Below are 248,308 nucleotides of genomic sequence, written 5' to 3' on the forward strand. Positions count from 1 at the left end.
AGCTTTATGACACTGGGGCTAGGATGATAGCAAATAGAGCTTTGGCTCCCTGTGAGGCTCCTCTGAGGGGTAGGAACTAGATGCTTGCTGGGAGGCTGAGAAAGTGGGGCGGGGGGGCGGGGGAGGGAGACGTCCCTGTTCCTGGCAGCAGCATCCCCCAGCAACAATCACTCTCTCGGCAGCAGCAATTGGTCTCGTTCTAGTCTCCATCTTCTTTCTACACTCTTTCTGCAAAGTTACCCGTAGCAGCCAGGCCGTGCCCTCTCCTCAGGGATCTGGTCCGGGTCTGACAATGGTTCTACCAGGCATCTTCTCTGATTAGGGCAGCTTTCAGACAGCTGATTGCTCATTACGAACACCTGGGACAGGACCTCCATTTCTTCCCTTTATCCTACCTTCTCTATTTAGCCTAGCCAATTCCTCATAACTGATTATAATTAATTTATAATAAATTCCATCTGTTATAATAATTAGTACACTTTCTAGTTTCCTGACCTGGACTCTGATGGATCATGTTCTTTATCCTACAGCTATGTGTGTTTCTGCAAATTCTGTATTTCAAAGCTTTTAACAATTCACAAACTTGCAGGAGTTCTTTTAATTTCATTTAAAATGATAGTGGGATTTCTTTTAATTTAAACATGTTTTTCTGTTGGTGGGTATTTAAACACATAAAACAAAGAGGTTTACACAAAATACAAATGCCCCAGTCTTACTTATCAATTTTTAACACATTTCCATTGGATCAATGTTCTCTTACTTTCAAACTCCCTCTTTTTAAAAAATGCAAAACAGAAACCCCAATTGTTCATGAATTCTCAGAGCATCCCTTTCTGTGATAGGAGAAAAACTTCCTATGGATCTATAATCCTATCCCCACACAGGTACAACACTTCTTTGTTTTTTCATGTGGAATATTTTGAGCAGGTTTCGGGAGGTTCGAATCTCAGCAGACCACTTGCTTTTTCCTGTGGCGTCTGCTCACTGCAAGAGGGGATGCTGACCCTTAGAGTTTGAGAACCACACTTTCAGAAGCTGTTCTTTCCTGCAGGACAGAATTAGGGCAGCTTTCAGGCAGCTGATTGTTCATTAAGAACACCTGGGGTGGGACCAGAAGGACAGAAAGTGCCATCTGCGATTGCAGAAATTCTTTGTAATTTCACGATTATGGCCATAGCAGGCTTTCTGTGGCAGAGCTGTTGACCTAAGGTTCAGAAACCAATTTTACTTTGCTAATGGCAGCATTTTCTCATGATCTGCAAAAGGTGAAGAAATGATGCAATGGGAAGATTGAGGCCATCAGTATAGTGAGTTGCTTGACTTACAGAGAAGTCATAAATTCATTTATCTTCCTCTCAGCAATGACTTTAACTCCTATCTTTTGAGAGCCTCTGAGGTGCAAGGCACGATCCCGGGCACTAGATTCTTCACACACTTGTAGAGCAGGTATTATCATAAGAGCACTGATCATTAGTCTCGAGCTTATAAGTAAATGCCCCAGAACTGGAACGTGGTGGAGCTAGTCCTTAGTCAAATCTAGGGGTAAAGTCTGGTTTTTTTGACTTCTTTCCCCCTCCTTTCACCATAAAGCACAATATGGTCTCACATGGAAACCTGGAGGGCAATTCCCTTGCTTTACATGAATGAGGGCCAAATACGATCTGTGTCTTTTACTGTGTCTAATCTCCCATGGTTTTCACAGCTTCTTTTAAATTTATATGACTTTTTCCATTTTCATAAAAAGATAGGATGCCATTTCTTATCTTTTTGGATCAATGTTATGGTATCAGTATTGATTCTTAAAGATGCCCCTTAGAGATTCAGCTCTGAAGCTATTGATCATTCAAAAATTCCTCCTTTATTTAATTTTCATGTCACTTCAGTCTTTGAAACTTTAGGCTTCACATTTCCTCTGTAACAGTCTTTGAAACTTTAGGCTTCACATTTCCTCTGTATGTAGCTTTCCAGAGGAAGACAGGGCTTCCTTTACTGTACTACTAAAATTATGTAATTTGGGAGTGCTTTATTTGGCAAACATTGATGGAATATTTATATGTTTGTGAACATTGTGCAATTCTTATCACAATGTTACCTAAAATAGCTAACATAAAGAGTCTAATTTATAAATAAGAGAAATTGAAGCTTAAGGAGTTAACTGTTCAATGTAATTAAGTAGACTAATGTGCCTCCAATCAAAGTCTAATCAAGGCCCAAAGCCTGTCCCCTAAACACTAACATCCATCTGCCCTTCATGTCCACTGTTTTCTCACCATCAGCCAAAACTTGTCTCAGAGTGATGGTTTGCAGAGCACATGCCTGGAGCCCTGCTGTCCCCTGTTTGTTCACTTCAGGGCCGGTGGTACCATCTTGATGCCTTCACATGCCTGTTCTAACTCTATTGTAACTGCTTATTTCTGTCACTCCAACTAGATGGGGTCTTTTCACTGTTTCATTCCAGCACTTGCATAGTGAGTAGCACGTTGGTGTTTAACAAATATTTGTTAAGGAAATGGATGCATGATTCTGGGCTTGGCAAATATATGCTCAACTTTGCCTTCTGTGCCTACATCTACCTGGAGGAATTTCCATCTGCTTCAACCACCATCAAATCTCTCTAAACAAGCAAATGGTGGTTGTCAAGTTGGTAATGGATATTTGTTGTTGATTAAGGTGATAAACTGAGGTAGAGAAATAACTTCTCTGATGATGTATAGGAGCAATGAGAAATGCTCTAGAGTGGATACTTTTATAATTTTACATTTTACTGGGATTTTATTGGCTGTCTTATCTTGTTGCTAATGGCATAAACCCAAGTCACACTAGCTTAGCAAAATGTATAGTTGTAACTTTGGAAAATGGAGTGTAGAGCCGGCTTCAGATCCTAATGGATTCCAGAGCCAAACAATCTTATTCTGGTCTCTCTTGGTATGTCCCTTCTTCTCTCTTTATTTGCATGTGTCTCTTACTGGGTTCATTTTGCAGAAAGGCTGTCACCATTTGACCAAAAGGGAGGACCAGGACAGAGGGACCATAAGCCAATGGTTTTCTTTAGTGTGCTGCCAGCAGAATCAGAATCACCTGGAAATTGGGTGAGAATGCAAATTCTTGAGCCCTATCCAAGACCTACTGAATCAGAAACTCCGACACCAGGAACTAGGACTCTGTGTTTTCACAAGCCGTCCACGTGGCTGTTGGATACACTACAATTTGAGATCTGCTTGACTAAGGGTAGGAATTGAGTTCTCAAATAAATTGGCTTTATCCAGTGACTTTCATGTACAGAAGTAGAAGAACATGGGAGATATTAATAGCTCGAAATGAGGGATTATATGTGTGTGGAATTCCTTTGACGTGCAAGGCACTCACTTGAGTGCCTAATTAATCTACCTTAATTATACTCTTATCTCTATTTTAAGAAGAGGATTTGGAGGAGGCTTAGTAATAGATGATATTTATTAAATTTTACCTTTAAGACTGTCGGAGAGAAACTGGGGTCTCTGTTCCATCAGAGAAAAGCACTTGGGTTCAAAATCTCACATTCCTAGTACAACTTTGGGAACACTGTAACTTCCCAATTTTATTCTTTAGCACCAATCTTTTCATTTACAGTGATTAGTAGTAAAATTGTTGAATGAAAAATTGTTAGTTTGGGGAGACAGCACAAAGAGGAAAAGGCTAGGGAGAACTGCAAACCACTTTGAAGCCAGCCTTGAGAAATAGGAATCTCCACAGATGAAAATGGAAGTCAAGGCTCCGAGGAGGGGGCACACTGCCTGTGTTCCTTGTGCCTCCAGGAATAGAGGGGTCCCAGGGACTACAAAGAATCCCCAGGGACCTCAGTTTCCTCAGAAGTAGCAGCAAGTCACTTCAGAATGTTATGCATTATCTGTCTTTTCAGATTTTAATCATCTTTATGTTTGCTTCGTCCTTAGTTAAAAAAATAATATTTCTCATGTAAGGCTAATGGAATTGTCTTTCTGGGGTCATAGAAACAAGGTTGTCAGAATATCTCTTCAAGACAATCGTGTCAGTGACCACAGCTTGGCAATTCCTGAGCTAGATATAAAGGTAGCAAGAACAGCACTACTCACAGTAACAAAGACAGAATCAACCTAAATGTTCATCAGTGATAGACTGGATAAAGAAAATGGTGTGGATATACATTGTAGAATACTATGCAGCCATAAGAAGGAATGAAATCATGTCTTTTACAGGGACATGGATGGAGTTGGAAGCCATTATCCTCAGCAAACTAATGCAGGAACAGAAAACCAAACACTGCATGTTCTCACTTATAAGTGGGAGCTGAATGATGAGAACACATGGATGCATCAGGGGGAACAACACACACTGGGGGCCTGTTGGAGGATGGGAGGAGGGAGAGCATCAGGAAGAATAGCTAATCAATTCTGGGCTTAAAACCTAGGTGATGGGTTGATCTGTGCAGCAAACCACCAGGGCACACATTTACCTATGTAACAAACCTGTACAGCCTGCACATGTACCCCTGAACTTAAAATAAAAGTTGAAGTTGAAAAAAAGAGAAAAAGTTTGTCAACCCTTTAACCCTTGACCAAAAGGAAAAAGAATAAAAGAAGGTAGCAAGAATTAGGAGAGAGCTAACTCATAATTCTAAATAATGTAAGAATTCAAAATAAAATAATCCTAATAATTATTCTAAATAAAATAATTCTAAGTAATAAGTATAGTAACATAATAATAGCAAATATTTATTGATCTCTTATGGTGTCCTAGGTCCTGTTTTAGTCATTTTAATTGTATTAACTCGCTTAGTCTTTATAACTTCCATCCATTTTAGAAATAAAAAAAAAACTGGCACAAATTGTCCAAATGAAATGGTTTTTTGTTTTTTTTTAATATAAATCCAAGAAGTTCTGTCCTCAGAGCTCGTGCAGTTTATCATTACATAAGACTACCTGCCTCTTGAGAAAAAGTGAATCTCTTCAGTTAAACTATGCAGATGTTTGCTAATATTTGCTACTGTGCTTGTTCATTTTAGGCGATTCCACATAATTTTGTCATAACTCCTTTGTATGAAGATAGAATCCAGCCACCATCCTATCCTCATCACGACACTGTCATTACAACTAAGACATCAGAGTGGACATTCACCTCTTTTCAAGAAACATTTTCGTCTACTGACTCTATGTGGAAGTCAAAGAGCTACCTATGACTTATGTTCGTTGTTTCCTTTCCTGAAACTTTGCTGTGCAGGTTAAAGACTATTTCTATCTGAACTGTTTGATGGGGAAAGCTAACTTGAACCTAACTACATGAACCTCTGGAGGCTGGGTAACCTGACTTCTTCACAAAGCAACTGATATTCATATGTTGGGTTTTATTTTCAATTTGTCATGGTTCTTGAAGACTGCTCTGAATGTTCAATTATATTTTTAATTTCACTGCTGGCTTATTAGCTGATGAACTGAGCTGTTCTCCTCTGAGCAGTATTAGGGTTTAGTAAGATCTTACATCATTCTACAGGAATCAATTTATAAACTTTGTTTACTTCGAGATTCTAGCTGACACATAAATTTAGCAGCAACAGAATTACAGATAGTGTTACAAAAAAGCTATTAGCTATTCTCTTAGAGATAATATTTATAAACGGAATGTAATTACAGCCTGGAAGCACACAGTTTCCAGAGCTAAAGGCAATAAAACTAAAGGAATAAAGAATTTACTATTAGCTCTCCTGGGACAAAGAGGTCTCCAGTGGAATGGGAAAGAGGTTGGGGTAAGGTATAGAGCTGGGAAGGCAAAAGAAGAAGGAAGAGAATGGGATCACAGGAGAGGCTTGGCTCTTCTAAACAGTAGTTATATTCCAGGCTGTTCTAAGAAGGCAGAGACTGGCACCTGGAGAGACCAAGTCTCTGCTTCTACTATGGAAGATTTTTAAAAGTTTTTTCCAACCCGATAGAAACTTTCTCATGGGAATGATTTGCTCACTGATATTTTCCCAAAAGATCCTTTCTCTTATTTTCCCAGATCACTGGATTTTTTTAAAAAAAAACATAATGACCATTATCCCAAACAACTAGATAATATATAGCCTTTGTCCTTTAAGTGCAAATTTGGGTCCATAAATATTTATTGGGCAGCTACTGTATACAACATACTTTACTAGGTACTTTGAGAGATACCAAGATAAATAAGATGTGATCCCTGCCCTCAAGAGGCATAAGATTTAGAAGGCAAGAGAAGACATGTAATACTGCAAGTACCAATACTAGCTGCTCTACACCAGGCATTGGTGTCAATGCATTGGCTGTACTAACTCATCTAACCCTCATAGCAACTCTGCAAGACGATGTCATCATTGTTTTCATTTAATAGATGAGGAAATTGAGGTGAAGCAATATTATATAACTTGGCAAGTGTTACATGCTATAAAGAAGTTGAAAATCGAGACAGTGGGAGATGAACTATTTGACTTAAAGCCATAGAGTAAATCCAAGTCAGGGCCTGGGCTATAATTCAGTTGAAGTCTCCTGACTCCCAGCACAAGTCTCTGTTTATTAAATTGTGAAGTTTTTTTGTTGTTGTTTTTTCCTTAATAATGAATGGGACTAGGAGTGATTTCAACACTCCATCTAAGACTCCTACTTGCTTATTCTGAGAAAGTAATCAACTTCAAGTCAAGCTTTGTTTTTTTTTAAAGAGCCTTGAAAATATTCACTAAGAGTTTTATGAAACTTTAAGCAAAGAACTGTTTGTACAATACCATTTTAAAATAATTTTCTGACTGGAGCTAATATAAATGTATATTTACTGTTGACTTTAGGAAGGCTTTCATATGAATATCAGATTTTGAAGTTTGTTTTTAAAAATTCACTCATTTATCTAAAGTGTATGTTTTGCATTAATATATCAGAATCAAAGTTCATTAAATAATGTTTTTATTAGGAAAAGTTTTTTTATGTAAACTATCTAACATGTAATTTAAGAGAAATACTTAAGCTAATTTTTAAAACCTTCTCCAAGTATGTTAATTTTCCAAATGATTTTCAGGAAATCAGCAGGGCTGATTACCTGAGCCCTTAGACAAAAGTGGATGGTCTCTTCAATACTTTTGACCTTTTCTCTTCGCCTTGTCTGTTTTTCCCTCAGTCCCTGGATTACTATGTTTGTCCTCTAACTGCTTGAAATGCCTTCTCCTATGCCTTTAGCAGCCACTGAAAGTTCACTATTTTCTGTCTTAGTTTCTTAAATTCTATGTCTCTTAGAGTGTTTGAGAAGATAACTACATAAATGCATCAGGAATAATGGGTGTGTTAGTTTCCTAGAAATGCCATAACAAAGTTCCCAAAACTGGGTGGTTTCAACAATACAAATGTGTTTATTCTCTCACAGTCCAGGAAGCTGGAAGTCCAAAGTCAAGGTGTCAGCAGGGCTGTGCTCCTCTGAGGGTTCTAGGGGAAGAATACTTCCTTGTCTCTTTCAGCTTCTAGTGGCTCTTGGCAATTGTTTGCATTTCTTAGCTTGTAACTGCATCACTCCAATCTTTGTCTTTGCCATCACAGGGCCTTGTCCCCTGTAATTCCTTTATGTCTCCGTGTCTGCATCTCCCTCTCCGTTCTCTTATAAAAACACCAGTCATTGGATTTAGGACCCATTTTAATCCACTAAAACCTCATCTTAACTAATTACCTCTGCAAAGACCCAACTTCCAAAAAAGATCACATTCAGAGGTTCTGGTGAACAGGAATTTGGGAAGACACTCTTCCGCCTAGTACAATGGGTTAATATGAGAAGGCAGGAGGGAAAACTTGATCATTTGAACAAATGTTGGTTTATTTCAAGAGAAGTTGTAAGGTTCCATCTGGCTAGAATTGCTACATCTTCTATTTTGTCATAGTTTTAGCCTTACTTTATAGCTGATTGGAAAAGTCCAGTGACTTCCTTAGGTCTGACTCTATCTCCAAAAAGCCATGCTGACAGATGCCCATTTTACTTGATACAAGATGGAGTATTACTATTGGTCAGGTGAATTCATCAGCTTCACTAATTATCTTCCTGAAGAGTAAACAGAATTAAGCATGTCTTGAAAAAAAATTGCCAAAAAGAAGAACAGCAAGCAAGTTGAGCATAGTGAAAAGACTTGGGGCTATAGCGTCAGATAAAGTTAAGTTCAATTTTCGTGCTGCCATGTACTAGTTTACTAATCACAGGATTATTAATCACGCTCTCTCAGCAGCAGTTTCGGGGTAATTAAATCTACATCAAAGGTTATTTTTAGGATTAAAGAAAGACACAGTAGATATTCAAAAAATGTTTTCTACATTAATGATGATAATACAGCTGCAAAAAAGGAGTAAGATGGCTGCAAAAAGAGATGGCATCTAAAATACCTTTCTATCTTTACATATTTTTGAGGAAATTTGATCCCATACTCTGCATTTAAGGAGGGAGATGGTGGACTACCTTTGGCTGCTAAAACAAGATGTCAGTACTGACTGAGGTGGCCAAACCCCCAGACTCCTCATCCCCTGTAAGCTGTGATTCAGTGGACCTTCACCCTAGCTGTGGCAAAGCATGGTGTTGGGCCTGCAAGTTCCTGGACCAGGCCTAGCTTTGCCCTCACACAGCACAAATCCCACACTCTGGCCCTCTCTTTTCCCACAACAATTTTGATTTGTAGGCAGGATAATCATAAAGATTCAAAGGAGATGAGAAATTGCCACTTAGAAGAATAAGCTGATGTATGGAAGGCAGAGAATTTCTAAGTAGCCATCCAACCCAGCTGGGCAGGATTCGACCGTCAGGTTGGTTGGTTGGATATTTGCCACCAGATGTTAGGTCAGCTTCTTGCTCAGTGCCTCTCAGTCACTTACCTTAGTCCCTGGCTTCCAAACTAGAGGACCTGGGTCATCATTGGAATTTGCCATAGCTTAGGCCTGGGCCTGGCTAAGTCCACAAAAATCTAGTACTGCATCAGAGAAACTTCTGCTAAATAGTTATTCCACACCCAGTTTTGGTTTTTGTAGTTCAGGTCTCTGGTGTTCTGTCATAGGCTCCTTGGTAGATCTCTTGTCTCTCCTGTTTCTGGCCACACATGACCATCACCACCACCACCACTAGCTTGGCCCACAGGCTCTGGCCCTGACATTGGCTTGCGCTTCAAAGTGCTCAGGCCATGCTGTCTTTTTAACAAATACTCACTAGGGAGCAGTACTCTGAAAAGTTTAAAGCCACTGTGCACATTTCTACTAGGTAGACTCATTTAATCTCTAAATAGTAATTTACTACAAAGGCAACATGCATACTTTCACAGGAAGTTCTTATTTGATTATGTTAATTAGACTTTCAGGACAAAACAGGTCACGATACTTACTTCACACTAGGCCTAGAATATTTTACTGGGATCTGTGGGAAGGTCAAATAGATGTGGCATGTGCTTTGTGGTGGTCAAAATGGTACTTTATTTTTCTGGTTTTGAATACCCCTTATCCTTCCATTTTGAAAACAATCAAGAAAAATGTTCTGCCACACAGTTCTCTCTACTCCCTTTATCTTTCTTTGAAATATCGACTATTCTTCTGCTAACAGCAAAATATTTTCCAGGCAAAACAATAAATTTTTCCTTGCCAAAGGAAAACAAGGCTAACCATTGGAAAAGACCTCAAGACTAAGTTGCAACTAATATAGACCCAAACCCCTCTTTTCTTAGCATGATCTTTACGTTTTGAACTTTGAAATTAAAGACCAAGGGGAAATTGTTTTATGTTTTATATACTACACTAGCCAGTGGTCCAGATAGCATGTTATCTAAGAAAAAGAACTTCTATCACCTTTAAATATTTGAAAATAATTTCCAGCTGTCTCTCTTCCTCTGATAGTCATAAACACAGACACACAGACACACAGACACACACACACACACACACACACACACACACAGAGAGAGAGAGAGAGAGAGAGAGAGAGAGAGAGAGAGAGAGAGAGAGAGAGAGACAGAGAGAGACAGAGACAAACAGAAAGAAAGAGCTTTACCACAATTGATTATGGAAAGAATCACGATTATGGAAAGAAGAAATGCTAGGAGAGCTCAGGCCCATTTATCTCAGTAGATGAACAAGATTGTAATTGCGATTATGCCCTCAGAATTTCACACAGTTCTAGTCCTACAGTACAAAAGAAAGGAAAAGAAGTTATGTAAGTACACGTAATGTTCTTATTAACATGAAAAAACAGTAAGACAGAAAAGATAAAAATATAGTGCCTTGGCAGCTGGAAGGTGCCCAAGCAGAGAGTGCAGAAAAGTGTCCAGTGAAAAACAAGGGACCAGAAAGTAAATAATGAAGAGGGGTGCTTGGATTCAGCTAAGTGGGACAGAAAGGATTTCTTCAGGTTGAGAGAATTGGAGTTGGAAAGTCAGAAGTCTAAGGAAAATGTTCTTTCAAAAACCATGTTAGAATTAAGTGATTATAACTCACTCAAAATACCACAAATATATGTCATGAACATGGAAGTGGTTGGGAGGACAAAGGGTCAAAGGACTTCTTTGTTCTGTGAGTGAGTCCCACGTGATTGAAGAGGAGGAACCAAGAACAGAATTGATGATGATCCAGATGGAAGGAAGGAAGTTTGTTGCTGAGAGCAAATTGTTCTTTGTCCTTGAGATAAAATGAAAATTTGCACTGCTGGTTAAAAATTTACATGACACAGATCCCAGAATGAATGTAAAAATGTTTTTGACAGAAGGAATGGAATTAGAAGGTCCATGACTCCGATAGAACTAGATAGAGCAGATCAGGCATCTCACGTTTGCACTCACAACTCTGACATGTGTTACCCACCATGGGATACCACATCAAAAATATTTAGTGTATTTTATTCTTAAGTCTGTTTTCCATCACATAATAATCTTATGTTATTGCTTGGGACACATTTGTCCCGAGCTCACCTCTCAAAGCAGGAGTCCCATTGTGGGGCATACTCACACCAAACCTTCAGTGATTCTGAGAAGAACTTTATGCTCATGCTTTCTTTTCTGCCTTCTTCTCACAGCAAGTCTTAGTTATGTTGCCACAGAGCAGTTTATGTGACTTTACTGTATCAAGAATGATCAGTTAACACACTCAAAGTAGGCTACTGTCTCTGTGACCTGACTAATGGACACACCTCACTCTTTTGTACATGCCCGTTTGAAACCTATGATCTTCTTCAACCACCATGATGACAGAAAGTCTTGGCGTTGGTTACTCCTTTGGGGAAATGCTTGTAATAAACATTGTAGGATGGATTATTGCTCTAAGCCAAGGTTTCTCAACCTTGACATTGGAGGCACTATTGACATTTGGCACAAAGTATTTCTACTTACTATTTGGGGGGCTGTCCTGTGCATTGCAAGACGGCAGCCAGCATCTCTGGCTTCCACCCAATAGGTGCCAGTAGCATAAAATGTCTTCAGACACTGCCAAATGTACCCCGAGGAGAAAAACTGCCCTGATTGAGAACCACTGCAGTAAACTATCATCTCCCATCAGCTCCTTATAAATTGAAATTGCAGCAGTCCAGCAAGGCATGGAGAGAACAAGAGGTGTCTGAAGCTCAGGAAAAGCTGCAGCCCAGGGAGCATCAGAAAATGGCTAGAAAGGGTAGGTCTGAACTGGCTGTCACAGGGCAGGGACTTTCAGAGAGTCACAAGGAGACTGGGTGAGGAAAAGACAGACAGGGGTGAGGGGCATAAAGACAGGCAACTGAAAGGAAGAAGAAATATTGAGAGCAGCCGGGCGTGGTGGCTCAAGCCTGTAATCCCAGCACTTTGGGAGGCCGAGACGGGCAGATCACGAGGTCAGGAGATCGAGACCATCCTGGCTAACACGGTGAAATCCCGTCTCTACTAAAAAATACGAAAAACTAGCCGGGCGAAGTGGCGGGCGCCTGTAGTCCCAGCTACTCGGGAGGCTGAGGCAGGAGAATGGCGTGAACCCGGGAGGCAGAGCTTGCAGTGAGCTGAGATCCGGCCACTGCACTCCAGCCTGAGACTCCGTCTCAAAAAAAAAAAAAAAAAAGAAAAGAAAAGAAAATATCGACAGCAATACGGCTTTCACGATAGGGCTTTCCTAGAAAACCAGAGGGGGAATCCACAACGGGCAGTCAGAAAACCAAGGTTCTGTTTTCAACTTCACTCTCCTATTAGTTTTTAGATCACTAATCCTTGGCTTCCTTATCTATAAAATGTGGCTGTGTTTCCAGACCCGATTACCTCAGATTGCTGTATTAAGGCAGTACATGGGGACATACTTTGTAAATGTGTTTATAAAAGTGTCAAGAACTGCTATTTTTGTGCAGTTGTGCCTGACATGTAAGTCAGATGGCTGAGAGGAAGTAACTCAAAATTATTGAGGTCCTGAGGATAGAGAGTCTGCTCTTGGTCAGAGTGGCCTCATGCAGTTTGCTGAAAATCCGGGTCATGCTTCCTCACCTAACCCTGGATGCCTGGGCATCAGGAGTAGTAATGAGGGGTATCGAGGAGTGTAAAGTAATATCTGAGTAGATGGGAGTGTGAAATTCAACTGTTAGTATCTTTCATACCGAGTAATTTTCATTAATCTCAATTTACACTTGCAGGTTTTCCAAAAGTGGAGATCTCAGTAGCAATAGGCCATGGTACAGTCTGTACTGCTTGAGTTCTATGGTGGAAAGGAGAATACTTGCCTACCAAAAACTTAGAAAAATATTTTAGGTAACCCGGACATAGAATAATCATGGATTTTTTTTTCTCATATTCCATATGGAGAGCTGATAAAATCGTCCTCAAAGCATTTTTCTTTTAAATTTAAGACTACCTAATAAACAAGATGGGAACAAGTGAAAACACCAGTTTGGAAACTAAAGCAATAAGATCCTTTGGAAATTCCTGAAAGAAAATTGTTCGGAGGATCGGTTCAAGTTTGAAAGAAAGATTTAGTGCTTATTTTTTTCAACCCTTATAAAAACGAATAAACACATTTGCCCTCTGAAGTAGACTCCAGACTTTTGCACCTGGCTGAAAGGAAGAAACACATCAGCTCAGATCAACCCAGTTTTTACTGGAATACTTGCGGCAGAACTGAGAAGTGCGGGTACAAGCACAATGACTGGATTATTCCCATCTTCTGCTTATTTAAGAAGTTAGGCATTACATTTTCTCATTTCAGACTTTCTGTTTACTAAACTACAAATAAAACTGTGCAAACATATGCTTCAGGTTTTCTACTTCTGAAATGTTGTTGGAGATTGCAGTTGCACTGAGTTGGAAATTGAGAACTTAATTATTTTAAAATCTAGTCTCGTGAGAGGGAACTATCAACTGCAGATACTAGACTTCTTTGATGTTGTTTCTGGCCTTTGGGGATGAATTCTAACACTCCCCTTTTACAGTTCTCCCTCTCTTAATCCCCTAAAACCAGAGAGCTGAACCTCTTTGCAAAACATTGTTACTTCAGGCATCTCATGGGGGATGATTAATAAGTGACCACGGTTAAATGATACAAGGAATAAAATAGCTAGTTGCCAGAAAGTAAAAGGTGACCTGGAGAACATCAGAAGGTTTTGAGGAAAATAAGAGCACTAAACAGATGGCATACATGTGCTTTGTTTCTGTCAAATGCTAGGATCTCAATGCATCCCCAGAACAGTTCAGAGAGTAGAGCAGTGTTAGCATCTAATGGTGAGGCTTATTGCAAAATGGGGTGTCCACCCTCAACGTTAGTGGGTTCCTTATCACAAAATAATTTCTAATAAGAAGAATGATTTCTGCTATGTTAAGGAAACTTGCAAAATAGATGGGTAAGCCCTCACAACTCCTACTTACCTGGAAATTATATGATTTATATGTGTTGTTGGATTATTAGAACTTCTTGAGAAAAACGCTGAAACCATGTTTTAAAAACAGGCAGGTTCATTTTGCAGATTACAACATGGATGAATCTTGAGGACATCATGCTAAGTGAAACAAGCCAGTTACAAAAAAACAAATAGTGTATAAATCCATTTATATGAGGTATCTAAAGCGCTCATAGAAACATAAAGTAGAATGGTGGTTGCCAGGGTCTGGTGAAGGGTGAAATGAGTTGCTGCTCAATGGGTGTAGAGTTTGAGTTTTGCAAGATGGAAAAGTTCTGGATATCTATTGTACAATAATAGGAATAAACTTAAAACCAACCAGCAGTGCATATACAAGTGGTTAAGATGGTAAATTTTATGTTTGTGATTCTCAATACAATTAAAATGTTTTAAAGTGTATACTATTTGCTAAATAAAAGAACTTTGTTTGAAAACCCTGGCAAGATGAACTGAGTAGAATCATGGAACATAGAGGGTAGAGCTGCGTGAATGTGATTGTAATTAGTGGACTGTTAGTCTTCCAGGCAACCTCACAGATCGGAGAATGAGAATCATTAAGAATCACACTGAAGAGAAAGAACAGCACTTCCTCTGCTCATTGTCTGTGATGTGACCTAGAAAAAGATTTATCATGCAATAATCCAATAGATATTTACGGAACACTTAGGAAGGGGCCATCATCGTGCTAGGTGGGGATTCAGCAATGAATCCATTTCACACCTCAGTCTATTGTAAATTCACCTGCTGAGGTCTTCAGCAACCTTCTAGTTACTAAATTCACTAGAGACATGTTTTACAGAGCCACAATGATTATTTCGTCCACTTAAAACTTTCTTCTTTATTGGCTTACGTATCACTCTCCCTGATGTTTTTTTCCTACTTGAGCTGCTTCCTCTGCCTTCTCCATAAATATTGGTTGGTATTCTTCAGGGTTTCTTCTTAGGTCCCCTTTTTCTCAACACATAGTAAATCCTATCAATGAGTTAATGGCCCCAAATCTTATCTTTAGCTCAACCTTCTTTTTCTGGGTTCCAGAATGCTATATCTTATAAATTACTAGGTAGCTTTGTTTGAATGTTCCAAACTCAACATGTTTAAGACTCAACAAATTCTCTTTTCCTGATGTTCTTCTATTTTAAACACTCTATATCAGAAAATGACATTGTCATTAAATTAATTGCCCAAGTCAGAAACTGGAAGTTGTTCTGTATTTCTTCCTCTACCCTATCCTCATCTAGAATGAGTCAACATTGCCTGTTCATTTTATTTCCTTAACACTTCTTAAAAATGACCCCTCCTCTCCTTCATCCTTTCTGTCACTTCTTGAGTTCACATTTGATGGCTTCATCTAAGTTATTTATTTATTTATTTATTTATTTATTTATTTATTTATTGGGATCAAGTCTCGCTCTGTCGCCCAGGCTGGAGTGCAGTAGTGTGATCTTGGCTGACTGCAAGCTGCGCCTTCCAGGTTCATGCCATTCTCCTGCCTCAGCCTCTTGAGTAGCTGGGACTACAGGTGCCTGCCACCATGCCTGGCTAATTTTTTGTATTTTTATAGAGATGGGGTTCACTGTGTTAGCCAGGATGGTCTGGATCTCCTGACCTCGTGATCTGCCCGCCTCGGCCTCCTAAAGTGCTGGGATTACAGGCGTGAGCCACCGTGCCAGGCTTCTTTGTGCAAAATTCTTTAGTGGCTCCTGATTACCTGTAAGATAAAGTCTTTACCAAATTTTCAATGTCTTTTGGATTTTCCCTTGGCTCTCTTTTCAAGCACCATCTCCTACTTATATTACCTTTGCATCCTATTCTTAAGCAAAATTCAGCTCTTTAGTGTGAGAACACATAGGCTTGCTTTTGTTTCTGTACTGTTTTCTTTGATTGGAGTATTTTCCTGCAAACTGTCCCATGAGCCCTTTTATAAAAGAGAGTGTACTTTTCAAAGCATAGTCTTTTTTTTTGTAGGTGGTTCACGACTATTGTTTTATTATTTTGCTGATTTTAAAAGTACACATGGTCCGGACAGACGTCTCACCAAAGATGCACAGATGGGAAATAAGCATATAAAAAGATGCTCAACATCATAGCTTATTAGGCAATTGCAAATTAAAATAACAATGAGATGCCACTACACATCACATTAGAATGGCTAAAATCCTAAACATGAAATGCTGGATGAGGATGTGAAGTAATAGTCACTCTCATTCATTGTTGGCGGGTCTGAAAAATAGCACAGCCACTTTGGTAGACAGTTTGGCAGTTTCTCACAAAGGTAACCTTACTCTTACCATGTGTAAGAGTAATCCATCAATCACACTCACAGCTATTTACCCAATTGGGTTGTAAACTTATGTCCACACAAAAACCTGCATATGAATGTTTATAGCAGCTTTATTCATTGCTATAGTTGGATGCTTGTCCCCATCCAAATCTCATGTGGAATTGTAATGCTAATGGTGTTGGCCGGTGGTGGGAGGTGTTTGGGTCATGGGGGCAGATTCCCTATGGCTTGGTGGTATCTTTATAATAGTGAGTGAGTTTCCACAAGATCTGATCATTTAAAAGTATGTGAGACCTCCCGCTCTACTCTCTCTCTCTCTCTTTCTCTCTCTCTCTCTCTCGTGCTACATGATTGAAAATTCCCTGAGGCTTCACTAGAAGCTAAACAGATACTGGCACCATGCTTGCTGTAAAGCCTGAAGAACTGTGCGCCAATAAATCCTCTTTTCTTTATAAATTACCCAGTCTCAGGTATTTCTTCATAGCATAAATTAACCAGTCTCAGGTATTTCTTTATAGCAATGCAAGAATGGCCTAATACATTCATAATTGGCACAACTTGGAAGCAACTGAGATGTATTTATATAGGTGAGTAGATAAACTATGGTACATTCACGTAGTGGAATATTATTCAGTGATAAACAGAAACAAGATATCAAGCTATGAAAAGACATGGAGAAACTTAAATGCATATTACTATGTGGAAAAAGCTAATCAGAAAAAAGCTACATACTGTATGAATCCACTTATATGATATTCTGAACAAGGCCAAACTTTGGAGACAGTAAAATGATCAGTGGTTGCCAGGGGTTTTGGGAGAGAGAGGGAGGAGAAGAGAGATGAACAGGTAGAACACAGGAGAACTTTAGGCAGTGAAACTATTTTGTATGATGCTTTAATGCTGGATACATGTAATTTTACATTTGTCAAATTCCACAGAATGTACAAAACAGAGTGAATCCTAATATAAACTGGAAGCTTTAGTTAATAATAAGTTATGAATAGTGGCTCATCAACTGTAACAAATGTACTATACTAATGCAAGATGTTGATAATAGGGGAAATGAAGGGGTGGGAGGGCTGATAGGCCATGTGAATGCTGTATACTTTAGGCTCAATTTTTCTATAAGCCTTAAAACTATTAAAAAGTAAATTTTATTAATGGTGTATTTTAAGAGTACACTTCAAGTCCTGAAAACTGGCAAGAAATTAGTGTACTTAACCATATATGGCCGCTTTATTAAGAATCTTCTCTTATGTACTAAACACAGATTCTAATAAAATAAAAATGATGTTAGTGAAACAGACACAGACATTTTTTCTTGGTATTGATTGCTAGTGTCAAGCATTACAGGAAAATAATTGGTGATTCAGAGGACATTTATGGAAATTTTGTGTTTCTATGGAGTGGGATAGATTCTTAAATGAACCAGCACTGCCATACCACTAGTAGCAAAGAACTACTCTGCTATTTAAAGAAAGGAAAAATATTAGTTAATATCTGTACATCTTCTAAGAAGGAAACACTAATGACTATTACTTATGAAAAAACAATATTAATTATAATATTCCAGCAACTTGGGAGGTTGAGGCAGGAGGATAGTTTCAGCCTGAGAGGTTGAGGCTGCAGTGAGCCATGATGGCACCACTGCACTCCAGCCTAAGCAACAGAGCGAGACTTTATCTCAAAAAAAAAAAAAAAAAAAAAAAAAAAACCCAAAAAGCAAAAAACCTTAAAGAAAAGAGTAGAATGTAAAAGCCTCTGGGAGTATCTTTACTACTACCTCTTAGCAAATGTCGAAAGAGAGAATTTGGAAGAGTGGGAAGATGCTTTCCAGTTCCAGTTTCTTCCTTGACACACTAAACATCTGTCATTTCTTTACGCCTAAAGCTTCTCCTTATTTCAAGGAATTTATGCCGTTTCAGCCAAAAAGAGGGAGCTTTGCTATAGTTATTTAAATGCCAGATCTTTTGCTTCATCATTTCTACATGAAACCACAGCAAGGGGAAAGCTACATGAAAAATAAATATCTGATATGCATTCTTGGCCTTGTGTAACATTTTCTCCTTGAATTTAAAGAGAAGGACAATAATATATATCTCTCAGTGAATGTAAGAAGGAGGAAATATCTAAATCTCAGATCGCTTTGTTAGAGATTCACACAAAGTCATCAAATAAACCTGGGACTGCTTTTTACAGAACGGAAGCTTCTTTGCTGGCTTAGATGATGCTGGGGCAGGGTTTGTGAAAAGGGAATTCAGTATCTTGGTGTTCCTAACACGATAGAAGATAACCAGCCTTACCTACTTACAAAAGCCAGTTGGCGCTGCTAGATTGCAGAGGAAACCTTGAAGGGAAGGTTAAATGGATGACTCAGAGCCTCTTTCCTTTGTGCAGCCAGTCGCACCAGGGCAGTGGGGTTTCAGTGAATTTTCCCTGTGAATAAAGGTAAAAATGCTCTGACTTCACATTTCACCATGTTTTATTCTTCCTCAAACACTTTTGTATTTTATCCTCATAACAAATCTGCAATGATGGTAAGGCAGATTATGTTATTCACATTTAACCAAGAAAAAAACAGACCCGCCGGGCGCGGTGGCTCACGCCTGTAATCCCAGCACTGTGGGAGGCCGAGACGGGCGGATCACAAGGTCAGGAGATCGAGACCATCCTGGCTAACATGGTGAAACCCCGTCTCTACTAAAAATGCAAAAAATTAGCCGGGCGTGGCGGCGAGCGCTTGTAGTCCCAGCTGCTTGGGAGGCTGAGGCAGGAGAATGGCGGGAACCCGGGAGGCGGAGCTTGCAGTGAGCCGGGACCGCGCCACTGCACTCCAGCCTGGGCCACAGAGCGAGACTCCGTCTCAAAAAAAAAAAAAAAAAAACAGACCCAACAAGGTTGTTTAGGCTAAATTCAGGGAGTTAATAAGGGGGATGGGTGTGGGGAATTAGAACCAGAACGCTGAATGCTTAGACTGGTACTTTACCCATTACGTGTTAGGTTGAAGCAAATGGAAAAACAGAATGGGACCTCACAGCTCATAATCTCAAGGTCTAATAAGGATATATGAAGTGTGGAAACAAGCAGAAGGAGAAGAGACTATTCCAAACCTCCCAGACTTAACCCGCAGATTCATAGAAGAAATGCTCTGTTTTGGGTTCCTCAGAAATAGACCCTCATACAAGAATTTCAGTGCAAGAAGTTTGACTGGGAGGTGATCATTTCAGGAAAAAACAGTTGCAAAGTGGGAAACTGAGAAAAGAAAGGAGGTCAGTTAATAAAGGGTGCATAACTAACCAGAACTCAATTCTACTAGGGAACTCTGAGAGTCAGTGTTGAAAATATGCTTTTGGCCAGGCGCGGTGGCTCAAGCCTGTAATCCCAGCACTTTGGGAGGCCGAGACGGGCGGATCACGAGGTCAGGAGATCGAGACCATCCTGGCTAACACAGTGAAACCTCGTCTCTACTAAAAATACAAAAAACTAGCCGGGCGAGGTGGCGGGCGCCTGTAGTCCCAGCTACTCGGGAGGCTGAGGCAGGAGAATGGCGTAAACCCGGGAGGCGGAGCTTGCAGTGAGCTGAGATCCGGCCACTGCACTCCAGCCTGGGCCACAAAGCGAGACTCCGTCTCAAAAAAAAAAAAAAAAAAAAAAAAAAAAAATACGCTTTATAGGTAGCTCGTCCAAGAGGTGAAGGTTAAGGATGCTGGAGACAGAAAGTTGGAAATATTTATTTTCAGGTAATGGCACTTCTCCCCGTACCAATTCCCATCCCATATGCAAAGACTCTTGGCTTCCAGACCATCATGTGTATATGCATATATGTGTATATATGCATGTGTGTATAAATATATATAAAATCTCTATCTCTGTGTATAAACACACATTCATATGTATATACACACTTCATATACACACAGATTTATGATATATGTATATATAACATAATACATGTATTATCTATATATGTACTATATATGTATACATAAAATTTTCAGTAACATGATGTATAGAGAAGTACTAATTTCTGTGTTTTTGTGTTTATGTAAATTACATGGCAACATACATGCCATTTGATTTTTTACTTTTATTTTAATTAACTTTTTAATTTAGAGATTATTATAGATTCACATGCAATAATAAAGAGAGGTCCTATATACACTTTACTCAAATTTCCCCAATGCTAATATCTTCTAAAACTATAGTACAATATCGACACCAATATAGCAATATATAGTACATTTGATTCACCACAGAGACCTCTCGTGTTGCCTGTTTACAGCCACGCCTCCTTCCCTCATACTGTCCCCTTCCTTTATCCTCTTTAACAGTTGAAAACCATTTATCTGTTCTCTATTTCTGTTATTTTGTCACTTTAAGAATGTTGCATAGTATGAGCTTACTAAGATTGAATTTTTAAAATCAGTATAATTCTCTGGAAATTCATTCAAGTTGTCGCATGTACCAGTAGTTCATTTATTGTCATGGTTAAGAAACATTCTGTGGTATAATAGAGTTTGTTACATCAAAAGACATCTGGGATTTTTCTCCTTTCTTGCTATTACAAATAAAGCTAATATGACCATTTGTGTGCAGGTTTCTGTGTGAACCTAAGTTTTCATCTCTCTGTGATATATACCAAGGAGTACAAATGCTGGGCTATATGATAGTAATATGTTTAGTTTTTTATTTAACTGTAAACTGTTTTTCAGAGTGGCATTTTCATTTTACACTTACAACAACAATATATAGGTGATCCTGCTTCTTCACGTCCTCACCAATATTTGGTGTTGTCATTATTTTTAATTTTAATTATTCTGATAGATATGCAGTGATACCTCATTGTGATTTTAATTTGTATTTTACTAATTGCTAATGCTTTTGAATATCTTTTCATGTGCTTTTAAATACAAGGCCTTTGCCAGATATGTGACTTGCAAATATTTTCTCCGAGTCTGTAACTTGTCTCTTCTGTCATTTTACAGGATATTCGGAGGATCAAAAAGATCTTAATTTTGATGAGAGCTAATTTATCAGTTTTTCCTCTTAAAAATTATACTTTTGGTGTTGAGTCTAAGAAGAACATTGACTAGTCCTAGGTTCCACTAACTTTCTCTTATGTTTTGTCTATAAATGTTAAAATTTCAGCCAGCTGCAGTGGCTCATGCCTGTATCCCACAGCTTTGGGAGACTAAGGTGGGAGAATCACTTGAGGCCAGGAGTTCAAGACCAGCCTGCGCAAGACAGCAAGAACTCATCTTTACAAAACATTTTAGCTGGGAGTGGTGGCACATACCTGTAGTCCTAGCTACTCGAGAGGCTGAGGCAGAAGGATGACTTGAGCCCAGGAGTTTGAGGTTACAGTGCGCTATGATCAAGCCACTGTACTCCAACCTAGGTGAAAGAGCAAGACCCTGTCTCTAAAAATAAACAAACAAATGTTAAAAGTTCACATTTTACATTCACGTTTATGCTTCATTTTTGTATAAGTTAACTTTGTATAAGGTGTGAGATATAGGTCTAGTTCTCTTTATTGTCAATGGATGCCTGGTTTCTTCAGCACCATTTATTGAAAAGGCATTTTTTCCTCCATTGAACGTTTTCTCCTTTGTCAAAAATTAATCTGGATATATTTGTGTGGGCCAACTTCTGCATTCTCTCTTCTAGTCCATTAATCTTTGTGTCTATTTTGTGCCAAATTATTTTGAAAAATAAAGGTCTAGGGCCCTTCCCTTTTTATCTTTTCATATAAATTTTAGAATAGGCTTGTCATATTCCAAATTGTCGACATGAAACTTGCTGATATTTTGATGGAAATTATGATAAACATGTAGATACATTTAGGGAAAATTAATATCTTAATTATGTGGAGTTTTCCAATCCATGAAAATGGTATGTTCTCACCAAGTATTTAAGTTTCCTTTGATTTTTTTCTCAATATTTTATAATTTTCACATAAAGATCCCTTACATGTTTTGTTACCTTTATACCAAAATATTTCACTTTCTTTTAAGAAATTGTTAATAGTATTACATATTTTATTTTAGTTTCCACTTGTTCATTGTCAGTATATAGAAATACACTGAGTTTTGTGCACTAATCATAGATCATAGATTCTGTGACCCTATTAAACTACTCTGGTGGGGGTGTTTTTTTTTTGGAGATTTCTTGGAACTTTGTATATAGACATGATATCATTTGCAAATAGATATGATATCATTTGCGGCCGGGCGCGGTGGCTCAAGCCTGTAATCCCAGCACTTTGGGAGGCCGAGACGGGCAGATCACGAGGTCAGGAGATTGAGACCATCCTGGCTAACTCGGTGAAACCCCGTCTCTACTAAAAAATACAAAAAACTAGCCGGGCGAGGTGGCGGGCGCCTGTAGTCCCAGCCACTCGGGAGGCTGAGGCAGGAGAATGGCGTGAACCCGGGAGGCGGAGCTTGCAGTGAGCTGAGATCCGGCCACTGCACTCCAGCCCGGGCGACAGAGCGAGACTCTGTCTCAAAAAAAAAAAAAAAAAAAAAAAAAAAAAAAAAAAAAAAAGACCACCTGTTGAATTTTATGGCTGATTACAAAACCATCTGTTAAAGAGGACCAAAATTATACAACAATTATTTGTGGATGACAAAAACATTTTAGGGTAGCTGCAGTTAAAGACACAATTGACAAAGAAATTTGTTACCTCTATAGCACACAATCATTTAACATAATAATTATTTTTGATAACATATACTAAGTCATATTAGAAATATAAGTTTTAAATAATTTTGCAACATATGCCATATAGCCCAAAGAAAGCCAAATACCATTTCATATTTGACAATGCTTCCTGTATAACTTCTATGCCAAATAAGCCAAATATCATTTCTGGACTTTAGGGGACCTAATATCTAAAATATTGTTAGAAAAATACATAATTTATAATTTGGTTTTGGAAAGTTTGTCAAATATCAAAGGTTTAAAACACTGGGTATCACCAAATAAAATCCCAGGTCACCATAATTAATTGATTTGGCCAAAATGATAACTCTAAAATTTTAAAAAAAGAAAACCTTTACTCTGATAGAACACTTAGCTTTCCAAACAAGACCCAATAGAGTATGAGGCTAAGTGAATTTGCCTCTTCTCTCTCTTCCCCGCTTTTTTCCCTGCCATTTACCCAAAGGGGCAAACAAAAACTTTTCTATTATTTTTTAATATTACATAAAAATATCTGCAAAAGATAAAACCAAATTTCATGTTTGCATTAGTGCATGTTTCATGCTAAGGCTAGTTTAAAAAAATTATAAATTTACCCAGTTTTAATTAGTTTGACCATAAGGTAAGACTTTTATAAACTTTTTAGAAACTTTTACAGTCTTTCAGTCTTTCCATCAAACAGCAGATTAATTTGCTAAGAAAACCCTGTTGTTCGGACACATGGGTCCAAATTTTGGTCTCACATCAGTATGATTTTAATATTTTATCCTATGGAAAAAAAGCTAAGTAATTTCTTTCAAATCTTAGACAACTTATTTATACCCACAGAATCTTACAAGATCAACCCTTTACAAACCCTTCTCACTTTGTTCAAACCTTCAATTTTGTCCCATTACTCTTTTAGTTTAAGACAATTTTTTTTTTTTTTTTTTTTTTGAGACGGAGTCTCATTCTGTGGCCCAGGCTGGAGTGTAGTGGCCGGATCTCAGCTCACTGCAAGCTCCACCTCCCGGGTTTACGCCATTCTCCTGCCTCAGCCTCCCGAGTAGCTGGGACTACAGGCGCCGCCACCTCGCCCGGCTAGTTTTTTGTATTTTTTTAGTAGAGACGGGGTTTCACCGTGTTTGCCAGGATGGTCTTGATCTCCTGACCTCATGATCCGCCCGTCTCGGCCTCCCAAAGTGCTGGGATTACAGGCTTGAGCCACCGCGCCCGGCCAATTTTTAAAACCTCTGAACTAGACAAAATTAGGTTTCCTTTAACAAAAGCCATATTCCCATACTTTCTGATAATCTTTTACCAAAAACACATTCCCTACACACATTGTAGGTAAAACTGTTTCTCCAGTGGTCTTAATTACATGTTACAATGTTAGCTCTCAGCAAGTTTTATTTTTAGTGAAAAACCTGAAAAGTAAGCAATTTTAATTATATAATAGGGGTGGAACCTAGGACATTAGACAGAAGTGAAGATAAGGCCTGACGTTTTTCAGCAGGTAAATTGAGCAATATTCAAAAGTCAAGGAAACAGTTTGACCTTAAAGCATTTGGCAAATCTGATATCTGATCTTAATTTAGACCAAATATCTACATTTTCAAGATATTTTATTTTACTAATAATCTTAAAAACAATCTTTATTTCTAAAAGATTACTGAAGTCATGTGAACTAAAAGCATTAAAATTTCTATTTTTTCTGGCAAAATATTTGATTTAAGCACTTATTTTTCTAAGCCAATTAATCAGAGCTTGTTTATATAAACATACAACACATAACATATGTAAATACACATACGGACAGAAAATTCAGCACCTGTAAGATTTTTTATTTGCCAGGTTTTTAATTGGATTACTGGCTTCAGGGTGGAGCCCTTGGAGGAACAGGGGCAGGAAAGCATGCGTTCTTTTCGGGAGGCCAATAAGCATGCAGAGCTGAAGGCAAAGACAGATCCCCAAAATTAAGGGTGCCATTTAATGCTGGATCCTGGATCCCCAAACGGAGGGAAATACTGTGGGAGGAGACAGTGCCGCGATTCTGTTCCCGGAACCAAGCCTGGTCTGGCTGCGTTTTCTTGAGACCCGATAAGGAGAAGCAGACAAACTAAGAAAGAAGGGAACCTATTGCTGTCACCAGATACAGGGAGAAGGTCGGAGATAACTCCACCAGAACAACTCAAATTGTTACAATTTTCTTAATGCTTATATAGGTTGGTGTTATGTGTCTACATGCAATATAGCATTTGCCTAAGTCTATTGGTAACTAACTCTGTTTCAACTAGAGATCAGAGGCAAAAAATGTTTGCTAAGTCTGATTAAAAGGGCCCCAGTACCTTCAAGGCCTGTCTACTGTGGTACTGGAGTGATTATTTCTACCTCATCTCCTTTACAGCTTGGTCCGGAGAGCTGCCTTAGACTCTCCAACGAATCCACTCAAACAGCTGCCTCTGTTTCCTTGACTTATTTCAGATTCCGTCGACCTGAAATGAGTCCTGGCACTAGGAATGTAAGACTGTCTCTACTATTTTGTTTGCTCCAGGTTAGGGAGAAGCCTGTGCAAGGCTCCTGCTGACCGTATGTTTCATTTCTAGCTCTGATGTCCAGACACTGATTTCCCTAGGTTTAACTATTTGCTCAAATGTTAAGGCAGTGCTGTGAAAATCTGTCTGTGTAACTGGAGTGCTGTGCAGGCCTGTCTGTGTGACTGTCATGCAGACCCGTCTGTGTGATTGTCAGGGAGACTTGGCCTGCCACGCTTCTAACCCACATTTTATTGCAAGGCAGCCCAAAGCCAATCAGCCCATTTTGTAATCAGCCCATCGCCCATGAGAGTCTCATCTCTCAGTGGGGGAGGGGGATGTTTCCGTATCTTCCAGGTGGCCAAGAGTGTGCTTCTCTGATCCAAGTGTGCAAAGAGTCAAGTATCCCTCCAAAAATACTATTAGCCATCCCTTATGGTGTATTTCCTACCTAGTTATTGTTATGCGTGTCCGTGTGAAGAGACCACCAAACAGGCTTTGTGGGAGCAACATGGCTGTTTATTTCACCTGGGTGCAGGCGGGCTGAGTCCGAAAAGAGAGTCAGCGAAGGGAGATAAGGGTGGGGCCGTTTTATAGGATTTGGGTAGGTAAAGGAAAATTACAGTCAAATGGGGGTTGTTCTCTGGTGGGCAGGAGTGGGGGTTACAAGGTGCTCAGTGGGGGAGCTTTTTGAGCCAGGATGATCCAGGAAAAGGAATTTCACAAGATAATATCATCGCTTAAGGCAAGGACCAGCCATTTTCACTTCTTTTGTGGTGGAATGTCATCAGTTAAGGCGGGGCAGGGCACTTGCACTTCTTTTGTGATTCTTCAGTTACTTCAGGCCATCTGGGCGTATAGGTGCAAGTCACAGGGGATGCGATGGCTTGGCTTTGGCTCAGAGGCCTGACAGTTATTACACACCAAAGCACTCTCATAATGCCAAGTAATTTCTGATACCTCCAAAACTCAAACCATCAGATAACACAATGCAAAACAGAACAGAACCTTTGATTTTGAAAAGGATCTATCCACTTTTATTCCTGGGGTTTCATCAAGAAAACAGAAGTTTTTTTTTTTTTTTTTCTTTTTTCCCCCAAACTGGGTCTGTGGCACCTCCTCTGTTTTTCCCAAGAAGTCCCAGGCTACCAGAAGTTATCTTAGGGACTCTCATAAGTGCATTAAGAGTGGCAAGATGAAAAATGGAGAAAAATAATACAGTTGACTGAGAAGAAAAAACCTTTTTCAGAAAAACAAGATCCAAGAAGAGAAAAGCACAAAAGTCTTTTAAATGTATCCATAGCTTGTTTATTTACTTTTAATTAAGCTGACTTTTAACCATAGTGCTCTTAAAAACATCTTTTAAATTTCTTGTTAGCCAACTTTAGCCACGCTGCAAATATTTCCGACTTTTGAACTGTAGCAAAGGCAACGTCCCAGGTGCTACAAAAACATGGTAAACAGTTTCTTTTTACAGGATTTAGAATTTCCCCAAGGTAGTTCAGAGAAAGGACAATTCAACGGAGGAAATCAGAAGCTATCCATTGCGGGGGGTGGGGAACCTCAATGAATGGCAAAGTTATGCAGATAACAAACCAGAAAGGAATTATTCTGGAAGTCAAGAATAGAACCCAGGCCGTTATTGTCAAAAGGCAAAGCCTTAACTACTGAGTTACAGCATTGAGCAGCTTCTATTGCTCTTCCCAGAAGGCGCCTAGAGAAGCCAATTTCAAGCTTGCAAAAACTTTTTAACTGCTTAGGATGATTTTGAGGGCTATGACATGAACCTGAAAATTCCTGTCCTCTGGATAGTGGAAACCAAGAGAAAGTATCCCCACATGGTCACAAGCTTACGCTCTTAAGGACACAAAACAAGAGAGACAGATTTCATACAGTACTGGTTTCAGAGACCCCTAGCAAATTTGTAACTGATCAGACTGCTAAGCTGGCTTGAAAAGCAGGCTTATAGGGGTCCTAAACCCATGTTCTATCCTGTGACACCCTTCTCTCCGTTACAGAACACAGAAAGACAAATTCCTAGCACAAAATACACCAGATTTGCTATAGCCTAAGACCAGTATCACAAATCCTTTTTTCTTTTAATCAAACCCTCGCAGAGAGATGAATAGTGATGTTTACTGTTTACACAGACAGAGAAAGAGAGAGACCAGAAACCCAGCTGGTAAGAATTTCTTACCCTTTTTGCTGGCAGACTAGGTTTCCAGTTCTCTTTCTCTGCAGCTTCCAGAAGAACGGAGTGGCTTCTGATGACCCAGCTCACTTGCGCCATAGCTGTGGGGTTCAAGCCACTTTACAAGAGGAAATCACCCTTTTCTGGTTTATGGAACCATAGGCAAGATTCTTGCTTTGCAAGATGCTGCCCAATGGGCTGCATGGGGAACCGAATTAATATTTTTCATCCCAGCAAAATACACATAGCAAAACAGACACTAGTCATCTCATTCGGCACCCAGTATCAGCCTGGCAAAGCTCAAACTTTTTCCCGTTGGTCCCCATTGTCTTTGATCCACTCCAAGTGGAGAGAGACAAACTTGGAAAGGTAATTCACAGTGGGGTCTCTGGGCAAGGCGAAGAGCAGTCACTCATCCCGAGACAGGCCTTTGAGCTTTCTTCAGGGCTCACCGAATGTAACCAAACAAGGACGGTTCTCTGAGTTAGGCCTGCTGGACTTCAGCAGTTCCTTCTGAGATCCCCTCCACATATGCAAACACACACAAAGATGAGACAGAAGGCCTTCCGAATCAAATGATCCCTAACAAAGAACTCCAAGAGTATCCCTTCCAAACTGTCCTCCTATTCGCCTTCTGAGAAGCCTCCTCAAAATCTTCCTGATTGAGACGTCTGTGGAACCGAGACTCTTCCTACTAGTTAGAAAGAGCCAACTGAGACCCCCCCAGGAGACAAACAGGCAACCCACAATGGGACGACAGACACAGATAGCGGATGGTGGAGCTACAAACAGACACCCCACAATGGAGCTACAGACACCCCACCACAGGGCTACAGAACTGGTCGGGAGAAGGAAGAAGGCGTCGGCAGTGCCGAGGATACTCATCAATCCAGACACCCAGCATTGGGGCTACAGACAGACACCACACAATAGGGCTACAGGCAGACACTCTATGATAGGCTTATAGTTAGAAGATTTCAAGGAGCAAGGGCTCAGCTAAGCACCCTGGCTGCATTCTGTAATCCTGGGTGGCTAGTACCAGGCCCACAGCTTTGCTTTCTGGCCCCTCAAGGTTAAGCACCTGCTACACTGGAGGTGCGAGGTGATTCCAGAGTGTTGGCGATAACACTGTAATGGGGGATACTGGCCAAAGCACTTCATTAGGTGGTGGCAGAGGGGTCTGCCCTCATACACATGTGCACTGGTGAGGGCAAGGTAGTGACAAATGCTCACACATGTAAGTGCCAGCCAAATGGTAGGGTGAGGCTGTCGGTGTGTCAGGGAAGGGTGTGAACAGGCTGCAGTGGGAGGAGGCTGTGGTTGCATGGGTATGCATTGGCTGGGATGCATCTGCTGGATCTCTCCAACAGTTAGGCGAGGTCTAGTGGTAAAAGACCTATGGCAACAGCCACCAGGAACCCCAGTGCCAGCCACCAGGAACTCCAGTGGGCATCTGAGACTGGGCTGCAAGCAGATGCAAGCAGGCAGGGACCCCAGATGAGGGTGTAGAGAGGGAGGTGCTCATGTCAGACTGGCCCTGTCCAATGGGCAAGAGTGCCCTGCTCTGTCAAAGTTTGACAGTCAGCAAAGGCTAGAGCCATCTGGAGGAGTGTGGTGAGCCTTTGAGTATGGGCATCCCTGGCCACACTCCACCATAGTTGTTGCTACACCAAACCCTCTGAGCTCTGCACAAGCTGGAGTCCTGTCCCTGCCACCTACACAAACAGTTCTCCCTCTCAGCTCAAATGTCCATGACAGTCATGGAGTCTCTTGCAGCTAGGATTCCAGAGGTCTGTGGTAAGAGTGGGCCAATTCTCATCTATTTAAGCCTCTGGGGGCCAGGAATGAGTCCTCATGCTTAGCAGCCCTACGCAGGATTCCAGTTTCCTCTCCCTTCAGCCCAGGGTCTGTGTCCTCCCTCTATCCACTCTCAATTCCTCCCTTCCAAAGATCTGTTTGGAGGGTGCCAATCTCCTTGGTCTGGTCTCTGGTGGGAGAAGCTCTTCACAGGTGCATCTAGTCAGCCATCTTAGCTCCCCACTCCTTCTCTTTCTTAACACACACCACATCAAAGCTCCATTACCAAAACAATCACAAAACTGTTAAAAATTACAAAAAATACTTTTTAAAGTTTTAACATAGATGTGGTAACATATAATAAAATGTATAGATCTGAGTTGTTTTGACAGAAGTGAGATAGTTGGTGAAGAGACTCAAGCCCAACTCATTTTTTCTTGCCAAGAGTTTAAAAACCAGTCTTCTAATCCATGTTCCCCTGGAAAATATGTAGGATGATTGCTTGAGGGGAGAGGAAATCTTCAAGTAAGCCAATTTCTTTTTTGTTGGTATCACATAGCTTTGTAAAGTCTGGAGATGAAAGGCTAATCAAAGTTATTGCAAACATTACCCTCTCTTATTACCTTTGAACCAAAGTGAAATGAAATGATGTGCAAGACTGAAGAAGGAGAATGTCTATGTGGATATGACTTAAACATCACAGTGATCAAAGATAAACTCTAAATCTTAAGTTTTGGCTGCAGACAGGATGTTTACTCTGTGGGCCTGAAGACTCTCCCTTTTCCTAGCATTGTCCATCTGTCCCAATGTGAATCCAGTGAACTTTTCATGCTACCACTGTCTTTTGAAGAATATATTTTGAGGTGTTGGAGTTAAAGTTTTAGTACCTGTCTCTACATAAATGTATGTGATACATAAGACCAAAAAATTGAACTGACCATATTAAAAATAGAAGTTGTGTTAAGGTGCTAGGGTTATGGGGTTTTATTTTTCCATGAATTTAGACAGTATTCAAATTTAGAGTTTAGTAAACTGTATACTCTATAGCCTTGATAGAAAAAAATGTAAATGGAGTTTCAGTTAGCCTAATTTGCCCTTCCCCAGAGAGAACACAACAATGAAAGACCAGTTACGGCACAGTAGAAAGAAGCCTATATTGAGGCAGGATGTTTATTTTCTATCTGTGGTCTTGGAATTATTAACAATGTAATTTTGAACAAATCACTTCATATCTCTAGTCACAATTTTCTGCAGAACAGAGCTAATGTTTTCCTCAGAAGGGCACATTTTTAGGTGTTTCAAAGATACATCTGCATCTGTCATGTTACAGGAGAGCAATTTCCTGTATGTAACTAAACAGTTATTTACACCTGATAGAATTTACACACGATAGATAGTGCATGTGAATCACCCAAGGATCTTATTAAAATGAAGACTAATTCAGTAGACCTAGGGTGGGGATGGAGACTCCACATTTCTAAGGAGCTTTCAGGGGATGAGGATGTTGTGGGTCCAAGCACCACTCTTTAGATGGTAAGCGTTTAGACCTCCTGTGCATCTTCCTCTTGGAGAGATCAAGTCACAGACACCGTCAAGAATGTTCTTTCTAGGAAAAGGGAAAGAAAAATTCAGCTTGGAAACTAAGTTTGTATTTCAAATGTCAAAAGAAACACAAATTATTTTGGGCAGGATTAAAATATAAATGGTTGAATTTGTAATTAAAATGTCAACTCTAAGAAGGCACTAAAAGAATGAAGGCAGTTGATCAAATACCATTCCTTATTTTTAATGAGATATGCTGGGAGGTAAAGGCAGAGGTCGTGGTTTGTTTTGTGCGTCTATGCAAAGGGCAACTTGATTATTATCTTGTAATAATTGAGAATCACTTCAGACAATGGTTGGGTTAATAAAATTCTTTTTTTATTGGAAGGTTTCCTCAGCAATGAAAACTTCCATTTTTAATCATTCAAATTTGTACTTCTCATAAATATGGAAATTGGACTAGGAAATATTTTTTTTTTTTTTTTTTGAGACAGAGTTTCACTCTTGTTGCCCAGGCTGGAGTGCAATGGCACGATCTTGGCTCACTGCAACATCTGCCTTCTGGGTTCAAGCAATTCCCTTGCCTCAGCCTCCCAAGTAACTGGTACTACAGGCATGTGCCACCATGCCCAGCTAAATGTTTGTAATTTTAGTAGAGACGAGGTTTCTCCATGTTGGTCAGGCTGGTCTCGAACTCTCCACCTCAGGAGATCTGCCTACCTTGGCCTCCCAAAGTGCTGGGATTATAGGCATGAGCCACCACCACACCCGGCCGGAAATATTTCTTTGTGTAGAGGGAGAGGGCATAAAGAGAAATTGATTAATGGGTACAAATATATGGTTTGATAGAGAAAATAAGACCTCATGTTATATAGATCAGTAGGGGAACTATAGTTTATAGTAATCTATTCACAATAATAATCTTTCACAATAGCTAGAATGAAAGAATCAGAATGGTTTTAGCATAAAGAAAAGACAAATATTGGGCTGGCTGCGGTGGCTCATGCCTGTAATCCTAGCACTTTGGGAGGCCAAAGTGGGCAGATCATGAGGTCAGGAGTTTGAGACCAGTCTGGCCAACATAGTGAAACTTCATCTCTACTGAAAAAATTAGCTGCGTGTGGTGGTGTGCGCCTGTAATCCCAGCTCTTTGGGAGGCTGGGGCAGGAGAATCAAGTGAACCCAGGAGGCAGAGGTGGCAGTGAGCTGAGATCTCCCCATTACTCTCCAGTGTCGCCAGGGGACAGGGCGAGACTTGGTCTCAAAAAAGAAAAAAAGAAAAAAGAAAACAAAACAAAATGAAACAAAACAAAAAAACCCCAAATATTTAAGGTCATGAATATCCCAAGTATACAAATGGTAGGAAGGTATTATTATGCATCAATAAAAAATTAAAAGAAACTTCTAAGTTTTAAAAATCAGTTTACATAAAAAGCAAGCTCATTTTAATGAATTTTTAGGATCCAGGATCTCATTCTTAACTTTGTATGTTTAAGATGTTGTATTATAAAAGGTTAACTATAATATCAATATTGCTAATTTACACTAAAAAAATAAAACTGTCCATTATAACAGTTGTTTTTTACTTCTAATCAATACATATTTTCATGTAGGCAAACCAGTAATGATGTTATGAGGGAGACATGGTCTCAGAACAGAGGAATTCATTATATGATCTAAATGCTCAATATCATCAAATTCTGACAATTTAATGTTTCAGTCTCCACAATGGAGATGCCTCTGCAATGGGGAAAGTGCATACCCCAATCTGTATGAACAGATACCACCATTGTTCAGGATTCTGCCTATAATTACCAAAATGGTACATAACTGCTGAATACCAGCCCAATGTGCAAGGGAGATGGGACACTAGAGTCAATCCATCAGGATACGCTCATCCTTACACCGCAAATGATGGAGTCATTGTTTTTATTCTATGCTTTTTTCTTGACCACCACAGCCTCTGTTTCTAAACACACACTGAATGCTGCTTTTTTCTTCCTTTTGGGATAATAGAATAGAATTAATCATCCTCTTCAAATTGTGGCTAACTGAGGTCATTCTAAGACTGCATGTTTATTTGGTGATATTTTATTATTATTTTTTCACCAGCCCCTGTGCCCAGTTCCATTTCCCCATCTCTTTAATAGGCACACACTCTAGTAGTTGTAATGTATGTTCTTCCAGTCCACTTTCCATATGTGTACTGAGCTTTGAAAAATGTAAGGTGTGATTTTGACAGTTTTATATACATATACATTTTATGCCAAAAATAAAAGTTATAATTGCATTCTCTTTCTTACAATTTGTGTGCAAGATTATGTTCTTGATGACCATTAATGTTAGGAAGTCTAGTTCAAAACTTCTGACTTTTACAACAGTAGTTCCTCTCTGTGTATATATTACACATGACATAGCCATTCCACTAGCAATGATCATGTGAGTTATTTCTACCTTGTTACCACAAGCTATACTATGTGAGCATATGGCACACTCAATCTTTTGATAGAACTTTCTGGTGTCTATATTCAAGAGTGAAATTGCTAGATTAAAAAGTATAAATATGCACCTAACATTTTCTATTAGGTTTCCAGTATTTTATTGCTCATTTTAGAAGTTCTTTGTGTATTCTCAGTATTAACCTTGTCAGTTATAAAAATTGCAAATAGTTTTCTCAGCCTGTCTTCTATTTATTTGTTTTGTCTAGAGGGTCTTTTACTGCAAAACAACTCAATTTTGATGTAGTCAAATGTGTGTATTTCTTTTCACGGCTTGTGTTTTTAGGGTGAGTATGGTTTACAATAATCTATTGTATATTTCAAATTAGCTAGAAAACAAGAATTTGAGTAACACTATTATAAAGAAAAACAAAACTTTAAGGTGTTGGATATACCAATTCAATCTTTACAAATTATATGAATGTATTACATTATCACATGTATCCCCAAACCATATGCGTCTATTATGCATCAGTTTTTTAAAAAGGATTTTTTTTCCTGATTACAGTCACAGAGATATCTTGTGCCTTTTTCTTCACTATTTTACATTTACAGTTTTACTTATAGTTTATTTTAACATATGGTAAGAGGTAGACATCTGGCCTTATTTTTTCTCCACATAATGACTAATTATCCTGACAGCATTTATATAATTACTTCATTCTCTTCCAAATTGAAGTTACCAAAATATCATATACTAAGTCACATGGCTACAGAAGTCCACTTGTGAATTCTCTTTTTGCTCTACTGGTCTGTTTATCTGATCTGGCTCTAATACCATACTATTTTAATTATATGACTTTGTAATATAGCTTGAGTACAAACCAGAGATGTAATGTCATAAAGATATTAAACCCTTTCTAGTTTAAATACTTAATGTTCTAATAACCATACTGAAACTTTTTTTTTTTGAGCCACACAAATTGGTTCTAAAGTTTGTATGGAAAAGTAAATTAAGAGTAACCAGAAAAATATTATAGTAGAAAAGAATGAGGGGAATTAGTTCCATAATATGTTAAAACATAATATAAATTCACTATAATCAAAAGATATACTATAATGAATTGTATAATGAATTATATTGTATATAATTAATTGTATAATGAATTATAATGCAAACTAATGGAATAAAGAAATTAAAAATCAATCATAAATATAGTAATTCTGCATATAATAAATTTTAAAACTCATAATCATGAAAAGACAGACTTTCTAATAAGAGGTTGTGATGGCTAATTTTAGGTATCAACTTGACTGGGTTAAGAGATACCTAGGAATCTGGTCAAACATTCTTCCTGGGTATTTCTAGAAGGGATGATCATTTGAATCAGTAGACCGAGTAAAGAAAATCTACTCTCACTAATATAAACTTGCATCATCCAGTTCACTGAGGGTCCAAACAGAACAAAAAAGTGAAAGAAGAGAGAATGTTAAAAACTGAAAACCGGCCGGGCGCGGTGGCTCAAGCCTGTAATCCCAGCACTTTGGGAGGCCGAGACGGGCAGATCACGAGGTCAGGAGATCGAGACCATCCTGGCTAACAAGGTGAAACCCCGTCTCTACTGAAAAATACAAAAAACTAGCCGGCCGAGGTCGTGGGCACCTGTAGTCCCAGCTACTCGGGAGCCTGAGGCAGGAGAAAGGTGTAAACCCGGGAGGCGGAGCTTGCAGTGAGCTGAGATCCGGCCACTGCACTCCAGCCTGGGTGACAGAGCAAGACTCTGTCTCAAAAAAAAAAAAAAAAAAAAAAAAACTGAAAACCTACTGTAACCAGTGAATATTACTATAAAGTAAGCTGCCAGAAAAACCTTACAGAGAAAAGATTTCCTCTACCTGACCTTAGAACAATAGTGACTGTAAATCCCTAGCCATGTGGAAGGAACTAAAGGACTAAAAACTGAGAAAGAATCTTAAATTTCATTTAGTCATTTTATTGTTAGTAAAATTTAAAATAAACTATTACTAGTTTAAAATTACATTTTTACCATGGAATAAAGCACATAATTATGTTAATATTGTTAGATATTTAGAATAAGAGACAAAAGATACAATTATAAAATCAAAGAGGTTAAGAAATACTAAATCTGAATGGGAAATATCAGTGGAATTCATATTTTATTCTTTAAAAATATGTATTTCTTAATTCTGGTTATTAAAAAGGCCTAAAAGCAATGATAACCCAAGCACAGGGAGCAGGCATAATGCCCAGATTGTGGTTTCTAAGAAATATTTCCCACTAAAAGAGCTTTGGGTTCTTTACAGAAATGACAGATTCCAGCTCTGGGGCAAAAAGTATACAAAATAAACCTGTGTATCTTATGCCAGAAAACAAGAAAGCTATCAAATTCTTATGGCTTTGCATAAAAAGGATATAGAAACCAACTTGAAGAAGTTCTCACTTGCCAATATAGAAAAGCATTTTAGCAACCCCTGCCAACTTCCCCCCATGAAAAGACTGCACCTAATGAAAACATATTGAATATGGAAATATAATTCATTTGTAAGTGAAATAAACCATGAAGACAAAGATGCCAATGAAAATGAAGGCAAAAGAAAAAAAAAGCTCTCAGTCACAATTGCAGGATGGCAAGCTAACTCTTAATATTGAAAACCAATAATTAAAGGGAAAAAAATAAGTATTTATCTTTCCCAGTTCGAGATGTGTTCCAGGCAATCAAATAGACCAAATGAATGAGGGATAATTTTCAACCAAAGTATTCCACGTAGTAGATGCAGAAGAAATTGTAAAGTTGAAAAGACACAGTTTTGTAATTCTGCAATTAAAAGACAAAAACGGACTCAGGCAATGGTCATTATCTTAGTCCATTCAGGCTGTTATAACAAAATATCATATACTGCATAGTGTATAAACACAAAAAAATATTTCTTACAGTTCTGGAGCCTGAGAAATCCAAGATCAAGGCACTGGCAGATTCAGTGTTTAGTGAGGGCCCACTTCCTGGTTCATAGAAGGTGACTTCTTGCTGCATCTTCACAGGATGGAAAGAGACAAGGCAGCTCTCTGTGACTTCCTTTATAAGGGCCCTGGTCCCATTCATGAGAGCTCCACTGTCATGAACTACTCACTTCCCAAGAGCCCTATCTCTTAATACCATCACTATGGTGATTAGATTTCAACATAGGAATTTTGGAGGGACATAAACATTCAGACTATAGCATTTATTAATGGTTGGAGATACCATTAGGTAAAAGACTGATAAGAAACTTTGCTGATAAGGAAGTTTACCACCTGCATTTACTGACCAGTCTTAGGATTATTAAAAGAAAAAATAAATTGTGTGCCTCCTGATGTAATGCTATATGAATTACATAGCACCACTTAGGAAGTTTTCTTGGCCAACTCCGCCCTGTCACGCCCCCACACCACCCCTGCCAAAAAAAAAAAAAAAAAGTAAAAACAAAAAAGTTGAACATGAATTGAGTATTTACTTCTAACTTCTACTCTAGTGGAAATATGGGGGGAAAGGACATGTTAAAATATCATGAAGAAGCCATCAGCCAAATCTGGAATGTGGGGTATTTTATAAGACAAATGACTGTTTTTCTTAAAATGCCAATGGTATTTTAAAAATAAGGAGTTGGGATTGCTATAAATTAAGAGACTGAAAGGTGACTTAAGAGATAATCAAATCCGTTGAGTAGGCCTCAATTGCATCTCATAAAAACAGACAAACTTTATTTCTAATTTTGGGACAATTGGACACATTTGAAAATAGCTGGCCGGGCGTGGTGGTTCACATCTGTAATCTTGGCACTTTGGGAGGCCGAGGTGGGTGGATCACGAGCGGGAGTTCGAGACCATCCTGGCCAACATCGTGAAACCCTGTCTCTACTAAAAACACAAAAATTAGTTGGGCATGGTGGCGGGCGCCTGTAGTCCCAGCTACTCAGGAGGCTGAGGCAGGAGAATCGCTTGAACCCAGGAGGCGGAGGTTGCAGTGGGCTGAGATCACACCACTGCACTCCAACCTGGGTGACAGAGCAAGACTCGGTCTCAAAAAAAAAAAAAAAAGAAGGAAAGAAAGAAAATAGACAGTGAATTATGATAATAGGGTATTATATAATACACATTAAGAAATTATTGGTATTTTTGTTAGGTATGGTAATAGTGTGTTTTAAGAAAATGTCATTTATGTTACTAATACTGTTATCAATTTTGAGATTCTTTCTAAAGTAGATAAAGATCAAATTTCATGGGACCTAGGATTTACTTTAAAAAAAAAACTTGTGGGCCGGGCGCGGTGGCTCACGCCTGTAATCCCAGCTCTCAGGGAGGCAGAGGCGGGAGGATAGCTTGAGCCCAGGAGTTCGAGACCTGCCTGGGTAATACAGCGAGACCCCGTTCTCCACAAAAAGGAAAAAAAAAAAAAAAAAAAAAAAAGACAAAAAAAAAAAAAAAAAAACTTGTGGCCGGGCGCGGTGGCTCAAGCCTGTAATCCCAGCACTTTGGGAGGCCGAGACGGGCGGATCACGAGGTCAGGAGATCGAGACCATCCTGGCTAACACGGTGAAACCCCGTCTCTACTAAAAAATACAAAAAAACTAGCCGGGCGAGGTGGCGGGCGCCTGTAGTCCCAGCTACTTGGAGGCTGAGGCAGGAGAATGGCGTGAACCCGGGAGGCGGAGCTTGCAGTGAGCTGAGATCCGGCCACTGCACTCCAGCCTGGGTGACAGAGCGAGACTCCGTCTCAAAAAAAAAAAAAAAAAAAAAAAAAAAAAAAAAACTTGTAATAAAAGGGGTTAATGTGAGGGAGGGGAAACAAATATGGCAAAGTGTTGATAAATGTCAACCCGGGGTGCTTGGACTCTTTTATTTTCTTTAAAATAGTTAACACACAGTATGACCCGACCAGAACGTGGGAGGGAATAAAGGAGGCAGGGAAGCTGGAGAGCAGAAGGAGAGTCCTGACCTCAGGTCTAGGATGCTGCCTGTGCAGGTGACCGCTGACCATGCAGGCTACCTATCACAAAAGCTGCCCAGCAACCAGCAGCAGGTTGAAGGGGACCAGCTGCATGACAGGCAGTGCAGCTCAGGCTGCCAATGTTCCAGGCAAAAATAATCCATGGAAATCAAGCCAAAGCTGGCCTCAACAGACCAGATAATTAGATACAGGAAGAAAATGTTGCCAAGTCCAATACGAAGTTTGGTTCTTGTTTGACCATTTCAGAATAAAAATAAAATCAACATGTAGTTATGTACTCAATTCATAAGTGAAGCAAATTACAATTGATTCTGGCACTTATTCAATGAGGCAGAAAAGTTTATGATTGCTCTTCCCTTGTAATAATTTCTTATATATTGAAATACATGATAAACGTACTTCTTGACTTTCTACTGAGATTAAAAAGTTAGAATCAGTTTAGCCTTTCTTATTTTTTCCCAATCCTTTTATTATTTTTCTTCTCATTTGGAAATCTCAAAATCTACATTGTAATTGCAGAGTACATCAACATACTATATAAATATCAGTAAACTTTAAAGGAAAGATGTAGGAACTCAATGAAGAGCAAGAATTCTGCACATTAAACAGTAATCATAGGAGTGGCATGGACTGATGGGGCAGATAATTGGCCTGCAAATAGTGGCTCAAATTACACTGGCATTTTCCACAAAGCAAATTCCCTTTAAAGTAAATATACTATAATATCCTCCATCCAGAGATGGAAATCCTTCCTTCCTTCCTGATGGAAATCAATCCTTCCTTCCTTCCTTCCTTCCTTCCTTCCTTCCTTCCTTCCTTCCTTCCTTCCTTCCTTCCTTCCTTCCTTCCTTCCTTCCTTCCTTCCCTCCCTCCCTCCCTCCCTCCCTCCCTCCCTCCTCCCTTCCCTTCCCTTCCCTTCCCTTCCCTTCGCTTCCCCTCCCTTCTTTCTTTCCTTCCTCCCTTTCCCTCTTTCCTTTTCTCTTCTTCCTTTCTTTATTCTATAACACAGTCAGATGACTAAAGAAGCATTTGTGTGTGTGTGTAAAGTCCTCATAAGGATCAGCAGGTTGCCAGTTAGATTTGCATATAAGACCTACTCCTTCCAAATATAGGCCTTCTGCCTCTCTCTCACCAAGACATCACTTTTTATCATTTTATTGTCTCAAATCCAAAAACATTGTCTTCCAGTCTTCCATAGGGTATTCAGTTACCCATCTTGATTTCTTTTCCTTACTCCTTTTTAACTTCAACATACTATGACGCCCAATCGAGTAAAGATTCCATGAAGTGTTTAGGTTGAGAGACAATTTTCCAGGTGACTTATTTTTTGCTTAATGGAAACTGAAAGTTGTATATACATTTCTTCTGCTTAAGGATGAGAAATTACATATCAAAGAGAATAAAAATTGCAAAGGGGAACCAAATAATTCCACTGTTCTTATTTTGTTTAGAATTAAAATATATGCTATGTTAAATATATGTAGGTGTGTTGTTTAGTCATTAAACCCTCAGTGCCCCATTTATCATGTGTTTATGCAACTGATGTGATGTGGCTTGGAAAAACGAAATATTAGAAAAATGGATGCCCTTAGTTTGGTTTGTGTAGTGTTATACACTAATTTTTAATTTTTATTTCAGTACCTGCATATGGTTTAGAAATTTAGATAGCACTAAAGTCTCATTTTAAACACCCCTCCCCAACTCCCAGCCCCTACACGCAGCAGTTACACGCCCCACCTTCCCACCTCTGAGTCCTCCTGCTTAAGGAATATTATTTTTCAACATTTTCAGCTACTATTCTAGCATTACTTCCATATATCCAAACAGTATGCTTATTGGCCATTAATTTTTTTTTTCAAATTAGGATACCTAATGTCTTTCTACTCTGAAGATTTAACCCTTTTACATTATACTCCACTCCAGTGAACCTCCCCTTTATTCCAGTACATATATTTAATAAATTTTAGTTAAATCACTATTAGGTACTTGGTATACTATGATTACATTTTTTTTCTTGCATACCTTTTTCATTTCTCCTGGACTTCACAATCCTTTTTATTTGCATAGTTTTCTATGTATCTAGAAAATTCAGAAGGTGAGGAGGAGCACTGAACATCACTATGCCTCTCAGGAATTGGCTGAGAATAGTTCTCTAGCTGACATGCATCCGGGGTCGATGGGGAAACTGCTCCTAGGAGACAGGAGGCCTAGGAGCAGTGTGTGCCGTAGTGCTGAAAGACCTTGGGATCTTACTAGGGTACAGACATACATAACACTGCAGAGAAAGGAAGGCAATATATGTTGCTTGGAGAGGTTGCATGCTAAAAATGAAAGGAACTCTACTTACAAGAAGCCTCCCAGTGACATGATAAATATTTTTACTAAATGTATGCCTAGGGTGCCAAGTATGTAGAGCTTAAAGGGTAAGTTGAAATTAAGACCTTGTAAATATGTGAAATCCAGAGGAGCAAAAAAATAAAAGAAAATAACATAAAATAAAAATGGCTCAGGGAGACTGCAATGCCTTAAATGCTCTAAGAGATAAGGGGGTTGCATATAGATAGGTGTTTTCCCCCAAGGATAGGGGACACTTTGTGATGAGGACAATGTATCTCTCAGTGTGACCACTGTGGGAAAGGAATTTCAGCTCCCAGGTTGTGAGCTTCAGACTACTGCTCAGACTTAATGGCCTCCTGCTGCCCTGATGCCAAGACATTTTCCCCCCTTATCTCTCGTATTTTATGACTACTCTTCTTTCCAAGCTAATACTGAGCTTTGACCTTGGTATACTTTTGTAGGTATGGGTTGTCTTGAGGTCTGGATCATAAATTTTACCTAGGAATTTTGCTATAGATACCAAGGATTTGTTTTATGCCTATGAGGCCAGTGATGTGATAACCTCATATCCTATTTCGTCTGACTGGAAAAGAGATACATACATTCTAAAAGTCGAAACAACAACTTTGGAGGTGTCAGTGGAAGACAGCACAAGATGAAACAGCTGCTAAAGAAACCCAGATTAAGGTAATATCCTGTAACTGAGTTGGGCTAAAGAGAAAACTGATTTTGAACTTACATTTTTTAATGCACGAGAAGGCTCTTTTATCAAGGAATTTAATTCTTTCTGGTAACTTCATCTTTGGGGATGTATATATTATTAATTTTCTGGGTATTGTACCGTTTGATATACTATGTTTTTGTTTGGACATCTCTTATAATCTCAGATGAATTATAGTGAATAAAGTTACTGGGCATAAGTCAAAGTGTGAAATAAAGTTGACTTTTTATGTAGACAGCATCACTGACTTAATGAATGTTCTGATCCACACCGAAGCATTTGAAGGTCAGTCATTAAAGGGGCCATTTCACAAATTTCAGGAGGATGTATCAGGGCCCCTGGTGGTAGTGTGGCCGGGCATCCTGAAGGACAATTCATTCTTCCATTCATACTTCCAGTTGACCAAAGGCTTGGCTGTAAAGTTTATTGGCTATGACAGAACAAAAATTTGTGGAATATTGATGAGACTGCATGACCCTATATTACTGTTTTGGCCCAGAGACAAGGGTATTTTTATTTTCCATCCTACTTGCGAAATAATCTCGTATGTCACATCCTTACTCACTCCTTCCTTCAGAGGAGCATGAGTAGAGTCCAAACATTCTTTGAGTCGTGGTTTTTTACTAGTGAATGGGGTTACTTTGATTTAAAACTAGAAAAATGGCACCATCTAGTCAGAAATTTAGTTGCCTTACCTTGTTCTTTAAGACTCCATGAGGAAAGAGAAAAATAAGGGCTTTTCCCGGGAGGCCCAGCTAAGGCTGCACTCTCAATTACAGCTTCTTGTATGCAATTGGGTGAGTAAATCAGATCAGCCTTGCCCAATTTTGAAAACTTCTTCAATTTGTGGTGCGGGAAAAAATGGCCCATCATGTTGTTAAAGTCAGTGTTGTCAAAGAATGCTGCCCTTTAAGACAAAAATCAGCACTTAATTGACACTTGATGAATAAACCTGACACTTGAGTCTCATTAGCTATCAACTCCTTGTGCCTATTCTCTATTACTTCCGGAAGGGTGATTCTTCCATTCCTTCCTTTTGCAAAGCTTCCCAGTGTGTCCGGTGACTATGAAGTAACTTGAACTATCACGCTTACATCAGCCAACCATATGACCACATTGGTAGATACTTCGGTAGGCCAAGCTGATGAGCATCTGGCAAAGTGGGTCTCAATCCTGGACTGGAATCATCTGGGGCACTTAAAAAATTATACCAGCTGGCTCTACTCCCAAGGGATTTGATTTAACTGGTCTGAGTTGCACTCCCAGGGTTGATGTTTTTATAATGGTCCTAGGAGTTTCTAATATGCAGTCGGAGTTGAGACCTAAATATGATTAGAAGCTGAACAGCAAGTATAATTACTTCTGAAACAAGCAAGACATTAGGCTTCTAGGTAACACGACACTACTTCAATTAAGCCTTCTTTATTTTCTCCCATTCCTTCAACCCTAGTTTCCTCAGGGAAGAAGAATAATTAATGATAATTATTATCATTAATAATTTACAGACTTTGTCCAAAGGCTGTAAAGGGTAACATCTCTGGTGTTAATCCTCATCACAGCAGTTATATTTTCATCTTATGGAAAAATCAAAGGCTAATGGTATAATAACTTTCCCAAGGTCACACTGGTGAGTGGAAAAATAGGATTAGAATACTGGGCTGTTTGAATTAATCCATTATCTTATTTCAAACTTATTTGGTAAATAGTTTCACAAGTTTACATTTTAACACTGATGTATCTTTATTTATTGAGATTCATTGTATTTGCAACTGTTTTAAGAGAAAGGAGATGCAATTTGCATTTACTCCACTATCTTTAGTTATAAATCAAAGGTACAACTCAAAATTTATTATTACCAGTAACTTCCAAAATGTCAGAGGTGGCATAGCTTGCTTAGTAGTTAAAAGAGTATTGGACTTGGAGCCAGACCACATCAGTTCAAATCTCACCTCTATAGTCTGTCCAACCTTGAGTTTACCTAACACCTCTGTGCCTCAATGGTTTCCACATTATGTTTAAGTGTTAATGTCATTAATTAATTCTGAATTATCAACTTAAAGTATTGCATACTAAGGTTTTCTCTCTAATCTTCCTATGCTCCTATCTTTTGTTTTACCCCCATTATTTATTTTTATCATCTAGCCAACAGCTCTTCTAGCCTACTAGCCTAAAGTTTCCAAGACTTAAGGTATTGTAGGCTACCCAAATATTTTTACTTTATGGCAGAACACAAACCAAACCTAATTTGACTGCAGGTGTTAAAACTCATGGAACTTGGCAGAATTAACAAATTTTAGCTGTTTGTGGAACAACTTGAACGTCGTGACTCTGCACCTTGGGTAGGATGGTGGTTTCGTATGCTGGAAACCTGTAAAGATGGCTGCATGCCAATCCTTTGAGTCAGAGACTTTGAAAGTCTCTGCAGAAGCTCTGTTGGTCAGTTTTATTCTCCAATAGCTGCTTGAGAATAAGTAAATACGTGGCTAATATGCTGTGCTAGTTACAAGTACTGTCGCTTGCTTGTTCTGCTGGTTTACAAAGTAAATGTGTGAGTTTAAAACTTGTCACACAGAATGTTGTAAATTACCTTTGAACCTGGACCGTGGTGAGAGGGAACTTTGGCACAAGTACCAATGTATATCTGCAATTTGTAAAATTCTTCTTACCTACTTTGATGCAACAATGTCATTATCTGGGTTCCTAAGCATTAGTTTAGAATCAATCTTCATATCTTGTCTCAACCTTTTAAAGATTTCATGGTAATTATAGAAATAGAAAGTCATTCAGTATGCTGAGCATCTCTTATTTATACATTTATGATATCCGTGTTTAAGAAGACAGACAAAAGTATCCGGTCAATATGAGTTTACTGTTTAGATTGCAAGATAATGCATAAAATATAGGTAACATATAGGTAGTAAAGGTAATCAATGCTGTAAATTACAAACACAAGACATGTGGTCAGATAAGACTTCAAGGAAAAGTAATGGCTTAAAGGAAAAGCCTTGAGGAATAGGGTTAGTGAGATTACTGTCATATGGGAATGACATGAACAAAGGTATTGCCACAAGAATAAGTTAGGTATGATCACAAACAGGCAGGAAAGGTTTGTGTTCAATATCAGATCCCTTTTAGAAAATGTACGTTTAGAATTTTGCTTGGCCTTCTGATTAATCTTTTTCACTATACAAAAGCTATTTTTGAAGTAGCTTCTGTAGTGTACTTCGAGAACATAGGCCTTATTCTGACTTTTGTCATAGAATGTTGAGGGAACTAGGTAGTACTGATCTCTAGGATCACCCTTTTCTGGCAATGGCAGAAGGTTGAGGATTACCTGTTCACTGGTTCACTGCTTGTTCACCACCAACCTACTGTTGTAGGTGCCATCATGATGCCAGAGAGCTCATTCTCTACACAGCACTGCTTACGCCCTTGCTGATAAGCTAAGTTCTCTTGTCGGAAGTCATATGTAGCATCTTGAGTTTTAGCTCCTTCTACATCTAATAATGGGGTAACGATGAATGGATAGAAAGACTTAAGATAATCCTTAGATTTCTACAGATGGGCTTTGTTTTCTACTCCCTCCAAGTAATAGTAGCAGAGGCTTGATCAGTACAGACCTTCTTCCAAACCAAAGCATCAAATGACATTATGGTTCAGGGTATAAATTCTGGAGCCAAATTGCCTCTGTTTGATTCCGGGCTCCCCAGTTTCTAGCACTGTTGACTTGGCCAACATATTTAGTTTCTTAGTGCATTGGTAATTTTATCTGTAAAATGGAAATGATAATAAATGTCTACTTTCTTGAATTGTTCTGAGATATTTAAATGTTTAATATACGCCTTTAAAAAGTTCCAGGCACAAAGTAAGAACTCAAAGCGTTGTATAATTGTAGTTATAATTACATATTTTTGTTTACTAGTATTTTTTCTGTCACTGAGTATTTCCTACTACATAGGATACATACAATGGCCAAAACTTCAAATGAACCATGAGAGGCTTTTACATATTTTCTCATTTGAAAAAATCACCCTATTATATTCACCCCTCTATGTACTTGTGGAAGTTTTACATTTCCCTGGATAAACTGTGCCCTTATCGTCAGCTATCATGTAAATGTATACTCTACTATCACAAAGACTTTTCAGCAAGAAATGTTCTATCTTGCTTCCCCAGTTGCTAAGAAGGGAGAAGAAAAACAATTTTCTCTCCTCCCTTTAGCTCCCTTTCACTCCCCTTTACCCCCCTCAACACAGACATATTGGCACTAATTCTTCTTCAGGAGACTAGAATAAGAAAACAGGAACAAGGATTTTTAGTCTTCCACATTAGAACCTTTTGGACACAAGTTTAAACAAATTTGTCATATGTTAGCCACATGTTTAAAAGTCAGCCAAGTCATTAGATGTCTAACATCCAAACATAAGCTGCAGAGTTTAGAACTACAGTACAAAATTCCCTTTTTGTTCAGAGTTGGGCTACACAGTGGAGTTTTAATGTTGTATGATTTAAAGGGAACCTGACAGCCTTCTTTTTCTGTCCAAAGAATATCCTTCTTTACCCTGTGTCCCTTTTACTAAAGTATTTTTGGGGAAAATGATGAAGGCTTGTAGGCTAATGCAAGTTAGATTACTTTCTGTCCCGGGAGGATTAGGAAGTATCAAACCAGCCAGTATATTGAAATACTTAGTTGAGTAAGAGGAAACATGGGGAAAAAACAAGGCCCTTAATTAAACTTTACCCACATGATTGTCTTGCTGAGAGAGTTTCTGTTTTACTTATTTCTAAAATTCTTTGAAGGCAGATTGGTTCTGTCTAGGCCTCCACATGTTATCAGGTAAGTAATGGTTACCTCTTATAAAATAGAACTGTAAAACCAAAGTCTATTTTAATTTAAGTAAGGACAGAGATATTTGCCTTTGAGAGATGGTCTAATACTCAATGGTTGTGATGTGACATGTAAACAATACTCACTTAGTGGAAAGCAAGAGTAGAGTAACTACTCACTGTTTAGTCTTAAATGTATTTCTTCAAAAGTGATTCTCTTAGTTTATATCCTTTGTTGTTGCCAAGAAGTACAAGTACAGAAGGAAATTAACAAAGTATCTGCAAACCCTGTGAGGCCCCATCTCAAATCTAGCTATGAGACACTGACTCAACCAAATATCATTATCCAGAAAATTTTATTTCCACTTATTCCACTTACTCTCTTTGCCAATAATAAGAACAGTAACAGACTAAAACTTCTCTTGTTTCAATTTTACCTTTAGAAACCATCTCTATTTTTGTATAACTGTTAGTTTCCAATGTATTCAGTGGTCTTACCTTTACTACTAACTACTTTTTTTGGACCTTAGGATTTTTTTTTTTTTTTAAAGCTTTAAACTAAAGCTGGCTTGATTAGGAAGATAGAGTAATATACTTTTTGAGTCATTATACTCACATGCGGATCATAGCTTTTTAGCCACCTGTTTCCGATCCTTCAGTCACATTGGGAAATGCTACCTTATGTGGATGACTGAATCCATTAGGGCTGGTTAGGCCAAGGTGTCATAGTTTGGCTTTGCTTTTGGGGCTATGAATTGTTTGCGGAATAGAGCAAGTGTAGACCATAAACACTGTAGGTTAAAAATTTAATTCAGTTGTGGATGTGATAAAACAAGAAAATAGCAAATCATGGGTCTTGAAGTTTGGCCTCAATTCAGATCTTGCCTCATTACTTGTTATATGACTTTGAGCAAGTTATTTAAACTTTGAATGCTAGTTTCTTTTCTTTAAATGAAGATTTGAAAATATTCCTAGCGGGCTAGTATAAGAAGGTAACAAAATAAAACACATTTATAGATCATCAACAAATAGTAGTTGCTAATATTAACCTTAGAGATTTCTAAATTTTCTTTAATCCACTTAATATCAATGTCATCCAAAAGACTGCCAGGAAGGCTAAATAGTAGAAAGGAGAGCTTTATTGGTAATACCAGTTTGCAAACTGTGAAGAGACTGTCTCCTGCATGTACCGAAGGTGCTCTCTCTTTGAAGAACAAAAGGGTAGGTTGATTTTTATGCCTCACAGGATCTACATTATATAATAGAATCATACATATTCAGCAAGTTTAGGGTGGAAAGCCATACATATTTATGAGGGGAGCTGAGAGCATGCGGAACGGATAAACATATAGGTAACATGCATTCTATGTTCACTTTGGGGTGAGGTTTTATTGTTGGTGCAAAAGTAATTAGGGTTTTTGCCAGTAAACGTAATGACAAAAACCACAATTACTTTTGCACCAACCTAACAGCATTAAAATGAGGTGGAATTTTGCTCTTTATGTCAAAGATAAGCTATAAGATACAAAGACAGTTTGTGCAGTTTCTATAAGCTGGCTGAAACTGAATTGAGGTCTAGAAACATCATCAGGAAATAATGTCTGTAGGGCCAGTTCTTTGTCCAATCATAGTTGTGGTGATCTGGGTTAGTAATCAGAGATAGGAAGCGTCTGACAATTTGCCTGATAACTCCTTTTGTTAGAGAGTTTAGCAAGAGTGTGGTTTGTCTGGTAGCCACAGGAGTTTAAAAAGATGCCATGCCAGATGAGCCCAAACTCTTGATCTGCAGGTAACTTTTGTTTCCTTAACCTTAGGGTCCCTTTTAGTTGATAAAGGGGCAAGCATCTGTTTTGGTCTCTCAGATCACAGCACCATCATGATGAGTCTCTACATTGTCTACTTATTTTTATCCATGTACTTGATGGATCAGATCTTTTTGTAGCCTAATAATAGTTGATACTGTTTTGTTTTTTCTAAGACCACCAGAGCGGGTACAAAAGAACCAGCGACTAGGCAAGGGTAGGAGCAAAACTGCAAGTTTATTTTGGTCACCTAGCTTCAAGGGAAGAAGGTGGGTAGGGAGAGGTCTGTTGGCCCCGACAAAAGAGGCCCCCAGAGTCACCCGTACAGCTCTCAGACGGAGTTCCAACAGTCTGGACCGCAGTGGGGAACCGACCGCAGTGGGGAAGCTGGGAAGTCCGCGCGTGGCGTTCATCCGGAGCCGCTTTTCTAGGAGTGGGAGGGCAATAGGCGGGGCACGGGCGTGTCGGGGGCGTTCCGCAGGTGCGACCAGGTAAATCTTGGTCTCTTCAGATTGACATCACCTGGCGCATGCCTAGTTGGTCTGCACCTTCCCGGGTCGCCGGCTGCATTTTCGCGCGCGCTGGAAAAGTTGGTGGGGGGGATGAAGAACCCGGAAGTACACCATCTTGCCTCCATTCATCCAAACAGATACCACACAACGTGAGTGGGTCTTAATTAGCCCATAAAGCAAAGCAATATTCCTTAAGACTGTCTGTGAGTATAATGAACCTCTTATGCTGTGAAGATGTTTTCAGTCCTGTTTTGTTTGGGAGAAAAACCTATACTCATTTTTTAATTACCTGATCACGTACCGCAGATTCAAACTAATTTTGTAAGCTTTTTCTGTACGTTATGCTATATTGCCAACACAAAGATATTTAATCTCCAAACAGAATTCTCCAAAACACCTTGCCCTGTAAGACATTCACTGAAGGCATTGTCCCATCTATTTTGGGCATTTTTTTGATCCTTTATCTTGTGCTTAATTTAACAAGTTGGTTAATATTTTTGTTGGAATCTTAGGTGGCTTTAGTTTTCTAAATTCACAGGATGTCCCATGACTGGTGTCAGGCCTCGGAGCCCAAGCCAAGCCATCGCATCCCCTGTGACTTGCAGGTATAAGCCCAGATGGCCTGAAGTAACTGAAGAATCACAAAAGAAGTGCAAATGCCCTGCCCCGCCTTAACTGATGACATTCCACCACAAAAGAAGTGAAAATGGCCGGTCCTTGCCTTAAGCGATGATATTATCTTGTGAAATTCCTTTTCCTGGCTCATCCTGTCTCAAAAAGCTCCCCGACTGAGCACCTTGTGACCCCTACTCCTGCCTGCCGGAGAACAACCCCCCTTTGACTGTAATTTTCCTTTACCTACCCAAATCCTATAAAACGGCCCCACCCTTATCTCCCTTCACTGACTCTCTTTTCGGACTCAGCCCGCCTGCACCCAGGTGGTTAAAAAGCTTTATTGCTCCCACAAAGCCTGTTTGGTGGTCTCTTCACATGGACGCACATGACAACTGGCACTGCCATTATTTTGGAAATAAGACATGAGCATCAGTTAGCTGTAATCATGGGGTTAATCACTTGCATTTACTTTAGAAATATTTACTGTAAGAAAGCAAATATTTACTGTAAGAAGGCCAGGGAAGGGAGCAGTGCTTCAATATATCCACTCTTTCCAGTCTGAAATAGATTCTGTCTCTACCACTGCCTCATGTCCTATCAAAATTATTCAATGTATTTGTCAGAATTTGAATTCAAAAGGAAAATTCTTCATTAAAATAAAATTGGCTAAATTAATTTGAATGATAAAACTATTTGACAAATTTAATTTAGGTTCCAATGAGCCAAGTTTGGGGGAATTTATTACAACATCTTTAGAATGGCATGTGGCTTGTCACCGGCATTTAAGTATATAAGTCAATATTCCAATTAAGTTTCAGAGCTAATTGGAAGTAGCTACCATACTACCGTAATGAACTATCTTCTATAAGCTATAGATTTGAACCACAGATTTTTAACTTTCAAACAATTTTAAAAACAAAACAATTATTTTTATTTAGAAATTGTTATACTTTGTTGTATAATACATAAGGTATAAATTTAAAATGAGCAGGTTCGATGAGGACTGATCTCATCCAGTTAGAATAGGATGGATCTTTTCTAATTCTGGTTTTATCTCCAGTTTTTATTTGGAATGTTTCCTTCTAGTTCATTCTGGGTCGGCTGTTCTACTGCAGGGGTTTAAATTCTTGATCTTCAGGCTTTCGATATTAAAGGCTTTCAGGTTTGCTATTTCTCCTGGCAACCAGTTTAATTGAACAAATAAGAATCCTTTCTGTGATCATAAACTAAAAGGCTGTTTGTAATTTGCCTTTTAAATTTCTCCTCTCATGTAAGATCTCTCATATTCTTTCATGCAATGAAAGCAGGAGTAGACACTGTCATATAAGATGTCTCTCTATTTTGAAGCCTTAAGTATAAAATGTTTGGGTTTTTTTTCCTTGTGAGTTTGTTTCTGTTACTTGACTCAGTAACAAATCATAACATTTGTATTCTGCCTTATCATTTATAAACCACTTTAATATTCTCATATTAACTTTGTAATAAGCCTATGAAGTAACAGAGTCATTTACTGAACCCTTGGCATACAGCAGGTTGTTAAAGATTAACTGAATGGGCCAGGCGCAGTGGCTCATGCCTGTTATCCCAGCACTTTGGGAGGCTGAGGCGGGTGGATCACCTGGCCAACATGGCGAAACTCCATCTCTACTAAAAATACAAAAACTACCTGGGTGTGGTGGCGCATGCCTGTAATCTCAGCTACTTAGGGAGGCTGAGGTAGGAGAATCGCTTGAACCTGGGAGGTGGAGGTTGCAGTGAGCTGAGATCGTGCCATTGCACCTGGGCAACAAGAGAGACACTGTCTCAACAACAACAGAAAAAAAGATTAACTGAATGAAATGTAGATATTAGTATCTTATTCTAAAAACAGGTATTTGAAGCTATGAGAAGTTGAAATCACTTTCTAAGATCATTGGGTAGAGTCTGGGCTCATTTTTAGCTGTTCTAGATCACAGGGCTAGGTTTTTTTCCTTTATGCTATATCACACTAACCATATTTGAGGTTTCAGTTTTTGCAGTTGTTTTTAAGGTAAAATTTACATAGATTGAAATGTTCGGATATTAATGTACAATTTGAGTTTTGAGAAGTACATTTATCTGTACAATGAAGACGCCAACCAAGATATCAAATATTTCCATCTTCCCAACGCCCCTGGGGATATTTCCCATACCCTTTACCCCAGGGCAATCACTGTTCTGACTTTTTTTCCTGCCATATATTAGTTTTGCCAGGTCTAAAATTTCTTATAAATGAAATCATATAGAAGATACTCTTTTATGTCCGAGTTATTTCATGTGGCATAATGGCTGAGATCCATCCACACTGTTGTGTGTATAAGTCATTTATTCCTTTTTATTGTTGAATAATATTTATTATATGAATATATCACAATTTGCTCATCTTTTCTGTTGATGAGCATTTTGGTTATTTTTTTTTTAGCTATTATAAATCCAACTGCTATAAACATTTGTGTACAAGTTTCTTTGTGAATATAAATGTTTATTTTTATTGGAGACTTACTAGATTACAAGGTAGTTGATGGAGAACATAATGAAACTACCAAGTCTTTTTCTAAAGTGGTTGTACTATTTTATACTCCTACCAATAACATATAAGTATTCTATTTGTTCCACATCCTAGTTAATATTTACTGTTGTTAGTCTTTTACATTTTGGCTATTGTAGTGAATAGACAGTAGATTTCATTATGGCTTAATTTGTGTTTCTTGGTTAATGTGCTGACCTTTTTTTCCTGTTCTTATATGCCATTCATGTATTATTGTTAGTGAAGGGTCCAGCATTTTCCCCACATTTATTTAAGATTCTCTTTTGGTGAGTCATGGGCATTCTTCATATATCTTGGATATACATTTTTGTCGGATATGTTTATTGTGAATATGCTCTCTGAGTTGGCAACTTTTCAATTTGTTTTCTTAATGATATCTTGATGAATAGAAATCTCCCTTGATAAGATTTAGTAGAAGGTTTTTAATTTTATTGATCTTTCCAAAGAAACAATTTTGGGCCGGGCGCGGTGGCTCAAGCCTGTAATCCCAGCACTTTGGGAGGCCGAGACGGGCGGATCACGAGGTCAGGAGATCGAGACCATCCCGGCTAATATGGTGAAACCCCGTCTCTACTAAAAATACAAAAAACTAGCCGGGCGAGGTGGCGGGCGCCTGTAGTCCCAGCTACTCGGGAGGCTGAGGCAGGAGAATGGCGTAAACCCAGGAGGCGGAGCTTGCAGTGAGCTGAGATCCGGCCACTGCACTCCAGCCTGGGCGACAGAGCGAGACTCCGTCTCAATTAAAAAAAAAAAAAAAAAAAAAAAAAAAAGAAACAATTTTGGCTTTAATTTTTATATGATCTGTCTTTTTATTTTATTGATTTAAGCTCTTTATTCCCTTCCTTCTACTTCCTAGATGAGCAAATTAAACCCAAAGGACTTTGAGAGATCTTGTTTTTTATTCTAATTTAATTCTGTTGTGTTCAGAGAATGCACTCCATGAGAATTCCTTTTAAAATTTACTTAAATTTATTCTATGATACGTGTGGTCCATATTGGTAAATACTTTAATGCACTTAAAAAATATAATATGAGGCCGGGCGCGGTGGCTCAAGCCTGTAATCCCAGCACTTTGGGAGGCCGAGACGGGCGGATCACGAGGTCAGGAGATCGAGACCATGCTGGCTAACACGGTGAAACCCCGTCTCTACTAAAAAAAAAAAAAAAAAACAAAAAAAAACCCCCAAAAAACTAGCCAGGTGAGGTGGCGGGCACCTGTAGTCCCAGCTACTCAGGAGGCTGAGGCAGGAGAATGGCATAAACCCGGGAGGCGGAGCTTGCAGTGAGCTGAGATCTGGCCACTGCACTCCAGCCTGGGTGACAGAGCGAGACTCCGTCTCAAAAAAAAAAAAATCATTTTATATTCAAGGTTATTATTTTTATGTGAGGGTTTATTCTTGTCATTTTATTGATTGATTTCTGGTTGTTTTCTCTATCCTTTGTTTTCTTTCTCCCTTATTTATCATTGTGATATGGTGGTTTTTTTTGGTAGTGGTAAAATTTGAGTCCTTACTCTTTCTTATTTCTCAACCCATTTGCTCTGCCAGGGGGTTTAATACTTTCATGCAATTCTATAACAAGAGATATAGTCCTTTCACTTCCAGGTGTAGGATTTCCCTAAGCATTTATTGTAGGAGCAATCATAGTGGTATGAATTTGTAATGGTGATGAGTTTTTTTTAGCTTTTGCTTGTCTAGGAAAGAGTTTATTTCTCATTCATTTATGAATGATAACTTTGGTCTGTATAGTACCCTTTGTCAGCAGTTTCTTTTTCTTTCAGCGCCTTGAATATATTATGCAACTCTCTCCTGGCCTGTAAGTTTCTGCTGAGAAATCTGCTGTTAGTCTGATGGGGGTTCCCTTATAAGTGACTGGACAATTTTCTCTTGCTAATTTTCAAATGTCCTCTTTGTCTTTGACTTCGCACAGTTTCACGCTAATATGCTATAGAGATGTTTTTGAATTTTATCTATTTGGGGAATCCCTGAGCTTCCTATATCTGATGTGTCAGTCTCTTGCTAGACTTAGGAAGTATTCTGCCATTATTTTATCAAACGGTGTTTCTATCCCCTTTGTTTTTTCTTCTCCTTCTGGGACACCAAACATTTGAATATTTGGTTTCTTTATGGTGTCCCGTATATCACATAGAATCTACTCATTCTTTTTGATTCTTTTTTCTTTATTTTTGTCTACTGGGTTATTTCAAAAGACAGGTCTTTGTGTTCTGAAATTCTTTCTGCTTGATTGTGTCTCTTGTTGAAGCTTTTGAATGTATTTTGTATTTCATTAAATAAATGTTTTAGTTCCAGAATTCCTGTTCCATTCTTTTTAATGATATCTGTCTTTTTGTAATTTTAAATTCATATCCTGAATTGTTTTCTGGATTTCATTTTATTGTTCGTTTGTATAGTCTTGTATCTCACCGAGCTTCTTTAATATCATCATTTTGAATTCTTCTGGGATTTTAAAAATTTCTTTTTTATTGGTATGTGTTGCTGGAGAACTATTGTTTTCCTTTAGAGATGTGGTATTTTCTTGCTTTTTCATGTCTTATTTGCCTTTACATTGATATCTGCATGTCTGATGTAACAGTCACTTGTAATGTTTTTGAATTTGTTTTCATGGGGGAGGACATTTTCCTGAAGATGAATCTATGTTGTTGGTTGGATAGGGCACTTTGGCTTAGATTCTGCGCACAGGCAGTAGTGCAGTTCCTGTACAATTTCTTCAGCTTTAAACAGCATATATGGCATCTGTGATTTTCTCAGTGGTTTAGGTTGCATTCGTAGTGGAGGCTGTGGTGAAGTTTTGCTGGGGATGGGGATGTCAGGTGGGCCAATCCTTGTGCCCCACTGGTGGCAGTGTGGTACAATTGTACCTGAAGTGGTGTATGCTGGCACTGGATTAGCAGCTCCTTGCATGCTGATTCTTGGGCATTTGGGAAGCTTGCTCAGGTGCCAGTAGTGGCAGTGGTGGACCAGGCAGGTGGGCAGGTCCTCTAGCCTCTGGGCATTAGGCATGGCAGGGGTGATGGTCATAGCAGTGGCAGAACATGCCTGTCTCCCAAGTGGTCTGCACTGATGTTGGTGGTTGGTGCTGCAGGCTCAGCAGGCCAGTTCCTCGCCCACAGGTGGCAAGTGAAGGTAGATGCTGTCTGTCGTGGTAGTGGCAGGTTGGTTGGGCTTCACATCAGGTTCCTGGGAGGAGTACCCAGGTACAATGATGATGAATGGGGCTGGGTGATCCCCAGGCTCCTAGATGACATGCTCAGGCCCTGAGAGGACAGAGCTGGGCAGGGAAGTCTTGTCATCAGGCCCCCCATTGCTGTTTTCAGGCACTGGCTCTAGCAAGCAGGGGTTGGGGTGATCTCTAGGACTCTGACAAAATGCTTGGGTGAGGTTATCAGTAACTGCACTGTGGATCTACTACTGGGGTGGCCAAGGTTGCTTTTAGTAGGAGCAACCATAGGCAGGGGGCTGAGGAGAATGCACTTCAGCTCCAGGTGGCAGCTCTGGGTGGAGCAGCCTCCCCTCAGGGAATTTGTTAATGCACAGTGCCTTCATGACTGGGGGGCAGTAGGGTCATTGTCAGTAGATTGCCCTTCAGCTTTCTTGAGGTCCCCTGTTTCTTTGCTCCAATCAGAAAAGTGCTCCTAGGCAAAAAGTCTAGGTCATTGTTGGACTAATCTCATGCATTCTCCTCCCTGAAGGATCACAGTTCTGTACTCTCTGTTGTTCATCATCTGACAATAAACCCCTCATGTATTTTGTCTTAGGTTACAATTTTTTTTTTAAATCTTGAAGGCATTAGTTGAATACCAGTTACTTCACTGCGGGCAAGAGTGGAAATCTCATGGGCAGAAACGGAAGTCTTAATTATTGATTATTTTTTAGCTACTTTGTCCCGACTAGACATCAATAGCTTAAAATAAATGTTTACACATACTTTCTACTCATCTTTCCCACATCAGCATAAGCTACTAAGAGAGTTTCCTTGTTTCCCTAGAACAGTAGTTCTTGAAGTATAGGTTATAGACAAGCAACACCAGCATCATCTGCAAAACTTTTAGATATAAAAATTTATTGGCCTCACCCAAGACCCAATGAATCAAAAAGTGTGTTTGGGAACCAGCTGTGTGTTGTTGTAGCTGTTGTTGTTGAATAAGCTTCCAGTGATTCTGATGTGCCGTGAAGCTTAGCTCCTATCCCATCAGGTCTCCTGCTGTCTCTACAGCATCCTTGGTTGTAATTACTTGATTGGTTGTGTAACTTCTCTCTAAGGTCTTTGTAAAGAGAAAATGTTTCTCATAGTCACCTGATTCCCAAATTTATGATGGATTAAAAAATCTGAATATCTGTGCTATTGCTTTGTCTTCCTTTCTTAGTACAAATTTTCTCCTTATACTCTAAAAGGTTTATAAATCTTCTTCCAGAGTTTTTTTTTTTTTAGCATGGAAAGATTATATTTTTTAAATGACTTTAATTGGTTTCATTTCATGGGATTATTATACTTTTTCTTTTGGAGAAGAAAAATTCACAAGTTTACGTAGATACCTGAAAATTTTTTTGTAGAGTAAACTTATCCAAAGAAGCATATCTTTGTAGTTTTCAGTTTAATGAATGCTTTTAGGTTGAAGTAGATGTGGGAGATAGTTCCCATTCAATGACATTCTGCTTTCAGGAGTCCTATCAGTTGAGTATTTTAGTTAGACCAGAGCCTAGTGGAGTAAGGAATGCTTCAGGATACAGTTATTTGTCTTCCTGCCCCAGAGGTAGGATCATGATATCATAGAGTCTCGGGGATGGGAAAGATAAGAAATTTTTGATTAGTATGATAGAAACCATATTCAAATAAAGATTGCATGGTGAAGATTCTACATCTATTTTGGGCACTAAGGTAAATTATTATGAGGAAATTATAGAACCTTTTAACATCAGTTTTATTATCTGTAAAATAAACATGATTTTCTTCAATGCAAAGACTGTTTACTCTCAGTTTACAGCTTCACTATCTCTTCTGCATCATACATTTCTTCTTCTTGACAGAATGTTTCTGTGAGCTTACTTATTTTGCAATATATCTGGTTTTTTATCCCTCTTTTTAATCCCATATCTCCCCACCACCCCAAGAAATAGCTAGCCTTTTACTTAATCTTTGTCCTACCAGGCATTCTGTTGAAATTTGCTTAAAAGAGAAGACGAAAGTCTTTAAATCTATGTTATAAATCCTATCATGAATTGTAAATTAGTTATCATTAGTAGCATTTAGTGTACCTCTACTAACCTCATAGCCTTAGAATTGCATGTATTGCTATGGCATTTATTAATGTTCACCTTTACTGCCAGTAAGGAACACACACATGTAGTCGTGTGCCACATAATGATCTTTCAGTCAATGACTGAATAATCCCATAAGATTATAATGGAACTGAAATTTTCCTATCACCTAGTGACTTGTGTTACAGTTGCCTACAGTATTCAGTACAATAACATTCCATACAGGTTTATAGCTTAGGAGCAATAAGCTATGCCATATAGTCTAGAGGCGTAGTAGGCTGTACCATCTAGATTTGCATAATTACGTGCTATGCTGTTCATACAGTGACAAAATCACCCAAAGTTGCATTTCTCAAAACATATCCCTGCCATTAAGTGATGCATTTTCCCCTTGAGGTTCCATATACCTACTCTTAAATTATAAGCTACTCAGTTTCCTAAAAATGTAGTATATGCTTACAGGCAATTGAAATGTAGGAAGTCTAAGGCCTTTTCTGTGTAGCCTATCTGCATGTTCAAACTTATCTTTCATCTTCTGTCTTTTTAAATATACTCAGAAACCTTTAATTTATGCACATATTCATACAAATTTTCTTCTGATATCAGTGGATTCAGAAACATAGCTTAAGATCCTTATTTAAACATTTTATAGTTTTTTTAACATGCTTATCTACAGCTTTAAAAAACTAACCAGAGTATAAAACATTGTCTTGGTTAGCTCAGGCTGCTATAACAAAAATACCATAGACTGTGCGGCTTAAAGCTGGGGTCCCCAACCCCTGGGCCACAGACTGGTACTGGTTTGTGGCCTATCAGGAAATGGGCCGCAGAGCAGGAGATGAGTGGCAGGCAAGCGAGTGATGCTTCATCTGTATTTACAGCTGTTCACCATCACTTGGATTACCACCTGAACTCTGCCTCCTGTGAGATCAGTGGCAGCATTACATTCTCATAGGAGCACAAACCCTATTGTGAACTACACAAGCAAGTAATCTAGGCTACACATTCCTTATGAGAATCCAATGCCTGATGATCTGTCACTGTCTCCCATCACCCCCAGATGGGACTGTCTAATGGCAGGAAACAAGCTCAGGGCTCCCACTGATTCTACATTATTGTGAGTTGTATAATTATCTCATTGTATATTATAATGTAATAATGATAGAAATAAAGTTCACAATAAATGTAATGTGCTTGAATTATCCCTAAACCATCCCTCATCTCCTGGTCTGTGGAAAAACTGTTTTCCATGAAACCAGTCCCTGGCACCAAAAAGGTTGGGGACAATGACTTAAACAACAAACATTTATTTCTCACAGTTCTAGAGGCTGGGAAAGCCAGTATTACGATTCTGGGAGATCTGGTGTCTGGTGAGGAACTGCTTTCTGGCTTGGAGACAGCTGCCTTCTTGATTTCTCCTAACATGGCAGAAAAGGGGATCTCTGGTTTCCTTTTCTTCTTATAAGGACACTAATCCCAGCATGGAAGCTCCACCCTCATAATTTCATGTAAACCTAATTACTCCCAAAGGCTCACCTCTTTATAACGTCCCATTGGGGTTGAGGTTTCAACATATAAATTGTAGGGAGAAAAAACATGCCGTATATCACAAATATTTGATCAAACATTCACAATTGCCATAAACATCCCAAGTACCATTCTATTAATAGCAAATATTGCAAATGTTAACAGCAAATGCTTGTTCGTGCCTCAACTTTCTCTGATATGAAATCCAGGTCATTATGAATAAAACGAGAGCTTTTACTTTTTCAGACAAGCCTGTTTTCAGTAGAGTCACAGAGAAAGCAGTTACCATGACTACAAGGTTAGTTGCTGGTTCATTTGCTTATTAAATTACTGTCTAATAGTCATTCCTACGTCCTGGTCCAGATACATGATCTGACCTTTCATTTTGAATTGCTAAGTAAAATTATGAATTCATGTATTCATTTTCCTATTTGAGAAGACAGGTTTTTGTGTTTCCTTGGTTATCAAGATTAATTTTTCTGGGGTAATTCTACTAAGTCCTGTTACATGAACTCTCAGGGTGGAGTTATATAGGTTTCAATGGTATCACTGATAAAATATAATTGACTTCCTACAATGGGAACTTAAGTTTCTTTTCTATGAAAATTATAGCATGCTGATAAGTATTTGATACTGATATTACTACTGCCTATGTATGGGATTTTACGTATATCTTTTTTTTTTTTTTTTTTTTTTTTTTTTTTTTTTTTTTTTTGAGACGGAGTCTCGCTCTGTCGCCCAGGCTGGAGTGCAGTGGCCGGATCTCAGCTCACTGTAAGCTCCGCCTCCCGGGTTCGCGCCATTCTCCTGCCTCAGCCTCCCGAGTAGCTGGGACTACAGGCGCCCGCCTCGTCGCCCGGCTAGTTTTTTTTGTATTTTTTAGTAGAGACGGGGTTTCACCATGTTAGCCAGGATGGTCTTGATCTCCTGACCTCGTGATCCGCCCGTCTCGGCCTCCCAAAGTGCTGGGATTACAGGCTTGAGCCACCGCGCCCGGCCGATTTTACGTATATCTTGAAATGAATTCAATAAAGTCAGCTGGCAATAACCAGATACATTTTACTCATTGCCAAAAGGAAATTTCCTGAATTAAGTTTGAGATGGGATCATATTAGCTGTTTATTTTTACTCTGATGTCTTAAAAGCATTATATTACAAGATATGCTTTAGAAATGAGAGAAGTATGTAAAAATTTTCACATTATTTTGATTTCTTTCTACTTCAACTTTCCTGTAAGGAGTCTTGGGTAAGGCATTGGAAACTGAAAAGCCTCTGGAGGAAGATATAAAATTAATTCACTAAAATGAGACATATTATAATGCATGCTAACCCTTAAAAATACTGAGGGAACAAGAGGAAGAGAGTTGACTCAGGAGAGATTGGCATCAAAAGAAGTGAATTGGTTGGCTTTATTTAGATTAAGACTTTTCCTTTCAGTGTATGTTAATCTCCTGTTTTGCAAAATGCCTGTGCATATCTTTGGATCTTTCTGAATAATTGAGAAGGAAATGATGAATGAATCAATGTAGTGCTAAACTTTATGGTTAATCACCAATATGTGTGACCTACTGCTACTCTGCTATGTACATATCAGAGCACACTGGCCCAAAGATTAGGTTACAGAATGATAACCAAAACAGCATGGTACTGGTACCAAAACAGATATATAGACCAAAGGAACAAAACAGAGGCCTCAGATGTAACACCACACATCTACAACCATCTGATCTTTGACAAACCTGACAAAAACAAGCAATGGGGAAAGCATTCCCTATTTAATAAATGGTGCTGGGAAAACTGGCTAGCCATATGCAGAAAACTGAAACTGGACCCCTTCTTTACACCTTATACAAAAATTAACTCAAGATGTATTAAAGCCTTAAATGTAAGACCTAAAACCGTAAAAATCCTAGAAGAAAACCTGGGCAATACCATTCAGGACATAGGCATGGGCAAAGACTTCATGACTGAAACACCAAAAGCAATGGCAGCAAAAGCCAAAATGGACAAATAGGATCTAATTAAACTAAAGAACTTATGCACAGTAAAAGAAACTACCATCAGAGTGAACAGACAACCTATAGAATGGGAGAAAATTTTTGCATTTTATCCATCTGACAAAGGGCTAATATCCAGAATCTGCAAAGAACTTAAACAAATTTACAAGAAAAAAACAACCCCATCAAAAAGTGAGCAAAGGATATGAACAAACACTTCTCAAAAGAAGACATTTATGCAGCCAACAAGCATATGAAGAAAAGCTCATCATCACTGGTCGTTAGAGAAATGCAAATCAAAACCACAATGAGATATCATCTCATGCCAGTTAGAATGGTGATCATTAAAAAGTCAGGAAACAACAGGTACTGGAGAGGATGTGGAGAAATAGGAACACTTTTACACTGTTGGTGGCAGTGTAAATTAGTTCAACCATTGTGGAAGACCGTGTGGTGATTCCTCAAGGATCTAATACCAGAAATGCCATTTGACCCAGCAATCTCATTACTGGGTATGTATCCAAAGGATTATAAATCATTCTACTATAAAGACACATGCACACATATGTTTATTGCAGCACTATTCACAATAGCAAAGCCTTGGAACCATCCCAAATGCCCATCAATGATAGACTGGATAAATAAATTGTGGTACATATATGCCATAGAATACTATGCAACCATAAAAAAGGATGAGTTCATGTCCTTTGCAGGGTCATGGATGAAGCCAGAAACCATAATACTCAGCAAACTAACACAAAAACAGAAAACGAAACACTGCATGTTCTCGCTCATAAGTAGGAGTTGACGATGAGAACACATGGTCACAGGGAGGGGAACGTTACACACTGGGAGCTGTGGGGAGGTGGGGGGCTATGGTAAGAATAGCATTAAGAGAAATACCTAATGTAGATGACGGGTTGATGGGTGCAGCAAACCACCATGGCACATGTATACCTATGTAACAAAGCTGCATTTTCTGCACATGTACCCCAGAACTTAAAGTAAAATAATAATAATAATAAAAGAATCATCCTGCATTATGTCTCAGCCACTGTGACATTTAAGAAAGTCATATTTGGCTGGGTGCGGTGGCTCACGTCTGTAATTCCAGCACTTTGGGAGGCCGAGGCGGGTGGATCACGAGGTCAGGAGATCGAGGCCATCCTGGCTAACACTGTGAAACCCCGTCTCTACTAAAAAATACAAAACAAAATTAGCCGGGCGTGGTGGCAGGCGCCTGTAGTCCCAGCTACTCGGGAGGCTGAGGCAGGAGAATGCCGTGAACGTGAGAGGCAGAGCTTGCAGTGAGCCGAGATCGGGCCACTGCACTCCAGCCTGGGCGACAGAGTGAGACTCCATCACAAAAAAAAAATAAAAAAAGAAAGTCATATTTTCCTTCTGGCTTCAGTTTCCTTACTGAGGAATTGATTATTGGATTCAATAATCCAAGGATGTTGAAGTAGACGATCTATGATTCTTTTTGGTATTTAATATTATATTATCGTTTTCACCAAAAAGCTATATATTTCCTTCTGGCCATGGCTCTGTGATCATTTGAATGTACACAGGTTTTTGTGAGAATTGACTTTAGAAATTCCAAGAACATTTGGGTAAATTAAATATTTTAGACAACATTTGTCAAGCCCAAAAGCAGAATTGTCATTTTTATACTAGATGCACTTAATTATAAATGTAAAAATAGTAAGAGCCCCGTTCTGTATGAAGCTGGTGAATATGACAGTGAAACTTACAGAAAAAGGAAACAAGCTAAACAAGCCATCATCCTAAACCCTAACAGTGATGTCTCACTCTTCGATGAAGAAAAACTACCCAGAGCAGAATTCCATTTCTCCTCCTTAAAAATACGTGCTTGATCATCTTAAAGTATAAAATGTCTCTCACTCCCGTGCTCCTGGAGTTATTTATCTATTCCAGCGTGTTCACTTTTTTTACTTGACTAATGACTAAGTTGAGATTGAAATAGGAATGTATGGGGACTCGTATTTAAGTCATTATGAATAAAAATAACTTGTAGGTTGTACTGTTTCTTACTATTTCAAGAAAGAAGTAATATCTTCTCCACAATGTTAAGAATAAAAGAGCTTTCTATCAAATACAAACATACATATGTAACCCAAATACAAACCGCACATAGGGTGTTTGTATAGGCCATGGGATGAGTCTATGATAGTTGTGTACTCTACTGTTACTAGGCAAACACAAATGGAACTATATTACTATTCAGGAAAACTACAGAGGAAATTGATGTCTCATAGGCTCCCAAGAGGTGCAATCCTAGTGAATGTCGAGATGATCATGCTGAGTCTTTATTTCCTTCCATTCACTTATAATCTTCAATATTTGTATCATGGTTTATAATGGTCAATAGGACCCATAGTCCTCTTACTTGATGAAGAGGTGTAATTATAATGTTGTGGAGGTCAAACCAACTCCACCTTGGATGTTAATCTGCTGTATTGACTTATGATTAACTCGTTTCAGGCAGCCTCTAAGATTTCCATTTACCTATTGTTCCTTGTTTAAGAGGATTTACTTACTGTAAATCCTACCCTTAAGTCAAACAACCTTTGTTATCATCATTCAGTTTTCCTTCTCTCCCTTCAGAATCACACTTTCCCTATGGTATATACGCCCTGGGTCTGGGGGATAATAGGATGGGAATCCACCATCTTGTCTTGTGTGGCAGGAGACATAGATGTGGTTTCTGTTCATAAGTTATTATTAAATATTTATTTCTAAGAAACTGGATATGTCAGCCTCTTTTTTGGCCTCTCAGCTTCCTTGAACTTTGGGAGTAGGTTTGCATAGACTTGCCTACGACAAAACAAATGTTATTATTTATAAACAGATGACAGACATATTTAACATTATTTAAGAACAAAAACTCCACCACAGGTTTCTGAAAGAAGGTAAATTAAAGCAAATTTCCAAAGCATCCTAGTTTTTATTAATCTTAACATACTATATTGTAATCACATTATGTTAGACTTATGGTTTTGTTAGCCAGCATAGGTGTATGTATCTATATCATTTTGTAAATATCTATTTATATTCAACAATGACAAAATTCAACACCAAACCAGCTTTGCTTATCTGTACCTATTATTTGTTCCCAGTCTGTACAGTATGATAATCGGCCTGCTATTCTCATTCTGTTCTTTTTTGCATGATCCTTCTTGAACCAGTTGTCCTCCTTTCATCCTGCAAACTCTCACACTGCACTATATTTGGCCTAGCCTTGAAGATGCAGTTCCACAGTTTATTCTCTGCCTCAAAGCTCTGAGTCCCTTCCACAGCCACCCTGCCTTCTGGATCAGGTGCTTTATCTATCACCATCTCTATCAGAGCACAATATTACACCGAGGTCAATGCAATGTTTTAATTCATCTGTCTTCTCCAGTAGACTCAGAACTCTTGAGTATAGAAATTTGTCATACTTACCTTTGTGTCTTATACAGCATTGTGGTCAACTTAACCTAATAAGAAGTCTGTAAACAAAATGAATAAAAATACCAGAAATAACACTTTGGCTCAGATGGAACATCAGAATGGGGACATTGTGGGAAATGTCAAAAATTTTTATACCCCTTGTTTACGTATATAGCTGTTATTACAGAGGTACCTTAAGTGTCTTCAGACAGAAACATCTGATAAACAGAGTCATCTTCAGAAGTTTAGACCAGTTTACTTTCTTTATCAGCCTGAGCATTTGTCTATATAATTGGGATTGCTCTGCTTGAGAGGGACCATGTGACTATTAGTCATACTATTGCTACTATATACTAGTAGCATGAACTATCTTCTCTTCTCATATGTGCATGCCATTTATGTCTAACTATGTTTTAAGATTGAGCTTCCTGATTGTGTTTTCCGGAGATACCTTTTCAACCTCTACTGTTTAAGGATAAGATGAAAGAAAATTATAACACTGTGGGTAAAATTTTGATTTAAAATTATTGGCTAGTCATGGTGGCTGAGGCCTATAATCCCAACACTTTGTGGGGGAGGGTGAGGCAGGTGAATCATTTATGTTCAGGATTTCGAGACCAGCTTGGCCAACATAATAAAACCCGCTCTCAATACTACCACAGCTGATGCTCTCTTGAAAGCACCACCTCCCAGCAGGAGGCCAACCAGCACAAAAATAGGGCACTAGTTGACCAAAGCTAAGGACCCTCACAGAGTCCATTTCATCTCCCTGCCACTTCCACCAGAACAAGTGCTCGTATTCACGACTGAGAGAACCACAGACAGTTCAGATCACAGGACTCTGTGCAGACAACCCCCAGTACCACCCCAGAACCTGGTAGACTTGCTGGGTGGCTAGATCCAGAAGAGAGATAACAATCACTACAGCCTGGCTCTCAGAAAGCCACATTCCTTGGAAAAGGGGGAGAGTACTACATCAAGGAAACACCCTGTGGGACAGAAGAATCCGAACAACAGCCTTGAGCCCTAGATCTTCCCTCTGACAGAGTCTACCCAAATGAGAAGGAACCAGAAAACCAACTCTGGTGATATGACAAAACAAGGTTCTTTGACAACCCCCAAAATCACGCTAGCGCAATGAATCCAAACCAAATAGAAATCCCTGATTTACCTGAAAAAGAATTCAGAAGGTCAATTATTAAGCTAATAAGGGAGGTACCAGAGAAAGGGGAAGCCCAATGTTAGGAAATTTAAAAAAATGATACAAGAAGTGAAGTGAGAAATATTCAACAAAACAGATAGCATAAATAAAGAACAGTCAAAACTTCAGGAAACAATGGAAGGACTTATAGAAATCAAAATGCTCTGGAAAGTCTCAGCAATAGAATTGAACAAGCAGAAGAAAGAACTTCAGAGCTTGAAGACAAGGTTTTCAAATTAACCCAATCCAACAAAGACAAAGAAAAAAGAATAAGAAAATATTAACAAAGCCTCCAAGAAGTCTGGGATTATGTTAAGTGACCAAACCGAAGAATAATCAGTGTTCATGAGGAAGGAGAGGAATCTAAAAGTCTGGAAAATATATCTGGGGAAATAATTGAGGAAAATTTACCCAGCCTTGCTAGAGAACTAGACTTCCAAATACAAGAAGCTCAAAGTATACCTGGGAAATTCGTAGCAAAAAGATCATTGCCTAGGCACATTGTCATCAGGTTATCTAAACTTCAGATGAAGGAAAGAATCTTAAGAGCTATGAGGCAAAAACACCAGGTAACCTATAAAAGAAAACATATCAAACAAACAGCAGATTTCTCAGCAGAAAACCCACAAGCTAGATGGGACTGGGGGCCTGTCTTTAGCCTCCTCAAACAAAACAATTATCAGCCAAGAATTTTGTACCCACTGAAACCAAGCTTCATAAATGATGCAGTCTTTTTCAGACAAACAAATGCTGAGAGAATTTGCTACTACCAAGCCAGCACTACAAAAACTGCTAAAAGGAGCTCTAAGTCTTGACACAAATCCTAGAAGCACATCAAAACAGAACCTGTTTAAAGCATAAATCATACAGGACCTATGAAACAAAAATGCAATTAAAAAAACCAAAAACGAAAAAACAAGGTATACAGGCAACAGATAGCATGATGAATGGAATGGCACCTCACATCTCAATAATAATGTTAAATGTAAAAATAATAATGTTAAATGTAAAATAATAATGTTAAATGTTAAATGTTAATGTTAAATGTAAATAATGTTAAATGTTAAATGTTAAATGTAAATGTTAATGTTAAAAGAGCAATCCCAATTATATAGACAAATGCTCAGGCTGATAAAGAAAGTAAACTGGTCTAAACTTCTGAAGATGACTCTGTTTATCAGATGTTTCTGTCTGAAGACACTTAAGGTACCTCTGTAATAACAGCTATATACGTAAACAAGGGGTATAAAAATGCTCAACTTCAAAGATACAGAATTGCAGAATGGATAAGAAATCACTAATCAACTATCTTCTGCCCTCGAGAGACACACTTAACACATAAGAACTCACATAAACTACATAAACTTAAGGTAAAGGGGTAGAAAAAGACATTTCATGCAAATGGACACCAAAAGAGAGCAGGACTAGCTATTCTTATACCAGATGAATGAAACTTTAAAAACACAGCAGTTAAAGAAGACAAAGAGGGACATTATATAATGATGAAAGGCCTTATCCAACAGGAAAATATCACAATCCTGAATATATATGAACCTAACATTGGAGGTCCCAAATTTATAAAACAATTACTAACAGACCTATGAAATGAGTTAGAAAGCAAACAATAATAGTGGGGACTTTAATACTGCACTGACAGCACTAGACTGGTCATCGAGACAGCAAAGAAACAATGGATTTAAACTATACCCTGGAACAAATGGACTCAACAGATATATACAGAATATTCTACCCAACAACTGCAGAATAAACATTCTATTCAACAGTGCATGGAACTTTCTCCAAGACAGACCGTATGATAGGCCACAAAATGAGCCTCAATAAATTCAAGAAAATTGAAATTATATCAACCACTCTCTCAGACCACAGTGGAATAAAACTGGGAATCAACTCCAAAAGGATCCTTCAAAACCATGCAAATACATGGAAATTAAATAACCTGCTTTTGAATGAACATTGGGTCAAAAATGAAATCAAGATGGAGATTAGAAAATTCTTTGACCTGAAAGACTATAGTGTCACAACCTATCAAAACCTCTGGGACACAGCAAAGGTGGTGCTAAAAGGAAAGTTCATAGCCCCAAATGCCTACATCAAAAAGTCTGAAAGAGCACAAACAGACAATCTAAAGTCACACCTCAAGGAACTAAAGAAACAAGAACCAACCAAACCCAAACCCACGAGAAGAAAGGAAATAAGAACAGAGCAGAACTAAATGAAAGTGAAACAAAAAAATACAAAATATAAATGAAACAAAAACCTGGTTCTTTGAAAAGATAAATAAAATTGATAGAGCATTAGCAAGATTAACCAAGAAGAGAGAAAATCCAAATAAGCTCAATCAGAAATGAAAAGGGGGATATTACAACTGACACCACAGACATACAAAAGATCATTCAAGGCTACTATGAACACCTCTACTTCCATAAAGTAGAAAACCTAGAGGAGATAGATAAATTCCTGGAAAGATACATCCTTCTTAGCTAAAATCAGGAAGAATTAGATACTTTGAATAGACCAATAACAAGCAGCGAGATTGAAATGGTAATAAAAACTTACTAACAAAGAAAAGTCTAGGACCAGACAGATTCACAGCAAAATTCTACCAGACGTTCAAAGAGTTGGTACCAATCCTATTGACACTACTCCACAAGATAGAGAAAGAGGGACCCCTCCCTAAACCATTCTATGAAGCCAGTATCACCTTAATACCAAAACCAAGAAAGGACATAACCAAGAAAGGAAACTATAGACCAATATCCCTGATGAACATAGATGCTAAAATCCTTAACAAAATACTAGCTAAAAACAATATATCAAAAAGATAATCCATCGTGATCAAGTGAGTTTCATAACAGGAGTGCAGGGATGGCTTAACATGTGCAGGTCAATAAATGTGATACACCACATAAACAGAATCAAAAACAAAAATCATGTGATCATCTCAATAGATGCAGAAAAAGAATTCAACAAAATCCATCTCTTTATGATTAAAACTCTCAGCAAAATCAGCATACAAGGGGATATATCTCAATGTCATAAAAGCCATCTACGATAAACCCACAGCCAACATAAAACTGAATGGCGAAAACTTAAAAGCATTCCCTCTGAGAACTGGAACAAGACAAGGATGCCCACACTCACCACTCCTCTTCAACATAGTCCTGGAAGTCCTAGCCAGAGCAATCAGACAAGAGAAAGAAATAAAGGGCATCCAGATCGGTAAACAGGAAGTCAAACTGTTGTTGTTTGCTGATGACATGATTGTTTACCTAAAAAACCCTTAAAACTCTTTCAGAAATCTCCTAGAACTGATAAAAGAATGCAGCAGGGTTTCTGGATAAAAAATTAATGTACACAAATCAGTAGCTCCTCTATACACCAATAGCAACCAAGCTGAGAATCAAACCAAGAACTCAACCTCTTTTACAATAGCTGCAAAAAGTAAAATACTTAGGAATATACTTAACCAAGGAGGTGAAAGATCTCTACAAGGAAAACCATAAAACGTGCTGATAGAAATCACAGATGACAAACAAATGGAAACACACTTCATGCACATGGATGGGTAGAATCAATATTGTGAAAATGGCCATACTTCCAAAAGCAATCTACAAATTCAATGCAATTCCTACCAAAATACCACCATCATTCTTCACAGAATTAGAAAAAATCTTAAAATTCATATGGAACCAAAAAAAAGCCCGCATAGCCAAAGCAAGGCTACGAGAAAAGAGCAAATCTGGAGGCATCACATTACCTAATTTCAAACTATACTATAAGGCCATAGTCACTAAAATGGCTTGGTACTGACACAAAAATAGGCATATAGACCAAATGGAATGGAATAGAGAACTGAGAAATAAACCCAAATACTTACAGCTAACCGATCTTCCACAAAGCAAACAAAAACATAAAGTGGGGAAAGGTCACCCTATTCAACAAATGGTGCTGGGATAAGTGGCAAGTCACATGCAGGAGAATGAAACTGAATCCTCATGTCTCACCTTATACAAAAACCAACTCAAGATGGATCAAGAACTTAAATCTAAGACCTGAAACTATAAAAATTCTAGAAGACAACATTGGAAAAACCCTCCTAGACATTGGCTTAGGCAAGGATTTCATGACCAAGAACCCAAAAGCGAATGCAATAAAAACAAAGATAAACTGCTGGGACTTAATTAAACTAAAGAGCTTTTGCACAACAAAAGGAACAGTCAGCAGAGTAAACGGACTACCCACAGAATGGGAGAAAATCTTCACAATCTGTGCATCTGACAGAGGACTAATATCCAGAATCTACAACAAACGAACAAATCAGTAAAAACAGACAATCCCATCAAAAAGTGGGCTAAGGAATAGATAATTCTCAAAAGAAGATGTAAAATGGCCAACAAACATATGAAAAATGCTCAACATCACTAATGATCAGGGAAATGCAAGTCAAAATGGCAATGCAATACCACCTTACTCCTGAAATAATGGTCAAAATTAAAAAATATAAAAGCAGTATATGTTGGCGTGGATTTGGTGATCAGGGAATACTTCTACGCTGCTGCTGGGAATGTAAACTAGTACAGCCACTGTGGAAAACAGTGTAGAGATTCCCTAAAGAACTAAAAGTAGAACTACCGTTTGATCCAGCAATCCCACTACTGGATATCTAGCCAGAGGAAAAGAAGTCATTATACAAAAAAGATACTTGCACATGCGAGTTTGTAGCAGCACAATTTGCAATTATGAAAATGTGGAACCAACCCAAATGCCCATCAATTGATGAGTGGATAAAGAAACTGTGGCATATATATATATATATATATATATATATATATATATATATATATATATATATATATATAATGAATATGATGGAATATTACTTAGCCACAAAAAGGAATGAATTAATGCCATTCACAGTGACCTGGATGAGACTGGAGACTATTATTCTAAGTGAAGTTACTCAGGAATGGAAAACCAAACACTGTGTGTTCTCACTCTTAAGTGGAAGCTAAGCTGTGAGGATGCAAAGGCATAAGAATCACACAGTGAAATTTGGGGACTCAGGGGGAAAGGGTGGGAAGGGGGTGAGGGATAAAAGACTACAAATTGGGTGCAGTGTATACTGCTCAGGTGATGGGTGCACCAAAATCTCACAAATCACCACTAAAAAACTTACTGATTACTTACTCATGTAAGCACCACATGTTGCCCAATAACCTATAGAAATAAAGTAAAAAACAAAACAAAACAAAACTGTAACAACTCATAAAAATTTCAGAATAAAGTTCCTTAAAAAAAAAAAAAATACCCATCGCTACTAAAAGTACAAAAATTAGCCAGGTGTGGTGGCATGTGCCTGTAGTCCCTGCTGCAAAGGAGGCTTAGGTGGGAGAATCGCTCTAACCCAGGAGGCAAAGGTTGCAGTGAGCCAAGATCATGCCACTGCACTCCGGTCTGGGTGCCACAGCAAGATTCCTTTTCAAAATAAAATAAGATTACTTGGACACCCCCACCTCCACCACCATTTTTAGCTTCAAAAATTGTGCCTTGCCAAATGATTTGTCTTACAGCGAAAGAAAATTTTATGGCAATTTTAAGTGTATGACAAGATATCTAGAAAACAGTTTTATTTCTTTAAAATTTAGTTGTCCAGAAGTATACATTATAAAAACATGCTTTCAAAAAAAGAGATTTATTATAATCTTTGCAGGTTCCTGAAGTAAGACAAATTTCCATATCAAGTGAAATCTGATTAGGAATCTTGGTTTTTGCTCCAACAAGTTTTTCTGAATGGAGTTATGTTTAGTTAAAGGACATACTCCTGGTTTATAGTAAAGTTTTCCTGTTGATTTCTTGGCCCATAGTCTGTCAGACTTAGATTTCAAATTTTATTCCTCATTCATACTTCAAAACTTGATTGAGTTCCTCTTCAGTCAGACGGTGTCCTAGTCCCTAGGTAAATTGTCACAGACAGAACAAACATGATGCTTATTTCTGTGGAGCTGATAGCAATCCGGATGGAAACCTCATGGCCCAGAACTGTTTCTTTGGCCTTGTCATTTTTCTATCTGACTTTGACAAAAACTTTTAAAACACAGGGCTTATCAGGACAAATATTACCGGAGAGATCTTTGTTTTTGAAGAGTGGGGATTGCTGGCCTGCCCAGCACACAGGGAGAGAGGAAGAGCACAGAACAGGGGGAAATTTGTAGTCTTAAAACTTTTTTGAAGGTACTATACCTCTGACCCAGCAATATCATTACTGGGTATATACTCAGGGGAACATAAATCATCCTACCGTAAAGACACATGCACAGGAATGTTCATTGTAGCACTATTCACAATAGCAAAGACACGGAGTCAATTGAAATGTCCTTCAATGACAGACTGGATAAAGAAAATATAGTACATATACACCGTGGAATACTATGCAGCCATTAAAAAAGAATGAGATCATCTTTTGCGGGGAACATGGATGGAGCTGGAAGTCATTATCTTTAGCCAAGTAATGCAGGAACAGAAAACCAAGTACTGCATGTTCTTACTTGTAAGTGGAAGTTAAATGATGAGAACTCATGAACACAAAGAAGGGGACAACAGACAGTAGAGGCTACTTGAGGGCGGAGGTATGGAGGAGTGAGAGGAGCAGAAAAATAACCATTGAGTGCTTGGCTTAATACTTGGATGATGAAATGATCTGTACAACAAACTCCCATGACATGAATTTACCTATATAACAAAACTTCATGTGTACTCCCGAACCTAAAATAAAAGTTAAAAAAAAAGAAGCCTTTGAAACTTGATCTCAAAAAATACTAGTCCAGGTGTGGTAGGAAAAAAAAAAAAAAAAAAAAAAGGAAAAAAATACCACACCTATCTTTCTCTGATTAATTGTGAGGTTTTCGGCTTTCAGCAACTGATTATAGAGTGCTTATGTATGGTCTTTGTATTTGTCATGTATTAGATTTAAGTGTAGTTGATATTGTTGATCATGTTTTCAAAATTATCTACCATTATTTCTCAAATATTCCTTCTGACTCATTCTCTCTTCTCTTCTTTTGGAACTTTAATTAAAGGTGTTAAACTTTTAGAGAATGTCCTATATGTTCTATTCTTTCCTTTTTTCCCCCTCAGTGCTTTAGTTTTTATAATTCCTATTAAACTGTCTTTGTATTCACTAATCCTGTCTCCTGTGCTAGTCTACTGTTAAATTTATCCAGAGTTAATTTCAGATATATTTCAAGCTGCAGTTCTAGAACATCTATTTAATTTCTTTTTAGACTGTCTACATTTAAATATTCCTTTTTAAAATCTCTCTACCTGCTTCTCTATTTTTTATCACATTAATTAATGTTACATATTAACTTCTACATGTGACTCATCTCTGGCTCTCATTAATTAATCTCTTTTATCACCTTTTCCTGCTAATCACATTTTAAGATGATACATTGTTGGGCTCTATATTATGTTATCCTCCTCTAACAGGTGTTGAATTTTGTTCTGATGATCAGTTAAATTATTGACAGATCATTTGGATCATTTGGATGCTTTATTTTAGGCTTTATTACGGCAGGTTAGTTTTATTTTTCACCTACTTGTAGGATGCGACATTTATGGGTTTGGAAGCCAAAGATTAGAGTGTTCACCAAGGTCTCTGCATTCTGGCTTAGCCTAGACTCTAACCTCTACCTACCCAGTACTGTGTAGTTTTCTCTGCTTTGGAATTTTTCCCCGTGGTATGTGACTTAGGGGTCAGTCAAGGACCGGAAGTAAATTTAATTTAAAAAATTTAATTATTATTGGTACTTAATATTTATACATGTGATATTTTGATTCCAGCATACGATGTGTAATGATTAAATAAGGGTACTGTAATCCCAGAACTTTGGGAGGCCAAGACAGGTGGATCACCTGAAGTTGGGAGTTTGAGACCAGCTTGACCAACGTGGAGAAACCCGGCCTCTACAAAAAAAAAAAAAAATACAAAATTAGCTGGGAGTGGCAGTGCACGCCTGTAGTCCCAGCTACTCAGAGGGCTGAGGCAGGAGAATTGCTTGAACCAGGGGGCGGAGGGTTGCGGTGAGCCGAGATGGCACCATTGCATGCCAGCCTGGCAAGGAGAGCAAAAGTCCGTCTCAAAAAAAAAGGGGGTAATTAGGGGATACATCGCATCAAGTATTTAGCATTTCTTTGTGTTAGAAACATCCCAATTCCACTCTTTTAGTTATTTTAAAATATGCACTGGATTACTGTTAACTACAGTCACCTTATTGTGCTACCGAACACTAGATCCTATCCCTGAAGGGAGTTTTAAACCCAGAGGTTGGAATTCCTATTCTGTTGTTCTCATCTCCAGGACTTTCCCTCAAATCCCACCTGCTTTGGCAGCCCCACACAATGACTGTATCTTCTTGACAACAAGACCATCATTCTTTTCTTGAACTCTATTTTCCTGCACTGAGGTTTGGAAGATGTCGTCAGTGAGAGCAAGGAAGAATGTAAGGCCCATCTTGTCTTCTCCTTCTCTCAAGGATTATAGATATGCTCTAGGTGCTGTTCAGGGCCTACAAAAAGCGATTTCTATGTCTTGTCTATCTCTTAAATATTTATAACAAGAGAATAAGTTCAGCACAAGTAATCCCTCTTGGCTTTAGATAATATAAATTCCTTCAAAAATTTTAAAATCAAATTAATTCTTTTCATGTGAAATCCACTGTCTTTAAGTTACTAGTCAATCAAATTACTACCTTCTCTTCCAAGAATGTTAAAATCAAGGGTAGGGAGAATAGTCCAAATTTATTGCCTTTGAGTTTTTATCTCCAACCCATCGTCCCCTGCCAATATGATTTGTGACATCTTTGCTTTATGGAATGTTCTGTACAAGTTCAATGACTTTTAGTTTATCTGAGACAATAGATTTATCTTGTTTTTCTACCTGCTTGACCTCTGCAGCATTTGTCATTAGTAACAATCATGCTTTTCTTAAAATCCTTCTTATATTACTCTGTTTTTATATCTCTGACTGCAATAAACTGAATACTTATGTTCCCCCTAAATTCATATGTCAAAATCCTAACCCCTAAAATGATGGTATTGGGATGTGTGGAGCCTCATAAATGACATCAGTGTCCTTATAAATGAGACCCCAGAGAACACGTTCATTCTGTTGGCCATGTGAGTTTATAAGGAGAAGTCTGCTGCCTGTGTGGAAGTGGGTCCTCACCAGACACCAAATCCACCAGAGCCTTAACTTTGGACTTTTTGGCCCCAAGAACACTGAGAGAAATATCTTTCTGTAGTTTATAAGCCACCCAGTTTATTTTGGTTATAGCCGTCCAAACAGATTAAGATGTTGACAATATTCCATTGTCATCTTGATTCAGTGTTCTCTGTAGGTATTTATAAAGTTTCTCTCCCCAAAACATATTCTTTCTGTATTCTAGTCTTTCTAATTGACTCCTGTGGCTTCAACCATCACCGTTAAGCAAATGGTTTCCTTGACCGTAGCCCTAAACTTTCTCTCAGGGCTCAAATACCTACTTTTTTTTTTTTTTTTTTTTTTTTTGAAACTATGGAATTAATGAAATAGCATTGGATTGAGTACTTCTGATACTATTTTGTAGAAAATTGAAAGCAGGCCGGGCGCGGTGGCTCAAGCCTGTAATCCCAGCACTTTGGGAGGCCGAGACGGGCGGATCACGAGGTCAGGAGATCGAGACCATCCTGGCTAACACGGTGAAACCCTGTCTCTACTAAAAACTACGAAAAACTAGCCGGGCGAGGTGGCGGCGCCTGTAGTCCCAGCTACCCGGGAGGCTGAGGCAGGAGAATGGCGTGAACCCGGGAGGCGGAGCTTGCAGTGAGCTGAGATCTGGCCACAGCACTCCAGCCTGGGTGACAGAGCGAGACTCTGTCTCAAAAAAAAATAAAATAAAATAAAGAAAATTGAAAGCAATCTACTCCACATTTGTGGGAATCCCTGTCTTCTTCCCAAATCCTTACCAGTTTATAAGCCCCATAAAGGCAGACAGAATTGTATTTGTCTGTGTTGATTTTGCAGTGCTTTAGAAACAGTTGATAAACATTTTGCAGAGTAAAATGTTTTTGAGTGTGCCCTTTTTACGGCAGCCATAAAAGGTGAATATTTTAAACAACAAACAGGGCCTGAATATTCTGCAAAAGAAGGAGGGAAGGATGGGATGAGAGGAGTCAGGGAACGGATGACTGGATGATTCTGAGAGGGGTAAAGTGAGAGGGAAATTACAAAGGCATTTTGGGTACAGGAAATCCATTCCATGATTGGAATCTGTTTACCTTGCTTTAGTATAGAACCCCTTTTCAACACCCTCAATTCTCCAGCGAAAATGACTACATTCATGAATAATTTTGGCAAACATTTTTTTTTTCTTTTTACTTCGATCCTTAGAATTAGTAGAAGATTGTGTTTCACATCCAGACCAATGGATTGAGGACCAGAGAGATCAGATATTTAGAGATAGATGTGACCACAAGAAAATTTATAGAAATTTTGGAAACGTCTATAGACTTCCATAGGCTATGAAGTTTCTATCTGGGTCTTGATATCTCAGTTAATTTCTAAATAATAGTAACATTTATAATGTACCATTTAAAAAATATTATCAAGGCCGGGTGCGGTGGCTCATGCCTGTAATCCCAGCACTTTGGGAGGTGGAGGCAAGTGGATCACCTGAGGTCAGGAGTTCAAGACAAGCCTGGCCGACATGGTAAAACCCCGTTTCTACTAAAAATACAAACAAAATTAGCCAGGCATGGTAGTGGGTGCCTGTAATCCCATCTGCTTGGGAGGCTGACGCAGGAGAATTACTTGAACCCGGGAGGTGGAGGTTGCAGTGAGCCGAGATCATGCCATGGCATTCCAGCCTCGGTAACAGAGCAAGACTCCGTCTCAAAAAGAAAAAAAGAGAAAAAAAAATACCATCAAATGTAATTTCTTATTTTTCTTGGCATACCTAAGTTCCTCAAGGACAGAATCATACTTTACTCATTTTTGGTTGTTTCTTCCTTCCCCATCCCTAAAATACAGACCAGTAAATTACAGGATGGATTATAATAGTTGATCAACTTAAATTAATGAAATGAGTAAGTTAATGAATTTAAGCTAATTTCTCACTGTTTACAGCCAATAAGCAACCAGATTACCTGATTTCCAAGCATTTTTTTCTTAAAGAAATTGGATGGGGAGTCTTCCAAATATGTTAGCTGTCGGGAGCCGTGAGGCCCAGAAATTGCCGCGGCCTCTGTTGCTTAAGCTCCGCATTGCAGAGACAAGATGGCGCACTTCCTGGTTCTTCATCAACTTTTCCCATGCGCCCCAACTTTTTCCGCGCGCGGGTAGATGACTTCCCGCGCCTGGGAAAGACTAAGTCTATCGAGCATGCGCCTGGTGACGTCTCTCATTATTCTCCTCCCTGCCTGCTCTGCTGCACTTCCTCTTTCTTACCATCCTATATAAGCTGTACCAACGCCCTCAATAAACGAGACTTGATCAGGATACTGTCTTGTCTATTTCTTGTGTCCCTTGTCTCTCTAAATTCCCACCCCCTCCTCCAAGGTCTGTGTTAAGGATCCCGCTGGACGGGACAGTTAGCAATTATATAGACTCAAGGAAACAACTAGGTTAGTAGTTTTTATACATTAATATACTTCAAAACAAGCTGGAAGCTTTGCTAAAACAATTTTGGGAGCTCCACACAGAGTTTTTGATTCTGTAGATCTGAGGTGAGTCTCAAGACTTTGTATTTCTAACAAGTTCCCAGGTGAAGCTGATGCTACTGATTTGGAGACCACACTTTGCAAACCACTCATGAAGGTGACATTATTAAAACACACAGAATTCTCTCCATGGAAAACATTGTAGGAAGACTGTTCTTGAAATACTTAAAAATCTCCTTCACTGCCCTGTGGCATAACAAAGTGGAAGGTACCTGTGTTGTACAGCCTCACCTCTGTCACCCACTCAGGATGACCTTAGGAAAGCCACATCGTGCCTTTGTACTTCAGCTTCTTAAAAAGAGGTTTACAGTAATTTTTGTATTCTGCAAGCTCTTTCTAGAATGTAAACTCTGACTACAGAATTGAAAGTACATTAACCTTTTATGAAGAACATTAACTCAGCTCTAGTGATTCTCCAGAAGCTTTGGTTATGAGATTCTGTCATTAGCCAGACTCTGGAAAAGTAACATACTAATATTGATTATAACTAAAACCAGAAATTGACCTTGCTCATTCTTTTATGCTTTCTCAAATACAAAGATATTGAATGTACCTGATTTGGACTGGGGTCTAGTTTCTCTCCTTCCATATCATGTAAGGGCTGCAGAGATAGGAGAATGGAGCAGTTGCCTTCTTTGACTATGTGCCATGGGTACTTTAGCTCTTCAGCAGGTGCACAGTTATTTCAACAGAACAACCACTCCAAATGAACAAAGTCTTAAAGGAAAAGCATTTCAAACTCAGTATCTTTTTCTGTTACAAACAATATCCATATTTTAAAATCAGCCACATAGGATAAATGTATTTTTATTATCTTCCTTTTCTTTTGGAAAAGGAAAAGATTTGATTCTTCATAATCAGAATGCCTTTTTGGATTTCTGTATGTACACAGGTTGGTCTTGTGGATTTACAATAGTCACATAATTTGAATAGGCAAAACCTAACATTAGTTTTGAGCTTCTGTATGTGGTGATAGGTACCCAATGTAGTTAATAGTGAGGCATTGCCAATTCATTTACTTGTCTTTGGTTAATTTTCATTGTTCATTTACTTGCCAGTTCATTACTTGTTCATGCTTATTCATTTTTTAATGGTTGACATAGGTTGACACCATCTAGACAAAACAATTGATTATATTTCTCATCCTTTTGTTTGATCTTTTGTTTGATAGAACATTGAAACAAGTTGCATTCCGAGTGGCACCCTTGATCTCTGAGCTACCACATGCTCTGTAGAAGAGACTCGTGCAGCATCAGGGAGTCACCTTCCACTGTTAAACATCTCTAATTTTGAGTGTTCTGCTCTGTATCCCTGTAAACACCATGTGTTAGACTGATGTTTTGATTCTAGCAGAAAGAAGAAAAATGATGCAGGCAAAAATAAGATGCAAAATTTATGAAAATCATGGTACTTTTAGAGCAATAACATACTTTTAGAAAACAATCGCCTTTTCTTAATATTATGTCAAAAGTGGTTTATGTATTACGGGGGTGACAATCGACCATAGATGCCATTTGTCCAGGGACAGTCCTGGTTTATGCCTATTTACTCAGGAAACTTACTAATAATGCTCTGTTTTGTTACCACATGCTTTAGTGTGGATGATAAACATGGTCACATTATTTATTAGCAAGTGTAAGCCATACTTAAAAAACTACTGTTTTGTATGTTTATGAAAGAGGTAAGCTGTAAACATTTTCCAATTACTAGTACATATACAGTTTCTAAAACATCGGGACAAAAACAGTAATTTACTTCATCATATAATTAAGCTTTGATTCCAAAAGAATCTCTGATAGACACACTGAAAGTACAATGGCTATGAAAAGAAAAGTAGTAGTTCTTCTTTTCCCCATTTACCCAGTCCGGAGTAGTGGCACTTTTCACACATATAATTGTCATAAAAGCTAGGAAAATTATCATTTTTATTGAAGCATTCAGAATATAGTCCCTATAAAAAGAGATTCCTACATGTAGAATTTAGGTAAGAAGGGAAACTAGAAAGTTTTCATTTCCTCAGCAAAGGAAGCAAGTTGGCCTTGTTGAGAAATTCAAGAGAGGAAAGCTCGAGGTTGATGTTCAAGATTTTAGAAAGCCTATAACTAAATCTGTCTTTGTCTGAACTCTAAGAGAAGGGTAAAACACTAGAGGAAATAGCCAAAAAAGTTAAGTAGACTAAAGCTCACCAAGATGGCAGAAAAGTCAGAATTGAATCTGGACTCTCAAACATTAAGCTAGCACATTCCCTCAACAGCAGATTTTTCTATAGCTCAGGTATATACACATTTTCAGTAGGAATACTTGCATGGAAATTAAGTAAAGTGCATTTCCAGCTGTCTCAAATGGTAACATTACTATCTATATTTTTCAGATGAGCATTTTGTGAATATGTCTGAATTGTTGGACTTTATTTTTCTACATCTGTTAAAATATTGTTCATTTATACAGGACCAACTCTGTATTCTTCTCAAACATAATTGAACTAAATTAAACCATAAACAAAACCTGGAAAGCAAACCTCACCCAGACCAATTAAATCCATCACTGCAAAGTGGGGATGATGTCTTATTACTGGGAGGGCATGTTTATTAGTTTTTTAGGGCTCTCATATCAAAGTATCACAAACTGGTTGGCTCAGGCAATAGAATTTTTCTTTTTCCTGTAGTTCTGGAGACTAGAAATACAAGATCAAGGTGTCAGCAGGTTTGGTTTTTTTCAGCAGGCTCTCTCCTTGGCTTGCAGATGGCCGCCTTCTTACTACGTCTTCAAATGGTTGGCACTCTGTGTTGTCCGTGTCCTGATCCCCTCTTTTCATAAATACATCAGTCAGATTGGGTTAAGATCTATCCGTATGACCTTATTTTATCTTAATTATTTCTTTAAAGGTCCTGGTTTTACACAAAGTCACATTCCTTGGTATTCAAAGCTAGGGCTTTAACATACTAATTCTGGGTGGAGATAATCAGCCTATAACATCATGTGTGTGTTAGAAGTCCTACTTCAGAGAGTCTCTGGGCCACTTACACTGCACACCTGGAAATGTTTAGAACAAATTTCATGTAATTCATAATTTTGCTTGTAACAGGCTGAATCTTGAAGTCAAGAGCCCTGACTTCTTGGGAAGCAATAGGGGATGTTGGAAACATATAAGCTTTGTCAACTGCAAAAGTGGCTCTTTTGACTGACTATATGGATTTTGTGGAGTAATTTAAGCATTCCAAGCCTTACTTTTCTTATCTGAAAAATAGGGATAATGTTTATCTCATGGATTATTGTATAAGCTAATTATGATAATATTTAAAGTAATTAATATAGTGACTGACATCAGGACTCTAACATTAGTAAAAACAGGATCCTACTCCTTCTTCTATTTATTGACTCTGTATTTGTATTAGTTTTATTTTGCTACTATAACAAATTGCTACAAACCCAGTGACCTAAGACAACACTGATTTATTAGGTTACAGGTTTGGAGTTCAGAAGCCTGACCTAGTTCTCACTGTTCTAAAATCAAGGTGTCGGTAGGGCTGTGTATGTGTGTGTGCATTTTTTTCTTTTTCTTTTCTTTTTTTTTTTTTTTTGAGACGGAGTTTTGCTCTTGTTGTCCAGGCTGGAGTGCAACGGCACAATCTTGGCTCACTGCAACCTCTGCCTCCTGGGTTCAAGCGATTCTCCTGCCTCAGCCTCCCAAGTAGCTGGGATTACAGGCATGCGCCACCACGCCCGCCTACTTTTGTAATTTTAGTAGAGAGGGGTTTCTCCATGTTGGTCAGGCTGGTCTTGAACTCCTGACCTCAGGTAATCCGCCTGCCTCGGCCTCCCAAAGTCCTGGGATTACAGGCATGAGCCTCCGTGCCCGGCTGGGTTGTTTTTTCTGGAGGATCGGGGAGGTAATACGTTTCTTTGTCTTTTCCAGTTTCTAGAAGCCACCTGCCATTTCTTGGCTCATGGTCCCCTTTCTCTATCTTCGAAGCCAACAATGGTGGTTGAGTCCTCATTTTTGTGACCCTGCTTTGATCATTGTCACATCTCTTTCTCTGATTCTAGCCAGGAAAGTTTCTTTGCTTTTAAGGACCCATGTGATTAGATTGGAGCCATCTCAACAATCCGGGATAATTTTCCCATTTCAAGGTCCTCAACTTAATTACATTTGCAAAGTCCTCTGCCAAGTAAGGTGACATAGTCACAGATTCACAATAATGGGGCTATTACTCTGCCTGCTGCAGTATCCTTGGACACATTTCCACTGAGCCAGTTCTTTGACACTAACGTGGAGATACTGCTGTAACTGCCCTTACATTGAGAGGTTTATTTTGGAAAGTTAATGCATTATTTTCTTCTTGAGAATAACAATTCTGTAGTGAATAAAGTTTCTTATTTTATTCTATAGCCATATGAGAAATGCAGACTTATCAAAGCCATCAACAGAAATTCTATCAATTCTCCTTACATTGTGGTAAATTTCTTACCTTTTCTTTTCTTTTTTTCTTCTGTACCTGACCCCTATCCCACTGATTCTCTTGTACTTTAGTGATAGCTCTTGCTTATCTTTCAAGTTCGGTACAAAAGGCTACTATATAATTTAATTAATCAAAATATCTTATTTGCCAACTATTTTAGAAATAAAGTTGAAATTTGGACATAGTTCTTCTCTATTGGATACTAAGCCTGACACTGAGCTTAATGCTATATTCTTTTAAAAATTTATTAAAAGTTTATTTTTGTAGCGATGAGGTTTTAATATGTTGCCCAGGCTGGTCTTGAACTCCTCAGCTCAAGCAATCTACCGTGGCTTTCCAAAGTGCTAGGATTACAGGCATGAACCACTGCACCCGGCCAGTGCTATATTCTAAGATTCCTGAAAGCCATTATTTATTGAGCCGGTTCCAAGATAAACTGATGATATAATTTGGAAGTACATGATGTTTTTCCTTGGAATGTTACTGCCTCCAGTTTGTTTGTAGAGGCTAGTCCTTTTCAGTGCATGGGGAATTAAAGGGTAGGCAACACATATTATACGTTCATCTGTTATATTGATAAGACTATAAAACAGTACTTCAGAATTGGAGTTTTATAGGCAAAGATACCAGGGTTTAATCCTTGGTCTGCCATTTTTCTAGCTGACTGACCTTGGGAAAGTTTTACCTTATTTAGCCTTTTATTTCCTCATCTATTGAATGTAGTAATATCAAATGTATAGGCTTGATTTGGGAATTAAATAAAATGATGCTTAAAATACATATTTCACAGTGTCTAGCACACAAGAAAGAAAATACTTATTAACTTTAGTTATTATAGTTTGTCTTCAGCTTTCCAAATGGCTGCCATGAAGGAAATGGGAAAGGGGAGAAATTTAGATTTATAAAAATTAGTGTAAATGAGTTTTTCCTTTCCTATGGGAAGACCCAAGACACTTATAGGAAGCAAAAATGGTGAGCAAATTTTAAAATGTAAACACCTTCCAGGTAGGAACTTACCTTCCCCATAAAAGTGGGTCTCAGCTTTTCTCCATCAGTTCCTTCCTGTTTACTATCCACTGAAAAAAAAGTTCTATCCCTTTTAGATTTGTCCTTTAGGTTAAAATCAAGGTGTTGGTGAGGCTGTGTATTTTTTCTCAAGGATCTGGGAGAGAATATGTTTCCTTGTCCTTTCCAGCTTCTAGAAGTCACCTGCCATTTCTTGGCTCATGATCGCCTTCCTCCATCTTCCAAGCCAACAAGAGTGGGTTGAGTCTTCGTTTTTGTTACCCTACTTTGGTTGTTATCACATCTGTTTCTCTGATTGTAGTCAGGGAAGTTTCTCTCCTTTTAAGGACCCACGTGAGCCATCTCAACAATCCAGGGTAATTTTTCCATTTCCTCATCTTAATTACATCTATAAAGTCCTCTACCAAGTAAGGTGACATAGTCACCTCAATACAAAGGACCTAATTCACATGATGCCGAATCTGGAGATGTGAGCGAATGGGTGAAGAAAATGGGAAAATATTTCCTGGGGGATTTGAGCAGAAATGCGCTGCAGGAGTTGTCATAGGAGTTGTCAAAAGACAAAATTACAATAAACTTAAAAATTGAATTGGCTTTTGTTTGTGATTCTGGAATAGAGCAAAACATCATTTTATAAAATAGAATGAGTTGGGCATGATAGAATGGTTGGTTTTGTAAGGTGGGGACATGAAAACAGAAAAATAAAAAAAGTTACTGGTTAACATCAAGTCACTCCAGGTTCCTTTTCTCGTAAGTGTTAAAGCAAAGAGGACTTCCTTAAATGATGCTGACTTAGATTGACTGTGCTCTCTCTGATAGATTTCTGTGAATCTCCTGTTTCCAGGAAAAACTGGCTTAAAGCGTAGTTTGGCTGCGTGGCATTTAGCATGCATTGACCCTATTTTTATTTGTTTTGGGCTGCTGGGGCCTACGCAGGACACTAGTCCAAAACAATGGATTCCACAAATTTTAACATAGGAAAAAGAAGAAAGGGGATTCTAAAAATTATTGTTGTGGACTGTGTGTTTACTTTGAGATGTTAAAGAAATACCATAAGCAGGTGATTATCTTGAACTTAGGTTTTAGTCATGAATCCATTTATTTGCTATATAGTTCTTTAATGGGACCATGTGAATCACAGCCTCAATAGGCTTACACAAAGTGTTAAAAGAAAAACCTTAGACAAATTAAATATAACAGAGTTTAATTGAGCAGAGAAGGATTGTTGCATTGGGCAGCCTCCCAGGCCAGAGTAGAGGCAGAGAGACTCCAGCAGAGCCACGTGGTGGAAGAACATTTATGGACAGAAAAGGGGAAGCAACCTATGGAAAACAGGTATGTGAGGTACGGAAACAGCCAGATTGGTTACAGCTCTGTGTTTGCCTTATTTGAACACAGGTTTGAATAGTTGGCTGCCTTTGATTGGCCAAAACTCAGTGACTGGAACAAGAACAGATTACAGTCTGTTTATACATCCAGTTAGGTTACAGTTACTGTGCACAGAGAAACCATGAGGCCAAATTTTGAATATATGAGGAGGCAACTTTGAGCTAAATTTAATTTAACAAAAAGGTATACATGTTTTGAAAGGATAAGTTTACAAAATAACAGATATTGTGGGAGAGAGAAAGAAATAAATGAGAGAAAAGAAGGAAAAGAGAAAGCAGGAGGGGGGAAAAAGATGGATATGAATAAAAAAAGGGAGGAAGACGTAAGACAAACTACTTATTTCAACATTCTGACTAAAGTAGAACCCTGCAATCTGAGTTGTTTGTATCCAGATTCAACCCCTCAGAGTCACATTTAAAGTCACATTTTAGGCAAGGCAAGACCACAGATCAATTTGCTAACCTTACATTTTAAAAGCCTTAACCACTGGTTTATTTTGGGTGCCATGGAAACAAATAACTGGCTTTACTAACCGGACACTTTTAAGCTGGTGGTTTTGGTTAGGTGTAGTCACAGCTAGAATCAGGGACCAAAACGGAGCCTCAATCTTGACTGAGCAGATGCAGACATGTTCAATAACAAATGACGTTTTCATCTTAGACACAGATTACAGATTACATGCTCTCAAATTTCAAATTTTGGCTTTGTCATTAGACTGTAATTCTATCTCTGGTATATTGTTTCATTTTTGCTCATCCTTTTCTGGGAGCAATAGCAATTTTCGTGCAGAGACTGATCTCATGTCCAGGTAGCTGATGTCTCGCATTTATGAGTTAGATGCTGGTTTGATTTTTTTGTTTGTTTAGCCTCTAGCCATGTCCTTAGAAGCTCATTATAGAGAAAGCAGAAGTTACAGTAACCAAAAATTAGAATTATAACTCTTACACTTTCAAATTCATACAACAAAGTGCAGATGAGTACCAAGGTTTTAGAAGACTCTGCTCAGGGTCACAGAAACCAAAATCAAAACAAGGCAGGACTCCTACAGTTCAGTGAATGATGATCTGGTGCACAAGACTGACAAAATCATAAATCGTCACCATGCAAGTCAGAAAGTGATCATTATAAACTAAGTAATCTCTGAGTACAAAGAAGAAAAAAGGGAAAATGCCACTGATTAGGAAGTTTATTTTTAATTCTGTAGCTTATCTTTTCTTATCCTAAGAGATTATATGTGTGCAGGTTACTGAGCAAACAAAAAAACTAGTCCTCCATAATCTAGTAAATGATAACTACTCTGCCATTTTATTCTCTTTCAATTTTTGTCCTTTTATACATAGTTTTACTTGAGATTTAGCTGTATAATTTGTATCTCACTTATCTTTTTAAAAATGTCACAAACACTTTCCCATGTTTTTAGAAACTTTGCCAATAATATTGCAAAGTCTTCATAAAATTTATGTATAATTTTAACATCCCTTACTATTGAATACATAAATGGTTCCCTTTTTTGTTTAATTGATTTTTAACATTAAGTTAATTAGGGGGATTTTGGTATTCAAGTGAATGATGGTGGCCTGAATTCTTTGTACCATTTTAACGAAACAGACATTATTATAAAATTGGTGTTAAGAAGCTTCATTTTAAATTTGGTTTCACCCCATCTCCAGGAGTTACACAAATTACCCAGGTGCTTTTGTCAAGGCTCTCAGAACTCTAAGAACGCTGAAGAACCTTAGCTCTGGTGCAGTAATGTGAAGATCTGGCATACCCCTCTGTATGGTGGCAGAAAACTGAAACAATATAGCGCTAATTTCCTTTCCCTTGAAATTCACAGATCCTTCGGAAAATAGACATTTGATATTTGATATATTTGATATAGTTTCTTGTTCTGCCTGTCTCTTTGGCCTGCCTGCAGAAATTGTCACACTTTGATGTAAAATAAATTCTTTGAAGAAAAAATAATCACCTAGGGAGCTTGTTACAATGCAGATTTCTGGGCTCCCCTGCCATACATTTAGTTCAGTACGTCTGGAGTAGGTCTAGGATTTAAATTCCTAACGCACTTCCCAGAAAAGCTGTATTTTGAAACACATTTCCACGGGAAATAAAGCACCGAGCTGTGCCAGGACAGCATGGGGATTCTCGTATTCTCTGTCAAGCTCAGGTTGGAGATGGGATATCGTACTTTCCTATTATTGTGCTTCCAACAGACTTGACCAAGATGGTCCCAACAGAAAGGGCCAATTACTTATGGATTCAGATTTCCCCCCATGTTTTACCTTTGACTCCTTAGCAAGAAGATGATTTGCAACATAGAAAAAATATCTGGCAGGTTGGCAGTCCAGTGTGTAATTTAGTTTTAGGCTAAGCAGAATTCAGACACAGCAGTAAGGTTTGTGGGCTGGTGCCCAGTAATTACAGTTGGTGAGAAGAGTTCCACTCTGTTTTACTTGCTCATGGTTTGAGGTCACAATCAGATCATTTATCAGCATCATACATTTGTCCAGCATCATTTCTCTTCTGTACTCTGAGTTGACATTTTAATGGATTGTTTATAGCCAACATGATAGCAAGATACAGGATGTTGATTCACTGTTAATTTATTTCAACAGGAAGATTACCAAAGCAGCATAACTCTTTGATATGGTTTGACTGTGTCTCCACCCACATCTCACCTTGAATTATAATAATCCTTGTGTGTTGTGGGAGAAACCCATGAAGAAGTAATTGAATCATAGGGATCATAGGGGCAGGTTTTTCCTCTACAATAGTGAATAAGTCTCATGGGATCTGATGGTTTTATAAAGGGGAGTTCCCCTGCTCATGTCCTCTTGCTTGCCGCCATGGAAGACATCCCTTTGTCTTTCCTTCATCTTCTGCCATGATTGTGAGACCTCCCTAGCCATCTGGAACTATGAGTTCACTAAACTTCCTTCCTTTATAAGTTACCCAGTCTTGGGTATGTCTTTATTAGCAGCATGAAAATGAACTAATACACTCTTGTTTGTTTTTGTTTGTTTGTTTTTGTCATTGCGAGCAACCCCGATAGATGGTGCTTTCCCTCCCTTGTTCTCACCTGTCCTTTGATTGTATGACTTTTCTTACAGAAAAGCTTTCATTTGGTATACTAGTTCGCCTGGGACATAATATTTATTATCAGTAAAAATTAGAGTAATAGAGCTAAGCTAGCAAACTCAAGACCCACTTTTTAAAAAAAAGTCAAACTCAATGTAAAACGTCCTGATTTTCCATAGAAAAATAACTTGATAAAGTTTGTGTAGCCAATTAAATCTCAATTTGCCTATTCAACACCTCAATTGTTTTGTATTTTTATTTTTTTCCAAGGTCCCGTAGAATCAGTTGGCTGGAAAAAAATTAGCAAAGTGAATTTTAAAATTCAAGTTGTAAGTCATATCACTTGGCTTAGAGGTGAAAGCTGAGCAGATAAATTGAAGCTGGATATCCCTTCTCTAGAGAGAAATGGAGAAGGGCTAGCACATTACTAACTTTCCTGTGGTATCTGAGTTTATTACATGTTTATGTTGCTGACTTAAGTACTTCATACAATGAAAATGTAGCAATAAAGAGTTGCTCTTTTTTTTTTTTTTTTTTTTTTTTTTTGAGACGGAGTCTGGCTCTGTCGCCCGGGCTGGAGTACAGTGGCCGGATCTCAGCTCACTGCAAGCTCTGCCTCCCGGGTTCATGCCATTCTCCTGCCTCAGCCTCCCAAGTAGCTGGGACTACAGGCGCCCGCCACCTCGCCTGGCTAGTTTTTTGTATTTTTAGTAGAGACGAGGTTTCACTGTGTTAGCCAGGATGGTCTCGATCTCCTGACCTCGTGATCCACCCGTCTCGGCCTCCCAAAGTGCTGGGATTACAGTCTTGAGCCACCGCGCCCGGCAAGAGTTGCTCTTTAATCTACCATATATGCTCTGTTTTTCAACTTGGAAAGTAGCATCACTGCACAGTGGATATACTCTGGAAAACGTGTTTGCAAATTGAATTTTTTATAAAGAAATCACACGTTTTCTGGAGGTAGACAATTTTTTTTTTTTTTTTTTTTTTTTGAGGCAGAGTCTCACTCTGTCACCCAGGCTGGAGTGCAGTGGCGTGATCTCGGCTCACTGCAATCACCGCCTCCCGGGTTCACGCCATTCTCCTGCCTCATCCTCCCGAGTAGCTGGGACTACAGGTGCCCACCACCATGCCTGGCTAATTTTGTTTTTGTATTTTTAGTGGAGACGGAGTTTCACCATGTTAGCCAGGATGGTCTCAATCTCCTGACCTCGTGATCCACCCGCCTCGGCCTCCCAAAGTGCTGGGATTACAGGCATGAGCTACTGTGCCCGGCTGGCAATTTTTAAGAATAATTCTGTAGTAATCTTTTAAAAGGTGAAGTCAGAAATTTCTTCATAAATTCAAATTGTATGTTTCCATTTGAGAATATTATTGGTTGGTATGTTATTATATATAAGGGAGAAAAGAATGTAACCCAGCTATCGAGGCCTGCATTCCAATCCTGTTTCATTCTTTTGCTCTAGAGTTGAGAGATGGCATTAGATGATGTTTGAGTATACTTTTACTTTTATAATTCCAGAATTTCAATTTCCAATTTTTAGTGACTGGCTTTGTTCAAAATAAAGCATGAACACGCACTAGATACCAACATATCCTGATGCTGCACCATCCAGTACAGCAGCCACTAGCCACATGTGGCAACTGAGTACTTGAAATACGGCTGGTCTAAACTAACAAGATGCTGTAAGTGTAAAGTGCTTACTAGATTTCAAATATTTGATAAAAATTGTGAAATATCTCATGAATTAATAATTTTTTGTATTGATTATGTTACTGTGATATTATCTTGGATATACTGGATTCAATAAAACATCAAAATGAATGTCATGTGTTTCTTTCTTATTTTAAATGTAAACATTTTATTTTATTTAACTTTTATTTTAGATTCAGGGCATACATACGTGCAGGCTTGTTACAAAGGTATGTTGTATGATGCTGAGATTTGAGGTACAATGGAACCCATCACCCAGGTAAATGAGCATGGTACTGAACATGTAGCTTTTCAAATCTTGTCCCCCTCCCACCCTCCCCATTCTTGTATTCCTCAGTGTCTATTGTTCCCATATTTATGTCTATGTGTGCCCAGTGTGTAAACATTTTACATTTAAATAATTTAAATTTAAACAATTAATCAGAATCTGGTAAACCATCTAATAAATAGAAAATTTAAACTTCCTTATGGCTTACATTATATTTTTATTGGGCAGTGCTACTCTAAAGGGACAGCACATCCTACGAAGGACATCTCCTGAAAAGCAGAGAACTTTTCATTACTGGTGTTGTTCAAGAAAAGCCTTGATGATGTAGAAGAGAATCTTTGAAGGTAAGATGAAAGCATTATTTCTCAAAGTACAGTTCACAGAACGCTAGTCCCGTGAGATACACCACCGCAGTCGAGCGAGCTTAGGCAACTCTATGCTACTAACCTCCTCTTTCTGATTCCCAACACTCATTAGCGTAATAAAGGCTCAAATAAGTTACCCTGTAGTGAAACTTACTTTCCTTGAGTTAATCCACTTTTTTTTTCCAAATTCGTTTGAAAAAAAAATCCTTTCAAAAATGTATTAATGATACCTAATAGCAGCCTGTAGAATCAAGAAAATCACTTTGAAAAATTCTGGTAAATTAGATCATTGCTAAGTCCCTTTTGTCTGTTGTATGTTTATATGCAATGTATAGGACCTTATCCTAGGGATTAGGTGTAACTGCTTCTGTGTATACATGCTTCTATTCAAAAGAATTCTTCCCCTGTTCTATGTAAAATGTTTTCCTTCACTTTTCTAAGCTACTTGAAATATCATCAGTTGGACGTATTTGTGTTATCAACCACCCTCTTGAAAAAATTTCTAACTTGCCCTACTCTTCAAAGAAGGTATAAAATCAAGAGTTCAAGGAGGGGCTACTGCAGTGTGTGAGAGATATATAGAAGGATAGGCGAGGGGATGCTAAAAAGACACCTGCCCTTTTTGAAATGTTATGTTTAGTGTATTCCCTATCAGGAAAAGTGCTGTGTTATGGGTTAAATAGGTGGCTACGGACTCACTGGGGAGCCTAAAGATGATTTATAACTTTGTTATAAAGCATTCCAAAAAGCCAATTTACAAGCAAATGTTAGGAGCATAAATTGTAAGTTAGACACTACCAGTGTATATATAGATTCACTCAGAACCTCAGGGAATAGAAGTGATCAATATCCTGTGCATTGCTTCAATGCACGATCTTGCTTTTTGCAATAAGCTCTTTGCTTCTTCAAACAGCAAGAAGATGGAGAGAAAGATAGAACAAAAGTTTTTATAATGGTATTTGAGGATCTCATAAATTATAAAGTAACATCATCAAGAAGCCCTCATCAAGAATTTCCCTAGATTACAAACAATGAAACAATGAGGTTTTAATTTTTTTTTCGAGACGGAGTTGCGCTCTTGTTGCCCAGGCTGGAGTGCAATGGCGTGACCTTGGCTCACTGCAGCCTCCATCTCCCAGGTTCAAGAGATTCTTCTGCCTTAGCCTCCCAAGTAGCTGGGATTACAGGCGCCTGCCACCATGCCCGGCTCATTTTTTTTTTGTATTTTTAGTAGAGATGAGGTTTCGCCATGTCAGCCAGTCTGGTCTCGAACTCCTGACCTCAGGTGATCTACCTGCCTTGGCCTTCGAAAGTGCTGGGATTACAGGCGTGAGCCACCACATCTGGCCAAGGTTTTATTCTTAAAGATCCTCTTTCATAAAATAAACCAAGTTATTTTTTCTCATAGAATATATAAGAGTAGATAGACATATACATATGCGAGCAGCCCAAACTAAAAAAGCCTCAAACACCCATCTGCAGTTTTTAAGGAAAAATACATTTATTGGATTCACAAGGCATTAAATCACACATTGACTCATAGTGGGTGTTTATTGATTGGACATACTTCAGGTCAGGGGGCCTGAAATGGGGCAAAAACACGGAGAATTTAAATGAAACTATTATTTTAAAATATTTATACTTTATTAAAACTGAAAAAGATATTAAATATAAACCCACGCTGAGATGTGGAACATTTGTTTTAAAAGGTTTCAGAAAGTTGCTCTTCGACCTGCCTTCTTTGCTGAATGTGCAAATGAATATGTTTTGTTTTCTAATTTGCATTACTGAGATAATAAGTTATGAACAGTAAGCAAACCACTTTTCGATGAGTCTTAACAGATATATATGGTCATTTAACCAATCATTCCTTTGGATTCCTCTGTAGTCCATTCCTGCCCATTATCTGCAGCCTCTGGCAAACACAGATCTGCTTTTACTGTAACTTTTCCTTTTCCAGAGTTTTGTACAAATGAAACCTTGTCTTATAATACGTGTGTAGTATCTTGTGTTTGACTTCTCTTGCTTAGCATAATGCATTGAGATTCATCCAGTAGTTCGATCTTTTTTTAAAAAAATTGTTTAGTAATATTTCTTGAATGAGTTCATTCATTCATTCATTCATTCATTCATCTGTTTATTCATTAACCCATAATGGAAAACTGAGTTGTGGCTAGTTTTTGGTCATTATGAATAAAGTTGCTGTAAATGTCAACAGACACATCTTTATGTGGACATAGATTTTTATTTCTCTTGGAACATATTTAGGAATAGAATTGCTGGATTGTATGTGAAGTTTACATGCTTAACTTTGGAATTAACTGCCAAACCGTTTTCCTAAATGACTGTTCCATTTTATATTCATACTGGCAACATATGAGAATTCCAGGATGCAGACATCGTCACAGAGGTGTATTGCATCTTTTTGAATATTAGGCATTATAATAGGTGCATACTGATACTATGTTGTGGTCTTAATTAGCATTACATTAATGGTTAATGATGTTGAGCATCTTTTCATGTAATTATTTAGCTTTTGCATATAATTTTAGTGAATTATATATTCAAAACTTATGCTCAAGTTTTAAACTTGTCATTTTTAAACTTTTAACCCAATTTAATTTTCCTATTATTGAGTTTTAAGAATTCTTTATGTATTCTAGAAATAGATCCCTCATAAGATAAATGTTTTCCATGTACTTTTTCCTAGTCAGGCCTACTGCTACATATTCTTTTTTTTTTTTTTTGAGACGGAGTCTCGCTCTGCCGCCCAGGCTGCAGTGCAGCAGCCGGATCTCAGCTCACTGCAAGCTCCGTCTCCCGGGTTTATGCCATTCTCCTGCCTCAGCCTCCCGAGTAGCTGGGACTGCAGGCGCCCGCCACCTCGCCCGGCTAGTTTTTTTGTATTTTTTGGTAGAGACGGAGTTTCACCAGGTTAGCCAGGATGGTCTCGATCTCCTGACCTCGTGATCCGCCCGTCTCGGCCTCCCAAAGTGCTGGGATTACAGGCTTGAGCCACTGCGCCCGGCCGCTACATATTCTTAATGTCCTTTACAGTAATACACTTTTAATTTTGCTTTTAAATTGTGTTCTTTGTGTTCGATGTTAAAATTTTATACCTAAGCCAAGGTCCTAAGGATTTTTTCCCTATATTTTCTTGTGAAAGTGTTCTAGTTTAGCTGTTACATGTAGGTAAATGATCCACTCAGAAATAACTTTTGTATATGGTATGAGGTATGGGTTGAGGTTTATTTATTTGTTTATTTCGCATATGGCTATTCAATTATTACAGCACCATTTGTTGAAGAGAATATTCTTTCCCCATGGAATTACCTTGGTACATTTGTCAAAAATCAATGGGCCATCTAAGTACAGTTCTATTTTTTTGTCTTTCTATTCTGTCTTATAGACTGATATATCTGACCTTACACCGGTAACAGGCTATCTTGACTAGTGTAGCTTTATAATAAGTATGAAAATCAGGTAGTATAAGCTCTCTCTTTTTTTTTATTCTTTTCAAAAATTGTTTTAGCTCTTCTAGACCCTTTGAATTTAAATATTCGTTTTAGAATTAGTTTGTTAATTTTACAAAATAGCCTGCTGGGATTTTGACGGGGGGTTTATCGAATGTAAACATCAAAGTGAGGACAGCTGACATCTTAACAATGTTGAATCATCCCAACCATGGACACAGTATGTTGCTCCATGGATTTAGAGCTTTAATTTCTCTAGGCAATGTTTCATAGTTTCCAGGTACAGGTCTTGCACATATTTTGTAAAATTTATTCCTAAATATTTTATGTATATGGGTATTACTGTAAATAGATTTTTAAAATAATTTTATAATTGTATGCTGCTAGTATGTAGAAATGCAATTGATTTTGGGATACTACCTTTATACAACTAATTTTGCTAAACTCATTAGTTAGTTCTAGTAGTTTTTCTTTAAAGATCCCTTAGGCATTATCTGTATAGATGATCATGTCATCTGCAAATAAAAACAATTTACTTCTCCATTCCCTTGATTTGTTGTGCTGTCTAGAACCTCTGTATAATGTTGAATAGAAGTGGTGAGAGCTTATGTTCCCTTTCTTAGGGGAAAATTTTTTTGATCTTTTACCTTTAAGTATGATATAGGAATTTTGAAGATACACTTTTCTTTTCTTTTTTTTCTTTTTTTTTTTTTTGAGATGGAGTCTCGCTCTGTTGCCCAGGCTGGAGTGCAGTGGCATGATCTCCACTCACTGCAAGCTCTGCCTCCTGGGTTCACGCCATTCTCCTACCTCAGCCTCCCAAGTAGCTGGGACTACAAGTGCTCACCACCTCGCCCTGCTAATTTTTTGTATATTTAGTAGAGACGGGGTTTTACCGTGTTAGCCAGGATGGTCTCGATCTCCTGACCTCGTGATCCACCTGCCTCGGCCTCCCAGAATGCTGGGATTACAGACGTGAGCCACCGCGCCTGGCCTGATACACTTTTTTGGAGTCAGGAAGATCTCTTCTATTTTCAGTTTGCTGAGAGATTTTTTTGTTTTGTTTTTTGAGTTTCAGGATCAGGAATTGGTATTGAATTCATCAAATTATTTTTATGAATCAATTGAGATTATTATATATTTGTTACATTTTAGTCTGTTAGAATTGTGAGTTACATTGATTAATTTTTGAATATTAAATTAACCTTGCAATTCCTGGTATAAACTCTCTTGGTCATGATGTATTATGATATGTGTGTGAATGTGTGTGTTTGTGTGTGTATGTGTACATTCATCTGCTAAAACTTTGATAAAGATTTTTGTTTTATTTTAACTTTATTTAAACTTATTGCCCAACATGATCTAGCTTGATAAATGTGTACACCTGAAAAAAATGTACTCTGCTTTTGTTCAGTGGAATGTTCTGTAAATATCACATCAATTTGATTGATAGTTTTGTTTATGTGTTCCATAGTTTTACTACTTCTTAAAATCTATTTGTTCTGTTAATTACTGAGAGAAGACTTGAAATATTCAGTTATAATTATATGTTTGTCTATAATTTCATTTCTATCATTTTCTTTATGTGTTTTAAAGCTGTGTTATAGGTGCATACATTTAGAAGTGTTATGTCTTTTTCAGTTGACCTCTTTATTTTCAGGAAAGGTTTCTTTTGGTTCCTGTTAATTTCCTTGCTCTGATATCTATCTTGTCCAATATTAATATGGCTACTCTGACTTGCTTTAATTAGTGTTTGTTTAGTGTATATTTCTGACTGTTGTAGTTTAAATCTATTTGTATCTTTTTGTTTAATAAGAATTTCTTGTGGACATAATGTAAGTTGTTCCCACTTTATCCAATTAGAAAATCTATGATTTTTAATTAGAGTGTTTAGACCACTTGTATTTAGTAAATTCATAGATATAATGGAATTTTCTTCTTTTAATCCAATCTGTTCTTTTTCCTTTTCCTGATTTTTTATTAGAGTAATTGAGTATTTCTTATGATTCCATTTTATATACACTATTGGCTTATTAGCTACGTCTCTTTGTTTTAGTTTTAAGTGGCTGCCCTAAACTTTACAACATATACATTTAACTTATTATCACTGCCTATCTCAAAATAATATTATGATATTTTACATATAGTTTCAGAAACTTGCAATCTATTCCCACCCTTCCTTGGTATTAATGTTATTACGTATTTTGCCCTAAAAATGTGGTTTAACCTTTCTGGCATTACAGACTGGCTGGTGATAAATTTTGCTAGATCCTTTATCATTATTTTACCCTTATTATTGAAAAATATTTTCACTTGGAATAGAATTGTAAGTTGACATTTCTTTTCCTTCCATTTTAAATATTTCATTCCAATGACTTCTGGCTTGCATAGTTTTGAAAGTAAAGTTGGCTGTCATTCTTGTCTTTGTTTCACTGTACTTAATGTGTCTATTTTCCCCACTGGCTGCTTTTATTTTTTCCTTTTCTTTTTTTCTTTGACATGGAGTCTCACTCTGTCACCCAGGTTGGAGTGCAGTGGCATGATCTTGGCTCACTGCAGCCTCTGCCTCCCAGGTTCAAGTGATTCTCCTGCCTCAGCCTCCTGAGTAGCTGGGATTAGAGGTGCCCACCGTCACATCTGGCTGATTTTTTATATTTTTAGGATAGACAGGGTTTCACCATGTTGGTCACGCTAATCTCAAACTCCTGATCTCAGGTAATCTTCCCACTTTAGCCTCCCAAAGGGCTGGGATTACAGGCATGAGCCATTGTGCCCGGCCCCCACTGACTGCTTTTAAGATTTTCTCTTTATTATGGTTTTGTAGTAATTTGATTTTGATGTATCATGATATTGTTTTCTTTGTTTTTTACTCCTTAGAGTCTTTTGAGTTTCTTGGATTTGAGGGTTTATAATATGAATTTTTTTCAGCTATCATTTGTTCATTTTTTTTCAGTCCCACCATCCTCTTCTCTACTTCTGGGAGTCCAATTATATGCATATATGTTAGACTGCTTGATCTTATCCCAGAAATCACTGATGATGTGTTCATTTTTATCTCTTTAGTCTTTTTTTCTCCCTTTTCTTCATTTGGATTGTTTCTATCACTATGTCATCAAGCTGACTGGTCAATTTTTCAGAGTCTAATCTGATGTAAATGCTACACAGTGTATTATTATTTCAGATATTGTATTTTCTATCTCTAGAGATTACATTTGGGTCTTATTTATAACTTTTACTTCTGTCTTCACTTACTATGTTTGTATCTTTCCCCACCTTCTTGAACATATGGAGCATATACCTATAATGGCTGTATTAATTTTTGTTGTTCGCTAATGCTAGCATTTGTCATGTTTTTGTCTGTTTGTATTGATTGATTGATTGATTGATTGATTTTTCTTCTATTTATGGATTATATTTTCCTGCTTCTTTTGCTGCATAGTAATTTTTGACTGGATGCCAGTCACTGTAATTTTTATCTTATTGGGCACAAGATTTTAGTATTTTTTTACAGTGTGTTGGATTTTTTTCCAGCATAAAATCAAGTTACTGGACTCAATTCAATCAATTTCAGGCTGCCTTTTATCCTGTGTTAGAGCAGTCACTTTGCATCCTGGCCTAGCACTAATTTAGACTCACAATTCACACAATGTCTTAATGTCCTGTGTGTAAACACAATGTCTAAGATCTTGTGTATTACTTGTATATTACATGGTCTTTTCAATGTGGCTGGAGGGTATACAAACTATTCTCAGCCTTATTTATGCTCCCCCCAAATTTTGACCTACTGCTTTTCTGCACTTCTTGCTTCATCCATGGGTAGCATCCTCTTACCATATGATCCATACTAAGCCAAAGACTAAAAGGAACTCTTTTGTACATCTATGGAATTTTCTTTCTGTTAAGTTTCCTTTTTTCAGGCATTCTATCCCACAGATTCTTATAAACTTGATGTCCCCCAATTCTGATTTTTATCTATTCAACTCAATGAGACGACCAAGTTCTATGGTGTTTTTGTTTGTTTGTTTGACAGAGTCTCACTTTATCACCCAGGCTGGAGTGTAGGGGCATGATCTGGGCTAACTGCGACCTTAGCCTCCTGGGCTCAAGCAATTCTCCTGGCTCAGCCTCAGCAGCAGCTGGGATTAAAGGCATGCACCACCATGCCCAGCTAATTTTTGTGTTTTTAGTAGAGACGGGGTTTTGTCATGTTGCCCAGGCTAGTCTCAAACTCTTGGGCTCAAGTGATTCATCTGCCTTGTCTTCCCAAAGTGCTGGGATTACAGGCATGAGCCCAGCTTTTTCTTTTCTTTTCGTTCTTTCTTTCTTCTTTTTCTTTCTTTCTTTCTTTCTTTCTTTCTTTCTTTCTTTCTTTCTTTCTTTCTTTCTTTCTTTCTTTCTTTCTTTCTTTCTTTCTTTCTTTCTTTTTCTTTCTTTCTTTCTTTTTTCTTTCTTTTTCTTTCCTTCTCTCTTTCTCTCTCTCTCTCTCTTTCTTTTCTTTCTTTCTTTATTTCTCCTTCTTTTTCTTTCCTTCCTTTTTCTTTTTCTCTTTTTTTTCTCTTTCTTTCATTTTTTTCCTCTCTCTTTCTTTCTTTCCTTTTTACTTTTAACTGTATTGCTTCTTGGAACCTGTCACTTGGCAGTAAGCTGAAGCATTCGTAGGGTTTACATCATCTCTTTCCCTCCTTTTAGGGATCAATGCACTGTATTGCTTGCTATTCAATATCTGAAAACCATTGTTCTGTACATTTTATCTGACTTTTTTTCTAGTTGTTTAATATGTAAGAGTAAATCTGGTCCCTGTTATTCTATAATGGCCAAGTGAATATTATGCTTCTCATGCAGAAAATAGAACACTGTCTCTACCTTTTACAAAGGGAATCTTGCTTCCTCAGCATTCATAAAAATGAAGCTCAGCTTCTAAACAACTAGTAGTATTAACTTATTTATAATCTTATATTTGGGGAGAAGCCTGGGGCATGAGAGAAATAACCAATTTATATTTGTACAGTCTCATGCTCTTCTGTAATTAGTGGTTGAAACTTACACCAATAGTTGTTTGGTTTTTAACGTCCGGATTTGTATTCACATATCTAGGATAGTTTCTGATGTTGTTGACTATGTGTTTAACTTAGTTTTTTGACTCAAGAATGACATCCATGTATTTCACTATGCTTCCTTATGAGCTTATTTTTAATAGGAAGTAGCTGAGCTATATTTCCAAGTATAGATATGAGAATCAAAGTGACTAATTCTAGAAAATAATGAAATTTCAAAAATAATTTTTATCTGCTTCCATTTCCCCTACATTGTCTAAAAGGACTTTATTGAAAATGCATCATAGCTAAGTTTCCCAATTTGATTCTTTAGTAGGTAGTTGCTTGCAGGAATAGGAATTTTTGACTTTCTTTCTTTCCTCCTGCCCCTTCATTTAAAAAAGAAAATTCCCTTTTGTTCTCTTTCCCTTTTTCCCCTAAAAATGATATATGTGGTCCTCTAAACTCCTTCTCATTACCACATTTACCGTCATGTTCATGTCTCTATATTTTGATTCCATGCTATTTCCTTTGCCTAGAATATCTTTACCATATTTCTTTCTTGGATAACTCTCATGGATACTTTAAGGCTCAAATTAGACACCATCAAATAGACTAATTTGTATCAAGTTATGTGTCCAACATGTATAAATATTTGTAGTGAGTAAACAAAAACATAAATAAAGTGAATTATCTGCTTCAGTATCTTCCCTGCTACAGCTCAAGGATAAGAAGTATATAACTGATAATAATGCAGAGTCTAGAATCCAAACTTTTTACTCTTTGGGTTCAAATCCTGGTTCTATCCACTAAATAGCTATGCAAAATTGGCTTTACTACATTTTTCCGCTTGTGACTCAATATCTTTATCTCTATAATTGTGCTTATAGTACTAGTCTTGCACAGAGTGATTGTGAAGATTTGAGAATATACAAAGTGCCTAAAATAGCACCTAAAGACTCCAAAAGCAGCTATTCTAATCAACAGGAGCTAATCAACAGGAGCTGTTAATTTTTCTTACTGTACCTGACTCAAAGCCTAGACTTCCCAATGGAGGCATGGTTAAGCTCCATTCTTAATTTTCTTGTTTTTTGGACTATGATTTTTCTGCTAAGGTGATAAACAAATAAGATGTCTCTAATTCTACATCTATATGATTTGTCAATTTTGCAGTTCAGTTGTCTCCTCGTGTCTCCCTTCAAATTATAATTGTTTCATGTTATCACAAGAAAGATTACCCAAATATGACAGAATGAGAAAACTATGCTTTTTATTATAGTCACATAAAATAAAGTCAGTTACACCAAGTTGTCCAAATGCATTGGTGAATTAATGCCTCCAACTCTTACAAATTTTTATACATATATCTATGCATTTATAAATACATACATATGTAAAAGATATATATTTTCTACTAAAATAAAGTACCCAAATCTTGGTGTATAGGGGCATAATGGGGGATAAAAGAATCACAAAGTTTTATCAGTTGTAGACTATACTTTCAGAATATAAGAATCTGTTTTAGACACATTTATTCAGCTGTAATGAACTTTAATCACCCATTGTTTTCTGAATTTTCCTAAGTGAGTTAATGTATCCAAAATATCAAAACAAGTTATGTGGCAGACTTAATGAATCAGAGGCTAATTTTTCTTACTGTACCTGACGCAAAGCCTAGACTTCCCAATGGAGGCATGGTTAAGCTCCATTCTTAATTTTCTTGTTTTTTGGACTATGGTTTTTCTGCTAAGGTGATAAACAAATAAGATGTCTCTAATTCTACATCTTCTACTAGCATTCGATAAAGTCAGGGTTTGGTGAAAAGATTTCCAATGTTTTTACATCACCCTGACTTAATGAAAAAAGGCCCAGCAGGGTCTGAATTTCCTGCTGCCTTTGTTATAGCGAAAATACTGTTTGAGCCACGGAAGGAGAATTAGGGTGTAATGATCAATAGATCATTGAGAGAACCAACTCAAATTGAAACGAATTCTCTGTTATAGTGAAAAACATTAGTGAGAAGATGCTTGAACTTAAGAACAAAATAAAATGTTAAAGAAAACCTAAATGATGTTAGATAATTCAGAAAATCTTCACTTCAGACAGAAACTAGAGTTCTTTCTACTTCCTGTTCCAATAGCTCAGCTTCTTCTCCTGTGTTTTGCCTGTATTTTCTGTTATCTTAGAGTTTTAAGACAATTATTTGTAGTATCTGACAAGAAATTGAATTTTTAAATGCCTTTGAAAAAACTTCAACCTACTTAAGCAAGGTGAAGATGCCTAAAAATAGCTTAATATAAACCAGTCATTTCAGAATCTCTGGTGATTACATGTTCAAATGCCATTAGAGTGTATCTTTATTCAAGCAGGAAAGGAAGAAGTTGTTAGCACTGAAATTGCATAAAACACGCTAAAACTTCCCAACCTACGGGAGGCTGGGAACAATGGGAAGCCCAGACATTTCCCAGAATCAAAACAAAGAATGCAATATTTCGTTTTATTTTTGAAAGGGGAACAGCAGGGGAAGAGTGTTTCCAATTATGTGGTCCACCTCAGCTGGGCTGCCTAACTACTGATTTTGGTGAGCATCTTGTTAATGGCTTGCTTGACGTGCGTGGTGGAGCTGCGTCGCCTCGTCTTGCCCTGCACCATCCTCCGGCGACGCACCTCTCGACACAACTCATAGAATATCTCTGTGATGTTCCCTTCTCCAGTGCAGGCAGAACACTCGTAAAAAGCACAAGCCAACTCTGTAGCCAGCTTCTCTCCTTCTTCTGTGCTAACCTGCCTGGAGTGGTCCAAGTCAGCTTTGTTTCCAACCAAGATAAGAGTCACATTCTTGGGCTTTTTGATCTCATCTAGGATGTTCTTAAGTGGCAGCACTTCCTCAAAACTTCCTCGGTCAGTAATGTCGTAGACCAGCACAAAGCCTTCCCCCCATCGCATGTGTCCTTCCCTCTGAATGGTATCTTCCTGTTGGCAAAGAAAAATGGCCGTCAAGAGACCTGGAAATAATCAAAATAGATGGATGCTGGTAATGCTGACAGTAATCCCTTAATTACTATTCTTTATATCCAAAGTCATTAAAATGTCGTGGTACTCTAATTGTACAAACCTTCTGAATAAGTTTTAAATACAGTCATTACTTATTCATCTCAACATATTTCAGGGAACTGAATATTTTCTAATTCAACAGATTTTACCTTTCTGCTTTTATTTTTTTTCTTGCCATATCATTAAATCTGTAATCACAAGAACTAAAAAGAAATTATAATCTTAGTTAAGCACATCACTTTTGAGACTTTTCATCACAATTAAGGAATTAGCATTTTTTTAACAGACAAGCAGCCCCTATCCCACCTTTTAAGTATCATAGTTAGAGTCAAAATTTAGCAAGATGCCATTTTGGTTTGTTTATTACTTTTTTGGTTTGTTGTTTTAATTTTCTCTTTCTTCAGATTATAGACAATTAGCTTCCAGTAAAACTGTGACAAACTATTTAGAGAATCCAACTCTATGCTAAAGGATTTGGCTTTTTTTCTTTTCCTATGTCAGAGCCCCCAAAATGTCATGTAGTACCAATGACAGAAACTCTATTATAGAACTGATTCTCAAATTGGGTTATCACTCCTTCATAGGAAAGTGGCATGTATGATTTGAAAAAGCATTGCTTTCCCAGGTTCAAATGACTTCTGGAGGCATGCACTTCCCTGCTGCCTCTCTTCAGAATCAGTGCTCTGTGAAGGTCAGAGAATAAGTAGGTGGTGATGAGATGGAAAAGTGGGTAATTCATTTCGAGAACATTTCTTGGTTTAAACACTTTGATTCAAGTCTTTTTGGGCATCACAGGTCATTGATAAAGTACCATGGAAAACTTCAGCTTTCTCTCATTCCAGTGGCCATTTCTTTTTTTTTTTTTTTGAGATGAAGTCTCACTCAGCTACCCAGGCTGGAGTGCAGTGGCACGATCTGGGCTCACTGCAAGCTTTGCCTCCTGGGTTCACGCCATTCTCCTGCCTCAGCCTCCTGAGTAGCTGGGACTACAGGTGCCTGCCACCACGCCTGGCTAAATTTTTGTATTTTTAGTAGAGATGGGATTTCACCGTGTTAGCCAGGATGGTCTCGATCTCCTGACCTCATGATCCTCCTGCCTCGGCCTCCCAAAGTGCTGGGATTACAGGTGGGAGCCACTGTGCCCCACCAGTGACTGTTTCTATACCTGAAAACTAAACCTACCTATGAACCCTTTTGTAATCTCAGAAGTGACTGACCTAATACCAAATACTACAAGAAAGACACCTAAAATAAAGTATTCTGAAACAAACAAACTTATATGATATCATGTAAGTTTAGAATACAATATATACTAAATCTCTTTCTTAAAGACTCACACATACGCATGTTAGAGATTTTGAGAATTCTTTCAGTAAAGACACCTGTTTAACTTCATTTGAGCATTTCAAAACACATTTGACCATGAAAACTTATTAATATCTTGGTATGCCACAAAATATAGGTGAGTGAGTCTAACCTAGATGATATGTGAATATTATAGTATGTTCAAAACCCTCTTGAAACACTGGGCAGTTTGCATAAGGATGCACATACAGATATTTACAAATACGTTAATATATAAAATGACTAGTTAATTAGAGAAAAAGGTTTTAGGCATGCAAAATTTAGTTGAAGAAAAGTGCCTTATTTTTGTTCATAGCATAGATTTCTCAGTTTTACTCGATCCAGAAAAATATTTTAGCTGAACTCTTTATTCACCTGACCAGCAGTGTCTAGTATCTCCATGGAAACAACTTCATCATCAATGGTTGCTTGGTGTCGGTAGGTTGATTCTAAGGGAATGAGCAAATAAAAAAGGCAAAAAGGTAAATACATGTAAGATTTAATTTGATCCTTAAAACTGAAAATGGGCATGGGAAAAGTATTCCTGATTTTACAGCATAAGGAACTGTGTAGTCTAGGAAGGAGAGGATGGATGTGCAAAAATGTAGAATCTTCATACTTAGCTCCCGGGCATACCAAGTTCTAACATGGGTGCTGCCAACTTTCAGAGTATAGAATAGGGGGACTCTCTTTGCATCTTTGCTACCCCATCCTTTCCTCTTGTTTTTTTGACAGGGCCTAGCTCTGTTGCACAGGCTGGAGTGCGGTAGTGCGATATCAGCTCACTGAAACCCGGGTTTCAAGCGACTCTCTTGTCTCAGCCTCCCAAGTACCTGGGATTACAGGTGCCTGCCGCAACACCCAGTTAATTTTTGTATCTTTAGTGGAGACGAGGTTTCACCATGTTGGCCAGGCTGGTCTTGAACTCCTGTCCTCAAGTGATCCTCCTGCCTTGGCCTCCCAAAGTGCTGGGATTACAGGCCTTAGCCACCGTGCCTGGCCCTATCCTTTCCTCTGAAGATTCCATTTTATTTTTCTGAAAAGACAGGTCCCTGGTGCTCTTTTCCTTCTATAATGAGACCTCTACAATGTCAGTTGAGAAGGTGATTTTCACAAAATGCCTTGGTGCTTCTAAAAATCTAGTTTCTGGAAACTGCTATTTCTAACAAGATAACATACCAACTGAAGCTACCAATTTCCTTTCAAACCTCAACTCTGGAAATGTAACAGATAATACCAGGAGTTGAATGGTTCTTGCCAAATGATGTAAAACTATAAGAAACTGGCCGGGCACGGTGGCTCACGCCTGTAATCCCAGCACTTTGGGAGGCCGAGGCGGGCGGATCACAAGGTCAGGAGATCGAGACCATCCTGGCGAACATGGTGAAACCCCGTCTCTACTAAAAACACAAAAAAATTAGCCGGGCGTGGTGGCGGGCACCTGTAGCCCCAGCTACTAGGGAGGCTGAGACAGGAGAATGGCGTGAACCTGGGAGGTGGAGCTTGCAGTGAGCCGAGATCGCGCCACTGCACTCCAGCCTGGGCGACAGAGCGAGACTCCGTCTCAAAAAAACAAAACAAAACAAAAACAAAACAAAACAAAAAAAACTATAAGAAACTCTAGGGGTAGTAAAAGGTGGTCAGACCCCAGATTGGTGAGGAACAGTAATCCAAAGTAGAGGAGGGTTGGGCAGCATGGAGGGGAGGTGGGACTATATGGAGTCCTCTTGCTCATGCTGCCTCTTCAAAGCAGAAAAATGGCAGATGCTCAGTACCAGCTGGAGGCTGGTGGATCAACAGCAGAGTGGTCACCAAGCTATGTGAGGGGAAGGAGAAGTTAGCAGGTGCAAGAAGACTGGGTGACCCTGAGTATGCCCCTCATCACATAAAATGGAAACCACAGGTCAAAAATAAGTGCCAACTGGTGCTTCTCTGTATGAAAACTAGAATAATAGAAATAAAGAACTGAATGAATGACTGACCTGATGAGAGTCAGGTTGAGGAACTCTCTCAGAAGTGTCAGTAAGTGTAAGTAAGTAAAACAAAGGAACATGTAAAAGTAAAATTTAATAAGAGGTATGGATAATAGAACAAGAAATCTTAGTATCCTTTATAAAATGAGCTTCAAAGGAGAGAATAAAATACATAGGGGAGAGGAAATTATTGAGGTTGTAACGGCTGAGAATTTCCCTACGTGAGAGAACAAAGAAAGATTTAAGATTAAAGGAACTAGCAGGACACATGAGGAAAAAGTTCCATATTTAAACCTATTACAACAAAATTTAAGGATATCAATGACAAAAATGTCTAAAGGGATTTAGGGAATAAAGCACATCACCTACAAAAAGATACGACTCAGATCGATGTAGAACTTTTTGCCAGTGAAACTGAATTCAAGGCGTCCATGAAAACAATAAAACTACATCAAAATCAATCCGGCATTAGAATTCTAGATGATTCTCTCAGTATATTAGGGTGAAGATGGGGGAAAAGGCCAGAAACAAGTATGTGTGTACTAATGCACTTGTCTGATTCCAGAAGATGATATAACTCTTAAAAATCTAGAAAAAGTCAACTCAATAAATTAGAAGAGAAGAAATAGAATACATTCAAGACAATATAAGAAAAGAAAATAAAAAACATCATGAAAAAGAAATCAAAATCAAAGCATGGCATTTGAAAAGATATAAAAAGAGGGCAGAGCTGTAAAGATCTGATGATACTGCCATTAAATTAAGAAAGACAATGCAATTAAAATTTAGCATAAAAAGAGGAAAGTGTACGTTCTGCTGAAATAAAAACAAAATAATATGAAGTTTATAAGCAATAATTTCAAGCTCATAAATTCTGGGATAAAAATACAGTATCACTAGCATTCTTCTGTATCAGCAAAAGCCATGCATGAGAGGTGAGAGAAAACAGGAAGCTACTCCCAATAGCAGTAAAATAAATAATATTTAGGAAGTAATAAAAATATACAAAACCCTTCAAAACCCTCCAAAAACAAAAACAAAAAATTTCTAGAATAGAAAATTTTAGAACTTTATAACAGAAAACAAAGACTTGAATAAATAAGAAAATCCTAGGAAAATGGAGAAACAACATTTTTAAAACATGTCAGTTTTCCCCAAAATTAATCTAGAATTTAACGCAATTCAAATGAAATGTCCAGGTGGACTTTTTGAGAAGCTCAAGAAATTTATTTAAAATTATATAATACTATATAACATTACTCCAAACAGTGTGGTACTAATATCAGAATGCACAAATTTACCAAGGCCTTAACAATAGACTCATATTTATATAGGAACTTAGTATATGACTGAGGTGGCACCACAAGTCCCTTAGGGAAATAATAAATGGTTCAAACAGTAGCATTTGGATTAGAACCAATAAGAAAGAATTGGCCACTAAACGCACAAAATAAAGTTGGGCTTCTAGGGCATCTATTAAAAGTAAATCTGGGCCGGGCGCGGTGGCTCAAGCCTGTAATCCCAGCACTTTGGGAGGCCGAGACGGGCGGATCACGAGGTCAGGAGATCGAGACCATCCTGGCTAACACTGTGAAACCCCGTCTCTACTAAAAATTACAAAAAACTAGCCGGGCGAGGTGGCGGGCGCCTGTAGTCCCAGCTACTCGGGAGGCTGAGGCAGGAGAATGGCGTAAACCCGGGAGGCGGAGCTTGCAGTGAGCTGAGATCCGGCCACTGCACTCCAGCCTGGGCGACAGAGCGAGACTCCGTCTCAAAAAAAAAAAAAAAAAAAAAGCCGGGCGCGGTGGCTCAAGCCTGTAATCCCAGCACTTTGGGAGGCCGAGACGGGCGGATCACGAGGTCAGGAGATCGAGACCATCCTGGCTAACACCGTGAAACCCCGTCTCTACTAAAAAATACAAAAAACTAGCCGGGCGAGGTGGCGGGCGCCTGTAGTCCCAGCTACTCGGGAGGCTGAGGCAGGAGAATGGCATAAACCCGGGAGGCGGAGCTTGCAGTGAGCTGAGATCCGGCCACTGCACTCCAGCCTGGGTGACAGAGCAAGACTCCCTCTCGAAAAAAAAAAAAAAAAAAAAAAAAAAGTAAATCTGGATGAATTAGAGATCTAAACTTACCTAGATTTGAAGAGTGAAACCTAAAGTTAAAAAAATTAAAAGAAAATATAAAAGCTCATGTACAGACAAAAAAAAAAAAAAAAAAGAGACAAAAAATAAATGGGTTGACTACATTAAAATTAAGAATTTTGTGCAATATTAAATAGGCTAAAGACTGGAAAACATGTTTGTAATATCATAAGCAAAAAGTTGATTAATATCTAAGGTATGAAAGAAATTTTAGAAATTAAAAAGATAAGTGAACAGGAAAGAAATACGGTCAAAGTATACAAAGAGGAAATTCACAGAGGAGGATGCCCAATTAGTGAAAACATATATCAAATGATGTTTTACCTGCTTACTTACCAGAGAGAAGCTTATAAAATGATTTTATGACAAAAAGATTGGCAAAAATTATAAAACAAGGTAATATAATGCCTGACTAGGTTACAGGCAGCTTCTCTACACCGGCAATGAGAGTGTAGACTGGTACATCATTTTGAAGAGCAATTCAGTAGAATTTGATGTGGGCCTACCTTATGATTCAGCAATCTCCCTCTCAGGTACATGCACTAGAAAAAACCCGGTCCAGGTTCTTACAGCACTGGGCCTCCAAGTGTACTGCCTGAACCAGTAACATCCAGCTCACCTAGGAACTTGTTAGAAATGCAAATTCTCAGGCTCCACCCGAGACCTATGGGCAATCTGTGTTCTAACAAGTCCCCCAGGTGATTACGGTGCATGCTAAAGTTTGAAAATCACCGATTTAAAGGTATGTTTTCCCTAGTGACATTAGCAGTAGCTCATATTGGAGGCAACTTAGGTGTTTATCATTGGGGAGATTAGTTAAATGTGGCATAGTAAAGAATACCATGTAGAAAACTAGAAGTAAATAGAGAAAAATGCATGGATCTTAAAAATATCAGATTTGGTTCTAATGATTAGAAGTGTATATATATATAAATATATAAAATTTATATAAATTTAAAAAAATATATACAGAACACTATTTTCCCTAAGTAAACATATAATAATAGCTAGCACATACTGCTTCTATTTGAACAACTGTTCTAAACACTTTACTTATGTTAACTCATTAATCCTCACAAATATCCAATGAAGTATATATTGCTATTAGCTCCACTTTACAAGAAGAAGCTGAGCCGTAACAAGATTAAATAACTTGCCCAAAGTCACACTGATGACAAATGGTAGAGGTGAGATTTGAGTCAGGGAAGATCAGCTTTGGAGTTCTGGCTTTTAAATATCATGCTTAGTTTCAAACACATTAGACTCTGCACTTAAGGGAAAGAGGGAGGGCAGTGGGTGTCAAAATAAGGGATGAAGGGGAAAAGAAAGTGGAATAATGTAAGGCCTCCCATACACTAATAATAGCATAACACCATGAAAAAGAGTAGTATGATTAACATAATTATTAACTCAATTCTTTGTACCCAAACTACCCAAATCATTAACCAACCAACCAACCCAATAAACTTAGAAGTTTCTGCTCCCATGGGGGTAGCCTGTAAGCCAGTGGTTTTGTAATTATTTTTTCTATCTACCTCATGTTTCTGACTTTCATTTCATCCACTATTTTGTAGTCCTTTTTCGACCACTGTTTTCTCTTACTTTACTGTAAATATAATCTGTCCAAAATACAAACTGTAGAATGCAGCTTTGCCAGCCATATCCTTGCCTTCTACTTCCATCAGCACTGTGTAGTGATTAGTGATCACTGCCCACAGGCATGGCACATTGCTCAAGTATTTTCCAAAAAGTAAAATTTTAAAATTAGATTATGTTCAATATTTTAATAAGTGTATTTTACGTTATTGTCATTCTCCTAGAATATGTAATCCATCCATGGCATATCATAGTGATTCGCAATTTCAGAATATTCCGTCCCCCCTACTCTTTTATGTTAAATGGGAGATTATAGTTTTGTATGATTTAATGCTCTAAAATACTATTTGCAGCAGCCACTTGTCTCCAAGTGTTCTCTCAATGATTTTCTTTTTGCATCTTCAGTGCCCCAGCGTGAGGAAGGGCAGCCCAGACGGCATCACACATGCTGGGGAGCCATGCCCTTTGGCTTCTTCCTCTGCTGTTCTTTAGTGTCCTTTGTACTGACTTCCCTTTTAGAAAGACTGGCATCAGCCCCAGAGACTGGAAAACAGAGTTCTGGGCTCTATTCCATCTCTTTGCACTAAAAGTTGTCTGAGAGACAGGGACATTTTTCTCTATTGCTTCCATGATAAATAGGATATGTATTTCAATCACAGAATGCCACAGAAGGGGGGAAATGGAATATAATAAAAATTGTATAAAGTTGTGTGATTCTTTGGTTATTCGTTAACTGAAACAAAAAGGATAAAATGCAGGATATGAGAGAATGTCTGCCCCAGACATAGCAGCGGGTGGTAGCAGTGATTTTGTCTAAGCTGAATACTGGTTTCATACCATTTTAAGAAATTTTTCTTTAAGCTTCTCTCTCTCATTAGAAGCCCACTTTCTCTATGTGTAAAACAATGGAAGTATTGCCCCAAAAGGCAAAGTGTCTATGTGCTAACACTTCCAGAGTTAACTCTAAAAAAATGTACTATTTTTTGAAATTAGACTCTGCTATGCATCTTAACACATAAAAGAAAATGTGTATGTATTTGTTTGGTGGATATTCTTTTGATTTTGTTCATACTAAACAAAAATAATAAATCAAGCCTTTTTTGTGAAGGGTGGGGGGATGATTATTTAGGAGATAGATCCAAATGAACCAAAATATTGTATACTGTAAGAAAAATATGAGTTTCAAAATAGAATGAGGCATTAAAAGTTACACTTGAATTTCACTGTATATGAGAGATGTATAATTTAAAATCTGCACTCACTAGTTTAATAACTAGAAGTATATTTTATGTACTCTAAGAGGAGTTGATGCTCAAAGGGATGTTGCATGTGGTTAATCTTTTTACTCATTTAGCTTTTGTTTTTGCAAATTTCAACACGTTAGTATGGACACTTAGCCAGCACAGTAACAACAGCAGTTAGTCATGTTGATTTATGCCAGGATGGAAATTATACTGAGTTGAGTTCTATTCCTAGTCTAACCACAACTAGACATGTAATTTTGATTAAATTTACTTCTTTGTACCTGTTTGCTTGTTTGTCAAATGACAATCTCCAAGTTCCTTGCAGTGCCAATATTAAATAATTAAATAATTCTATGAGTTGGCTAAGCACTTCTGCTTTAGAATCTGGTTAAGATAATTTGTTCTGGGTGTATCTATTTTCGTATGAATGATTCCAAGCAGCAGGAGTTGTAAGGCAGGCAAGAAGAACCAATCACAGAACCAAGGAACGAGTGGGTCTAATGTCTCCTGATGCCCATCATCACTTCTATCTGAGCCTTTTCTAGGCTGATTCAAACACAGTGCCTCCAATGTACCAGTCACAGTAGTGATAGAGGCTGAAATACAGTCTCTCTCTTACTCTCCAAATGCCTCCAACACACACAAACACACACACACACACACACACACACACACACAGAGTCACAGGCACACACATTCTAAACCTCTATCTGTATTCTCTGTGGTGACCAGCATGCTTAGAGGGTAATATGTCTCTTGGAGGTAGGGATTCAGTTCTTGGTTGGGATCCATTCAGAACATGGATCCTGTTGTTCTACAATCAGATCATTGCTGCCACCAACATCAGGGGTTTTTCATGGTTAGATGGTCCAACTCCTACATCTTATGAGCTTCAGTGGTGGTTTTCAAATGTGGTTCATAGACATCCGTGTGCTGGTGTGCTGGCCACCCACAAAGATTTCACTGATCCACAGTATAATAAGGAAAATTAAAATAAACCTAAAATTGTTCAACGTAAAGAACTGATATTTTTTACATTATATCCTTCAAAACACTCAGATGTTAAAGCAATTTCTTTCTTTCTGAAATGCAAGTACAAGTGGAGGTTTAGTTCCCCCGTCTTTCTTTCCCTTGCCTGCACCCCTGATTGAATTATTAGGATAGGCTTTCTCCATAAAAATCAAATAAAAAAACACTGGGTCTGAAACCGAAAAGTTTAGGAGTCACTTGCTATTATAGTAGCAAGCATTTTCTTCATTGAAGTATTTCAAAGCAGTAAATATTCTAATTGTGTTAATATGTAGAACGATGTTCACAGTCTTCAGCTTCTCGTGGAGTAACAATTCTGTTCCAGGTTGAAAAAAACTGCCCCATGTTTCGCAGCAAAGCACTGACTTCAGAATTCAAGACTGCTTCTTGTATATAAGCCACTTGGCTTTTTAATGTAGTTATCTCTTCTGGTGGTGGTTTTGAAACCTTTAAAGTAGCTGATATGGTTTGGACCTGTGTCTCCACCCAAATCTCATGTTCATTTGCTATCCCCAATGTTGGAGGCGGGGCCTGGTGGGAGGAGATTGGATCATGAGGTGGTTTCTCATGGTTTAACACCATCCCTCTTGGTGCTGTCATCACAGTAGTGAGTTCTAGTGAGATCTGGTTGTTCTAAAGTGTGTTGCATGCCCCCTCACCCTCAGTCATGGTCCTGCCATGTAAGATGCCTGCTCCCACTTTCCCTTCTGCCTGGGAAGCTCCCTGAAGCCTCCCCAGAAGTAAATGCTGCCATGCTTCCTGCACAGCCTGCAGAGCCATGAGCCCATTAAACCTCTTTTCTTTGTAAACTACTCAGTCCCAGGTATTTCTTTTTTTTTTTTTTTTTTTTTTTTTTTTTGAGACGGAGTCTTGCTCTGTCACCCAGGCTGGAGTGCAGTGGCCGGATCTCAGCTCACTGCAAGCTCCGCCTCCCGGGTTCCCGCCATTCTCCTGCCTCAGCCTCCCGAGTAGCTGGGACTACAGGCGCCACCACCTCGCCCGGCTAGTTTTTTTTTTGTATTTTTTAGTAGAGACGGGGTTTCACCGTGTTAGCCAGGATGGTCTCGATCTCCTGACCTCATGATCCGCCCGTCTCGGCCTCCCAAAGTGCTGGGATTACAGGCTTGAGCCACCGCGCCCGGCCAGTCCCAGGTATTTCTTTATAGCATTATGAGAATGGACTAATGCAGTAGCCATGTATTCAACAAAGAATCCTGTCTTCCCCAAGGTAGTATGAAGTTAAACTCAGGAAATGCTAATTTCCCTTGAATCAAATGGATTGAGAACCCCTTTCTGCTGGAACAAAAGTGACCTCTTGCACACACGCATATAGACACACAAATCCAGCCTCCAATGTGAGAGAATTAATGAAGCCCTCACTTGGGAGTGAGTCATATATCCATTATTCCTGAAGACTGATGAGGCAGTGCTTGTTGCTTAGCAGCTGCCATCCTCTTTGAGAAGCACCGTACAAGGTCACTCAATAAAGTTTCCTTCTTCTTACTGAAGGAAGCCTGCACTATACATAACTGATGCAGGCAGATGACTATTAATAGCAGTTGTTTTTCAGAATGAATAAAACAGAAGGGAAAATGGTTTGACTAAGACTAATTAAGAATAATAAGATTAGGTACTGGAACACATTCAGGGAGAGTTCATTTTATGAGATCGTTTTTTCTAAGCTTCATCTTTCATTGAGATATATGGATACAGCAATAAAAAAAATTTGTATTTTTAAAACTAAACTCCCATAAATCATTAAGATTCTCAGATAATCTCTGTAAATCCTATGTAAGTCATAAAAATATAAGAGCAGAATAAATATTCACTTTGGTGGGTGAAATAATAAAGAATATATTTTTTTGAATCGGGTACATTTTTAGATCCAAATATATCATCTTAAAATTAGTGTGGCTACATTTAAAAATATGTTGAAAAATTTGGATGTGAAAACTATGACCTATTTAAAAGCAAAAACAGAATAATAAATAATAAAGGTAGAAACATGCTATTCTCCAAGATTAAAAGGTGGAATAACATAAATATGTGAATCTTCTCAAAGTAATTTATAGTTCTAGTACAATTCCAATCAAAATCATATCATATTATTACAGAGTTTCAAAACTTGATCTGGAAAAATCAACTGAACAGAGTAGTCAAAATAATTTTGTAAAAAAGTAATAAGGAAAGACGTTCTTTACAAAGCATCAAAATGTTCGGTACAGCATAGAATTAATGAAAAAGTGTGCTGCTTCTGTTTGGTGTGAAAAGCAAATCTAGAATGGTGTCCTGGTGTAAACAACTCAACGCATGAAAAGATTGCATTGGAAGTAGTGGAGAAAGGTAGAGAGTATTTAATAGATAGTAGGAGGAAAACTGGTCAAAGATTTGGACAAAAACGTTAGGTTTTCACCTTATACTTCTTACTAAAATAAATTTCAGAAATATTAGTCAAATACTAACTAAACTATAAGATCATTCTATATTTCCTTCCTTATTGTTTTCCTTCACAGTCCTTATCACTATCTCACATATATTTGTTTGTTTATTGACTCTTCTCTCTTTCCTAGACTGTGCACTCAAAAAAGCCAAGGCCTTCTCTTGCTGTATACTGATTTATCCTTAGCACCCAGAACACTTTGACACACAGGAGGCACTTGATAAATATTTGTAGAATGAATGAATAAAAACAATAAAAGAAGCCTTGCTCCCTTTTAAACTGAAAATCTTGGAGTGACAAAAATAAAACAAAACAAAGAAATAATAAAAAAAAAAAACCAGGAAGAGTGTTTGCCTACATTTTATACATCAACATTATTGCTACTTTTAAGATCCACAGACATCATATTTTGCTTCTTCTTCTCTCCTTCTCTCTCTGCAGCAGACTTTAGTCAGATGTATTGGAGAGAAGAAAAGAGAGAAACATATTTTATTTTTCCCTAAAATCCATATTCAGTAGTTTTATTTTTCTGTTACTCTTCTCAGGATGCCATTCTATTACACACCAAATTTCTCACGTCCATTTTATCCTCTTTTCCCATTAGAATGATGCTGCATTTTCCTGATGTGACGGCAGCGTGTTGTACCTACTTCTTTCTTTGTGGCTGAGGTTTGACCTAACTTCTTCATCTATGCATTAAAATCCTGCAGGGTTCTAAGCACAGACAGCATGAAACACACATCAAGCCTCATAGAGGGTTTCTTTGCATGATTTGAAAAGCACTTCCAAATCAGCTAAAAGGAACTTAAAAATGTTGCAACAGAAAATATTATTCTTTCGCTGGGGCCATAAATTTTTATTGAAGAAGAGAGGAAACAAAATTTGACCTACCGAGGGTGGGATCATATTCCCAGATGAACCGTTTGGTCAGAAATCTCACTACAAGAGCTGTGGAAGAAAAGAGCAACATTTCAAAAAACAAGTTGTTAATTTGCTTAGCGCATCTATCTTTTTAAAGAAAGTGAGATGCTCCACACAACCCTATAAATGCTTTATATTTCCTTGGTATGTAAACCGAATAAATTCTTTATGTTTATTCAAGTAATTTTCCAATTTCATATTATGGCCTAAAAACCATTGTCATGTTTGAATGGGTTTATTGTGCATTAGTCAACAATTAGATTTGTTGCTTTAGTCACAAGGTTAGAAACAAAACAAACAAATGTATAACGTGAAAATGCTCATGTATAAAATTTTTAGCAAAATGATGAATTCAGATATAAAAGGTCACAATACAGGTATCCGAAGTTTGAATATTGATAAGGATTGGCAAAGGCAAGTTTAAAATGTGATAATTTTTAGTATAATGAAAGATCACCAGCAGGTCATTTGCATTTTAAAAAAGTAGATATTCAAAATTAAGGCTCTTCATTAGAGATCTGTGAAAACTCATCAAAAGTAACACTAATAGAATACAGTCAGAATCAGGTTCTGGAACTACACTACGCAGTTTGCTTTCATGATCTCCTCAATCCTCACTTCATCTTTATGAGGCAGGTACTATGATAATTCCCATTTTTCAGATCAGGAAATTGAGGTGCTGAGGGGTTAACTCATTTAATTAAGCTTATCTAGTTAGTTAGTGGCCTGGTAAGGATTTGAATCCAGGAAGTCTGTAACTTATCCATTGTACCAAACCGAATTTAAGTCGTAGGCCATCTGGATAATATTTAACTGGAAGATGGGCTGGAGAAAAGCACTGAAATATATGGGCTCTATTGTCCTTATAAATTGATGAGACATATGCCAAACATTTTCTTACACTTGTAGTATAGTTGAAAACAGTGGTTTTAAATTAAAAAAAAAAAAATTGGAGCAGGATGTCACAGACACTTAAGAAATGGAATTTCTTAATTCCATTGGATCCTTTTCCTGAAAAAAATATACATGCACACATTTGGCATATAATTTAGCAGGCTCATGAGCCCTCCATAGACCCCTGATGGTCTCCCTCAGATCCCACTGACCTTAATGAAAGATTCATTGTCTATCATATTTTACAGTTTTAAAATACCCAGTATAATGTGTATTTTTATTTTTTCTGAAATGCCCTTAATGTAGCAGCCAAAAGATACTCCTTGAAGAAATAAAACTAGTTGGTGGAAGGTCACTGTCAGTCTTTGCCTATTCTCACTTTTAGCAACAACAGAGGTATAACCTTCCTCCTGTAAAGTTTTATATGAGAAATGGCAGTGTAAACTGCACGAGGACTTCACAAAACAGAGGACAACGTGGCTTCATGACGGGAGGCTGGAGATGGAAAGTACCAATGTTCTTTGTAATTACAGAGTGTGAGGCTGAATTCGAGCCAAAATATTTGCAGTGCCTAAAGTAGCAAGGCCACTGACCCCGTAATACTTCCCACAGTGACTGTACTTGTGGTTTTATCTGCAGTCTTCAGTCTGTCACTGTTCACTCTCTTGAGACTGAAACTTTTATTTTTACATACAGGATGCAGTAAGCAGTAAACATATTTTTTCTTTTTTACAATTAGCAACGTTAATAAACACTCAACAGCTCCCATGATTTAAAGAGTTCCATCTTTTGTTACACTAGGTAGTTTTTTTTTATTTTTTATTTTTGAGACGGTATCTCCCTCTATTGGCCAGGCTGGAGTGCAGTGGCGCGATCTCAGCTCACTGCAATCTCCACCTTCCGGGTTCAAGCGATTCTCCTGCCTCAGCCTCCCAAGTAGCTGGGATTACAGGCGCGTGCCACCACACCCAGCTAATTTTTGTATTTTTAGTAGAGACGGGGTTTCCCCATATTGGCCAGGGTGGTCTCAATCTCCTGACCTCGTGATCTGCCCGCCTCGACCTTCCAAAGTGCTGAGATTACAGGCGTGAGCCACCGCGCCTGGCCAGACTATGTAGTTTTAACACTAAAGGCTGCAACCTAGAAAACTTAATTATCTGCCATCATGAATAAATGAGCTTTATTTTTTACGTAAGTGAAGTTTACAGTTCTTCAACTCCAAAACCATTTAAATTTGAATCATTTCTCAAAATCTTTAAAAAATGTATTAGACACTCCATCGGCTTTCAAAACCAAGTATACTGAATATAATTGAATCATTTGTAAATGCCTGGATCTCAGTTAAGAACCTTGGTTAGTGCCTGTGCAGTTATGCAGCAATACTTTCTGAAGCTGTAGAGTGGATGGGGCAAAACAGCTCTAGAGTGCTAGAGGTTTTGAGCATATATATGTATACGAATGTTCAAAAACTCAAAAAAGTTATATATATTGACTATTATATATCAATATATTCACAACAGTTGTATAACTTATTACATTTAAATAATAAATAGATATTCAAAATAGTTATATAATTTATTAAATTTAAATATTAAATTTAATCCCAAACAGTTAAATAATTTATTGCTTATACAATAGATATTAAAATTTAATAAATTTTAATAAATTAATAATCTAATTTAACTATAATTAATACAAATAGGTACTCTAAAGATTGATCTAATTTCCTTTTGACTCCCTGCCCTCTCCATCCCGACTATCTTGAGCAAAGTTTGTCTTTGGAAGTAAAATGGTGGTACTGATTTTTACTGCTACCGGAATTCTGATTTAAGGCCTTGTTGCTCCAGAAGTTTTAAGGTTTGACATATTTGATTAGTAGTTACTGTTGAGTCTCTGCCTTCTGAAATATTTTATTTTCTTCCCATTGCCTTGACAACCCATACCTTTCCATTAAACAAGCCAAACATGTCCAATGGCTAATGTAGGGAAGACTGTTTTCCTCCTTTTGCCTAATTTACAACCTACTTGGCTAATTCTTCATCATCTGTGGTTCCATTTTAGTATTACTGGTACTATGAATTTTATGATTATTAATGAAAGTTGGTTTCTAACAAAATGGAAAATTTGGTAAGAAAAATTTAATCCAATAAAATATTTTAAAAAGCCACTTAATGTAATCATTCAGTGGCATGCTATTCCATTCATAAGTAAGAGCTAAAGGTAAATCCATTACATTAAAATAGTCATGTTATTTCTAAAAATTAACCAATCTATGCTGTTTACTCGAAATAATTCCTGACAACATTATCAAGAAGAAGCAGGCATCAGAAGTGCCAGATTTAGTGTCAGAATAATATTTTAAAATGAAAATTAGGTATGATCTGTACAGTAAATCAGCTTCAACAAGAAATCAACTCTTCAAGGTGAATGTAAACTAACACACATGCTATTCCTTATTTAAGAGTCATATTCAAGAGAGATTCAGGCAAGACTTTCAAATGTTACCTTTCAGTATCATACTTGAAAAATATGTCATTACTTTTCTTTATAGAATTCAGGAAGTAACTTGATTGACAATGTATATAATGCAATTTTTTAAAAGATACTTAAGCATATGTACCCTCCTACGCAATTGCGATTGTTCTTTTCCATAGGTCTCCAGGCATAGAGCTATGGCCATATAACAAATCCACCCCCAACACTCTGCAGCATACCACAATAAGTATTTATTATGGAAAAATATTGGAAAACTTTTTTTCCAGCTGGAAAAAGTATTATGTATTTATGGGACTGTGGTGAGTTGATTGCATTGGAAAAATATAACTAAAAGAGTTTAAAATGGCCAGGACAGATTTTTTTAGGTTAGGAAAAGAATTTCTGCTCCAATTAAAAGTGCTTCAAGGAATACTACTCATCACCTTCACATCATGAATACCTTTTGGATTTTGTCTATGATCCTGGTAACACACCCCATAAAGATTCTTGATTTAATATATACTCTACAATAGTATGACATTCATATAATAATGAAAACTTACTATGGATGTATATTAAGTGATTTATATCATTTTCATTTGTAACCTGTAGTGCCTTCACAAAAAATACATACTTTTAAGTTGTAGAATCAGGTAACTTTAAAATACTTTTTAAGGGATTTCTACAGGAGTTTGCCAACTTTGGGACAATTCCGTCACAAAGAGTTTCAAATATTTTTGAAAAACAAAAATTTGTGTTATATAAAGAGAAGGCAAATGCGGATAATACTAGCACAACTTTAGTCCATTATAGGTTGTGTTATGTATATTTACCACTTGTTATCTGAATTATTTTTCCCATGTTGATTTATAATAAAAAAGTTAGACATGATAAAGCTTAAAAACTACATGAATAAATTAATTATAATAAACTTACGTAGTATCCTAAGTATGAAACTTTTCAAAGTTGGGATGCCTCCAGGAGATAGAGTAGCTCTCTCCATTTCTCCTCCATTTTCATTTCATTATAGTACTTACAGCATAACTACTTGACCTTATCTTGACCAGCAAAAATCAGGAGGCAATGATATACATTACCAAGTCCACAAGGGTTGTAAAATCAACACTAAATTGTTTTTAGTTTGATTTTTATGATCTACAGCTAAAATGTCATAATAAATAAAGCAAGTGTTTAAAAAATAATGGAAGAGAGAAGAATGAGAGGATTTGATGCAATGTGGGAACTGTTTTCTCATTTCATTAAGCATGACCTCAATTTAAATAATACCATAAAAATTATAATGGAAAAAGTTTAAAAGTAATGCAGTAGTGTTATTATTATTCATCTTCAGTTAGCGTGTGCTCTGTTAGGTTAGGCATTATGGTAAATATTTACACATGTATCTTTACTCTTCACTTCCTTATAGTATGGAATATATGGACATGGACATGAATACGATGTATGTATATTGATGAAGAAACTGAAGCTCAAACTGTTCACATTTCTTCCTACAATGTGGGCTTACTCTTTCCTGGCCTCAGGATCTACATTCTCTTTTTACAGATGAGGGCTTTGCTACCAGGGAGCTTAAGAGTCTTACTAGGGTATTCCTCTATTGTCTAAACCCTTAATCTGAAAAATTCCATGGAGAATGTTGTATATGCCTTATACATATATATAGATTTTTACACATACAAACATTCTTCCACTTGAAAAAAATGCGTAATCTAGTCTCAATCTTCTTTTCTTATAAAAGAAAAGACTAAAAACCCTGGTGAAAATGAAACCGGAAATGTCTATTAAAATCTCATATTTTAGACATAAACTTCTGAACATTTATTACCCTCTTTTATTGCCTCAGTGTGGAGCACCAACACTATTCCCTTAATTCTAACAAACATGGTGTGCTAACACACACACAACGTAATTATCCTCATGAAACCATTTTGCTTCACCATCTTAATTTACTTGACTGTACATTTCTTACAGGGTTTATTGCTATTATTTTAAATATAGTGCAGGGATCATTACACATTTGGAATGTTCCCTAAATACTTACAAGCTGATGTTAGTTTAGCTTAGCGCCCTTAAAAGCCCAAATAAACTAATAGCTTGTCAGTGTTTTAAGCAAGTAACCCAGACTGGAATTAAGTCAAAGAAAGGGGAACAGAAACACATATTTAAAATGTACTAACTCATATCCAGATAGCATTTCTACCTGTGGTATCTAATGAAGCATCCCCTCCTCTTTAAAGTCTCCCTGGCCTTCCCAAGCCATTAATCACTCACGTGTGGCATGAAATACTTTGTAAACATTTATTTATATTCTTGTATGTCTTAGAAATGGTAAATGATCTGAAGTCACAGATTAAGCCTTGTTCATTACGTCCCATGGTTGGCATGGCACTTGATACATATGTGCCCAATAGGTATTTGAGAACTGAATGAGAAAACAATGAACACTTCTTTAAGCTATGTGGCTCACTATTGCTATTGTGCTTGGCTCTGTACTCTAGTATGTTTTTGTTACTTGAAGACGTGTTCTTTAAAGTGGGACTTTCATTTTTTGAAAATATATTGACCACTTCTCTGGTCAGATGTCCATCTGGTCAACCTACGTTGCACACCTGATTGAGAAAGGCAAGACCCAGCACTCTTACTCTCCTAGGCCAGGGAGGAACTGCTACCCCTGACCTCACGCCACTATCAGCCCTAAATTTAACACAAACCCTTAAGTGGTCAAAAGGCTTCAGAGAAGTAAAAATGAGTGTGACTCACAAAAACAGAGAAGACTCTATCCTAGATTTGCGGAGATAGTTTCTTATTGAAAGAATTAATTTTGTAGAATTAAGTATCCATTTATTAATCATGTTGTTGGATTAAAGTGTATATGCTTTTAGAAAATGCCATTAGGTAAGTTTTAGCTGTATCTTAAATAAAAACACTACTGGGATTTCTTGAAGGTTAAATATCAAAAGGGGGCTTAAGTATATATTAAATACTGACTATATGCTTATTTAATTTTCATAAAAACTCTTAAAAGTAGAAATTAATGTTCCCACTTTACATATAAGAAACCTAACCAGAAAAGTGAATAAATTGTCTAATTTACAAAGTGTTTAAGTGATAAAACTGATATGAACCCAACTTTGTTTACCTTAAAACCCATACTTTTTCCAATATACAATACTTCCCACTATATTTTAATATTTCTATGTATATGATATAATTCTACATGCTTGATTTTTTTTTAATGTGAGCATACATCTTATGGAGAAGCATGCTTTGAAAAGGGAATATTTTGTTCGTGATTAGATTTATTCTTCCTTAGTGGAGAAAATATCCATGACCAGAAACCATGGCAACACAGAAAGAGAATATGAATTTCGAGAAGCAAGAAGAAAACTTTCAGATAAATAAGATTTTTGTTTTTCTCTTGAAAACGTCTTTAAGAATGCTGCAGATGAGGAAAACAAGTATCTGAAGATGTAGGCGATGAAGCAGTATGCGAAAAGCAAATTTTTTAAATGAGTTTCCTCAGTCATTAACAATAAAAATTAGCATACCGGGAACCATTTTAGGCAGTGAGGAAGTCAGCAAAGAAAATAAGACACAGTTTCTATTCATAAAGCGTTGAAAGTTTGCACCTTTGCATGTCCCAGGAAAAATATAAAGATATGTGGGTAATTTTGAATATTATCCAATTGAAGTCCTGTTATGATGCCTATTCTTATTGCAAGGACTGGGTAAAAGGGAGGCCAGACTGAGGTGAGCTGGATTCACTTGAGTGCCTTACGGAGAGCAAACTTGTGTTTTCCAGAAAAACTTTAGTAGAGAAAATAGGAGTAATGTGTATGGTGTGTCAGCCTTATAATGGCTTGTCTTCCAGCTTAAAGACAACAACGCAGTGGGTCTCCCTAAATAAGAGGCAATTCAGCTCCTTCTTCTTCCCTCCCTCACCTGCATCTCGAGCAACCTCCTGTCAAATCAAAGCTTCAAATTGAATTTTCCAATTCCTTGTCCCCTGGGGCCAACTTTTGGTTCTTCATACCTTGTTCCTGGGTCTTTCTTCTATCACCAACCCTCAAGTGCACGTTCTTTTTTACAGCAGTCCTTCCTCTCTTTTCTGTGACCGTTCTGGTCTCCTCCAAGAAACATGGGTCATTGTGGCTCAGATGGAGGTGTGAAGCATGAGATCCCAGCACCGAGTGAGTCCCGGCCTAGAAAGCCACCTGGGGACCACGGCAGCTAGTGGAAGCTTCACTTGCACAGCTGTTGGTGATGGCTGAGACCAAGATTATGCCAGTTTGGAATACTGGAGCCCTTAGTCAAAGGAGATGAAAAACTATTTCTGAAGTGAGGAGCTGTTCTGGAAGGCAATGGAAATCAGTTGGATTGGAAATAAGATGCCAAAAACAAAAACAAAAACAAAAAAAAACTCAGAAAATTGTGTGATTTGAAATGTTAGATCTTTAAAAAAAAGGGGGCTCAGAGCAAATACGTGTACACAAAAACTAGATTTCAGATACATTTGCTGATAATTGAATGCAATATTTTCAAACGCTTATCCATTTTGATCTCCTATCAAATCTATCTCTCTTTCTCCACATATGTGACTTTCACACACTTTCATTTCACCAATAAATATTTATTGACCACTGTGCAAAGCACCAAAGAAAGCAAGACCGAGCGGATGCCTAGGCACAATGTCAGAAATGACTTTATATTAAAGCTAAACCATAAGCTGAGTCTTAGAAGATTGAAGCTCACTATTTTAGGAAGAACATTTCAGGCAGAGAGAAAGTCCCAAGACACAAGAGGGCTAGTTCAGTTAGGAATCACATGTGGTTCAGGGTGGGAAGAGTGGCATGTGGGGGGAGCTATGTTGGTGGGGGGGTCAGGTTGTGACATTCTTTAGAGCCCAGACTATGAAGGAGCTCCTATGTCATATTAAGGAGCTTGGATTTTACTCTTAAGTTTTTTTAGCATACAGGGGTTCTGAGTAGGAGAATGGCTCGATTTGATCTGGTCATCTTGGGGACTGTTCATTGATTAGAGGTGGACAATGAGGGAGAGGGATTAGTGCAAAGACTCCATATGAAATGAAAGTCTGGGGGTAGCATTATTCTTTGAGAATATAATGGGGAATATAATGGGGAAACAAATTAAAAATGATGTTGGACTTGAACATGTTGAACATAAGACATTAATGAAAACATCATGTAGAGAATTACCATCCATCCATTCATCCATCCTTTATCCTGCCATTCATCTGCCTATTTATCATACATACACAATTATTGAATGTTTTTCATGCCCCAGGTACTGTGCTAGGCACTGTCCCATAAGCAGTGGACATCAAAGCCTGAAGCTGGAGGGAGTCATCCTTGCCAGAGTGCCACCTTCTGGTGGGTGGTGGCATGCAGTGGGCATGCTTAACATGGTCCAGGTAGTTTAAGTAGAAGACGACTTAACTTAGAATTCTATTTTCAGATTCGTCTCAGGTGGCATCTCTTGCTTTTTATGTTCTCCTCCACCTAAACTCCTCAGATGTTTTAGCCAAACTAAAAAAGTTAACAGATCAAGCCAGGGGACAAATATCTCTTCATATACTGATTGTTTCTGAAGGAACCCTCTCCCTTACCCCTTATTTCACCTGTCCCCTTTTTCTATTCCCTGTGAAGGTCAAAATAAATTGACATTGAAAAAAACAACCATTTGGCTTTATAAAAAATAAAATTGAGTAATTTAATGGAAATTTAAAATGAATGCTATATAAAATGCATGCTTTATAATGCCAGAAGTTAAAATGAGAAGTAAATTAGTTCCAGATGGGGGTCTAGGGATTGCTTTTAAATTACTGTGTTTGCTTAAGCCTGAAAATTTTGACTACTCTTGCATTCTCACAAAAATATCACTGAGAACACATCAGTTCTCTGTATAAATCATTTCTTAAGGCTAAGTGGTTGTAATCTCCAAGAATTATAGGGAAACACTTTTGTTTTTGAAAATCTAGCTGGGAGTCTAGCTTCAGTGCACCTCAAGTTCTGAAAATTGACTTTTATTTTTTAAACTTGGAAATGGTAAGGTAAAGGTTAATCTGGTCCTGGTAATTTGGTTTTAGGCTGACACATGATGAGGGCAAAAATGGCAGAATCATTGCTTTTAATTCCTAACATGTTTGAAAAGCAGTAGAGATATTGGAATGCTTAAAAATAATGCAAAATCAAGAAAAATGTTAATTTTCTATAGAAAATTAACCTGCATGATTAAATGATAAAATTTTCTTGAATAATTTAAATTGAAAGTAAAAACAAGACAAAATAAATTTGGAATATGGTAATCAACTGATTTGGTTTTATCTTTTTGTTTGTGTCTTGAAGGTTAATAAATCAAAAGGGTTTTGTGTCCGAGATTTCAAAGCAATTTTATATAAGTTGAAAATTTTTATTTATGTTAATTTTAAAAGTGATGGTTAATAAATAAATTACTAAATTTCCCAAGGCAGTGTTTTCAATTTAATAACTTATATTTCATTCCAAACCATCATGTTTAAACAGAATTATTTGCGAGGTATTAAGCATTTTGTTAAGTTGTCAAGGGATTTGGATATAAAATTGAGATTTTTAATTTTTACTTGGAAAAAGAAATACATATGATGTTAATGCCTAAGTTTTCTTCCTACACTTATGTTACTAGGGCACATAAGAAATTGACAACTGAAAACATTTGGACCTTAATGTGGACGTAAAAGTGACTCAGAGTGACCAAGTATCCCAGAGAAGCAGAGGTGTATCTGGCATAATCCTCATTGGATGACCTCCTTACACGGATCCAAGGATCTTACGAGTTACTCTCTTCATCATGTCCTTTTCTTTAGACTGATCTGGGTTCCTGTCCATATGGACACATACGGTTCATTTGCAGTTCCTAAATAGGCTGTGCCTATGGATTCCAGGGGGAAAACCTCTAACAGTAGGGTGTCTCCATTTGCAGCCCAAACACCACTCCCATGACTACCTTTATACCCCATAAGAAGCCAGGAAGCCTTAAACATATGGAGAACCAGGGCCTGGTGAAATAAGGGTGTGAGTGGAAGGAATTATGGGTGTTTGAGCTGGAAAAGCACCCCAATTATGAGAAGCTTATAAGCCAGCCTAAGAAATTTCCAATTATGTTTAGGATGCTGGGAAGCCATTAATGTATTATAAACCAAAATATGACATGAACATATTTTTGTTTTATAAAGGTCACTGCTGTTTCAATGCCAAGATGAACTAGGAGGATGAAGGTAATCATGGAGACAAAAGGCCTAGTTAGGAGTCATTTCCAGTACTACAAAGGGAAAGAAAGTAGCACTGAAAGGTCTCCCTTTCACTCCCACCATTAGTAAATGTGTCTAATAATAATTGGAAATATACAGTATGTGACCTATTCAAACTGGCTTCTTTTACTTTGCAATGCACATTTAAGGTTCATCCATGCCATTGCCTGGATTGATCACTTATTTCCTTTCATTGCTGAATATTCTATTGTATGGATATACCACAGTTTGCTTACCCAGTAAGTAAATGAAGAACATCTTGGTTGCTTCCAGTTTTTGGCAATTATGTTTTGGCAATAAAGACGTGCATGCAGGTAATTGTGTAGACATAAGTCATCAAGTCAGTTGGGCAAATATTTAGATGCATGATGGCTGGATTATGGTAAGACTTTGTTTAGCTTTGTAAGAAACTGCCAAACTCTTTTAAAACTGGCTGTACCATTTTGCATTCCCACCAGTAACGAATGAGAGCTCCTGTTGTTCTACATCCTTCTCAGCATTAGAATATCACTTTGTCAAGTTTTTGGTTTTGGATTTTAGCCATTCTAATAGGTGTATTGGTATCTTGTTGTTTTAACTCGTAACTCTCTAATTACACATGATATTGGGAATATTTTCATGTGATTATTTGCTATCCGTATATCTTCTTTGATGGGGTGTCTGTTAGATCTTTTGCCCATATTTTATAAATGAGACTTGACTTTTTAGAGCAATTTTAGGTTCACAGCAAAATTGAGCAGAAAGCACACAGAGTTTCCATACACTCCCTGCCCTACCTGCCCCTCTCCCCGCCACACACAGCCTCCCCTATTATTCATATCCCATACTAGTGTGATAACTTTTTTTTTTACAGTTGATGAATCTACATTGATACATTATTATTACTAAAAGTTTATAGTTTTTACTATTGTTCACTCTTGGTGTTGTATATTCTGCGGGTTTTGATGTGTGTGTATATATAAATATATAAAAATAATGACATGTAACTACCATTATAGTATCATACAGAATAGTTTCACTATCTAAAAGTTCTCTGTGTTCTGCCTATTCATCCCTCTCTTTCCCCTAAATCTTAATAACCTCTGATCTTTTTTACTGTCTCCATAGTGCTGCCTTTTCCAGAATGTCATATAGTTGGATTATGTAGTGTGAAGCCTTTTCAGATTGCCTTCTTTCACTTAGTAATATGCATTTAAGTTTCCTCCATGTTTTTTCATGGCTTGATAGCTCCTTTCTGTTTAGTGCTGAATAACATTCCATTGTCTGATGTACCACAGTTTATTGATCCATTCATTTACTGAAGAATATCTTAGTTGCTTCCAAGATTTGGCAATTATGAATAAAAGTTCTACAGATATCCACGGGCAGGTTTTTGTAGGGACATATGTTTTCAGACTATTTGGGTAAACATCAAGGAATTTGATTCCTGAATCATGTAGCAAGAGTACCTAATTTAGCTTTTGGTAAGAAACTGCCAAACTGTCTTCTAAAGTAGCTACACCCCTTTTGATCTCCACCAGCAATGACTGAGAGGTTTTTTTGCTCCACATCCTCACCAGCATTTGGTGTTGTCAGTGTTTTGGATTTTGCACATTCTAATAGGTGTGTAGTTGTATCTCACTGTTGTTTTCCTTTGCAGTTCCTAAATGATACATGATATTGAGAATCTTTCCATATGTTTATTTGATATCTGTATATCTTTTATGGTGAGATGTCTTTTCAGATGTTTTACTCATTTTTTTAGTTGAGTTGTTTTCATTGTTGAGTTTTAGAAGTTCTTTGCCTATTTAAGATCACAGTCCTTTATCAATTATGTCTTCAGCCAATATTTTCTCCCAGTCTGTGGCTTGTCTTATGATTCTCCAGTGTTTCCTCACAGAGAAGTTCTTAATTTTAATGATCTGTTTAGAAATTATTTCTTTCATGCATCATGCCTTTGTGTTGTATAAATAAGTCATCACCATACCCAAGGTCACACAGATTTTCTCCTATGTTACCTTCCAGGAGTTTCATAGTTTTACCATTTACATGAAGGTCTGTGTCTCATTTTGAGTTAATTTTTGTGATTGGTGTAATATCTATATCCAGGTTCATTTCTTTCTTTCTTTTTTTTTTTTTTTTTTTTTGCACGTGGATGTCCAGTTTTTACAACATCATTTGGTTAAAAGATTATATTTTCTCCATTCTGTTATCTTTGCTTCTTTAGCAAAGTTGACATTATTTGTGTGGGTCTATTTCTGATTTCTCTGTTCTGTTCCATTGATCTATTTATCTATTTTTTCACCAATAGATACAATCTTCTGATTACTGTAGCTTTATAAAACTTGAAGTCAGTCCTCTGAATGTCCTTCTCATTTAATATTGTGTTATCTATTCTGGATCTTTGGCCTTTCCATATAAACGTTTTATTTTTATTTTTATTTTATTATATATTTTTTTGAGACGGAGTCTTGAGCTGTTGCCCAGGCTGGAGTGCAGTGGTGTGATCTCGGCTCAATGCAACCTCCATCTCCCAGGTTCAAGCGATCCTCCTGCCTCAGCCTCCCAAGTAGTTGGGACTACATGCATGTGCCACCGTCCCCTAATTTTTGTATTTTTGGTAGAGATGGAGTTTCACTATGTTGATCAGGCTGGTCTCAAACTCCTGACCTCAAGTGATCTGCCCGCCTCAGTTTCCCAAAGTGCTGGGATTATAGGCATGAGTCATGGTGCCCAGCCTCCATATAAACTCTAGAATCAATTTGTTGATATCCACAATACAATTTGCTGAAATTTTGATTTCAATTGCATTGAATCTGTAGACCAAATTGGGAGGAACTGACATCTTGACAATACTGATTTGTTCTATACATGAACATGAAATATTTCACCACTTACTTAGTTTTTCTCTAATATCTCTTATCAGAATTTTGCAGTTTTCCCCATAGAGGTCTTGCACATATTTTTGTTAGATTTGTGGCTAAATATTTCATCTTGTGATAACATAAATGGTAGAGTGTTTTAAATTTCAACATTTTTTGCACTTGTTCATTGCTGGTATATGGGAAAGTGATTGACCTGTATCCTGTAATCTTTCCATAATTGTTTATCTGATCTGGGAGTTTTTTGTCTATTCTTTTTAAATTTTCTACATAGATGATCACATAATTTGTGAAAAAAGACAGTTATATTTTTTCTTCCCAATTTGTATTTTCCTTTTTTGTCTTATTCCACCAGCTAGGACAGCATTATGATGTCAAAAAGGACTGGTCAAAGGAGTCATTCTTGCTTTCTTACTGATCTTAGAGAGAAAGCACTTGGTTTCTCACCATTAAATGTAATGTTAGCTATGAGTTTTTTGAAAAATGTTCCTTATCAATTTGAGAAAGTTCTCCTCTATTCCTAGTTTGCTGAAAGTTTTTATCATTAATGGGTGTTAGATTTTGTCAAATGCTTTTTCTGTTTCAGCTGGTATGATCATGTGATTTTTCATTCGTTATCCTTGATTTGATACATTTCATTAATTAATTTTTGAATGTCAACCAGTCTAGCATATTTGGAATAAATTCCACTTAGTCATGGCATATACACCTTTTTATTCATTGTTGGATTCAACTTGTGAATATTTTGTTGAAGATTTTTGCATTTATGTTCATGTGTGATATTGGTCTATAGTTTCCTTTTCCCTTAATACCTTTGCCTGCTTTGGGGATTAGGATAATACTGGCCTCATAGAATGACTTAGGACATATTCCCTTTGCTTCTATTTTCTGGAAGAAATTATAGAGAATTGCTATGATTTTTTGCTTAAATGTCTGATAGAACTCACCAGTGAACCCATCTGGGCATGGAACTTTCTGTTTTGGGAGGTTATGGATTATTGATTTAACTTCTTTAATAGGTATGTGCCTGTTCTGGTTGTCTATTTCTTCTTGTGTGAGTTTTGTAGATTGTGTCTTTCAAGGAATTTATTTCATCTAGGTTATAAAATTTGTGGGCTGAAATATTTGCCCATATAGTATTCCTTTATTATCCTTTTAATGTCCATGAACTCTGTTGTAATATCTATCCCCCTCTCTCATTTCTGCCATCAGTAATTTGTATCTTCTTTTTCTTGGCCTGGCTAGAGGCTTGTCAATTTTATTGCTCTTTTCAAAGAATTAATTTTTAGTTTTGTTCATTTTTCTATAGATTTTCTATTTTTAATTACATCAATTTCTGCCCTAGTTGTTATTATTTCTTATCTTCTGTTTATTTTGTGTTTAATTCACTCTTCTATTTCTAGTTTCCTAAGGTGGAAACTTATGTTATTGATTTTAGATCATTATTCCTTTTTCATACATGAATTCAATGCTACAAATTTTTCTTTAGTCACTGCTTTTGCTGTATGACACAAATTTTGATAAGCTGTATTTTTACTTTCATTTAGTTCAAATTATTTTAAATTTCTCAAGATTTCTTCTTTCACCCATATGTTATTTAGAAGTGTGTTGTTGAGTCTTCGAGTATATTGGGATCTTTCCAACAATCTTTCTGTTATTGATTTCTAGCTTAATTCCATTGTGGTCTGAGAACATTCTTTGTACGATTTATATTCTATTAAATTTTTTGAGGTGTTTTTTATGACCTAGAATGTGGTCTCTCTTATGAATGTTCTCTGTTAGCTGAAGAAGAAAAAATGTGTATTTTGCTGTCATTGGATGAAGTAGTCTATAGATGTCAATTATATGCAGTTTATTTATGGTGCTATTGAATTGAATTGTATCCTTACTGATTTTCTACCTGCTGGATCTGTCCATTTCTGATAGCAAGGTGTTGAAGTCCCCAGCTATAATGGTGGATTAATCTATTTCTCCCTAAAGTTCCATCAGGTTTTACCTCACACATTTTCATGCTCTGTTTTGAGGCCCATATATATATATTAAATATTATTATGACTTCTTGGAGAATTAACTCTTTTATCATCATGTAATGTTCCTTTCAATCCATTATAATTTTCCTTTCTCTGAAGTTTGTTCTGTCTGATATTAATATAACTATTCCAGTTTTCTTTTTATTGGCATTATCATATTTCTTTCTCTATCCCTTTACTTTTAATCTATATATGTCTTTATATTAAAATATATTTTATAGTAGATGCACTCTGACAATCTCTTTTAATTGATGTATTTAGATCAATGATGTTTAAAATGATTACTGATATATGAAATTAATATCTATCATACTTGTTATGTTTTCTATTCATTGCCTTTCTTTTTTGTTTCTATTTTTTGACTTTTACTTTTTTTCTATCTTTTCTGGTTTTAACTAAGTGTTTTATTTGATTCTATATTCTCTCCTTTTCTATTATATCAATTTTACTTCATTTTTACTTCATTTAGTACTTGCCTTGGAGTTTGCAAAAGATATAAATTTACAATTAATCCAAGTCCACTTTCAAATAACACTACACCACTTTATGGGTAGAGTAATACCTTATAACAATAAAATAATCCTAATTCCTCCCTCCTGTCCATCGTATCTTCATTGTCATTCATTCAATTTATACATGAACTATTACAAATACATTGTTTCCTTTACTACATTGACAAACTGTTATTTGTTAGCTTAATTAAGAGTAAGAAAAACTAAAGTTTTAATTTTACCTTTAAAATTACCTTTTTCTGTAATGCTCTTCCTTTCTTTAGGTACAATCCAGTTTCTGAGCTATATCATTTCCCTTCTCTGAAGAATGTATCATATCATTTTTTTTTTCAAGGCAGGTTTATTGGCAGCAAATTCAATTTTTGTTGTCCAAGAAAGTCTTAATTTATCCTTCACTTCTGAAGAATAATTTTTCAGGGTATAGAATTCTAGGTCGGTGGATTTTATTTTTTGTCAAAATGCTTCAGATATTTCATTTCACTCTTCTTGCTTGCATAATTTCTGAAGAGAAGTTTTAATATTATATACCTGGCTGTCATTCTTTGGCATTTATCCTGCTTGTGTTCTCTGTGCTTCCTGGATGTGTGGTCTGGTGCCTGACATTAATTTGGGGAAAATTCTCAGTCATTATTTTTTCAAATACTTCTCTTATTTTCTATTTCCTCTCCTTCTGGTATTGCCTCTCCATGCATGTTGCATGGAAAATAACGTACATTTGTACCACAGTTGTACCACAGTCCTTGGATATTCTGTTCTATATTTTTCAGTGTCTTTTCTCTTTGCTTTTCAGTTTTACCAGTTTCTATTGACATATCTTTGAGCTCAGAGATTTTCTTCCTTTGGCCATGCCCAGACTCATTAGCAAAGAGACTGAGGAAAAAGGCATTGAAAGGTATTCTTTATTTCTGTTATAGACATTTTAATATCTAGCATTTCTTTAGAGGTCTTTCTTAGACTTTCTATTCACATTAACCATGAGTTTTTGCATATTGTCTACTTTTTCCAATAGAGACTTTGGCATACTCTACCCATTTTTAAATTAGGTTACTTTTTTCTTATTGTTGTTTTAATACTTCTTCGTATATTTAGGACGTAAGTCCTTTTGCACATACATGTTATTTGCTTTGTGAATAACTTTCTAACTGTGGCTTATCTTTTCGTACTATTAACAGTGTCTTTAACATACCAGAAGTTTTAAATTTTAATGAATTCCAATTATCAATCTTTTTTTATGTTCATGGATCTTTTTTTTTGATGTCACTTCTAAAAGGTCTTCATGAAACTGAAGTTTACCTAGATTTTCTCCTATATTATCATCTAGAAACTTTACAGTTTTGCATTTTACATTTAGGTATATGATCTATTTTGATTGATTTTTGTGAAAAGTGTTCACCTGTGTCCAGACTTATTTTTTTTTTTTTTGCACTTGCTTTTTACAGCACCAATTTGTTTTTAAAAAGCTATTCTTTCTACATTTACTTGCCTTTGCTCCTTGGCAAAATACAGTTGACTTTATTTGTGTAGGTCTATCTCTGAGCTCTTTATTCTGTTTCATTGAACTATATGTCTATTCTTTCATGAATACCATGCTGTCCTACAGCCTTATAAATAAGCCTTAGTGATGGAACTCATTCTTCCTCTTTAATATTGTGTTGGCTACTCTAGCTTTTTTTACCTTTCCATATAAATTTTAGAAACAGATTGTTGATATCTACAAAATCAGTTGCTGGGATTTTACTTGAGTTGGATTGAATCTATAGGTTAAGTTCGGAAGAACTGGCATCTTAACAATATTGAGTCTTCCAATCTGTGAACATGGAATACCTCTCCATTTATTTAGATCTTCGTTATTAGATCAGAGTTTTATAATGTTTCTCACATAGATCTGGTATATATTTTGTTAGATTTATACATAAGCATTTAATTTTCCTTGTGCTGTTTTAAATGATAATGTGTTTTTAATTTCAAATTCCATCTGTTCATTGCTAGTATATAGAAAAGCAATTAACTTTTATATATTAACCTTGTATACTGTTATTTGATATAATTACTTATTAATTCCAGGGGTTTTGTGCTAATTTGGGGGAATTTTCTACATAGAAAATCATATCATTTGTGAACAAAGGCAGTTGCATTTCTTCCTTCCCAATCTGCATATCTTTATTTCCTTTGCCTGTCTTATTATACTAGTTAGGTCTTCTGGTGAAATGTTGTATAGAAGTGTTAAGAGGCGATATCCTTGCCTTGTTTATGACCTTAATAGGGGAAAAATACAATTTCTTACCCCTCAAGTATACTATCTTCATCTGGTTCTGCTGCTAGGCTAATGCTGGCCTTATAAAAAATGTTCACTGCTTCTATTTCTGTAGCAAATTGTCTCACATCTTTCTTAAATGTTTGGTAGAATTCACTAATGGAACTTCTGTCTGCTTTCTTTTTAAAAAAGTGTTATGAACTGAATGTTTGTGTCTCTCTAAATCTAATATATGAAAATCCTAACCACCAGTAGGTGAAGTCTTTGGGAGACAATAGATCATGGGGATGAAACCCTCATGATTGGGATTAATACCCTTATAAAAGACATTCCTGAGAGTTCTCTTACTCTTTTTCTCCCATTTGGGGGTTAGTGAAAAGACAGCTACCTGGAAACCAGGAAGAGGGCCCTCACCAGATACCAAATCAGCCAGCACCTTGATCTTGACTCCCCAACCTCAAGAAGTATGAGAAATCAATGTTTATTTTTTAAGCTACACAGTTTATTACACTCTTTTATAGCAATTCAAACTAACTGAAACAGAATGTTATTAATTATTGATTCAGTTTCTATTTTTTCAATAGATATAGGCTTTTTTGGGTTATTGAGTTTTGAAAATTTGTGCCTTTCAAAGAATTGGTCCAATTCACTTCATTTTTAAATTCGTGGCCATAAAGTTATTCATATTATTCCTCTATTAAACTTCTAATGTCAATTACCAGCAGTAATTACTCCCTTTTCATTTCTGGTATTAAGTTGTATCTTCTCTCTTATTGGTTAGCCTAACTAGAGATTTATCAACTGTATTGATCTCTGCAAAGAACCAGCTTCTGTTTTTGTTGACTTTATTGATTTCCTCTTTTCAATTTCACTGGTTTCTACCCTATTTTTTAATTTTTGTTTTTCTTTTGCTTGCTTTAGATTTAACTGTTCTTTCTCTAGTTTCCTAAATTGAAAGCCTAAATCATTAATTTTACATTGTTATTCTTTTTAAACAAATGCTTCCAATGCTATGTCTCTCTAAACACTGCTGTCACTGTCTATCATAATTTTGATAAACTCTATTTTTACTTTCATTGGCTTCAAAATATTTTATAAATTTCTCTTGAATCTTATTTACCTCATGTGTTATTTAGAAGTGTTTTGTTTAATCTCTAAGTATTGGGGGATTTTCCAACTATCTAGTTTGATTTCTACTTTAATTCCATTATTGTCTGATAACATACTTTGTATAATTTATATTCTTTTAAATGTGTTGAGGTATGTTTTATGGCCTAGAATGTGGTCTATCTTGTTGAATATTTCATGTGAATTTGAAAATAGTACGTATTTTGATGTGGTTGGATGAAATATTCTATAAATGTCAGTCAGGTCGAGTTGACTGATAGTGATTTTCAGGTCAACTATATCCTTCCTGGTTTTTTCCTGCCTCCTTGGTCTTTCAGTTACTGAAAGCAAGGTGATGTATTCTCCAATCATAATAGTGGGTTTGTCTATTTCTCCTTGCAGTTTGCCTCGTATATTTTGATGCTCTACTGTTAAGTGCATGTTAAAAATGTTATGCCTTCTTGGAGAATGAACTCTTTTATCATTATGTAATGACCCTCTGTTTTAATCTATTCAGGCTGCTACAGCAAAATACTATAAACTGGGTGGTTTGTGAACAACAAACATTTATTTCCAACAGCTCTGAAGGCTGAGAAGTCTAAGATCAAGGCAACAGCAGATCAGTTCTCTGGTGAAGGCTTATTTCTTGTTTCACAGCCTTCTCGCTGTGCCCTCACATGGTGGGAGGGATTAGCTAGCTTCTGAGGTCTCTTTTATAAGGGCGCTAATCCCAATCATGAGGGAAAAGCCTGATCACCTCCCAAAGGCCTTATCTTCTAATACTATCATCTTGGGAGTTAGAATTTAAAAATATAAATTTAGTCAGGGGGATACAAACGATGAGACTATAATATCCTCTTTATCCCTGATAATTTTCCTGTTCCAAATTCTGCTTGTCTGAAATTAATTCAACTAGTACACCTTTCTTTTGATTCATCTTAGCATGGTATATCTTTCTCAATCCCTTTAGCTTTAACCTGTGTCTTTAAAGTGTGGTGTTTGTTTGTTGTAGACAACATTTTTTAAATTCACCCTGACAATCTCTTTTAATTAGTGTGTGGAGACTATTTACCTTTGAAGTAATTATTGTCATAGCTGAATTAATATCTACCATGTTTCTGCTTTCTATTTGTTTCAATTACTCATTGTTTCTTTATTTTCTTCTTCTCCTTATTCTGACTTCTATGGTTTTAATTAAGCATTGCATATAAATCCATTTTTGGACATCTCTTAGCATATCAATTATACTTTTAAAAAATTTAGTTTGTCCTAGAGTTTGTAATATACATTTACAACTATCTAAGTCTACTTTCAAGTATACTTAATATATACCACTAAGTATATAATTAGTATATACTTAAGTAGTGCAAGTTATGTTATAACAGAATGTTCCCAACTCTTCTCTCTCATCTCTTACATGACTGCCTTTCATCTTCCTTACCATACGCTATAATCACCCAATACATCATTCCTATTATCATTTGAATAACAGTTATTATTACATCATTTTAAAAAGAAGAAACACAAAAGATTTTATTTTACCTTATTTATTCTTTCTCTATTGTTTTCCCCTTTTTAATGTAAATCTGAGTTTCTGACCTATGTAATGTTTTTTCTCCATGAAGAATTTTTTTAACATTTCTTGTAGGGCAGCTCTGCTACCGGTGAATTGTCAGTTTTTGTTTGCCTGAGAAAAATCTTCATTTCGCCTTTACTTTTAAAGGATAATTTCACTGGACACATAATTCTAGGTATTTTTTTTTCTTTCAGAACTTAAAATATTTCACTCCACTGTCTTCTTGCTTGGGTTCTGATGAGTCCACTGTATCATTCTTATACTTACTTCTCTATAGGAAAGATCTTCCCCCAACACCAACTTCTTTCAATATGTTTTTAGTCTTTTTTTTTTTTTTTTGAGTTTTATATGATTTTCCTATGTGTATATGTAGCTGTTTTGGTATTTACTCTACTTGTTGTTATCTGAGCTTTTGGACGTGTGATTTGGTAGTTGTCATTAGTTTTGGAATATTGTAAGTTATTGTTTCAAATATTTATTTTGCTCCGTTCTCTTTCTTCTTTTTATGGTATTCCAACTATGTGTACATCTTTTGACACTATCCTACAGTTCTTAGATACCCAGTGTGGGGAGTGTTCATTTTTATATTTTTCATTCTTTTTTCCCTTCACATTTTATTTTGGGAAGTTCCTATTATGTATTTTATTTTATTTTATTTTATTCTATTCTATTTTGAGATGGATTCTCCCTCTGTTGCCCAGGCTGCAATGCAGTGGAGCAATCTTGGCTCACTGCAACCTCCACCTCCCGAGTTCAAGCTATTCTCCTGCCTCAGCCTCCTGAGTAGCTGGGACTACAGGTGCCTGCCACCACGCTCGGCTAACTTTTGTATTTTTAGTAGAGATGCAGTTTTACCTATTGGCATATCTTAAAGCTCACCGATTCCTTCCTCAGCTGTGTCCAAGCTAGTGATGAGCCCATGAAACACATTCTTCCTGTTAGTTTCATTGATTTCTTATTTCTAGCATAATATCCTTTTGATTTTTTTAAAGTTTCTATCTTTTGCTTATATTACCCATCTGTTCTTGAATGTTGCCTATTTTTAATATTAGAGAACATTTCACAGTCCCATCAGCTTCTGTTCAGGTGAATCGATCTTGGCTATGATTTTCCGTATTTGTCTGTCTTTTTCCAGATTTCCAGGTATGATGAATTCCCTGGGAATTTTAGTATTCTGACGGGTCTAAGAAAAATGATTGTTATTCAGCTCGTTTAGCTTTTTCTAAGAATGGAAGTGATGACTTACAAGCTCATTGCATTTCGAGGCTGAAATTAGAAGTCTGTTCCAGCTTACTGTTCTAGTAAGGTTCTAGAACTCCCTTATTCAGCTATTATTCTTGCCTCTTCAATATTTTTTCACATTTATTTGGGCTCAGCCATGTGTTATATATATTTCAGCATTTTTAAAGTGTGCAATACAAAGAGGAATTTATCTTACCATCATTGACACTGTAGGTCTAGAAATAGAACTCAATTGACAAGCATTTAACATTTTTCTATTAGTTTTATTTGGTTTGTTTCTAACTTTTTCAAGTTACTCATATTCGCTTAACTTTAAAGAATATGCAAGAACACATATTTGATTAATACATTTATATTTAATCACAAAATATAGATTATTCTCCATTAATAAATGTGTTAAAAGTTATTTCACAGACTCAAATATTTACATATATTATCTTTTAGCCTTAATAATCCAAGAGTCATTTCCTTATTCAAATTAGAAGATTCCATTTCAGATTCACTTTGCCAATCTTATATTCTTTTCAACACAAATGCCACAGGAATATTCTCTTGCTAGGAACTCTAAGAGTAAATTTCTCTGGGTATATACTCAAAGGATTATACATTATTCTACTACAAAGACACATGCACACGTATGTTTATTGCGGCACTATTCACAATAGCAAAGACTTGGAATCAACCCAAATGTCCATCTGTGACAGACTGGATTAAGAAAATGTGGCACATATACACCATGGAATACTATGCAGCCATAAAAAAGGATGAGTTTGTGTCATTTGTGGGGACATGGATGCAGCTGGAAACCATCATTCTTAGCAAACTATCACAAGAACAGAAAACCAAACACCGCATGTTCTCACTCATAGGTGGGAACTGAACAATGAGATCACTTGGACTCGGGAAGGGGAACATCACACACCGGGGCCTATCATGGGGAGGGGGGAGGGGGGAGGGATTGCATTGGGAGTTGTACGTGATATAAATGATGAATTGATGGGTGCTGACTAGTTGATGGGTGCAGCACACCAACATGGCACAAGTATACATATGTAACAAACCTGCACGTTATGCACATGTACCCTAGAACTTAAAGTATAAAAAAAAAAAAAAAAAAGTAAATTTCTTAGTAAATTGTCAGACAAAACCAAAATCTAACAGCTATACAAACATGGACACAGACCAATGCTTCCATGTAGCACACTGGAGTATTTTATAAGAAAATTTCACTTTGTACCTCATCTATTTTGTTCTCTTTGTTTGGAAATAAACTAATTTTAAAAGCTCATCAAAGCATTGTTATGCTTATTTATTATATACATGATCCTAATATAGCTATATGGTTGATATGGCTCATGCACTGTAATTTAAGCATTGATTTTGGACTGTTTGGTGGCGATTTATCAGTTGGCCTCTTCTTTATTTTGCTTTTGTTTTTTCTAGCATTTGTCTGGATAATAATACTTTGGGTCTCAAGAAAGAGAAGAGAGAGGGGGTAGGAAAGAAGAAATAAAAATGTAAAGCTAGTCTCCCTCATAAGATATTTTAGGTAGTTAAACCACCTAAAAAAACCCCTGAAGTTTCTTTATACTCACTTTCTGAAACTATCATCATCTGTTATATTCTCATTTTGAAATAACTGGCATAAGTCTTGATACATATACTGGCAAAAGCACACAACTTAGTTAGCTTTCTTCTAGCTGTTCCAAACCCATTTCTTCACAGTGTGAGGTAGAAAAGCAAATTGCACCACAGGGAGGAGTACGTTTGGAGACAAAAAGAATAAAAGTGACTTCCCAGAACCCTTCTTTCAAGTCCAAAGGATTTGGTTTAGTGATCTTTCGTACATGCTGTCTGAAGCTCTGCTGGAGGATGGGGGCTGGTGTGTATGTTAATGTAATAGGTTAGTGTTAGTAAGTATTACCAAACACATCCACCCTGTACAGGTGCCAGGCTTTTGCTTAAGAACACTAAAAGAAAATTCTACAGTAATTAATGAGATTTTCCCTAGAAAACCTCAGAACAAAGACAACAACTGTGGATAATATAAAGTAAAAACATATATGTATATACACCCATATATGTATATATAATACACATATGTATATATTATATATACACTTAGATGTATATATCATATATACATACATATGTAATAATACATATATATTATTTTCTGTGAGTTTTAGAGTTCAAGACAACTGCTCATAGATTTAAGCCATTGTAATCATTCATGAAACAAATATTTATTAATACCCTACTATGTGCATGGCAATGAGCTGGTGGCTGAGTAACTGTACTGGCCCCGAGTTCGTTCATTTTATTCAATATTGACTGAGCAGCTACAATGTGGCAGGCTCCTATAGATCCTAGACATGTAAACAGATGAAATCCCTTCCCTTAAGCTTCATGGTCTTTAGATTTTAGTACAGGAAAACATATTAAAACAAAAACCAAATAAATAAACAGTATGTTATATGGTGGTAAGTGCTATGAAGAAAAGTAAAGCAGGAAGAAGAAAGAGGAGTTGGAGGGGTTCGATTGGTATATTATTTTAAGGAGGGTGATCAAGGAAGGCTTCACCAACAAGATGTCATCTAGGCAGAGACCCAAAGCAAATGATGAAGTGAGCCATCCAGTATCTGGTGATAGAATGTTCCAGGCAGAAGGAAGGACAATTGTAGAGGTTCTGAGGCAGACAGACATGCACTTGGCCTGTTAAAGGAACAAGAGGCTGCCAGTGTGGCTGGAATGGCGAGCACAAAGCAGGGCAAGTGGAAGAAGAAGAGGTAAGTGGGGAGGTGAAGAAGGGTGTGGCGTATGAGAGGAAAAGGGGAGTGAAGGATGACTCCAAGGTTTGTGGGCCAAGAAATTGGAAGGATGAAGTTCCATTTCCTGAAATAAAGAAAGACTACAGGAAAAGCAGGTTGGAGAGTAGGGATCAAAAGCCAGTTTTGTGCAAGATAACTTGGTAATATCTTTTAAACATGCAATGGAGATGCTAAGTGACCATGGAGTGCAAGAGTCTGGAGTTGAGGGCAGAAATTCAGGAAAGAGGTGCAATTCTGCAAATTTGTCAGAATAAAGGTGCTATTTAAAGCCACAAGATTGGATGAGTTCACTTGAAGACAGTGTAGACGTAGGAGTACCCTGAACTCTGAGGCACTTTAAACAGTTGGGCTGATGAGGTAAAAACGAGGGAAGGAGATTGGAAAGGGGAAGTAGGAGGAAAACCAGGAAAGTTTAGAACCCTGGAAATTGTGCAAAGAAGGTTTTTCGTGGAAAACAGGATTGATCACTTATTTCAAATGTTGCAAATAAATACGATGAGAACTGGGAACTGGATTTGGCGGTGTGAAATTGTTGGCCGAGTGGTGTGGATGGCAGCGTGGATGGAGTGGGCTTAACAGAATAGGGAGGGGTGACAATGCGGAGAGTCAATCTAGGCTTTCAAGCTATTATCAAATGGTTCTGAATCACATACAATTCATGGAGACAGGCCCATTATAAACATTTATCCGTCATCATTTGATCTGAAGATAACATTGTGAATCACACAAATCTAATGACATATCCAGCTACTATTTAGTAGTGTACCAGATATGGTTTAAATGCACCACGCTGTGAGAAACAGAACTAGAACAAAATGACAGAAAGTTGTAAAGTGAGTGGGAGCAATAATGTGGTGAAGCATTTACTTAAGTGCTTTTTAATAGAAAAATTTCCTTTTCTTTTTTCCATTCCTTCTCTTTCTGTTAGATCTTGATCTCCACTCCCCACAGGGAAGGTAAACCAGAGCACAGATGCACATAGAAACCACACATAGTCATTCCTACATTTTCACAGACAAATGTCTTGGCATTAACAATTAGAGTCTAACAAGAACCCTCTGCTCCCCCAGTTCCCAAACAACCCCTTTCTCAGAGGCCTGAGAAAGGTCCTTCCTGGACTAAAAAGGAGAGGAGAGTTAGAAAAGCAAGGGAGAGAAATTTTGATGTGGATTTATACCCCCTCCCTCTTGGGCTGAGCCAGTGACTGAGATTAAAGAAGAAGAAAGAGACAGAGCAATTCCTGGTTAACTCTGAAGGAGTTCGAACAAGGGGAACCTCTCCTTCACAGCCTGTCAGGGCCATGAGAGATCTCACCAAATCCCCTTTGATAAGGAGGAACAAGGACCACTCACGGGATGGCCAGGCAGATGGATCTCAAACAGGGTCGCAGAGCCACTCTGCAAATGGGGCCCGGGGCGTGTCCGATGCTAGCTCCCTGGCTCTGAGAGTGCTGCAGGTGCGCCATCCGAGTCACCGGACCTGTTCACGTGCTGCAATCTGACAAGGGGATTGCAACAGCAGGTGTGCTCAGGTGCTTCAGTGGATGGCAGCACGGAGGGGCAGCTGTACCTGACCAAATGATGAAGGCCTTCCAGCGCTTGGCAGTAAGCCCTTGTATCTTACAGATCTCACATCAGGGAGTAAAGAAGCAACAGCAGAACCCCATGGTGGCTGAATTGGCCATAAACCCACTAAGAGAAATCTGAAGTTTTAGGCTGAATTCACATAAAATGGACAATTTCAAGTTTCATGTCAGAACACAGAATAAAAGTTAAGATAGAAATTAGCTCGTTTTAAGAAAAAATAAAGTTACAATTGCTTTCCATGCCTACAGTGGTTGATGAGAAATTTGCACCAGACACATGAACCCATAATTGCATAGACAATGTGTTTACAAGCCCTTTGGGAGAAATCTGTGGTACAAGGAAAAACAAAATACTATGCTTGGAAACATAAAACTAGATTTCTCCTAGCTCTGTTACTCTCTTTAGAATCTCAAGAAAAGTAGTAATGCTTTTTGAGTCTTAACACTTATTGATAAAATGAAATGCCTCACAAGACTGTTGTGATTATCAAATGCCATAATGCCATAATACACAAAAGTGTTAAATAAACTTTAAATGCTTCAAAATAAAAAATGAAGGAACTGAAATCAGCTGCTACAATATGCCAGGCTCCTTATCTTATGGTAAACATGATATATATTTTACATTTAATGTAATAATTTATAGTAATACTGTATTATGTTATTTTATATTATATTCCTGGTTGGCCTGGGATAGCCATATTTTACAGATATCATTCCAGCATAATTTTTAATAATGCCCTTTTCACTCTCAAAACTTCTGATTTGCATGATAAATTACATAGTCACTCTATACATTCTTTCCATACAATATCCTTGCAAAGTAAGGTCCGTATTTTATTCCCTTTTCACAGATGAGGTAACTGAAGTTTACACGGCTTGAGTAGCTAACCTGTGCTCTCACAGCTAGTCATGCTGTCCTGTTGGAAATCAAATCTGGGACTGTCAACTGGAAAGGTCAGGCTACTCAATTTAGTATACCATTGTGTAAGGTGCAACATGACTCTTTCCATTTGCGTTAGAACCATAGGCATGTAAAGTGTGTTTACATGTAAAGTGGATCACTCTCTCCCAGGCACAGAGCATGGGACCCATCTAAACTGACAGCTGCGAGTTAAGAGCAGAATGAAGGCTAGGCTTTGAATTCCTGAGCAGGCAGCTTCCCGAGTCCTGTTTACTTTCAGCAATTTGGCCTTTGCGTTGGATTGGAGAGCAGTACAAACATATGCAGATTAGCCTTAAGTAAATCAACTTGGAAATATTACATTAACAACCCCTCTCTTTGGTTTCATTTTTATTTAGGTTTTATTCAAATATTCTTAAAAGAAAAGCCTACATCTCCTTCAAACACACCTTCTTTTTGACATTCTAAAGCTTTTAATTGTGTCCAGCTTCTAAATCTAATTTAGTGAAGCCAAAAAAAAAAAAAAAAAAAAAAAAAAATTAAGGCTATGTTTATTTCAGTTAAGCCTGGAGTAAAGGTTCATGCCAGATCTCATTTTAGCAAAATGAATTCACCATCCCCTAGTAAACATTGGATGAAACTTATAATTACACTGGTGACAAGAAAGAATCCCTGGCCTTGGTTTGCAGAATTATATGACCTTACATTAATATTAGAAATCTAAATGATTAAAATCTAGATTTGCAAATGGACATCATTTCTATTGTAAAATTTGCTTTCAGCAAAAAAAGCATTTTGTAACAGTTTTCACTAAAACTGTCTTTACAAGCCAAATGAGATGGGTATTTATTTGGGGGAACAATTTTTAGTTAATTCAGTACAAAACAGTCTGAATAAAGATGGAGAAAAAGTGGAATCACTTCCTAACTGTAGTTCTACATATGTATATTTATTTTCAAGAATAGTGAGGGCAGGGAAATTGAAACTTTGTTTTAAAATACATATACATATAGAATATGTATCTGAAATTATGCCCACTAATCTAGAACACCTGTTTCAAAACGTGACGACTTGTTTAGGAACATTCAAAAGCAAACACACTATTACCCCAGAATGTTCAACTAAGGATCAGAGCTGAACAAACTAAGAGGTAAATTGTAAGAAATTCATGTATTTAGATGTTGAACCAAAAAGAGAGAGACCATGGAATTGTTTTCTACTTGGGAAAATGTATGTTCATTTAAAATGGAAAGGAATCCTTCTACTATTTCTATACAATCAAAAATAAGTCTCAGGAATTGGACAGCACATCTATGAGTCTCAGTGGATAATATTAACCTGTGTACAGGAAACACGTAAAACATATATCAGATTCTCCCAGAATAACATGGAAGAGTGTCCAAATCTGGGATCTCCACTTACAGAGTGGTTAGACACAAGAAAACACTGCAGAAGTTGAAATGATGTTCATTTGCAGACCTAGATTTTAATCATTTTGATTTATAAAATTTGTGTAAAGTCATATTCTGCAAACCAAAGCCAGGGAGTCTGTCTGATCAGTATAATTACATCCTTATAGCCCAGGGAGTGAGTGGAATATATTCTTAGATAATGTGAACTGAGAGAAAAAAGCCAGAGAGAGATGTTTTCCAAAAGACAAGGCTATATATAGGTGGATTCAAAACAAAACAAATTACAAGTGAACTATAGGTAATAAAGTCAGAAGATACCCAGAAGGCTAGGCAGACTGGCCATTATGGGGACTTCTGGGATTTTCAAAAGGAAGACTGGAAATGTTCATTGGAATAAAACAAGAAGGTGTGAATAAAGAAGGTAGAAATGGGGTGGGGATGAGGGTGGGAAATGATCTAGAAAACAAACAGCAAATGAAGGACCATGCCAGTGCTGGTCGGCTACAGTAAGCCTCCTGTTTCTGAAAGAACATGGAGATGAATGTTGCAAGAATCAAACCTAAGACACTGGGAATATATTTCCGTCCATGTAAGCATAGGAAACTTTGTAAGGAATAATCTAAGCGTATTAATTATTAAGGAATACAAGTTGTGTGCAGTGACTTGTTAAATAAGCCACTGATGCCAAGCAAGTGCAGAGACATTGAGGAGTCACGAAGTGAATGAGAAAAAGTCACTTTTATTACAACTACTATTTGCCCAGGAATTTAGAGATTTTTAAAGACTCGTATATTGCAGCATCATTATTAACATGTCTATTTAGCACTGAAATTTTGGTCTGTACATGAACATCAATCATTTGGGCAACAGTTTCATTCAATTCATTTGTAGTCCTTTAACTCTTAATGTTCAATATCCAATACTGACTGAGAAAAACAGGGCTGTGTTTATTTGCTTATTTGTTTTTTCTGAAAAATCAAGAAAATTTTCATCTTTTTTTATCACTTCATCTCAGGCTTTCCTTATATAGACTGAATTCTAATACTTAATTCTTAACATATTTTAAAATATTAATAGTAAAATGTATCTTTATATTTAAAGCCAAAAAAATGTATCCACACCTACTATGAACAAAGAAAACACCAGTGCTAGGCATTGGTGGGAGGGGAGGTGGATGATACATGAAAGCACAAGACAGAATTAGCACTCAAGGGCTTTGCAGTTCTGATGGGGAGAAAGATGTTCACTAATAACACTAGCTCATGGCAGAATGTGACCTGTGTTGCATACTGGAGGGGCAGAGTGCTACTTCTATAGAAGAGGGTGGAGACTTTAATGAAAGGAATTCTACTTCCAGTAATTTCTCCCAAAAGATCTACTGGACAAATGCAGAAAGTTACATGCACCTAGGTGATTCCTAGGTTAATATTTAGCCTATTTGTACTAAATAGCCAACAGCTTGATTATGCCAACATGCCAATTCACACGGACACTGGATTTAGAAATGATAGAAAATAAAATACTTTCAAGAAAAGTTGTTTCTGTTCATAAATGGTGTCTAGGACCAGCCTACAGACCTCCACCATCCTCATTTCGTGCCCATGACAGACATTACTAATTGATCATGCATACTTTCCTTTGTGCTCTACGGCCTTAGAATCCTTCCTTCCCGAGAGTTACAACTTACTGAGATGAATGCATTTGCATATCCAATCCAGGGTATAGACAGTGGTTCTCCTACTATGCAGCTTTGCTCTATGAAACCCCCTGAAGGCTACTGGGGGAAAGAAGGGGGAGGGAGAATAGATAGAAGGCCAAGACTGCTCACTTTTGGAACACACCTATGATATTAGAAGGGAGCTTAGCAGTCACTTTTGGATGCAGGCACAAGGAGATTTTTTGGGATCTGGTAAAGATGCGGTGATGGTATCTCAGGCGTTTTTCATTTGGGAATATTTACACAGGTTTAAACTTAGGATCTATGCATTTTTATATATTAAGTATATTTTATCCTTCAATACAAATTAAACAAACAAGCAAAATAATAGCTAACCTATCAGAGCCAAAACAAGATGGAGAGCTCAAACTTTACAGACCATCAAATGTAGGCTCATATCTAGGCTCAACATTGTAACTTGCCATGTGATTTGGGCAAGTCATTGGAGCTCTCTGTTTTATTTTCATTACCTGAAACAGGGATAAAGAATATCTAACTCATAGGATTGTTATGAGGAGTAAATGGCATAATAATGAACTTAGTATCATGACTAATATATCATAATATGTTAATAATGATAACTAACATTTATAGAGTCCTTCCCATGTTCCCAGCTCTGTTCTAGGGACTTAATTTTCTCCAAAAACCCTTGTGGGGCAGGGCGTTTATTTTACAATAAAGGAAACGGAAGCAGAGACTTTAATTACTTATCCAAGATCTCTCACCTACTAGGTGGAAAAGCCAGAATTGAAATTCAAACAGGCTGCATATTAATCACTGCATTCTCGTATGTAATAAGGACCTGTTAAACAGCAGTTATTACTATTACAAGAATAAATCTTGGCAGAGATGTGGGAGGTTATAGGGAAGAATTGAGTGTGGGCTGAACTGCTGTTCTCCAGGAGGCAAAGGGCAACTCTAGGTTTAGGCTTTGAAATTCTGTGCTGAATAAATGGCTGCTATTATTATTATGCAATCTCCATACCGAATTTGAGACAGAAAATGAAAGTACATAATACACGCAATATTGTTATTGTACTTTATAAATAGAGAAAACAGCTTGTGGAAGGTTAATGCCTTGCTCCCCTTTGGTCCACTAGAGCCTGCTTCTAAAATCTACCCCAGGGAAGCATTCTACCTCCGTAGGCTACGTCCACAATCAATCTTGATTTTGTTGTGACTATGGGTGATTTTTTTCCTCTGTATTTTCTACATTTTCTATAATGAACACATTAATTTTATAGTGGAAAACTGACTTTGAAAATAAAACAAAGCAAAACAAAAACCAATCTCGGTAAGGCAATAAGAACCACATGTCTTCTAAATGGAAAACATGCTTATTTCTCCTTTGTTTCGTGGAAGCAGCTTGCCAGATACACAGTCCACAGCTTTGAACCATTTACATAAACACACCCAAGCCAAGCGTTTCCACGCAACAGCCAAATTGCACCCATATTAGCAATTTAATGACTTTGAAAGTAATAAATGGTAGAAATTGATATTCACTTTGCTAGAATTCACCTTAGATATTCCTTACAAACCACAATCCAGTGGCATTTGTTGTAGATGGTAGATGTAGATATTCAAGAAACTTTGAAAGAAAACACTATTCATCCTGAGATGGGGGGGGTGGGTGGGAAATGCTAAGTGGTGACAAAAGGTAAAAATCTTTCAGGTGAAACGTAATGTCCAGGAACTGAGTGGTAGTGGATCATTGTAAATCATCCACCAGAGGGCACTGCCAGAATATACAAAGTTTTCTTGGGAAACATTGGACACCCCCTAACTCTAAGCAAAGAGAGCTAATATGGTTAGCTTAACAGAATTCCACTTTTATTATGCTTCCTTTGCCTTTATAAATCAGGTCAGTCTTTTCCTCCTGATGAAAGAATTCATGAACTGCATGCTACCTTTACTGTTATGACTCTTTTAAAATTGCTGCAACCATTTCATTGTAAAAATATTTTACAAGAAATACTGTGTTCCATGTGCTAAGTACTGAAGTTATTACCATGATGACAAGACCACCTTCTTGCCTACAGTTGGGAGATTAATAAAGGGCTTCTGAGATAACCACAAGGCACATGAAATAACTCGGGAACTATAAATTGCAGAAGGTAGTTGCTGTTTCGTTTTGCACTGTTAAGTACCATTGCTGTTCACTGAAGGGAATATTGCCCACAGATGTTTTGGAAAGCCATCTGAGGAAGGCGCAGAAGGTTGTACAAATAGAATAGGCGGAAAGGAAAGCAGAATACAGCATTAGCAAAGTCACAGGAATCAAAATTTCATTGCTAAGGAAAACTAGTGCCTTTCGTTCCATATTTCTGGTTGTCCTACTGACTTGGAATGCTTCAAATGCACCAAGTCACCTGCCTTAGATATGGACCGATACTTCAGTCCCATCTGCTGTAATAGGTGGGCTTTTCATATTTTCTGAAGCTATTACCCATAGTGTTTCCCCTCTAATTTCAAAAGCCTACAGAGAAACAAAGTGGAAAAACTCTTGTTTTGGACAGAGAAGGCTCTGAAGCAAGCCACCTCCTAGAGATGGAGAGCCTCATTTTGTCCTGCCTGAGCCAAGATAGGACACAGTAGAAGTTTGCTGCAAGAACACAAACACATCAAGTTTTCATGTAGCAGTGCCCTAAGAAGGAAACTGGACAAGGATGACTCGAATTGAGGAAACTAGTCCAGCTGGAGCACCTCCCTGTGGTTGCCCATGGACTAGGAATAGAAATTTGCTCTGAAGAAATATATTTTTAAAAGTTAGCCTTCACATAGTATTTGAAGTTTCATAGAACTTTTTTGGATTGGAACCAGATCTAGCTTGCATGTTCTTCGGTATTAAAGCCTAATATTATATTACTCATTGAAAAAAATGAATTCTTTCCTCATAATAATTTTCTTCAAAAATAACACTACTTTTTACTTATATTAAATTCTCTACTGTTTCTGATGTTATGCTACTTAGGAAAATGCCATGTTCTTGTTAAATTAATATGTGCAGACAAGTATTTACTTACCACACATGAACATGACCCCCTTATAAGTCATCACTCCTAATATTTATGGTCTAAGAATGAGGTAGTTCGGGTGAGTCACATATTTAGACTTAGCAGAGAGATTAAGAAAAAAATTAGGACCACAATTTCCCTTAAGTAATGGAAAAAATGTGACTTGTAACACATTTGTTTTCTGTGCCAGTGTTTTTCCAGCCTTTCCATAGAGTCTTAAGGTCATCCAAGGTTTCTGTAGGTTTTCCTAAAAGAAAGAATGGGGGAGTTGTGATGGGTGCTTGATTTTAAATGTGGTAACAATTATCTGCGACTTTTAGAGAACGCAACTAACCATTGTGAAGGTTACTGTTCTGGAGAGTGAAAAATATAAACCACCAGTATAGGCTTTGAATGTTTGAAATGGATGATCTTAAATTTCTCAAATAACAGGGCCCCAGACATGCACTTTGCTCACAAAAGAGATCTTTTACCCCAATCTTTAGACATTTGCTTAAAGTGGGAGAGTCTAGTATTTATAAATAGAAGGAAAACAGTAAGATTCAGAAAAATACCATTGAGGTTCATAAGGAAATAGAAAACCACAGTTCCTGGAAAATCCAGGAATAATTGAATAACTTTTATAATATACAGAACAAGAATATTCACGGTGCATTACTTTTGGCAGCCTATCATCTAAATATGGCACCTAGAATAAATGCATTGACTGAAGGGAAATTATATGATTTGCATCAACCTTACCAATGGCTAAATCATCCTCTCTGGTGATTTTTCAAGATAGATAGTGTTATGGGTTGAATTGTGTCACCTCAAAGGACACTGAAACCCTAATCTTAGTACCTGTGAACATGACCTTATTTAAAAAGAAGATCTTTGTTGATGATCAAGCTAAGATGATTTCATTGGGGTAAGCCCTAAGTAATTAAATATGACTATGTTCTTATGAAATGGGGAAATTTGGACACAGAGACAGACACACACAGAGAGATGATATGGAAACATAAGGAGAACACCATCTGCAAGCCAAGGATGGCCTGAGGTTACCAGAAGCTAGGAGAGAGGCAGCGAACAGATTCTCCCTTACGGACTTTGGAAGGAACCAATCCTTCTGACACCTTGCTTTTGGAGTTCTAGCTTCCAGAACCATCAGGCAGTAAATTTCTGTTGTTTAAGTCCCCGAGCTTGTGGTACTTTGTTAAGGCAGTGCTAGCAAACTAGTACAGTTATATATTCTGAATTCTTGTCTTTTGGCTTGCCATTTAGCCCCCGAGTCTCCCTGGCAATCAATAGAGCACAGAAGCTTTGTTCAGATTGCCCAACCACCCGGTTCGGTTCTGGACAACCTCATACTGCCGTCCACATAAGGCAAGTTCCTTTTAAAGTTTGCCAGACCAAAGCAATTAAGAGGGCAAATCTGGTGGAAAAACTCACATATGGCATTATGAAGCCAAATATAAATTCTACTTTGATTATTGTTCCTTATGAAGGAGAGCAGTGTCTCCAATAATCAGAAAAAGAATCAGGGATTGATTGTACTTCATTTGCTTTGAGGAATATTTGGCCAAATAGCTAAAGTAACCCGATTAATGAGAAATTTGCAGAATGGGAAAAACACTGCAATTACAAGCAGCAACCATGGACATCTACTGATAGCCAAAGAACATAACCAGTCTTCTGGTGCGTACATTATGTGGCAGCGCATTGGTCTCCTGCCAAATAGGACAATCAATGTAGGTTGAAATCCATCTCAGTCTCACTCAGCAATCATATTCATAAAGACTGCCTCTTATTTAGGTGAGACAGCAACTTAAAGACTATTATGCAAACAGAATTTTGATAACTAGAATTTTTAAAATACATGAAACTTCAAAAGGGTCTTTCCTAATATTTGATGGAGGAGCTTTAGAATAGTTAATTTAAATGAAATTGTAGTATTATGTATTTTCAGTTTTTAAAATGTTAAGCTGCTAAGCGTGAAGGCTTTAGACACTGACACCTCACATTGATTCTTGCTTTACAAAGAGACTTGGAAAAGAAACCAGGGTATGTATAAAATGATTAATTGGGATAAGAAACTCAGCTAAGAGATATTCAGACTGGAAAAAAAACCTAAATAATGAATATAAAACAGGCAATTAAAAATGAAGGGAAAAAGCAGGCACAGTGTTGAAGTATATGAAGTAATCTAACACCACTGTGTTTTTTCATCTTCATTTTCCAGTGTCTATACTGCATTGTAACTTTCGGAAAAACGTGCACACACCTGGTGCCACCTGGGTAGGTGTGACCAGAACCAGTCTGTTGGAAAATAAAGGATTAAAAAAATGAAATCAGAGAAAATGACACTTAAAAGGACAACTTCAGGTTTCCGCAAAGCAAATATCTAACTAAGCTGATCAACCCTCCAGCATAGTCCTTCTGAGCTGTGTTTCCACAGGAAAATGAGGGTGGAGGCAATCACAAAAGTCTTGGCTCTCATCCACCCCTGTGGCCTGCTGACACAGGCCCAGCTCCCCAGAGCACTGGGGTCGCAATGAAGTTGTTGCCAGAAGAGCCGCTTTCATTAAAATTGAGTAAGAAGAACAGATAATGTGGTTGGGCAGAAACTAGGACCTGAAAGTGGGTGGGATTGGGGGACTCCTCTCTTCTAATTGGGAAGGCTGGGTACGGCTGCTTGGTAGTACCTGATAATTCTCTTGTTCTAGCATTTACAGCCTTTCTCTACTCCTGGGGTCACTGCAGGGTCCCCAGGGGACTCTGAAAGCAGCTAGTTGTTAAGTGAGGGTATTCTCCACTAGGGCTACAATGAAGTTTATATTCTAGAACCGGATCCTACACTCTTTTTGTGCTGTGAACCATTTGTGCCTAGCCTGTGAACTATTTCTCATAATAATACTTTTAAATATATATAAAATATATGTCATTATAAATAAAAGCAATTAGGTTGAAATATCTCTATAAAAATATTTAGAAATATTGATATACTGTTACAAAAACATTTTTAAAAATAAATAGGTGATAGTAATTATATTCTTTATTAATATGTTCAGTATAATCTGGTGTTGAGCTTATTAATTATGATTTCACATTAATGATGACTAAAAATAAAATTTTGAGATATCAGCAACAACTGATACGAATGGAAATATCCATCATTTCTATTAGGGACAAAGTCACAGGTATTGCTACACTGTGAATTGTTTCTACATTTATCATGGAAGGCAGTGCCAAATGCCATTTAAGGGTGCGTGGAAATGAAGATGAAATGTTTTCCCATACAAGTCCACAGACCCCCTGAAATCTACCTGTGGACCCTTTGCTGGATCTGGAGTTCAGGTTAAGAACCCTGCCGTAGAGGCTTACCCATCCTGATACGGAAGTTTACCATAAATACCACATCAGCTTTCATGCAATTGTATAATTACCAACTTTTAAAATAGTGTCAATTTAATCTCTATCTCTCTGATGATACAGAAATCACTTCAAAATTTTCACAAGAAGTAACATTGTGAGTATCAAAACATTTGACCTGTAGACTTGAGGAATGCTTGTTAATGAAATTGCTAGGTTCAGAAAATCTCTAATAGTTATTAGTATTTTCTTTCTAAACAAGAATGTACAACAAATTGTGCAAGAGCCGAATGGTATTATCATTGCTTTGCGAGTTCTCAGGAGAAAGAAGTAGAGTGATCAATATAATCAATAAAGCAAGGCAGTTTAAGCTTAGTCAGACCCTGAAGTCAGGCACATTTTCGTGCAAATCTCAACCCTACTACTCATGCAAATCTCAACCCTACTACTCACATTTGACAAGTTATTTACTTCTCTAAACCTCTAAACCTGTATCTGAGCTACAAAATAGGAATAAACATAGTGCCTATCTCATAGAGATATTGAGGGGATTAAATGAGGTAATACATGATAAAATGCTAACTCAGGCTTTGTCGTTAGAGGATCCATTGCCTTTGTTGCAAAATGGGAAAATGGAAACTATCTTCAAGTCTGTCAGACATCTCTCAGCCTGTCTTTTCTTTCAGCCTTTTTTCTTGGAGTTGCTCTAGATTTTCCACTTTAGTAGATGGCCTCTGTTTTTCATTCTGCATTTTAGGAATGAAACTTGAAGAATAGACAGTTTTTGAAAAGAGACAGACAGTTCCAGAAGACAGGAGAAAACAGAAGAGGCCACTTATTTTGCATATAAGACAGATGCTCAGGGCATACCAGAATAGCTTAGAATTATTTGTAATCAGCAGATATGAGTGTAGGTCTGGTATCATCTTTAAAATGTTTTGTAATGTTGAGAAATATTTTACAATCCATCCACCCCCAGTTTTCCTATGACAAAATGTCAAGAGGGACATGCAAGAAGCTTGAGAACTAGCAAGTAATTTTTCATATGAATTCCCACTAGTTGGGACTGACTTGAAGGATGTAATTTATGGCCACTCTTGGGAAACGACCATGAAAATGTAGTGTTAAAGCTTGTCAGTTGCTTCCTGTCCCCTACAGTGGTAGCGATAACTTACCAGAGTGTCCCATTTTTACTCCTTTTGGTTCCCACATTATACTTACAGATACAAACAAATAAAAACAATACAAACATGAAAGATAACCCTAACTTCAAAGCACACAAAGATAACTGATGACTAGGAAATAAGAGCTTTGGCTGCTTATTTGAATAAGCCAGGCTTTTCTTTTCCATCACAGTGAAATGTAAATGACTGCCTTTACTGATGAGAAAATTTTGCTTTTCAACATTTTTTTGTCACTCTTTTGTATACATTTTCAAATGTAGAAAAAAGCTATGAGGAAAGATTACATAACTCTCATATTCTGTTTATCCAGATCCACAAACTGTTTATACATTTTTCCCATTTGTTTTATCATTCACTCTCTCTTCTCTCTATACATATATAAATATATATGTATAAATAAATACATACACACACACATATTCACATTTTTCTGCACCACCTGAGAATAAGTTACAGACATTTTGCCTCCTTACTGTTAAGTGTTTCAATATCTATACCTCATAATAAATATATTTTGTAAGATAACAAAAATATAGTTATCAACATCAGAAAATTTAACATGATGCAATAACATTATCTAATCCACAGTCTATATTTGAATTTCTTCAATTGTCCCAATAATGTCCTTTCTAGTCACTTTCCTCTCCTTGGTCCAGGATCTAATCTAGGACTGAACATAGCATTTAGTTGTTACAACTCTTTACACTCTTTTAAATTGGAATAGTTCCTCAGTTTTCGTTTTGCTTTGTTTTTGGTTTTTGTTTTCTTTCTTTTTTTTTTTTTTTTTGAGTTGGAATCCCGCTCTGTCATCCAGGTTGGAACACAGTGTTGTGATCTTGGCTCACTGCAACCTCGACCTCCTGGGCTCATGTGATCTTCCCACCTCAGCTTCCCAAGAAGCTAGGATTACAGGCACACACCACCACACCTGGCTAATTTTTGCATTTTTTTAAGAGATGGGGTCTCACTGTGTTGCCCAGGCTGGGATCAAACTCCTGGGCTCAAGTGATCCACCTACCTCAGCCTCCCAAAGTGCTGGGATTACAAGTGTGAACCACTGTGCCTGGCCTCTCAGTATTAAGGATATTTCAACTTTGCCATTTTTGGAGAGTATAAGGAATTTTGAAGAGTACACAGTTTTTGAAGAGAGACAGACTAAAATGTCCCTCAATTGTCTAATACTTTCTCATAATTAGATTCAGATTAGGTATTTTGGAGCAAAAATGCTAGAGTGATGTGTGTCCTTCTTAGTGCTTCATATCAGGAGGCATATGTTGTTGGCCTATCCCATCATCGGTGACATGAACTTTATTTTATTAAGGTGGCATTTTTTTTAGAATTTTCCTCTGTAAAGTTATTATTTTTCTATCTGGTAATTAATAAGCAATTTGTGAAAGATAGTTTGAAACTGTGTAAATATCCTGATCCTCACCACACTTTCACTCATTAGTTTCAGCCTCCACTGGTGACTCCTACCTGAATCAATTATTTTGATAATTTCCGAACGATAGTTTTCAAACTTGTCATTTCTTCTGCCTTTATTGGTTGATATTCTATTGTAAGAAAGAACTTGTCTTTCTCCCCATTGATTTTTTTATACACTTACTGTTTATATCAACAGGGACCTATGTATTCTTTTTTTTGTTCAATGGATTGTGATCCATTACTGACATTATTTACTTTGTCTCAGTGAGACAAAGTAAAGCCAGTGAGAGCCCTTTCAAGCTGGCTCTTGTGCCCTCTTGACAAGTCCCCACCCTTTGTGGTGTAAAACCACATTAGTACTTCATGCTTTTGCCTTATTTTTTTGCCTTACTAGTACAAAAATACATTTTAGTTCTTACATAAAGATGATTCTTTTCTTTTACAGAAGGGAGAATTATTATTGATTTAACTATATATTTTAAACTTAATATTTGGCTTACCAGGATTTTTAGTTTTTAAATAGAAGTTTTTGATTTGGACACATATACATTTATTGATACAATTTAAAAAATCTTAATGGAAACAAAACAAACAACAACAAAAAATCCCAACCAAATTTATCTTTCAAACAATGGAAAAGGGTGAGATTTAATGCATCTTGGCCTAAGACAATTGAGAAAATTTTGATATTCCATTGTCAATATAAGAAGGAAGAGAGCAGTAGAGATTATCATACATTTTGGAAAATAGAGGGAAAAATGAACACAACCATTTAGTATCTATACCAAATTTCTACTTGTATAAAACAGCAAATCTGTTTCATTATAATGGCCAAGTACAGTTCTCCACAGTTGAGCAGTTTTTATTTGTACATGTCTATATGTGTGCGTATATATATGCACACATTTTGGTCATTTTTTGTTTTGAATCCTTCTCTTGATATTGTACTGAAAAGAGTAGTGTTAGATGTTGTATTTCATGAATTCTAAGTACAAAGCACTGTGACCCTCGCTGGGCAGCATGGTAACCAGGCGTGGGTACTGGCTGCTTGACCTGCTGAAATGAGGCACGCAGGGATTGCAGCAGCGGCAAGGCATCTCAGGTGCAGCTGAAACAGGGCTTTTAAGAAAACTTTTGCTAAGCATTTTTCAAAACTTTTGTTAAGGGCTCCATCTATAAAGGAAACAAGAAAAAAATCACACAGCAGAAGGTATGCAGAATTTGGAGTGTAGCCTTAGATTTGTTAACTTTTCAGTCTCAATTTCTTCATGTCTAAAATAGAAATGACAGTAATATTTACATTATTTTTCCCACAGGGTAATTTTAGTGATCAAAAGAGATACTGCCACAATAAAATACTTTGCATATGAAAAATAATTATATTAATTATGATCATGCTTTGTTCAAGGCATTACATAGAATGCTGGAAGTCAAGAATCAATGCATCCCCACAGCTTGGATGGCAGCATAGTGGAGGTGGAAATGTAAGAACTGAATTGGAAAAATACATCAGGGGTTGCTCAGCAAGCATTAAAGCCTTAGGGAATAACACTCAGAAACAGGGGCATCGGCTGGGCACGGTGGCTCATGCCTGTAATCCCAGCACTTTGGGAGGCTGAGGCAGGCAGATCACCAGGTTAGGAGATCAAGACCATCCTGACCAATACGGTGAAACCCCATCTCCACTAAAAATACAAAAATTACCTGGGTGTGGCGGCATGTGCTTGTAGTCACAGCTACCCGGGAGGCTGAGGAAGGGGAATTGCTTGAACCCAGGAGGTGGAGGCTGTAGTGAGCCGAGAGAGCGCCATTGTACTGCTGCCTGGGAGGCAGAGTGAGGCTCCATCTCAGAAAAAAGAAAAAAAAAAAAAAAAAGAAAAATAAAAAAAGAAAGAAACAGGGGCATCACTTAGTGTTGAGCTCTATCTAGTACAAATAAGGTATGCCACTGTGTCTGTCACACAATATAATCTCTATGTATGGACCAACCCAAGGAAAACATCAGTCAACAAGTGTATTCTTTGGAGAATGTTCATCTTCTCCTTAGGTCCTCTCCTGTTTCAGGAATAATAAACTATTTCCTGAAAGCCCCTTGTATGGTGCACAGACCTGTTCACCAAACACTCTGGACCTCCCTTCCTCCTTCTTGCCATTAACATTTTGTCTGTTCAGGAACCAGCCAGATCCCCTTCACTCACCATGAATAGCTGATGTACTCAACTAATTCTCGTGGAAGCGCATGCATTTTAGAAAGCGATTTTGGAGACTCAGTCATTCACTTGATTGATTATTTATCAGGCACCTATTCTGAATCAGACCCTATCTTAGGAGCCTGGATTTGAACCACACACAAGACCTATGGTCTCTGCCTTCATGCAGGTTACTATCTGGTGGTAAGGATATATAATTAAAGAATCAATACTAACAATACTACTAATAATAACAACAACAAACCATATTATTGACCATTTACCATGTGCCAAGCACTGTTCTAAGTATTCTGCATTAAAAATCCTCTTCCCAAAACATATGAAGTATATTCTGTTATTATTCCCATTTCACAGGTTTAAAAATTAAGTCTTGTGAAGCTTAAATACTTTTCATACAGTTACCAAGAGGCGGAGGCAAAATTTAAACCCAGTATCTTCAGTACCTGTACCCTTGGGTAAGGAGATTCGAGAGCATTGTAGAAATATACTCTAACTTAGACTAGTGGTAGGAATGGAAAGTTTCTCTGAGGAAGTGTTGTCTAAAGAAAGACTTGAAAAATGAGACTACTACCTTAATCAAAATGAATCTCTTATGAATTTCAAGATACTTACACAGAACAAGAGCAAAGCAATGGGAAGAGGAATGTTTGAGGGCTAAAGGACCCAAATCTCATTGCTGAAATGGTAGGCTACTCTGGTTATACACTGAGTGAACCAAGGCCCAGGCACAGCCCTGGCCAAGGACTGCTGCCAGGACAAAGTATGGTTTGGGTCAATCAGAATAGAAAAAGAAATCAGGAGATCAAATCTTACAATATATCAGATAAATCCTCCAGCTAAGAGGGTTGGGGAGAGCTTGGGCACATAAATATTAACTATACAGGCTTAAAATCCATAATTAAGAACCCCATTAGAGTTTTCTCTCATTCTTAGAGATAGGCCCTATAGCATTGCTTTTATGATGAAGGAATGATTAAGATCCCTAATTATCATACATGTCCCACTATACATAAGCATCATACATTCATTGGTCAAAAACATAAATGGTAATACTATGGATGGGAGTACTGAAGTGAGAAAAGACAGCAGAGAAGCTTTTCTTCTGTATACATGAAGAGATCTTTTGTTCTCAAGGAAGGAAAATAAGGCATGAAGAATTTTTTAAAAACACAACCAAATAAATTTACGGTGTGATTTCAGCTTTATCTTTCTGCGTTCTTAAAGATGACCTGGTCCAATTCCCTTATTTCACAAATGTGAAAATTATCTCAGAAAGATAAACTTGCCTATCGTCACACAGCTAATTCCTGCCACTGTGAAAAATGGAACCTAGACCTCCTTACAATATTGCTCTAGACCTTAGAGTCCTATAACATACGTTTATATTGTGAAGAGTTTCCATTCTTCCTATTAGCAATAGCTTTTATGGGGATGTTCATGTTAAGCCTAGATTTTTGCTAAGAATTTTTATGATCTTTGCTGAAGCAATAAGAGTATTACTTGCCCTTGAGCCCCTGGTTGTGTTAATGAGGATCCCTAGTTTCAACCTTTTGTTGAAACATCACAGAATGTAGGTGGAGATTATAGCTCTTTCTTTTGCAGCGAGCCAACAATGCCAGAAGCACTACACAAAAGCCAAGCAGACGTTATCCCTGCCAGGTGGCCTGATATTGAAAAAAGAGAAAGAAATAATGTACTAGAAAAATTGGATGACTTAGGGAGCAGGGAAGAAGAAGAGATGAAAATTTAAATTGATAACATCATTTTGTGACTCATAGAGTCATTTTTCCTGGATCATATTTCAAACATTGCCCTTGTTAATTTTCCAATGAATATACAGATTTGAAAGCAAAGGAACAATGACCCAAAAGAACTAAGGTTCGACATGAATGTGAAGAATTGGGTTACACAGGGAAGGTGTTTCCAGTAGGGGATAAGACATACATGTGGAATAGAGGAAAGAAAGTAATTTAATAGTCAGATGGTCTCCGCTGCAATTCCAGATCTGTTCAGTGGGAGTCTATCACAGGGCCTAGCCAGGAAAACAGAAACCACTCTAGGTCTTTCAAACTGATGGCATTTAATAGAGGGAAATTATTATCCAAAATGACGAAAAGCCTGAGAAGCCAGTTAGGAGATGGAAGTCAACAGCAGAAAACTGTAACCACAACTACAGGTGATGAAACAACAGGAGGAAATAGATAACCAGAGCCCAGCATCTGGAGCCGTCCAGAAGAAGCTGGAGTCAGTGAAGACAGCCTAGTGGGGGAGAGGATCATTGAAGGAGGAGCTTTCTTAAGGTAATTAGAACTCTAGATGGGACCCAACTACTCCACAGGAATGGAAACATCACAGGAGACACTGCAGGAAGGGGTGTGGAAGAGAAAGAGAGGGAGGGGAAGAGAGAGAGAGAGAGAGAGAAATTGTGGGTTTTCCTTCCCATATTGCAGTCTTCTGCTACTACCTCACATTGGCCAAACGTGCTAGGAATGAAGAGGAGAAAAGAGACAAGGAAATGCAGTTCTGTTGAAAAGAGAGCAAAAAAAGCAGGGAAAGAGCAAGAATGGATGAGGTTACTCAGTTAATTGACCAGCACAGGGCACAGTTAATAAAGTCTGACTCCAGAAGACTCACGGATCTCTAAGCCAGTCCTGACCGAAGCAAGTTTTACATAGGGTCTCCGTTACCATTTGTGGAACCTGGATTCATCCATCCTCCTTTCTAGAGCTTCTGAAGTAAGCTCAAAACTCATTGCCTATTCACCAAACTTTAGACTTCCCCTAAACAATCAAAGTATTTGGACATTCATAAAGCTAATGTCCAGTTTACCACATGAGCCTTCTCTGAATCTACTATCTTCTTTTGAGACTTTGACAGCCTGTGAAGCTCATTAATTCCCTCTTCTAAGGGACATGAACAAGGCCTGCACCCCCAACTTTGGGCTAGGATATTGATCCAAAAAGGATTAATCATCTGGTGCCTCAGTGCAGCCACCTATTAGATGTTCTGTATCACCACTAGCAAGTTTCTCCAGGCTCTATGTTTCCACCCACCCATTGGACCTCCTTGATATAGTCAACGGCAGAATTTTCTATGAGTTGCCATACCCTGAGCTGTAGACTTTGTCTTAGGGGGCCAACAGAACCACTGTTTAGTTTCCTGGGCTTGGATTACCCATGGTCCACTAAGCAGTCACATTGAATTTTCCTTCTTTATCTCTCCGTCAGTAATTTGCCACCCACAAAAGGTGTTAACTAGCACAAAATAGTCAAAGGTGTATGAGAATAAGATAGTTGAAACAAAATTTCCTTTGGGAACTTGACCTTTTGCACCTGGAGAGAATCCAAAAGGGTGTTATTGAAGTTTTCCAGTGGAGCACTCTCTTCATTAAGACAGGGTGCCACTCTGGAAATTCTAATGTAAGAGCAAAATTGTCAATAATCCTCTTGGCACTAAAGGTTATGCTCTCTCTTGGAGGCCTCAAACAGCTTCTCTAGAGCAGACTCGGAGCTAAATGAAGAATAGGAACAAAATGTACCAAAACCCAAATTGATTCTGAGGACACAATCAGATTCTCAGTCATTTTCCTTGTCTGTGTGGCACTTTAAAGCTGAAGGTTAAGGGAAGGACTCCTGCTAAGCCCTGGCTGCATTAGTCATAGCAGCATGTCTTTGAGTGGCGACCACTCAAAGATAGCAAATTATGGATTTCTGCCTCTGCATGTAAACTGTCTCCGTACAACTAAGGAAACTAGATTGGAACTCATGTACCAAACACTTATTCTAGCCAACAATCTTTTAACTTCTGCCAAGACTTTTTTTTTTAACTAAAATAAAGTTGCTCGGGCTCCAAAAATAACATCTGTTGCTCAGAGTAACATTTTCAAACAACATAATAAATTGTACTTCCAGAAAATATACACTTTACGCTTCCCTAAGGGAACTCACAAATGGGTGATGTGGGATTCTCAGCTCCTTCATTTCATGTACTGCCTGCCCTTGGGTAAGTTGTTTAAGTGGTATGGGTGGTGTTAAGACTCACCATGTGCAATTTACCTTCATTTACAGCATGTAGGGACTGGAGAAGCCTTAACTAACAATCCTCCCCAGATGAGCCTAGCAGGTTAGCAGAATGAAGTTTTAAAAGGGAGTCATGGTGCCCTGGAGTAGGTACCAGGGAGAGCCAGAGGTTAAACAATCATATTAATAACTGTAACACTCCAAGTATGGCACATTTTAAAATTCCCTGAAAGTTAAATACTTTCTGAGATCAACTAACAGTCTCACTCTTAACTCTGAAACCTGCCAATCTTAGGATCTGATCCTCTCCAACTCTCCCTGTCAACCTTTTAGAGATGGAAGATGGGCTCACCACGGATGTGCTTGGATCACAATTGGTTTAATGACTGTGAGCTCCCCTGACCATTTCCTAGGTGTAGATGACTAGTACAAGAGACTGGGAGAGGTTGTGCAGGTTATGTAAATCATTACCACTACTGGAGATAATTCAAAACACTCATTTCTATATGCACAGGGTAAAGGACTTAACTCCATGAGAACCCTCATTTCTAATTTGAGAAGAAATTCCAAAGATATTTTTATTGTTATCAACTTCTTAAAAGCATGAGATAGCCCTGCTGTCTGCCTTGGCCAGGATGTGGCTGCCAAGCGCAGAGTAGCAAGGAGGCCTAGACAGTAAGCCCAGGGTTTCTTCTAGATTGAAAGGTATTGAAAATAAATAGCCCATCCTCATGGGCTTGCAAGATTTTTTAGAACTAGAACATAATATTCATACAATTAATCTAATTTAATCAAATTCCTTAATCCTATGAAGGTGTTACACAAAAACAATGGGAAAATGTGAATTTCAGTGTCTCCTTTTTAACTTTGGGACTCTGGACAAGTCATCAAGGTGCTCTGAGCTTCAGTCTCATGAATATTGATGATGATGATGATGATGATGATGATGATGATGATGATGGGGATGGTAGTGATGGTGGTGGTGGTGATGGTGGTGGTGGTGGTGGTGGTAGGGTGATGCCACTATGACTGCTTACCTTCCCTAACGTATACATTATTTGAAATTCATGTCAGCATATATGAAATGACTTTATGGTAAGATGTGGTGCTTTGAAAGTATTTGTTATTGTTGTTGCATTCATTGTTGTTGTTATTCAGAATGTTGTAGTCAACCACTATACTGCCTGACAAAGGGCTGGACTAGATCACTTTTAAGAACCTTCTTGACCCTAAGATTCAGTTTTGCTATATGTTCATATGCTTTCTCATGTTCTAAGGTCAAAACATCAATGAAAATATGTCTTACAAGCAAGGCAGGTCTTATTAAGGAGACGATGCATAGGCATCGTGTAGAGGGTACATTTTCTTACCAAGTAAAGGGCATGTATAAAAATTACTGAGGGCTAATCTGACTTGACCTTCCCAATTAAGCCTACCTGGAGGCCTGAGCAAACCAGAATGTCCCAGACACTAGACTTGGCCTGGGTTGAATGTGACTCTCTGCTGGGTTGCCCTGAGAGGAGTCCAGGCTCTAGACTGGCCCTGCCTCTTTGTTCTGTAGTGAATTTAAAGAGGATTTAGGTTCTGCCTCGGAAAAACTCCACCCCAGCTCTAAGTCAATGCCTGCCTCTTCCGGACAAGCGACTCTCAAAGTTCAGCATCAGCAGAATCACCTGGGGAGGGACTTGTTAACACCCAGATTGCTGGACCCTAGGCCAGAGTTTTTGATTCAGTTGGTCTAGGGTGGGGCATGAGAAACTGCATTTCCAAGGTGATGCTGATGCTGCTGCTCTTAGGACCACGTGTTGAGAAGCAATGTTTGGGAGAAATCATCATATATTTTGGTATCTAAATTGACCCTTTATATATGCCAAAAAGACAGGCAGGTTTGTGAGCTGTTTTTGACGGAAGCTGGAATGGAGATACTTTAAAAAAGATACTAGTAGTGGGTGTTAACTTTAAAAATAGATAATCTAGTTATATAAATTACATCCAAATAAAGCATTCCTTGTTTTGCATAGACTTCCCTGTTTAACATTTCTAATAAAGACAAAAAAAATACTTTTTTGGATTAGTCATTTTTCCCATCTCTGGCTATTAAAAGTGAACAGTTTTAATTGGTTCTTTGCTCAAATTGAGGCAAAAAGCTTTCAGATTGGCGACACAGAGTTTCAAATTGCCCTTTGAAAGTTGAATAATAATTGGGAACTATGGCCCTGAGAGAAGGTAATGTTAACTGTACACCTCAGTTTTTCCTTTCATTATGCCTGCAAGTCTGGCTTATGATTGCCTCTCGTCTAATTAACCAATTAAGCTTTCCGCCTTTTTGTTGTGACACTCAAATGTCCAAGGCTCTGTTTTAATAGGACATTCCGTCATCATAAAAATGTGTACAATTCCTACTTTCCAAAGAAGATTGCATGTCCTGAGATTTATGTGCTGTTTTCAAGTTCAGCATTAATGATTTGGATGTGGTCCCCTGTAGTTTTAATCACTCCCCACAAATAAGAGGTGAAGTATAAGCACCATTTAGCCTCTTCATCGAGGTCTGCCTTATTAGCAGGAGAGCAACACAACAGCGAGAGTTCTGCACTGAGTCTAAAGACTCAATTTCCATTCCAGCTCAAATGCTTACTGCTTCCAGGACCTTGAGGAAACCTTTTGACTCCCCAGAGGTTTTCAATTTTGAAATGGGGCCAATAACCTGTGCCTGGACTACTTCAGAGGGTTGTTTTGATGATTAAAATCAAAATGAGATAACGCAAGTGAGAGCACTTTGGAAACTCATAAGTCTTAAAAGAGTCAAGATCTCCTTCTTCCTGGTGTCATGCTATGGGTACAGTGTATTCTCTGGGATGGATTGTTAGTTTGCCCTGGCCTGTGTCTGCAGGTTTCACTCCTGCTCCCAGCAAGCAGTTTCTCAAATGTGTGCTGCTGGTTCCTACTTGAAGACTGACGAGAAATGATGACAACTCCACATCAACTCTCTGTGATAATGCTAACATTTCTCTGTCACTGTAAAGGTAATAAAGTCATTTTCAAGCACATGATGTCTCTCAACCTTTATAACCCTGTGCAGTTAATATTATTTCCCTCAATTTGCAGATGAGGAAACAAAGATGCAGATTCTTATTGTCTTCTCAAGTACACAGTGCGGAGCAGAACCTTTGCTTCTGGAAAACCAGATTTAAACAAGTAGGTAGATACGCAACTCAAGGGTATGGTCTGCTGATACACTAAAGGTTTTTTGTTTTGTTTGTTTGTTTGTTTGTTTTTATTTTTCTATTTTAATGACTCTGGGGATGAAAGGTTGCAAATTAAGGGAATCCCAAGGTCAGAAAATAAAACAAGTTCTCATTGCTTTGCCAGTGAAATGAATGATAAGCGCAAACTTAAACCTACAAGATTGAAGAGATGAAGTTTAAATAGTAAGTTCTATAAGAGCCAACCTATAAAAACAGATCGGTAGTGTTCCTTCTAACTATGCAGGGGAGTGATGGTTAATTTTATGCATTAACTTAACTGGATCACAGGATGCCCAGATATTTATCTAAACATTAGTTTGGGTGTGTCTCTGAGGCTGTTTCCAGAGAGACTGGCATTTGAATTGACAGACTGAGTCAAGATTGCCCTGACCAATGGAGTTGGGTATCATCCAATCCTTTGAGGCCCGGACCAGAAGTCAAGAAGGAAGAAGGGAGAATTTGTCCCCTCTGCCTGACTGCTTGAGCTAAACATTGATCTTCTCCTCCTCTTGGCACTTTGGGTTCTCAGGCCTCAGACACAGACTGGAATCTACAGCATCTGTGGACCTTTCCTGGGCCTCCAGTTTGCAGACAGCAGCTCTGCAAAATTCGATCAGTGGATCTGTGGAACTGTACAGCCTCTGTCATCCTGTGAGCCAGTTCCTCATAATAAATCTATTGACATGTATGTATGTATCTTATTGGTTCTGTTTCCCTAGAGAATCCTAATACAAGGGATTCCCTCTCAGATGTGTATAGAGATTTATTTTTATAAGTTTCTAGCCAGGCATTCATGTGACACCAATTCTTGGCCAGTACTAAACTTCGACTCTTAATGATTAACCCACACTCTTTAGGGAGACCACAATGTGGGGACACATTAACAGAAGCCAAACACCACATAAGCAATGAAATAAGAAGGGCACACGTCATCTGCTAAAAATGTGTGTGTGTGTGTGTGTGTGTGTGTGTGTAAAATCAGGGATCAACAATGCATGAGTTTGGGAAGACCACATGATGAGACCTAGCTTACAAGGTATTTTGTATTTCTAATTGTTATAAAACCCGCCAGATTCAAAGTAAGTGGGAAATACATATATAGAAATGGCACTCACAAATGAATTCAACTCCAAAGTGAATCAAACTTAAGACTATTTTAAAATAAAAGTGAAATTTTATTTAAATAAAACAAATGCTTTGAATTATTTTAAAATAAATATTAGAAGAGTGAACCCAAATGTACACTATGGACTTGGGTGATAATGATGTGCAATGTAGGTTCATAATTAACTGTAAGAAATTTACCACTCTGGTACAGGAGGCAGATGGTGGGGTAGTCTGGGTGTGTGTAGGGTGCAGGGAGTGGGAGGACAGAGGGCATATGGGAACTCTCTACTTTCTGCTCAGTTTAGCCCTGAACCTAAAACTGTCCTAAAAATAGAGTATTTTCTTTTTTTAAAAAAAGAAAGAAATTATTTTTTTAAAAACACATTTTCTGGAGTTGTGATCTTCAGGGTTACTGCTAGTAACTGCATTTTGCAAACATGCAGAGGCCAGTGGCTTCCAATCTCTGAGTATTAACATGTTGGTCTGGAGAATAGACTCTGTTTACCTTTTGGATCCAGGCTTTGGTTCTGAACGAACATATTTTGCAGAACATGCAATGGGCAGCTGAGCTTGAGGAAGGCTGCAGAATTCTGCAATGTGAAGGCACACTGAGCAGAGATGGCATCTCCAGTTTTCACAGAAGATGACACAGCTCTTGCATATACTCTATCTCCTTCCAACTTAAGTTTGCAAAAGGTAAAATCACCCTAAACAACCACTTTTAAAAATCTAAATCACTTTCCTAACTACCAGAGGAAATGAAAATCACAGTTAATATAAAACCAACTGCTAATACTTCCTCTTCTACTACATGACTGTGTGCATAAATAAAGCTCTGCAGACAATTCAAGGGAGCTTTAGAAAATCCCAGGTATCTACATAGGTTATTGTTCTCTTTGATTTACCAATAGGGAGAATTTAATTGGTGCATTTATTGTATTTATCACTGTAGTAACATGAATGACAATTTTCAGGTATCTGTCTGGCTTACAAGGATCACTGCAACGCGATACCACTGTCTTCCTTCAGGATGTGCCCACGTGCTGTGGGATGGGTGCATCCACCCGTTTAGGAGGTCGTAATCAAAACTGGTGGTCAGAGCTGGTGTTGGACCTTCCTACTGCACAAGCATGAGTTGATTAATAGCATTAATTTTTACTCCATCTTGTGGTCTTCTGATTTTTCCCCCACATGTCAGTACCTTGAATTTACAGTACGATTAGTAGACTTTGAACAAATATTTTAACTGAATGACTAATTGAATAAATGACTTAATTAACACAAGGTGAGTTTGGGGACCAAATAGTTTGGATGATTTACAAGGTTTATGAAAGAACAGCAGATAAGGCTGGACTGTGGATTGCAGATAGAGTGTAAGATATCCTGAATACCCAGCTGAGGAAGTGGGAGGAGAGGAGCCTCCAAAGGTTTCTGAGTGGGGCCGGAGCACAATAAAAGCATGCTTTAGTACAACTGTGATTAGAAGTCATGAGTCAAAGTAAATATCTGAGCGACATACCTAAAAAACAATTTTCTCTTCTTATTTTTTGTATTGTTAATGAATTATTTTTAAATGGGTTTTAAGTTAACCTGAAAAGGTCTTGAAATTTCAATAAAATTAAAACATTCCATTTCCCAGAGCTCATGCAAAAGAATATTTCATAAGTGATGTATTTCCAAGGAAAAGAACATTGACATACACTCTGACTACATGCTCCCTAAAATAATAGAGGTTACTGGTTAAACATATTAATAACAAGAATCATACTAATAATTAATAAGCTTATGTGTAGTTCTCTGACTTTTTTGAAATAATTTAAACATGTGTAAGACCTAACATTTTTACCTGTTCTTTAAAGCTACATACAGCTTTTTAAAAAGAGCTTTATTAAAGAGATATAATTAACATATCAAGAAATTCAGCCATTTAAGTGTACAATTCAATGTTTTTAGTATATTTGCAGAGTTGTACAACCATCAACACAGTCTGATTTTAGAATATTTTCATCACCAAAAAGAAAACCCATATGCATTAGCAGTCAGTTCTCCCTCTACGCCCATCCATCCCCAGCCCTAGGTAACTTAGTCTTTCTGTGTCTATAGATTTGCTTATGCTGGACATTTCATTAAAATGGCATCATACAATATGTGGTCTTTTATGACTGGTTTGTTTCACTTAGCATAATGTTTTAAAGATTCATCCATGTAATAGCATGTTTGAGTACGTATTTCTTTTTATACTGAATGATATTCCATTATATGAATATGCTATTTTTTATCCATATATTCATTTATGGACATTTGGGTTGTTTTTATTTTGGGCTATTATGAATAATTCTCCTAGAAACTTAAATGCACAAGATTTTATGGACGCAAATTTTTTCTTTCTATTGGATATATATCTAGAAGCAGAATTGCTTGGTCATCTGGTAACTCCATGTTTTATATTTTTAGGAGCTGCCAAACTGTTTTCCAAAATAGCTACACTATTTTACATTCCTATTAACAGTATTTGAGAGTCGCAATTTACCACATCCTTGCCAATGTTTGTTACTATTTTTTTTTTATATTTTTATTTTTTATTTTTTTTTGGTTTCAATCAACAAAGGTTTATTTGTCTAACACAGTGTATTCTCCAGTGCAAGGTGGCTAGGAGCTCTACTCCAAAGAGTCTCTCAGGAACCCAGCCTCCTGCAATACTCTATTTCAACATATGGTTTCCAGGGAAAAAAGAATGCAAGAATTCACACCCACACCTGTATATTTTAGTTTCTAAATGACACAGATTACCTGTGCTTAGAGAACTGTTACTATTTTTAACTAAAACTATCCTAGTGGGTGCAGGTGGTATCACACTGTGGTTTTGATTTGCATTTCCCTAATGGCTAATCAATATGAACATCTTTCTTATGTGCTTATTGTTCATTATATATCTTCTGTGGATAAATATCTATTCAAATCCCTTGTCCATTTTTAATTGGGTTATTCATCTTTTTATTATGAGTGTGAGGGTTCTTCATAAATTCTGGCTACAAATCCCTTCTCATATATTTGATTTGAATGTGTTTTTTTCCATTCAGTGAGATTTTCTTTTACTTCCTTTTATAATGTCCTTTAATGCATAAAAAGTTTCCAATTTTCATAAAGTTCAATTTATCAATTTTTTTCTTTTGTCACTTATGCTTTTTGTGTTATATCTATAAAAATCACTGCCTAACCCAAAGTCACAAATGCTCTTAGGTTTTATTCTAAGAATTTATCATTGTAGCTCTTATTTTTAGGTCTATGATCCATTTTGAGTTGAATTTTGCAGATTGTGTGAGGTACGGGTCCAACTTCATTCTTTTGCATGCAGTTATCCCAGAACCATTTGTTGGAAGTACTATTCTTTCTCTACTAAATCGTGTTGGTACCTCTGTCAAGGATCAATTCTTTATAAATATATGGGTTTATTTCTGGGCTGTCAATTCTATTCTGTTGATCTATATACCTATCATTGTGCCAGTACCATACTGTTTTGATTAATGTAGCTTTTATAATGAGTTTTGAAATCAGGGAATATGAGTGTTCAAGTTTGTTCCTCTTTTTCAAGATTGTTTACCTATTCTGGGTCCATTGCATTTCCATATAAATTTTAAGATCAGCTTGTGAATTTCAGCAAAAATTCCAGATAAAAATTTTTTTATAGGGATTGCAATGAATCTGTAGATTAATTTGGGGAATACTCCCATCTTGTCATCTTAACAATATTAATTCCTCCAATTCATAAATAAATATGGGCTTTTCCCTTATTTCAGTCCTTTAAAATTTATTTCAGTAATATTTTATACTTTTCATTGTACAAGTATGACATTGTTAAATTTATACCTAAGTATTTTATTCTTTTTATGCTATTGTTAATAAAATTGTTTTCTTAATTTCATTTTTAATTTTTCATTGTTAGTATATAGAAATATAATAGAGTTTTGTAAATATCTTGCTTCTTGAAACCCTGATACACTCATTTACAATTTTTAATTGAATTCCTGAATATTTTCTATATACATGATGATGTTGTCTGCAAATAGTTGTTTTACTTTTTCCTTTGTAATATGGATACCTTTTATTTAAAAATACTTTTATTCTGCCTTTTTATTTATCTATGCAGTTACCTTTACTAGTGCTCTTTATTGATTCACATGGAGTGAAGCACTCCCTATTGCCCTTTCAATTCCGTATGACAGATTCCTTTTAATACGTTTTGTAAGGTAGTCTTGATAGAGACAAATTCTCTGTTTCTGTTTGTCTGGTAGTGTTTAATTTTTCCTTCATTTTTGACATATAGTTTTGCTGGATGTGAAATTCTTCTATTATAGTCTTTTTCTTTCAGCACTTTAGATACATCAGCCCCAGTAAAAAGGAATTTGAGAAGAAAAAAATAGATATGTCATCCACTGCCTTCTGGCCAATGTAGTTTCTGACGAGAAGCTAATTATTAATCTTAATGAAGATTCTTTACACATGACAGATCATTCTCCCTTGTTGCTTTTAAGATTCTTTGTCTTTGTTGAAAATTTGACTATAATAATGTATAGGTATGGATGTCCTTGAATTTATTCTACTTGGAGTTTGTTGAGCTCATACACACACACACACACACACACACACACACACACACACACACACACACACATATATATTTAATCAAACTTAGGCAGCTTTGGGCCATAATTTTTTCAAGCAGTCATTCTGCTTCTTTCTTTCCTCTATTCTCACATTCCAATTACACATACACATTCGTATACTTGATGGTCTCACAGATCTCGGAAGCTCTGTTTATTTTTCCTTTCTGTTTCTCACAATGGATAATATCAATTGATTGACATTAAAGTTCATCATTTTTTTCCTCCTGTCAGCTAAAATCTGCTCTTGGGCCCCTCTGGTGCATTTTTCATTTTAGCTATAATACTTTTCAATACCAGAATTTCTATTTTTTTAAATAATTTTATCTCTTTATTGATATTCTCTGTTCGGTGATATATTGTTGTCATACTTTCCTTGAATTATTTTCATGTTTTCTATTAGTTCTTTAAACACATTTATAAAAGCTGATTTAAAATCTTTGTCTAATAACTCTAAGATTTGGGATCCCTCAAGGACAATTTCCATTGACTCCTATTTTCCTGTGAATGGATAATTCTTTCTTGCTTTTTTATGTGTCTCATAATTTTTTTGTTGAAAATTGGATGTTTTAAATAATATAATGTGGCAACTCTGGAAATCAGATCAACCCCTCCCAACCAAGTTGTGTGTGTGTGCGTGTGTGTGTGTGTGGTTGCTATCATTCTGTTGTATTTGTTGTTGTTTGTTTGTTTTGTAACTTTCCTAAGCTAATCCTGTAAAGTCTATATTCTTCATAGTGTGTAACCACAGCTCTGTTCAGTTACCTTGTTAATCAGCTAATGCTTGGTCACAGATTTCTTAAATGCCTCCAAAAATTAAATCTTTTAACCTTTACTCTCAGGCTGTGTGTGTGTGTGTGTGTGTGTGTGTGTGTGTGTGTGTTGGGGCATGCTTTCCATGTTCAGGCAGCCAGTTTACAAACTCTACCCTAGACTTCATTTCCTGCTTGCACAGGGCTTCAAGATCAGCCAAAGGTTAGAGACTGGGTCTCTTAACATTTCCTGGGCTTTTTCCAGGTCTTTCCTGGGCATACACACAATCTAACCTTTTCCAGGTCTCTCCTGGGCATACACACAATCTAACCTTTTCCAGGTCTCTCCTGGGCATACACACAATCTTGCATGTAAGTGCAGCCATATAGATCCCCAGGAATATCTTTGAGCTTTTGAAAAGCCCCAGGGACATCTCATTTCCCTTATCTACTTTTTAAGTTTCTGGCCAAGCTCTTGTTTATCTCTCATGTTAAGTAATTACCACTAACTGTTTTTGAAAAATTCCCTGGGGATAGGGCTTTTCCTTTAACATGTGTTGTGAATAAGATCAAATAACAACTGCTCCTTTTGAGTGGGCTTTTCCAGAGGCTGTGAGATAGGTCAAACAGTGACAGTGCTCTGCAGATAGAACATTCTGTGGAGTTACAAACCCCATCTGCCCCTCCAGTGGCTGTGGTTTCTTATAGCTACTACGATTGTGAGGCTGCTGATTTTCCAGGCTACTGCAGAGCCGGGGAAAGAGTGATAATAGCAGATCAAGTTAAAGTACCACAAACTCTGCAATTCTTAATGAGGTTCAGCAGTTTTTCCTGAATAAGCACTTTTCAGATTGTTACAAGACTTTGTTAATTTCTAGAAGTCTGAAATGTTATTTGTGTTTTCATGGCTTAGTGTGCCAGTGTTTTCATGGTTTTTACAGCAGGGCAAGTTGTAGAGGTCCTCATTCTGCCATTCCAGAAGTTTCTAACTAATATTACTGTTAAAGGAAAACAAAGTTTAACTGAAGATTTTCATACATTATAAATGATTCTTCATCTTTATTTTCAACTATTTTATTTAGGCAATTGCACATTGTAGTTCAAAATTCAATATTAATTTACAGAGTGTGACAGAAGCCTACAGTTTCCTAGTTTCTTTCAGCACCTTCTTCGTATCACGTATTTCCTTATGTTATATAGAGGGCTGAATCTCCCAAGTAACTCTCCTTTTTATTCCCCTTAATTTGGTTTTGCTTTTCTTAACATGTGGTACCCAGAGCCAGACATATTATTTTTTATGTAATCAGATCTTTGCAGGCCATAGGAGGGCTTTCACATTTCCCCTGTTAAGGGTTTTATGTTTTTATTGCTATTGTTTGTTAGTGAACACACTTGACTGAGTATTTAAACCTAACCAGATTCAAATCAACTTGAAGCAAGACACAAGATAATAGAAATTGTAAGATAAATGCTGAATAGGTTGTTTTTTATCTTCTGGAGTTTGGGGACTTGGGTTCAGTGAGATCCGAAAATACCCAGAGGACTAGCAAAATACCAAAGCATACAAATTTACTTGGTATTTTATTTTGTTATTCTTTAAAACTATTTTATAAAATTTATTTAAAGTAGATTAACAAAAGATTTCTTCTTCCATTGTGAAATGCATTACTTTCAAGTATCTTTCTGATATTTGATCATTTGGTAAAAGAGCTCATTCTTTCCTGTTAACTAGCCACACACATACACTCTTTTAAATATTTTAAATATCAAGAATACAAAAAGGGAAAATACACTTATTTGGCCATTAAACCTTTCTGGCATCTTATTAAAATCTTATCATAAGGCATGAAAATCATTGATTTTATTGAAGATGTCCTCACTCAGTTCATCTATATCTAAGTGATATGCAGTATGCATAATCCTTTGTCAACATTCAAATAAATTTAAGACCATATTTTAGCATGATAAGTTCTACTTTCTTAAAAATTGTACAATTTATGGCCGAGCACTGTGGCTCACACCTGTAATCTGAGCACTTCGGGAGGCCGAGGCGGTCAGGTCACCTGAGGTCAAGAGTTCGAGACCAGCCTGACCAACATGGCAAAACCCCGTCTCTACTAGAATTACAAAAATTCACTGAATGTGGTGGTACATGCCTGTAGTCCCAGCTACATGGGAGGCTGAGGCAGGAATATCTCTTGAACCCAGGAGGTAGAGGTTGCAGTGAGCTGAGATCGCACCATTGCACTCCAGTCTGGGTGACAGAACGAGACTCTGCCTCAAAGAAAAAAAAAATTTTACAATTCATACAGAGCAATTTTCCCACTATAATTTAGCCATGTTATTTATGACGTTCATCTGAAATTCATGCCATTGCTTAATAGAATATCTCAAAGTCTCTCTGATAAATTCAGTAGCTCCACATTTGAGCATGAAAAGCAGCAGAAATCATCCAAGTATATTTTAAAACTGAAGACAACTAAACAGTCAGTTTAAAGGAACACTTGTTATCAGGCTTCTATCTTACAAAACATTTAGGCTCCACCTAAAAATCTATAGCAAAGACCAAAACATTGCTTTGACAGAGTTGAGAACATGAGGAATAAAGGAACAAGAGAAAACATGAAAAACTAAAATTGATATATCTCTGGTTCCCTCTCTCTCTTTTTTTTTAATCTGTATGGCTTACTAAATAATTGTTGCCATTTATAACAAGGATACTATACTTTTCTATTTGTAGTGTTAACCAGAGGTACAGAGCACACAGAAAGAGGGAGCTGGAGGCATACATTTACATATTTAAATTTTATAATCCCTAGATCTCTACTTTTTAGCTTCTTTCTCAAATAGATTGAAACGCTTCCCTGGATGACTGATGGAACAGATAGGAGTTTTATTGCTAAAGGGGAGTAAGAAAGTAGAAAGCTATGTGCTATAATGGAGGCGTACTTTGCAATTCTTTCATTGTGAATATACATTAACAACTTGATTCTATAATGGAATAACTTCAAGAGTAGCTCTAAGCTGTCTACAGAATGGCTAACTATATTCTTCTTATTCATTTCAACCGTTCTTCTAAGTAAAACACGTGACCTCTTCACCCTCACTTAAAATGGCAGCATTGAGTTTTTCTACAATATTCATTATTATATATGTCTCTGAGCCTCTGTTAAAAATATGAATATGGAACCTTGGCACTAATGAATGAGCTTGATCTATACTATGCAAAAGGTATCAGAAATAATCAGTACACTATCTAGGGAGAAGTCCAAGACAATATCCATTTGGTTTTCTTCCTTAATTTTATAGACTTATTTTATTTGATGAGAGAAGATTCTTTGCATTCAGAGTGGCCTAGATTTGAGTTTCAGGTTTATCTCTTACTAACTGTGAGAACTTATGCAAGTTACTTACATGTACTAAAATATATTGAGTCTCAATTTCCTCATCTGTAAAATATGGATAATAAAACCTGTTGGCAGAACCAAATCATAAATATAAATTAAATGACTGCATTGAAAGGAGAGTTTGACTCCTACGAACCTCTAAGACATTCATTGCACAGCAACAACCTCCAAGTTTCTCAATGTATATGGAGATTCAATAAAAGGACCATCTCATTAGAGATGTGAAAAAACGTTTTCCTGAAGAGATTACTCCATCAATATAAAATTATTTTATTTTCTGTAGTTACAACTGTGTTAAAAATTACATCAACTGTTTTATCTGTTGTAGGAAGTGAGCATTTAAAGTAAAAGTTTCTTAATTGTCAATACTTTGTATTGAAATCCTAACCTATTACTTTCTCCAGCTGTTCTGCTGCTTAGAACAAGATTGTTTCCCCATGCCCCAGTTAAAGATTTCAGGCATCAGGTATACAGAAATTAAAGAAAGAAGGGAAGGGAAGGAGAAGCTCAAGAGAGAATGTGTGTTTTGAGGTAAGGGAGAGAAATGGGTAGTAGCAATGTGTGTATATGTGTGTAGCGAAGGTGCTGGTAAGAGTGGCTACTTCTCAGCTATCTGAGGATGAAACTAAATCTCTCTATTGTCTTTTAATTCACATAATCCCTTCTGAAGACAAATGTGTTTTTCTTTCCTTCTGTTATCAGAGTCACTTTTTGCAATCTCAAAAGCAGTTCAAAACCAAAGGATGTCAAAAGCCAGTGCAGTTCGGAGAAAGTCTGAAACCCAGGGCTCTGCACTACTTGTTTCTTTCTAAATTGAAGTGCAGAACTGCATTAAGGTTGTTGCCATCAATCACTGTTCAAGTCCAGGATAAAAGATCTGTACCTTCTGGAAAGCAATCTCCCACCCCACAGTGCTGCAATCAAGTGTATAAATTTTGTGAATTTCCACCAAAGCTTTCTAAAGTATCTGGCTTATGCCCCTGATTGTATTATCTTCCATGTTTAGGTTATATCTTTCCCCCCAAAATTGTTAGGCAACATTTGCTTACTGCCATGTGACATCTAAAAATATAAAGACATTAAGAGATGTGAGAAAATGCCTACGGGTTTTCATATTCCAATTGCCATCCCCGAAAGCCACAACAGAGTGATTCACTGCTTTTCATGGAGAAAATTACCAATCAACAGAGAAAGAAAAAGGAGACACTGAGGGATATAGTGTGGGCAGCTCTAGTTACAGTCATTCATTATCACAGCTTCTATACTGCACAGTGGGCGCTTCAAAAGATCACAGCTGGACTTTGCATGAAGCACATGTTACAGGATATCACAAGCTGGGTCCCAGATCATCCGGGTCAGGGGCCAGGCCAAAGTTGTAATGAAAAGCATTACAACAAGTTTAGTAGTTTTCAGAAGAAGGACGAAGAAGAGATATAAAATTCACACATATGAACCTATTTGGAAGAAACTTGATGGAGGAAAGTGAAAGAAAAAAAACATGGAACAAGAGCATTCCTAGTTAGAAATTTAACTTTTTTAAACCAGGAAAACCAAGGAATCCAATAGAATAGTGTCCGTTTAAACAGAAAAGAATATGACTCCGTAAGCAAGGCCTTGGAATTTTACTGCAAAGGGCTGACATATGTAGCGAGCAAAGATCAGAATTACAAAATAAAAAATAAAAATGTAGCCCTATTTCCACGCTGAAGTGAGCTGACAAGCCATATCCACTATGTACCTGGGAGTCCCTGTCTTGGGTCATTCAGTCTCCCAGAACTGTCCACAATCCAGTGGAGAGTTTCCTTCTCATCTTGGAGAAGTGGGGAGAGCTGGGGTCCTGAGTTGAAATGGCTCTGGCATGGCTCTGACATGAAAACGAGCCATATTTCTCCATACAGGCCCCACAGCCAAGCTTCCAGCAAGCAGTAGCTCTGGGTACTATAGCCAAGAATGATCAAAAGCAAAACCCCAAGTCCATGAGGCAGATCTAATACATCATCCACAGCACCCTCTAACTGGAGGCGTAGACTTTGAGATGGAAGTGCACTGGCTGGAGTCAATAGGGATGAGGTAGAGCCCTTTTATCTGCTAGAAACTATGTGATCCTGAATGCTGATTTGTCCTGTGCACTACCGATAAAGAGATCTCTGAAGTGGATCTGTCTGCCCCACTTATAGGCTAAAAGCCTCACTCCTGACTCCATGGGTCTGTATCTCCCAGCTTTGTAAGTAGGAAGCAGAATTTTTCGAATGCTCTTGCTCCATACTGGGGAGTAAGACCACACAGCCAGGTGGCTTCTAGCTTGGCATCCCCATGAGTTGTGAAGATATTTCATATGCCCTCAGATTCAATTCTTCTCACATATACAAATGATTAATAGCAGCAATTCTATTGCATCCAGATATTCATTTTTCCAGTTGTTTCCCACCCCCCTCCCCTCGCCATGGAAATGTCATTTTAGCCACTAAGAAACCAAACACAGACCTCCATAGCTTTAAAACTCTGTTTTTGGTTCACCTTCTGGGGCTGAGACTCTGGTTTCATTTGGAGTAAGCACAGCACACAACATTGCAGCAGTCCAAAGAAAGTCCTCAACCAGCCCTGGATAGTGGAGGCCCTTAGAGAGACTGATAATGACTGAGTCATGTGGATTTAACCCAGAAATCCAACAGCCAGCAAGCTAGTCTTCTTCATCTTGAAAAATCTTAATAATCCAAACAATATGTGAAATATTAAGCTAGAGCACTTTTATGAAATTCCATATCTAATTCAGAAACTGGCATGGGATTTCTTTCTTTGTTTGTGTTCACAAATACCCCATTCATCAAGATTGCTAACGGCTGGGCTTTGCAGACTTAAAATGTGAGAAACGAGATATTGTAAGATGACAGTGTTGGCAGTCTGGGCTGCTAAGTTTCAAACCCTGGCCCTGCCACTTACTAGTTACGTAACTTTGGGTATCATGCTTAACCTCCCTCTCCTCCATTTCTCCGTCTGTAAGTGGAGATAATGTTGGTTATTTCATAGGATTGCTATGAGAATTAATCACTATATGTAAATTGTTTAGAATAATCTGTGGACATCATAGGAGTTCAATAAATGTGAGATACTATTATGTCTGGGTGAATCTTCTCTCCATTTATAGAGGAAGAAGGCAAACGACTAAAGCCTGCTGGGGTGTTGACGTTTATACTGATGAGGAGAGAGTAAAGAGTGGAGAAAAGAAAGTGAGAAGTGATGTCACACATAGAACCAAGTGGAAAATACCTGCAGGGCATTGCAAAAGGGTGGCTGCAGGGCTTTGCTATTCATAGAGCAAACTCTGGGAGTATGTCATTGCAACCACTGGCCACTGGCAGGAGCCATTTGGAAATTCAGTCATTTTCTCTCTCTCGGACTTTGAAGAATTAAATCACTGTTCACGAGACAATCGTATCTCAGAAGAAGAAGAAGAAAGTAATACTAAACGAATTAATTTTTTTTTTTTTTTTTTTTTTTTGAGACGGAGTTTCGCTGGAGTGCAATGGCCTGATCTTGGTTCACTGTGCCTCCACCTCCCGGGTTCAAGCGATTCTCCTGCCTCAGCCTCCCGAGTAGCTGGGATTACAGGCATGTGCCACCATGCCTGGCTAATTTTGTATTTTTGGTAGAGGCGGGGTTTCTCCATGTTGATCAGGCTGGTCTCAAACTCCTGGCCTCAGGTGATCCGCCCGTCTCGGCCTCCTAAAATGTTGGGATTACAGGCGTGAGCCACTGCGCCCGGCCCTCTAATTAACTTTTAAAAGATCTCCTGGATTCTTGCTAAAATAACTCTCCATCCTCACCAAATACCTCCTCCCAGGACTTAGCCATAATGGGACCAAGGGGCCACTGTTAGCTAGGAAGACTTTCAAAGGTTAAAAATAATTGAATATTGACTCAAAGACATGCTATCACATTATAAAGTACAGGTCTTCACAGTGCAATCAAACTAGAACTCAGGACTAAGAAACTCAATCAAAACCACTCAACTACACGGAAACTGAATGACTTGCTCCTGAATGACTACTGGGTACATAACGAAATGAAGGTAGAAATAAACATGTTCTTTGAAACCAACGAGAACAAAGATACAACATACCAGAATCTCTGGGACACATTTAAAGCAGTGTGTAGAGGGAAATTTATAGCACTAAATGCCCACAAGAGAAAGCTGGAAAGATCTAAAATGGACACTCTAACATCACAATTAAAAAAACTAGAGAAGCAAGAGCAAACACATTCAAAAGCTAGCAGAAGGCAAGAAATAACTAAGATCAGAGCAGAACTGAAGGAGATAGAGACACAAAAAAGCCTCCAAAAAATCAATGAATCCAGGAGTTGGTTTTTTGAAAAGATCAACAAAATTGATAGACCGCTAGCAAGACTAATAAAGAAAAAAAGAGAGAAGAATCAAATAGATGCAATAAAAAATGATAAAGGGGATATCACCACCAACCCCACAGAAATACAAACTACCATCAGAGAATACTATAAACACCTCTATGCAAATAAACTAGAAAATCTAGAAGAAATGGATAATTTCCTGGACACTTACACTCTCCCAAGACTAAACCAGGAAGAAGCTGAATCCCTGAATAGACCAATAGCAGGCTCTGAAATTGAGGTAATAACTAATAGCCTACCAACCAAAAAAAGTCCAGGACCAGATGGATTCACAGCTGAATTCTAACAGAGGTACAAGGAGGAGCTGGTACCATTCCTTCTGAAACTATTCCAATCAATAGAAAAAGAGGGAATCCTCCCTAACTCATTTTATGAGGCCAACATCATCCTGATACCAAAGCCTGGCAGAGACACAACAAAAAAAGAGAATTTTAGACCAATATCCCTGATGAACATCGATGCAAAAATCCTCAATAAAATACTGGCAAACCGGATCCAGCAGCACATCAAAAAGCTTATCCACCATGATCAAGTGGGCTTCATCCCTGGGATGCAAGGCTGATTCAACATACGCAAATCAATAAACGTAATCCAGCATATAAACAGAACCAAAGACAAAAACCACATGATTATCTCAATAGATGCAGAAAAGGCCTTTGAAAAAATTCAACAGCGCTTCATGCTAAAAATGCTCAATAAATTCAGTATTGATGGAACGTATCTCAAAATAATAAGAGCTATTTATGACAAACCCACAGCCAATATCATACTGAATGGGCAAAAACTGGAAAAATTCCCTTTGAAAACTGGCCCAAGACAGGGATGCCCTCTCTCACCCCTCCTATTCAACATAGTGTTGGAAGTTCTGGCTAGGGCAATCAGGCAAGAGAAAGAAATCAAGGGTATTCAGTTAGGAAAAGAAGAAGTCAAATTGTCCCTGTTTGCAGATGACACGATTGTATATTTAGAAAACCCCATTGTCTCAGCCCAAAATCTCCTTAAGCTGATAAGAAACTTCAGCAAAGTCTCAGGATACAAAATTAATGTGCAAAAATCACAAACATTCTTATACACCAGTAACAGACAAGCAGAGAGCCAAATCATGAATGAACTTCCATTCACAATTGCTTCAAAGAGAATAAAATACCAAGAAATCCAACTTACAAGGGATGTAAAGGACCTCTTCAAGGAGAACTACAAACCACGGCTCAGTGAAATAAACAAGGACACAAACAAATGGAAGAACATACCATGCTCATGGATAGGAAGAATCAATATCGTGAAAATGGCCATACTGTCCAAGGTAATTGATAGATTCAATGCCATCCCCATCAAGCTACCAATGACTTTCTTCACAGAATTGGAAAAAACTGCTTTAAAGTTCATATGGAACCAAAAAAGAGCCCGCATTGCCAAGACAATCCTAAGTCAAAAGAACAAAGCTGGAGGCATCATGCTACCAGACTTCAAACTATACTACAAGGCTACAGTAACCAAAACAGCATGGTACTGGTACCAAAACAGAGATATAGACCAATGGAACAGAACAGAGCCCTCAGAAATAATACCACACATCTACAGCCATCTGCTCTTTGACAAACCTGAGAAAAACAAGAAATGGGGAAAGGATTCCCTATTTAATAAATGGTGCTGGGAAAATTGGCTAGCCATAAGTAGAAAGCTAAAACTGGATCGTTTCCTTACTCCTTATACGAAAATTAATTCAAGATGGATTAGAGACTTAAATGTTAGACCTAATACCATAAAAACCCTAGAAGAAAACCTAGGTAATACCATTCAGGACATAGGCACATTATAATAAGAGCTATTTATGACAAACCCACAGCCAATATCATACTGAATGGGCAAAAACTGGAAAAATTCCCTTTGAAAACTGGCACAAGACAGGGATGCCCTCTCTCACCGCTCCTATTCAACATAGTGTTGGAAGTTCTGGCTAGGGCAATCAGGCAAGAGAAAGAAATCAAGGGTATCCAGTTAGGAAAAGAAGAAGTCAAATTGTCCCTGTTTGCAGATGACACGATTGTATATTTAGAAAACCCCAAGGACTTCATGTCTAAAACACCAAAAGCAATGGCAAGGACAAGGACTTCATGTCTAAAACACCAAAAGCAACGGCAACAAAAGCCAAAATTGACAAATGGGATCTAATTAAACCAAAGAGCTTCTGCACAGCAAAAGAAACTACCATCAGAGTGAACAGACAACCTACAGAACGGGAGAAAATTTTTGCAATCTACTCATCAGACAAAGGGCTAATATCCAGAACCTACAAAGAACTCAAACAAATTTACAAGAAAAAAACAAACAACCCCATCAAAAAGTGGGCAAAGGATATGAACAGACATTTCTCAAAAGAAGACATTCATACAGCCAACAGACACATGAAAAAATGCTCATCATCACTCGCCATCAGAGAAATGCAAATCAAAACCACAATGAGATACCATCTCACACCAGTTAGAATGGCAATCATGAAAAAGTCAGGAAACAACAGGTGCTGGAGAGGATGTGGAGAAATAGGAACACTTTTACACTGTTGGTGGGATTGTAAACTAGTTCAACCATTATGGAAAACAGTATGGCGATTCCTCAAGGATCTAGAACTAGAAGTACCATATGACCCAGCCATCTCATTACTGGGTATATACCCAAAGGATTATAAATCATGCTGCTGTAAAGACACATGCACACGTATGTTTATTGTGGCACTATTCACAATAGCAAAGACTTGGAATCAACCCAAATGTCCATCTGTGACAGACTGGATTAAGAAAATGTGGCACATATACACCATGGAATATTATGCAGCCATAAAAAAGGATGAGTTTGTGTCGTTTGTGGGGACATGGATGCAGCTGGAAACCGTCATTCTCAGCAAACTATCGCAAGAACAGAAAACCAAACACCGCATGTTCTCACTCATAGGTGGGAACTGAACAATGACATCACTTGGACTCGGGAAGGGGAACATCACACACCGGGGCCTATCATAGGGAGGGGGGAGGGAGGAGGGACTGCATTGGGAGTTATACCTGATATAAATGATGAATTGATGGGTGCTGACGAGTTGATGGGTGCAGCACATCAACATGGCACAAGTATACATATGTAACAAACCTGCACGTTATGCACATGTACCCTAGAACTTAAAGTACAATAATAATAAAAAAAGAAAAGAAAAAAACCTTAGCAGAATCACCAAAAAAAAAATAATAAAAAAATTAAAAAATAAAGTACAGGTCTTATTTTTTCTCATCTAAAACAATTAAAAATTTCTATAAGTCTAAAAAAGATGAGCCAAGTGTTATGTAATAGCAATTGTTAAATTGCAAAACATATGCTTTCTACATATTCATGTTGATTCTAGAATGACATCAACGTAAAGTGATATAAACTGTTCATCTTTACATTCTGACTTAACAATAATAATTTTTACTCCCTGATGATCTCAAAATACTTAACAGACATTATCTAACTAAGAAAGTATTAAGCCACGTATGGTGGCTTAAGACTATTATCCCAGCACTTGGGGAGGCTGAGGCAGCTGGATGGCTTAAGGCCAGGAGTTTGAAACCAGCATGGGCAAAATAGGTAGACCTTATTTCTACAAAAAAAAAAAATTAAAACACTAGCTGGGCATGGTGGTGTGTGCTTGTGATTGGTCCCAGCTCCTGAAAGGCTAAAAGTGAGAGAATCCATTAAGCCCAGGAGCTTGAGGCTGCAGTCAGCCATGATTGCACCACTGTGCTCCAGCCTGGGCAACAGAGAACTTGTCCAAAAAACAAAAACAAAAACAGAAAAGAAAGTATTAACGAGAGATTTCTATGCAAATATTATAAAAAGTTGGAGTAGAAAATATGGGGATGTAAGATCTAAATTGTGATAAATCTTTGAGACGTAATAATAATAAGTCATTATTATATTGTCTTTAATGGTTTAGAATATATCTTCCCATGCATTATGTCATTTAAATTTTAACACAAACCTCTAAGATAGGTGGGCAAACATATAATAATCTGTAATCAAGAAAGCTCCAGAATACTGAAATTGAGTAATCAATTTAGTTTCAATTTTAAAAAGTAAATGCAAAATTAAAATAACTTTGTATATAAATTCAAAACTTTGTAATCTTCCTGAAACATATATTAGTAAAGAAAAGCATTTCTTTTTTTCAGATAAAAAAGGCATTTATCTCAATTTTTAGTGAAAGAAAATCAACGGAGACATGAAATGCAGTATTCAATCGAAGCTTCTAGTTCAGGTGTACAATTTTTAACCCAGGATGAATATTTTCCCTCATGTTATGTAAAGTTTTATCCCTACAACATATTATTTTACAATCTGTCATTCTGAGATATTAGGAAGTATTAGGGCATTTTCTTTAAATATATGATCTCCATATATCATTTTAGAAAAATAATTTTATTGTACTTTGTCCCAAATCCAGAAAAAGCACAGCTTTTACACAGGCCCCTAAATAGTGTGGAAAACAAAGGTCTTCCAGATTTACCCTAAACTTACTTGTTTCAGGGTTAATCTGTCATGAACCCAGCTGGGAGTAGTCCCCAGTCTCATCAGAACTATGTATCTTTTCATCTTTCATAAAGAGTAGAATGAGGAGCCTATAAATAAACACTTAATATCTCTGTTTCCCCAACAGAATTTTGCAGGAAGCCAGATAATCTTTCTAAAAGTAAAACGTGTGATGCGAATTTATGGAAATTCATTCTACATCGCTGTCACTCTCCAGGACACATCAAACCCAGTGACACTCATGAGTCAGAATGTGATGGTGAACACAAATCAGAGAAGGGAAGAAATCAATTACTTAATGTCTTTATGTCCATTTCCTCGTTTACACCACTAGTCTCCAAAGATATAGAAGAAGAAAATATTCAAACTTCTATTTTTGTTATTTTAATCTCATTCTTCCAAAATGTCTACATTTTACATTTGTTATAATGTGAATAATATATTAATACAGTAGTGACAGGTAGTAAATCCAAATGAACCTAGTTTAAACAAGAGGGAAAATATTCAATATTCCTTTGCAGATGACAGCAGTCTTGCAAGGAAGAAGGACTTTTTTTATATTCAAGTGGATATATTCTGCTTTTCTAAACTGGCTTGCTTCTTAAGGGGGGGAAAAAAAAAGAAAAAGAAATATAACCAGTGAAAAATTTCCTAGAGAATATGTGATAAACCACAATGTCTGAAATTTCTAAATCCAGTAAAGTTTCCGCCCACTTATGCTACATGATCAGGATGAGTCTCATTTATCAGGAATTCACTGAGATCCGGATCATTATTACAGGCTGTAAACCTGGGAACACAGTGTGTTTGAAGTGATGAATTTAATAGCGTCCGATGACAGCAAATCATAATGACAGAAGGTGTGTCATAAAATCAGTCAGAGACGAATTGTGAGAAATGAATATTGCCAAGTCAGCTTGTGGGAAATTATGTGATTTTCCCTGTATTTCTAACATTTTAAGAAGGTCAACCTTCAGGAGTCCTTTCAGAATCTGCACTGAGGTACTTAGGAGGTCTCTCATAGATTCCATAATTTGAAATACCACAAGAAAGAATGGGGGCAGGCATAGAGAAGGACATTCTATTTTCCTGTAATTTTATTTTCCCTTAACCTAATAAAACACTCCAACGGAAAGTGACCAAAAAACAGCTCCAGTGATTTGTCAAACGCAGACTAAGAACTGCATAAATAGCCTCAATATGGTTCCGCCAGAATTCACTTCATTCCTGCGCAGGCAAGATCTCAGGGACAGGTGCAGACCCCCAATTTTTTTTTCTGATGGCTATGTTTATATTAAATAATATTCATTCTCCCTGAAGTACTTAATCTTAGATTAATTGCCACAATTGCCAGAATACATATAAATTGGACCCAAATTCTGCCATGTTTCAACAACTAGAATATAGAACACGAAATATTTAGTTCCTTTGCTCCTGTGATATCAATCTCATATCAATCCTCTTTCACATATTCTTAACCGTGGCCTAGACATCAAGATTTTTAAAGCTCTCACATAATTGTAATGTGCACCCCAAAACTGAGAATCCATGGACAGGGGACTCAGAAACTCACAGAGAAGCTCCTTAGGGAGTCTGCAATGTGATTCAGAGTAGAGTGGCCATCTGCTCTTAGAATCACTCACTCCCCTGGATCTCCTGGAATACCCCTACCTCCTGCAAGGTGAAGACACCTCAGTTAGTGTCAAGAAATGCTCCAACCTGTATGAAAGTAATTGTATCATTTTTTAGCAACAGTAGGGTATTTTAAGGGAAAATTCTGAGGTTGGGCTCTCTGGGGGAAAATAATTATTTTAAACTCCTTCCCATATTATCAGGTTATGGCCCTAGACACCAGGGTCTACTAGAGAGGGAAAGGTAGGAGGAGGGTGAGGCTCAAAAACTATGCTCACTACCTGGGTGATGAGACCATTTGTACACCAAACCTCAGCGACATGCAATTTACCCATATAACAAACCTGCACGTGTACCCCCTAAACAAAAACAAAAGTTGAAAAGAAAAAAAATTAATACAAAACATAAATTTGATAAAACACTAGTAAGGCTGATTAGAAAAAAGAACAGAAGAAAAAACTTAAGAATTTGAGGAATGACTACAGGTAGAGTAGATATTTATACAATTGAGAATACTATGAAGCAAATTATGCCAACATATATTAAGATATAAAAATGGACTATATTTTAGAAAAATATAACATCAAAAATTGAACTGAGAAAACCTGGAAAACTGTTTTTTCAATGACCAATGACCATTAAAAAGTTGAACATACAAGACTTAGAAAAATGTTTCAGTAAATCTTAGAGGAAGAGATAAGCTTTCTCTTACATACATTATTTCAGAGGATACCCAAATAGCTATATAAATTATATTTAAAAATACATTACATTTTAGATTGTATAAAAATCAGTAGCATGATGACATCAGGAAGTGAAATTACTAATTTTTTTCCTGTTCAGTATTTATAGCAATTCATTTTGTCTGGATGTTTGCTGGGCCATGTGCTCTAGTCAAAGATTAACCTTTGTAGGAAAAATATTTAAAAATTACAAATGTACATTTAATTCTAATGTTTTAAATCTTCTCTACTCAGAAGAGGTTAAAATGAAGATAAAAATTAGTTTATATCAATCTAATATATTATTTAGATAGTCTGGCTTTGAGTCAAAGAGATGAGGACGAAGAGAAGAAGAGCAAGGAGGAGAGGAAAAGAAGAGGAGGAGGAAGAAGAGAAGGAGGAAGAGAAAAAGGAGGAGGAGAAAACATTAATTTAGAAGAAGGAATCAAACCAAGAAAGACATGGAGGTTACTTCTTCACAGCCATATGGGATAAATGACAAAGAACAGGCCTTGCTATTTAATGAAAATAAGCTGCCAAAGTCCAGGACCATGCAGAAAATAACAAAGCATTTAATTATACAGTGACAGTTGCAGCACTGGGGATTTCCCAGAGATTAATGGAGCAGCTGGGAAGAGTCGATGGCCCTGGGGACAGCCAATATGATCCCAGTCAATGAATAATACTCAGGAAAAGCTTCTTGTTAACTTCACTATTAAGCAGAAAATGGAGGAGAACTTGGGTGCTTGGCTTGTTTTCCTCTTTTTCTTCTTATTAGAAAAAAATTAACATGGGGTAATTTGATTTCAATTAAGATTACCACAGAGATAATTAGACCATCCAGTTCATCTCACTCACTATGCAACTATCTTAACTGGAAGTTATGATCAACATAATCTTTGAGGAGATGGTGGGAGGAAATAGACTTTGAAAATTGACCTTTCAAGAGCAGAGGGGTAGAACCAGCTCTCAAGGCAACAAGTAGGAATAAAGCACAATGCTGAATACTAATAAAATACACTACCCTTGTTGGAAAGTAAAGCTTAAAATGTGCCGAAGAGTAAATGCAGTACTTAGCAAATCCAAAGTCTAACTATATTAATACAAACTAAATGTGCTTCGACTGGAAGCCAGCAAACTCCTTAAGTCTGGGGTCTTAGCACAATTGCTTACTTGTTCACGCTATATTTGGTGACCAGCCATAACACCAATGGGTCTTAAGTTTGACAATGTCAGCTACAAATGTGAATTAAGGCCATGCATATTTACCACATTTTCTTAGTCATTTAGCTATTCTTAATAGCAAAAATAAATGCTCTGAGAATTTATTTTTTATTATTTTGAGATGGAGTTTCGCTCTTGTTGCCCAAGCTGGAGTGCAATGGCACAATCTTGGCTCACTGCAACCTCTTCCTGCCTCGTTCAAGTGATTCTCCTGCCTCAGCCTCCTGAGTAGCTGGGATTACAGGCACCCGCCACCACACCCAGCTATTTTAGTAGAGACAGGGTTTTGCCAGTTGGCCAGGTTGGTCTCGAACTCCTGACCTCAAATGATCTGCCCGCCTTGGCCTCCCAAAGTGCTGGGATTACAGGTGTGAACCACCGCACCTGGCTGAGAACCTTTTCTTAGGTTACACTAGATGAATTACAGACTTTATTATAATTTTATGAGACTACATATTGTTCTCCCTTTTATTATCAGGAAGTAAATAAATACTGAACATATGAGGACATGGAGAATGTTTTCCCACCAGAGTACATTATAGAGAACACCAAACTGGGTTATAGAGTTCCAGAGCTAGAATAGGTCCTAGACAGGCAATACTTGTATCTTAAGGATGACGAATAGATATCCAGAGAGATGAATTACTACATTTGCAAGGCCACATGGTTAATTAGCGAGAAAGCCAAGACCATAACTCCTGCTCCTTGCCCACAGGTCCAATGTTCATGTATTTCCAGCAGTGTTTTGTTTTGTTTTGTTTTGTTTTGTTTTTTTCTCACATGGTTGCCTTTAATGCCTCCTTGGTGAAGAGATATTTATCTTACATGCTCTAATAGAATAGGTTTTTGACAAAGGACAAGACAGAACACTTTGTCCAGGGACCCAAGCTTGGGTAACCACGTAACCACTGTTACTTGGAGAAGGTCACAGTGTCTCTATAGAGATATTCAGAAAGTTACACAAAGCTTTCTAATCTATTAACATTCTCTTTGGATTGTCATGCATGAAGAAATCCCCAAAGAGGAGGCAGCATCAAGTACGTCAACAAAAAGTGATGATCTTGTGGATTATTTCATGCTCCAACTCTGACTCCTGCCCTGGCCATGGCATTCATCTTTCGTGAACTCCAGAAATAAAGATATAATATATTTTTCATATTTAATGTAAAGATGAAAATTTTTTTAAAAATTAAGTGTATCTAGCACATAACAGATGGACACGATGTGTGCTTATACCAAAACATATTAAAACTGTATCTAGACTGTAATGGGTGCTCAATAGTATGAGATTATTTGCTCTTCCTTAAAAGGGTTTTTCAGCTGAAATTATAGTCCTTAGAGATAAGTAAATATGCTACTTGGAGAAAGGATGAAATCAGCTGTCCCTTCCATAGCTTTCTGTTCTCTATGGGCAGTAGTTAAGAGAATGCCTCAGACGCTCATGCACTCTCAGAGTAAGGTGAGAGATCACTTGTTCTTTCTATCAGATTTCTTGATTTCTTCATCAGTCACCAAAAAACGCAAGGTGTCCCATATTGTCTCTCATCCCCATGAGTCCACTAGGCTGCATTCAAAACTGTCCTGGGCTATATGCTGTGCACAGCATACAGCTGTGTAATGATGGTAACATTCTATGTTTGCCTTGCCTTACTTGGATTATTGCAGTAGCCTCCTAACTGGTTTCTATGTTCCTACCCTTGTTTTCAACCTCTCTCCTGTAAACACACACCATATTGTTTTCTTAGCATAGAAATGATAGACTGTTAAATGTGACACATGTCATTTCTTTGCTTAAAATATTCCAATGGTTTATCATCTTATTCCAGTAATAGTCAAAGTCTTCATAGTGACCTGCAAGAAGCTACATAGTTTCACCTGCCCAGTAATCTCTCTGACCTCTTTCTTCCTTTCCATTCCACTCTACTCCACCTAAACTGGCCTTCCTTTTGCAGAAATAGACCCTTTCACTTGCTGTTTCCTTTGCCTAAAATACTATTTGTCCATATATCCACACGATTCACTCTCTCACTCTTTTCAGATCTTTGCTTAAATGCAATCTTCTCACTGAAATATTCTGGTTATTCTGTTAAAAATTGCAACTCTTATTATTTTTAGTCTCATCATTTTTCCCCATTATAGCTATCACTGACACACTGTGCATTGAAGTATTAATTTTCTTATTACGTGTCTTTCCCTTTAGAATGCAAATTTCGTTTTTAAAGCTCTTTTGTTCATTGCCATATTCCCATAGCCTTAAACGGTGACTTACATATAGGAAGTGGTAAATAAACATTTGTTGAATAGATAGTTCTACAGCTAGAGGATTAGAAAGAAGGGTCTTCTGGGAGAGGACTTTGCATTACCTTAAACCAAACATGAGGACTAAGAAATGGAGGGCTTACTGAATCTGTTCTCAAAAATTCATGGAAAAGGCCACGGCCTCCTGGTTATCACCTATGTCAGCAAGGTTACAAACCAAGGAGCTTGACATTCAGAAACCTGCATGATTTCTTAAACTCTACACATTCCCAAATATGCCATTTTTACAATTATCCATTTCTAGGTAGTAATTTACAATGTTACACATCTCAGTAACAGTAAGATAAGAGAGAAGGGTACAGTATATGAAGTCCAGTTTAAGAATAAGATTACAGGTGTGAGAGTTCAATTCCATAACAATTAAAGTAGATGAGGATAGCTTAAAGGCTTAAAGAAGCTTAGGTCTGCTGCTTCTGTGGTAAGGGACATAAGAAAGCACGGGAAGTCAGTTTGGGTCTACAACAGGTCCTCATGGTTCCAGGGGTGTCCAATCTTTTGGCTTCCCTGGGCCACATTGGAAGAAGAATTGTCTTGGGCCACCCATAAAATACACTAACATTAATCACAGCTAATAAGCTTTAAAAAAATCACAAAAGAATCTCATAACATTTTAAGAAAGTTTACGAATTTGTACTGGGCTGCATTCAAAGCTGTCCTGGGCTATATGCTGTGCACAGACCGCAGGTTGGACAAGTTTGGTAAATAGTGGGAATGTCTTGGGGTGCTCTGATACCCGAAAGCAAATGTCATTGGTAATGGCTTAGCATATAACTTGGTACTAGGTTGACCAAAGAGGGCAAAGATGTTCCTTAATTTGTAGGTCAACCCAGTTCTAATAGAGCCAAAGAGAGTTTTCAACATTCAGAATATACAGGTTAAGTAGCTGAAAACATAAATGATAGGTAAAAACAAGAAGAAAGCCCAGTTTAAAACCCTGATAATGGACAGAGCCAAAGATGGGAAATACAAAAGAAGGAAGAACACGGTATCTGGAGTGAGTATACTCAGTATCTGGAGTGAGTATATTCATTTTCTGTTGCTGTATAACAAATTGCCACAAGCTTAGTGGCTCTGAACAGAACCCTTTATCATCCCATAGTTTCTGTGGTCAGAAGTCCTTTGCTCAGCGTCTTGCCAGGCTACAATCAAGGTCTCAGTTGGGATTGCAGCCTCATCAGAGGCTTGACTTAGAAAAGATTTACTTCCAAGCCTCCTCAGGTTGTCAGTAGACTTCAGTTCCTCAAAGTTGTGAGACTAAGGTTTCACCATTTTGCTGTCTGTCAGCTGGCACCACTCTCAGCTCCTAGCAGTTACCCACAATTCCTTGCCACATAGCCCTCCCACAACATGGCAGCTACTTCTACAAAGACAGCAAGGAGGTCTCTCTCACTTGTCTGCTAAGACAGTCTTATGGAATGTAACTTTTAATTATGTAAGTGGCATCCTATCACCCTTGCTATTTCCTATAGGTTAGAAGACAGTTACGGATTCTATGCACACTCAAGGAGTGAGGACATGACTCATTAGAGGTCACATCAGGGGTACCTGTCACACCCACACAAGGATCATAGATCTTCAGACAATCATATTGCAGTCTCAGGCTGCTGCCATACATGGTAGCATGGACTTATGTGTAGACTACAATAATTTACTAATTCTAGATGTAGAAATGAACATTCTAAACAGTAAATCCTTTCTCTCCCTTATTGTCTGTATGCAATCAAGCATTAGCTTTTGTTAATTATGCCTTCCTGAGACCTCTGAAATCTGTCCACTTTCTCTCCAAGCCACTCACTATAGTGTCAAGGCCTCATCTTCCCAGTATAACCTATTCCTCATAGGGAAGCCAGATAAATTTTTTCCAAATTATAAATGTAATAACATCACTCTTGATTCAAGCTCTTTACTAACTGCTATTATATTTAGGTTAAATCACAAACTTCTTAACATGATGTGCACTCTACTTACCTTTCCAGCTTCATCTCTCTCCAGTCTCCCCTTGAACTCCATGATCCAGTCAAGTTAACTTTTTCTTCATTTTACAAAAGTTCCTTGTTTTCTCTTACCTCCACTTCTGCTATGCTATTTCTTCCACTCTAAAGACATCCGTATCATTTATCCCTTCTTTCCTCAGTCAATTCCAACTTGGCCCATTCCTACTCATCTTCAGCTCTGTGACCTCTGATCCCCACAAGCCTAAATTCAGTGTTGCTTCTATACGTTCTCATAGATCCATGCACTTCTCTTATCCTGGCACTTACTGCTTTATCAGGATCTGCCTGACTTGTCAGCCACAAAATCCCTAAGGCTAACGGTGACTTGACCTAGTGACTGCTGAGCTGCTATTGAATGAACAAATGCCAAGTGTTATGGTGAGCACTGTATTGTCATTGTCCTGGACGCCTAATATAGTTTAGATCTGTGTCCTCGTCCAAATCTCACGTTGAGTTGTAATCCCCAGTATCAGAGGTGGAGCCTGGTGGGAGGTGTTTGGATCATGGGGCAGATTTCTCATGAATGGTTTAGCACCATCCCCTTGGTGCTGGCCTTGCGGTAGTAGGTGACTTCTCATGAGAGCTGGCTGTTTAAAAGTGTGTGGCATTTCGCTGTCTCTCTCTTGCTCCTGCTCCTGCTATGTGAGGTGCCTGCTTGCCCTCTGCCTTCTGCGATGATTGGAAGCTTCCTGAGGTCTCCCCAGAAGCAGGTGCTGCTACGATTCTTGTATAGCCTATAGAATCATGAGCCAATTAAACCTCTTTATAAATTACCCAGTCTCAGGTATTTATATCAATACAACAATAGCCTAACACAACACCTTACAGTTATTTTTCTACAGAGTTAAAATGTATTTTAAAAAAACCCTAAATATTGCCTATGCAATACCTTTTATTTTGAGATAATTTTAGACATATAAAAGTTATGAAAATAGCACAGAACAGAGAATTATGTATTACTTCACTTAACCAAAATGCAATGATCAAAAATAAGAAATTAATATTGGTACAATACTATTAACTAAACAACTGATTCAACTGGATTTCATCAGTTTTTTTTCCAATAATGCTGTTTTTTCTCTTTCCAGTATATGATTCAACACCCCACACTGTATTTATTTGTCATGTTTCCTTGGTCTTCTGTAATCTGTGACAGTTCCTCAGTGTTTCCTTGTCTTTCATGACCTTAACACTGTTAAAGAGTACTGGCCAGCCATTTTGCAGAATGTCATTGATTTGGGGTTTGTCTGATATTAACCCATAATGAGTATATACATTATTGGAAATAATGCCAGAGAAGCGATGTGCCCTTCTCAGTGCATCATATAATCATGTCAGTATGTCTCATTCCTAATGATGCTAACCTTCAGTATTGCTTAACATGGTGTCTGCCAGATTTTTTTCACCATAAATTCCACTTTTCTCTTTGTAATGAATAAATCTTTATTTAAGGGGAGACACTATGGGACTATGCAAATATCCTGTTTCTGCTTAAATTTCTACCCACTAAATCTACCGATGGCTGCTTTTAGTGATTATTCCTCTGGTATTCTAACATTCTATTCCACTCATGCATTCTATAATTCATTAATTGGAATTGTGTTCTAAGGATGACTTGCTGTTTCTACTGCCTTTATTCAGTTATTTGTTTCAGTATGGCCTCAGGGATATCCATTTTATCCCTTGAGTTATATTCAGTAATATTTTTGGCTTTATGCTGTTATTTATTTTGCTTAAACTGTATAACTCCTGGCATGGGGAACTGTTTTTATTTGAGGTTGGTAGACATGCCTCCACCCTTTCATTTTTCAGCACTTCCTTACTTTCAGACACCACAAGATGTTCCACACTAATCTTCATTCCATGCCCCAATCTTGAATCTAATCACTTCTCCAAAAACTCCATGTGCCTTCCATTGGAGAATTTATATCTGCGTCTCAGAACACTGTGATGGCTTTAACTCTACACTCATCCCATGCTGCCCACACTGGGACTCTCTGTCTCACTTCTGGTTCCCTCAAAGAAAGATAAACTCAAAATGACAGCTTTAGGAACTCATATGGGTCCACAATATAATAATATAATAATGAACACATGACCATATAATATAGGAGCAAGAGTTCTGTGCTTAGAGCTGGGAGATATTCCTGATCATCTGGTATTTTCACTCTGGGTCCGGTTTGGATGGAAAAATATTGTAAGTAAGAGAAAGTACAAATATAATTGCAAATGAGAGAAATCAGCCTTAGAACGTTTTGGCTATCATTTCCCCTGGATGTGTTATGTTCCTCAGTTTTCAGTGGTAGGCAATGATTCAGGTTATTATTAATCCTATAGAAAGGAACAAATCAGTGAAAAGAGGCTTGCTTCTTTTTATTTTCTACTTTCCCATCCCTCCCTCCAAAAGGATTTGAATGTGAGATTTCATATTGACAGCAGGAAAAAAAAAGTAAGTACCTTTACAAGAACAATCAAAACAATGACTCATAAATCTGTGCAAGAATTTAAGATTATTTCCCTGTTTTGAAAACCTTTGGGGGATTATGCTAAATCATATGCCGACAGGTGAAAAGGAGAGAGTGTGCGTGCAGCTGGGGGACATCTATGTTTGCATGAAACACATTTGCAGGGTTCAGGCTGGGCTCTAAATAACAAACAGTGGTTTCCTTCAACAGCACATTCCAGGCCTTGCTGTTAGGGAGCAAAGGCAAGACACATTTAAGTAAAATCATGAATGATCATCCAGAAGTCACTGAATGGTCCCTTGAAACACCCTTCCTACTCTCTCACATATTGTCTGCCACTCCTCGGTTCTCAAAATATATACACTCTCCCCTCAGAACATGTGCTTTTGAAAATCAGTTTTATTCGACCGAATGTTTTTAATTTAAAAAACGAAGAAGAGGAAGAAGGAGCCCGATCTCCCTAAAAAGTTTGGTGTTCAGTGAACTCTCCATTATGAATGCCACACTCTTACTGCCATTCCATCATCTCAGATTCATACACTGTATATAGAGCCTTGGTGTCGCTTAAAATCTTGAAGCCCATCTCTTCCAAGAATGCTTAACATGATGTTCAGCTCTCAGATGCCAAGAAAGGAGTTCTATTTTGCTTTATTGGTTAACAACAGCAGGATCTCTTGCTATGTTCATTTTTCACCCTCTGGTTGCTGCAGGATGTTGGGCTGAATGTGTCTGACCACTGAGAACTTAATGAAATTCACAGAGGAAATCTTACAGGGGCATTGGGTTCTCTAGGTGCAATTTCCACAACCATGTCATACCCACTATCTCTATAAGACCAATTTCCAGGCTGCCAGATGGCACATGGTAACTGATGCCAAGGATTCAGTCCTTTATATCCATCAAAAATTGAGAGTATTTTTCCATTTGTTTTGTTTTCTAAATATCTATATATATTACCTTCCAGCAAACACTTTGTGGAAAGGTTTAATTTACTACCCAGAAAGCCAGAGAGCTTGTCGAATTAATGCTTGCAAAGTCGCTTGAATAAAGCCCTTCTGAACATCATTATAGTCATGAATAAATAACTGCTGACATGGGAAGATTCTAGATAGCCCCCGAGATATGATGGCAGAGTGGAGGAGATTTCCACAATGCCTCCAGGAATACTGCCTTGGGTAAGGTCCCATATGACTGGGATGAGCCCAAGCTGTCACAAATGGAATGACATACAAACCCTGTAAGACCATCCTGCCTCCCCTTTCCACCTCTCACACAAGCGGCACTGCTCAGAATGCCAAGGGTGCCTGATTAGGGAACGAAGAGATGGAGCAACAGAGAGGCCATTGTTAATCTTTGTCTTTCTTGCCCACTCATTTTCCTCTTGCTAAGTAGGTGGCCTTCACCCTATTCCACAAAAGATTATGTATTCCGGTTCCATAATTTCCCATGGAAAATTTCCACTTATCTTCTTAAGGCACAGCAAGCTTGGCTGTGTGTGTGTGTGTGTGTGTGTGTGTGCATGTGCGTGCATGCATGTGTGTTGTATTCTGTTGGTTTAGTTAATTACCCAAATCCATCAGCATCTATTTGTCTCAAATTGAACTGCAGTCAAAGGATGGGAGGAAATCAGTAACTGCTGCCATATGGCACCAAACCGAGACATGCAGATACCTAGAAGTTGCATCACTAATAATAATTACATTGCTAATATGCCACCCACCTTCCTGGAAGACTCACAGCTTCGGTTCTCATCCTGCTCCCTATTAATATCTCCAATTCATGACTTAAATCAAATGCGTGAATAACTGAAGGTGAAAAGCCAATCCATCATCTGCTTTTGTGTTTTGTGTGTCTTGGGAAAGTTTTTCAAGCCATATGGACAAGCATATGTGGAAGGGACATAGGTGTCCAGCATAATGCTCAATGGTTTGCATATGTGCCCCATCCAAAACGATACCCCAAAGCTAGGTGTGGGAACTTTGACTGCCTAAAGAGTATGATTCGATGACTTCTCTCCCTCTTTCAGGCCATTTAAAATCTGAGAAAGGGATTTCTATTCCTCCTCAAGTTTCTGTGAGTAAGCTCCATCTGGTCAACAATTTGTTGAACTGGATTCATGTTAAGTCAAATGAGAAAGCAGTCAGTTAATATCTATAGATATGTAGGAGTGAGCACATTGCCCATCCCTGTTTAATAGTACGGATGTGGCTCTTATATTTATCTATGGAAAAAGAAAGAAAAATCATTTCATTTTACCCAGGCAGGTTCTCTGACTGAAGAGATGACTGTGGTTTCAACTTCCTGAACTGAGATAATTAACATTGTCAGTTTATTACAAGACTGGCATAAACATGCTAGAAATTGACACCTTGTCTTAATCATTCTTTTCCCCTGAGGAAATATTTCTCAAACAGATGCAACTCCAAGCTAGGGCTTCATATTAACAACTGTGTTCAAGGTCAAAGCCCTGGTGTAAAGGTCAATCAGGTCCTCAGCTCCCAAGACTGTAGGCCTTGCACCAAAAATATGCTTAGGGTCAACTCAAACACATGAATGAGAAAAGCTTTCAGTGATTGGTGAGCATTTAGCTTACACTAAGAATGAAACACATACTGCCTCTCTGGGATGAGAAATCATTTCTAAAGAACTTTAGAAGTGGTGATTCCACAATTACTGTCAGTAATTCATTGAGGTAGGTATTTTGTACATAATTATGCTGTATTAGAGAGGGAAGGCTATTCTTGAGCATTCATAGCAGTTTATATTTTTACAAACGCTGTGCAATCCTTCTTAACTGCTGACACTGAAACAAAACAGTCCTAGGTGAGAATGAGAAGAGAAGTGAGAAAGGCCAGGAACATGCGGGGAGGATTCTAATCATAAAATAACCAAACCTCCTAATTGTTAGCATCTCATGAGACCACAGGTCTACTCGATCACAGGTCCTGGAGCTTTAATTTCATGTATAATGACAGCTAACTTTGAGTATTTATTAGGTGTCAGGCAATGTTCTCAAGCATTCTCATGAATTATTCTGCTTAATACTTACAATGACAATCTGAAGCAGTATTTTATTCTCCAAATATTTACTGAGCAACTAGAATATGTCAGACAAACACACGAAAATGCCTGTGTTCTATAACTTAGATTGTAGTGCAACCAGGAAGCAGAGGAGCCAAGATTTGAATCCAAGAAGTTGGGCTATTGGATTATAAAACTATTATAGTTAGCAGGCATCATAAAATGCAGTCTCTCTTGGAGATCAATGAGAATCTCATAAATCATAAACAATTCAATATGAAACAATTGGGAGATGTTTGTGTCCTGGGCCTGATATTACTGGATTCCTAAGACTGAGCTATGCTTGATTGGAATAGTCTGAGCAAGGCCAGAAACTGAAAAGATCTGGCATTTGGAGTGAGCACGTATGAGTTCAGGTACTGGCTCTGCCACTTAGTATATGCTTCGGGCAAGTTGTTAAACCTGTGTGAGCCTCAATTTCCTCATCAATAAAAGAGGGGACTTAAAATAACAGAATTTAATTCATTGCATGTTGGTGAGCTATTAAAGGAGCTAGGTCAAATAAAATAGTCGATAGCGTGCCTGATATTGTATAAAGTAAGCCATTTTTATTATTTGCCTTTATGGACCCTTAAACCTCGACAGTAAAATATGAGAACCTAATTTAAGTCATTTTAGAAATGTGAGCCTTGCACTTTATAAATTCCTGACTATATGGAAGGAAGCAGAACTGCAGTCTATAGCCACCTGTCTTCAGTATGTGTGTGCACAGGGGTGGACGGTGCAGAGAGAAAGGAGAGGCTGGGCCTGTATTACCCAGGAGCACCATTCAGCTCAGCCTGTCTTGGTTGCTGAGTCCTTTTTGCCCAAGGAGACTGGCTCTTTCATCTTGTGTCACCAGCTTTGCTTCCTGTAGGTCTTGCCCTCAGAATAACGGTGTCATCCAGGACTCATAGAAAGCAAAGATGCCTGAGAATCACAAACTGATTTGTCTGTAAGGACATCGCCTGGCCTGGCCACTCCACACTTGACGCATTGGTTCTTTTAAGTTCTCAACCTCTGGCTCTATTTCCTTTCCTCTCCATTTTTCCTATCTTGTCTCTTGGTGAAGAGGCATTCACTTATAAATCTAGATGGTTCAACTTACTGTTAGCGACTTCCTCTGTTTTGTGTACAGCTCTCAATGCACCCCCTTCTTGGTCAAAAGGGGTGCAGAACTCAATTCCATTCACACCATGCCTAACCCAAGTGATCTCTCAATGTGATCCTTTAAATTTAGAAATTAACCAGCTATGACTCTTCAGGATGTTGGTCATCTCCATCCATTTGGTGTTCCCATCTGATTAGGGCTCCATTCCTGAGTTTCCAAAGGCTATTTTGAACCTCAGAGTGAGGGGGAATATGTGTGCAGAGGCTCAGAAACTTCACTCGGTATAGAACATGTTGATACTCAGCAGTCTCTTCTTGTTGTAATTTCAGTATACATATGAAATCAAGCCTTCTGGGAGCCACATTCAATTTTTATGTATAAGAATCCAAGTTATCACAAACTTAGTGGCCTACAACAATCAAATTTACTATCGTAGAGTTCTGTAGATTAGAAGTATGACACAGGTCATGAGGACCTCTCTGGAGGCATTTTCCTGCCTCCTTCACCTTCTAGAAGCCACCTACATTTCATGGCTAATGATCCCCTTCCCCTCTCCTCAAAGCCAGTAATATTATATATCTGTGATCATTCTTCCTTTGTCACATCTCCCCCTGGCTTCAGCCTCTGACCTCAGCCTGGCAAGGTTCTTCACCTTTAGGGAATCATGTGATTAGGTTGGGCTCACCTGATAATCTAGGGTAACTTCCCTGTCTAAAGGCCCATTACCTCAATCATATCTGCAAAGGCCCTCTTGCCATGTAAAGAAACAAATTTATAGGTGCTACAGATTAGAGCATGAACATCTCTGGAGGTCATTATTCCGCCTATCACAGTCTTCTCTCTGGTCCCTAAGGATTCACATCTGTTTCACATACAAAATATATTCATCTCAAGGTCCTCAATGTTCTCAACCCATAATAGTGTCTACTCAAAGTCCAAAATCTCATCAGCTCAAAAATCCCATATCTCATCATCTACCTTGTAGAAATCAGGCATGGGTGAAGCTCCAAGTGGCAACATGAGGTACTCTTCTTCAGTGTAAATGTTCTGAAGGAATTGAGTTGCTATTGTTTCTACGGGTTTAGACATTTTATCAAATGTTTCCATTTGATTATGGCATTCTGAGGCATTTTTATCCAAAGGGCCATGAGTGGCTTTTATTTTTTGTTTGTTTTTTGTTTTCTACAGGTTGCCATATGTCTACTTTTTGTCATTTCAATCTTCCTATTCTCGGTCCAACTCTGAGTCTGCGGTGGAGATGGACACATGTTTTCCTTACATTCCTATATTCTAGACTGGTATTTACCACAAATGGAGGAAAAAGCTAAACATAAGACTGAATATTGATCCCCTTGGTATTTCAATATTTTCCAAGTTTTAAGTCTAAAAGTCATCAAAATCCATAGATGGTTTAGGTTCTGATTTTCTAGGATAGTAGTTTTAGCCAACATACATATAGACACAGACACACAGACACACACACACACGCACTCACTCATATATACGCATTCATCAAATGGCAGTGGAGGTTTGAAAATTATATAATTTAATATAGCAGTTAGTGCAGTGTCTTTAGTGCCTTAGAAGTTTATTTTTATTTCTACTTGTACCAATGCCCCTTTATAGAAAATGCATTCTAAGATTAAAATACATTTCAGATTTCTTGGCAATTCCTTTCTTTTAGTATGTTTGCATTTGCTCCTCTACAAAATGAAACTCTTTCACTGTAAAAAAAATTATTTTACGGTAATTTTTGGGCCATTCATACCAATACATGATAGAAATAAAACACATTAATACTGGGAACAATATTGTAACGCCACACAAAGTGCACAAACAGAATAAACTTGGCTGAATAGACACAGGTATTTGGGAGATTGTAATGAATACTCTGTAGATGACCAAGAGAGAAATGTTTACTTACTGAAAACTATGGCAATACTACATTGCATAATTCAAGATAATTTTTAAAATCTTGTTTCATCATACTTTAAATAAGACACATTTACAAGAGCTCATGTTTTCTTAGTGATGCTTGGCTTGAGGAATTTTTTAATTTGTAATGAACAAAACTTCCTTTCTACTGAACCTGAAAAAATAACCTGAGAAAACTGTCTAGTAAAGTTTCCAGTTTTTCATCAAAGCTACGTGTGCCAATCAGTCATCCAAAAAGCACCATCATCATGTAATTCTGAATAATCAATTACAGAATTAAAACATAGCAACCATAAATGACAGTGATCCCTTGCATTTAGAAAAAGCATCACCGTTTTTAATGATATTTATTGACCTAGAAGTCATGAATTATTCATAGCAGATAAAAGATCTCTAGTTATCTGATGGGATCCAATTCTACTCAATCTGCCCTCACAAAATGTTTGAAACCTCCTGGCATTTTGCCCTTTGTAGGGGCTTGATTCTTCCAGTTATTTGGTTCACAAGAACATCTTGTATTTTAGTGAAGAATAAAACATCCTCCTATTGCGATGAATAATGAAGAAAATGTCTGCAATCCAATATTTTGAACACATATCATCATTTAAAAATTCCGACTTGACTATATATTTTCCTTAATGTTGACATGTTAGTACTCTTCTGTTTTTAAAAGGCTTCTGAGTTTTGCTTCTGGGGTTATGCCAGGTCAAATTATTAATGTACCCTCCCTTTCCACTGAGGATATTTGACACGCTTCGCATTTTTTACATATTAAACATTACGCTCTTCTATCTTCCTTTACAATTTCCATCCTCCTCCCTTAACACTTCCTTCACATACTGCTAGGTCCTGAAAGCCAAATAAGAGGTTTTAACATGAAATCATAGGCAGAATTTGGAACAAAAATATTATTTTAAAAACTGAGTTGACTAACAATATAATGTAAGGCCATAAGATATTTTAGTAGTTTAATCACAGTTTCCTCCATTCTGGTTCCTCATTTTTTTCTAGCAATGGTTCAGGTTAAGTACTTTTCATGGATACTGATTAATCTAAATGAGTGTTCCTAAGTAACATGGAAGACAGGACAAAGGAGGGAGAAGGGAAGAAAATATTTGTTGAGTGCCTACAATGTACTTGGCATTTTGTTAGAAATTTTTAGAGTACTGTAATCAAATCAGACACTGGAGCCAAATTGCCTGAGTTGAATAGTAGCTCTACTGAAATCCCATTACTGCCTGTAAGATCGTGGGCAACTTTCTTACTTACTTTGGACCTCAATCTTCTCATCTATGAGAACAAGGTGAATACATAAAGTAGTTCTGATCAATTTATGAGTTCATATGTGTGAAGTACCATGGCAATGGTTGGCTTATGGTAAATGATATGCTAATATCATTAGCTAATTAATATTAGCTAATTAGCTAATAATTAATATTTGCTAATTATTATGATTGTTAATTACTATTACTATTGTTTTATCTCACTTGGTTTGGGTCCATAAAAGCCCTAATATAAGATGGCTGTTTTCATCAGCATGTTACAGCAGAGGAGACTAGGGTTCACCAAAGTTAAAGAAGCTGATCACTCACACAGTTAATAAGTGGTCTGTCTTATTCCAAACATATGGTCCTGACAACGAAGGAAAGTGAGGGCTAATGAGTAAGCTCTATAAGGTGTTAAAAGGACCTTTCCTATGACAGAATCAGTAAGATCTCAAAAGTCCTTCTTCCTTCTTAATCATCATTTAGTTCCTATCCCTTTCTTTCATTACTTTGTTGTCCTTTTAAACATTCTTTTTTACAGTTTCATTGGAATATAATTAACAGGTGAAAAAACTGTATATATTTAATGTTTATAATTTGATGTGTTTGGACATATACATATAGCCATGATACCATCACCACAATTAAGGGTAATAAAAATATCCATCACCTTCAAAAGTTTCCTTGTGTTCCTTTCCCCTTTGTGTCTGTTTTATATGTCTGTGTGTATGCTAAGAACACTTGACATGAGATCTGTTAAAAGTCTTAACAGATTTTTAAATGCACAACACCATATTGTTAATTAAAGGCACTTTGTTGTAAAGCAGATATCTGGAACTTATTCATCATGAATAACTGTAACTTTATGCACATTGAACAACAACTCCTTCTTTCCCCTTACTGTCATGCCTACCAATCACAATTCTATTTTCTGATTCTGTAAGTTTGGCTATTGTATTTGCCTTATATAAGTGGAATCATGAAGTATTTGTCCTTCAGTGGCTGACTTATTTCACTTAGCATAATGTTTTCCAGGCCCATCCATGTTGTTGCAAATGGCAGGATTTCATTCCTTTTAAGGATGAATAATGTTTCATTATACATAGCCACTGCACATTTTCTTTATTCATTTGTATGTCAGTGGGGACATGTGAAGCATTCCCTTAGCCTGGCTATTCTGAATAATGTTGCAATGCACATTGAAGTATAGATTTCTCTTTGAGACCCTGATTTCACTTCTTTTGGGCATATATCCAGCAGTGGAATTGCTGGATCATAGGTAGTTCTAATTTTAAATTTCTGAAGAACCTCCATACTGCTTTCCATAGTGGTTGCACCATTTTATATTCTCACCAACAGTATACAAGGGTTCTAATTTCTCCATATCCTCATCAATACTTCTTGTCTTTTTGCTGTTGCTGTCATTGTTTTTATAATAGCCATTCTAACAGTTATAAGGTGATATCTCATTGCAGTTTTGATTTGCATTGCCATGATGATTAGTGATGTTGAGCAACTTTTCAAATACCTGCTGGCCATATCTATGTCTTCTTTGGAGAAATATCTATTTAAACACTACTCTCATTTTTAAATTTTTTCATTGAGACTTTTGTCTTTGTTTTTGAGGTTAAGTTGTAGGAGTGCCTTATCTATTTTTAAAATTAACCCCTTATCAAATATGGCAGATATTCTCTCCCATTTTTGGGTTGCCTTTTCATTGTTGATTGTTTTCTTTGCTGAAGAAGCTTTTGAATTTGATGTAGTCCCACTTGTCTATTTTTGCTCTGTCATCTGTGCTTCTGGTGGCAAATTCATGAAATCATTAAACACTCAACAAACTAGGTATAGAAGGAATGTGCCTCGATGTAATACTGTATATGGCAAATCCAATGCTAACATTATACTCAATGTTGAAAATCAAAGCTATTTTTCTAAAATTAGGAACAAGACAATGATGATCATGCTTATGACTTCTATTCAACACAGTACTGGAAGTCCTAACCAGAGTAATTAATCAAGAAAAAGCAATAAAAGGCATCCAGGGTTTTTATAAATAGAAAACCCTGAAGACTCCACTGAAAACACTCTTAGAACTAATAAATGAATTCAGTAAAGCTGTAGAATAATATTTATAGAATCAACAAACAAAAAACCCTTGTATATATACTGAACAAATTATTCAAAAAGAAATTAAGAAACAATCCTATTTGAAACAGTATCAAAGAATAAAAAACTTGGGGAAAACTTAAAAACTTAACCAAGGAGGCGAAGACTTATAAATTGAGAACTATAATACATTGATGAAAGACATTAAAGAAGATACAAATAAATAGAAAGACATTTTGTGTTAATGAATTGGAAGACTTATAATGTTAAAATGTTCATCCTACACAAAGAAACCTACATATTCACTGCTATTCGCACCAAAATACAAGTTTCTATTTCTTACAGAAATATAAAATATAATTCTAAAGTTTATATGGAACAATAAAAGACCCAGAATAGCCAACGCAATTTCAAGCAAGAACAAATTTGGAGGCATCACATTTCCTGATTTCAAACTATATTACAATGCTATAGTAATCAAAACAGTATCATATTGGCATAAAACAGGCACATAGACCAATGGAATAAAATAGAGAGCCCAGAAATAAACCCACACATAGGGTCAACTGATCTTCAACAAAGGCACCAAGAATACACAATAGAAAAAGGATAGTTTCTGCAACAAATGGTGTTGAGAAAACTGAATATTCATGTGCAAAAGGATGAAACTGGACCTCTATCTTATATCATACACAAAAATCAACTAAAATGGATTAAAGACTTAAATGTAAAACCTGGAACTATAAAACCCCTAGAAACAAAACAGAGGAAAAGTTTCACGACATTGGTCTTTTTCTCCTTCTAATTCCAACATTAATAACATGTGAATTGCTATGAAGATAATATAATTTTGAAATACAATAAATAAGAGGAAAAGCTTTTCCACTCCTTCTTATAAAAATCCCACTGAACTTATAGTATTTCAAACTTACTGCCTCCCTAAAGGCCTCCCCAAGTATTTCTCATTGATTTTTCTTCTTCCTATTGACTCCTATGGCATTTATGGCCAGAACAAAATAGCTAAAACTTGGTTATATACAATTTAAATAGCTAAGTTGCACATAACACAAGATGTACATTTCTGATAATAAATAGCTTACCAAATTTCACTTTTTAAAAACTCATGATGAGCTCTACCATTTCTTAAAGTTTCTCCTTCTCTATCCTTTCCTAGCTGTATTTTCAAATAGGCCTTGGGCCTGAATTGAGTCAAAAAGCAGTAATTCTAGGATCTGTAGCTTAATTGCGTATCTACATCAATCTTCTTGTTTTGCTAATGCATTGCGGTCATGTCAGATATCATCACTGAGGGGAATTAGGTATAGGGTACACAGGAACTCTCTATTATTTTTGCAACTCTGTATAATTATGTAAAATTATTTCAATATAAAAAGTTGTAAAAATCATTTATTCTGCTGAACACATACTATCACTGGCTGATTTTGAATTGTAAGTTATACATACTCAGGAAAACACTATGGTCCCTGAGGAAAAGAAAAATTTTACATAGTTCTTTGAACTTCTCCCACAAATATTAGCATTTTATTGGGCTTATAGGGGGAGGACTGAAGAAAGGGTGGAAGAATTGGGAACACAGTAGGATTTTAATAAATATTTATAAACTGATAAGTGAGAGACATAAGAAATCGTGGGTTACATTTTGGGACCTGAAGATTCAAATGTACTGTGTTCTTGATTTTACCCCTTTTGGAGCACTGCTAAAAAGTAGATTCAAGATACGAAATATTTGAATGTGAAAAAAGTCCCAGGTTTTGGAACAGTTCACTATTATTCATACTACCATGTGTGGTTGAGTCTTCCATTAAACCATCAAACTCAACATGTGCTTCCAAATGACTAGGAAGCTTGGCTCAGTTGTTAGATTCAGTTGTAATTTATGGGGTTCTTACTGCAAAAATAACTCAATTACTTTTCAGACAAATAGTCACCATTTTTTATTCGTACTTTTTCTTTCTGACTTCACCTCTGAAATTAGTCCAATGGCACAAAACAAGAAAGAAATTTTTTAAAGATTCAAAAAACAGGAAATGCATCATTGAGGAAAAGATGTTATCTTTGTACCTAAAACAGTGGAAACTTAGGAACTTTTCTCAACACTGCTGTTCATTCTATTTACCATTGCATAAGTTTTATAAATGCCACCGTCAAAGAGCAATTCAAAATCATTTTTCCAAATACTGGGGAAAGAAAAACGATCTGACTTTAATTTGGTTTTATCTAAGACTTAACTATATGGAGCAAGGTGTCAATAAGCTCAAGGTTATGGGTTCAACTCCTATACGGCTACTTAGTTTCTATCAGCAGAAAATTTGTAACAGGGACATAGACTATATGTTTAATCCCCAAACACTTACCATGCAATCTAGCTCAATCCATTCCCACTATTACCAAATAGCACAAAGTATCATCTTAAAATCAAAGTTCATCCTGTCACAATTGTTGAGGCTTACATTTTATTTTTAAACAAAATTCACCCTTCTATGATGTAAACAAAAAGTTCTAGTTTTAAGGAACCACAGGAAAGTTTCCCATGTGCTCTGGCCCACAGAATATTTTTTTACTCACGTAGTCTACTCTCACTAGAATGTTAACTCCATGAAGGTAGACAGCTCCTTGTTTTATTACTATAGTGTCAGTATACACCCAACAGGGCCTGGCACTCAATGCACTGAATGTGCAGCTCACAAAAAGTGATACGATTTTCTGAAGCTGAAAACACATGCCTCAAATGGAAACTGAGTACTCAGCAAACTTAACACAATGATTCCCAAAGTGTGGGCCCTAGACTAGCAGCATCAGCGTCACTGAAGAACTTGTTAGAAATACAAATTCTCTGGCCTCAGTGCAGACCTACTGAATCAGAATCTCTGGAGGTGGGGTCCTGAAACATAAATTTTAACAAGCCCTGCTGGTGATCCCAAAGCATGGTAAAGTTTGATATCAACTGTTATAACCCAATAAAAAAATACATTTCCAAACTCAGCTCTGGTTTGGTTTGCAGCAGCAGTGCTAAATCACATAAATTCAGACATTTTAGTACAAAAGTATTCATACATATCTTGGAACAAATGCCTGGGAGATGAGTTTCTGCATAGGATAGATATTTGGGCCAATAATGGTTGATCATTGTTATGTACTTTCTGTAGCAATGTGTCTTGATTCCTAAGAAAAGCATGGGAGAGAGAAACAAGAGACATAAAATATAATATTAAGCAGGAGATTATAACTGTGAGGCTTCTCCCCAGCTCACCTTGGTTATGGCAAATCTCCTAAACAGAAGTTATTTACTGACCACAGAAGTAATGTGATATAGTGTTAACGTGCCTACACCAAGAACCAAAGACCTATGTTTTTGTTAACCAGTTGTAAGTTATCCAAAAAGTGACATAATTTCACTAGAATTTCTCATCGTTTCAATGAGCTAAATAATACCAAAGTGGAAAATTCTATGATTCAATGAGAGTGTCACAAGGGTCTATAATGTTCCAAAACAAACATTTCCAGATGATAGAAAGTGGGGAGAGATAATAGACATGCTGGATCCAAAAGGCTCCTGATGCACCAGGATAATTGATTAAATCTAACAAAATAATACTTAAGAGGATGAAAATAAACATCTATACCTGGGTGAAACATACATACATTTCATACATTGCTCAGGTACAGATTTGGGAAGGTTTGGCTCAGCAATGACATACATTAAAAACAAAAACAAACAAACAAAAAAACAGTCTCCATTTGCAATAAACTCCCCATGAGCCAACATCATGTTGTCTCTCATCCTGACACCAACAGTGACCTTAGGATGCCTCAGCAGAAACAAAGGATCTAGAAGCAAAATCACAGTTATGCTCTGATCTGTTCTGGGTACACCACATCTGAAATGTCTGTCTTCGATTTCAGGTCCACATTTCATGGAGTGCATCGTAGAGCAAAAGAGAAAGGATGATGTTATGACCTCATGGGGGTAAACTAAGAGGCTCTTTGTAGCTAGACTATAGAAGAAGAGACTCAGGCATGAGTCAAGGCATGCTGGCTATATTCAATTTTGTGAAGGGCTGTCATAAGAAGAGGGATTTATCATGCTCCACGTGACACTGAGGGGATAAAGTTAAAGTCAATGCCTACAAGCTACAGAAAAACCTTTGGTTCCAAAGAAGGAAAAGCAACAAACAGGAAGAACTGTTGGAATAATTTTATGTGTGAATTCAATCAAACACTAATGTAAGGGTTTTGTCTATGTAGTTAATACCAGTAGACTGATAGTAGTAAAGGAGACTACCCCTGATAATATGGGTGGGCCTCACCCAATTCTTGGAAGGCCTTAAATGAAAAAACTGAGGTTTCCTAGAGCAGAAGAAATCCTGCCTTAAGATTGCAACATTATCTTCTGCTTGAGTTTCCATCCTGCCAACCTTACAGATTTCAGTCTTGCCAGCTGCCACAATCAAAAGAGACAATTCCTTTGAATGAATGAATGTGAGTGTGTGTGTGTATTCTATTGGTTGTGTTTCTCTGGGGAACCCTGACTGATACAGTTGTGCAAAGGTGGATGTGCAAATAATCTACTTCTGGTCATGATGCATTCCTGTCACTGGAGACAGTCAAGTTCAGGCAAGGAAACCACTTTGGTCATAATAAGGAGGCTATTTAAAATATATGACCCTTGATACAATTTTAAAGCACGTGTGCCAAACTAGACAACATAGTCTAATTCAAATTTTTCATTTATTTATTAAGTCCTAGTATGTGTCAAATACTGCGTGAGGCTCTAGAAGTATAATGAACAGAAACAGCTACTGCTTTGCCTTTTTGGAAGATACATGTATCCTGCACGATATGCAGGGGTACCAGACCAGCTCTTTTTGAACACAAAATTGGTGCTTAACAGATACTTGTTGAATGAACAACTGAATGAATAAAAATATATTTTAAGACTGTAGAGAAATAGATAAATACACACACATACACATACATGTACATATATGTTAACTGAAAAATCTATCAAAAATATTAAAATGTTTTAAAGTTTTAATTTATATAACGATAAGATTTGATTATTAAAACATTATATAAACACACCATGTTTCATTATCCGATAAGGCATAAGTCTAAGTTATTGTCCTAAACCCTCCTCTCCTTTTTGACTGCCCACTTTACATACTGATACTTAAAAAAAAAAATCAACTCAATGTCTCTTCATGTGACATATTTGAAACCAAAAATTCCTAAGGCATTGAAACTACAACCTCTGGATATGCTGTCACATTCCTCCCTGTTGGGCAGTCCATGGAGGAACACAAACAGCCAACTGCTGGACTGAGTGTATTCATCTGCCCTTCAGTAGCAGACAGCCAAAGAGTTCACCATGCTGCTTCTCCAAACAGAAATGTTAAGAAACATAAGGGGAAAAAAATGAATGCAGATCAATAATAACAGAACCTTAGTATTAAGCCCACATTTGTATCAGACTTGTAATTTTTCAAAGTACCTTCAATGCCATAATTTCATTTTGTAAAATGCATTCTGTAAAAATTTTACCTGCATTCTGTAAAAATTGAAAAAGAACAAATGAATCCATCATTGGGCAGATGAACAAAAGGAGATAAGGATGAAATTAAAATGAGGTTTTAATCTCAATCTTTACAGTCAATTGTGTGCTTCTTTACTATCAGATCATAAGGACAGGACACTGTAATGTAGGCTATTTACATAACAATGAGAAACACATTCTTTAGCAAAAGATGATTCACCAGTACTTTTTTTTTTTTAACACTTGATCTGAGGCTAAAGAAATAGAATACTGCATTGCAAGAGAACGCTCTTTTATATAAAAGTTGCTGAGAATTTTGGCTATTTTGGTTAATAACGCACTTGGTACTCCCAGAGGGCTTTGCCATGCATTGGTTATTTATTAGTTACTGTGAATTCCTTATAAAAACAAGATCCATCAGGTTTTACAAAGTTTGTATGATAAAATTCTAATGGTCATTTCATTTCCTAATATAAAATATCTGAGAAGATGTGGAAAATAACTGAATGACACAAAATGAAAACCTTTGATAGCAAAGTTGCAAGAGCCTTGCGTTGAGTCATAGACTGGAATTCTAGACTTGGCTCTACCACCAACAAGCTGGGTGATCTCGCCAAGGATCTCTCTCACATGTATCTCTCATACGTATGGATAAGCTTTACATATTTGTTTATTCATGCTGAAATTATCTATTTCAGACTGCCTGGCCTTTACAATATAGCAACTCATTTTCCATGGGATGGAAGAAATTATGGCTGTTTTTCTGAAACCACATCAATTTTCAAAGGCAGCTGTAGCAACAGACATGCATTTGCACTGGAATTTTGGCTTCAAGGCCAGTACCACCTTGAAAATCTGGCTGATTTCCGCAAACCCATAATTTGGAGAAATACCAGGAATAAAAAGGGGAATTATAAGGATGATTTAAAATTTTCTTCCCTCCACTTAAAGTTAGTCTTTTAAAGTTGCCAAGAAAACAAGTCGAGATCAAAATGGAATTAATAGATAGCTGGTATTTAACTACAGAAACATTTCAATGAATAAATTAGCCATTAGTTTGAAATAAAGGACAATTCAATTTTAATAATATATTCCAATAAAAAAAGCAAGAACAGAGATACGTCCTTTTGGCTTTGAAAAATAATTCTTGATTTTGTTTTGTTTTGTTTTCCAGTACTGTTTCCCCTCAATTATATTTTTCTTAAGAGAAAAGCCTTAACTAAGAAATGGTCATTGTCAACCTGCAAAGTACTTAGGCACCTACCAGTAACAATTAATTTTCATTTTTTTCTAGTTTTTTGTTTACTTTTATTTTCCTATGCCATCTTAAGCACCATTTTTCTTTTTTCTTCCTGGGCATACAAGAAAGGTCAGCAATGACTTATAAATTGCACAGAGGTCTATACATACACATGGGCATACACCTGCAATTTGAAAACATGGCTTCATTGGTCTTGGGGTAGAAAAAACAAATTACAATTGACTCATCTAGGCTGTTTGCCTCTTTTTGCTTTTCTGTCTTTGCAGGTAAAGGAAGATACAAACACTGTAAAGCCACAGGTAACCAGAGCACTATATTTTAGGACAACAGAAAGGCTCCTTTTCCTAACCACACCCAAACTTGTCTCAAAGCCACCTCCCTCCCTTTGGTCCAATTCTTTAAAAAACAATTATTCCTCTAACCACCAACTACGCAAGGAATCAATAGGCCTCATTTCTGGTAATCTTTCAATTTCATAAACCAACTAGGAAAAGCTTCTTTACATACATACATGTGTTAAGGGGCCATGCAAGCTCTGCATCCACATGGGCAGAGGGAAGCATAATCTGCCCTTTTTCTTATCTTGATCAATGTTTTTAGCAAATTTACCATAAAGATTATATAATCTTATGTCTACACTCCCATGTTCACTGCAGAATTTTTCACAATAGCCAAGATATGAAAACAACTTAATGCCCATTAATGGATGAATGGATTTTAAAATGTCATTTTATATTTATATATATGTGTGTGTATATATATGTGTATATATATATACACACACACACACACACACACACACACACACACACACTATGGAATGCTATTCAGCCTTAACAAAGCAGAAAGTTCTATAATTTCCAACCATATGGATAAGCACAGAGGAAATTATGCTAAGTGAAATAAGTCTGGCCCAGAGAAACAAATACCATATGATCTCACTGATATGTGGAATCTAAGATAAAGTTGAACTCATAGACACAGAGAGTGGAATGGTGGTTAACGTCACTGGGAGAGGTATCAATGGGCCAAATGGGGGCATTGGTCATAGGATACAAAGTTTCAGTTACACAGGAGGAAGAACTTCTGGTGATCTATTGCACAGCATGGTGACCATACTTCATAACAATGTACTGTACACTTCAAAATTGCTAACGGAGAGGATTTTAAATATTCTAACCACAAAGAAATGACAATTGAGGGGATGGATACGCTAATTCACCTGGTTTGATCATTCCGTAATGCATATATGTATCAAAACATCAAACTATATCCCATAAATATTTATGGTTACTATTTGTCAACTAAAAATAAAACAAAAATCTGTGATTGATGGTGAAAAATATATAGAATCTTAGAAAATAATGCTCCAAAAGTTTAATGGCTAGTTGGGTCCTCAAGGAGGTAAAAACTGAGATACAGGGTTGTTGTCTGTGTTCACATTCACGTGGTATGCACAGCCAAGGCTGCTTCTTATACCTGTAGTCCTCAAGTGGACCTGAAACCTATGTGATATTAGAGCCACGAATAAACTTGTTATATCTTCCTGAAAAGTCCATTTTAGTCACTGAGTTTTAGGGAAGATTGTTTTTATGTTTAAACAAACAGATATATTAGGAATTCATAGTAAGTTTTGCATACATTTTATATAACTATAAAACATGCAAAATACTTACATGATTCTGAGATGCTTACATATCCCAAACCCCCTAGATCTTTTTTTCTCCTATTAGAAGTACTTTGAAAACAATGTTCAAAAAGCATCATACTATGCCATTCAGTCTGAAGAAGGGGAAAAATTGGTATATAGCTACTTCAGTAGAGAAAAAGTTCTAAAACACAAAAAGGAGTTCTATAGCATAAGAAAATTGATCTGTCCGAGATGCGACTGATGTTTCTGTTTTTTTATTTTATATATATGAGATCTCATAAATATATCTCAGTCTGAAGTATACATATATTTTAAAGCAGGTTTTGGTGGTTATCTTAAAAGTCACATTTAAAATTAGAATAGTCCTTGTCCCACTTAAAAATAAGATGAAAAAAGCTTTTAAAAACCTTTTTATAATTGACAGAGAATAAAGCAGGCAAGAACAAAAAATAGGACGAAAAATCACTTCTCTTTGTGCCACAGAAAAAAATATCACAAGCTTGTTTGTTTTTGGCACCCAGTTTATAGCCTAGCAATCTGAGTCTATGAACTTAAGCCTTCATGGATGAGTGCACCAATTGGCTTTTGAATTACAGGATAGCATTACTCAATTAACTTTGAGACTAGCCCTTTCAAGCAATATAGTTAGCTGTGGCACACAATATTTCAGTTCTAAAATGAGAATGTCAGCTGTGAAACTAAATTTACAATTTCAGTTGTTTCTCTATCAGCCCCCTCCCACACTTACTACGAATTTGAATAATACAACTACAAGAAGCATTGAAATAAAAATATGTGCATTCTAGGCTTATTGGCAAGTCTTACCACTTTAATTACTTGGAACTTGTCAAAATATAGGCTGATGCACACAAGGAAATCTGTGCCCTGTATGCCACATTATTAATGCTTCAGCCTTAGCCAATGAAAGTAAATGTTTACCCGGCTGGGGCAACAAAAGATAGAAAGGGCTGGGAAATCATGACCCTACACTTTGCAGCGTCCCCATGGGGTTCACCGTACTATCCCTATGCCAGCAAGCTCACTTGAAGACAGAACTGCAAGATGCAATTAGAAGGAACAAGAATTCCCCCAGTACAGCAGGCCATGTAAATACTTATATATTACACACATGTGAGTGCACATACACGCATCCCTCACATGTTTTATCAGTACTCTTTAGTAATTAGCACATTATTAAATTTTGCCTCTGCTGACATGTCTGTGGTCAAACTGTCAATGAAAAAGTTCTGGTAAATGTTAAATTCTGTTTTAAATATAGAGGGCCTATCTATCACCTGGGCTTAGGAAGCCATCTGCCACATACCAGAAGCACTTTCACATTTAAAGGTGTTAATTTATTGGTGACACTAACATATTTCTGGCTTTTTACAAGATTAAATATACGCCATATGAAGTATTGTTATGATCATCTGTAGTCAAGCTATAGTTGACATTAACCAGATTTTAGGTTCAAGAAAGAGAAAAAGAGAGAAAGTGTGTGTGCGTGTGTGTGTGCGCGTGTGTGTGTGTGTTCAGGGTATGCTGAGCAGGGATATGGAGTTTTTACCTTATAAGCTGTCTGACTTAGTGAAAACCAAAATACTCACTTGAATGCAAGTATACCTTTAATTGTATGTTTTCACTGTGGAACTTACAAATGAAAAAAGCATACCTTAACAAATTATAATAATATAAGCTAATTTTGAGCATTTGCAATGTGCCAGGGACACTTGCATGTAACAACTCATTCAATCCTAGTAACAACTGAGGTGCTATTACATGTTTTTCATAGTTGAAGAAATTGACAGGTTAAGTAACTTGCCAAAGTTGCCAAGTTCACAGGGCTAACAAAAGCTTACACTCCTGACTCCAAGCCATACGACTCCTTGTTAGCAAATGGGCAATAAGGTCTTGTTTATCCTCAATTCCTACTGGTATTAAGTGTGAGGAAAGTAGAGGGGACAAGGAAGACGTGAAGCCTCTGAAACAATTCAGTGAAGAGTTACTGAATTACATTCCAGCAGGTATAATTTCTTGCAGACTTAAACAAGCAAAAGTTACCTATAAGATTGATAAAGTCTCTGCAGTAGAAAGAGAAATGCGTGATACAATGATGAGGCAGGGACATCAAATAGCCATATTCACAAAGAATTAGAATCAACATAAATTCAATATTGTTGTAGTCTATTTTCAAAATGGTTGCATATGAGCCAGGCATGGTAGCACACACTTGTAGTCCTACTTACTGGGGAGACTGAGGTGGGAGGATCCCTTGAGTCCAGGAGTTGGAGGCTGCAGAGAGCTATGATCATGCCACTGCACTCCAGCCTGAGTGACAGAGGGAGACCCAATGTCTTAAAATGAAATTGGTAGATATGAAGTAGTCTGTGGTCGTTTTCACTGAACTGTGGAAAAAGGCTTCACAATTATCACCCATGCATCAAACAAGTGCTACTTTTAAAATGTGAGGTGCAGTGACAGGTCTCAGAAAAATAATTTAATGTTGAAATAGGAAAACACTGTCTGTTTACAGATGACAGACAAAAAGGCAATTGTTAAAGGTATGTAGTCTGTCATTGTCATTTTCACCTAAATGAAAATAAACACAAATGGTGGAATGTATTTAAGGCAAATAGAGAAAACAGTCCAAAGAAGATTTGAATGTTATTAGAGTTGGAAAGAAACTTAGTGAGCAATTTCAACCTGTGCATTTTACATAAAATAAAATGAAGTTCAGCAGAATCTGATCTCCCTGTGCAGGTGTTATCTTCGGCTATGGGTGAGTCGCACTTCTAGCGGCAGTGTATGGAATAAGGACACAAGAAGATGATATCTAGAACCCTGGAAGCTTCAACTTTGAGAAGTGGGCAGACGAACAGCAAACCCATGAGAACAGCTAGTTAGGAGCAATGGAGAGAGAGCAGCAAAGCCAAAGAGTGTGATGTCATGGGAGCCTGGGAAGGAAGGAATTTCAGGACAGAATAAGCATCGGTGTGATGATAGAAAGAAGTCTAAGAAGATCAGAACTGGAAAATGATCATTAGATGTGTTGGTTATTGTTAGGTAGTGACGTTAGCAAAAGCGATTTCAGGAGCGTGGTTATAACAGAAGATGGCTATGTTTTAAGCAATGAATGAGAGAATCAAAAAACAGATAAGACAGTAAGGGAAGAACTCATATTCAATAAGCTTGAAGAAAAGAAAAAGATGAAGCAGTGGACAAAGAAATGCCTAAGGAAAAATGGTCAGGTGAGAACCAGAGGAATAATTGAAACCATGTGGGAGAAAGGCAATGAAAACAGGTGTCCCAGCTCAGGCTGATGCATGACCCTTGACAGGAGACACCCAGCTTGCTCCGACATCATGTAGATGGGAAACGGATGGACACACGTACAGCTACGTGGTTCTCTCAGCTGAGTTTTTTTTATGCTTGACTTCTTAAATCACATGTAGGTTATTTTAACAAACGATACAAGGTTTTTAAAAATCTCCTTCCCTTATTGCCCATGGGAAGTCTGGAATGAAGGAATAAACGGTCAGCCTCAAGCCTAGACCCTGCACTCACAAGGAGTTAGACAAGCTCTTGCTGGCAGTGAGCGTCTTCTCCCACACTCCCTTCCCTCCATCCTCCACTCACAGGAATCATTTCCTCATTCTCCAGATCCTTCCACCAGCTAAGGAAATTAGGTTCTCACGCCATTAGGAAACACTGAGGAGATTAACAGGGAGGAGTTTAACTATCTTCAATTGTGTGAAGGCTGGCAGGTTCTTAGCCTTGCCAACTATCTATTTTCCTTGCGTGGTTTCTGCCAGAGGCAAGAGCAAACAGCAAACAGAAGAAAAGGGTGGTAGCAGGAAACAGTACTCTTGAAAAAATTAAAAGAAAAAGAAGAGACAAAGACTTAGAAGAGGGAAGATTACTGCTGAAATTAAACCAGAAGCAGGTTACAAAAGAAAGGTTGGTCACAGAATTAAAAAGCTATTATGTGTATTTGTCTAAGATTTTGTGGATTACCTAATGTATTGGATTATACAGCTTATTTCCAAACAGGTTTCCCTCTGCAAACATGCACCTACCAGATATCTGTTTGAGTCCTTCCCTGAGAACCAAAAGCTCTGTGTACAGTTAATTATGGTTCCTTCCTCCAGTAAGAGACTAAGGCAAGAGGTTACCCTGAAAGGTCATGCTGCCCTAATATTTTAGCAACCTCAACTTTGGAATTCTTTAATTGTAAGATCGAAGACATATTTTTCAAAGTAGATATTAGGTACATTTTTCACTTCCACCATTTCACCCTTAATCTTAAAGGTCTGCTAGTGATTTCTCAGATGGGGAACAAAGTCTCTGAATTACTGATGTTAGCCAGAACTTGCTAATTTAAATTCACTGCAGAGGCATTCGCAATAGCTATCTTGCTTGAGGGCATGCACTCCTAAAGTTTCAGGAATCCTCAGGATTTTCGAGTGTTGGGCAATAATGCAATTCTGCTTCTGATAAAGCTAGATTCACTTAAGCATTTTTAAAGCACCTAACACATGCTTGACACTGGACTGTTTGCTGAGAATATAAAAATGAATGATATGTAAAATCAGTCCCTCAAGATCTCATACATAGAGGAAAGCACAAGTATGTATTTTATAATTTCCATGATCTGATTTCTTTGGAGGTTGTTAAAAATCAGAATGCCAAGACCTCTGATATATCCATTATCTTGTATGTTATCAGCAAAGCTACTTCAACATAAATAAGCAAAAGGATATATAACAGTCAATTAGACAAAATAAAAGTTCTAGATGAAGAGACTTTATCTGAAAGAGTAACAAATGAGAATAGGAGAAATATCAACTACCCACCTGCCCAATCCCAAGAAACGATAATAAAGAAACACACTCACCCACACACACACACTACAACAACCACAATGAAAATCTTACCTGACTTGCCTACGCCTGCTCTCCCAAATATTGCCAGTTTGACCTCTGCACTTTTAGCCATGATGGGTGCTGGTAGACAATTTACTGTTGTTAAAACTAAAACACTGAGCAAATCTTTTCGGTTCCAGTCTTTAGATTCACCATATCATTGTAAATCTTGGAAGAGTCCACAATCCTTAAACAAAAGAAATTTGGGAATTCATAAGAGACTAGAAAATGAATTAATATTTATTAAGCATCTAGTATATGCCAGCCACCATTCACTTTATCAACATTTTCTAGTTTGATCTTTACCACTATCCTGTGAGAAGTCTATGGTAACTTACTCTAAATGATTTAACTAATAAATGGTAGATGGATTCAGGACTTGGATTTTGATCTGGTTGGTACTAAAACATGCATTATCACACACAACAGCATTTCTAAAGTACTTCCTCAAGAAATCTTTTAATGAAGGTATTGATTCTTGGTAGTAATAGAAAGTAAATACTTAAAGTATGTGAATACACACATTTACCATCTATCTGTAAACATTCAGTGTACAAACACATGCAGTGGGGCAATGGAGAGAGTCACTTTTGGGCCTCTTCATGTCTCTTTGGGTTGAATAATATACATTCATATTAGTCAATTCCAATGCAACACAATTCAATTTTGCATCTCAAAGTTAAATTTTATCTCAATTCACTCTTGATCACATGATGAAGTCATGTGACAGATACAGATACACAGGTTCTAGGAATCAATATATAATATGTAGATTATATTTTTATATTTTGCTGGGCACCATGCCCTGGTACACAAACAATAAATGCCATGCTCCAAGTTATTATTCCTTTTCTATGATGACTTCAAGTAAATTAGTTTATAATGCTGTCTTAAAACTTGGGAAATAACATTATGTACAAAGTAAGCACATCTTATTTAGTTTGGTGCTTTAGGAATGACATCTAGGTTCTTAGGACCACGGAAACGTAAATTTGGAAAGAGCTTTGGTGGTGGTGGGGGCTGGAGTGGGGGTCATCTGAAGGAATCTTCTAGCCATTCTTCTAGCAAGAATCTTTCCTTAGGACATAACAATCATTCCATATTCCATGCCTGACTTACCACTTCCAGGTATGAAAGGTAGGCTCATTACTTCTGAAAGTTGCTTCATTTCTCCAATTAGGAGAAACTATCTTTCTAATATTGAGCTCTAATCTGTCTCCCTGTGGCTTCTACTCATTTGTCCTGGTTTTTCTCTATGAAATAACTCAAAATAAGTCAACTTTGTATTTCACTCAGAACCTTTCAAGAATCCTAGCATCTAGTAGGACCCTTGCTCCATCCTAGGCTTCTTTTTTCTAGGAACTTGAGGCCCAGCCTGTCCACTTGTTCTTCCTGGAATGTACACTCTCGTTTATGTTTTCTTGACCTTTACTCTCTTTTTCATCATGTGCATTGCCTCCTCAACATCTTAATCACTTTAAAAACGTGGTGTCCACTGCATTCCACTTTGAGATATGACCTGACAAACTGACCCAGTATAAATTCCCTGAGATTTTCACTATCGTTAATCTGCACACCATGGCTGTACTGTAGCACAGCCAATCACAATAAGCCTCACATCTTTTACATGGACTGCAGACCCCCTCATTCTGAACTTTTGCAATCAATGGCTTAAACCTAAATACAACACTGCACTTTTACCCATGTTAAACTTAATCACATCAGTCTTCATAATTCATTCAGTTTTCAAGTCTGGAAAGATGTTTTAAACATAAATATGTTATCTAAATGTGTTAACTGTTCCTGCTAGACTTTTTCCATCTATAAATTTTTACAAAGAGCTTCTTAAGAGAGAGAAATAAAAAAGTGAAAACCCTTCTGAAAAAGTATTTCTACAAAGACATTAACATGTAATTGTTTTCTTCTTTACATATTTAAGCTATCATCCTGTACCTAACAAGGTTTTGTATTTGCTGATTTTCAAAGTGCCAGAGCTTCCTCTGAAGGAAAGAAAAATCAACATTAACATTAGCTGTTGTTTACTTCATCCTCAATAATGAAAAAGGGTCTAAGTAATCATTAATAACAAAAACCAGAAGCTTAAACATCTGCAATTTGTCCAGTCCCATATTTTTGGCTAAAGATAAAAAGATTTCCTTATTTGTCACTTTAGATGCATTCATTAAGAAAAGGCCCCTATGTCTTCAAGATTTAGTGCTTCATCACAGAAACATAATATATGGAGATATATTAACTATTTAAATTATAAATGAGAAGAGGTGCTGACAAGCATTTCTTTGAAACATTGAACATGCAAGTGTCTGGAGCTAGTATAAACAATAATTTTCTATTTCATGCAAAACTGTTAATATCCATGGATATAAAATGCAAGTAATTATCTCTCTGATTAATATTTCATGAAAGTAGCCATCAAATGTGATTTAAAAAAAAATGACAAGTCACATTTTTTAGTAACCCCTAACTGGCCTCAGAGGCATAGGAATTTCACTTAAGAAAGAGAAATTGTGTGGGCTATTTCTTCCATTTATAACCTAATAAAGATACAGCTGGTTATTGTCAACCTAGTGTTATGTTTAGAAAAATCACTTAAAGGAAGACACAAAACTGACATGAGTTCTTCAACATTTTATTTCTCACACGAAAATGTGAAAAGTTACATTTGACAAGATAGAAAACAAACATAAATTTGTAAATTGTTGTAATAAGTAAACTGTTGCCAAGTTTCTGATGTTCACAATAATTCATAATCTGAGAGCTTCCATACGTGGATCTAAGAAAATCCATTTGTCCTAATGTTCTGCTGGAATATTCTGAGTAGGGCTGAAATTTGCTATTCACTTTTTATGTGGACGGTGCTTTATTAGGACAAAAACATCTCAGCTCCTATCACTCCTAGAGGTAAAGTCCTACCTATTTAGTTTGAAGGTGTAGGGTTTTTTTCCCCAAACATAAATTAAAGGAAAAAGGAAAAACGCTAGCCTCCAAATCCTGTATTATTAGTGATGCATTCATTGATTTATTCCACACTTACGCTATGCACATACAAATAAAAGTAGTTCCCTTTGAAGAGCTTACACTCTGTTAGACCTATGATATTTAGATCACTGTAACCTTATTTACTTACTTATTTAAAGAAAGTTTTCATTCCTAATAAATCATTCTCAAGGCTATATTTATCAAAGTTCATGCTTTCTGCTTCCTCTTGGGGGTGGGGCAAGCAAGCATCTTTATAAGGTAATCATGCTTGGAACTTCTGTTTTCATGCGCTCATCAAAATCAACTGTAGCTATTTAGGGAAGCAAAGACCCTAGTCTAGTCCTGGAAATGAGATTCTCTTCTTTTTTGGCCTCCCCTTCTCTGGTTCTGAAATCAAGTTTTCCTGGTCTCATTACTAGGAATTCTCCCTCTTCTTACTACTACGCAGTACCCACAGCAAACCAGGATTAATTGTATAAACCCCTTGACTATTTAATGTTGCTCTGAAATCAACAGGTATCTCGCAATAATAAACAAACCCATTGTGGACTGCAAGTCACTTGCTTTCAGGCTAGGGAGAAAATGCAGCTTTAAGTCACAAGGGCATTTTTCTTCTCAGCTAGGAGAGCCCTGTCAAGCCAGGCTGCCGGTGTTCACATCTCCCTCTCAGCGAACCCTTAAAGCCACCCTGGGAGGAGGACCCGGTGACCAAGAGGACTGACTCAGAGGCCGAGTGCGCTCAGGGGCTCGGAATGGGTCTGCAGGAAGTCGTCCCGAAAGAGCCACCTGGACACGTGCGTGACACTCACCTGTTCACACTCTCCAGGCCAGGAGAGCTACGGTCCTCTGCAAGTTCGGAATGGGTCCCCCAAGATCGCGAAGCCCTCCCACGCTGCGCAGCTCAGGCTTCGGGTTGCGTTTCCAGTTGCTGGGCTGCGGTCGTGGGTGGGACTAGCCGCAGAAGCAAGTGCCACTGGCCCGGCCGGGGTCTCCTCACTCTAGCTCGCTCCGACTAGCGGCGGAGGGACTGCGGCAGGACGCGAGCTAAGCCGGGCCAAGGCCGCTGCGCTCCGCGGCCAGGATACTGCAGTGCGGCGCTTCGGCGCCCCCTACTGGGTTCAGGGGTAGACTCCTCCCGCCGCGCTGCCTCCCAGGCCTGCGAGCTTGGGTCTTTAACTTGCTGCACCGAAGACGGGCTTCCCTTTTTCATTGGTCATTTCCAGGCCTCTAGGCTCTCACCGAAGGGCAGCTTTCCTCGGTTAAAAGCTTGCCTAAGAAAGCATCACTACGTGGTGTTTTCTATTCCTTACTTCAAATGATCCTCACAATATCTCTTTGAAGTATCTTTAATTATCTCTCCATGATAACCAAGAGGAAACTGAAGGAGAAGGTAATGCAAGGCTAGTAAATGGCTGGAATGAAATCCAGACTGGATCGGAAACCGAGAGATGCTAGTAAAAACAAACACGGAATTCAGTTGAAATTCTACTCATATACTTGAGAAAGTTCCAAAAGCTTCTCGTCCTTCTCACAAGATCAGCATTTATAGGATTTGCATTGGAGTCATACTCCATTATTCTCAGACCGTAATAAAGACAATGAATATGCGAGCTGTGCTGGACCTGCTTTCATATCCCTCATCTGATTTGATTTTTACACCCTCTCTTCATGTAAGAACTAGTACTATAATTACCAGCCTTTCACAGATGAGGAGGTGAGCTTCAGAGAGGTTAAATGATCTCTCAGAAACTGAAACTTCTGAGCAAAGGAGCAGGAAACACTTATGTTATTGTTTTTCCCTTACAAATCTGGGTATTCTTACCAAGTTACCAAGCGGCTTCCAGAAAACCAGTGTTATCTAGAACAGACAGGGGCCTAGGGCAAGCTGAACGATCTGCAGAATGTCATCAATGGGAAGGGAGGTAACCATGGGGGCAATTTCCAGAGTCCAGGCTGACCTGGAAAGTCACTGCAGCCACGAGTGAATGGCTGAATGGAACAGTTAGATCTATGGCAAAAGGAGGAGTTCCCTTAGCTGAGCAGAAGTTGCCCTGCTCGTTCTTTGAGAAAGCTCAAACACTGTATGGTTTATGAGTTTCCTGATCCCTAATGTATCCCTCTCTCCACACCCACACATCTGGATTAGATGCCTCCCTCTATATCTCACAGGACCCTGTGATCTTATCATTGTGTTTGTGTCGTACTCATTTCTGCTCCTCAGTCCTCTCCATTAAACTGTGAGCTCCCAGAAGCCAGGAATGTACCATGTGTGACTCTGGATTCCCAGCATCATCCATACAGTGTATATACCTACAGCCTGGCATATGGTAGGTAGTTATAAATACCTACTGAATTGAAGGAATTAAGATAAAGAAGAAGTTGTGACAGGATATGTTTGAGCTTTTTTACATACTGAATTTAGGATACACCATCCAGTAAGAAACTGAATGTATGCGGCTGACATTTAAGAAAGAGGCCTGGAAAAGAGAGAGACTTTGGTGTCTTAGCATGCAGAAGACCTTTGAAGTCTGGGATGAGATAATAATTGCCCAGATTGATTATATAGAATCTTACAGAATTCCAATTACATGGAATTGTGTGGCAGTAAGGTGTTCAGGTTTCACACGTTACCTTGTTTCCCCCATTAAATCTTATACTCAGGACAAGATTTAATTAAAAAAAAAATCTGTGACCCTATATCGATAAATATACTATTTACAGAGACTTGAGTTGGAATTCCCACTTTGCCACTCTTATTTAATAAGAGTTATTGACCAGCCTGGCCAACATGGTAGAGACGTCGTCTCTACTAAAAATACAAAAAATTAGCCAGGCGTAGTGGCACGAGCCTGTAACCCCAACACTTTGGGAGGCTGAGGTGGGTAGATCACCTGAGGTGAGAAGTTCGAAACCAGCCTGGCCAATGTGGTGAAACCCCGTCTCTACTAAAAATATAAAAATTAGCCAGGCGTGGTAGAAGGAGCCTGTAATCCCAGCTACTCCGGAGGCTGAGGCAGGAGAATCACTTGAATCCCAGAGGCGGTGGTTGTAGTAAGCCAAGATTGCACCATTGCACTCCAGCCTGGGTGACAAAGAGAGACTCTGTCTCAAGAAAAGAAAAAAAAAAAAGAAGAGTTTTCGAAGAGGGCCCAAGACAGGTCCCATTTGTAGTAGTTCTTTTGGAACTTGCCTATGGAACCTGATTCTCTCCATTTTCCTGCTTAGCCCCTATATGACAGCACTCCTCCCTCAACTAGGGAGGCGTTTGCACACACACCTGCAGTTCTTGATGTACTGCTCTAAGAGAGATGAAGTAGCTATCTTGGAGCCTGACACCCACTGTGTTATATTTTCTGTATGTATCCTATATTCTGTAGGCTGCTTCCTTTGTCTCGAAAGCAGCAGAAAGAAGCATCCTCTCTTGTACTGCCTGCCTCATGGATCAGTAGGAAGGGCAGAGGACACTTTGTACTTATGGTTCCATGATATATGTCTGCTGGGCAAGAATTCTCCTGGGGGAAGGGGAAGTCCTTATCACATTCCAGTCTCTTAGCCTGGCCTTAGGCTTCAGCTAAAACCTCTAACACAAAACAAGTAGATGAAGAGTTGGTATAACCACAAAGCATGTTAGAAACTGGAATTGTGTGTGTGTGTGTGTGTGTGTGTGTGTGTGTAGCTGTTAATCATGTTTGTTATAAATAATTCAAACAGAAGAAAAAATACAAAGATGTAGACAATCACTCCCAGAATCACACTATCCAGAAATAATAACCATTGTTAACATACGGGGACCATCATCATTCCAGATATTGTAGAAAACAGACATCTTGATGCACAGGTATGTGAAATGGCACAGATATGCTAAGTATCATCATACTGTAGACGCTATTTTTAATTTAAAAGTACACTTAATGAAGAAGATAACAAAATTAAAGTGAAAAAGAATGGCTGAACTTTAGATATTTACTCACTTCATGAGATATTCACCCTAAAGATTCCTTTACAGTTTGAATTATTACATAAAACCAGATCTGAATTCATTATGCTTAAATATATATTTGTTTTAGTCAATATCAACTGACTGTTTGCTATTTAAAAAGAAGAAAATAGCTCTTTTATTATGTCTCTTTTATTTCTTCTCTTCTTCTATATTTTTACACAGGTTTTATTTGTTCATTGTCAAGATTTATAACATTCACATTCCACTTACAACTCTCATTCCCAAAGTTATTTAAACTTCGTTCTATACTGAAATAGAATAAATTTCTTTAATTGATTCTTTTATCATGGTTTTTCTATTATTGATTATTTTGATTCATCCCTTGATATCTTCATTAAGCAGTGTTTTCAAGAAGGCCTTGCAGGTGCTGTATTGTATAATTGAGAATACCTGTTTCTTCCTTTTCTTGTTGTTTTTAAATTTGTTATTAGCCTACTTTTGCTTACAATGGCCTTCCCCTCCTTTTTTTTACCTGCGTAGTGTTTTTATATTTATTATTTGTTTCATTTTATGATCAGGACTCATATTTGCTATGATACAAATTCAGTTAATTGTGCTTGACTTCATTCCTACCTTATCTGAAGCCTGTTTGTTTTTTCTATAAAGCAATGGTTTGAAGATGAGCATTGTTATTCTGTCTACCATCTCGAGATGAGAAGATGGTAAAGGAAAGAGAAGAGGGCTTCTGAGTCTCTGTGCAGCCTCTGATAGAGGTTACATGCTCTACTTTTGTTCTCAGGTTTTACTAAAGACTCTGTCTCAGGATTTAGGGCCGGCAGTCAGGATCATATACTGTTTCAGAAAGATTCCCTTAAGCCTGAGATTGCATTCTTCATTTATTCTTGGAGCCCTCTACTCTCTCTCCCAAGCCGTTTCCACTATGACTACTCACTCTGCCCTCTCCTCCCATCAGAAAAGTGTAGTTGCTCAGTTCATTTCACTCCAAATTTGGGGACATCCTTAATTTGTGAGAAAGAATACTTAGGATTTGATCACTCATCAGTACTGCTTCTGGAAAGCCAGGACTTTCTACATCATGATCTTTTATTTTCTTTATTTCATTTTGAAGTTACATGGCAAGAAATGATACTCCTTTCCTTATTTCATTGCTACTAATGATTTTCTTTTGACTTTGGGACGGGCATTTTATTGCTGTTACCATTTATTTAGTTAAATATTAGGCAAAGGCAAGACTGATTTTAGTTGAGATTGAACTTTCCTGTTTACTGGGAACAACTGTAAAGGCTAACCAAAATATACAAAATAGCTGTTTGGAAGCATTGGCAAACAACCAAGGCAGGACTGCACATCTGACAGAGGGAATGTGCTAGAGTTTAGCCCCACAGGCACACAAATTTTCTTGTTGGGGTCACCTTAAGGGCCCATATCCATGAAAGTGAAGCCCAAACATCAGTGAGAGGTTAGGGTTCAGAGCTACTAAGGCAGCCGGGTTCAGAAGGCTATCAGAAAGGGCAGCAGCCACAGAGAGAGAAGCTCAGATATTTGCATGGAAATGTCCCTAGGATCTTGGCTAATTTCAGGGCTGCACATTGCGTGGTGAGTCTCTGAGACATCTGGTAAAAAACAACTTCCTAAAGTCTGAAAGCTCCTGAATCCCAAGATCTGAATTCCAGAGTTCTCTGAGTACTGAGAAGGCATCAGAGTTTCAGCCCAGTCAGAATTCAGCAATCTTTGTGAAGTAGGAGTGAGCTCTTCTGCCATAGGCAGAAGAGCTGTAACCTAGGACTAAGGGTGGATCTGAAAGACATCCCCCCACAATAAAGACTGAAATGAGACCTTTACAGGAGCAATCTCATCCACCAGCAAATTAACAGCCTGCCAAAACAAAATACAACACTCTTGAAAAAGTTAACAGGATCCAGAGCCTGTATAACCATCATCTACAATGTCAAACCTACTGAATTAGTCTGCTCAGGCTGCCATAACAAAGTACCCCAGAATGGGTAACTTAAACAACAGAAGTATATTTATTACATGTATGGAGGTTAAGAAGTCCAAGAAAGTTTCATCATGAAACCTCTTCTTTTGGCCAGCAGGCGGCCCTCTTTATGTGCTCACAGGACTTCCTCTGTATGAGTGTGTGGAGAGACAAAGAGAGCTTTCCAGTGTTTCTCTTTATAAGGACATTGGTCTTATTGGATCTGATACCACCCTTATGACCTCATTTAACCTTAATTCTTTTTGGAAAAGTTCTATCTCCAAATAAAATTACACTAAGAGTATGGCTTCAGTGTAAGCATTTTGAGGGTACACAAACATTTAGTTCATAACATAGACAATAAACATTTCCAGACAGGCAAGAAGCACATAAAATTTACCAATACTCAAGAGATAAAAATAGATGATAGATGATTATATATTGAAGTAATTAGATGAAGACTTCAAAATTGCTAGGATTATTATGCTAAAACCAATAGAGGAAATAATGGACAAAAACAGATAAAAATATAAAGTATTTATCTTATTTTTATCCATTTGGGCATATTTCACAGAGAAATAGAAACTATGAAAAGGATCAAATAAAAACTTTAGAACTATAAATAAATACTTAAAACTAAGAATGCATTTGAGGGATTTAACAGTAGATTGAAAGATTGGAAGACAGAATTAGTAAATTCAAAGATCTGTCATTAGAAAATGGCCAAAATGGGCCACAGAAAAAATAGACAATGAAAAGATGAAAACAGAGAATGAAAAATGTAGAACATGATCAAAAGTCATAACATACATGTAATTGGAGTTCTAGAAAGAGAAGAATGAAAGGATGAGATAAAATCAATAGTTGAAGAAATAATAGCTGACAATTTTGCAAATCTAATGAAAGATAGTAATCTCTCAATTCAAGATGTTTCATGAACCCCAGGCAAGGTAAATAAAAAGAAATCTAAACCTACATACATTTCAGTCAACTTTCTGATCATCAAGATACAGAGAAACTACTAAAAACACCTAGAGAAAAAAACAAAAAAGACACACCGTTTTTAAGGGAAAAATATAGTAAAAATGGATTATAGCCTCTCAATAGAAGCTATGGAAAACCTAGGACAATGAAAAGGCATCTTCAAAGTGCTGAGCTAGAATTCTATACTTGTTGAAATAAGTCATTCGCAGACAAAATTTGAGATAGTTTATTGGTTGCTGGCAGAACAATGAAAAAAATGATTTCAGATGGACGCAAAAACAAAAAATTCTAATAGTATCAGCAACTCCTGATAAGGTAAATAAATGGGTAAAAATAAATGAAGATTAACCAATGAAAACCACAAGTATAAAAATGTCTTGTGGATTTATAATTTCTGGAGGTTAAATATATGACAGTGGGAAACAAAGTAAGAGGTATAAATCAAGTTACGCTGTCATAAATGTCTTACACATTGAGGGATTTGGCAAAATTACTAACTTAGACTAATAATGTAAGAATTCACTTGCAATTTCTAGGAAAACACTAAAGGTATCCCAAAGTATAACCAAAAAAACCTAATAGAGAAGATAAAATAAAATATAAATATTCCATTAATACAAAAGAAGGCAAGAAAGGAGAAATAAAGGAACAAATAGATGGAAACATTTGTCAACAATTAAGAAGATACTAGACTTACATCCAACTACCTCAAAAATTACATTCAATGTACATGAACTGAACACTCCAATTAAAACACAGAATATGTCAGATTGGATTAAAACTGATGTAACTGTATGCTTTTTACAAAAATCACTTATTAAATATAAAGGCACAAATAGACTGAAAGTAAAAAAAAAATGGAAAAAGATGTTGCATGCAAACACTAGTCAAAGGGAAAGGCCAATTCTGCAACCGACCTTCGTTCCATGTCATTCCTTACATGAAAGTTAGCCCAAAGCCTGTGTTCTGAATCATAATGCTTCACTACTTTTATAATGCAGTGAAGTTCATCTCCCTTTCTAATATTTCCTTGCCTTGGCCAAGGTTGATTGCCTCTATTCTTCTTTCCCATTCTCAGTTCATTTGGTGGTGTTCTGAGCACGACAACAGGAATACTAGAAATGAGCATGTGTAGAGAAAAGTAAGCTGTAGTCAGTATTCTGTGTCTCTTTTGCAGATTCTCACTCTGAATCCTCCCGCTCATCTGGTCATACCCTATGGTGGGCAGGATTGCTGGAATGACAGCCCACTTTGTTGAGGAAAGGGAGAAGACAGTGAGTGCCTGTATCTTAGCAGATCTTTGAACCATACTCTCTGAACCAAATTTAGTTCTCATTAGTTCATCTCTGTTTAAACTATTTTTCCAGACTATTGAAGATTAGATTATCCTAAAAGAATTGGATTTCTTATTGAATTTTTATTGCTATCACTTTTACTGACTTTTAAGTGGACAGTAGAACAGTTCTAAGATTAGTTGCATATGTCTCCATGTTAGTACTGTGCAATAGGGAAAGAGAGAGAGACTATCTGCTAATAGTAAATGTAGTTTAGTTATCACTAGTTATATAAGTATTATAGTTATATAAGTTAGAATCTTGATGAAATTAATAAATTCAAATAGAATAGTATATTCCATTGGAGGTTAATGCTGCTCAGATGCTATCGGAGGATCTTTACCTAATAAACTGGCAGGGAATTAGAAACACATTTGCAAAGTTCTGACAATTTGTGGGACCTGGAATAACATAATAAAAGCAAAATTTAGCTTACCACAGGGTCAATGTGAAAAACTACATTTACTTATATAGGATAGTCCACATGGTTTTGTACTTCCTACCTTTGCCTTAATGATACATAAAAACAATTCCAAGCTGGAACATTTTTTGAACCTCACAAAATCCAATTTATCATCTATGGTTAAAAAAGGTCAAGAAGCCACATGAGCTAGGATAGTTTTCCCTCCATTCTGTCTCTTATATAGGGTTGAAAGTAGAAACTCTTCTTAAATGAAATCATCATTTAATGAATCCAGTTGATACAGAAATACTAATGTTTAATAACAGCCACCAACTGATGCCAATAAGCAACTAACTCAGGGAAAACTGTAGAAGGTGGAAAATATTACAGTTTTACTTATTTACATAGTGGTTGGCGTGGAGATAGAGCCTGATTCATTTTCAGTATTGTTGAATAAAATGAATACAATAAAATATGTATGATCTGTGGATGATTGAGCATGAAACAGATACATAGTAATTTCTGGTTTAATATTTCATCTGGCTAGCTATCCCCAGCTAAGTCTTTCCAAAATGCTGCCAGTATACATCAAATAAGACATTGATAAAAATGAAAACGCATGCCAAAATCTAAAGCCAACACTCAAATAAAACAAACTACTTTAACAGTTTAGGATATGTTCTTCCTCCTTTGTGTGTGTACTCACTCACACACACACACACACACCCCCTCATAAATATGCATTTAAAAAAATTCTTACATATTGAATCATAATGTACAAATTGTTCTTTTTCTCATTCACTGTGCTTTAGAGATCTTTTCATTTCACTATATATGGATGTACCTCACTGATTTCAACTGTGTTGTCATGGTACTAAGGAACTATATACCAAATATCATTTATGTAATTTTTAACCATCTAAAAGTACATTTTTTATATTAGACATATTATTCATCATTTTAATGAGGTAAATCCATATATACTGACATAAAATATCTCCAACACAAAACAAGGGGCAATACATAAAATCTGATGCCATTCACGTGAAGAAAGAAGTCTACATAATTTCTATGTGAAGACACACATGATTTCATAGTAAATGTATGAAAGATAGAAAGCTAACAGATGAAAGTCCCTTTGGAGAAGCGTCTGGGTTTGGTGTGGGTAAATAAGGGGGTGTTAGGCTTATCTGTAATGTTTTAGTCTGTTTTATTTAGCTTATCTTATAATGAAGATATATGTATTGCATTAGCTGGCAAAATAAAAATTATATCATATTTTTAAAACTAAAAAGTATATAAACTGGAAAATGAATACATGTATTCTAGAGATGGTTGGAAAAGCTTGTCAAGGGAAACTGGTCCATCAGAAGCAAGATCATCAGTGCAAAAATGTAAAATGGTTGGATTTTGCAGTTACATCTTTCAAATGAACACTGTCAAGATGATACCTCATATACTTTTCTCTGGTGGCTGTGAATATTATTTTAGCCAGCTTGTTCATGAAGGATGATGACAGAAAGGCATGGAAGTCAATGAAAAGATGCTGTCATTTATGTCAAACTCTGGGACACAGCATGAGAGTCACGCTACTGTCAATCATGCTGGTCCTTTGCATATTAGTGTCCCTGCAGGGCTGGCTGCACAGGGGCTCACTTTTATAAAAGCTGGATTCCAGTGCAGTCACCTTTTCAGTTGCCTTGCTATCAGTGCCTTTTTCTCCATTACACATATGGTTTGCCCTTATGTTTTTCCCTTTACCTTTAGCTGAATTATAATATTGAAGGATAGAGTTGCTGGAGCTTATTGAAGCACAAAAACCAAAATTTACAATTTACTTTTTAAATGTATCCATGGCTCAGAATTTCAGAGGTGAGCAAAATAAACAAACAAATATAAAGCTGTATCTAGGTGTTTCCCAAAATGGAAGAAAGCAATTTCCTTTCTACGTTAATAGTTTAAAGATCTGTAATTAAAGTGAACTTTTAACTAAAACAAGAACTGAGGATTTTTCAATACTGCTACAAAAGAAGTGAATGTTACAGCTGAGAATGAAATAATAACCTAGGACTAATAGAAGAACATCAGCAGAATCTGGATTGTGTATGAAAACACATCTGGAAACCAATAAGCAGAGAGATGGTTGTCTTACCTGCTGCCTCTAGGGCTCTTACTAATCCTTCAACACGATTGAACAGCAAAGGACAATGATGTCAAAAGACTACTCTGCAACACGTGCAAATGTACATAATTATTCCTGAGTCCACAACATAATGTAGTCATTCTCAGATTCTATAGTTTTGTTTTTATCATAATGTCTTCAGTTAATGAACCTCCTCAGATGTAGCCTTGATAGACCCCATCTAGTCATTTTGTTAAGATTTTGCAAATCAATTAAGCAGATCTCTCATCAAAACTATATTTAAAATTTTTTTAAACATTTAAAATGTACGTGTTGCGCATCACATAGAGTGGTGAATGCATAGCAGAAGAGGAAAAATTCGAGGTTTTCAAGTGTGTTGATCCTGGCTGGTGGAAGAAAAGAAGAATGCATGCCTGAAAAGAAGTTCTCACATGTATCTACCCTTGTAGCACACTACAGAGAGCTATAGAAATATTTGCCTAATATTAGCTGACCTGCCACCCCAACCAGAGAACATTGGGAGGCACTGGGTTACACAGGCTCAACAGGACAAGCCAAGTTTAAAACATGCAGATATGAAAGCCTAGGGAGCTGTCAAATGGCAGAAGGGCAGAAAGGAAGAGAGGCAGGTTTATCAAAGTCAAAATCTGAGACCAGGAGACAAGTAGAAGCAAAAACTGGTAGGAGCTAAATGAATAATCTATTTTACAATGATCTGTTCTAGGGATTCCATTCTCTTTTCTATTGACTTCCAGATGCCCAAATCCACCATGCTCTAAGCTGAGTCTGTACTTTCTGTGTAGCATACCCATATCATACATCTCCATTTTCCCTCCTTCCCTTTATACCTCCATCAAATAAACCTGTCTGATGTCTTATTCTCTTAGATTCTGGCTGGGTGACAGAAGCAGTCTGATAAATTAATTCCTGCCAGATGTTAACTGGGGCAATAACGTCATGGATAAGATCAGGAACAGCATAGGTTGGAATCCAGACTCTGCCTCTATTAAATTGTGTGTCTGTGAGATAGGTTCTTTTCTTTTTTAAGGTGAAGTGAGTTTACTGGTATGTACCCTAATCTAATATGACCACAGGTCTTATAAGGAAAGGTGTTTAGGTCACAAAAAAGCTCAAGAGAAGGTCCTCTGAATACAGAGACAGAAGACAGTCATCTCCAAGCTAAGAAGAGAGGGCTCAGAGAAACCACCCCAGACTGACAGCTTGATGCTGGACTTCTATCCTCCAAAATTGTGAGAAACTAAACTTCTGTGGTCAAGCTCTTCAGTCTGTGTGCCGTATTATGGCAGCTCTGGAAAACTATTCCAGCCTATTAGGACACACATAGGATGCTCCCCGCAGAACAGCTGCATGGAAATGGAATCTTATCATGACAGTATCCACCAGCATTGAGAGGTTGACCTGCTATGGGAAATGACTTCCCTTAAGGAATAGTATGATGCCATGTGAGGGCACCTCCCTATGGGGCTCCTCCCTGATGGGGCTAGAGGGATGAGTTCTGTGTGATGACCCTTTACAGACAAATGCATGGAGTACCTTCACCTCCTTTTTTGCGTAACCCCCTTACTTTTGTGTAAAAACCTCCCCAGTAAATGTTGGACTGTGAGTCTTGGAGGACATCTAGCAGGGCCATGGAACTGCATACTATATGAGATATCTAGGGTTGGAAGTTAAAACAAAACTGTGGCAACATGCAGAGATACTCATGGGGTTTTCTCTGATCCTCCTACAAGGAGGTGAAAGGGATTTTGCATGTAATCAAGTTGCCACTGGGGAATAATGTCAGCCAGATTCCTCTGTGAGGGGACAGTGAGTTACTCAATTGGGAAAGCCCTAGGACAGAGCCCAGGGAGTTTCCATAGTCATTTATATGTCCTGGGTTCACCATCTTCTGACAGGTGGCTGTCTCTGGGGACCACTCAGTGCCTACTCTCACCCTAGAGCACTGCTGGTCATGGTTGGTGGCATGGTACACCTGCCCTTCTTTGAAGGAGATGGAGAAGGTGAATCCATCCAACAGCTCCCGTTTGATATGTCGCATGGAACTCTGAAAAGAGAGTATCCAAAAGCCAGGCCATGTGGCGTCAATGACCAGCCTTGCTGTTTTCCCAGGCGGTCACCCAGATTAGAACTTTCCTCCCAAGATCAGGCACATAGGAGCATCTGCAGAGAATCTCCAGTCAGAGAGGAAGCTAGATGACAGATTGAAGTCTCAGGATGAACATATGAAAAGAAAAGCTTTGTCGCCAACACTCCCTTTCCCATCCTGCCAGCCATGACCAGAGTATGAATCTGACAGACCCACCTGTCTCCCAACCCCTGACAACCTGCTCCTGTTCAGGGAGGACCCCTCATCTCTTGCTTCCCTAAAACACATGGTGATGGGGAGGGGTATGGAACAGCCCTGATTGGATCACAGCTGAGGCCTTTCCTGGAAGGGCCTACCCCTGGGCTGCCCTGTGTTACCTGTGGGTGCCTTCTGCCAAATGACCAGAGGCGTTGAGGGTGAGGTTTCAGCTAATGTCCGCAGTCTTTGAAAAGATTCTCACTTTGGCCTTTGTCGAGACAAGGACATAGACAAATTGAGATACAGCAGGAGAACATCTTGCTCCCTTGAGCATCCCCACCAATGGCTGGATATGGAGCTATCCCTAGAATGTGGGTGTCTAGTTACCAGAGTTCTAAATTCTGTTGAGGTCTGTCCCCAAGGAAGTTAGGTCACTTCTTCAAGGTTCCATCACCGAGGTTCCTTCCTTCCATAAGACTTACTCAAAGGCCCCACTCGGCTTCTGACCACTCACTCTCCCCTTACCAACTTCTTATTTTTTCTATAAGTTATTGAGGTACAGGTGGTCTTTGGTTACATGAGTAAGTTCTTTAGTTGTGATTTGTGAGATTTTGGTGCACCTATCACCTGAGGAGTATACACTGCACCCTGTTTGTAGTCTTTTATCCCTCATCCCCCTTCCACCCTTCCTTCCAAGTCCCCAAAGTCCATTGTATCATTCTAAGCCTTTGCATCCTCATAGCTTAGCTTCCACATATCAGTGAGGACACACTATGTTTGGTTTTCCATTCCTGAGTTACTTCACTTAGAATAATAGTCTCTAATCTCACCCAGGTCACTGCAAATACTGTTCATTCATTCCTATTTATGGCTGAGTAATATTCCATTGTATATATATACCACAGTTGCTTTATCCACTCAGTTGATGAGCATTTGGGTTGGTTCCATGATTTTTCAGCTGTGAATTGTGTTGTTATAAATATGAGTGTGCAAATATCTTTTTTGTATAATGACTGATTTTCCTATGGGTAGATACCCAGTACTGGGATTGGTGGGTCAAACAGTAGTTCTACTTTTAGTTCTTTAGGGACTCTCCACACTGTTTTCCATAGTGGCTGTAGCAGTTTACATTCCCACCAGCAGTGAAGTGTTCCCTGTTCACCACATCCACATCAACATCTACTGTTTTTTTTTTTTTTTTTTTTTTTTTTTTTTTTACATTTTTTAATTATGGAACAAATTGCAGGAATAAGGTGGCATTACATTATGATTTTGATTTGCTTTTTCCTGATCATCAGTGATGTTGAGCATTTTTCTTATGTTTGTTGGCCATTTGTATATCTTCTTTTGAGAATTGTCTATTCATGTCATTAGCCCACTTTTTGTTGGGATTGCTTGTTTTTTTCTTACTGATTCATTTCAGCTCCCCTATGTTGGAGTCAAGGACTCTGGTGCTTCTGGCTCCTGTCCAGAGTTCTGCCTACCTTGCTGTCTCCAGCTGTCACATAACTGTGCTCCTGGATCTCCAGCTTTCAAGTAACACACGTGATGTTTTAGCTTTCATCAACCTCCATTACCTTAAAGCATTCCACTAGGAATTACCTTTAGTCTTAAGAAACCAGGGTGTTCCTTTCCACAAAGTGTTTACTGTGAATTTTTTTTTTTGTTGAGATAGAGTCTTGCTCTGTCACCCAAGCTGGAGTATAGTGGCGTGATCTCAGCTCACTGGAAGCTCTGACTCCCGGGTTCATGTCATTCTCCTGCCTCAGCCTCTCGAGTAGCTATGACAACAGGTGCGCACCACCACACTTGGCTAATTTTTGTATTTTTAGTAGAGACAGGGTTTCACCAGTCTGTTGGCCAGACTGGTCTAAAAATCCTGGCCCCAAGTGATCTGCCTGCCTTGGGCTCTCAAAGTGCTGGGATTACAGGCATGAGTCACTGCACCCAGCCCCACTGTGGTTTTGAGGGATGTTTTCCATTGCCCCTTCTTTTGCTACAGTGAGGGAGGCTTTCTACTGATGTACAACTCTCTAGCAACCTTGGTAGGAAAAGAAGAGTCTGAGATTTGGGTACTCCCTATAAGACATTGTGTTGGGAACAGGCCCCAAAATCTGGCCATAAACTGGCCCCAAAACTGGCCATAAACAAAATCTTTGAGCACCGTGACATGCTCACGATGGCCATGATGCCCACGCCCACGCTGGAAGGTTGTGGGTTTACTGGAATGAGGGCAAGGAACACCTGGCCCACCCAGGGCAGAAAACCACTTAAGGCGTTCCTAAACCACAAACAATAGCATGAGCAATCTGTGCCTTAAGGACATGTTCATGCTGCAGAAAACTAGCCAGAGCCCATCCCTTTATTTCGGCCCATCCCTTTATTTCCCGTAAGGAATATTTTTAGTAAATCTTATGACTGGCTTGCTGTCAATAAATATGTGGGTAAATCTCTGTTCAAGGCTCTCATCTCTGAAGGCTGTGAGACCCCTGATTTCCCACTCCACGCTCTATATTTCTGTGTGTGTGTCTTTAATTCCACTAGCGCCGCTGGGTTAGGGTCTCCACGACTGAGCTGGTCTCAGCAACATTGCCTATTATGTATCTAAACCTCCACTTTATAGTGAAGTGACCCTCACTTTATAGGTACTTAATAAATGATGGAAGTTTCCTCAGGTCTACCCTATGTGGATGGAAACCGATCACTGGCTGCTTTACAGGATTTTGGTTTTAATATTTTGTGACAACATACTTATGTTACTTTTGGTTCAAGGAATAGTTCATTTAGGAGTTTAATAGTAAGACTTTGTTAACAACAAGAACAGAATTTTTACCCCTGCATTAGATTAATTCCATAAATTTTTTAACAGTTATTTGTTTCTACATTTTAATAAAAAACAACAGGTTTAAACTCTGAAACATAGATTAAAATCAGACTCAAATAATTGCCAGTTTCTTTTAATCACAGAGGAAACTGGGCAAGGAAAATCTTAGGATGGAGAAACTGATAAACACTAAATTAGGAGCACGTGATTTGATATATGTAACCTAACCGGGAAGCAGACATGCATTTTTCTCATTTTAAAGATAAAGAATGGAAATATGTGATTTTCCTCTGTGTCCAGCAAGTCAGGGGCAATGAGTTAGGCAATGAGCTCCCACAAAGTTGTCTCTGAGACACGTTACTTCTCACATAATGCAATAGACATGAATGGAAGTGATTAATGTCCTAGAGTGTAATAATTAATCTATCAGCTTCCTACTGTCAATAAGAATGCAAACAACAATCTCTAACACTGAGATAGCATTTTTGTAATGTTCTAATTTCTTTCACTCTACTTTTCACCGCATCATTTTAGAGAAAAGGACACTGAGAGCTGAAGTGCATTTTGTCTAAATTTATAAGGGTAATAATTATTAAGTACAAGTTAGATTTTTAAAAATGTAGTGTGGATTTTGTTTTGAAAAACATATATTTGACCATTTAATCTTTCACTTACAGGTTATCTATATTGCTTATTCCTTTAACAGACATTACTGAGGCCCTAATATACCCAAGGTACTGTGCTAGATTCTGAGGATACTTCAAGGAATGATTTAGACACAGTTCATCCCCTGCATAATTTACAGTATATTGATGAGGACAGTTATTAAGCAAGGGATGAATATTATAAAACAATGTCAGTGTTTTCCACACTTGCCTCATGGTTAGTCTCAGGTCTAGTGTGGTATCTTTCTTCTGCAACAGACTGATAGACTCAGCCACACCGGATGTTAGTTGGATGATAACTCCTTTGAAAGAACCAAGACTCATTAAGTATACATAAAGAGGGTTAGTGCTGTTCAGGGGACAGGAATAGAAATCATGTCTTCCAGAGGTTTACTTAAATAGGTAGACTGTGAGGCTGAATTTCAATGAAGAGACTTAGGTGAACATCATCAAGAATACAAAGACAGGAATTTCCCAGGGCAGGAAAGGAAGGAGTACATTGTTCAGACCAAATTCAACATATGCAGGGGCAATGTCCATAAGCTATATTTTTTTGAAGAGGATAAAGAATGGACGAAACAGAAGCAAAGGCCAGAGTTACTCTAAAAAAAATAGCTGTGGCCAATAAGTGGCTTAGTGGGCAGATGCTATCTTCAATGAGGCAATTCAAGGCTTTGCTGATAGGCTTCTCTAGGGCTACTTTAGTCAGGAAGAGGAGAGAATCTCCTAATACAGTCCACTTCCTTAATGCAACCAGGAATCAAACGAGAAACTCATTTAAAATTCCAAGAAAATTGGGTGGGGAGGGAGAATATTTTTCTTAGAAAAAAATCCCCTTCTAGGTATAGGCCCTAACATTGTTGGGTAAATATTTGGATATTATGATTAGCTAAGAATGGAGACCATCAAAAATCAGGCTGAATAACAATGGCTTATTGACAAATTGCCTTTTAAGGAAGGCAAGTCCAGTTGACCTCAGAAGCTCTTCAAGTGAGATTATTTAAGTTTTAAGTGGAATCTAAATTTGTTGGGACAATAGAGTATAACTTAGAGATTTATGGGGAAAACGTCAAGAAAAAAAAACATCTTTAGGCTGGCAGCTCAAGAATTACTCTTTGGGAGAAAAAAAGGTCTAACTGGAGATTGCTACTAAGTTCTTTGCTATGAAGTGTGCAATGTAAATTTGGTCTTTTATTTCTGCAATTAAAATCTGCATTGTGACTTGCATTTGACTTTGAAGCACGTCACCAAGTATTGTGTTCTTATTAAAGTTGATACAGGAAAAACTAAAGATTATTCATATGGAGTGCCAACTGTGGATTATAATAGTCCTAATAATAGATACCACTTACTTAGCATTACTACGCCCTAAATGTTTTCCTTATGTTGTCTTATTTGCCCTTTACCCCAATTATATGATTTAGTGTGTAATTGCAGTTTTAATTGCCTTGGCTTGAATTGACCTATATCATTACTTCTCATCTTCCACCGGCAAAACTTAGTCACATGTTAACACCATAATGGGCACCAGCAAATAGAGCCTCCAGCTGTACTATTTCTTCCCAGATATAACTCTCTACTGTAAAAGAGAGAGCACACATTTGATAGACAGCAGTCATATTGGCCATGTCAGTCAGGCAAATAGTATCCCCATTATATACATGAGAAAATGGAGGCTTAGAAAAACTGAGTAACTTCCTCAATATCACACAAATAGAAGGGGAAGAGCCTGACCCATACCAGATGCTTTTTAGATGCTTACTGCTTATGATCTAATTTAAATGTTAGGTAAGGTTTCTTTAAGTGAAATGAGTTAGATGAAATAGAGGTAAACTGACAGCCCTAACCACCAGATAAAAAGGTAACAGAAGCCTTTCAAATGAATAAATAATCTTTTTATGTGGGGTTAAGAAATGAACTTAAAGACACACTGTTAAATAGAAAAGAAAGAGCAAACCAGTAAGATACAATTTGTATATTAAAAAATTGTAATTTTACACACGCACTGTGCTCAGGCACAGAGAATAACTCTGGAAGGGGGATTCAGAGCTGCTGGGACAGTGGTTTCTTCTGGGGAAGAGAACTGAGGGCTTGGAGAGGGACTTCCCTTTCATTATACACCTGTTTGAATCTTTTGGATATTTTATTGTGTGCATGCGATTACTTATGCAAGTTTAAAATTTTAAGTCAAATGGCAAAAGTTGATCAGAAGATAGCATAATCCTTTAGAAACTGCTGCTCATTCTCCAGGCTGGAGAGAACTCTTTAACGCTGAACTTCCCACCTTTGCGCTTTTGGCACCACGTAGCCTCCAAGCATTCCATTCCTAACTCCTGTTGATGTGAAACTATACTGGCTCCTGGAAATCTCAGGGGTCGTTGATCCTGGTACCATTGTCAATAGACAACTCTTTGACTCGGTTTTACCTCCCTCTTTCCTGGCAATTAAACTATCCAGGTTGACTTAGCATTAACCAAGTCCCCTTCAAATTTACCACTTAATGCTTGGATGTGTTCTTCCGAGACTGAAAGTCTAGCCAGTCTTTCTGCGTGACTGGTCCCAATGCAGCACACATGTAGGAAATCTGCAGAAATAAACCAAGATATATGATTGGCGAATGAGTGATTTGAGAACAAAGGATAATAACATTTCAAATGTGAATTCCTACAATTAAGGATTTGAAAGAAAATGGAAATCACATTTTTCTCTTCATGTTTATCAGAGCAAATTATTAGTGATGTTTATGCCAGCTATCTAGTTAGGTCAAGCTTTACCATGGCCAGAACTGATTTTCATAAACATGCAAGCAGGTGGAAACAACTTAAAAATAGCCTTGAATGGAAATAATTACCACTTTATATTATCATGAAAGCATATCTTTGTGGCAGAAAGCCCCGTTCCTACTTGGCAAAGCCCTAATTACCACTGCTTGCAAGAACAGTGTTGATGCCTTAGTCGAAATTCCTAGGTTCCAAAGTTCAACCTTTTTTTCCCTAGAGTTTAGAAAATGCCAAAAACTGTCTTTTGGTCCAAAATGGCTTCACAGACAATAATTGTTGTTCTAGTGATGCACGAAGTATTGCTCAAGTACTTTTGCCTTATGTCGAAGCCTTTATTTTTTTAAAGGAACATAATGCAACTAAACAAATGTAGAAATTGATCATTAATCATAATAGTTAAATCTCTATTTAAAACTATATACACAATAGTTGTCTCCACTAGAAGTTAAAATAATTTGTACAATTACAAAGTTAAAACAAAATTTATAATGAAAACATTTTAGGGCATAAGATATATTAGACTAAGTTATACCGTATTTCTTAACTAGAATATGATGCTCTACTTGAAATGCAGGAGGAAAAACATAAATTTGACCTTTCATACATTCTCAAATATTTCATGTTATTTGAGGTATGGACATATTACACACATTCCTTAATTCATTTATATATTCACTGATGCCAAACAAACATTTCTAAGATTATTCATTTTAAGCTTATTTGGACAGTGAAAAATGTCAGTATACAATATGCTTAATTCTACTTCGGCTTAGAAATGGTTGTCTCAGCTCAAATGTTAACTTTTAAAACCAAATAAAAGAGCCAGCAATTATGTTCTAACATTTAGATCTCAGAGTGAAAATGAATACTGGCTGCCCTCTAAATCATTTTCTGCTTTTGTTTTTGTTTTCCTTTTGCTTTTTAATTTCACTTCTCCTCCTTGCCCCACAAAACTGGAAGACTGAAATGTGGTAATTTTCTTCTGTAAGACTTTGTTACTGATTTAATGAATTAAAAGCAATTTACTTGTATTTTAAAAGTCAGCTGATATTTTGGTTCATCAATGCTTTCAATCTTCTCATAATGTTACAGCCCATTCCAGCGTTAACATATGGACTTATATCTATCAAGTGTCAACAGCAACAGAAACAAACTTCTTCTCTGGTAGAAAAAAAATCTATCACGATATTGCTTTGCCTTTTACCTTTCAAAATGCTGTGATACCAACCATGTATTTTTCCCCTCATCTCCTAAACTCCCTTGTAAAGTTCCTTCTGTACCTTAACTCTAAATATCAGAGTTCCTTGAATCCCTTAGATGAGATCCCTTTTCTTCTCTCTCTCTCTCTTCCTCAATGTTCTTGCGCAGACCTATAGTTCAAATGCTATCTCTGCAGATGAATTCTGGGTTTATGTAACACTATGATATCTGTGAGCTTTCCTGCGTCTGCAGCAGAGGCCCCAAATGTCGAAAGCAACACAATATGAGGCAAGTATCTTACATCCTAGAGAAGATGCTAAACCAGATGGGGTGGTCATGCTAAGGGACTGTAAAACCAGTACCGCCAGCATTGGTCTGTTGCCTGCCTTCTGAATCTGTGAAGGAAAGCAGCAGATCCAAAGGAGGTTGAAGCAGCCACTTTCAAAAGAATTTCTTTAAAGGGAATTGTCAGTGTGCTATCCATTTCCCCCATGTGTTCCACACAGCCATGAAGGAGGGGAGGGGTACTCCCCTCTCACCTTCAACCATGTGAGTTGGAGTTTGTGAGAAGTATTTAGAGTTTAGCACACACTTTTTTTTTTTGAGATGAGGTCTCATGCTGTTGCTCAGGCTGGAGGGCAGTGGTGCAATCTTGGCTCACTGAAGTGTCAACCTCCTGGGCTCAAGCAATCTTTCTACCTCAACCTTCTGAGTAGCTGGGACCACAGACATATGCCATCCCACCCAGCTAGTTTCTTTAAAAAATTTTTTTTTGTGTGTAGACAGGATCATGCTATGTTGCCCAAGCTGGTGATAAACTGGATTCAAGCAATTCTTCCACCTTGGCCTCCCAAAATGCTGGGATTGCAGACATGAACCACCACATAGGGCCAATGTGCACACGTTTCGAAGAACACTGGAACTAGTACCAGACTTACTTGAAGAGAAGGTTGTGTTGAGGTGTGTTGCAAGTTCACAGACTCAGGACAACAGTACATGTTTTCCAGGTGCCAGATATGGACTTATGAACTACCTTGAAAATAGTCCTGCTGAGGAAGGTTTCCTGCCAGGGAATTGACTAGGAGTATACTAGCTGATCATTTTTGCCCTGCCCACGGGGCACCAATTCCATATTTTAATCATACCAGTTATTTATCCTCTATCCTCCAAGTCCCTTGGAATCTGCAGAGGCTCAGAACAATCATAAGCTACTGGAAGTATGAGGGCATGTCCCACTATGGGGCTCAAGAGTCCAAATACAAAACAGCTTGGGGGAGAGGAAAAGTTTCAAATTGGATGAGAATCTGGAATTTTTATAGTTTGGAAACTACAGTGGATTTTTAAGTTGCCTGATACTATCTTAAAAGCCATGCGATTTTGCCATTCAAGGGGAGGGAAAGAGCAACTCAACAGAAAGGAATTAAAAGGACCAGTTGGAGAAAATATAAAGCCGCTTTCTGTTTGCAACCTACTGTGTACAGGTCCTTCCAAATAATGGTTGCCATTTTATATCACACGCAGACTTAACCTCTAAGCTCTAAATTAAATATGTAACTGAACACTTGATATCGATATTTAGATGCTTTGTAAGCATCTCTACCTTAGCAAGTCCAAAACTTGATTCCAGGCCCTTTCAATGATGATCCAATTCTTCTTCCTTCTTCCAGCCTTTCTCATCTCTTTAGAAGGTATTATCACCCACTCACTCTCCCAGCCTAGTAAACAGAGAGTGATTACTCCCTCTACCCACCATATGTGTCTAGTATTTTAACAAGTCCTGTTTATTCTCTGCAAAATACACAGCAAATTAATCTACATTTATCCATAGCCATTATTCCAGCTCTCATCCAGAGCACAATCATCTTTCACCCAAACCACACAGCAAAAAGTCCTCTAACTGGTCTCTCCACATCTATAGTTGCCTTTTTTTCAGTCTTTTAACATAGCAGACACAGTATTAATTAAGCAACCATTTTATTAAGGTGTTCCAACTTGTATAAACATAAGGGGTTTTCTTTTTCTAATTATTGCCGAACCACTGTTTCCCACTGGGAATGTCTTCCTGAGCAATATCTCAGCCTGATGTCCTAAGTTTTCAGTCAGTTCTCACAAGTTGGTCTCATTCAGATTCTAAGACAGACCAGTTTACTTGAACACTTTAACTCTGTATCCATTTCACATCTTTTTTATTTTTTATTTTTTTTTGAGACCGAGTCTTGCTCTGTCGCACAGACTGGAGTGCAGTGGCCGGATCTCAGCTCACTGCAAGCTCTGCCTCCCGGGTTCATGCCATTCTCCTGCCTCAGCCTCCCAAGTAGCTGGGACTACAGGCGCCTGCCACCTCGTCCAGCTAGTTTTTTGTATTTTTTTGGTAGAGACGGGGTTTCACCAGGTTAGCCAGGATGGTCTCGATCTCCTGACCTCGTGATCCACCCGCCTCAGCCTCCCAAAGTGCTGGGATACAGGCATGAGCCACCGCGCCTGGCCTATCATTTCAGATCTTTTCCACATCTGCTCTGCCCAGGTGACTCTTGTAGTTCACGTGGCCCTGAACAGAAGTGCTCTGTTTCTTATTGGCTCTGACCTGCCTAGATCTGGGGAAGCAGAAGAGGCCGGAGTGACAGAGTGATATTCATTGTGATTTCTTTGCAAGACCATAGCCTTCCCCTTGTTTGCTTGGGAACTGTTTCTCTAGCTTTATTGTCCCTGACCTGCAGTGGAGAGGTGGCAGCACCCTCCTGGACATTAGCTGTCCCTTGTAAAATTCAGAAATGTCTCTGGCTGAGTCCTTGCCATGGCAGCCTCATGCTGTAGTTTTATGGCATCTGCACTTTTTGTTCAACATCATGTCCCCAACAGGCCTACAAGTCATCCTCCAAAACCGACACCTTTACACTATTGCACAGGGGCTGGTAGGATTCAGATTAGGTCCCCATCTAATCGAGTCTTTAATTGTAAAACTCTCCTTTCTTGCACCTGCCTCCCCTCCATGAATAAATGCCAAGCCTTGTTCAAAAAGGATGTGGAAAAGAAAATGAAAATTATGTAATAACCACATTTCCAGGTTCCCGAGGATCTCTGAAATTTGTTCTAACTCTGTCCTTCCTAGAATGTATGTAAACTAATACATTTCAACTTCTGTCAGTTTAGTTAGATTTATATCACTTAGAAACCAAAAAATAGTGACTACCACAACAGATAAAGCACAGGGTTTATGTCAATGCAAACAGAGCCAAGGACCAAGCACTGGAGCAAATTCAGCAGGACTATTTTCTATTCTAAGTCATGGCTTTCCAGGATCTGTGGCTGATTTTTTGTTTGGTTGCTTTGCTTTCTTTTATTTGAATCCATGTTTAAATAAGACAGTACTACTAAAAGCACAGTCCATGAAAGAATAAACAGAGAAAGCACACAGAATTGAGAGCAATTTGGCACTGTCATGACATCCAAGTATGTGATCAGTGAACTCATCCTGCTGAAAAAGAAATTGACTGGTTTGAGTGTTTTCTTTTAATTCATTTTCTAGTAATCCATTCTTACAGTTTTGTCAAAAGTTGAATTCTGTGATGAAGTGTGAAAGTAAGGAGAAAAAGGGGAAGAGGGACAGAAGGAAGAGAAGGAAAGAAGGAGAGAAGGAGGGAAAAAGAAAGAAAAGGAGAGAAGAGGAGAATAGGAAGGGAAGGCAAGGGGAGGGGAAAGAGAGGGGAGGGGAGGGAAAAGGTAGGGGAGGGGAAGGGAAAAGGAAGCAGATAAAAGGGAAGGGAAGCGGCAGGGAGGAAAAGCAGGTAGGGGGGAGAGAGGAGGGGAGGAAAGAATGAGAGGGGAGGGGAGGGGAGAGGAGAGGAGGAGAGAGAACAGGAAGGGAGGGGAGGGGAGAGAAGGGGAGGGAAGGAGAGGAGAGAAGGGGAGAGGAGGGGAGAGGAGAGGAGAGGAGAGGAGAAGAGAGGGAAGGGAAGGGAAAAGGCTGGCACTTTACCACAAATAGTTTAAGTATTATTGCACTCGAATATATATTTCATGTTCTCTGTAAACTGCCTTCGATTCCTTGTAAAAGTGGTAAGTAAAAAAGTAAATACATAAACGCCCAACTCCACAACTTTAGTTCTCTGAGCTGATAATTTACCCTCCCTCCCACTGATGTACTTTTTCCCACCCCATGCAACTATATGCACCTATTCATTTCCCCACCTACCCAGCCAATTTCCTCATCACCATACTGCCAACCACTACAGTTTTCTTCAATTTTGATGTTGCTTGAAATATTGTTTAAAATGAAATGAACAAATATCATAGTGCCTAAATGAAAATGGTCTTGTGACCCAAAATGGGTCATGATCGTCAATGACTTTTCACGCCATGTTATTGACTTCGGCCTAAATTTCCTTAGCATTTACAAGAAAATTTAATGTTCACTTCTTTTGAGTCAAACATTTAACAGTTTACATAAGACCTCTTTCTTTAAAATAAAAGTTTAGGGAGATTAATGTATCAATTTGCTTTAGGAAAAGCAAGTATTAAGAAGAACATTAAAAATGTTTATGTAATGATGTTATTACACATTTTTCTGAATGCAGTCTGTTCAAAACTCTCCTAATTAAAAAATAAACAATATCAGTTGAGTTTATCTCAGTATGATTATTGTGGTTCAGTATTTATCAACAATAAAATATTTTGTTAAGGATAAACTGAAGGATTGCCTTTCCCTCAATCACATTTGGCTTTGTGTCAATGTTAGTTCAAGGTTATTTTTCTCTTCCATGTGGAGTAAATATGCCAAAGATGTTATCTATCTGTGAGATAGTAGAACAAAATGAAGAAGTATTGGGAAATATTGGGTTCTTATACATATTTCACTAGGTTAAATATTTTGCTAAAACAAAACCATAGAAAATGGAGAATGTATCTGGAATTCTACAAGTTAAGAAAAAGTGTATTTTATTTAATAGGTTAAGTGTTTAAAAATATATTACAGTAAAACTATAAATACTGACTTCCTGTTCCAAAATGGTGGCATAGAGCAATCTGACATCACTCCCCTCATCTCACAAAAAACCAAAAGCAAATGCATAGTGCCAAGATGATCATTTGTGATATCCCAGAACGCAAATATGAGGATAAGATGGTTGCTGGGGCCACAGAGACATAAAAATCTTCTGAGCAGATGGAATTTCCATGTCCATGATGCCTTTCCCCACAGTCTGCCTGGCACCAACCATGAAAAATTTTCCTCCCAACTCACAGCTTCTCCACTGGAATAACTGAGATGTAGGTGAATGACCAGCTTCCCATCATCTTGGGTTTTTTGGCAGTAGATCTATTCCTGCCAACCAATTTGGACGCATCTTGAGTGCCTGAGGGAGAATATCCCTGAGAAGAGCCAGAGACATAGGGAGGATGCAGGACTACCATTACCAGCTCTGAAAACTGCTCTGTAACTCAGCCAGAGACAAAATCAGAATAGCTGCTCAGCACCACTACACTGTGGGAGGTAAGTTCCATGGATACCCAGGGCACAAATCGCTACCCAGCCTTGACACACTGAAGAGGTATCCCCTTTGGGACCTCAAATCATTGATTAGAGCTGAGGCAAATCTAGACATAAAGAGCACCTAGAACCTAAAAGTAGGCAGTTACCTAATGGTAAAGAACCTCTAAGCAAATATATCCAATAAAAAAACAAAATAAGCCAGAGAGAGAAGACTGGAATAAATAGCTAGTCCTTCAGGGCAAAAACATAGACATACTTACACAAGATAAATGAGCAAACAAGGAACCATGACCTCCCCCAAAGGACAAAGCAAGGAACAAGTGATTGTCCTTAATGAGATGGTGAACTGTGAGCTCCCTGACCAAGAATTCAAAGTAGCAGTCTTAGGGAAACTAAGCAATTCCCAAGATAACAACAAAAAGCAATTCAGAAAGTTATCAAAGAAGTTAAACAAAGACATTGAGAAGCAATTTAACAAAAGAAATCTTGAAACTGAGAAATACACTTACTGAACTGAAAAATTAATTATAGGTTTTCAACGCTAGACTGGATCAAGCGGAGGAAAGAATCTAAAAGCTCAAAGACAGGCTATTTGAAAATACACTGTGAGGAGAAAGAAAAAAAAGAGAATAAAAGGAACTATAATCATCTACAAGACATGGAAAATTATCTCAAAAGACCAAAATTAAGAATTATTGGTATTCAGGAGGGAGCTGAGCAAGAGCAATGGATAGAAAGATTATTCAAAGAAATAATAACAGAAAATTTCCTAAAATTTGAGAAAGATATAAATATTCAGGTACAGGAAGGTCAGAGAACACCAAACAGATTTGACGCAAATAAGACTACCTCAAAGCATAAAATATTCAAATTTTCAAAGGTGAAGGACAAAGAGGACTTTAAAAGCAGCAAGAGAAAAGAAGAAAATAACTCATAAAGGAATGTCAATTCATCTGGCAACAGACTTGTCAATAGAAACCACATAGGCCAGGAGGAAGCAGGATGACATTTCCAAAGTGCTCAGAGAAAAAATCCTGCAATCCAAGAATATTGTACCTGGCAAAGCTACTCTTCAAATGTGAAGGAGAGATAAAGTCTTTGCCAGACAAAATTTGAGAGAATTAACCACCACCAGACTGGTCTTAGAAGAAATACTATAAGAAGTTATTTAATCTGAAAGAAAAAAAAAAGAACACTAACATGCAGAAAAGAAAACATTTGAAAGTAAAACTCACTGGTAAAAATAAGTGCACTGACAACCCCAGAATATTCAAATACTACAATTGTGGTGTGCAATGCATTCATATCTCTAATATGAAGCCTAAAAGACAAATGTATTTAAAACAAAAATAGATACAGCAAGCTGTAAGAGACAGGCAATACGAAAATATGTAAATTGGAGCAACTAAACATCAAAATGGAGGAGACGGAAGTGAAGTGTAGAGAAGTTTTTTTAGTTGTTCCTTTGTTTGCTTATTTCTGTTATCTTTTTTGTAATCTAAGGTAAGTTGTCATCTCTTTAAAGTAATTTCTTATATTTCTAATATTTTTGTAAGCCTTATAATAACCACAATGCAAAAACCTACAATATATACTACATATAAAAAGCGACAAATTAAAATATACTACCAAAGAAAATCACTTAATCTCAAAGGAAGACAGTAAGAAAGGAAGAAAAGAGTTCCAGAACAATCAAAAAAACAGGCAACAAAATGGCAGTAGTAAGTCCCTTTACTTATCAACAATAACACTAGATGTAAATGGTCTCAGTTTTCCAGTTAAATGGCACCCAGTGGCTGAAATGGATGAAAAAAATAAGACCCAACTATATGCTGCTTTCAAGAAACTCACTTCACTAATAAAGACATGCATAGACTGAAATTGAAGAGGTGGGAAAGACATTTTATAAAACTGGAAACTAAAAAAGAAAAGTAGCTATACTTAGATAAAATAGATTACAAATCTAAAATTGTAAAAAGAGATAAAATGGTCACCGTATAATGACACAGGGGTCAATTCAGCAAGAGAGTATAACAATTATAAAAATATCTATGCATCTAACACTGGAACTCCCAAGTATATAAAGCAAACACTAAGAGATTTAAAGGGAGAGACAGACTGCAATACAGTAATAGTAGGGGACTTTAACACCCCACTCTTAGCAATGGACAGATCATCCAGACAGAAAATCAACAAGGAAACAGCAGAGTTAAAGCATACAGGAGATCTAATAGGCCTAACTAACATTTATATAACATTTCTCCCAACTACTTCAGAATACACTTTTTTTTTTTTTTTCCCCAGCACATAGAACATTCTCCAGAATAGAGCATATCTTAGGCTACAGAATAGTCAAAACAAATTTAAAAAAATAGAAATCATATCAAGTATCTTTTCTGACCACAGTGGAATAAACTAGAAATCAATAATGAGGAATTTCAGAAAACACACAAACACGTAGAAATTAAACAGCATGCTCCTAAAGGACCAGTAGGCTAATTAAAAAAAGAAAAGAAAGAAAGGGAAACATTTCTTGAAACAAATGATAATGGAAATACTGCATAACAAAATCTGTGGCACATGGCAAAAGCAACACTAAGAGAAGTTTATCACTATAAACGCCCATATCAAAAAAGTAGAAAAGCATCAAATAACCTACCCTTAAGGAAGTAGAAAATCAAGAACAAACAAAAACAAAAATTAATAGAAAGAAACAAATAATAAGGATTGGAGCAGAAATAAATGAAACTGAGATTTAAAAAAAAAAAAAACAACAAAGAAGATCAATAAAATAAAAAGTTGTTTTTTTGTTCTTGGTTTGAGATAGAGTTTTGCTCTTTTTGCCCAGGCTGGAGTGCAATGACGCAATCCTGGCTCACTGCAACCTCCGCCTCCTGGGTTCAAGTGATTCTCCTGCCTCAGCTTCCCAAGTAGTTGGGATTACAGACTGCCTGCTACCACGCCTGGCTAATTTTTTGTATTTTTTAGTAGAGATGGGGTTTCACCATGTTGGCCAGACTGGTCTCAAACTCCTGACCTCAGGTGATCCTCCTGCCTCAGCTCCCAAATTGCTGGGATTATAGGCATGAGCCACCATGTCTGGCCAAGGATTTTTGAGGAGATAATTGAAACTGACAAATGTTTAGCTAGACTAACAACAAAAGAGAGAATACCCAAATAAATAACATTAGAAACAAAAAAGAGACATAACTATTGACATCTTAGGAATTCAAAGAAGAGAATAACTATACATTAGAGTCTATTATAAACAACTATATGCCAAGAAGTTGGAAAACCTAGAAGGAATTGATAAATTCCTATATATACAACCTACCAAGATTGAATAATGAATAAATAAAAAACCTAATAAACCAATAATTAATAATAAGATGGAAGCTGTAGTACATAGCCCAGGACCTGATGACTTCACTGCTGAATTCTACTAAACATTTGAAGAAGAATGCCAATCCCTCTCAAACTCTTCAAAAAAAACGGAAGAAGAAAGAATACATCCAAACTCATTGTACAATAACAGCATTACCCTGATACCAAAACAAGACAAGGACACAATGATAAAGGAAGCCTATAGGCCAGTATCACTTATGAACATATATACAAAATTCTCAACAAAATTCTAACAAACAAAAATCAACACATATTTAAAAAAAAAAAAAGTCACTCACTATGACCAGGTAGAATTTGTCCCAGGGGTGCAAGGATAGTTCAACTTATGCAAATCAATAAATGTGATACATCACATTAAAATAACCAAGAACAAAAAGCATATAGACATTTCAATAAATTCTAGTAAAGCATTGATCAAATCAACATCTCTTTATGATAAAAATCCTCATCAAACTATATAGAAGGAGTATATCTCAAAATAACAAAGGCCATGTATGACAAACCCACATTGTATTGAATGAGAACAAACTGAAGGTTTTCTTTAAGGGCTGGAACAAGACGAAAATGCCCACTTTTACTACTTTTATTCAGTATAACACTGGAAGTCCTGGCCAAAGCAGTTAGGCAAGACAAAGCAATAAAGGGCATCCAAATTGAAAAGAAAGAAGCCAAATAAGCCTTGTTTACAGACAACAAGAGTTTATACTTAGAAAAGCCTAAAGATTCCACCAAAAAACGAAAAACAAATTAATTCAGTGAAGTTTCAGGACACAAAATCAACATACAAAAATGAGTAGCATTTATATATGCCAACGGCACATAAGCTGAAAAAGAAATCAAGAAAGCCATCCTACTTCCACTAGGTACAAAAATATTAAATATCTAGGAATCAATCTAATCAGAGTAAAAGACTTATTCAGGAAAACTATAAAACTCTGATAAAAGAAATTAAAGAGGACACAAAAGTGGAAATATATTCCATGTTCATGGATTGGAAGAATTGTTATTGTTAAAATGACAATTCTACCCACAGCAATGTACAGATTCAATTCAAT

At 37.5% G+C, this 248,308-nt stretch overlaps 1 protein-coding gene across 1 annotated transcript; it reads right to left on the bottom strand.

Annotated features, from left to right (window-relative positions):
* Window positions 1–98,981: 98,981 nt before the first annotated feature.
* On the bottom strand, window positions 98,982–218,874 carry RERG (RAS like estrogen regulated growth inhibitor). The gene is made up of 5 exons (XM_010368471.2): window positions 218,593–218,874; window positions 214,799–214,973; window positions 113,452–113,508; window positions 102,510–102,583; window positions 98,982–100,709 (listed from the first exon to the last, which is right to left on the bottom strand). Exons 2-5 carry the CDS (start codon window positions 214,857–214,859, stop codon window positions 100,302–100,304), a joined length of 600 nt encoding a protein of 199 aa, XP_010366773.1. The 5' UTR covers window positions 214,860–214,973; window positions 218,593–218,874; the 3' UTR covers window positions 98,982–100,301.
* Between the last annotated feature and the right edge of the window lie 29,434 nt (window positions 218,875–248,308).

Source organism: Rhinopithecus roxellana, chromosome 10 (assembly GCF_007565055.1).
Source record: "Rhinopithecus roxellana isolate Shanxi Qingling chromosome 10, ASM756505v1, whole genome shotgun sequence".
Classification (NCBI taxonomy): Eukaryota; Metazoa; Chordata; class Mammalia; order Primates; family Cercopithecidae; genus Rhinopithecus; species Rhinopithecus roxellana.

Coding starts and splice junctions, on each gene's coding strand:
- RERG (XM_010368471.2), bottom strand. CDS start 214,859: ATGGCTAAAAGTGCAGAGGTCAAACTGGCAATATTTGGGAGAGCAGGC. Junction 113,509..214,798: donor AGCAGGCGTAGGCAAGTCAG/GTAAGATTTTCA, acceptor TTTCTTCCACAG/CTCTTGTAGTGAGATTTCTG. Junction 100,710..102,509: donor TACTAGACACTGCTGGTCAG/GTGAATAAAGAG, acceptor CTTTGCCAACAG/GAAGATACCATTCAGAGGGA.